The sequence below is a fragment of the Eublepharis macularius genome, chromosome 18 (assembly GCF_028583425.1).
Source record: "Eublepharis macularius isolate TG4126 chromosome 18, MPM_Emac_v1.0, whole genome shotgun sequence".
In the NCBI taxonomy this organism is placed as follows: Eukaryota; Metazoa; Chordata; class Lepidosauria; order Squamata; family Eublepharidae; genus Eublepharis; species Eublepharis macularius.
This window is the reverse complement of record NC_072807.1, coordinates 29,243,189-29,487,071: the sequence shown is the minus strand read 5'-3', so window position 1 is coordinate 29,487,071 and position 243,883 is coordinate 29,243,189. Positions and strand designations below refer to the sequence as shown.

The 243,883-nt window shown below is 44.1% G+C and overlaps 3 protein-coding genes and 1 long non-coding RNA gene across 5 annotated transcripts; 2 read left to right on the top strand and 2 right to left on the bottom strand.

The window, feature by feature from the left end:
- Positions 1-38,413: 38,413 nt before the first annotated feature.
- Positions 38,414-59,954, bottom strand: LOC129345447 (aromatase). Its single transcript, XM_055002610.1, has 9 exons — positions 59,809-59,954; positions 58,600-58,750; positions 54,666-54,820; positions 51,785-51,961; positions 47,856-47,970; positions 46,189-46,303; positions 43,808-43,970; positions 41,969-42,210; positions 38,414-40,796 (listed from the first exon to the last, which is right to left on the bottom strand). The coding sequence occupies exons 1-9, from the start codon at positions 59,948-59,950 to the stop codon at positions 40,542-40,544; spliced, it is 1,515 nt and encodes a 504-aa protein (XP_054858585.1). The 5' UTR covers positions 59,951-59,954; the 3' UTR covers positions 38,414-40,541.
- Positions 59,955-96,278: 36,324 nt separating this feature from the next.
- On the top strand, positions 96,279-130,207 carry GLDN (gliomedin). 2 transcript variants are annotated; one of them, XM_055002324.1, is made up of 10 exons: positions 96,279-96,653; positions 108,377-108,428; positions 109,575-109,592; positions 113,073-113,171; positions 114,648-114,785; positions 116,266-116,394; positions 123,006-123,089; positions 123,172-123,297; positions 124,575-124,725; positions 127,306-130,207. In XM_055002324.1, the coding sequence occupies exons 1-10, from the start codon at positions 96,309-96,311 to the stop codon at positions 127,763-127,765; spliced, it is 1,602 nt and encodes a 533-aa protein (XP_054858299.1). In that variant the 5' UTR covers positions 96,279-96,308; the 3' UTR covers positions 127,766-130,207. The 2 variants fall into 2 exon arrangements, with proteins under 2 accessions (XP_054858299.1, XP_054858298.1); XM_055002323.1 differs by having other exon boundaries at positions 96,279-96,689.
- A 4,268-nt stretch (positions 130,208-134,475) lies between these two features.
- Positions 134,476-215,843, bottom strand: DMXL2 (Dmx like 2). The gene is made up of 44 exons (XM_055002322.1): positions 215,757-215,843; positions 202,075-202,200; positions 200,397-200,468; positions 197,850-197,928; positions 196,816-196,963; positions 194,766-194,832; positions 193,131-193,309; positions 191,516-191,705; positions 190,896-191,070; positions 188,960-189,190; positions 188,207-188,481; positions 186,616-187,309; positions 184,502-184,623; positions 181,966-182,055; positions 180,541-180,658; positions 179,644-179,763; positions 177,179-177,406; positions 174,928-176,604; positions 174,418-174,528; positions 172,952-173,121; positions 170,740-170,837; positions 170,466-170,631; positions 169,535-169,799; positions 167,007-168,052; positions 165,300-165,491; positions 164,558-164,634; positions 163,899-164,029; positions 162,882-163,130; positions 158,507-158,688; positions 156,614-156,744; positions 155,644-155,729; positions 154,272-154,473; positions 152,500-152,617; positions 151,523-151,585; positions 150,906-150,992; positions 150,348-150,469; positions 148,888-149,038; positions 141,971-142,031; positions 141,721-141,848; positions 140,873-140,950; positions 140,662-140,753; positions 140,519-140,571; positions 137,249-137,466; positions 134,476-136,312 (listed from the first exon to the last, which is right to left on the bottom strand). Exons 1-44 carry the CDS (start codon positions 215,841-215,843, stop codon positions 136,103-136,105), a joined length of 9,165 nt encoding a protein of 3,054 aa, XP_054858297.1. The 3' UTR covers positions 134,476-136,102.
- A 6,106-nt stretch (positions 215,844-221,949) lies between these two features.
- Positions 221,950-231,574, top strand: LOC129345689 (uncharacterized). Its single transcript, XR_008598591.1, has 3 exons — positions 221,950-222,501; positions 224,943-225,049; positions 231,494-231,574. It is a non-coding gene; the product is annotated as an uncharacterized LOC129345689 (long non-coding RNA).
- Positions 231,575-243,883: the final 12,309 nt, after the last annotated feature.

Here is a 243,883-nt window from a genome sequence, read left to right as displayed (position 1 = left end):
TTTTGAGAGAGCTCCCTTATTCAGATACCTTATGCAGATAGTAAAGAGTCCAGTAGCACCTTTAAGACTAACCATCTTTACCGTAGCATTAGCTTTGGAGAACCACAGTTCTCTTCGTCAGCATCTGACCAAGATAACTGTGGTTCTCCAAAGCTTATGCTACGGTAAAGTTGGTTAGTCTTAAAGGTGCTACTGGACTCTTTACTATTTTGTTACTACAGACTAACACAGCTAACTCCTCTGGATCTTATTCAGATATTCTTCAACTATTCTTTCTTCCTTCTTCAGATGTTCTCCAAGTATCTGGTGCCACTGGACTCAAATCCTGCTAAACGATATTTATTGATTTCATTTTTTAAAAATTGTTACTGCATTTCTAGCCAGGATCTCGTGGCTGCTTACATTATTTCTCCTTTGACCTCATTTTATCTCCACAACAGTCCTGTGAGGTAGGGTCTGCTGAAAGAGAGTGACTGGCCCTGCAGCTGCTTTTGAGAACAAAATAATGTGTCCAGAGTTCCAGTCAAGGAGCTCCAACATCAGACATAGTCTGATGCCCTGGCCCAAAACTAGCCAGAGAGTATCATAGTATCAGTTGGGTCTGCAGTAGGAGCAAGATTCTAGCCCAGTAGCACTTTAGGGACCAAATAGATTTCCAAAGTATGACCTTTTGAGAACTGATGCTCCCATTGTCAGATATGAGGGCTTTGTCTCTTGAAAGCTCATACCTGAAATCTAGTTGGTCTTTGAGGTGCTATTGGACCTGGATCTTGCTCCCAGAGTGGTATGACAGCTTGAACCCAAAGTGCCTGTGCGCATCCAGCCCTGTCCACCGCGTGATACTTGCTATAATTCTCCAGAACCCTAAGCAAGAAGTAATTTCACCCAGACATATCAACAGCTTTCCTGGCTAAGGTGGGACTGCTGCATGACCAGATGTTCTTTCCATGTGTAGAGAATCAATCGCCAGTTGTCCCTGGCCCCAGGGAGGTCTGTCTGGCCTCTACCAGAGCCAGCGCCTTTTCGGTCCTGGCTCCAACCTGGTGAAACTCTCTATCTGACGAAACTAGGGCCCGGCGGGATTTGTTTTCTTTCCGCTGGGCCTGCAAGATGGAGATGTTCCGCCAGGCATTTGGTGGGGGCTAGGCTGTCCTCTCGCTGGCCACACCACTGAAGACCATCCACCACCCATGCAGGAGCTCATAAGTGTGATGCAGGGCTTGATGTAAAAGCCAAGCCCTGCGCCTAAAATGCTGTATTTTAATATTTATATCTGCCAATTGAGAAATTTTTATTGTATATGGAATAGTGTTTTAATGTTTATTTATAATGTTTTTATTGTTTTTAAACTGTATGTTATTAATTGTATGTTGTCACACTGCCCTTAGCCCATCTGACAGGGAGGGCGGTCTAGAAATAAATAAATAAATAAATAAATAAATAAATAAATAGTGAGGCCTCAGAAGCCTCTTGCCTAACCCAGGAGCGGATGATTGTTTTGGTATTTGGTATCAGAAAAACAAACACTAAATCAGAACCATTTTAAAAAGCTTTTGAACCATTTATTTGCTTGCAAGTAGCACCTTCCTGAAATACAACTCTTAGATTTTAGCTTTTTATATATTTATTTATTTATTTTATTAAACTTCTGTTCCGCCCTCCCTACAAATGGGCTCAGGGCGGATCACATCATTTAAAAACAATAAACATAATGAACCTGCTGTGGTCAGGAGCTAAAAAGGGATTCTTAAGAGTGAATCAATAGTTGACTGACTCCGCCCTGGCTGTGTGTGCTGATTCATCCGAAACAGAGGGTATCAAACAAAATGTGGCTTCCTTTAAAAGACAACAGCTTCCCCCTTTGAAAGATTTCAGAAGCTATTTCTTGGTGCCATTCTTTGCTAGCAATTTATAGCTATAATTCACAACTAAAAGCCAAGTTCTCAGTGAGATACAGAAATTGTTCTAAGAACTTTGCTGCATTTTCCCTCCTTCTGGACAAACCACAAAAGAACAAAATATTCCACACATGGGGAGGTGGTGGGGGGTGGGGAGGAGGCTGATGGCTACAGGAGGAAATAACCAAAAATAAGTTTGGAAAATCAGTGCAGGTAAAAATGGACATTGTGGTCTAAAACAGGCTCCAAAGGAGTGAGGGTCTGTTTCAGAATCTACAAGCAGAAAATACCTCACTACCAGAAGAAAAATAATACAGATTTGAACTAGATGTCCATCAAAGTCACATTAGGCTCCAGGGCCTTTTAAAATTTCTATAATGCCCTTTGATCCTACAGCAAGACCAAATCTGGGTAATCTTGAGTGGGGGAGTATAATCCCAGAATGTAAACTAGATTTGGGGAGCAATCCTAAACAGGTCTACTCTGAAGTAAGCCATGTTATTCCATGGGACTTACTCCTAGGAAAGTGTCTTTAGGATTGCAGTCTCGTCCAAGAGATAAAGTAATCCCTTAAATTTAATTGAATCACTTCTGCAAATACCCTCATATCATATTGCCCAACGCTGCACGGTTGAAAAAAGAGTGTAGTAACACCTGTGTTCATATCAAGCATTTCTAAGTGAGATCCTTCTTTTTCTGCAGGTGGGGTACATTTATACAGTTTGTAACAATCTGCCCTGTTCTGTCTTCTGAAACAGGAGACTCAGGTTGTTTCCTGGCTCCTTAAGCAGCCTGTTTAAGGAACAGTAGCCCAAGGGTCTACTTCGTGGTGGCACCATATTTGTGGGACTGCCTCTCCTACCAGATTTACTTCTCCTTCAGCATTCAGATATGAGGTAAAGAAAACTTTAAAGAAAAGTTTCAGTTAGTTTTTGCTTTGGTTGGTGAACAGACCAATTTAATCTTGTTCTTCTATCTCTTGACTCAATTCTGCTCACTTCTAATATATTCCTTTGATGTTATAAAAATTGTTTATTGTTTGTATCAAACTGTTCTGACTTGCTGCCTCAAACTTGAATTGGCAAGGCAGGATGTATATAATGTAAAGAAATAGTTTATCTGTCACTGGACCTCAGATCATACACCCTCCCCAGCTGAAAGATTGCCCTCTTATCCCACTTTCATTTCTGGCCCAAAGCTTTGTTTTTGTGCAATGTGTTACTAACGACAATAATAAGAGTTTTCTAAAAACCTAAGGATGTTCCATGGAGTCTTTCATTTCACAGAGGATGGGAATGTAATTTCAAAAGAGCTGCAATTCAGGCACATTTAGCAACGTGGAGAGATTATTATTACTACCCCATAGTAGTTTGTCAGTGGGTTCATGCTTGCACATTGTTGCATATGTACCCTGAAGGTGATACAGCTCTCCTCCCGATTCAGATATTTAGTGTCTGGGGACAGAAAACTCTGGCACCACAGGCTTTTTAAAAAGCTGTGGGATATCTCGGGTTTCATCCAGTTTGGCTCAAGAGCAGAACCAAAGCATTTTCATTTTGATCTGTGTGACATGAATGGTCAAGGTTCTGATGCAAGAATGTTAATGATTCCTAATGACGGGATGTTTCTAGAAAGGGCAGCTCACCTGCAGCGTCTGACACGGTTCTGGTCTCCAGTGTTTTCAAAACAATTTTCAGCCTTGGGGCTGCCCATGTAGCTCTCCTGATCTGTTGCAGGAGCCCCCCAGCCTCCACTGATGCTTTGATTGTATATATTTTTTATTTTAATTTTATTTACATTATTTATAATCTGCCTTTCTCACTGAGACTCGAGGTGGATTACATAGAGAGAGTCAGTATGGTCAAAGACACTTCAAAAAACTGTGCAATAGGGTATGTAAATGAAAATTACAAAGATTTAAAACCAGCAGAAACCCAATACGGAACTGAAGCAATGCTGAAACAGAACATAAGCAATTCTAAGCCTGACATATTAAACTACACAGAAATTACCCAGCAGGATCATATGTACAGCAGTAAAGAAGGAGGGAGAAAGAGCCAGCCAGACTGTGCCGCTCACCCAAACCAGTCTGACACTCTAACCCAGGGCCCCCCAACCTTTTTTGAGACCGTGGGTGCCTTTGGAATTCTGACTCAGTGTGGTGGGCCCAACCACGCAATGGAGATGGAGCCAAGCACAAAATGGCCACCACGGGATGCGTCCCTCCCAACACACACAGAAGAAGCCCACGTGCAGAAGACAGGAGTAATTTTTAAAAATACACTGGAAAAGAGGAGTGAGAGAGAGAATGAAACGAACATTGTGGTGGCAGGTGCCATTGAACCAACATTATTTTAATCCATCAGGTGTCCAAGAGCCAATCAGAAGCCCTGCTGGGCGGGAGCCTCACCTGGCCCCACCCACTTTCTAAAAACACTCGGCTGGTGCCAGGAAAGGTGTCAGCACGCACCATGATGTCCATGGGTGCTCAGTTAGGTGCGGGCTTGCTCTAACCACCACACCACACTCCCAAGAAAAGATACATAGGTTTGCAGCCTTGATGTCTTCTCTTTTCTCTCTCTCTCTTTTCTCCTGCTGTATCTCCTGCTCTTTTTTGATTCTGTTCGTTTCCTGCCCCGACACACCACATTTCTGCCTCAGGCCCTCATAGATGTCCAAAATGAACAAGCGGGGTAGGAAATGAGAAAAGCCACTATTTAAATGACTTGCAAGAAGAAAGCGCTAATTGAAAATTGTTAAGGCTTTAATTAATAGGCGGAGGGAAAATCATACGCTAAAACAGTAGTAATAATTATGTCCTGCTATTTATTTAAATGCTTTCCATGGGTGCTCCGATGGTGCATGAATGTTTCTGGTCCTGGAAATGTTCTGCTCACGAAGCCCAGAATGTATCACAGCGGCTAACAAGAGTTAGCCCGACTGGCCTAACGTGATTTGTTTGATTCATTTTTTAAAAAGTCCACAAGAATGAATTCACTTTGCAGGATGATTCACGGCTAGCCCCGTGCTCCGCAGATGTTAGCAGGTGATAATGCGTTTCTCCGTCATGCTGCAAATGGTTTCTGGAGATCACAGCTGCTGTTAAAGTGCAAATATGGGGACGGTGATATTGGCCTGTCTTGAAGGGATGTTGTCAAAAACTGCTGACTGTACCTGCCTCCAAAATTTTGGTGTTAAAAGTATCTCATTGGGGCCCTTTAATCTAGAATACTGTCTCATTGTATTTTATTGTGATGTGACTATTTTAAAAGGTATCTACAGGGTTTTTTTTCTGGGAAAAGAGGTGGCGGAACTCTCAAGAGGAAAATGAGGACGAAACACATGGGATCCTTTGAAATAATATTATTTTCAAACACTATTGCTGAGTATTTTCAAGAGGTGCTGGAACTCCGTTCTCCCGCGTTCCGCCTGAAAAAAAGCCCTGGGTATTTATAAAGATGTTAAAATACTGAGGTTTTTTTTGAAAGACAAGGCGTTGGTGGCAAGTGCCATCAGCTGACTTCATAGCAACCCCTGCTGGGGTTTTCAAGGCAAGAGACTAACAGAAGTGGTTTGCCATTGCCTGTCTCTGCAACTCTGGAGTCTCCCATCCAATTACTATCCAAGGCTGAGCTTCCAAGCTTCCAAGATCTGACAAAATCAGGCTTGCCTGGACTATCCACATGGCACCTCCATGTGAGGAGGACAGCCCTGGTTCAGAGGTGGCCAGGGCTTTTTTTTCTGGGGAAAGAGGTGGTGGAACTCAGTGGGTTGCCCTCGGAGAAAATTGTCACGTGGCTGGTGGCCCCGCCCCCTGATCTCCAGACAGAGGGGAGTTTAGATTGCCCTCCATGCTGCAGCGCGGAGGGCAATCTAAACTCCCCTCTGTCTGGAGATCAGGGGGTGGGGCCACCAGCCACGTGACCATTTTCAAGCAGTTCTGGAACTCCGTTCCACCACGTTCCCGCTGAAAAAAAGCCCTGGAGGTGGCTAAAGTTTGTACCTCAAGTGGCAGCTGTGGGGAGCAGCCTAAGGACACCATGAACGCCCCAGCCCCTTCTTATCAGCAGGGGGCATGGCTCAGAGCGGGACCACAAGTGACGCCTGACACAGGTTGGACACTAGTCAGCTTCCCTCAAGTTTTGATGGGAAATGTAGGCATCCTGGTCTTGCAGCTTGACTCTCTGACTGCTGTCCAATGGACTTTTCAACTGTCACTTGTCCAACATTCCGCCAAGCTGCCTACATTTCCCATGAAAACTTGAGGGAAGCTGGCAAGTGTCCAACCTGTGTCAGGCGTCACTTGTGGTCCCGCTCTCAGTGTCAGAGCATCTGCCTTGCATGCAGAAGGTCCCAGGTTCTCCAGTTCAAAGGCTCTGGTAGCTGGCGATGGGAAAGACCTTCTCCTAAGACTTTGGAGGAACGTTACCAATCAGAGTAGACAACATTGATTTGCTCTGACTCAGTATATGGCAGGTTTGTATGTTGTTGGCATTATTAAGAAACTGTTCTATAGGCAGGAGGTTGCCTCATGCCAGGGAGTCCTTCTAATCTATCTTGCACAGCAGTGTCTACTCCAGCCAGTGGCTCTCTGGCACTTTCTATCCAGATCCCTTTCAGCTGGAGATGCCAGGGGTTGAGCATGGGGCCTTCTGCGTGCAAAGCATGCTCTCTGCCACCGAGTCTCATAGCCCTTCTCCAAGGCGTTCTACTTGTCACACATTCACTACAGCAGCCCATCATTTCCTCCAAGGGTTATATATGTGGTTTCCCTTTCCTCTGACCTAGAACAAATGCAAGTGTTCTAACCTGCATCACGGTCAGCCCAATGCTTCTCAATTCCATTTCGGCAGTCCCAGGGTAAGATGTTAAAAGTGTGTGTGTGTGGGGGGGGGGATTTTTCTTCGTTATTTGTAAATGTGTGTGTATTTTATATCAGGCAGAGCAAACACATACAGCTTACAAAGTGTATACAAACATTCCATATATTGATCGGTTTCCTGATCTAAAGATGCTCTAACCACCCACATTGCATTTGACCCCATTGCTTTTCGTGATATTCTTATACATTTCCTAAAGATTCCAAATAGACTTGCTTTAATTTTAATTATATCTCACTATCTTTAATGCAATATGTTCCTTTTTCAAAAACGAACCACATTGGAAGATTTATTAGCTGGTTGCCCAAATGATGGGAACTAAAAATACCCAGAAGTTTGTTTAAGCCAAATGGGATATTATCATTTATCATTCATTTAATTTTCTTCATTTATACTCTGCCTTTCTCCCCAACGGGGACCCAACATCACTTATATTCGTCTCCGTGCCTCCATTTTATCCTCACAACAACTCTGTGAGGTAGGTGAGGCAGAGAGTGTGTGGCTGGCCCAAGGGCACTCAGTGAGCTTCCATGGCAGAGTGGGGATTCGAATCTGGGATTCCCATATCCTAAATAGCAGTCACCTGTTGTGCAGAATCAGATCATTTATAATCACTCGAGAATCACAGTTCTCTTCGTCAGATGCATGGAGGGCAAGAAGAAACTGGTCAGATATATAGGTGGAGAGGGGAGGGCGGAGTAGATGCAAACAGTAGCTTCTGATATGGAGATCAGTTTTCTTCTGTTAAGGAAGTCAGTTACTTCTGATAATGAGATAACCATTCATAGTCTCTATTCAATCCCAGCTTGACTGAGTCAAATTTACATACGAGTTCCAATTCAGCAGCTTCCCACTGGATTTTGTTTTTGAAAGGTTTCTGTTGAACTACAGTGACCTTTAAGTCCCTGATGGAATGTCCTGGTAGATTGTTCTCCCACTGGACGTTGGACAAACCAGGCAACCTCTATGCAAAAGAATAAATGGATACAAATCTGACATTAGAAATGGCAACATCCAGAAACTACTCCGCCCTCCCCTCTCCACCTATATATCTGACCAGTTTCTTCTTGCCCTCCATGCATCTGATGAAGAGAACTGTGATTCTCGAAAGCTTATGCTACACAAAAGTTGGTTAGTCTTAAAGGTGCTACTGGACTCTTTTTGATTTTGCTACTACAGACTAACATGGCTAACTCCTCTGCATTTATAATTACTGTTGCTTTTCATGTGTGGGCTCTTCAATCCACTTTCCATCCCTCTTTCCTCTTTATGAATTTACAGGTAACTTTTCGCCATGCTGCATTCACTATTCTTGAGAGCTAATGAGCTGCCATTTTAACCCTCATCTCTGTGTTTTTTACCCATAGTGCTATTCTTTCAGGTTGGCTTACCAGATTTTGCCTGGCTTTATTTCTTTATTTGTTTGACATATTTCTGTGCTGCCTTTCTACCTAAATAAGGTCTTCAGGGTGACGAACATCAAAATGTTAAAACATTTCAAAATTAAAACAGCATTTAAAAAAAGGTATATATAAAATAAACAATCCAGTAAAAACATGCACACATAAACACGCATAACACAATCAGGAAGGATGGCCAGTGGCGGTTATTGTGGGTACACCAAACAAACAAACAAACAAAAATCTTCGCTTGCAGGTACACCAAACAAAAAAAAAACCCTTCAGTACCTGCTGGCAGAAGACAGCAGAGGGAGACAGACATATCTCCCTTGGGAGGGAGTTCCAAAATTTTGGCACCGAATTTTGATGTTGCTTTAAAGGAACAGACGCTCTTGGGGAATGGAGCTATTTCCCCAAGTTCAAGGCATGTACATCAAAAACCCTTCTGCAAATCTTTGTCCATGGGCATCATCTCTGCTGAACTCTCAAGAGGTGGGAGAAGGGGAGGGGCCTGTAGTGTTATTTTTTCTGCTTTCGTGACGTCTATTTCATCTCAAGATTACAATCCCCCTCTCTCCTGACATCCTCACATTCAGGAAAAATGACTGTCATTATTGATTTGTTCAAGCGGAGGTCCTTGAAATTCTGTGGAATTGCTTTAAAACTTTTCAAGCAGAGATAGACACAGTCACACAAACGCACACACACGCAGATGCTGGGCTGCCAACCAAACAGGAAAAACAAAAATAGCCCTGGCCAGCTGTTTCTTTTAACTTCCAGGCCAGTTGCCACATTTTGTGTGCATGAAAGCTGGAATTTTGGGCTCCTTGCTAGATTTTCTTTTTTTTTTTTTACAATAAAGCCGGACATTTGGGGGGAATTGAAGTCAGAAACGTCACTCGGGATGGATTTACAGATATGATTTTCCCAGCAGGAGTAAAGGCAGCCTGGGAATGCAGCTTTGGGGTAGAAAAGGCAAAATAAAGGGAAAGAGTTAAACAGCCTCTCCTATCCCACCTCAGATTGCTCCATGGACAAGACAACTACAGTAACTACTCCTACCAAACCCCGCACTGGGGGAAAGGATCCCAGAACTACATGCGTCATACTGTTTTCCCCTTACACGTACCTGATGTGAATCGCACACACGTGTGTAAAGGAGCCAGGTGGCTGAGCTCCATTTCTTCTAGAGTGATTTGCTTATCCCTAAAGCCCTAAATGGCCCAGGACCACAGTGCTTAAAGGGCTGCCTCCTCCGGTACTGTCCAGCCCACCACTTTAATTTAATTTAATTTAATTTAATTTATTATATTTATATTCCGCCCTCCCCGCTTTCGCAGGCTCAGGGCGCTGACTTAAGAGCCAGTTTGATGTCATGGTTAAGAGCAGCAGAACTCTAATCTGGAGAGCCGGGTTCGATTCCCCACTCCTCCGCTTGAAGCCAGCTGGGTGACCTTGGGTCAGTCACAGCTTCTCGCACCTGTCTCAGCCCCACCCACCTCACAGAGTGATTGTCGTGAGAATAATAACAACACACTTGGGAAACCACTCTGAGTGAGCGTTAAGTTGTCCTGATTCTGAAGGGCAGTACATAAATATTGTTATTGTTATTAATATTATTAAGATCCTCATGGAGCGATACACTATGGAGGAGCCCACCATGTGGATCACAGGCGGTCTGGATTCTATAAGTAAAGGAGATTTGCAGGAAAACAGGTAAAAATGTAGCTCTCACCGCTAGTGGCTGTTGCTACTGGGTGGACTTTGGGGGAAATGGGAGCACACGGCCTGGCGAATGAGCATCAAGATGGCAGGCCAGAAGGTGGCAAGGCTGCCTGGACCCCCCAAATACAGAGATCATCTGGAGCGGTTACAGTGTGGATCTTGCCTAGTCTGAATTCCATGGCTTTCAAGAGGAGTCACTCATGACTCATTTTTAGCCTGGACTTGTAAAATGTCATTTATACTACAGGTGAACTGATTAGAATCTTGAATGTACACCAGGGAGATCTGAGTTCATATCCTGACTCAGGCCCAAGGCTCGCTGGGAGACTGGGCTGCACGCTGTCTTTCTCTCACCTGCCTTACAGGCTATCGCAAGGACAAAAAGGGTGTGGATGGAAACAATTATACCACCCGATCTTCTTGGAGTAAAGCTGGGTAAAAGGAGATATGTGGGTATGTTTCCTTACTTCTGTCTCCTTACAACTGGAGAAAAAAAAATGTGTTCTGAAACAGTGAGTTCCACCTGTTCTCTATGAATAAATATTTCCTTTGGGGTGTTTTCAATGTGCAATTCCAATCATCTCTGCACGTGTGTTGCCAGAGGGAGGGGGGGGGGCTGATGTTGTTTTCTTCTATTCCCTCTTCTTAGAATGTTGTAAATCTGCTTCCTCTTTGTGTATTTTTTTTGAACTGCAAAGAGTTAAGCAACTCATTATGGCTAGGGTACAACAAAAAAACCCCCACCAAGTGCATTCGGCAGATGCCGCTTTGACACTTAGCCACGTTCCATCAGACTTTGAAACCATCTCTGCACAGCCGGAGTCAAGGTCATCTCTGTTTTCATCCTTCAGATCAGGATGCATATGGAAAGGACCGGCAACTTCACATAAGCCTGAGAAAGCGGAGGAGTGTTGGTTGCTAGGAAACAACAGAGGTGGCTGTAACTTTCTCTGAAGTGCTGTTGGTTGGCTTCCGTTCCTTTCTTCTTACGTTCTCCCATATAACCCTTTCCCATTGCCATTGTTTGAATTGCAAAACATCCTTCTCTCATCCGGCAGTCTGAAAGGAGGGGCTGGGTGGGCCGGAGATTCCAGGTTGGTTCCCAGGACTGTTCCTTTTGCTCCGGTCCCTGCTGGATTGCAAGTGGCCCACTGCTGTTGCTGCTGCTACCTGTGGGAGACTGGGAAGCTAAAACGGCCCAGGATCCTTCCAAGAGGTGGTGGAACGGTCACTGTCATTGCTCAAGTCTGAGCAGGGTGGCCATTGTCATTGCCTGGGGAGGGGGTCCTGAGCTGAACCATCCCCATCCTCTAGGGGCGATGGTCCACCGGAAACTTTCCTGGTAAATTCCTACTGAGAATGCCCACATCATTTAATATCTAGTTGGTCTTTAGTCATGATCATTTAACATGGTCATATCAAATCACTTCTATTTTCTTTCCACCATGTTTCATATCTGTATTCAGTTCTAGGCTTGTTTTCAAATTTCTGCAAACCCTACCCCATTGTATTGTTTATTGAATGTTCCAGCTGTTGATCGTGTGGACTTTGGCAGCGTAATCCACTTTGAGTCTCAGTGAGGAAGGCAGACTATCTACAGGCAGGCAGGCAGGCAGGCAGGCAGGCAGACAGACAGACAGACAGACAGACAGACAAGTTAAAGGGTCAGTCCATTCTTAGCTACTGACAAGTTTCTATGAGTTTCAGTAGGCTCTGAAGATTCTTTTTTTTAAAATGCCAGAATGATGTACATTTTTCTCCTGACAGGGAGATATAAAGGCTTTTGTCATTAGTACTTGGTGTAAAGGACCTGGAGCAAAATCACCCCCCCAAAATGGTCCATTTTCTTTTTGTTCCAATTTGATGTCCTCCACAGATGACCAGTCCTGATCTGGATAGCTCAGGCAAGCCTGATCTCATCAGATCTCAGAAGCTAAGCCGGGTTGGCCGTGGTTATTAATTGGATGGGAGACCTCCAATGAAGACCAGGACTGCAGAGGCAGGCAATAGCTAACCTTCTCTGTTAATCTCTTGCCATGAAAACTCCATCGGGATCGCCGTAAGTCAGCGGTGACTCTCCACCACCACCATAAATGGCCAATGACCGTCTTGGGAATCTTACAGACCTTTCCAAGAGAGAGCTGTGTGAAGTCTTGCTGCCTGGCTCACCCAAGGCTCAGGCTTCAGGATCTTCAAGCAAAGAACCAGAACGGGCTGCTCTGCTGTTAACCATAGTCTCTCCCCCCCCCCCAGACAAAGATTCCTTTTAAGCTCTTCCTCACACACCACCCAGAGCCAACTGAAGCTTCTTATGGAAACAAGTCACATAACTTGCTGTTAGCAGGAACAGATTTGGTTGTCTTCTGGGTGGGGCTGTGGGCGCTGCATAGAGGGCATTAAAAGCGTGGGCCAAGAAGGGCCCTGTCTTTTCCACACCTCCTGGAATGTGCAAGTACTTGGAGCACTGGAGAGAGTTGAAAGAGGAAGATGGGGGCAGAGAGAAGAGTATCTGGCCAGTTGCTGTTGAAAGTCTGGCTTCACACCAGGGGGAGGGCCTTGCCTGATTGTTCTCAGGTCTCCTGGTGACAACCCCTTGCCTCTCCTTCATTTTTCATGTATGGAACCTCTTTTTTTTTACTTGCTTTTTATTATTATTATTATTATTATTATTATTAAATGTTATCAAGCACGTAGTCCAATTCAAGTCTTATTTTTACATTCACATAACAATAACTTATTTACAAGTTTACTATTAACATTTAAAGTTTCTTTTTCTTTAAATGGTTTTCCTCATATAGATTCATGAAAGTTTTGTTGTTCTTCAATTGCTTATATTTCTATTAATGACTGGTAGACTGTGTTCGTAGATTGTATGTTGCTTGTTGTAACATAGTCAAGAAACGGCTTCCACTTACTGTAAAATTCTGTTGTCTTTTCTTTTTCTGAGGATTGTTGAATTCTTTCTGTAATTTTTTCCATAATCATTTGGTCCCACACCTTACTAAGCCATTGGTCTATATTTGGTGCTGCCTTAGCATTCCATTTTATTGTGATTATTGTTTTTGCTGCTACAAATAGACTACTTATGAGTTCTTTTCTAATTTGTGGAACCTTATTGTCTTGCCATAAGTCTAGAAATATTATCTTTGTTTGCAGTTTTATTGAATAGGTAGTTATTTTATGTATGATCTCTATTACTTCTTCCCAAAAGGCCATTATTTTCGGACATGTCCACCAACAATGGCTATAGGTTCCTGTACCCCCACATTCCCTCCAACACAATGGATGTATGGAACCTCTTTGAAGGCAGAATCTGGGTATTTGTTCCCTTTTAAGCTTGCAAAATTCTGTAAAGTTCCATCAATACTACTGCAAAACTAGGCACATAAAATGGAGAAAAGATTTAATGGAGAACATGTCTATTGTTGGTGCTACTTGGGAACTGTTGCTGGGTGTAAAATCAGGGGATGGTTGGAGGCGGAATGTGGGACTTGAAAGTCTTGGGGGTAATCCTGTATGCACATTTTTGTTGGTTTGTTTTCTTCTTAAGATGCATTGTATGGAGAAACACATTTATATGCATATAGATGCAGAGGAGTTAGCCGTGTTAGTCTGTGGTAGCAAAATCAAAAAGAGTCCAGTAGCACCTTTAAGACTAACCAATTTTGATTCTCGAAAGCTTATGCTACAATAAAATTGGTTAGTCTTAAAGGTGCTACTGGATTCTTTTTGATTTATATGTATTACATTAATTTCATTTAAAGTATTTCAGGATTTCCCCCCAAGTACAAAACCCCATAAGAAAAGCACCTATTATAATTCCAGGAAAATGTTCAAAAGAGACATGCAGTTTCTCTCCTCATAGGCAAATGGTGAAATCTAGAGATGGAAGCATTCCTCTTGCCTCCTTTTTGGCTTTTGCTACAGCATCTTGCAGCATTGCTTCCTAGGATGAGGTCAAATAAGAAGTTAATAAACCAAGCCTCTTGTTCCATCAAAGATATCTGCAAAATGAATTTTAAAAGATTGCTTGCCCCAAAAAATGTAGCTTTAATATGATACATAATACGGTACATCTCTCATAAATAACGTGCTACCACCCCCAGACATAAAGTGGTTTTATGTGCAGTCTTAGGAACATGCAACATAAGAAAATCAGATTACTTGTACTTCCACAACCTGCCAAGTATAGAAAATAAAATTACGCAGAAACTTGCTGCCCAAGCCAGGGCTAGCTGAATTATGTCTGTGGCATACGCTCCTTCCCATCACTGGAAGCATTCTTTTGCTAGCTTGAAAATGAGAAGTAAGACTCGTAATGAGCTCTAGCTATTACTGGGCAAGCATGGAGTCTTTTGCCCTGATCAGGCATGGTGGAAGTTGATGCGGATTACCCTACCAAACACAGTGGCCATACATACCCCATGCTAAACTATTTGAAGAGCAAGGGAACCTATTCCAGACACACCTTTCCAGAAGTCCTTGGGAAAACCACACTTGACACAACACTAGACACAAAAGGTATACTGCCTCTGGTTAGGGAGGTTCAGCTCAGCTATCATGGCGAAATCTGCTGATAGATCTATTGCCCCATAAATTGTTCCCTTTTAAAGCCATCTAAACTGGTGGACATCTTACCACGTGGAAGTGAGTTCCTGCAAGTTAATTATGCATTATGCAAAGAAGTGCTTCCTTTGATCAGTCCTAAGATCACCCAGTGACTTTCTATGGCAGTGTAGGGATTTGAACCTGGATCTCCCAGGTCCTAGTCAGAAAGCCACTGTAACCCCCATACCTCACTGGTTCTTTGAAAATATTAAGGAGACCCATTCATGGGTCTGCCAGTGAGTGTCTCTACACAAGACATCTGACACATGAAGAACTCATGTCGGGAGATGCAGTGTTAGCCAGGAAGGGTAGTTTAAAAAGATAGAGCCAGCGGCAGGGCAAAGGCTTTGCTGCACACTGGAGCTGTGTGAAGGGGCTGTGAAATGCCAGAAGGGAATCTTCAGCCCATTATAACCTCTCCAGGTCCAAATTCAGCTCTGGAAGGCAGCTGCAGCCCCCATTTCCATTCCTTGCTGCCCTCTGGTTGCGATCCCACACAGTTTTAGACTGGAGAAGTGAAGCTGACAGAGCCTTTGGGGAGGTGAAGATGAAATTAACAAACTCTCTGAGGAGCAATCTCTGCCGGCTCCGTTTTTTTAAACTGCTCCCCAGCTAACATTGGTTCTCCCTACACTTGACTGAACATGCTCTGAGGAGTGTCTCATCTGCTTTGGCCCTTATAATATGCCTGCTGGGCCTCCGCCTCCAAGTGCCCACTATGTTCTGTCCAAGGTCCTGACTCACTTGGCTTCTGACTTGCCAAATACACTCCTCAGCCCCAAGCCTGCTGCTGGGCATTCTCCTGTATAATAAGCTTCGGCCTTGGAAGGAAAATGGGTTGGTGAATGCTCTCTGAGCCATCAGTTTTGCAAGGGAGTTGTCCAATTGAACGAAAAAAAATTGCTTCTGCTCCTGAAGTAAGAAGATACTGGTTTTCTTAGAATGAGTATAGACTGGAAATTGCCTTGTTTTTCTGTGGTTTTCTTAGAATGGCAACAGGGTGAGCGGGTCAATGTTGGTGACTACTCAGTGCTGGATGCAGAATAAAAGTATGTGCTCTTGTATTGTGGTGATAGAAAAGGACAAAATTAACACTTCTTTGGGGGGGTTATATCTTAGTCGACACACGAGACTCTTTCTAGCAGATCTTTTCTCAAGGTTCCTATGTAACTAGAGAACTAGTCCCTTTCTCTCTGGCTCTATCAAACACAGAATTCATTTGGCTTCATCCAAAGCCTATTCCAGCCGCTCTTATTCCCCTTATGGATCTTTTCCTAGAAAAATGGGAAAAGTTTACATGCAAAGCTATAAACCTTTCATTTCTATGCTGCTGAAAATAAAAATGGAAATATGCCTGGCTTCCTGGGCTTCCTTTACAGTTTCACACACAGGGCTGCCGAATAACCAGAAATAAACTTTATGCCTTGATCTTAAGGCAGTAGCAGGAGAAGCTTTTAAAGGTGTGGAGCTAAACATGACTGTCTGCTAATTCCTGCAGAGCAGCAGCCAAAGAACCAGCAACAGTGGTTTGCTGAAAAGTTGAGAAACCAACACGAGAAAGAGCAGCATTTCCAGGAATTGAGCACTATTTTGATCGCTGTTCAGGAATAGCCAGAAACTTGGGAGCACTTTGTTTTTTTTACAGAAAGAGTAGCATTGCAGGCAAGGGCAGCCCAGTAGCTTGGCAAGGAATAGTTCTCCAATATACGTTCCTGTTTCTTCCTGTACTGTCTCAGTCATTCCCTTCCGTTCCACACCAACAAATACCATACCCATCAAGAGACCAATTAAAAAGAGTCCCTAGCTGCATGTTCTTCAGGCAGCATCTCACAATTCCTGAGAGAACTGGAGAGTTTTTGGTTTCAGGAGAGAGTTTGTGTTATTCCACAGCCGTCATTTACTACTGTGGTTCCCCAAACCTTTTGGCTCGCTGTCAAACCCATTAGCTGCCACTTACACCTGCCGTCCAGTCCCTTCAGATTCCAAAGTGGCAGGCTTCCATCTCTCAACCATAAGTGTCTCACGGACACTTATACCCTGGTCTTTGTTGGAGGTCTCCCATCCAATTACGTATCATACCTAGAAACATAGAATGGTGTTTACAATCAATAAGAGGTTAAGATCATATATATATATATATATAACATAAAAAACATAAAATTAGCATCTCATTTTACAGCATATTTGGATTTGATCTTAAGTACTTCCTCCAAACATCTTGCATCTGGTAATTTCCACTACCGAATCACTCAAGAAGAACCGACAATTGATCACGGTATTCTGAAAAACCATTATCCGGGGGAAACTATCAAACAACTTCCTATGTAGCTTTGTATAAAACTGGCAGACGAGCATTATATGCTGAATTGATTTGGTAAGATTCACTCCGCAGGGACAAAGCCTCTTGTGGAAAGGGATTTGCTGGTATCTTCCACAAAGTACGTTAGAAGGAAATGCATTCAATCTAGCCAACATAAAAGCTCTACGTTGGAGAGGGATCTCAAGATCGTATAAATAATGAGACATCTTCCCAGGCTGAGACTCGAGATCTAATGAGGCGGGAGAACGTATATAAGGCTGTACAGGACAAAGTTTCCATCCAATTACTAAGGCCAACCCTACTTAGTTTCCAAGATCTTACAAGATTGGGCTTGCAGAACCCCACATACGCCAACATTCTTTCTTTGACGGAAGAAAGGATGGTTATAAACTTGACAAATAATAATTTGGCATTCATTGACACAAGCCATTCTCAGACAATCCTAATTGGTATGGAGGTGGAAGAGATCTATTGTCAAGTCTGTACCAGAATTAGACGCTTCTGATTATGTTGAAGTTGATGAGCTCTAAAGGGTATAACTCTGCTCAGGTTGGCACTGTAGGAAGGACTGATTCACAAGAGGATTTTTTAAAAAATATGGGATGTCCTCCAGTGTTATGCACATGCAACTGAGCCCCCTCCTGCCAGTTCTGATATGGGGGAGTGCTGCTGGAACCCTTCACCACTCAACTAGGGAGTGAACTCTACCAACTCATACTAAGAATATTTTTACATGGCACTTCCTTCCTTATGGCATTATAAGGACAGTGATTTACTAGGGGCATTTGCCAGAAAATAGGGACAGCCCCTGGCAAATAGAGACAGATAGACTATACATAGAATTATCCTTTCGCTTGTTCATTCATGTACTACCTACTGCTTTGCAAAAACTTTTTTCCAAGAGGTGTAACAAACAAGATATTAAAAGGATATCAACATTATGCAACAGTGTTCCACCAAAACATAAAGTGCCTAAGCATCCAACATCTTATCGGTTAGAACAAACAGAAAGAGCAAAGAGTAGATTACTGGAAATAAAATGACCAACATCGAAAGGGCTAACTCCAGAGGCAGACAGAAAAAGATTTTCTTTAACTTTTTAATGGAATGCCTGAAGAGAGGGTGTCAAACAAATAGCCTGGGGTAGCATGTTCCTGAGCTCTGGAGCCATCACTGAGAAGCCCTTGCTTCTTGCAGAGGCAAGTTTGCCCTCTAATTTAAACTGCAAGTTGCTGCAAGACATCCCCTTCTGACATTAAACTCCAGAGAAAGCCATATGGGAGCAGGCGGCCCCTGAGAGACCCAAGACGCCGACTCATTTCGGTCTGAATTGTTCTTGAAATGTTCAGCAAGCAGAGGTTATGGCGAGTCTCGATGCCAAAAGGCAGAAGAGAGCTTCTAGAGTGGAAGGAAGGCGCATGCCGCCAAGTGTGGAAATGTTCTTCATGTGTGCTTGCCTCCAGTATGGGGGCGCACCATGTGAAAGAGGGTCTTGCATTGCTGGTTACACTTGCAAGATAGCTAAACTTGAATCTCTTCCCGGGGAAACCAGTTCTGAAAGCAACCAATGTTTGAAAATGAACACCGCAAATAACCCTTGCACAAATGAACATGTGGGCTGGTTTTATTGAGCCTCCATCTCATTTGACTGATACTGTCATTCAGCCTTCATTTTTGTTTATGAATCCTGAAATACCTTTTCCCTCATGACTCATCTGCCAACAAGCTGAGCCAGAGCTGGTCTACATTTCTGGTCAGCTTGTTTACATGCAAGAGAGGTGTAGGTGGTGTCTAAACGCTGTGGTCCTGGTGGTGAATCAACCTGTATTCATGGCCTTCAGTTTCTTTGTGTGTGTATTTTTCCCACACTCCTCCGTGAGCATCATTTCCTTTGCCCATGGATCAGGGTCTTTCCAAGGTTCCAGCTGAAACATTCTGACCCGGCTCCCACCCCACCAACTCCCTGTTATTCCATTGATATTTTGCAAGCTTCAAAAGTATGGTGGGAGGATAAAAAAGGGAGTTCTCTAGCTTCTCCTCTCCCTTCCCTCCTTGCTTCCTCCCTCCCTCCCTCCCTTCCCTCTCTGAGGTTCTTCGAAGGCCTACTGGGTTCGTTTATGCTTATTTCCCCACCCCTGGTAAGTATGCACAAGACTGTAGCCTCAAAGATTTTGCCCCACTTTTGGCCTTCCCCAAAGCAGCTTAAAGTAGCATGAAAGCTTGGCTGAAACCCTCTCCTTAGGACTTAAGAAGGACTTGGGATTCCTCAGCTATGACAAGTGTTAGCTAGCTTAGCAAACTACGGAGACTGAATTATTGCCAGTTGCTGATGCAGTGAATACAGTTCTTCATTGCATTTGATTTTTAAGTAATTACAACTCACCTTGTACTTACTGCGTTCCATGGCTCTTTAGCCCTGCTTTTTAAAACATTTTTTTCCTTTATGGCTTCTTGTATATATGCATTGGCATGGTGAGGCCCCACTATTTGCATCTGACGAAGTGGGCTCTAGTCCATCAAAGTAATAAAGCAGGACTGCCTGTATTTTACTACTGCAGACTGAAATGGAATGATTATAGTTCGTTACAAACAATTAAACTTTGACATCATTAAAAATGATCTGATTTAAAATATGATGTCACTTCAAACAAGATACAATGCAAAACAGAAGAGCTGCTTGTCTGTCAAGAGAAACCAGCAGGATTAGATCCAAAATAACAGCCCCTCCTTGTCAGCCTAAGCCAACTTATTTGACAATCCCTTTTATCACTTACGTTAGTAATCGAGAACAAGCACTTTAGAATAGGACGCTTGCTTATGAACCGTTTCCCTAATGGGATTTTAAAAACAATCCATCTAATCTGTTAGTTTACAAACTTTATTGTGAGAAAATTTTAGATCCTCACTGATACTTTCAATATGCTCCTCCACCTCCGTGGTCCACTTAAACTTTAGTAAGAAATACCCCTCCTCGACCTGGATAGCCCAGGCTAGCTTGTTCTCATTAGATCTCAGAACAGAGCAGTGTCGGCCTTGGTTACTACTTGGATGGGGGAACACCAAGGTAGCTACGCAGAGGCAGGCAATGGCAAACCGCCTCTGAACCATCTCTTGTCTTGAACCCTATGGGGTCACTGTAAGTCGACTACAATTTGATGGCCAAAGAGAGAGAGAGAGAAAGAAAGAAAGAAAGAGAGAGACAATATATTTAATGCTATGCGGAACTGCTCTTGATTTCATTTCCAGCAGACTGCTCAAGAGCAACAACTGAGCAGCACCAAGCGTGGCAAAAAAGTGTACATCTCTGTGGCTTCACCGATCAGATGTGGGAGATCTCCCTGCCCTGAAAGGTAGAGACACGAAACTGGAAAACTGAAAGCCAAGCTACAAGTGATGCCTTACACAGGTTGGACACTTGTCAGCTTTCCTCAAGTTTGGATGGGAAATGTAGGCGTCCTGGTTTTACAGCTTGGCTCTCCATTACAGCTGCAAGACCAGGATGCCTACATTTCCCATCAAAACTTGAGGGAAGCTGACAAGTGTCCAACCTGTGTCAGGCGTCACTTGTAGCTTGGCTCTGAGTACCTTCAAGGAGGATCTGTTGTCCTAATCTTTAAATGAGATGCACTTTGGCGTGGCTTGAGTGGAGTGAATATTCATCATCATTTAGCATTTTGCATGGGACTTTCATTACCAGCAGTTGTACTTTGAGATGGGCAGCTGGCAAAGGCTTTGTAAGGAAATTGTTGATCAACCCATTGTAATGGAGATGTCATTCTGGTCCTCTGCCCTTGCCATGGCAACACAGCTGGATGGCTCCAAGGCTGCTGAGTGACGGAACAGGGCTCATTGGATGGTCAAACTGAAGGCAATTCAGAACAATGGTTCATTCTCATGATGACCAAATTTTATTGCTATTTATACAGCCCTGTTCATTAAATGGCAATTTACTGAATAACATTAGCAAACAGGACAACTTCGTACCCCAAGAAACTTGCAAACTAAATTTTGGACCTTGCATCCTCCTTCAACACAATTGTGTGGTACCCTCCCTTCAGATGTGGTCCTTCTCTACCTGTAATGGAACCTCCTGCCCTAAATGAGACTTGCCCTTCCCAGATTTCATGTGAGATATCTGGGCAGTCCAGTAGTGCAGGTCACATTGCCCGCTCCCATCTCTGAAGGGCCTCAGTTGGGCTACATACGGCTTTGGTAATTGCTGCTCTACAAAGCAAGGACCCCTTCTCTTGGGTCAAACCATTTAACCATTGGGTCAAACCATCTCCCTCTCTCCCTGTGGGCTCACCCAAGAAAGTAGGAGACCTTTGGATGGCATAGAGAGCGATCCTAAGCAGGTCTCCTTAAAAAGTAAATCCCATTTTATTCAGTAAGCATTAGTCTCAGGGCAGTATTCTGAAGATTGTAGCCTAAGAGTTGTCGATTATTCCTTCAAAGGGATGCATCAGTAAACAAGGGCTATGGAAGTAAGAATGGGACATGCCATGGGTAGCCAAAAAGGTAAGGATGAATGTAGACAGAATCTAGACTAGCAGCCGAATGATGAGAGTGAGGTGGTGGGGTCCTTCATCTGCACCATACCTCTTTAGGTGGGTGGTCATGGGAGAATTACAAAGCTCATTGCAAGTAGGAAAGATGGCAAAGCAGAAAGCAGGGTGAGCTAAGACAGGGAACACTAAAAATAATTCCTCACCCCCAGTCTAAAGTACATCCTCCTTTGGTGGTGATGGAGAGTACCCTCAAGTCATAGACGACTTACGGAGACCCCTGACAGGGTTTTCATGGCACGAGACTAACAGAGGTGGTTTGCCATTGCCTGCTTCTGCAACCCTGGTCTTTGCTGGAGGTTTCCCATCTAGTTACCAACCAAGGCTGACTCTGCTTAACTTCTGAGATCTGATTAGATCAGGCTCACCTGGGCGATCCAGGTCAGGATACAGTCTCCTTTACAACCTTGGTATTCTACTGCCTGTTACATGAGTAGAGAAGGCTCTAGTGCAGGAATCTGAGAAGGGACTTCATGTGTGTCCACACAATATGAAGGAGCAGATGTACAACCAAGGTAAGAAGGACCGAGAGGGCAAAATGGTTGCAGTCATCATGGTTGGAGATGACAACCACAAGCTGCTGATTTAACTGAGGTTACAAGTAGAGTGCATGAAGTTTTGCACTGTTAGATGAGAAGGGACAACATGGTGGGCAGATTGAAAGAGAGGGCAGGATCACAAGCTTGGTTCACCATCTGTGCGATGCTATGCAGAGTTACTCCAGCCGAAATCCCTTGGAGACAATGGCGTAACTCTGCATAGGATTGTGCCGTTAGTTGCCTTTTCTAGTCTGTTTTACATCCCATCAAAAAACTAGTGGGCCCAAAGGTGACACGGAAAAGCAAGGCTGAGCAGTGGATTGTCAACTGGTCATGGGGAAGCCATCCAGATACCATTTTTGAAATGGAGAGCAGACTTAGAATTTAAACATCTGCATTTGGAAGATTTTTTAACATCTAAGTTTGGAGGACTTTTAAGATCTTTTCTGCATCTTCCCCCCACCCCTCCTTCTTTCCCAGATTAGTCTGTGCTCTTGAATGCAAAGCATGGATAATAATAATAAAGATCCAGGCGTACAAGAACAGATGTTCCGTGGCACAGTTCAAACTAAAATGGGAAAGGAAATAACACTCCTCCTATTTTCTAATGAGAAATAATAGGAACTTTAAACAGGACATGTAATCCCTCCATTATTATCAAGGTGGGGGGGACAATCATACCACCATTAAAAAGGGTACTGATAAAAATGCTTCCCTCTTGTCCTTTTTTAATTGTAGAGAGAAGCTTTATTATTTGGCCTGTATTCTATGCATCATGCTTCATCCACTGAGTTCACCTTGTCTTTCCAAAGGGCTGTGCTTCATGGCTTCAGCATCACACCCATAGACGTGTATACTGTGTCCTTAAATCAACTTTAGAAATTCCTGTTATATAGGAGTCAGGGTGATGCAGTGGTTAGAGCAGCAGTTCCCAGCATGGGTGGTGCCGCCCCTTGAGGACTGGTGGGATTACCTAGGGGGGTTCTCAGAGGCACGTTGGTGACAGGGAAGTGCAGGCGGTGGGCCTTCTCAATGCATTATTTGCTTATTTATGATTGACCAGGCTAGAGCCTAGATCAGGGGTGGCCAAACTTGCTTAATGTAAGAGCCACATAGAATAAACGTCAGATGTTTGAGAGCCACAAGACATGATGCATTGAAGTGACTTCAGATGAGGTGGGTTTGGGGGAGTGTCCTGAAAGTGACATCATCGGAAGGGGTGGGGTTTTGGTGCAGTATGTTGGAAGTGACATCATTGGAAGGGGTGGAGCTTGGGATGAGCCATCACCTGACCTTTGACTTGGGAGTGACATCACAAAAGTGACATCACATCCTTGCTAGGCTTCACCTCCAAAGTCCCCAGATATTTTCTGAGTCAGACCTGGCAACCCTAACGTTTTTATTGAAATATGAAAGTCATGGAAAGAAAGAAGGAAGGAAGGAAAAAAGGAAAGACTTGGAAAGAAAGAAGGAAAGGGAGGGAGGGAAATAAACTAAATTAAAATGTATGGCCATGGCGATACTCGGAAACCTCTGGGAGCTGCACAATAAGCCTAGAAGAGCCACATGTGGCTCCCGAGCCGCAGTTTGGCCACCCCTGGCCTAGAGCAAAACACCTTCCTCACTTCAAGTTTCTGCATTTGTGTGGTGGTGAAATCTGGTCGAAACCAGCGGAATTTTTGGTAAACATGGAACCAGAGCTCTTGTCAGACCAGTATACCATATTGTGAGAAACACCATGTTTTTGTTGCTTTGTCATTTTTCACGTTTTTGCTGCTACGTCCTTAACATAATAATATGTTTTAATTCAATTAAATAAATGAACGAATGAATACATGTGCAATTAATTAATTATTACTCTTTTGAATTTTATTGTTAGTATCTTCCTTAGTGGGTTATGAAAACACTATTCTGAATAATGCTTTTTCCGTGTATTCCTAAACAGAGTTATCCCAGTCTAATTGAAATCAATGGGCTTTGAATGCAGTTAACTCTGCTTAGGATTGCACTGTTTATAGGTAGGGGGCACTCGGGATGAGTTTATGGAACCAAGGGGGCGGTGGCCAGAAAAAGCTTTGAAACCACAGAGGCCATTTCCACGTAGCTTTATAGGCACGGTCCACCCTTGGAACTCTGGTAGCTTTTCCCCAGGCTTACTCACATCTGCATTTGCAAAACGTTTGCATACTGTTTTGTTATCTTTTTTTGGCATTTTTTTCTGGGACTGCACTTTAACTGGTGTTTTCTTTTGCTATGGGTTAACAGTGCTGTTCTTTGTTTGGTGTAGTGGTGTAGCCAGTTTGGTGTAGTGGTTAAGAGCGCGGGACTCTAATCTGGAGAGCTGGGCTTGATTCCCCACTCCTCCACTTGAAGCCAGCTAGGTGACCTTGGGCTAGTCACAGTTCTCTGGAGCTCTCTCAGCCCCACCCACCTGTGGGGGTATAATAATGACATACTTTGTAAACCACTCTGAGTGGGCATTAAGTTGTCCTGAAGGGCGGTATATAAATTGAATGTTATTATTATTATTTTGCCTTCTTTGGCATCTGAATGGTTAAAGTGCTTTGAAGAAGCCTCCTGTCTCCACCCAGTTCCTCCCCTGAAGCTCTTTCCCGTTCATTTCAGCTGCGGAAGCCTGTGCCAAGTTAAAAAAAATGATTCCAGGCTATGATGACGAAAGTGCCCGATCTCCCCTGCAAAACCGCTTTTGTTAGGGACTGTTTGGAGGCTGTCCTTCTACTTCACAACACAAGGTAAACACTTGTGGGGAGTGTGTGTGGAGGATGAGTTTTCGGAGTGACTCAGAAAAACACACCTAAAGTGGGAAAAGGGCAGGAATGACGGGCTGTGTAGAAACGGCCAGACAAGAATCTGAGAGACCCAGGTTCGAATTCCCACTCTGCCATAAAAGCTTGCTAGGTGACTTTGGGCCAGCTGTACACACTCAACCTCACCTGCCTTACGGGGTTGTTGTGAAAATAAAAGGAAGAGAAGAGAATGATATAATCCATTTTGGTTTTCCGATAAGGAGAAAAGTGGGATATAAATGAAGCAAATAAATAAAAATAGATAATAATAATTTATACATGATGCTGTCCTGAGGGCAGAACTGTATGTGATGATAGAGAGATCTGAGACTGGTAGTCCAAGCCTAAGCAGAGTTACACCCTTCTAAGTCCACTGAAGTCCCTAGAAGGGTATAATGCAATTTAGGATTGGACTGTAGACCCCCACACACCCAGTCTTCCATTCTAACGTTAAAACAGCTGCAAAGAAGTTCCATATTGCAAGCAGATCTTTCCTTTCTTCTGCATATTTTTTTCTCTTTGTGTCTCTCACTAGCGTACGCTGAGGAGCATTGAGAAAGAAATCCAGGAGTATTTATATGATTGTTTATATCATTGCATAAAGATTATTTCTGCCTAGCATTTTACTGATTCGTGTCAGTAACACACAAAAAGAATCTCAAGGCAGTCATACATAGAATTTCATCAATTTTGGGGGGCAATGCTTTATTAATATATATGCACACACTGGTAACGTAGAGCAGGGGAAAAGAAGAAAATGAAATGAAGGTGCTAAAAGCTACAGCCAACCTTGGCTGTTTTCACACTTCTTACCGGCTGCGGAACATCGCGCAAAGCTCCCAGAATGATAGCATCTTCCTGGCGTGATTTTGTGCAAGAACCAGAGTTATGACGGGAAATCGCACCAGGAAGACGCTGTTGTTTCAGGAGCTTTGCGCGATGTTCCGCAGCCGGTAAGAAGTGTGAAAACGGCCCTTGCACACAAGCACTCTCCATGTAAAATCATTTTTTTAAAAAATGACGCAGTGGGGGATTTGGAATGCATCTGTTCTTCAGAAACTAAACCCGGGCCGTTTCCACACGGCTTACCTTCCCTCGGAACGACCTGGAACATCATGCAAAAAGCATGGAAGATCGTGTTTTCTTGCACAAGATTTGCATGACGTTGTGCGATGTTGTGCAAATCTCGCGCGAGAAAACGCGATCTTCCACATTTTTTGGCAATGTTTCGGGTCATTCTGAGGGAAGGTAAGCTGTGTGGAAACGGCCCCGGTATTTTAGAGCTCCGAAACTTGGGAAGAAATTCAGATGAGGAGAAATCTGAAAGCGTCCATTCCATACACATCAGTCAATGAAAGGGAATCTTCTTTAAGTAGTTCTTTAGTGTTGTAAATTCCACCAAGTAAGAACGGAAATGCAATACCAAATTTTGCAGTGACTAAAATTGCCTTGCTGCTGACAGACATAAGGATTCAGTTTGTGGATGCCAGACATTCATCATCGATTTCTTTTTTTATCACCAAGAATGTAAAGGATTGAACAGCTGCTTTCCATTCATTTCTATGTATTAACCATTGCTCAGAAAATGAGATTATCTCAAGAGAGCAACACTATTTTAATAGCTGTCGCATGCAGCATTAATTTGATTCCCAACCCAGAGATTTTGAGGACTTTGGCGTGCAGAAGAATGGTCACACCAAATCTGATCATTTGTTATCCAAGATCTTACATTTAAACCGATGCATTTTAAGAGAGGCCAATATGACTGGCAGGTATTTGGAGCATTAATGAGTAAGTAACACCTGTCTGAATGTTTTATGGGCTCGGTTTTAACTTCTGGGTGTCACCAAAGAACCAAACAAGCAACTCAAACGGGTTTTTTTTAACTTTTTTTTTAACAAAAGAAAAGAAATGCAATATAATTTTAGCGTCTTGTGGCACCTTGGAGACTTGTAGCATAAATGTTTGCAGACTGGTGCTCTCGGATTCCCCAAAATTCTGTGGTTACTGTAGAGTTGGGGGAGAATACTAGAGTGTCATGCCAACATGGCAAATCACTTCTGGTATTGCACTGGGAGCGATGGTGCTATGACCCCCTCTTTTGTGGTAGGAACATTAGGTGGAGGGCAGGGGCAGGAGACCGAGTAAGTCTACTGCAGACTGGTAGGAATATGGGAACCATTCTTACCTCTGGCAGGCCAGAGCTACCACAGGGAATGCACATGAACGGGCAGTTGCCAACAATGGTTGTACTTGGTCAAACACCATGAAGGCAAGCTGAGACCCAGCAACGGTGTCAACTTGCCTCGGATGGATAAATGGCCCTACGTGCTAGCAAAATGGAAGGCCACTGCCTCGAACAAGTGCAGCTGGTTGCCTTCGCCTGATTGTTCCATGTGCCAGTTAAAGGTAACAGTGTATGAAAACTCATGTCACAGCAAAACTCTTGTCTTTGAAGTTCCACAACATGCTTGGTAGGTTTTGTTCATAGTTGAGACGGAGTGGTGGAATATTGGGAAGTGGTAGAAACGGTCTCAGTGCAGAGTTCAAAGACCCACCGGTCTTTGAATCGAGCAAGGGGAGGGAGAAGATATTCTTCTTGAGAAAGGTTCCCCCCCACCCCGTTCTTAACCTGATGCTTCACAAAGACAGAGGAAACTTTCATATCCTTTGAAAAATGGTAACTCCATATAACTGAGATGAGAAGGAGAGTCGCCAGAGACTTTAAAAAAAAAAGAAATATTGCTTCCCTGCCAGACGCATTAGATATCTTTGACAAGTCATAAAACAGTGAAACACAAATTGCACGTCTTACGCTAGCCCAGATGATTTGAGGAGACATGCCTGGGATTTTGCTCTTATATGTCATCGGGCTACCTGGGTACAGGATTGATGTTCCAATATAGGAGTAATAACAAAACCACTATGATTCTAGACAAAATGGATGGGCTGTTGTGGAGTGTGAGTCATGGCCTCAGACTGTCCATTGGGACATCAGGAGCATAAGTTCATGAGAACATGCCTTCAGCTGGAACAGATCCTTAGTCTATCCTGTTCCATCTTGTTTACTTGGACTGGAAGAGGTCTTCCAAGGTCTCTGGCAGAGAAGGGTTAACCGGAGGTGTCAGGAATTGAACCTTTAATCTTGTGCTAAGAAAGTCTTGTCTATTTGGATTGGAAGAGGTCTTCCAAGGTCTCTGGCAGAGAAGGGTTAAACAGAGGTGTCAGGAATTGAACCTTTAATCTTGGGCTAAGAAAGTATGTATTGTACCTACATCGGTCAGATTCTGCAAATGAAACATTTAGTCGCAAACGTAAGAACCCAGTTCCCAGTTTCATTCTCACCTCACAGGCATGCAAGTCTGAATAGGATTACCAACCTCCAGGTGGGACGTGATGTTCTCCCAGAATTACAACTCTTCGTTATAAGGAACAGTTGGCTGTGAGTAGCTCAGGTACCTCAGTCATTCACAACCAAGATGGAGATGCTTAGATATTGCATGGTGCAAGGTGTACTATCAGTGCAATCCTTAGAACCCTTTCCTGAGGATAAGTCCCATTGAGTAGACTTGAGCAGGATTCTGAGTAGACCTGCTTAGGATTGCTCGCTATGCGTTGTACCTGTATCCAGCTCTTCCCCAGTAGGTGAGTTACCCATACTGCAATGGAGTTTACAGATTTCTGTTCTTCAGCTTGTTTTCAGATTTCTGCAGTTCAGACCCTATTGCACTATTTTTTTAAATGCCCCATCCTGTTGATTGTATTTGACTTACACTATGTAAATCTGCCTTGAGTCTCCGTGAGAAAGCCCAACTATAAATAACGTAAATGGTTAGGATGACTGTTGCACCCACTGTGAGCCAAACTACAAGTGACGTCTTACACAGGTTGGACACTAGTCGGCTTCCCTCAAGTCTTGATGGGAAATGTAGGCATCCTGGTCTTGCAGCTGTAATGGAGAGCCAAGCTGTAAAACCAGGATGCCTACATTTCCCATCAAAACTTGAGGGAAGCCGACTAGTGTCCAACCTGTGTAAGACGTCACTTGTAGTTTGGCTCTGAGTTCAATCCAACCAGCTTTTCTTCTGGTGAAAAAGAAAAAAAGGCTGTGTTGGAGATCCTAGGACATGCGTACTCAAAAGCCATGTGGGACAGGGGCTATAGGGCAGAGGGGAATTGTGTGCGATGGAGTAGGAAACTGGCTGGATCCAACCCACTGTTGTTTAATAAAGTGGCAGACCTTCCCGTCATCCAATATTTATAAGCAGACTCCTTGTCTGGACGCAATAAGATCTCCAACACTGTCAGCAGGAGGATCAGGCAGCCATTGAAGCTGATTGATTGTAATTAAGCCGGAGGAAAGTTTTCGGAAAACGACAGTTCAGGCCCAGACAGTTGCAATTTGAGAGCCCCAACACGGATAGTTGAAGCAGTCAAAGAATGTGCACAGCAGATGCCTTTAATTTGCTTGTCAAGGGCTGAGCAACCAGATTTTGGAGAGTAGGTGGGGGGAGAGACCCGGTTATGCAACAAACCCTTTCAAAAACACACATTTTAGAGACATTCCTGCGAAAACGGTGACGCAGCTTACAGCGGAAGCAAACTGAGCCGTGAATTTACAAAACACCAGCACAGTCGTTCCTGTCTGTCGCCAGATGTCTGAGACTTGAGCGAGCCCCAAATGTTCCATTTTATCCCTGCTGTGAAAGCTGCGGCCTCCCATGTCAGGATGATTTGTGCTAAAAAGGAACCGACGCAGGCCAGATTCTGATACTGCACATCGCAGGAAGGGAGCAAGGTGTGCCCCAGAGGTAGACAGAAGACACATCTAATTCTGGTTCCCACGTTTCACAAAAAAGGATATTGCAAAGTGCAGAGATGGATGACTTGATCACTGAGTTCCTTGCATACAGTAAACTACAAGATCCGTGAGAAGGCTGTGCCAAACACTTCTCCCTGATTAAGCGAGGTCTTAGTGATTTGGGGACATGGGCCAAAGTGCAGGATGAGTCCCCATAATCACTGCCTCCACCCCCACTGGAGCCACCCCAGGCTCAAGTGAGAGGTGACCCAGGCAGCGGTTGCACTGTGCAAAGTGGGTGGGCATGATTCCTACTATGCAGGTTGCTGACCTCGGAGGGGTTGCTGGCATGTGCAGCAGCTGCCAGTGCTGAGCTGGCTACCTGAGAGCTGAAGTAGATGGGCGGAAGCCACAGTGGGTGCTTGCCTGCTAGTCTTCCTCTTTCCCCCTTCCTTGGGAAGCCAGGACCAGGGGTGGTCAGACCCCCTCATCCTCAGCAGCTGTTCTGAATGCCCCACCACCCTTGATGAGCCAGTTTGGTGTAGTGGTTAAGAGCGGCAGGACTCTAATCTGGAGAACGGGGCTTGATTCCCTACTCCTCCACTTGAAGCCAGCTGGGTGACCTTGGGTCAGTCACAGCTTCTCGGCGCTCTCTCAGCCCCACCCACCTCACAGGGTGATTGTTGTGGGGATAATATCAACATCCTTTGTAAACTGCTCTGAGTGGGTGTTAACTTGTCCTGAAGGGTGGTATATAAATCGAATGTTATTGTCCCCGATGCACTAGCTAACTGCTTGCAGGCAGACATTCTTTATGTAGGAGGACCATTTGCACACATGACTCCCCACCTGCAATCTAAAGTGGTACTGCTTACCCCCCCCCCCCACAAACAGCATGAACTGTCCCTGAAAGACAAAAGGGCATTATTTGAGGAATAAGAGCGAATAGCGATACATTTTAAGACACACATTCCAGTAGAGTTTGGAATTAGACATGGGCACGAACTGCGAGGTTCGAGGTTTGTTCAGTTTCACGAACCGCAAACTTTGACGAACTTCAGCCGGTTCACAAACCGGTTCGTGGTTCGTGGGGGCCCAGGACGGCCCCCTTCACACTTTTTTTGGTTCGTATTGAGATTCGTGCCCACCTCTATTTGGGATATCTTGCATTCTTGGTCACATAAGGAGGAGTTTCTTTTAAAATAAAATCCCATTTGTCAAATCTGCTTGCTTTGATGCTTCTATAAGCTAGTCTGCATGTTCTGTTCCCTGTACAATAATAGTAATATAAGAGATATGTTTTCCTTTATTTGAGATAAGCTTTAAAAAAAAAAAACAGATTACCCCTAAATTCTCCAGGGAAGGACAGATAACAAGGATTCTGCTAACTGAATTGAGGGGTCTGATCTGCGAATAGTGAAATGCCACTCATTTGCCTTGTATATGTGAAGGGGGAGAGTGACTATCTGTTGTGGCTTGTGATTCTGCACTGCCTCCCAGTAGCTTAACAGTGCAATCCTATGCAGAGTTACTCTACTCTAAGCACATCGGTGTCAATGGGTTTGGACTGGAGTACCTCTGCACAGGATTGCACTGCAAACCATATTCTTTGAGATAAAGACCTTGCACCACCTTATGCCTCCGTAGAACTCTGTTTGGCTCATGTGTGTGTGTGTGTGTGTGTTTTAATTTTAATGAATCTTTATTGAGTTTAAACAATTACAAGCTCATGTGTGTTTTGAATGATTGGCACATCTCGATCAACAGCACCAGCCACTGTTCCTGGTGCTTAGTACTGAGCGCATATGTAAAAACTGCACATGGGTTGCTATTGGAAACCACAAATGTAGAGTCTGGGAGAATTGGTTTCTACATACACTCTTGGCAGCCCATATCAAACTGGCTTGGGCTGAGATACAAAGCAGTTGGCTGCCAGGAGCTCTTTATATACAGTGTCTCCGTGGGCTGTTTTTAGTCGCAACCGTCTGATTCCAAGGCAGCTACAGCGTAGTGTGTTCTTGTCTACATAAATGGCCTCCCCAGTTCCCAAAACTGATTGCATCTCAATGTCAAACGGATCTGGCATATATAGCAGGGGTCCCCAACCTGGTGCCCATGGGCGTCATGGCACCCACTAACACTTTTCCTGGCACCCATCAATTTTTTTTAAAAAAAAGTGGGTAGGGCTAAGTGGGAGGTTTTGCCCAGCAAGAACTCTGATTGGCCATTGGAGAATCAGAACTCTGATCGGCCATTAAAAATCTGGCTGTCCAGATTTTTAAAATGTTGCCTTGTCAGCAGTTGCTGCCACAGCATAAGTAGCTTCAGCACTGAAGGTAAGCTGTGGCTGCTCGTGTATGGCTGACTCCGCCTCCTGCAGCAGCCCTTTTCTGGCTGTGCCCAGAACGCTGTGTCAGAATTCCAAAGGTGCCTGCATGTCCAATAGGTTTGGGGACCCCTGATATATTGCATGCTATAAAACCATGCTAGCTGTATTTTGCAAAGCGTCATTTTTTATCTGTGCAAACACAAAACCCAGTGTCGGAGAAGAAATTAATTTCCTGAGAATTAAAAAGTAGGCTAAGTCCTTCTAGTCCTCATGATAATGGGCTACCCTTTACCCTCCAAATCTAATTCCCAAATTGCATAATGTTCAGAATATAAAACCTCAGTTCAGTCTGTTATTCTATTAGACAAAATACATTTGTTAGTCATAATAAATATTTAGCACTTAGTCGTATCTCCTGTGCAGATACGCAGGCTGGCCTGCCCTTCACTGACTCAAGATGGGACTGCACAGAAGCGCACTTGGTGAACAACAGTTAGCAGACAGGAGCAACCCTGTTTGTGAGTTAATTGTCCACATTTCAGCAATCCTTACAATAAGCCTGTAAAGGTGAACTCTGTCATTATGCTTATATTGCTTCACAACCGGTTCAAGATAACTGCTCAGCAGTAGCTAGGAAATCAAAGGTTGGATCCTATCAGCATTCTTGTAGGGGCAAGGAGGACAAAGGGTTACATCAGATAATTTTCCTCACTTCACTTCTGTCCCATGTGGGGCGGGTCCCACAGTTGAGGTGGGGTCAAAAGAGGCCCCTCCTTTCTCTGGCAGCAGCAGCCCAAAAGCTGTTGGGGTCCAGTCCCAAGTGAGGAAATGGATTCAGTAAGCACGGTTGGGCAATGTGCTCTTGGTTCCTGGTAATTTTATACAGCTGTGCAGGGTAGGATAAAATATTTCCAGTTCCTGTCCTAGGCATGGCACCACATTGTTGGGGCAGATATGAGATCAATTAGGTATCAGCTTTGTGGAAGCCTGGGGAAAATGTCGCCATTCCTACTTACTAATTTTATGTATGTATGTATGTATGTATGTATGTATGTATGGTATGTATGTATGTATGTATTTATTTATAGTCCGCCTTTCTCACTGACACTCAAGGCGGATTACACAGTGTGAGATCAGTAGAGTCAATTTCAAGGACATTTCCATAAACAATGCCATAGGGTAAATAAGCACAATTTAAAAATTTTACATTAGTAAGAATCCAACACAGAGTTGAAGAAATGCTGAAACAGAACACAAGCAATTCTAGGGCTGACATTAGACCACATGAAGCACAGGGAGCTCATAGGAGCACATATTTAACAACAACAACAACAACAACAACAACAACAACAACAACAACAACAACAACAACAACAACAACAACAACAACAACATTCACTTTATATAGCGCCCTTCAGGATGACTTAACACCCACTCAGAGCAGTTTACAAAGTATACCATTATTATCCCCACAACAAAACACCCTGTGAGTTGGGTGGGGCTGAGAGAGCTCCTAGAAGCTGTGACTGACCCAAGGTCACCCAGCTGGCTTCAAGTGAAGGAGTGAGGAATCAAACCCGGTTCTCCAGATTAGAGTCCTGCGCTCTTAACCACTACACCGAACTGGCTAAGACAACAGAAGGCTACGTAGTGGTGAAGTCTATGGTCCCTAACTCTTTAGCGAAACTCCTGAGAGCCTCTCCCTACAATACAAAAGCCTTTTTGAATAATTCGGTTTTGTATTGTTTGCAGAAAGTTAGGAGAGTGGGGGCTTTCCTGACTTCCTCAGGCAGGCCATTCTGCAGGGCAGGGGCCACCACAGAGAAAGCCCATGTATGGGCAGCTGTTGATTTTGCCCATGTGCAGGGTGGCACCTGCAGGAGACCCTGTTCAGATGAGCAAAGTTGCCGTGGAGGAGCATAGTTCTATTTATCTATTAATTTCATTTATACTCCATCTTTCTCCTCAATAGGGATCCAAAGCATCTTTTATTGTGCTCCTCTCCTCCAATAACAGCTTTTTACAAAAAAAAAAAAGGGATTTAAAAAAATTATGCATGTAACCTAGCTAGTTTAGGCTTCAAAAACCTGAGTTAAGCTTAATAACAAGGGGGAAGAAAAACAACCTTGTGATCTGTTAACAGTTTAATTTGAAACCCTTATAAAATATCAAAGGGGGAGCTCCAAGTATCAAAGGGGGAGCTTTTGCTTTCTACTTAAGGCGTATGCGTGTATTTGTAAGTGAGCCAGAGGCTTGAGATTCCCGTATGCATGCAATTTGCTTACTTGGGAATGTTTGGAAAAGCTGTTTTCAATTAAGGATGATTTAAACATGGAAAATTGTTGTCTAGTGTGATGTTTGTACCGGCACGGAGTTGTACTAAGAATAGTAAAAATGGAGAGAGACAACACTGCAGAAATTTCAAGAAGCTATACCTTCAAGTGTTGCTATACCTCTTGCTAAGTTTGGCTGATAGATCCCAAAGTAGTGTGCAAGCTTTTGACATCCCCAGAAGTCCTCATCTAGCTGGCTAGTCAGTATTTTTTAAAATGGAGGCTGGGGAGGAGAGAACTCAGTAGGTTCGGGCCATGATTTCAGTATTCCCCGGGTCGCCAGCTCCAAGATGGAATGTAGGATGTGTTGTAGACTAAAGACGTTTCCACACATACCGGCATAGCGCTAACCTCTCGCAACGAGGGCATCTTCTTGGTGCGATTTCTGACGTCATCGCACCACGATCCCGTTTTCTTTGCAACCAGAGTACTGCTAGTTTTTATGTATGTATGTATGTATGTATGTATGTATGTATGTATGTATGTATGTATGTATGTAATTTATAGTCTGCCTTTCTCACTGAGACTCAAGGCAGATTACACAGTGTGAGATTCGAACAGTCAATATCAAGGACATCTCCATAAACAATGTCGTACAGTAAATATGCACAATTTTACAAAGACATAGCACTAGTAAGAATCCAATACAGAGTTGAAGAAATGCAGAAACAGAACATAAGAAATTCTAGGGCTGACACTGAGCAATTCTTGGGCTGACATTAGACCACATGAAGCACAGGTAACTCATAGGAGCACATATTTAAAATAACCGATTGTGGTGAAGTCTATGGTCACTAACTCTTTAGTGAAGCATCCTGAGACCCCCTCCCTACAATACAAAAGCTTTAAAAAAAATTCGGTTTTGTGTTGTTTGCAGAAAGCCAGGAGAGTGGGGGCTCTCCTGACCTCCTCAGGCAGGCCGTTCCACAGGGTAGGGGCCACCACAGAGAAAGCCCATGTACAGGCTGCTGTTGCTTTTGCCCATGTGCAGGGTGGCACCTGCAAGAGACCCTGTTCAGATGAGCAAAGTTGCCGTGGAGGAACATAGTTCTATTTATCTATTTATTAACTTCATTTATACCCCGCCTGTCTCCCCAATGGAAACCCATAGCAGCTTGCATTGTGCTCCTCTCCTCCAATTTATCCTCACAACAACCCTGTGGTTAGATCTGAGAGTCTATGACAGGCCCAAAGTCACCCAGCAAACTGCCATGGCAGAGTATGGATTCAAACCTGGGTCCCTGGTGGGTGAAGTATGGAAGATTCTTCTTTAGACTAGATTGGGTTGACTAGCTGACCTTTGAAACCTATTTCTTTACCTTACATACTACATGCAATTTCCTGTAATACCTAAAATAATGCACTTATTTAATCATTTATTTCATTCAAGTCTGAGTGTGGGATTCAATTTAAGGAGGATATAATTAAATTTCAGAGCAACCTCCGAGTTAAGGGTAAACTTTATAAAGCATGGAATGAAATGTTGGCCAGTTGCCTCCCATTACCTTCAATGACATTTATGCTGTTTAAACCCCAACGTATCATTTGTCATCACTCAGGTGACAGACTTGTTCTTGGTAAGCCAGAACCATCCACACTGCAACTTCGCTGGTAAGAGCATCTGGGCTCCCTGATTGGCTAAATTTATTATGTGTGTTAAAGGCTGAAATATTCTGTTGATGCTCTCACTTTATATGGATCTTTCAATGAAGGCAAATCCCTAAAAGATGCAGAGAAGAAAACATGTATGCCTGGGATATCTAGCAACACAACACAAGTGAGACAACATAGTTATGGTTGTTGTGGGTTTTCCGGGCTGTATTGCCGTGGTCTCTTGGTGCCCAAGACCACGGCAATACAGCCCGGAAAACCCACAACAACCATCGTTCTCCGGCCGTGAAAGCCTTCGACAATACAACATAGTTATGCACGCAAACAATAAATAACTTCACAAACAAACCTAAACCGGAAAGGACCATGGGGGTGCTCAATCAACGATTAGATGCATGGCTACGAATGGAGGCTCAAGTCTCCTATGTAGCACCTGTCGCCTTTAACCAGCTTTGGCCAATGTACCAGCTGTGATCTTCCTTTTGAAAGCAAGAACTGACCACTGTTATCCATGTATATGACTACAGCTTAGCTTCCTATAACACACCTTACGAGGGACTGCCTTTGAAAATTGCTTGAAAATTTCAGTTGGTGATTTTGATGGCCTTAGATGGAAATACCATTGGAAAAAGACTACACTGGCCGTTTTCACACTACTAACCTGCTTCCGTAACGTTGTGAAACGTTGTGCAAAAAATGCGGACAATAGCATCTTCTCGCGAGAATTTTGCGTGACATCGCGCAAAACTCTCGCAAGAAGATGCTATCTTCCGCGGTTTTTGCACGATGTTTCACAACGTTATGGAAGCAGGTTAGTAGTGTGAAAACAGCCACTGTCAGACTTTTAAAAGGACACAGGAGTGAGCCAGGTCCCAAAGACAAACTGGAATAAGATACATGTTTTGTTGCTTAACTTTATTAGATTAAGTTGTGATTTAGATCTTCCAGATAGTTTCTGTAAATGCATAGCTCCTTGTTAAGCATTGAACTGGTTCAGAAATGAACTGGTTCAGATTGTACTTGCCTTTCCTACAATACAATACCTCCAATATGTTTTCTTCCCCTTCTAAGCATCACCACTTTTTTGGGGGGGGGGCGGAGAGAGATCCTACCATTCTTTAAATATTTAAATGTAAATAGTGATGGCATGAGAGGTAGTCCTGGAAGCTTGGAGATTAAGCTTGTTTCCCATACAGGCCTCTTGAAACCTGTAGCTGGTGTGATGGTATGTGGTTTTAATTCAGGCATGTTGCTATTCATGATCCTAGTAAGTACCACAACAACACTTGCGCTTTGTAGCTTAGAGTTACATCCTGTGACTTTTAGAAGCCAACATGTGAGTTGAAAACATCCTAGGGGATGACAGCACTAATGTTGAAGAGCGTTATTTTCAACTTTTACATGAGAGGCATTCTGAATGCTAACAGAACTACTTGGATTGAGGGATAGATAGCTCAGGATAGCCTGTGGCTGCTCTGAAATCAAATCTCTGCAGTCATTTTATCGATTGAGACTTGGAAGAGCAGCTGTGAGGGAGCTAGATAAGATCCTTAAAGATAAAGATGTTGTTGGGAACCAAGATCAAGATAATCCAAACTATGGTATTCCCCATTGCCATGTATGAATGTGAAAGTTGGACGGTAAAGAAAGCTGACAGGGAAAAAATTGATTCATTTGAAATGTGGTGCTGGAGGAGAGTTTTGCAGATACCATGGTCAGCCAAAAAGACAAATAAGTGGGTACTAGATCAAATCAAGCCGGAATTCTCCTTAGAAGCTAAAATGACAAAACTGAGGCTATTGTACTTTGGTCACATCATGAGAAGACAAGATTCTGTGGAAAAGTCAATAATGCTAGGAAAAGAGGAAGACCTAAAACGAGGTGGCTTGACTCAATAAAAAAAGCCATATCCTCCAGTTTGCAGGATCTGAGCAAGTCTGTTAATGATAGGACATTCTGGAGGTCTTTCATTCATGGGGTCGCCATAGGTTGGAAACGACTGCACGGCACATAACACACACAGATTGGACAGAACGCAGACATTCAAGAGGACAGGCCTCGGAAAAGCAGAAGAAGAAGGAGGGTGGTCACTGTAAGGCCCTGCAAAGGAAATAGTTACCTTGGGGCTGTGAATATCATGCACTAGTTAATGCCTCAGAATGGACAGTAAAGAGGATTCTGCGAAAAGTCACACTTGGCTTACTATGAAATATTCTGCAGTGTGTAAATAACATTTGTAGTGTGCGCCCTCTGCTGGTAGACATTCAATATAGCTTTTAAACTGACTTGCCTCAACATGGATAGCAACAGGTGACCTAGCAAAGTTTGTCGGTTTGTAGCATTAACAGGTCGCCTCTGAGTTCAGAAGCTCCCAAGCTGACATGTGGCATGGAAACAAGTGGGGTGTGTGCACTGGAATCATATTTGAGCTAATAATTATGTTGGATCGCAAAGAAGCTAGTGCAGAAGTGGGAAGCTAAGGCAAATTCAAGGGTTCGAGCATCTTTCCCTTTGAAAGATCAAAATGCTGAAAAGTCCTAGGGTTGGTGACAGTAAAATTACCAAGGAGTCAGGCTGATCTTATTTTCAGTCTTTTTTATTATTACATTTGCCAAACAATCACAGTTGTGCCATGACACTAATTTAGAAAACACCACGGGCAGCTTTCGATCTGTGTGAAGGAGTCACTGCACACAAAGTGAAGTCAGTCTAAAAGTCAGTAAACTTTGCACAAGAACAGAGAACAATCAAGCAATATCTGGAGTCAAGGCAAAACCATAACACACCAGAGAAAAGGGCTTGGGGAAACATTTCTTTTTCGCATGCAAAATTGTAACGATTCCATTATGAATGCAAGCAAAGAAAAGAAAAGCAAACAACTGAAGTCCTGCTGATCTTAGGTACAACTCCTGGAAATGAATGTCATGCTTGGCGTCAGTTTGCATATATTGACACTGTTCTATGGCATGCATGCTCCAAAAATGGCAGCAGAGCGCTGAATTGTAAGTTTAGATCCATTTCAAAGCTTAGAAGACCCAAGCTATCAATATTTGCTTGTTCAAAAAACAGCGGAAGTATCTGTTAACCACAGCAGTAAAAAGCATCACTTTATTGATCAAATAATATTTTTAAGAGTTCATTATATAGAACTCTGGTCTTCAAATAAATATTTACAAGACCACACAGTCTCTCACTCTTTTTTTGCCACTTGGCTATCTGATAAGTGATTACCTGACCAGAGTACAAAAAGTTTCCGTTCATTATTTGAACACGTGCCCAGTTTAAAATATTTCTTTTCCATTATTTATTAAAATATTCATACCTTTCAACCACTCAGTCCACAAGTCAGCTAATGTACAGTAAACAATATAATTAAAATCCGATCATCTAAAATACAAAAAAGACCAAAACTTGACATAACACAGCATAGACAACCGAAGACAGTAGAAAAATCAGTCAAAGTCAATCCAGAGACATAAATAACCAAGAAAAACCTTCCCCCCAAACTCCCTCAAAAGCTTAGTTTTGATCTGGCATTGGAATATTGTCAAAGAAGGGGCAAGTGGAAATATCCCTGTGAAAAGAATTCCATAATCCTGGTGCCACTGCTAAGAAGGCCCCGTCTCCTGAGTAAACCCTGATTAAACCTCAGAGCTGGTGGGCATATGGAGAAGGACCTCTAACAATGTTCTCAGTGTACAGGGAAACAAGAAGCAGATAAGGAGCCACAAGTTCCTTAAGTATATTGAGCCCAGACTCTTTAGGGCTTGGAATGGTTGTCTCCCCCCTGTCTCCACCATTCTAGTGAAAGTGTGTAACTCAGGATTGGAACTCGTGTGTTCATTATATATGTGTGCATGTTCCCTGCTCCCAAGAATATCTGAAAACACAGAAAGAATGTTATAGTGGTTAGAGTATCAGACTAGGATCTGGGATATTCCCCACTTTGCCATGGAAGCTTGCCAGGTGACCTTGGGCCAGTCACGAAAAACTCTCAGCCTCACATATCATACAGGGTTGTTGTTGTGGGGCTAAAACGGAGGAGGGGAGAATAATATGGCAAGCTGCTCTGGGTCCCCACTGGGTCGAAAAGCACAGTACAAATATCGAAACGGATGAAGAAAAAGCCCTAAAATCCTTTTTGCACTTTGATTTGCCCTGTAATGAATTAGGATGTTAACAGCAAAGAGCCTTTCATGATCTTGGCACTATGAAACAATGGAAGAAGATTGTGCTGTGGCTGTCTTTCAAAAGCCGTCTTTGTTCATCATGCTTCTCCAGACCTCTGCTTCCTAATGAACATTGGTACCAGAAATCATTCATGTGACATGTCAGCCCTCTTAAAATGACCAGCTGCTGCGGGTGCCGCTTCCGTGACCAACTTCTGGCTCTGCGGGACCTCTGGAAATGGTTCCTTGGGGCTTCTGCACAAGTGAATACAAATCACATCATTCCACCTGAACAGCAGAGTTCGTCAGGTTGTTTGTTGGTCTGTCACCTGATCGTTCACTTACAGACTTTCTTTTGTCTATTTGGAAGGAATAAGTCTTGAACAGTGAGCCAAGCCTGTCAAAATGGCCACCTGTGTCAGCAACGTATTTGGAGCAACCCAAACATTTTGTTTCATGGAGCCAGCGGGTGATGAATGTGTCTGGGATGGATGACAGTTTTTCGTTGGGTTGAGGAAGCCCAACTCTCAGTGTTCTTGGTGCTTTCAAGGTGGCTCTATTTGATCTCCTGGTTCTTGGCCATGTTTGTTCTTGGCACGAAAACCATCTCCAGCAAGGGCTGAGTTTCATTTGGATGCAAGGACAAGTCATTGTTTTTCGGGATGTTTTTGAGACCTTTGCCTTTTTGGATCTGGATGTGGCATCTTTGGAGAAGAGACACCAGAATTGCTTTCATCATCACCATGGCAATAAACTTCCCAACACAACCTCGGGGACCAAACCCAAATGGCTGGAAGTAGCGGTGGGGGACCTGTGCAAGCCGAAAAACATGCAAAGAAAATTCAAACTTTGAAAAAGGACACCATAACATTTCTGCCTGAGCCCAAACAATTAAACAATCACACATTTGTTTGCCAGGCTATTAGAACACATATAGGATCAGTTGCTAGCACATTCTCTAAAGGCTTGCGGCTGTTTCGGCACTCGGAAAGATGGTGGGGGGCACATGATTTCCTTGTCCCATTATGCTGCGGACCCAATTGGGCCTCTGTGACATTTTTAAACGGCCCGAACTCTGCTCTAAAATGGCAGCAATGTCCGTGGATCAGATCCGTCTAGTTTAGCCCTGAGACTTCCTTCTAATGGCAATTACTTTTCCAGCCTTCCAATTTCTGCAAAAGAAGAGCGATAACTATAAAATGTAAAATATAATACTCTTCTCTTAAACTGACCATTGTGTCAGCTCTTTCCAGGCATAATCATGCATACCAGTAGCCTACCAGATCCTCTTGTTACATCTGGCCACCATGTTGTATGAACTGGGGTAACATGTGTATTTACCATGCCCAGACTGAGCACTGCATTTTTCAGGAATCATAGTCACATGTACCAAGGCTGTACATGCAGGGTACATAAATGTGTTGCCTCTGTTCACACAACACGGCAGCCACGTTCATCAGGAGAAGGGCAAGACACACTCCTGATAGTGTGGTTGGTAGCCTTCCGGTATGCACAATTAAAACATCTGGAAAGGGCTTTGGTTTGGAATGCACGTACAGGATAACAGCTTACAGCAGGCATCTCCAACGGGTAGCTCATGAGTTATTGTTGCTCCCTGGGTGCTGCAGAACAGTTCCTCCAGTATCCCTTTAAAGACCCAGAGTGGGGGGACTGGAAAAATATTTGCTCTGAGCTTTTAAAAAATGTTTTTATTTCACAGAGAATAATTTTCTGAGCTACTCTAGGACAGAACAAAGCTTGTTAACAAGGCTGGTGTGTGGGGCTGGGGTGGAGTAGCTTGAGTTAGTTTTCATTATTTAGAGGTCGCTCCTGGCAACCTCTGGCTAAGCGCTTCCTTACGTGTGAGGGAACTCTCATGCATACATAAACATTGCATAAGTTCAGGGCTTCCTTAACATCATTGAAAAAGGACAACTTGTGTGAAGCGTGCACACACACACACATACATATGTAACAACTTACACTTTTCTCAAAATTGTCAAGAGAGAATTCATTTGGTTTTGGGAAGAACTCAAGTTTATGCATGCGCCCGATGTTGAGAATGATGTTGGTTCCTTTCTTGACAGCATAGCCATCGATCACGTCATCCTGCAAGGCTTTGCGCATGACCAAGTCCACGACTGGCTGGTATCTCATGCTCTCATAAATGAAACTCTCCACCACTTTCAGCTTTGGCATGTCTTCACTCTCTATGTCTCTGTCACCTTTAGGGAGGAAGCAAGACAAAACTGCTGGTCTCTGGTTTCATATTTCATCTTGGAGGTAAGAGCTAGAAGGAAATGGCCATACGTGTTTGGAATCTGACAATATTTCAGTTTTATTTTTTAATGCTAACCATTTTCAAGTTTTTTGTTTAAAACTTGACTTGGAAAGAAGAAAAACGATCTGATTCTGAAGCCAGTTGAGAAAGGGCCTTTTCAGTAGTGGCACCAACTGCAGATTACTCCTTTAATGGAAGTGGCTGTTCCTCCAGCAGAAGAGCCACTTAAATTAGGGGAAGGCTCCTTAGGTTGGAGAAAGGTTCAAACTTTGTTAAGCATGTGATAGGATTCAAGCTGTTGTTAAGCAATATTGTTCAGATGGGTCTTTGGTTGTGGCTAACCGTTATGAGAGCTGATAAGGCCACGGCTGGGATCAAGATAGTTTATCATTGCTGCTATTTCTTATAAATGGACAGTCCTGTAGTTTTAATGATTGTGTTGGTTGCTTGGTGGGCTTTGGTAAGCCACCTTGAACCTCTGTAAATTGTGGGGAAGGCAGCTTATAAATAGTTTAATAAATAGATAAAAATGGTTTGTTATTTATGGATGCAATTTCTAGTTGAGTACTGACCTGGATAGGCCAGGAGAGCCTGATCTTGTCAGATCTCAGAAGCTAAGCAGGGTCGGCCTTGGCTAGTAATTGGATGGGAGACCTCCAAGAAAGACAAAGGCTGCAGAGGCAGGCAATGGCAAACTACCTCTGTTAGTCTCTTGCCATGAAAACTCCACCAGGGGTCGCCATAAGTCAACTCTGACTTGAGAGACGGATTTCATTTCACAGTTAGTATTGGTTGGATTATTTGTTCTCTTTGATTGTTATTTGGTTGGTTATTGAGGACACTGTTAGCTTTCTCTAACAAGAGACTATTTATAATTGATAACTGGAAGGAACAGATGAGGGTGAGAACAGAAAAATTTCCAAATAAAACATTTAGCAGGGAGTAGTAGCTAGAGTATTGGACTACAGTCTGGGAGATCCAGATTCAAATCTCCATTCAGCCAGGGAAACTTGCAGAGTAACTTTAGCCCAGTTTTATTGGTTTGCCAACCTTCAGGTGAGGCCTGGAGATTTCCCAGAATTGCAACTGATCTGCAGACCACAGGAGAAAATGACTGCTTTTGAGTGTTGACTCTATGAGATTATACTTTGATTCAGTCCCTCCCTTCCCCAGACCCCACCCCTAAATCTCCAGGAATGTCCTACCCACTGCTGGCAATCCTAGCCAGTTACTCTCTCTTTGTTCAGTCTATGCTACAGGATTGTTGCCATGAGGATAAAGGGAGGAGGGGCAAATAATGATGTAAACTGCATTGGGTCCCATTGGGGAGAAAAAGTGGGATCTAATATCTAATAAAATAAATACCCTGAGATTTGTTAATTCATTCTCAATTCTTCCTGGAAATTTGGCAACCCTAGAGGTCCATTGGGCTGTCTTTTTTAAAACTTCAGGTTAATTGTCTTTGGATCTCTAATAGCTGGAATTTTTGAAAAAAAGATAATTTGTATTATGGTTATCTCCCATTGTCAAAGGACCCTTACCCATTACAGCTTGTATTTCCTTCATCATTGCCTCTTCCACATGAGGGTGTTCAGCAATCAGTGCTAGCATAAAGAAGAGGGTCACTGAGAGAGTATCTGGGGCGGCGATCAGCATTTCCAAAACACACTGGTTCACATTCTCCCCCGTTAGTTCCCCGCGGCACTGTAATGTATAATCAGGAAAACAATGACTTGTTAAACTCAGTGGACAACAACATTGTGCAGTCAGGCACAAATTAGCTCAACATGGAGGCTGTGCTTTTGTGATAAGGACCACAGATAGGCGAGGAGTCTACAGCAGAAGTGATGGATTTATCAGGGGACTGTCCTTGCAGGAAAAAGCCTTCTGAAATGCTCCTCACCCAAATTTCTTTGCACGTTTTTTTCAATCTGAATGGCTTGGTTTTGTTTCCAAGTACAGTAGACGTATTCGATGTTGTTATCTTCATTTCATGCTGAGTTTTGTATAAAGCAGCATGCACATACAGTTTGCCAGCATTTTCAGGTAATAACCCCTCCCCCAATATGCTAGTGCTATCCATGTGTGTCAGAGTTTTAGCAATGCACACGTATGCATCTGTAACACAATACAGAACAAAAAAGATATGAACAAATGGAAGGAACTGGTAACAGAGTGAACACACCTCTATTTTGATTTGCAAATTGCAAGTCTTAAACTCGAACACTAAACAAAAATGGCTTGTTTTTGAACGCTCTAAATTGTTCTCTCACACATAATTTGTGCACATACATTCTTGTGTTGCTTCTCTATGGCCGTCCCTGTCTCTCTCCCCCCTGCCATCCACTCAACAACAACAAAAATCAACCTACAAAATAATAAAATAGTAGAGTCCAGTACCACCTTTAAGACTAACCAACTTTACTGTAGCATGCATCTGACGAAGAGCACTGTGGTTCTCGAAAGCTTCTGCTACAATAAAGTTGGTTAGTCTTAAAGGTGCTACTGGACTCTACTATTTTGTCTACAGACTAACACGGCTAACTCCTCTGGACCTACAAAAGAAGTTGCTTTCCTTGATTATCTTGTAGGATGGGTGGGGAAGCTGCGCTTCTTGTCTCGCCGGCACCCTTGCTTTGCCCATTCTGCCGGTTAATCAAGCCTTCTCAATTGGATTGTTAAGCTCTGCCTGCTGATTAACTTCATCAAGTGCACAGGTGCCAAATCAGCACATACGTTTTTCTACAGAGAAGCTCCGCAAAAAAGAGCAAGGTGCTTTGATAACGCTGCTCATCAGTGATCTTAAAAGGACAGGCAAGCAAGTAGACTAGCAGAGATCACATCCAACAAACTGGGGAGACATGCTGCCACATTGGAAAGAAAAGAAACTCCACTTGGTAGTGATCACTCCAGCGGGTTCATCAGGGGAGGGCTCTTAGAAGGGCAGTAAATAAAAGAAATCTATGTACATCATGGATTGCTCAGAGCCAAACTACAAATGACGTCTTACACAGGTTGGACACTAGTCGGCTTCCCTCAAGTTTTGATGGGAAATGTAGGCGCCCTGGTTTTACAGCTTGGCTCTCCATTACAGCTGCAAGACCAGGATGCCTACATTTCCCATCAAAACTTGAGGGAAGCCGACTAGTGTCCAACCTGTGTAAGACGTCACTTGTAGTTTGGCTCTCAGATGCAGTCAACTGGGGACATGCTGCCACATTGTAACTGTAGCCGCTGTAGCACAGTGGTTAAGCGGTTCGGCTGTGAATCAGCACTCTGCTGGTTCAAATCCCACCACTGCCATGAGCTCAGCAGGTGGCCTTGGGTAAGCCACTCCTTTCAGCCCCAGCTCTCCAGCTGTACTGTGGGGATAATAATAATAACACTAATTTATTTAAAGGATATATAACCTGCTCAGAGTGAATTTGGTGAGCATGTGTACAGAAAATAAAGAAAGTAGGATGCTGAAAGTTGCTGGTGCGAATGGAGAATGACCCCAAATATTGCTTGTTTGAAACAGCAAGCAAATCATTTGTACAGGAGCATGAAGCACTTGATGTAGTGAGTTGCTTGAGAATCTGGAATTGTGAACTTCGTACCCATGCTTTTTTAAAAAAAACAGAAAGATGAAGTAATCCCTGGAAGCAAGAAAAAGTTGTGGCAAACTGTGTATGACCCATTTCTGGAATTAATTTTAGAAAAATCTCCTAGTTAAAACTGGGAGTCAATGGGAGTGGAATGCAGGGTAGAGAGCAACCCTGGAGTAATAAAAGCATGGAACAAGGAAAACCCGCTCATTCCTAGTTTGCGGCAGGAAAAAAAAGGAACAAATGCACTCCTCAAAAAAAATTTCACCCACCCCTATAAATGGAGAATGGCATGTAGTACGTTACAGCGTATGCCCCATCCAAATCAAAATTACCTGTGCAAAAATCAGCTGCGATGCAAAGTCCATGTGCTCCTCCAGTTTCTCGGCAGTGGAAAGCTTTTGTCGTTTCTGTTCGATGAGGATTTCGATGGCTTCTTTCAAATCCTTCCTGAAGAAGAAAGGGACAAGTTCATCACTAAAGGCCGGCGGTACCTCTCTGTGCCCAAATTGGAAGCACCGGGAGAGGCACAGATAATTCAGTAACGTAAAAAGTCATTGAGCAGAAAGGGATTTACAATTAGGGATCCTCGAACAGCTGCTCAGCCATTTCTACCCAAACGTATGCCTGAGAAGCGCTATATTTTTAAAGCTTGTTTGCAAAAATTCTCTTGGTTCTCCAAGCTTTTATAGCCACTGCATTTTTAAATGGGTGATGAAAAGGTCAACTTTTTTTTTTAAAAAAATTGAAAATAAAAAATAAGCCTCATACATAATAGAAATAAACATATGGCAACAATAGTGAGAAATCTACACATAAGCAGGGCTTTTTCCCAGCAGGAACGCTGCCAAGCGGCGTGGAGGGCAATCTAAACGTTCCACCACCTCTTTTCCCAGAAAAAAAGCCTTGCACATAAGCATTCATAAAAAGTTTCCAAATATCTAAAAAATAAGTCCTTCTGCAATTGTTGCCTATATGCCATATATCTGAATTGAGATAAAGTTATAAGGTTGTCCATCCATTGAATTATGGAAGGTGAACATTTGACTCTCCAATGTTGCAAATAGACTTTTAGCTACAATGAGGGCACAGAGGGTCCATTTTCGTTGACCATCGATTAGATTCCAGGATATGGGTAGATAATTTAAAAGTACATAAACTTCTTCAAAGACCAATAGGTATTCTAATACAAAATTAATAACTTCCTTCCCAAAAGGTCCTATAACAGAGCATGTGCTTAAGAAATGCATCCTGTAATCTACACAGTGCCAGCAGTTAGACCGTTTTCACACGGACTCCCGGGAGATCGTGCAAACTCACAGCATGAAGCGTCTTCCTAGCACGTTCTCCTGGCAGGATCCCCTTTAATGGCCCAATGATATCAGAAAAAGGGCCATTAAATGGGATTGTGCCAGGAAATTGCGCTAGGAAGATGCTTTTATGCCGTGAGTTTTGCACGATCTTCCGGGCGCGTGGCCATGTGAAAACGGCCAATGTACTTAATCTTTTTGTTTAATGAAGCTGAATTATTTGGCTCTGGCCAACTAAATGGGATCATACAGAAATTCTTAGTTGTTGTTGTTTAATGGAGCTTTGGTGTCCAGTATACCCTAAACATAACTTTTTGCTGAATACAGACAACTTTCATAAGAATCGATCCTCTCTTGTAGGCAAAAGGTGGGTTTAATGCTCCAAGTCTTTGCGGGGCTTGTTTGGAAGAGAAACCCACAATGTCTTCATAACATCCCACTGACTTACTAATACGTACGGCATTAAAGAGCCACAGAAGCAGTCAGGCGGGTGCCAATATGGAGGCTCAAAGCAGCGGTACAGAAGCAAGCCCAGAGGCAAGACAAGAAACAAAGCAAGATCCAGCAATCCTATGCCTTAAAGCGGCTCTATAGGCAAATGCGGACATGGCTTCTATCCAGCCTTCCTGGCCCGCCTGGGGAAAGACCCTCTCTTTGCACAACACAACAGTCCAATCATTGCTGCTACTTACGCAGACTTCTCGTATTTCTTGTACAGCCAAGAAATCTTGAAGAAGATGTCAGGTTTCAGCAGAAGCGCTTGCCAAGCATCAAAGTAGTTTTGGATTTTAAGCACGATGGCATTTTCTGAAATCACAGGGCGAAAACGTAACTGGAAGGTACGCCCGCCATGCGCCCATTCCCCATTGTTGAGCCACGGCACTAACCCAAGCAGCCAGTGTGCCTAGTGGTTAGACTGCTGGGCTAAGATGGTAAAGATGGGAGTTCGTGTATGTTTCAGTTTGTTAGCTGCTTGGGTGGCCCTTATGAGGGCAGAAAGGCAGGATATACATTTTGTAAATAAAAAAAATAAAGTCACCATTCAGCCATGGAAGCTCATTGGGTGCCCTTGGGCGGGCCAGTTGCTCTTTCAGAGCTAAGCTCTTGATCAAGTGGAGCGCAAGTGAATGGCAAGTGAACAGGGAGGAATACACGTGAGTCTGTTCACTTGCCATGCAAGTGTAATTTGTCACTTGTAGCTTGGCTCTCAGCCTAACCTACACTGCAAGGGTGTTGTGTGGTTTAAATGGAGGAGGGGAGGCCCATGCATGCTGCGCTGAATTCCTTGGAGGATGAATGGAAGAAGAACAGATTTGTGGATTGTGGAAATGATGCCATCTCTCCCCCTCTCCGTTCCTCAAGGAAAATCAGGAGTGCAGTCTGGGGTTTCATTTTAGCAACCCATAAAGCTCTATTTGGACTTCAGGCAAGAAATTTTCTCTGCCCCTTCTGAACTTTCCTTCTCTCTTCCGCTCCCATTCCTTATGTCAGTTGGAAAGACTGAATGAACTGGGCAGTGGAGGGTGGACTTCTGTGTGCTCAACCATACATGCCTATGCAGCTGCAATGAATTCACCACCTCCCCTCATCAACTGTCATGCTGAATATTCTCTGAGTTGTTTCTGAATAGTTAGCCAATATTTGATATTTTATTTTTGCATGCATGTGAACATTTGAAATCCATATCTCGAAAAAAGTGTTTCTTGGCATTATTTTATAGGTGAAGTATAACCGTAGATAATTTTGGGATGGCATTCAGTGGCTAACATACATGGCCGTTAGATTTGCAGTGGCATTTAGTAAGCATTTTGATAACTGGTAGGTGGAACTTATCAAAACAATCAAGAGCCACCCCCCCACCCCACCCCGGCTAAGGTAGTCTAAAGCAGGTTTCAAATAAGACTGATGGATAGGTTACAGACTCTTCCTTGTTTATTTTAAATGGCCTTTTTCTGTTGCAGTTTTAGCTGTCAGGATTACTTTATCATGGTAGTTTCGTGGGAAGAAGGGAAGATTTTAACCCTCTCACCTGCTGCCATTTTCTCTCCGGATAAAGCACTCCACGAGTTGCTTTTATTTATGCTGTGGAAAAAATATGCATGCCTGCTAGTTTTCCTCAACAGGAGTAAAAGAAAATGTCAGCAAAGAAAAAGGCTAAAGGTTCCCCCTTCCTCTGCAGTTAATTGTGCAGGGGGCAGAGAAAGTGGTTTCCCTGACCTGGATAGCCCAGGTGAGCCTGATCTCATCAAATCTCAGAAGCTAAGCAGAGTCAGCCTTGGTTAGTAATTGGATGGGAGACCTTCAATGAAGACCAGGGTTGCAGAGGCAAGCAATGGGAAAACCACCTCTGTTAGTCTCTTATCATGAAAGCCCCACCAGGGGTCGCCGTAAGTCAGCTATGACTTGAGGGCTCTCTCCACCACCACCAGAGAAAGTGGCTAGAGAGAGAGAGAGCTTTCCCCCCTCTCATAATACTAGAACTCGAGAACGCCCCGATGGGCCATAGATTCAGCCTGGACAAAAGGAAATGGGATCCACTGTCGGTGGATGCTTGGATGGCCGCAAGCCCAGAGGGAATTAGTTGGATTCATGGAGGAGAAGCTCAACAGCAGCTACTAGCCACGGTCAGTAAAGGGAACCTCTGCATTCAGAGGGAGCAAATGTTTGAACTTCAGTGCTGGGAGGGACTTGACCTCTGTGCTCCATTCGTTGGCCCTCTAGGGCAGCTGGTTGGCCACTGTGTGAGACTGGATGCTGTGCTCGATGATAACAACAACAACATTCGATTTATATACCGCCCTTCAGGACAACTTAATGCCCACTCAGAGTGGTTTACAAAGACAGTCATTATTAACCCCCTGGGCCACTGGTGTGATCCAGCAGGACGGCTCTTATGCTTTTGCAGTGGTGGAGGAATTATTTTTTCCTGCATTTTTCTTGTTCATCAAAACATATCCAAAATCAAGGGATTAGCCCCAGAACCCGTCTTAAATGCTAGAAGCCACCTTTGGTACATGGGTGGGGGGTGGGGGGTGGGGGGGGAAGGAAACAATGCAGCTGGTGCCTCTAGGCATGTGCAGATTACTTTACCCTCACGTTTGAATAATTTTGCTACATCTACATATTCCTGCTATAGTAAGGTTATTCATAGAGGCTTGTGATTCTCTGTTATTTAGCACTGACTTTTTGTACCTGTCTATTTTCTACTGTAAATGAGACTTGTGGAATTGTGAATTGGGATTTATGAAATTATTGTATAAAAACCATACATATTTATTTAAATCATATATAATTATTCCTTCTTGCAATTTACCAAAAAGATATGTATTTATATAAACGTTCTTGACAATTCCTTGATTGTTTTTAGTTAGCTTTCACGGCGTTCTGTTAACTAATGCCTCTATATTTGGCAAGGGGAGTGGAGTAGCTTGAGTCTCTGCCTGCTTTCACACACATTGAGTGATGCACACAGGAAAATCCAGTTGCAAACCATTGCTAAAATGCATTGGAAGTGCATTATCCAGCATGTGTGAAGGCAGCCTCTCGTGTCAGAGATTAATCACTACAAAGACTGCAGGATTTTGCTATAATGCATTGCAGATAATAATAATAATAATAATACCAGCATCATCCAGTGCTTTTGTTAGATTAGCAGACTGTTTAGTTCTGCTTAGCTGGGGAAAAGAAACTATGCAGTATGAAAATATAAGCGAAGTTTTCTCCCACACAAATCCCACAGAGGTGTTGCTTTAGCTTGGCAACATGATAAAAATACTTCCTTGCAAAGCACAGTGGATGGCTGGGATTCACAGATGCCCACAAGGAAATCTCTAGCTGATCTGTCTAGATGAAACTAACTCCCCCCCTGCCCCCCATTTGTTAGGCTTAGGCTATCTCTGCACCTTCTAATTTTAGGGCTCTGAGAAACTTGTCTAGGTGAACATTGTTGGCAGGAAAACCAGAACTCAGGGGCCTGCATGGCATCTAAATTCATATAACCTCTGGATGAAAATACTGCCTGTGGGATTGATACTGGAGCTAGGTATACATCTCTCCCCAGAATAGGAGTCTGTGTGAGCTTATATAGAAATAAAACCCTTCCAGAGCCAGTCAGCCAGCAATGTGTGGGAAACACTTTGGAAAGACAGACCAATCAGTGCAGTCCTTTCCTTGTGGCAAGATTACCATAACTCCACTCATTGGACAACTTCCCTGTCAGTTACATATCTGTAGAGTCGTCCTCTTTTCCTTTCCCCTTCCCTCTAACTTTTTTTTACTTCTATGCCAGACAGCGAGGTACCAGAATAACAGGTTCATCAGAGGATTTCTGACTATTGATGGCAGTTTCCCCCCCAAAATCAGATTAGTTATAAGTAACAACTATTAACAAATGAGCCACTTAGCATTTGAATGCACGTTTTTTGCCAGCAGGATCCCAATGCATTGGCCTCCAGTGCCAAGGTGAAGAAGACTTTGATTTAGAATTAAGTTTTGAAGAGAGGCCTTAGCTACAGCGATGTCCCTTGGTTTGTATAGGCAAATTCTTTCTTATAACCTGCTTTCTAATTAGACATTAGAAACAGGACCACTGAGAAACATAAGGAAAAAAGAAGTGTCGTACCATCGAGAGGAATCCCCAGAAAAAGTCTGTTGGAAGTGTCCAGCATGATACACCTCATAAGATTCAGGGCGTTGATGTGTCCCAACTCGGTGGTCACCTCCTGTAGATGATCCAGATGTTCTCTAGTTGAGTCAACGCAAATAGCTATCATCTTCACGAGACCTGGACCTGACAGAGCTGAAATTTCACAAAGGAGAAAGAAATCCTTATAATCTACCAAACTTGTTAATAAAATCCCAGATTCTTTGGGCACAGTCCAGGGACAGGTCCTTTTTTGTGGTGGTGCCTTGAGTAGGAAATACAGTTTGCCTGGTACCAAGCCAATGGAAGCCTTTAGCTGCCGTGTGAAAGCTTTCTTATGTGACAATGAATATTTTTGATTGGGTTGTCTGATGAGTAATTTAGCTGTGATAAGTAGGCATGGAGGAACCTACAATGGACTGGGGCAGTGGTGTTGTTTTACTGATAGCAAACTACACTATGCCAGGCTTCTGTCACTTCTAGTAAGAAAAAAAAAGACAGGCACAATCTGGATAACTGTCTTTTTTCCTATCAGAACTCAACAGGGTAGTCCTAAACAGAGTAGGTAAAGGTAAAGGTACTCCCCTGTGCAAGCACCGAGTCATTACTGACTCATGGGGGGACATCGACGTTTTCTTGGCAGACTTTTTCACGGGGTGGTTTCCCATTGCCTTCCCCAGTCATCTACACTTTACCCCCAGGAAATTGGGTACTCATTTTACCGACCTCGGAAGGATGGAAGGCTGAGTCAGCCTTGAGCCGGCTACCTGAACCTGGCTTCTGCCAGGATCGAACTCAGGTCGTGAGCAGAGCTTGGACTGCAGTACTGCAGCTTACCACTCTGCGCCACGGGGCACCCTTCTAAGCTGATGGAAGTAAATGTTCTTATCAGATTGTAATAACTCTTTTTAAGATAGTACTGTAAAGCAGTCAGCGAGGGTGGGGGGATTCCAGCCAGGGAAATGGCATGATGGGAGTTTGTTTAATTCATCAATACCCCTCCTTTCTCCCCAATGGAGATCCAGAGTGGGTTACATCGTTCGCCTCTCCTCCTTTTTATCCTCACAACAACTCTATGAGGTCAGTTTGGCTGAGACTGTGTAACTGGCCTAAAGTCAACCAGTGAGCTTCCGTGGCAGAGTAAATCCAGAGGAGTGAGCCGTGTTAGTCTGTAGTTGCAAAATAGTAAAGAGTCCAGTAGCACCTTCAAGACTAACCAACTTTATTGTAGCATAAGCTTTCGAGAACTACAGTTCTCTTTGTCAGATGCATCAGATGAAGAGAACTGTGGTTCTCGAAAGCTTGTGCTACAATAAAGTTGGTTAGTCTTGAAGGTGCTACTGGACTCTTTTCTATTTCATGGCAGAATAGGGATTCAAACCTGGGTCTCCTAGATTCTAGTCTGAGACTCACCACTACACCACCCTGGCTCTCAAGAGTTAACCCCTTTTCCTCAGCATCATAGCCCTTTCTGTATTAGGTTTCTTCTCACCTGCTTTTTGCAACTCTTATGCATTGGAAAGTCTAGTCATGGGGATGGATCCAGTGGTTATTTCTGGTGGCAGGCAGGACTTCTGTTAGTGGAGCAGGACTTCCCTTCCCTTTCCCCCCTCCCACCGCAGGTTTAAGTGCCCCTGGGATGTCACTGCTGGAGGACAGTGCGCCACAGGAATGGCACGAGGGGAGTCAGTGGTCTGCAGTGTAATAGGAGAACTGGCAACCCCCCCCCCTTTGGCTTGTGGATATCATCTATGAAATCCCACCTATGGACTTCGTATGAGTTGGCCATCACATCCCAGTCCTCCTCCTGATTTATTTTGACTGATTAAGGATGCAGCTTTGGGTCTTAATCAATCCAAGCCCAAACCCAAAAAACCTCTGTCTATTACCAGATTAACTAATCCAAATTGAAAAATGCACCATCAGTAATCTTTGGTAGTCTTTTTTGGCTATCTGGATTAGAGCTGAAATCCCCAAAAGTGTGTAACTTGGCAATATGTAACTGGAATTGTGATAATAGTCCTGTTTTTCCAAAGTGTTTTCCTCAGGGGTCATTTCGTAGAAAAAGAGCTGGAGGAACTCATTAGCATAACTCTTTAGCATATGCCACGCCTCTTGCCATCACTGGAAGTGTGTCATTAGTATAACTAATTTGCATATGCCACATCCCCTGACATCACCTATTCTGGCTGTTTTGGACCCAATCCTGGCCATTCAGAGCCAAAATTGAGCCCAAAATGGCTGAAAGGGGCTGAAAGGGGGCCCAGAATGGTCAGGATCAGACCGTTGATGAGTGGGAGAGTGATCCACCACCCATCAGAGGCCAGATCCAGGCCGTTTCGGACCCAATCCAGGCCAAAACAGGGCCCAAATGGCTGAGAGTCAGGTGGGCGGGGCCACCTGACATGTGACCTCTTTGGGGAACTGCCGGAACTGCGTTCTGGTGCGTTCCCCCTCAAAATGAGCCCTGGTTTCCCTTAATCCCTTTGCTGTCTTGGGGAGGGCTTTAATTCCATGTAAGCAATGGAACTGGTTTGCTTAAGCTAGTCTGTTCTCTAGAGCTGCGTGTGCTGAGCACTGAGGCCAACCTTCTTCTTGAGCTGCCAGGATAATACCTTTTCCAGTTCTGTGATCCGTGCCTGTGCCTTCCCGTTGCAGGGCTTTCAAGCTACTGTTGCAGTTTGGCCCGAGAATGGTACACATTCCCATAATTATTATTCCAAATACCATTTCAGAAAAGAGAAATAGATGCAAATGTTGGAAGAACAAAGGCTTTGGGAGCGATCTAAACTGGGCTATTTGGAAGTAATTCATGGGGACATACTTCCAGGAAAGCGTTCTTAGGATTACAGCTATTTACCTTTGGTGAAGAAGGGTCGGATTTCTTTCCAAAGAGCCGGGTTGTTGTTAAATATGATGCCGTTTTCGTGCATGCCAATGCACTTCAAGCCAAGCTTGCTCCCAAATCTGCAGATGTAGTGTCCGTGTTTCATTACATGGAACATACTTGAGGATCTGGGAAGTGGAAGGGAAATAAAGCATTGAGTTAATGTCTTGCTTTGGGATCAAACAGCCTCTTCCTTCACTATCTTCTGTTTTACCCCAAAAGCAGAATTTACTCTCCACTCATTGGAAAAAGGCAGAAGCAGATTTGCAGAATGGTGTACACTTTTTTTTGGTTATTCTATCAGCAGCAGGATCTGCAGTATTCAGGGGAATGGTGGATCACTTTATGGTGGGCTGCAGTTCAGAGACAGAGCATATGCTTAGTACATAGAAGGGCTCAGGTTCAGTCCTCAGCACCTGTATTTCAGCGGATTTCCTGGGAGTGCTCTTGGCTTCAGTCCCTGTCATGAGGTTGCTAGGAGCACAGACTCTTCAATTTCTCAGGGAATGAGGGAACCTGGCCTGAGCCCATATTTAGTACTGCTATTCTATTCTATTCTATTCTATTCTATTCTATTCTATTCTATTCTTGCAGTAAAAACCAGTAGAGCTGACAGTGGAATTTTCACTGCTGGTATTAGCAGCACAAAATTCAGCACTTGTTTGTTTGCTTTTTTGTTACAAATCTTTTCATAGTGGTTGTAATAGTTTGAGTCTCAATCAAAGAAAGAGGAGTCTCTTACTGTAAGATGATAGGAAAGGTGTCATGAACTCTTTCAATGAAACCATTAGATTCAACATTTCATTTCTGTATGAAAGGAAATACTACCCCTTCCCTGCCCTTCTCTCTATTGTGTCTTTACACAGGAAGAAATTTCCACCCCTTATCTTTACAATTTTTTTTTATTTTTATTTCTGTCCTTTATAGTCTGCCTTTCTCACTGAGACTCAAGGCAGATTACACAGTGTGAGATTAGTACAGTCGGTTTCAAGGACCTTTCCATAAACAATGCCATCGGGTAAATAAACACAATTTTACAAAGACATTGTGGTGAAGTCTATGGTCCTTAGGCAAACAAACAAAAGACAAACAAACAAAACCAGCCCCACAGTGCCTCCTAAGAACTTGCTATCTTGCTATGAAGATAAACCGGACTGGCTGAACTTGACAGCCTGAGTAACTTTATGGGAAATTCTGGGGGGGGGGGTTTGAGCCCCACTGCCCCCCCCCCCCTCCCCCAAGTTTAAGCCCCAGACTGCCGGCCAAGTCAGACCGTACCAAGGGTAAAAAACAACATGTTCGTGTAAACTGCATTTTGCTGATTTTAACCTGGGTGTTCTAAGCGGCTGCAAATTATTCTGGAGAGCTGGCAGCTAAGATTTTAAATCACACACACACATGCCCCAGGATCATATATGAGAAATCATGCACAGCGCACATCACTGCATGACCAAATCAGGTCAGGTCCAAGGGCTTTTGGCTCCCTAGGTAAACTATGTCTCCCCCCCCCCCGCCGCCATTCAATGATACATAATGCAACATCAACTGGCTCATTCCAAGGGCTGCAGTCCTAAGCATGCTTACCTGGGAGTAAATCTCATTGAACATAGTGGGACTTACTCCTTAGGCATGGTAGACAAGCACAGGAGCAATTCTGGTTTGGCTCCCTGCCTGCCCTGTGCTCTAGGGCTGCCTACAGCTCTCTCACTCTTTTGCGCACACACACAGCTCTGGTGCCTTAAGCAGTCACCTAGGTCTGCCTAGTGGACAGGCCAGCCCTGAATCAATAACATAACTCACAGTGCAATCCCAAGCAGAGTTATACCCTTCAGTCACCACCACCACCACCCCAGACCATGTGGGAGAAAGCATCCACATATCGTGTCCGTTGGCTTCAATGAACTCTGTCTAGGATTGCACCATCAAAAAGAACAAAGAGCAGATGCCTTTCAAAAGATTTTTAAAAAATACATCATCTTGATCTTAAATAAAATTGAGCAAATAACAGAAATAGAACGCTTCGGTTTCAATGCTCGTTGCTAAATGTGCCAACTTTTTCACCCACCTCTGCCCCTGTCCCTCTAACAGCTACTTGAGGCCGGCAGGTGATAATGCTGAGCTCGCCAAAAAGCCAGTTTCTAAAGACCATGCTGCTGTTAAAGGCAAAGGAGCAGGGCTATCTTTTTTCCTGGTCAGTTGGCAATCTTATTTATTATTACCATGGAGAGAAAGTTCCTTTGGAATGGATTGTAGAGTTTTAAATTTTTTATTTATAGCCTCTCTCACTGAGACCCAAGGTGGATTTCACAGTGCAAGTGAATAAGATCAAGAGCTAGGACATTAACAACATATACAATAGTTGTGTGGGTTGTAGAAATTTGAAAAACTGCATAAATCCAAACACAGAGATGAAATGTTCTTGAAATGAAGCATTAGTAATTAAACATGACATGTACGATGGCTTTTGTGTGATCTAATGCTAACAGCAGATATTATAGGATACAGCAGGGGTTAGCTGTACTGCAATCATATTGGTACAGATTAAATCTAGAAGACCAGCTACAAGAGTAAACTAAAAAATGAATTTCCTTTAGAGGGAGCTAGAAGCTTAAACATGTCATGGGAGGATATCAAATCAATGGTACAGTAAGGGAAAAGTCAAGTCAAATGTGTTCCTTTCTGTTCCTTCTTTGCTTTATATATGATTCACTCGCATTTTCCTTTGGGAGACAGTTGGCTCCCTTGATATTCAAAGGACACGACAACGAAGACGCCAGTGGGTTCACGGCTGAGATTTTGACTACAATGTGCAGGAAGCAAATCCTACCCCATTCAAAAACCAGTTACTTCTGATTAGCAGTTTCCACTTGTTCCCATAATATGCAAACTGAAGAAAGTAGGATGAAGCAGACCCGCTGCATCCTGTATCTTACCAACAGCAGCGGCTCAGTGGCCAAAGCTTCCTGCTGCCGCACCAAGCAACTGGCATTCAAAGGGATGCTACTCCTGAGCGTGGAGGTTCCATTTCACCATCATGATAAATAACTTTATTATGAAACCAACTCCCATGAATCTGTCTTATCCCGTGTCAGTGAGTTCCACACGCAAAATCTTGAACATCTACTGCCAAATCAATGCCGATGGGGCTTGGGGGACTCCCCAATCTTGCATCAGATACACTGAGATTATACACTCTTCAGAACCACACCCAACACCTTGCAGGGGAAGATCAGTAGAATCGTAGAGCTGGAAGGGGCCATACAGACCATCTAGTCCAACCCCCTGCCCAGTGCAGGATCAGCCTAAAGTAGCGAGGGTCATATGAACATATGAAGCTGCTTTCCATCTATCTCACTCTTGGAATAGGCCTGCTCTAATAGGGAGTGGCTGTCCTGATGTCAAGCACAGAGAAGCCTTTTCCAACATCAGCTACCTAACAATAGATGCCAAGGAGCTTTGCAACCCTCTTCCCCAGGGCTGCCCTCAGCACAACCTGAGGCAGGGCAGCTGCCAGAGCCCAGGCATCTGGCATGGGCTCCAGACCCACTTCCCTGTGCACGTCCCCTGCTGCCCACCTGTCCGCTGTTCCCCCACCGACTTGCTTTCAAGCACTCTGCCATCCGTGCTTCCAGTCCTATGCACTGCCTGGCCTCATCAAGGAAAAGGCTTATGGGTAGTGCAGGCAGCTGTGAGTCCAGCTGTGGGAGAAGCTCACAAAGAGGTGGGGAAAGGCTGCACCGGTTCATGGGTCCGTGGCTGGGAAAGGAGGCATGAACAACAAGCCTGGTGGTGGGTAGATGAAGAGAGGGGGGACACATGGGTATTCTATGCCAAGCCCCCCCCCCAATCTGGCTCTGCCCCGTCCCTCTGGCTGGTATTTCCCTGGTTGCACAGATCAAAGATTTACTTGCTAGTAACGAGGGTCTCTTCTCCGTTGATCCAGACTCTCACGAATTCGCCGTACGTCTCGTTGTAGTAGTTGCATGCGCTGCCCACACCCATCCAGAGAAACCTCCAGTGCGATATGAGTGGGCCGATACCCATACAGTAGCCAGGCCCTAAAAGAAGAGAGAGGGGAGAAAGAATGATTGGATGGTTTTAAAGGGCAGAGAAAACTCTTAACTTATGTGGTGCTTTACAGCCCTGGGAGTGGAGGGGTTTTTACTTCAGGATCTGCACCCCACCCCACACACACATTACAGTTAAAAGGGAAAATCAAAATTTGTTCACATTTGCAGTGTGTTTGGTATGATGTGCCTGCCCTCCCCACCTTCGGTGTTCCTGTTGTGGGCCCTGGTGTTTGGATTTTTACTACTGCCGCTGTGCCATTGCACGCTGTTATATGGGCTTTCCCCTGCATTTTATTGGTTTCTTTTAATTGCATTGTTTGTAAGTGAAAATAGAGCTTTCTTGGAAACCCCGGCATGTAAATTAATAACAGAGAACACCCCCTCACTATACCAGACACGTTTGAGTCTGAACCGGCTTCTCCCCCACCCCACTCCATCCAGAAGTCCTGGAATACCTCCAGGTGTCCTTCCAGTGCGATGGCCCGTTCCTTGACAGAATGCAGTTCTAAGACTGCTGCTTGGATACAGCACATATGACACCCAGTCCGCTTGTGTCCACAATAATGAGTTTAGAATTGGGTTCTTCGTCAGTTTTGATCTTTTGTGCAAGTTGCATGAAAACAGCTCACATCTATTTTAGTGTTTTGAGCAAGCTTGCCTGAAAACGGCTCACATCTATTTTAGTGTTTGTTCCATGCTTATTCTGTTGTTAAGTTCTTTCTAGATCACAGCCTGCAGATTGGTTAACAGGCCAAAGTCTACAATAGTTAAAATTCCAAGCCAGGCAGTCCTGGGTTCAAATTCCCATCCAGTTATGCCATTCATTGTCTTAGGCTAGGCCCTTTTCTTTCAGCTTAACCTACCTCACAGGGTTGTTGTGAGGATAAAAGGAAGCCTGCACACTACACTGAGCTCCTTTGAGAAAGGAGCTTTTTTTCTTAAAGGTTTGCCATTCCTGTAGCTTCCTTGTGGGGGCGAGGGGGGAACCCTGCCTTGCTCAAGTTTTCTAAATCCCGCTTCCTATCGCAGGCCTTGTGTCAAGTTACCTGGTATTGACGAGGTTTCTTCAAAATTCCACATGAGAAAAAGGAACCCCATCAGCAGCAAGAGAGGAAGGGTGGCCGCCGGCATCGTCTCAGAAACCACTTTGCTGATGTAGTGGCCTGGGTTTAAGGATTCCTCAATCATGTCGTTCGAGTGCCAACCTGTGTTGCCCAGGCAGAGGTGGGAGAGCAGGAGGGGGGGAAAATCCCTGAAATCTGATAGAGGTTGAAAACTTAACAATTCAAAACTTAACAGCCCTTTGCTTCGACTGATGCCTGGCAGAATGAGCCTCTTCTCTTATTAGCTTTGTTTTATAACAAGCCCGGTTGTTTTTAGACAAGACAGCCAAAGCCTCAAGTCAAAACAAGGAGCTAGGAAGATACACTTTGTGCCCTGCAATAGCAAAGCATTTTTGACCTTGGTACAAGCTCAGGTTGCTGTTAGGACAACTGAAGCCCATGGAGCTATTATCTCCGGCTACCCTTGAGTAGCCAATGGTGACGTGGACCCCTGGCTTGGTACCAACTTTCTAATCAAAGCCAACAAAATTAAAACTCTTTTCTGTGTGTGGAGGGCTCCCGCAAAGCCTTTCATTCACATATTACTACCCAACATCTGCAGCTAGGATTTGCGAACGTCCTTGGATTGCTACGATAAATCAGGTGGATTTCTCAGCAGGGTTTCCAAGCCGGGTTGGAGCATCCTTCTGGATGAGGAACGATGTTATTCACTACTTGAATCTTCTTCTAAGTATCGCAGAAAGCATGAATTTGTTTTAAATGTAGAGAAGTTGACAACATCCAAGAGATTAGCACATCGGAATGAGTAAAGCATAACATAGATGCAGAAAAAAGATATAAAAAGTGATACATTAGCTTGGAATATTGTGTAAGAATGAGACCTCCTACTAACATCTTAGCACTGATAAGCCATTCTAGACTTTGTTTACTCAACGGATACACAAAGCTTTAATGAATAATGATTATTGGCTGAACAATTTGCCTTGACTTGGATAGCCCAGGTGAGCCCAATCTCCTCAGCTCTTGGGTCAGCCTTGGTTAGTAATTGCATGGGAGACCTCCAAGGAAAACTGGTGTTGCATAGGCAGACTATGCAAATCACATCTTTTGCCTTGAAAACTCCAGCAGGGGTCACCATAAGTCAGCTATGACTTGACAGCACTCTCCACCACCACATAATTCAATTACTAAACCTGTGCAATCTAAGGAGATAGATCAAGATGGGTAGCCATGTTCATCTGTCTGTAGCAGTAGAAAAGAGCAAGAGTCCAGTAGCACCTAGAAGATTAACAAAAATTGTGGTAGGGTATGAGCTTTCGTGAGTCACAGCTCACTTCTTCAGATACCACAAGAAGTGAGCTGTGACTCACAAAAGCTCATACCCTTCCACAAATTTTGTTAATCTTATAGGTGCTACTGGATTCTTGCTCTTTTCTACTGTGCAATCTAATTATTATTTAATGCAATCTTCTATATTTGTGTGTGTGTGTGCGCGTGTGTGCATGTGTTTGTGCTGCTCAGGGTCATGTGACACAGATCTCCTAGGAAGTGAAAGATGAACAGAAAGTCTGTGCTTTGATGGTTTGGGAACCAACATATGTAACATATCTGATGGGGACAAGAATGAACCTGCCTTCAGTTGTTTCAATAACCTACATCAAGTCTATTTTCCAGCAAAAGAAAATGGTTTGCCCATTAATGAAGGAAAGAGCTTGTGATTAAAAATCCCAAGTTATTATATAACACTATGTCAATAAAACAAGCAAGGTGCCACTGTGTTATAATGGCCACTTGAATGAGCAGTGATTTTGAAAGTCCCTGATTCAGATCTCATCACTGCCATAAACCCATTTGGTGCTAAATGTGAGGACTAACTACATGATGATGGAGACCCCATATTGATACTTCAGTTGTGACTTTTGTCTCCAAGGTAGGGTTGCCCACTCTGGGTTAGGGAAATCATGAAGATTTGGGGTGCGGAGACTGGAGTCTGGGGAGGGAAGGAAACTTAGCAGGAATGGAATGCCATAGAGTCTACCCTCCAAAGCGGCCATTTTCTCTGGGGGAATTGATCTCTGTAGTATGGAGATTAGTTGTAATTCCAGGAGATCTCCAGACCCCATCAGGAGGTTGGCAACCATACCCTAAGGAGTAGCCACAGGAAAGAACCCCTGATATCAGGCCCCGGGCACTGGGGAAGAGAAGGTTGACATCTCCAAAACAACATTTCCCCCCCTTGAAACTTTCCCTGTCTTTCCCCCCTACTGAAGCATTAAACATCTATGGGGCCCATTTCTGGTAAAGGCAATATCATTGGGAAGGGGAGAGTTAACCCCCACCCCCACCGCCAGCACCACTAATTCATATTGGAGCTCCCAGCAACTGCTTGCTAAGGTCAGAAGACACAACTGTGGTTGCAACCATCGAACTCCAATGTAGATTGGCCTGTTTGGTTTGGTTTTTCACTCTCTACAATCTGGCACTCCTTCTGAAATGTTTCTTGTCCTTGAATCCTTAGAGATATGCTCTTGTTGAAGAAGAATTGAGCGTGTGTGATTTCAAATATAGGGAGAACCCATTTCTCCTTTATGTCTCTCTTAAAATTTGTATCTCAGGACTTAGTGTTCTCAGTTTTCAATTATAGGATGTGAAGATGGAAGGCTGTGCTCTATTGCATTAGTAAAATTTAAATGCTGAAGGAGACAGAGGCAAGAACTTTCTGAACCCAGTCTTGTATGAGCCAAGGATATTGCTTTTGGAATGTGGGTTGACGAAGTATGCATTCAGCAGGTACTTTTTAGCTGTGGGTCAAAGGTCATAATTGTTGTAAACCACTTCGGGCCTCATTCGAGGGAGAGGTGGTATAAAAGCCAAACAGACAGACAGACAAACAGACAAACTTCTTAGGGGAGTTTGTGTTTTAAAAACCAGCCTCTCCGTTTTCAGGGAGGAGATAATTAATTCTGGAATGTTCATGACTCTAATGAGAGGGCCTGCATTTTGCCAATTTTTAAGATCTTGTTATGGCCTGCTTTTTATATATATAACCACATGATATGAGTTACATCTTTGTGTTAACTGGAACTCTGATGTCTTAAGATCCTCTGCCCAAGAATCGCTGTCCCTAGGGTTGCTAAGTCCCTATATCCTCCCAGTAGGAGGTGGGGGAACCTGGCACTTACCTTGGTCCTGCTGGGAGATTTTTTCCCACGTGCACACAAAGCATGCATGTGCTCCTGGGCTTGTGCTATGACATCACTTCTGGGAAGTGACATCATCACGCCAGCCACAAGTGTGTTCCCGTAGTTTGCGTGGGGCAAAGTCAGCCTGTTTGGGGCCAAAATTGGCCCCAGCAAAGCGTAGAGGCATGCCTGCGGCTGGCATCATAACATCACTTCAGGAAGTGACATCATCGCATTCCACTGGACGTGTGCCCAGTGCGTGCTTTCCTGGGTTGCCTGCCGGTGCTGGTGGCCAAGGGTTCAGTATTGTTTACTGGTGCTGATTATGGGCTTTCACATGTTGCCGATTCTACTTGTCTGCAGTGTGGGCCTACACGGTTGACTGCAAACGTAGAAGATTTTCACAGCACGCTGTCTTCATTTGATGCCAGACACAATGGTGTGAGCTTATTTCTTCCATTCGGGAGCTGGGTAAGTCCCGACAGGAGAAGCCACCTTGCCTTTTCTGAGGTCATTCAAATATGCTTATGAGTCAGCAGGAAAATACACAGTACAGTAGATTCAGGAGTCTAGCGTATGCTCCCCATGCCCTTAACAAGTATGCAAATAGCAAAATTCTATAAAGCCGTTTTTTCCAGGGGAATTCGACTATGTCATCTGGAGATCACTTGTTCAGGGAGCTGTTCAGGCCACACCTAGAGATTGGCAATCCTAACAAGTCACCAGGCCAGCTGTATTAAGGTATTACAGTCGCACCTGGCAGCCCTACCTGTGACTAACTACTGGGCATCGCACTTGCTGAACTGGCTCATACATGTTATTTCTGACTTTGATACCAAAGGGCCACAATGGGAGGCTGAGAGGTGCCTATAAATGGCATATAATAGACCTCTCATCAAAGGTATCTCAGACCCAGAGCATCTCTGCAAATGTGAAAAAGATATTCAGTTGTAAGCATTTAAACCTGAAAGTGTCTCTTTGTCAATCCACAGAGTAGAAAATAGCAAGAGTCCAGTAGCACCTATAAGACTAACAACATTTGTGGCAGGGTAGGAGCTTTCATGAGTCACAGCTCACTTCTTCGGATACCTTTGTGTTACTTGTTAAAGAGCAAGGCTAAAGTCCACAAGCAATAAAAATACCAAGAACTCATTCAAGTGGATGATTATTTCAGTGATTGATGCTCCACAGACCTCCAATTTACCAGTGAGATGTGATGCCCGACTTCTTCTTTCTAAAGCTCATTTTTCAGCAAGCCTCCCAGAAAACGTATGAGATTGCCCCTTTAAGTAAAACCAGCAACATTGATTTTCACGCATCAAAAATAAATTATGCCTTGGAGTGAAGCCTGATAGAAGTTGTGTGCTGAGGTAATAGATGGGATGTCATGTTTGCAGTAGAGGAATCCGAATAGCTTACATTCATATTTTCGACAAGAAAATCAATATGGTTAAAAATAGAGGCAGTTGGAGACCCATATTCCATTTAAAATACACGTCTGCCATCTGCATAATGCAAAGATAGATTACGAATGTAAAATTAGCAAAACAAATATTATGCAGGTGAAAAGCAGTTCATGGGAAGGGCTCTGCCTCTGCTTGTATTTTCTTCTCCCTCTCCAGGTGGCTTATATTAATAAATAATTCCATAATTGGCAGACATTATCAAACTGGGACCCAGGGCTTTTTTCTGGGAAAAGAGGTGGTGGAACTCAGTGGGTTGCCCTCGGCGAAAATGGTCACATGGCTGGTGGCCCCGCTCCCTGATCGACTCGGAGGGCAATCTAAACTCCCCTCTGTCTGGAGATGAGGGGGTGGGGTCACCAGCCATGTGATCATTTTCTAGAGGTTCCGGAACTCCGTTCCACCACGTTCCTGCTGAAAAAAAGCCCCGCTGGGACCCATCAATAGACTCTAACCAGGCCAGAAGCATGGCAAATAGGACAAGACTTCAGGATATAGAATAGATCTCCGTCTCACATGGAACCACTGGATCCTCCTGGTGATACTTTTATGAGGTTATTGCTGATTAAGATTCCTCATATTATTTCTAACTTAGACTTCAGTATTATGTCAGAATATGTTGTGAAGATGTCTGGCCTCTCTTCTGGTCTGATGTGATGGGACGAATTTGGATTGTTATAGAGAATCAATGTGCATTTGGATATTAACTAAATAAGTCCCAAACTGAACACACTCCGTTCCTTAGAGCGTTGTTTTTTTAAAACTAATCCGATCTGGAAAATTAACTATTTATTTGGAAATTTTTTATGCTGCTTCTTCAAGAAACTTGCACAAAGTGCTATTTATTTATTTGGAAGATTTCTATGCCCGTTCATTCAGATAAGATGAGGGAGGGTCATTAATTCTCTGTTACGTTGTCCCAACATCTTTTATAAGGGCTGTAAATTTTTCTGTTTTAAAAGTTTGGTGAAACACAAATGTAATGATTGCTATATAAGTATCTTTTGGTTATTTGGTTGCTCAGCATTATGGGCTGATCAAAGTGCAAAGATGATCAAATTTGCCCTCATGCTTTGCTTTTAAAACAAAACCCTTCTTTTCTTTCCAAAGTCTGCTTGGCAATGGAAAAACTCTCTGGATGGGACTGAGCTCTAGGAATGGAAAGAGGCCACTGAAAAAAGATGGCACCAGGGGGCGCTGATGTTTGTAGAGCCAGGTAACAAATTACTTTTCAATGTCTCTCTTCTTTTTTTTTTTGCTCAAAGAGAACCAGACTTGTGCATTCTCTCCGCCTCATCCGTCTTGGAGGAATGGAGCCTCCGTTTCCTATTTCCAGTGCAATCCTAAAAAGAGTTACTCTAGTCTAAGCCCATTGATTTGCTCTGTTCATTGGTTTTTATATCCATTTATGTATTTTTTTTCCAGTGGTGTCAGGTCTCTTGGCTTCCCCCTGTTTTGTAGATCCGTTTTCTAATGTGTACGTTTTTAGTAATGTGATGTATAAATTATAACCATGGGCCAGGTACATGGAATACATACAGAATGTAATGCCTAATATGTATCGATTTGCATCCAGATTAAATTGGCAATTTCCGTTGATTCTTGATTCCTGCTGCAACACATTGCTCAGGGGCCCCTATTCACCCAGGAGAGGCATTTTGGGGAAACCAGCGGGCTGGCCTTTAAAGGAGGGAGGCAGGAAAGCTCCCTTCTGGCATTGAAAAACTTAATCAGGAGGACCCAGCCCATAATATGTCTGTTTTGACTGCTTTTGAACTGTTTACAGTTGCTTTGGGCTTCTCGTTCTGTGTGATTGTTGTATGGGTGTGTGTTTTGCTAGCATTGATGATATGCAGGTTATTGTTTTAAATAGGCAGCTAGGCCTTGTCCTGTCTTTTCGACGGCTGCTTTGGTTGTAAATTTGTTTTGCAAGCTGCCTCAACTATTCTACAAATAGAAAAGTGGGATAAAAGGGTTTTTCTCCCTCCCTGACGAAATGAATATATGAGATAAATAAACTCCCATTCCCTAAGGGGTTATTGTGAGGCTCCTGGATAGAGGGAATTAATGGCAGCGGCTGCCCCAATGAAATCACTAGGGCTAGCCAATGTACACACATGAAACAGCCTTATACTGAATTCAACCAGTAGAGATCTTTCACTTCACCTACTACCAAATCTTAAGTCATGAAGTTCATTGGGCCAGTCACTCTATCTCAACCTAATCTTTCTCACAAGGACATTTTGAGGATGAAATCGTGGAAGGCGGACCACTACCCAGAGCTCCATGGAGGAAGGTCAAATTTAATAAGTAAATGTCAAATAAGTAAATGTGACAGAATGGTGGATGTTTCTCCTACTCTAAATGCAATGGGAGTAGAGATCTTTACTTGCTCTTCTTCATTGGCTCCTTCCTTCCTTCCTCCCTTCCTTCCCTTTTTCCCTCCTTCCTTCCTTCCTTCCTTCCTTCCTTCCTTCTGATCAGTTCATAGTCATTACTTTTATTTTGTGCCATGATGAAGCAAAGAGGTTGTAAACGCAGCTGGAGAGATTCACCCTGCATTCTAAGCATTGTAAGGTCAAGACCCAATGACCTCTCTGTCTCTGTCTCTGTCTCTGTCTCTCTCGGGATTTGTTGTGTTCCTGCCTCTATTTAAATCCAGTGGACACTCCTAAGGATTGTGCCAAGATGAATCATACATGCATTTAGGAGTGTTGCCTTTGACTGTGCTGCTGTTTGGAACATTCCCTACAAATATGACAACATAGCTCTCTGTGTACCCTGGACAGAGCTGCCCTGTGCCTCTCTTAGTGTTAACATTTCCCACAAATGTTCTAAAGTATGACACAACAACTTAAAAAAAACACTGCTAAAAATGACACAGAAAGGAAGCTCAGGGCCAAGCTACAAATGACGAATGACACTTGCCTGGCAAGTGAACAGGCTCACGTGTATTCCTCCCTGTTCACTTGCCAGGCAAGTGTCATTCGTCACTTGTAGCTTGGCCCTCAGCCCATTTCAATGGGAGCTGAAAGTGTTTAAGACAAAGCCAATTACAAACAACATAATAACAACATTCGATTTATATACCACCCTTCAGGACAACTTAATGCCCAGCCATTATTATCCCCACAACAAAACACCCTGTGAGGTGGGTGGGGCTGAGAGAGCTCAGAGAAGCCGTGACTGACCCCAGCCGGCTTCAAGGGGATTCAGAATGTTGATCTGGGGTTTCCAGTTGTTAGATTATTTCCTGATGGCTTTTGTTCAGAAGTTGAACAAAGAGGCTTTTCCAACCTGAGGGAAGGGAGCAGGGGTGTGTGTGTGTGAGTGAGTGAGAGAGAGAGAGAGAGAGAGAGAGAGAGAGAGAGAGAGAGAGTTTGAAACAGACAGAGAAGCAGGCAGAGACTTCTCTATGTTGGGTGAATGTGAAGGTTTCTCGCTTTGGAGATCTGATGTTAGGTGGCAGATCTTTTCCCTGTAGGCATGCCTCTTTGTCTCCACCGGAACCCTATTTGTACACTTGTAAACAAAGCAGATTTTACCCAAAGACTCCAGTGCCCTCTACTCCAAAGGGGAAAAAAATCTGTTCGTTAGTCATGTCACACTCATTGAGGAAGTAAGAAGCATATAACAATATTGTTGTGTTTCCAGCCATCTACTTCTCTGTGAGACTTTCCTGCTTCCGTTTCCCTCTGTGTCTCCCTGAAATGTTGTGCCTGGAGGTCTGTGACAGTACCACCCAAGTGTGTATGTGTGTGTGTGTGTGTGTGTGTGGAGGGGCGGGGTTGCAGTGGGAGGGGGAATGACAAAAATCACATTGGTTGTTGGGGGTTTTCCGGGCTGTATTGCCGTGGTCTTGGCATTGTAGTTCCTGACGTTTCGCCAGCAGCTGTGGCTGGCATCTTCAGAGGTGTAGCACCAAAAGACAGAGATCTCTCAGTGTCACAGTGTGGAAAAGATGTAGGTCATTTGTATCTACTCAGGAGGGGTGGGGTTGAGCTGAGTCATTCTGTAAGAGTTTCCCAGGGTGTGGAATGCTAATGGCGGGAGGCTTCACTGTATCCTGAGGAGGTACAGTGAAGCCTCCCGCCATTAGCATTCCACACCCTGGGAAACTCTTACAGAATGACTCAGCTCAACCCCACCCCTCCTGAGTAGATACAAATGACCTACATCTTTTCCACACTGTGACACTGAGAGATCTCTGTCTTTTGGTGCTACACCTCTGAAGATGCCAGCCACAGCTGCTGGCGAAACGTCAGGAACTACAATGCCAAGACCACGGCAATACAGCCCGGAAAACCCCCAACAACCATCGTTCTCCGGCCGTGAAAGCCTTCGACAATACAAAAATCACATTCTCCTCTTCTGCAAAGGGAAAGGTTCCTTTGGGGGAACTGCATGGTTGTATATGTGCCAGTATACATATGTTCTAAACATGTAGAAATCCTTACACAAATGCCAAATGCTATTGTTCTGTTCCCATTTCTCAGAGCTGTACCGCCCATGTGGTCAGGCCTGCAGAATCAAAGAGAAGGGAGTATAACGTGTACGTTTTCGGCCCCCCCCCCCGGCCCATCCTGTTGGCAACCAATGACCACTTTTCCCTTTTTTTTAATTATGCCAATTACTGGGAGCTAAATGGCTATTATTTCCATAACACAGATCTGTGAAGTGTGGTACAAGACATGCTGTTCAGAAGCTTGGCACAATAAATAACTAATCGCCGGAATGGCGCTGTCTTTTTTTTTCTTCCTTTTGAGAGAAGAAGAATACGGCAAAATGAAGATTGGCAGGATGTTCTGTCTGGTGATGCTAATTCTGTGGCGATAACTTTTTAATGCTCTCGCAAGCATAGGCGACTGTGCCAACTTTGTTACCTTTTCAGAAAAGAAAGACCTTTTGAGTAATCATAAAGAATAACTTCCTCAATAGACGGTGATTTCACGTTGTACCTTTATTTGTTCCAATAGCGTTTTTTCCCCCAGTGGAGAATAGCAGTGCCATTAGTCCATAATAGCCATCAAAAGAAGAACCGGAAGCATGCCTGCTCACTAGAAAGGGATCGATAGAGACCTACACAGCTGCATCTCCTCTGTCTCACTGGAAAAAAAAATGCTATCCTCTGTTTTCCAACACCCTTCCTCTGTACATGATTGAATTGTTATCTGTTACAATATCATTATTGCTTCCACCTGCTGTTCCAAAAGTTTATTTTGTAGCAATAATAAAAAAAAGCTCATTTTCAAAATGCATTAAGGGGCAGGAAGTGCCCTCCGTGCTTCTCTTTCATTAATAGCACAACAATCCTCAGGGGAGTTATCTCCCGTCTACCTCCATGGAAGACAATGGGCTTAGAAGGCAGTACCTGTGCTTAGCAGGGCACTGTAGATTTTCCTTTAAGGACATGGAACGTCATGATTTCCCCACTCTGCATTAAAAATAAATAAATAAAAGCCCTGATCAGCCTGGAGCAAACTCTTCCTGAACTAAAGAAGGGAGCCCAAAGAGGAGCTATTTACAGTGCAATCCTACGCAGAGTTAACATCAGTCTAAGCCCATTGAAACCAAAGCACTGTACTGTTAACCTTTCTCTTCCAGACCTTTTCTTAACTCAAAATCCTTTCCCCCAGACTGGTTTTTCACCCATGGGCTGAAAGACACGACATATTTGAATGTTCTCCTTCTCCCATAGGTGAAAAATCATGGGGTGGGGGGAGATATTGAGTTGAAGAGCAGCAGTGAGGGATCTTTCCCCCCTGCCCTTCTTTACACATCCTACGCCAACCTACTTTGTGTTAAAAATATATGCAGAGGAAAGAATTTGAGAACTCCATCATATAGTCTTAGCCTACTAACATATTGACTCACTGGTGCTCATTTTATGTACCAGGTTGGTTTTCAAGGCATCCAACAACACACAAACCTCTGCTGTCTCACTCTCTTTTAGCCATCTCCTGAAATCTGGATTTTGCCAGTCTATCTGCATGTTTCTATTAATTTATTCAAAACATCACCAACTCTCTCTTCCCACAATAGGAGAACAGATGCAGGCAGAGGAACTAGGAGCCATTTGTGAGGACTTCTAGAATGATTTTCATTCAATGCATGATCTTTCTCACAAAGATAATCTTTCGGGTAGGCATACTTGTTCTTCTAATTCTGCTTTAAGCCAATACCTAGTTTTGGAAATCAAATGCATGTATGCAAACTAGAAAGAATAGAAATAGCAGAACAACTTTGCTTGGAATCAGGAGAGAGGAAATTTAATTTAGGAAGATGCCCCTTGTCCTACGGAATAAGCTTACTAACATTCTCCAAAAGACAGAGAGAGAGAGAGACAGAGAGCATCACATAAAGACAAATCTATAGGTAGCCCCAAACTATCATTTGAGGGTCATCAGATCTTTGCACCTCTCCAGGTCAGCTTTTGCCTGGGAATCGTTAACATCAGTAATTGGTAAAGATTACAGCAACAGAACCCAAGTTTTGTTTTATTAGCTAACTTCCTCTCATTGAAACCAGCTGTGAAGGAATTCCATACTCAAAGACTCATTGGAATGCTAGTAGGCTGAACACACTCCAAAGCTTATTTGTTTTGGCTAATGGAAATAAATAGAAGAAATAATGAAAAATACAAAGCAGTTTTGGTATCCCATAGCTATTAAATGCCCCTCAGTTAAAAGTTACAAAATTACAGTGCAACTCTAAGCATGTATACTCAGAAGTAAATCCCATTGAGTTCAATGGGACTTACTCCCTAGTAAGTGTGTTTAGGGTTGCATCTTAAGTATCTTCTACTTTCAGCTCAAGAAGACCCATGCAGGAGAAATAATTTCTGCTCCAAGTCCAAAGAAAGCTTAGAAGCAAATTTTGATCTTTCTCAAATCACAGTAAAGTACTACACAAAAGAAAGTTAGCCAGATCATGACAACTAAAAAGAGAAAAAAAGATCTACAAAGACTCCAATAGCTTTGCATTGTGGCTTTTCATCTTTCATCTTAAACAGAAAAGTTTTAAATCAAGTTACCTTCTTCTTTTCTCACTTCCTTATTTCTAGGTCCTATTCTGGAAGTCGGCTACCTTTGCTAATGATGCAGTCCTGTTAAAGATCAGAAAAGATTTTCTGATGATCACTCTTTGTGAAGCATCTTTTTATGAAGGTACTTCTTGTTGCTAAGAGATTGGTTGCTATGAGATTATTTTGTGTGTGTGCATATGTGTGTGTGTATGTGTTAGGGCAGGGGGCTTTTCAGCCAAAAAGAGAGTTTTGTAATTTAACCTCAATTGCAGAATGTAGTTAAGCCAAAATTTCCAGTGAGAAAGAGAAGGGTGGGGGAGAAAGTCATTGGAAATGAATCAACTTGTTGGATTACTCAACAAAACATCAAGGAAAGCTAGTAAAAAGGCTGAGATGACTTAAGAACAATAGCATAGTGTCAATTTGATGAATTTTTTTAAGTGACTTAAAGTGACTGGAAGATGGGTCTAGAAGTCTTGGATCACCTTACTCTTTCCCCTTGATAGCACATAGTAATACAAAACATGATATTGTTGTGTGGCGAGTTTCACTGCTCCCTCTGCAAATGGAAGCCAGTGGCACAGAGGAGGGGATGTGGGAAGGGACACACTATGTGGATATGTCACGTAATGTGTTTTACATCACTGGACATTACACAGGAAGAGAGGGTGGGAGGGACTGTGGCTTAATTGCTTGGCACAAAGGAAGTCCCAACTTCAGTTCTAGATGTCTCCTATTGAAGGATCAGAGAGCCAAACTACAAGTGACACCTGACACTAGTTGGACACTTGTAAGCTTCCCTCAAGTTTTGATGGGAAATGTAGGCAGCTTGGCGGAATGTTGGACAAGTGACAGCTGAAAAGTCCATTGGACAGCAGTCGGAGAGCCAAGCTGCAAGACCAGGATGCCTACATTTCCCATCAAAACTTGAGGGAAGCTGACAAGTGTCCAACTAGTGTCAGGCGTCACTTGTAGCTTGGCTCTCAGATAGCTTTCTCTTTCAGAGACCCTGCCAGACAGAGGATACAATACTGATGTTGAGGGAATAGTCCAACTGAGGATAAAACAGGAAAACAGCTTTTTCATGCTTTCCTGAATGCTGCTAATGGGTTAAGCTCCACTCTGTGATGCTGGAAAATGAGCCAGAACTGTTCTGATCATCCCGAACAATGGGACAGCTGTGGATGACCTACTCGGTGCACAACTTCATTCATTGAGTTGACATATGCTCCGCACGTACCAGATAGAACTACACTTCCCAGGTGTTCATGTGAGAATGCACAAGGTACTTGTGATCCGATTTAGAACATGGTTAACATGAACACCCTTGGCTTTGGGAGCCAGGCAGGGAACAACAACAAGCCTGGAATGCTAGAGAGGCAAGCCACTTGGCTTCCCCATCCCCAAAGCAGGCTCCAGACGACCGAGGAGAGCAGTCTTTGTAAGGTGATGTGTTTTCTCTTGATTGGTAGATGGTAGATGGTAGAGCAGGAGACAAGGACAGGTATGGGAAAGCAGTGAGACTGTGCCCATGCACAAAAAGCTTATGATACCAATTCCTGGTATTCCAAAAAGTTAGCAATTTTTCAAGTGTTCATGGGCAATGCTCACAATTTACAAACGTCCTGTGATTTGAACAAAAAGAGCGTTCACTCTGTTCGCAATGTAAATTCTGTTTAGGGGGACAGGAGATATGGACAGCTATGGGAAAGCAGCACGGGTTACGCAAGACGTTTGTGATACAATCTCCAACCATTTTTCGCGTGTTCAAGTGCAGCGCTCCCACGGCGCCAACCAAGTGCAATTTATTAATTTATTTGGAAAACGTGTATGTTGCTTCTCCAGAGAACCTGCTCAATATGAACAGAGAGGGTATTCACTATGTTACGAATGTGCATTCTAGTTATGTTACCAAGAGGGAAAAAGTTGAATGGCTCAAGTGGCATCTCTTTGGGGTGGTGCCACTGATGGGTTTCCAGCATTCTCCAGATAAGAGGGCAACATGAAAAGAAAGCACATTGTTGAACATCACGGGGATGGTGGACAAGATGCCAGATCTGGGATGCCTCTGCATAAGCGCATGCTATTCCCACTTGCTGAGAATACTCACTGCATCTGACCACCTCCCCTTGTCCCCCGCCCCCTGTCCTTTTCATGGCTTTCTTATTTTCTGGATCAACACAGCTGTACGTGTCCAGATCAACTCGGCTAAAAATAGACGATGCAGCAGCTGTATAAAAATTGTTAAGTGGCACAGAATAATTGTTGGTATTTCGTTCCTTTTGTCTGAGCGTTCCATTTACTTATCAATGTGAAAAAAAAAGATTTCATTTGTGGACTGTGATGACATGGTGGGAAAGTATCCCCTTCGAATGCGTCTCATAAGGTCAGCATTAAAGAGGTTAAATAATGCAAGAACTTTTCTGTTGTTTTAACAAAACTCAGTTTATTAAAGACTCCTTTCATGCCAAAGAATTCCTGGAACTTTGTATAATAAAATCAGAATAACTGGAGTTTTGTTCACCACAAAAGATCTCTGGCCGAATATGAAAAAATTCTTCAGCGTGTGTAGGCTTTCAAGTGAATTCACAAAGCGCTTTTTTTATGCCGTCAAAAAATGAGGTAGGTCTCTCTTCTGAGTTTACAATGGACCTTTGTGGACAAAGACGCAAGAGGCTTTTTGTCATAGCAAAGATAGTACTTTCCCCATCTCATACTATTTCTCTAGTCTTGAACACCGAACAACACGAGGTGCTGATTGGAACTCCAGATGTGGCCCTATATAACAAGCATAAGCAAGGTCCAATCTGAAGCCAGATTCTGGAAAGGATGGCTTTAACTCTTCCCTTTCCCATGTGATTTCCATAATCAGAAATGCCTCTCTGGTTGCTTTAGCCCGGGAGGGGTGAGACACAATATGGCTATTGAATGGGTATGATGTTTCTGTTTTAATGTGTGGTTACTTCACTTTATTAGGGAGAAAGGAGGGCTGATGAATCTTTTAATAAATAAAATAAAACGTGCTTCTTTTCCTTGCCAGAGTTTAAGCCACCCCGGAGAAGGGCACAATCAGTGAAATGGTACAGGGAGGAAGAGTGAACCCTCTTTTTTCCCAGTACCCTGCAGAGAGGGAAAGTCTGTTGTTAATCCAGATGTGCCTTCAAAATAATTTAAGGATGCTAGAGTCTACTTACATAACTTGCTTGTGGGTATAGACAGTGGGGTGGATTTTACCCCTCTCCTACCACTCCACCAAGTAAAGGTTATGTATTATTAAAGTATTTATACCACACCTTTCCTTTAGGGTCAAGTTTAAAGCCGTCCTTCAATCTAAGGGGGCTTCCTCCAACTTATATGGCTCTTCTATTCAAGGAAGCCTCCTTAGGCTGGAAGAAGGCTACTTTGAGGATAGCTTGATCTGCTCCACTGTCTTCAGCACTGCAGAATACACAGTCCTTTTTGAACCCAGCAGCACCAATATATACAGGATAGAATAAAACCTGACATTTTTAAACATTCTCTTTTTTAACCTCCACCATGGGGCTCAGCTCAAGAGGGTGACCACAGTGCCTAATTCAATGCAGAACCGGGACCCATCAGTGCTAAGGCTGCTAGGTCATCCGGTGAGGGCAGGGAATCCCTCCTGCCATCACTCCTGATCAGTGGGGGGGGGGGAGGAAAGTAGGGGAACAGGCCTCCCGAGCACGAGGTCCAGGGGGCATCACTCCCGGGAGTGACATCACCGTGCCTCGCTGGGAGTGCTTCCACGCTTTGTGTGCATGCAAGGAAGGGGACAAGGTAAGCGCTGGGAGAGGAAGGGGCAATCAGTGCTAAGAAAAGTGAATGAGATTAAATTGGCCTTTTTGACATCTTCTCAGTATTGGTATTAAACATTTCCTTTTGGCAGGGAAGTTAATCGAAAGGGCTATTCTGATATATTGCCTAGTTTTGTGCCCTGTTTGCATCCTGGAAACCTAGGCTGAGTTCTCACTGAATTGGTAATCCTCCTGACTGTACCACTTTGGGCTGCAGGTGGTGGTGGAGAGTGCCGTGAAGTCATAGCTGACTTATGGCGACCCCTGGTGGCATTTTCATGACAAGAGACTAACAGGTGGTTTGCCATTGCCTGCCTCCGCAACCCCGGTCTTTGTTGGAGGTCTCCCATCCAATTACTAGCCAAGGCTGACCCTGCTTAGCTTCTGAGATCTGATGAGATCAGGCTCACCTGGGCTATCCAGGTCAGGGCTTGGGCTGCAGGTAAGGGCTGATATTCACTTCCTCTCCATTGGCTGCACTGCTGTTTGCCCCTCGCCTGAATGTCGGGAGGGGTGTGGCCATTGGCTGGTGTGAGCGGGGTTGTCAGGGGAATGGTGGGTGGGGGCGGGGGCGGGGGCGGGCCCTCCCCCTCCCAGGGGCTGCTGCATCTCGCCACGCTCGGGTGCCGGCGGGACTACCCTGCAAAAGTCCATAGGAAGCCGTGCAGTGCTGCCCCATTTACCCTGGTGCATGAGCGCTGATGCTGCCTGGGGGGTGGAGGTTAGGATTGGGCTGCCCAAGGTTCTGGAATAAAGTATTATTGCAAATAGAAAATATAGTGGGCCAACGGATTCCAAGAAATCCAGAAAATATTTGGCCACAATAACAACTTTGTTAGCAGTTGCTAGGATAGAGATTGCCAAGAAATGGGGAAATAAGGAAGGGGCCTCACTACAAAATTGGTACGATTCCATCTGGAACCATTTTATAGCGGGTAACATGGATTGATCTATAGGCATTCAGAATTTGGAAGCTCATCGAAATTTTTTTCAAGCAATTTGGTTTCCTATTGTGCAATTTTTGCAGGAAAAAAATGGTTTCTTCTAACATTCATTGTCAAGAGCTATTGAATTTCTAGATGTATGGAACTCCTTAGGAATTGTTATATTTTGGGTTTTGTATGGTTACGTTTTAAGTTAATGTGTACAAAGGAGAAGTTTGTATATACACTGGTGTTGGTTTGGTATTGTCATTAAAAAAAAAGCCTTAATAAAGTTAAAAAAAAGAGAGAGTCTCCTGCCATAAGGGCTGTACCAGCAACCTGAATTGGTAGAATCTAGAAAGAACTTTACTCATTGCAATGAGAACTAGCCCCTAGTATCCCTGGTATCTCCCATCCTCTTCCCCAACAATCTCTAGCAAACCTTTCTCGAGGCACCATGTGACATCATGACACCACCGGTTTCTCTAGCTCTGTGAAGTATCAGCCAATGAAATGGAAGAGGAGTATATGGTGTCATGTGACATGATCACTCCTGTATTGTAGGGTGAGGGGTTTTTTACCAGTATTTACCCAAAAGGAAGATGACTTGAATGTAAAATAATTTCCTCCCCCAAATATATGATTTTTAAAAAAATTACTGTACATGTTTGTATGTTAATGTAAGACGGATTCTTCTTTTTCTCTATTGCATGCATGGGAGGAAAAAGAGTTTTCACGTATATAGGTCATTTAGTAGATTTTCATTCTACAAGGTGCTCTGGGCAGTGTACATGATTCTTTGTCCTTCTTCATCATCCTCAGGACTAAAGCCAAGAAAGAATGCCTGTCCCAAGAGCACCCAGTGAGGTTTTTTTGTGGCCAGCGGGCATTTGAATCAGGTTTCCCAGGCCACTGTTTCATCAGCAGTTCTATTTTCTCTGTTTCACTTAGTTCTGCCCTGAAATACTTCTGTTGATTCCTGTACACATTTTTATAAAAAAAGAGTAAAAGATACATGAAGAGATGCAGAAGATTTTCAAGCTCAGATTTGAGCTAAATCCAAAAAACATGCTATTAAACATTCTACCAAATAAAGTTAGAAAAGAACAAGGAGACCTTTTTCGTTACATGGTGACCAGGGCCGTATTATTCATAAGGCTGACTAGGCCGAAGCCTATGGGCCCCACAGGGACTAGAGGCCCATCAATTTTTTCTGCTGAGGCACTCCCCCACATAAATTACAATTAATTGATTCTCTTATAGAACCTCTATTAATAAGATAATTAACTGCTTCCTTGTTGAAGTGAAATAAATTGTCTCTTATTTTAAAACAATTATCCATAAATTATATATATATTTAATAAATAATAAAAATTTTATTCACTTCAAAATATTACAGTATTGAACAATTATACCCGTAAAATATGCTTTCCTGAAGAGTTCTACCTGTGCAATAAAATATTTTTAAAACTGTGAACAGAATTCTTCAGGAGACCCCCAAAATGGACAGACAGCTATGTGCTGCGGTCTAGTACCTACTGTACCAAGGTCAGGCTGTCAGTTGCAGTGGGGTGAAAGATTGAAGTGCTGGAGCGGGCCTGAAATACCTGAAAGCCTAGGGGCCCAGCCATGGGGTAATACAGCCCTGATAGTGACAGCAGCAAGAGTACTATATGCAGCAAAATGGGAAGCAGATATGTGCCCTGATTAGAGATGGGCACAAACCACAAAAAACCCGAACCATGAGGTTCGTGGTGGTTCATGGGTTTTCACGAACCAGGAACCACGAACTGGCATGAATTGGGGAAGTTTACAAACCAGTTCATGGTTTGTGGTTCATGGGGTTTAAATACCCCTTTCTGGCCACTTAGCAGCGGCAGGGAAAGGGACATTTGTCAGTTTAAAGGGCCCTTTCCTGCCTTGCAAGAGACAGGTCCCTTTAAACTATCAGCTGGCAGGCGGCGGGGGGATCCCCCCAGGCCACCTGCCAGCTGATAGTTTAAAGGGATCTGCTTGCAAGCAGCAGGGCCCTTTAAACTGCCCAACCCCCAGCCCCAGCCCTACACTTACCTTGCCCTGCGGGCCCTAGGCGTCCTCCCTCTCCTCTTGCAAGGGATGAGAAGGCCATTTTTGGCCTCTTCTGCTGCTGCGTGGGCCCGCAGGGCGGTGGAGAAGGCCGAAAACAGCCTTCCCACTGGGGGCAGGGAGACCCTGGGGAAATGGCCATTTAAACTGCCCCTTTACGACCCAAACGAACCAGTAGACCAGTTCGTGGAAGTTCGTGGAAATGAGCTTCCATGAACCACTGGTTCACGAACTATGAACCGGCCTGGTTTGTGCATTTTTGGGGGTCGTAATTCAATTCGTGCCCATCTCTAGCCCTGATATGTCAGAGTGGATAGATAAGATCTAGGAATATGCATCAATGCCCAAATTAACTACTTATGTACATAATAGACCGATAGCTGAATTTTTGGAAAAAATGCAAGGATTTCTTTGACTACTTAGGCTAAAACTAAAATTAATTAAGATAACTCGATACAAAGATAAGATGATAAAGCACAGCAAAATGATTAACTAAAATCTTTGATGATATTAAAGTCTGTATAAGTAACCAAGGAGAGGGAAGGAGAGCTATTGCATAATTAAGATTTATTATTATATATTCAGTTTAATCTAATTTCGTAAGTAGTGCTTGTGTAAGTTTTAATGCACTTTCTATTGTTATTTTTTTCTTTTTAAATATAATTTCTATATCAAATAAGAGAGTTTACAATAACCTAACAGAGCAATCCTAAATGGGGTTGACACTTCTAAGTCACTTGAAGCCAACAGGTTCAGAATGACATTGTTATTTATTTCTTTACATTCTTTATCATCCCCCGCCCCGTTCTCACTGAGAATCAAGAGGCTTACACGGTCTAAGTCAGTGCAGTCTATAGGATGGGACATCCAACGAGCAATGTAATGAATGGGATTAGGACCACAGATATTAAAAGCACGTAAAAATCTGGAACAAACTGAAACAAAGCAGAAGTATAAAAATGGCATATGAATCCATGCAGAAATTACATATTAGGAGAAGACATAAAGCAACAAGATAGTACAGTAGTTTAGTCTGCAGTCCCTTCCCCTTTATTCAAGCATCTTCCTGATCATTCTGGTATGATAAACCCTATTACCTTTTTATGTCTTGACCTGGGTGGCCCAGGCTAGCCTAATCTTGTTAGATCTTGGAAGCTAAGCAAGGTCGGCGCTGGTTAGTAATGAGATAGGAGACCACCAAGGAAGTCCAGGATTGCTACGAAGAGGCAGGGAATGGTAACCCTCCTCTGAATGACTCTTGCCTTGTAAACCCCAGCAGGGGTTGTCGTAAGTTGGCTGCCACTTGACAGCTCCTTATTCACCACCTTTATAAATATGCCATCCTGAAAAATTCAGTTTTGCATAGTTTGCAAAAATGCCAGGAGATCAGGAACCTTTTTGAGGCCCAGCACTGCACTGCAAAGTTTTGGATTATTTTCTAAAGAAATTAGATATTAAGAGGAGAACGGCAAAGCCTGGAGCAGAAGCAATTTTCTTTCCGATATTGTACAAGTAGCACTCGGTGCACAAGGAGGGCCTCTTCAAGATTCGAGCCAAGTACAGTAAATCTAATTTGCTTTTCAGAAAAAAAACCCTCCACTCATATCAATTTCTACCCTCTCCAATCAACAGCTGGAAGGTTTAGGCATACTTCATCTAACTTTTTATCTTACCAAAATTCAGTGGTTTGCGCTCTTGAATGCTTGGTCCTTGAGTGTATTATTATGTTTCCTACCTCTTTTAAAAAGTTGTCATTCAATACTCCTGTTCAACATGCAGTTTTTCTCACCGCACATTGTTTTTACACTTTGTGCTTTCTTATTCAAAATTACTTTTCATACTTCACGGACTCAGTGGAGGAGGTCAAAATGACCCACGGCAAAATCTGGCACTTGGCATCTTCGGCATAGACCTTTCCTTTTGTTTCATCCTGTACATCCCTTTCGTAGGGATCCTTGGCCTCTTGGTGACCCTAAGAAATGGCCAGTCCTGCAAACTGTATTTTGTGGCATGTTTCTATAATCAGGTAACATACGTAAAAAGAATCTTCTTAATGCAATTCGTCCTCTGATCTATTACTAATAGGTTCATCCCAAATCGGAGCTCTTCCGTCAATTTTATGTAATTTATCCTGAAATACCTTTGCAGCGAGATCATCATAAGGCACTTTCAAATTCAATTTTCAAAACAGCAAGAAGCAAATGCCAGATGGAAGAAAAATGGCATCTTAAGACTTGGGACCCACATACTTGAAAGAGACTCTCTCTCCATATGAACCCCAATAGCCAGTTTGGTGTAGTGGTTAAGAGCACGGGACTGTAATCTGGAGAACTGGGTTTGATTCCCCACTCCTCCACTTGAAGCCAGCTGGGTGACCTTGGGCGAGTCACAGTTCTCTTGAGCTCTCTCAGCCCCACCCACCTCACAGGGTGATTGTTGTTGTGGGGTAATAATAACATACTTTGTAAACTGCTCTGAGTGGGCATTAAGTTGTCCCGAAGGGCGGTATATAAATCGAATGTTGTTGTTGTTGTTATTATGATTATGATTATGATTATTCATCTGGAGACTCAAAAGAACTCATTTTTAGAAGGATGGTGAAGAGAGATGGGCTGCCTTCTCAAGCATTTATTAGATATGAATACCTGTGGATGTCCATTGTGAATTACCTGTTGTGAGGATGTGATTAGTGAATCTTGAGATTATTTATTGCATCTGATAAGAAGTCTTTGTATAAAAGGTTTTTACTAATGTATTGTGTTGTCTTCATAACAATAGATTTGCGTCTTTTTGATCATATGTGCAACTGAGAGGAAGGCTAATTTCCAAACCGCATATGAATCTTGCATGGCTCTTTTAGGTCCTACCATTTTGCATATCTTTCTGATTTGTAGGTATTGCATTTATATGTGATATACTGAATCAGACTTTAGCAGTACTTTGTACTGTAGTTTTTTTTAAAAAATGCATTAAAGACACTTGATCTGTTTTGATGTAGATTATTTTCTTTTTATCCACCTTTTAGGCTACTTAATCAAGCTGTCTTTTCTGGTTGGGTTTTTATTCCCTTTTTGTGATTGTCCGGATAGCAACAGTTCGGTTGTAGGCTTTTTCTATGGCCGGAACAGTCCTTTAGACTGGCTTACCAGACCGGGTGTGGAAAGACGCCGTCACTCTTTGCATTCAGAAAGGCATGTAAGAGTCTTTTATTTCAGAGGACATAGGATGGCAAGCAAATTGTTTTGGAAGATCTAGCTTGTATTTATCCTCTGTCTCTTTCTGTGTGTGATTTTATCATGTTGATGTTTATATTGTTATTTATGGGTCTGTAACCCCTCCCAGGAAAGACAGAAATGGATTCTTCTCTACATGCACGTATTTCTTCATTAGATCCTCACTGTTGTAAACAGGGTCTACTCAATGTCTTTGATTCTGTCTCCCGAGCACCTGCCTGTCTGCGACTATGCTAAAAACAGCCATACAGCGGGCCAAACAGATGTCTCAACGGCGAGGCCGTTTTGGTCTCTGCCCAAACTACACCATGTTTACACTGCTGACCCAGGGTTGAAAGGTCCTCTCACTCATTGCCACCCCCTGTACTGCCCCCCCCCAGTTCCTCATTGCATGCAAGAATCTTGACATTTTGGTTTTTGTCTCCTACTCCTGCCTCTTCACTGCTTAACTGGCACTGGAGAGGGTGGAAAAAAACGTGGCACAAGTGGCTTTTATCGCCCTTTTCCCAGAACCATCCGGGTTGCTGTGAGGTTGCAGCTGCTAAGAATACTAGATTCCAGCCAAACAGCTGTGCTCCCATCTGCGGCACCAAGAAGCAGCATTTTCACACACTTCCTCTCTGTGGTACTCCTTTGCCAAATAGCTCTTCGAAATATGTTCCAGCTGCAGACAAGAAGGAAGAGGAGTGTTCAGTTTATCTCCTTGAGTACCGAGTAAACAATCAACACGGCCTTTTCCCATCACTAATCCTGAGAGACAAGAAAGACTCATGCAGTCAACAGGAAAATGATGGAAGTCCTTAACAGGTTGCAAAAGAGGTTTGAGTACTCAAATGGTCTAAGAGAATGGAGGGAGAATAAAGAAAATGCCCTTTCCAGATCTTCTGAGCCGCTTGTTAAGAGACCAGTTTTCTGTGAGCACTTGAAAATGTTTCTGCCATTTCTTAGGACAAGTTCGGCAGAAAGAAAACGTCTGTGGGCTTTCACTTTTATAGTAACTCTAGCACACAAGCTGGGCCATTGCTGTGGTTGTGGAAATCTTAACAATCTTTGTTCTTTAAATTGTGTATATTGGGGCTAGGGGTTGTAAGCTGCTATGGGTCCCAGTAGGGAGAAAAACAGAATATTAACTAATTGTGGGGTGGTATCCCAGCCCTGACCTAGATGGCCCAGGCTAGCCCAGTCTCATCAGATCTTGGAAGATAAGCAAGATCGGCCTTGGTTAATACTTGTAAATAAGGGTGTGTGATCTGGGATTCATGATCCAGTTCTACAGCTGGATTTATGCTGAGCTGGCATAATCTGGCTATTCTGGATAACATTAGAGAATCCTGTACCAGCTGGGCTAGATTATTTGACTGCAGCAGACTAGGAGCAACAATGGTGTGAGTGAGAGAGCAGCAGTGGCATACGTGGGACATCAGCAATGGCACGAGTAAGAAAGCAGCAGCAGTGTGAGCAAGAGGGCAGTAGCACGAAGCTCCACATTGTGGCAGGAGAATGATGCGAGGCTGGAGGGGGCAGGAGGCAGAATTCTCATCCTGCCCCTCCACCACTGCCTGAGCTCCAAAAGAGCCCTTCAAGCCACTGCTGACCACCTTTTAAACTTCATGACTCTGGTGATGAGCATCATCCCCCTGCTTCAGTTTGGGAGGGCTCTCTGGTTTGGCATAGGGATTCTCTGGTGTGACATTGGGATCCTCTGGTGTGACATTGGGATCCTCTGGTGTGACATTGGTTCCCTTGCTTCACTTTGGTTCTGTTGGGCTTTGTTGAGCTTCCATGAGAGTGGGATGAGAGCTTCCATGAGGTTCAGCTTCCATGAGAGTGGGATTGGCATGGGACTGGCTTTTGGCCAGGGGTTGCCCTTGCTTAACATTTTCCTTTGCCTTGATAACCTTGGAAATGTTTTCCCAAGTCTTTAGTGGACAGTCAGGAGTAGGTTCTTGAGAAATTTGGTGTTTGCCTCTCCCAGTCCTCGATATTTCCCCCCATTATAGAGAATAATGGCCAGATAAATTTAAGATTCTCTAACTGGACTGGAGGACCTGACCTGGATTTCAGGGATACGTTTTTTTGTTTTTGTTTTGTATCCTTGAAACCCAGATCTAGATTACCTCAATTTTTGGGGGGGGGTGCATACCCCTACTCGGAAGTCCAGGGTCCTTATGCAGAGGCGGACAATGGCAAAATACCTCTGTCCATCTCTTACCTTGAAAACCCTACAGGGTCACCATAAGTCAGTTGTGACTTGATGGCACTTTCCACCACCATCAAATCTCAGGGCGGCAGCCTTGCCATAGATGGATGTTGGAACAATATGCTGGATCTTCTTGCCTGCTACATTTTGCATGTCACTCCAAATAGTATTATTGGGGTTATCTATCATCTTTGGGGGGTGGAAACAGATTACATTGCTTTAGAAGGAACCACAGTGACGTAATGGTTCGACTGGGATCTGGGGTCAAAATCTTACCCTGCCATCAGGTGAACTTGAGACGGTCTTAACCTAGCCCACCTCACAGGGCTGCTCTTGTGAGGATAAAGTGGGGATGGCTAGAACAAAGTACACTGACTTCAGTCAGTCAGTTGTTTGGTCAATCAATCAACCAACCGACCATGATAGGAAGGCCAATGATCAAGGGTGAAGAGAGACAACAATTTCTTCTGCATGGCCTATTGAATGTTTTGCCACACAACTGAACCTAACATTGCTTGGTAACTGCCTGTACCCACCCACTGTGAATTTTTGATAGAATTTGTAGTCTAGTCAATGGTCCTACTTTGGTGTAAGTCAGGACACCTCCTCAGTTGTACCATTCATTTTGCAACAGGAGGGAAGCTTCTCTGACTCATTTTAACTGGCCCCTGGAATAAAGTAGAAAACCTGTCCGCTCTGGCTGCATTTCGTTCCAACAGCAATTTTATTTCTTAGAGCTATCAGAATTTACCACTTGAGCCCATTAATGTCTGTTCAGGAAATATGAACAGGGCACGATGCACCGGTATATACGAGGACATGGCACACAATTTGACGTCATTGGGTTTCATTGAAGACTAATCCAAAATGATTACGGACATTACCGCACAGAATTACTTCCTTGAAACTTTAAATGACTGATGGATTTTGTCCTTTTCAAGAAATAGGAAATTGATCATTAATGTTGGGGAAATGTAGCCCAACTTCAAAGAGCCATGAGAAAGGCAGAGGGGAAGGGAATCTTTCAAAACGGCAATCATAAGAGTTTTAACTAAGCCCTGGATAGAAGAAAATGCAATCTGGTCAGAAGGAGGCTTTCCGGAGCATGTCCATCGCCCACAGAATGTTCGCTTACCGCTGCCTCCTTATACTGAAATGAGCAGCTCAGCAGAAAAGCGTAGAGTTATCACCCCACAGAAACCATAATGTTGCTTCATCATACAAGTTTGAATGAATGAATGAATGAATGAATGAATGCTGTTAATCATTATGGTTAGATTATGGTTAGATTACTGCCATGCGCTCTACGTGGGACTGCCCTTGAAAAATTTTAAGAAATGTCAATAGGTACAGAAATCTGCAGCCAGGATGTTGACTGAGATTCTGAACAGGAGCAGTCTACCTGAGCAGTGAGAACTTAAGAATTTTGACAGTGGTTGCCTTAAAGGCCCGCTACCATTCTTACCTGTCATGCTGATTCTGGGCAGAGGGAGAACACAAACCCTGCCTATGCCTATAAATATCTGGAATGGATAGTCAGGCTTCCGTCACTGGAAGTTCCGTATCTCAGGGCTGAAGCAGACCATACGTGTGACATGTTGGGTTGGGGGATCCTCTGACCCGTCACACATAACTTAGGGGAACAAATGTTCCCAAGTGCTGCTGGGCCAGATTCAGCTTGGGAGAGAAAGCCAAAACCCCTCCCCCCCATTCCACACTCACAAGTCAAATCGGGCACTGCTAGCACTTGAGAACATTAATTCTCTGATACTGTGTTTTGCGCAAGGCAGGATTTTATGTTTTGCACAAGTCACACATGCCCTTAGCTAAGCCCTTAGTTAAGGGGAAGAGTGTGATTCTTCCTGGAAGCGGAAATGTGCAGCTCCCATTTTTGTGCAGCACATCAGTCAGAGAACTCAACACCCCTGGAACTGGCTCACTTCCTCTTGGTAGCTTGCTTGTGCAGACAGAGAATTTCATACTGTATCTCTGGACTAGCAGAAGAGGCTGAAGAGGGAATGCTTATTTCAGAATCCAGGACAGCGTGTTCTTGTAGCCTCCAAGAATCACAACGGGGACAGACAACATGTGCAGTGCAAAGCCAACTCCCAGGTGATGGCTTGCAGAACAGAGGGGGACAATTTGCCACAATCCTCAAGCCACTTACTCTGGAGTAGTCCTATCGGTGCAGAGCTTTTTCTATAAGTGGCACTAAAACCTTCTTTTAGCCTTGCCTGCAGAATTTAAAACAATTTTCAATGCACGCAGCCAGCTCCAGAGGTCTTACAGAGTCCACCTGCCAAGCTGCCATTTTGGTTGTCCCTTGACATTGGGCCTGGCCCAGACAGAGGTTGCACATGCTGCCCCCAGTTTATGTGCAATGCAGGATCTCCTGAGGTAGAGAGCCAACACAGTGCTAGACTGAGACATGGGAGACCCATAACTGAATCTCCACTCTGCCATGGAAGTTTGCTGGTTGAGCTAATCTATGTCACAGCTTGGTTGTTGTGACGATGAAATCGAGGAGGGGAGAGTGTTTTCAGCCACTTTGGGTCCTCCTTGGGAAGAAAAGTGGAGTACAAATGAAGTAAATAAAGATAATACAGAACAGATTCAGTGGGACTAAATTTCAAGCAAGTATGCTTTGGTTTACAGCAAGATCCTATACATGTTCATTCAGAAATACATTCCACTGCAATTTACGGTGGCAGTCTAATGAGTGCTCGCTTACTTTGAACTTAGAGGGACTTTCTTTGAGTGAGCATACATAGGAAACAAAAGAAAACGTAAATCTGAAATTCTTGCATTGATATATTCCGAATGTGAAGCAGAGTATTAAATCCATTTTTTTTTTACACTAAAGCAGCCAGATTACAGCTGTCTCCATTTTGACTAAACCACACAGGACAATCTAATAGTTATGCTGCAATCAAATGGAAAGATCCATGCCCTTTTAAAATATCTCCAGCCAGTCTTTTGAGCAAAGGGAGTTATCGTGCTAATTGGATCACTTTGTCTGTCTGTTGGATGCGGCAGCCTTGGCTGCATAATCTCTGAACCGGGCCAGGGTTCAGGAGGAAACGTTTTCCTCTGATGCCTTCTGACAGCACAGCCTGAAGGCAGAACAGGTTTTTCAAGGGCTTCTTCTGCACTTCGCACAACGGCTTAGGACATTCAGATTTTTCAAAGTGGCGTTTACCATTGCAGGAATTGGTCTGGCTGCCATATTCATTTGTATTACCGTTTTGGTACTGGTCAGCTTTCTTTTTTTTTTTTTTAAACACCCACTTTGTGATACTTTATGACAGCTTTACAGCAGTTTTGCAGCATTGTGAGTCAGCAAGCGAGGCACTCTTTGCAGGAGAAGCCAGTTGCTTCTCATTGCAGGACACAGGAAGAGCGAAGGGCCGAGCACCAGCAGGATAAGTGGTTGTTTGATTGCACCCATTGTTAGTTTTGCTCTGAATCTTCCACATGCTGGGTTGTATCCTGATCTCTACTCAGCTACATGCCAAGCCACTCCCAGCATCCTTCTTCCATCCTCCTTTTTCCTCTAGAGTAAGGCTTCTTGCACCAGTGGAAAGCTCCACATTTGGCTAAGAAGAGTAGTAGGCTGCACTTCCGCTTGCACAAGATCACGTGCAACATCTAGCACTTTCCTCTCTCTGTTGTCTCTTATGAGCCATCTCATTTTCTAAAATGAAAGGCCCCATTAGAACATCGGATGGAGACCATTGGGCCATCTAGTCTGGCATCCCCGTTTTATAACCCCAGTTGCCCTGGAGTGCCAAAGAAATAGGGCATAGAGGCCGAAGCCTGCCTCCGTAGATGGGGGCTCCCTTCAATTACCATGGCTGGTATCCATCACAGAATCATAGAGTTGGAGGGGAACTTCTAGGGTCATCTAGTCCAACCCCTGCACAACGCACATGGACCTCTCCTCCATAAATCTCCCTAAACCCCCTTTTAAAGATTTCTGTGCTCCTGGTCACCACTATTGAGCCCCTGAATTCTAGTATTTTGGGAAAGGGAGAAAAAGTTCTCTCTACCCCATTCATCAAGATAATCCAAACTATGGCATTCCCCATTACTATGTATAGATGTGAAAGTTGGATGGTGAAGAAAGCTGACAGAAAGAAAATTGATTCATTTGAAATGTGGTGCTGGAGGAGAGTTTTGCAGAGACCATGGACAGGCAAAAAGACAGGTAAGTGGGTTCTACGTCAAATCAAGCCTGAATTCTCCTTAGAAGCTAAAATGGCAAGACTAAGGTTATCGTACTTTGGTCACATCATGAGAAGACAAGGTTCTCTGGAAAAGTCAATAATGCTAGGAAAAGTAGAAGGCAGTAGGAAAAGAGGAAGAGCTAAAACGAGACGGCTTGACTCAATAAAAGAGTCCACATCCTCCAGTTTGATGGATCCGAGCAAGTCTGTTAACAATAGGACATTTTTGAGGTCTCTTATTCATGGGGTCACCATAGGTTGGAGGCAACTTGACGGCACATGACACGAATCCTCATTCATAATGATATAAACCTCTGTCATATCGTACCTTAGCCATCTTTTTTTCTAGACTGAAAAGTCCCAGAGGCTCTAGCCTTTCTGCATAGGAAAGATGCTCCACCCCGCCCCTCCTCACTGCGGGCCAAGCTACAAGTGACGAATGACACCCTGTTCACTTGTGCTCCACTTGTGCTCCACTTGATCACAAGTGAACAGGGAGGAATACACGTGAGTCTGTTCACTTGCCGTTCAAGTGTCATTCGTCACTTGTAGCTTGGCTCTAAGTTTGCCCCTCTTTCATTGTGCATTTTCAGGCTCCGCAATCTCCCTTTTGAGACACGGTGACTGGAATTGCGTACAGGATTCCAAATGAAACTGCACCGTAGCACAAGGACATTCGATTCTTGAGTCTTATCTACCATGCACTAATATCAAGGAGTGGGTCGTTCCTTCACACTGGCAGCAAGATGCTTATACTAGATGTTGTGAGCTGTGATTGCTGCTTCTCTGGATCAATTTATTAACAGTCCTATCCCAAATACGACTGCTTAGTACTGAACTGATAGGTGCCCCTCTGACAATAATGTCATCTTCTCTCCTTACCTTAAATCCATGGTTTCTCTAACTCAGCGCTCTGTTGCTTTTTAGATTCCTGGTTTCTTTGTGGAGGATACCTGGTTTTGATTTGCTCACCAAGCATGTGTGATGGCACCTTGGGAGGAATTTAGCTCCACACTGTTACAAAGCAAAAGTGAAGGGAATGCAAAAGGAATTAAAGCCCTGAGAAGAAAAACAAATGGAGGCAAAAACCTCCTGCAAACGTGGCGTTTTATATAAACCTTCCTAGAATTCCCAAGCCGTTTGGCAAGTTGCATTGAGCAACGGGAGCCTAAAATGAAACTCCTTTTCTGCTGCCAACCCACCCCCTTCCCGATCTTCTCTTAATGCCAAACTCAAGGCTTTTTAATAGTGTGTATGCTCAAAATGCAGAGTGACCAAAATGCCCTGTGGAGATTATAAAGTATATCTTGGACAGTACGCTTGGTATACATTGAATGTACAGCCACGGGTCATAGTCTCTAAGACTCAAAGCTAGAAAAGGTCATGTAGGGCTCCAAGACAATTTGTATTTGAAACTCTCGCTCTTAACATCCCCTTCCGACTGTATTATTTTGCTTAGCGAATAGCATGTTTGCAACAAAAATTTCCTAACCGCAGCCCATAGATGAATTATTCAGCTGCTGTGCTGAAGGAAGCTTGTGATGTTATGAAAATTATGCATTGGCTCCTGTGTGGAAGAGACCGGTGGATCTCCTCCCTGCCCCCAAGAGGATTTGTGGCGCCCTACGGACCAAAATCCGTGGCACACTGGCATCTGCAGGGGGTAAATGGAGCTTTTTAGGGCTTGCTTGTTAGGAAACGTGAAAAGAAGGGCTGTAAGGAGTTTGCCTGGGTACTGGGTACACTCCGTCCCCCAGTACGGTGCCCCGGAGCAACGTGGCACTCGCCGTTAAGTTTCCTGGTACCTGTTTGCTTCTCAAGTCGGGTAAAATCTGAAGGGTCTCAAGTGGAACAGGAAAAAACAAAAACAAAGCAGGGACTTTTGTGGGTGGCTCCCTACCTGCTGAGCAGCAAAGTGCTGATCCCAGCCAAATGGCTCTCAGCTTGGCTGGGTCTTATTATAATCTGTCTGGACCCACAATGAATTTCACTTCTGAAAACAGGAAGAATTTGATGGCACTTTGAAGGTTAATGCCTATGATGCGCTTGGCATTTTTGCAAACTAGAGCACACAGCCCCAGATGCAACAGAAAGGGCTCCAGGCCTTGTAACTTCCCGCTAGGCTTTAAGATGCTGGACTCCCCATATTGCCTGGCCTCGAGTCCCCAGTCGGATGCACTTCTGATCTGGAGTTGGTACAGCAGCCGTTTTGGTCGAGCTGGAAGTCAATTAAAATCCAAGCCATTTTCTGGGGTTACAGCCAGAATGAAGTCATGGAATACAGTCGGATGTAGCACCTCTGTATCGACGGCTTTCATTCTATTTTGTGACCCAGTTGCTTTTATCTCTTGGTTTGGATCCATGAATGGGTGAGTTATAATCATGGTCTTTGGATCCGTTTGATTCATTCATTTGAAGCGTGCACTTTGGTCCTGTCTGATTGCTCCCTCTGGGTCACCTTTCCTGTCTGATTCATCTTTCCTTTTTTGCAAACAAATGGTTGATTGTTTGTAGGAATTCTGTGCAAGATTCTGGGGGAAAGTGTCTCCTGGCTGCCAGGGAGCTGGTCTTGTTTTTAACCATCACGGCCAAATTCTTTGTTCTCCAGTCACTTGCTCCACTGAATCACTGGCTTTCTTCAGTGTATCCTACTTGCAGTTTCACATTAAACTTGAATAGGAATTTGGGACATTTTAGTTTTGGGGTATGGGGGGAAGACTAAAGGGTTGTATGAAAAAAGCTTAGAACATTGTAAATGTATTGGGGGGACAACAACTTTTCTTCCTGTCCACTAAAACTAGAACTCCTCAATTGCAGTAGATTCAAAAAAGCCCAAAGGAAGAACTTCTGCAAACTTATGGAACTCACTGCCCCGAGATATGCTAAGGAGTGACTGCCATCTTAGATGGCTTGAAAAGGAGGATTATTCACAGTCATGGTGGAGGAGAGACTTGCCAATCTATTAGACAGAATGCCTAAATGGAACCTTCAAGTGCAGAAGTGACATACTTCTGATACACCATGTGGGGAACAGACAACTTTTTTCACCCTTATATCCTCTTTGTGAGCATAGAGACAACAACAACAACAACAACATTCAATTTATATACCGCCCTTCAGGGCAATTTAATGCCCACTCAGAGCGGTTTACAAAGTATGTCATTATTATCTCCACAACAAAACACCCTGTGAGGTGTGGGTGGGGCTGAGAGAGCTCTGAGAGAGCTGTGACTGACCTGAGGTCACTCAGCTGGCTTCAAGTGAAGGAGTGGGGAATCAAACCCGGCTCTCCAGATTAGAGTCCCGTGCTCTTAACCACTACACCAACTGGCTCTCAAGGGAATGGACAGTGTGATGCAGTGGTTAAGGTGCCAGATAGGAGAGACCTGGGTTTAAATCCCCACTCAGTTGTGAACCTCCACAACGCAATCCTAAACAGTTATACCCTTCATAGTCCATTGAAGTCAGTGAGCTTAGAAAGATGTACCTCTGATTAGGACTGCAATGTTTGCAGAGTTTGACACAGTTGACTACTTGGTTCTGGTCGACTGCCTGGCCTCTCTGGGGGTAAGAGCTATTGCCTTACAAGGGTTTGCCTCTGTCCTCCGGGGACTCTCAATGAGGGTGGCGACTGGGGACGAGGGTTCATTCCAAAGGGAATTACACTGCGGAGTCCTGCAGGGATCGATCTCGTCCCTGATGCTTTTTTATATTTATATGCATCCTCTAGCTGATGTTAGGAGGTTTGGGGTTGCCACCAGTATGCTGATGACACCCAACTCTGCCTTCCACTTGATAAGCAACCAGAAGCAAATTATCTCTTCCTTGCCATAGTGGAGTGGCTGAGGGCTAGCGGCTGAAGTTAAATCCTTTGAAAACTGAGATCTTGTGGCTGGGAAGGACATTGGCTGTGGGGAATTTGTCACTCACATTACTTGACAGAGCCTGGCTTTCTGCTGTGGACTCCCTGAAGATTTTGTGGAGTTTGGCTTGATTCTAAGCTTTTTATGGACAAACAGGTGTCCATGGTGGTTAGAACAGCATTTTTCCCGTCTTTGGTGGGCCTGACAACTTGCCCCATATCTATCTCAATCCGACCTTGCCACATTGATCCATATGATGGTCACCTCTTGTTTAGACTACTGCAACTCACTCTATGTAGGGCTACCCTTGAAGACGTTCCAGAGACTTCAAGTGGTACAGAATGCTGCTGCTGCTGTTGCTGACCACGTCACCATGGTCAGCTCCTATAACATCGATCTTGAAGCAGCTGCACTGGTTACCAATTAGTCTCTGGATCCAATTCACGGTGCTGGTCCTCACCTTTAAAGCCCTTCATAACCTGCGAGCCTCATAATGGTCGCCTCTCCCATTATGAGCCCCGCTGCCTGCTTCGTTCATCTTTGCAGGGCTTGCTGGTGGTTCCGGGCCCTAGGGTGGCATGACTTTCTTCCACCAGGAAGAGGCCTTTACGCCGCCTCGTGCTCAGTTGAGGTTTCAGAAACTTTGTAAAGCAGAACAGTTCTGGCTTAGGAGAAAGGTTAAAGAACAGAGTAGATGTGCTTTCTTGTTCTGAAGTGTTTCCAATCTCCAGGTCTGTTGGAATGTTTCCTCCCCGTAGAGGTGTTCAATATATTGTCGAAGGTTTTCGCGGTCAGAGAATGATGGTTGTTGTGGATTTTCCGGGCTTGTATCGCCATGGTCCTGGCATTGCAGTTCCTGATGTTTCGCCAGCAGCTGGCCAGTCACAGCTGCTGGCAAAACATCAGGATACAGCCCGGAAAATCCACAACAACCATTGTTCTCTGGCCGTGAAAGCCTTCGACAATCATTCTGGCTTACCTTTGCTATCTAATGTTCTTCTGTGAGGCAGAGCAAATTGCTGTAAATTTTTATCTACCTGCAATTTTTATGTTATTCGCAGGGTTTTAGAGGCTGGGGTTGGGACTAGAGTGGTTTTTTAATGATTGTATTAGGCTGTTTTATTGCGATTTTATTGAATATTATATTTTTGTATTGGTTTTTAACCATTGTAATTGTTGTGAACCGCTTTGAGATCTTAACTGAAGAGAAACGGTATAAAAATTGAATGAATGAATGAATGAATGAATGTGAGTGGTCTGGGGCAGTTGCGAGATGTGCACCAAAGGCTTCAATCGTATGCACATTTCCTTGAGTGTAAACCCCAGCGGGACTTATTTCCTCATTAGACTTTTCATAGTATGGCTAGCTCTCCCTGTAGGCCTCCTGCACCCGATTTTAAAAAATAAATATCCTAATTGCTTTGCTGTCTCCTGCAGTCCTCTCTGTATTTTTTCCTATTGCATCAGTTGTCACACTTGTCTTACTGTTTTCTGCTAGTGGCTGTTCCAATCTGCATTTTAAGACTTCACTGAAAAATTCTTTCCAAGGCCCGAATGAGATGCAGTTCTTCTTGCTCCTGCCTTTCAGCCAACAGCCCGTCTTTCCAGCAGCTTCCCTTCCGTCGGCATCTCCTGTCATGTGTAAGAACATTATGGGTCTTTGTCACTCTGTTGAAAAGTGGTCATCAGTCCTGACCTCTTATGAGAAGTCAGATTTTTTGGCAGGACACGTGCATGCTAAATCTCTACCCTCCCTGTTTTAGAAAAAGATTTTGTAGACACAGATTTGGACATACAAAGTGGGATCCTAGGCATGTAATGCCAAATAAATTAAGTGGGGCTTACTCCCATATTGAGGAAGGCAATGGCAAACCACCCCATAACAAAAAGTCTGCCAAGAAAATGTCCTGATGCTAATTCTATTAACTTAAAATATTTGGGTTTTATTCAATAAATACCCCACCCTTCATCTAGTTCTCTCACAACAAGCCTGTGAGGTAGGTACAGCTTCAGGTCACCAGTGAACTTCATCCACCCTGCTGGTTTCATAACTGAGAAGCGAGCTGAACCCAAGTCTTCCTTGTCTGGCATCCTAACCGCTTCATCGCCATTTTGTCAACAGAGTGGAATTCATTGAGAGTGGGGCAGGTTTTCAGCAGCCATTAGCCAGGGTAGCCAAATGGATCCTCCACAGCTAAATGCAGGATACCTGTGAATTGTAGATCTTAAAGATAACAGCAAGTGAAATCCCAGGTAAGAAATGTAGCTTGTACTTTGCCATGTTTGTTCAGAATTGGGGTTTGGGTAATAATCCACTTTTTTAAAAAAAGGATAGTAAATAAAGAAAACAGCAACAGCAAACTAAAAAGCCAGATCTACCCCAAGATTAGACAGATGGAGAACCTGGAGTGCAATTTCCCTCCTGCTATGCTCCAAATGGTAACCTGCAATGATTATTTTTGTCTATCCCTATACTTTAAAATGAATAAATATTTAAAACATCAAGAACCACTCTCTCCCCGGCCTCAAACATGCAATCCTATTTAAGGTTTGCTTGCGACTTAAAAAAGTGATTTACTCGGCATCTCTGGTGGGCATATAATTCTTTTTTGTTATTAGCAAGTAATAAATATATGCTTGATTTGTTTAACATATGGCTAGGTACATGTTCTTTATATTTCAGGTTGTCTTTTCCTTGTACACACACATTGTCTGTAGTGGCCCACACCTTATGGAATGACCTACCTGAAGACATCAGAAAAGCTCTCTCTCTTCACTTTCTGCAAACTGTGCCACCTAGGCAGATCATGAGAGGGAGGGCAGGGTTACATCAGTGCTTAGTTCTTGTAGCCCCTTCTTACATGCCCAGTGTAATGCCAATCACCACCTGGAGGACAGATAGCAATTTCCCCCTGGCCAGTTCAACTAGGGATCCTGACAGTGTTTTTACATCTTCTGGGCATACAGCAGGGGTCCCTGGGTGTATGTGTGTGTGTGTGGGGAGGATAGTTGTGAATTTCCTGCATTGTGCAGAGGGTTGGACTAGATGACCCTGGAGATCCCTTCCAACCCTATGATTCTATGAAAACCAAATTATTCAAAAGGCCTTTCTTACACAGGTAATAGGCTGCACGGCAAGGAAATGATTCAGAGATGCTTTAATAAGTGATAGGGACTGTAGCATATACTACTGCGCACTGCCTGTTACTGTAAGTATGTTTCTGCCTGGTTGCTTCTATGCCATTGAATGTGTTGTGTCAAATTGCTTACGTTTGTTTCAACTTTGTTTCATATCTGTATCAGATTTCTGCTTGTTTTAAAATTTCTGCATCCTATACCGTTTATTGAATCTCACAGCTTCGATTGCATTGAATTATTCTGTGTAATCTGCCTTGAGTCTCAGTGAGAAAGGTGGACTATAAATATTGAACATTTAAAAAAAAAAAGCTCAGAGGGTATCAGTTCTGCAAAGGAAGCGCATTTTCACTGATGTTTCCAGCGACCCCAGCCTTGCAGAAGCAGGGGAAATCTGGGTGGAGGGGAACATCTACCAGTGCTCCAAATGCCAATGTTAAAAAATATGTCGTATGTAAAGCTGTCCATTGGCCCATCTAGTTCTCTGGCAGCAACTCTCCAGGAGGAATCAATATTGCAGGCTGCCTGGCCCAATCACAAAGCTGCAAAACTTCAAAATAAGTAACACCAGTATGTATATGCAGAAGTTAGCCCCAAGCAGCAAGCCCAAGAATACTTTCCTGGGAGTAAGTCCCATGGAATGAAAAGACTTACTTCTGAGTTGCCCTGCTGAGAATTTCTCCCTAAACGTCTAGGGGTGTGAGCTTGAGCTCACTTTTTACCTTGAGGCGGAAATCCACAAAGTAAATTCATCAGCGACTGCGGACCTGGGCGGGCGAAAAAGATACCCCAACGGCGGTTTTTTTTTTAAAAATGTGCTTTTATTGGGTTTCTGAATGGAGAGCGGGCCACCGGGGGCTGAACTCGCGCTTACGTCCAACAGGGACGGTGCAAGCTCCCGCCCGCTCTGACAGTCCACCTGCAGGCTTCCGCCTCAAACCTCTCCAAAGGTTTACTTGGGAGTAAGCCTCATCGAGCTGAGTGCCACTTACTCCGGGGTAAACATGCACAGGGGCGACTGTCCGTCGGCACCAGCCGAGTTTCCCAGGGCGAGGCTGTCCAAAAGGGATTTGGACCTCGGCGCGGCGCCCTGCGCGCATGGACGGGACAAACCTCGACCACCCCCCCGGTCCACTCTTCCTGGCCCGCCGGCCGACCGGCCTCCCTCCCCCGGGGCCGGCCAAGGCGCCCGCCTCCCCCATTCCTTCCGCCCCGTCCCCGGCAGGGCCCGGCCGCCGGCCGCCCACGGGCATAAGAGCCTCCCGGGGCGCCGCGGCCGGAGCGCGCCTTTGGCGAGGCGTCCCGCGGCACAGGCAGCAGGAGCGAGCGAGCGATGGCGGGCCAGGCGGGCGGCGGCCGGGCGCTGCGCTGCCTGGTGGGCGCGGCGGGGCTGCTGGCGGCGCTCAGCGCGGCCGGCACCGTCTTCCTGCTGGGCCAGTGGCGGGAGCTGAGCGCGGCCGTGCGCAGGCTGCAGGAGGACGCGGCGCCGCTCCCGCCGCCGCGGGACTTGCCCAGCGCGCTCCGGCACCTGCCCGCGCCCACCGCCCCGCCGGGCCCCGGCCAGCCTGCGGGGCCCACCGCCGGCAGGAGCAAGCGGAGCCAGCGGGCGCGCGGCTGTGCCAAGCTGCGCCTGGAGCACGACGACGCCTTCCTCCTGATGGGCTACCCCGTGGTGCCGGTAGGGGGCGCGCTGGCCTGGCTGCCCTCCCCCAAGGTTCGGGGGTCCTTCCCTCCTGCTGGCGGCCAAGGCCGGGCTCCGGGGCGGGGTGGGGGGCAAGCGAGCTCCTGCTCCGCTCGCAGCCCTAAAAGCGCAGAAAGGGCCAGCTGAACGTTGCCAACTCTAGGTTGGGAAATTCCTGGAGATTTGGGGGTGGAGTTTGGGGAGGGGCCTCCACAGGGTGTGATGTCATCGAGGGTGTAATGTCATAGAGACCACCTTCCAATGCAGCCATTTCTCACTCTTGCCTGGAGATCAGGTCTAATTCTGGGAGATCTCCAGCCACCACCTGGAGTTGGCAACTCTACACACCCTTTTTCTTAGTAGGAGCTCCTGTGCCTCTAATGCTTTGCCTGTCAAAGGATCTTGGGGAGCAAAGTTGGGAAGGAGGCTTTCAAAGAGCCCTAGGCTAGGAGTGAGCAAGCAGCCACCCTGTTCCCCTTCGGTCACTGGAGAATGTTGCCCCTGTTGAGCTGCTGCTGCACCATGGTTAAAAGCAGGGTTGAAGCAATATGGCTAGAATGGCGAACCAAAGAGATGATGAGAGGAGGGCGGACTCCTTGCCATTATACTTCACTGAGGTCCCTCCCTTCCCCAAGCGCCACCTCCTCCATGTTTCTTCCCCAAATCTCCAGGGATTTGGCAACCCGTCTCGACCAATGATTGGTTAAGTTGCTGTGGCATATTGTCCAGCCCTCTCTGGTTCTTTCCTGCTCCTCCTTCCCCATCATTGGCCCTTGTAGGGTTCTAGGTGTTCTGCTCAGAAGGCACGAGAAGGTAAGAAGAAGTGTAAGCTATTGCTGTGTGTCTGATGCGTCATCAGTAGCTTTGAAAAGAAAGCCAGTCTCTGGTTTGTGACCCTTGATGCTTTCAGCAGGTACAACTTGTTCCATATTGCAAAGAAAAGAAGAGCAGCAAACAGTCTCTTACTAACAGCTAACTTCTTGGGTCACCAGTCTCATGCTTAGGAGGTGTACGTGGAAGGCTACTTGGTGATGTGGGTTATAATTTAGCTGGAGACAGTCACTGTGCACTACCTTGTAATCTGTTTCGGGCCAGAGTGTTTGGCATTAGCAGAGTGAACATGTCCCTCTGTCCATGCCAAGACAAAGCCCACAAAAATGTTATTTGATTCACAGTGCAATCCTAGGCAGAGTTATGCCAGTCTGATCCCATTTATTTCAATGGGCTTAGACTGGAGTAACTCTGTTTAGAATTACACTGTCAATGCTGTACTCACAGTCCATAAAGATCAGCCTGTGATAGGCAACCTGGGCGGGCTTTCAGAACTCCAATAGGTAGGTGCATCTCCCTAGCAGACATTCAAAACAGTTGCCAACTATTTAGTTGGCCCCGCCTGCTACGATTCTAAGTGCTACTGGAGAAGCTTTTCACAGGAAGGAGGTAAATATCACCACTTCTAATAGGCAAATCATACGTTAAAGACACAGTAGCAGAAGCTGGTTAAAACGTTGGCCGCTCTCATTCAAAAGGCTCTTTGCATCTCTGGCTTCTCTCTGATGAGACTGACCCAACCTCTTCTGTACAATGTTGAAGAGTTACTTTTCAAACCCTTCATCTCCCTAGCTGTGATTTACTTATTTATTTAATCACCCTTCAAAGTCCATTGATTTAAATGATGTCCCAATGCTTGGTGGTGGTAGAGAGTGCCCTCAAGTCGTAGCTGACTTATGGCGACCCCTGGCAGGCCTTTCCTGGCAAGAGACTATCAGAGGTGGTTTGCCATTGCCTGCCTCTGCAACCCTGGTCTTTGTTGGAGGTCTCCCATTCAAATACTAACCAGGGCTGACCCTGCTTAGCTTCAGAGATCTGACAAGATCAGGCTCACCTGGGCTATCCAAGTCAGGGCATTCATGGCTGTCATATCAATCATGTTTTCATGTCTCCCTTCTTCCAAGGAGCACAGGGCAGCACACGTGTGGTTCTCTTTTCCTTCATTCGATCCTCAAAATGATCTTGTGAGGTGTCTTGGGCCGCTCACTATCTTTCAACCAAAGTCTCAGGGCTGGGTAGGGATTTAAATCTTCTTCAGTCCTGGCTTGATGCTCTCAGTTGCTGCCTCTCTGTAGGATTTTGCTGTACTCTCAATCCAAAGAGAAGAATTGGGGATGCTTCTAACAATCTTTAGCCTTGAAATGCCCATGGGGTCCCACGTTAAAGGGGAAGAAAATTCTTAACTTGAGCGTTGCGAGCAGGAGCATGAACATCACTCCCATCCTACAGTCACTCCATTGGCTACCCCTTAGTTACTGTGCTTAGCTCAAGGTGTTGGTTATCGCTTACAAAGCTCTTCATGGCCTTGGTCTGGCGTACCTACAGGCAGGGGTCATTTCATAGAAAAAGAGCTGGAGGAACTCATTAGCACACCTTATTAGCATATGCCACACCCCTTGCCATCACCGGAAGTGTGTCATGAGCATAACTGATTTGCATATGCTACACCCTCTGACATCACCTATCCTAGCTGTTTTGGACCCAATCCTGGCCATTCAGGGCCGAAATTGGGCCCAAAATGGCAAAAAGGGGCTAAAAATGGCCAAAAAGGGGCCCAAAATGGTCAGGATCGGGCTGCTGCTGAGCAGGAGAGTGATCCGCCGCCTGTCAGAGGCCCGATCCAGGCCGTTTCGGCCCCAATCCAGGCCAAAACAGGCCCAAAATGGCCGAGAGTCAGGTGGGCAGGGCCACCTGACATGTGACCTCTTTGGGGAACTGCTGGAACTGCGTTCCTGCACGTTCCCCCTTGAAATGAGCCCTGCCTACAGGACTGCATCTTTCCCTACGCTCCTCTACGGCAGCTTTGCTGTTCCGAACAGGGTCTCCTGCAGGTGCCACCCTGCACATTGGTGACATCAACAGCATCCTATACGTGGGCTTTCTCTCTGGTGACCCCTACCCTGTGGAACAGCCTGCCGGAGAAGGTCAGGAGAGCCCCCACTCTCCTGGCTTTCCACCAGTGAGAGTGGGAGTGACAAATTCCCCCCCAGTCGATGTCCTTCCCAGCCACACGATCTCCGTTTTCAAAGGATTTAACTTCAGCCCGCTAGCCCTCAAACGATGCAAAACTGAATTATTCAAAAAGGCTTTTTACTCAGATAGGAGGGCTGTATTGTAAGGGAGGGGGATCTCAGACGATCTGCTAATGAGTTAGGGACCTAGATCTCACCACTATGTTGTATTGGATTCCTGCTTATGCTGTGTCTTTGTGAACTTGTGTCTATTTACCCTCTGGCATTGTTTATGGAAGTGTTCCTGATACTGACTGTACTAATCTCACACTGTGTAATTTGCCTTGAGTCTCAGTGAGAAAGGCGGACTATAAGTGACATAAGTAAAGAAAATAAAAATAATGAATGAGAGAATAGAAAAAAAATTGCACAATTAAAAAAACCCATCTCGCCCACAGCTGTTCTTAGAGAAGCCCAAAAAGGAAGGGGGCAGTTAGGGTGCGGTTTGGTTGCATCTGAAGCTAATCATCTGTGGGTTGGATCCTGCAAATCTGTTCAGTGATGTCAGAAGCCTTCTGAAGGCTCTTTGTGCTCGAGGAAAGCAATGTTGGGATGCTGTGTATCCAAGGCAAAACATCCATTGTGTTTACGGTCTGCTCTGCCCACGTTAAGGCAGACAGACTCCTAAAATCCATTTCAGCACCCTGTATGTGATGGTTCGCTGAACACGGTGCTGGCAGACTGTTGAAGCTATATAATGAGGGAAACCCCAGGAACCTCACATTTGACAAAAATATATCAAACAACTTTAATCACAGATATCCATCTCATTCTAAAAGAATACAAATATACAAATCCAATTCATGTGATAATATACAATTCATACAATTCATACAATAACCCACACTATATATGAACACAGCTGAAGTCCATACAATAGGACTAGGCTCGAGACCCGTGTAAGTCCAGTATATAAGTATCTATAAGTAGCTAATGCACCAATAGCGAGTCCCAAGTGGCTGTAATTCCTGTGTAAATTTCAAAACGACTGCTGCCACGCTACGCGTGTAGGAGCCCCGGTCGGGACTCTCAACGAATGGTGCGTAAATTTCAAAGCGGCTGGATCCGCGCTGAAGGTGCCAGAGCCCCCTCTGGGTCTCCCGGCAGATGGCAACGAGCCCGCCAGCTACAAATGCTCGTTTCGGAAACCCTTCTTCTTGGCCACCTTATAATCATAACAGTCAAAAGCTCAGTTTTCCGGTGGGTCAGTCTGTGCCGACACTTTCACTCCTTAGTCAACGCTAATTACAAGCTTGTAATTAGCGTTGACTAAGGAGTGAAAGTGTCGGCACAGACTGACCCACCGGAAAACTGAGCTTTTGACTGTTATGATTATAAGGTGGCCAAGAAGAAGGGTTTCCGAAACGAGCATTTGTAGCTGGCGGGCTCGTTGCCATCTGCCGGGAGACCCAGAGGGGGCTCTGGCACCTTCAGCGCGGATCCAGCCGCTTTGAAATTTACGCACCATTCGTTGAGAGTCCCGACCGGGGCTCCTACACGCGTAGCGTGGCAGCAGTCGTTTTGAAATTTACACAGGAATTACAGCCACTTGGGACTCGCTATTGGTGCATTAGCTACTTATAGATACTTATATACTGGACTTACACGGGTCTCGAGCCTAGTCCTATTGTATGGACTTCAGCTGTGTTCATATATAGTGTGGGTTATTGTATGAATTGTATGAATTGTATATTATCACATGAATTGGATTTGTATATTTGTATTCTTTTAGAATGAGATGGATATCTGTGATTAAAGTTGTTTGATATATTTTTGTCAAATGTGAGGTTCCTGGGGTTTCCCTCATTATATAGCTTTGATTGGAACCTGTCCCGTCTTATAGGCAGACTGTTGAAGCCATGACTTAAAATGTTCCTGGCCACTGGTCTGTGGATTTATGTAGACGTAGAAGATTCTCAGAGACTTGTGACGCTTGCTGGTTTTTATCTCTGTAAAAAATGGAGAGGACCAAGTAGAAGTTTGAATTATTTTCTTGATAGTTAAAAAGGTAAAGGTAGTCCCCTGTGCAAGCACCGAGTCATTACTGACCCATGGGGGGGACGTCGCATCACGACATTTTCTTGGCAGACTTGTTACGGGGTGGTTTGCCATTGCCTTCCCCAGTCATCTACACTTTACCCCCAGGAAACTGGGTACTCATTTTACTGACCTCGGAAGGATGGAAGGCTGAGTCAAGCTTGAGCCGGCTACCTGAACCCGGCTTCCACCAGGATCGAACTCAGGTCGTGAGCAGAGCTTGGGCTGCAGTACTGCAGCTTACCACTCTGCGCCACGGGGCTCTTGATAGTTACAAATTATATAAATAAACGAAAAGGTATGGGTCGTCCTAAGCAGGTTCATGACAAAGAAAGGTTGTCTGAGTTTATTCCTTTATTTTACAAGTGTATTTCTTTGCTTCTGCCACCTGCCTTCCCTCCTTTGAGCTCTTTCGCATCAAAACCCAAACCTTCTTCTTTCTTTGGCTCACTCGGTTTCCAGCTGTTAAGGGTTTTCTCTCCCAAGCCCTGACGGGGCTCCTTCGCCACTGCCATTAAAGCCCATTGAGGAGCTTCCTGTACTTGCCAGGCATCATTATCTGTCTCCTGTTTTTGTCATGTATGGCAGGCTCCTTAAGCCACATCGACTGTGCGTAAAAGGTATATAGCCTATGCACATGGTATAACCTGATCTACAAAGCCAACAGTGAAAAGCTGAGAATTGAAACCCTTCCCAGAAACTAAATGGGGGAATAACATCTGGGTCCAATAGCACCTTAAAGACCAACCAGGTTTTCAAGATATGGGCTTCAGGGAGCTTTGACTGTCAGAAGCTCATACCTGGGAAATCTGGTTGGTCTTTGAGGTGCTGTTGGACTCAAATCTTGCTCTTCGACTGCAGACCAACATGGCTACTCACCGGAAACTATCAAAATGGGGGAATGTTTGTTGTCTTTCAACCACCGCACCTACGAATTGTATTAAGGCCCTAACAGATAAATCATGTAATCCCGTACACAGAAAATAAAATAAAAGACAGTTGTCCGAGTGTATACATCTTGCTGTATTGTTTTCATGTAGTCCCCCCTCCCAAGCGGGTCTCTGAGGTGAGGAGCTCAGAGCATAGTAGCTCTAAGAGCCAAGCTACAAGTGACGCCTTACACAGGTTGGACACTTGTCAGCTTCCCTCAAGTTTTGATGGGAAATGTAGGTGTCCTGGTTTTACAGCTTGGCTCTCCATTACAGCTGCAAGACCAGAATGCCTACATTTCCCATCAAAACTTGAGGGAAGCTGACCAGTGTCCAACCTGTGTCAGGCGTCACTTGTAGCTTGGCTCTAAGAAACATGGAGATTCTCTTGATTTGGAATGCTTCTTTTAGTGTTGGAGCCAGTGGCGGGGTGCAGGACGCCCCCTTGTGGCCATAGATCTCTGTAGCCCTGGGCTCATCATGTGTGCCTTTGTTCCTAAGTGAGGGGTGCCTCTGTAAGTCTAGTAACTTGTTTTGCTTTGGGAGGAATGTGAGCTCCACTTCAAAACAAGCAGCAGTCGAGGGCTCCTCTCCTGGCATGCGTAACTCGCCCAGAACTCTGGGGGAACTGCTTGTTCTCTCTGGTGAATATGAAAGCCAGATGCTGGCTGGAGGTTTTCAGGTTTTGATTGTCGGGTGAGAAAGCTGATGCTCTAGCTTTGAGGAAGGACTTGGAATACTTCAGCAACTGTTGTGTGTGTGTTGAGAAATGGGGGTTGTGTACTGAATCAGGGTGATGGTGGAGAGTGCCCTTAAGTCATAGCTGACTTATGGCGACCTACGGGTGGGGTTTTGGGCAAGAGACTATCAGAGGTGGTTTGCCATTGCCTGCCTCTGCAACCCTAGTCTTTGTTGGAGGTCTCCCAGTAACCGAGGCCGAACCTGCTTAGCTTCTGAGATCTGCCAAGATTGGGCTTGCCAGAGCTATCCAGGTCAGGGCCTGAATCAGCGTATCGGGCTGCTAAAAATTCCACACTGTGAAAAGTTAAGGTGGCAACAGGGCCACAGAAAAATGGTACATTGTTCCAAGGGCAGGTTGAAATGTGGCAGAAGTTGAATATCCATTGTGTTGTGGGAAGCATCTAAGACACCACTTTGCTGGAATAGTACATGCTTTTACCAGAGCTATTTGGAGAGATCCAGCTAAAACCTCGACCGGTGCAATCAATCACAAAAAAGTTACTTATTCCCACTTCCCTTTAAGGCTGAGCTCCTCCTGTATCCCTTGAGGTGCAAAGGCCACATCCACTACTTCCTGTAAGCTGCACGCATCTCGCTGGCTCAAGTGCAGTAAAGTTGCTTGAAGTCGAAGCTGGCATGAAGCTCATTCCGGGCACAGGACTGAGACGTGCAGTGAAACATGCTGTAACTTTTTTTCCTTTTAAAACTGGCTCTTCTCCTGTGCCTTCAATAGGAGCTCAACACAGACATTTTAGCAACAAAACTGTTCTTGGCTAGGAGATAATTGGTGGGGGAAACAAAATCAGTAGCCGTTTCTGCTGTCCCCTGATTCTTCTGCCAACATAACATTGCAAGGCCAATTCCCCTTTTGTGCTTTCTTTTAATAGACTCTCACAGCGATTGCAGTTGACAAAATAGCCTGATGAGGAAGCGCTCCACAGAGTGGGTAATCACGCTGCCTTTGTGAATAGAGGCTTGCAGAACTGAAAGGCTCAAGGAATCTGGAACGCAGGGCGTCCCGATAATGATGGTCTTGCGGCTGTGAATTTTCAGGCAGTAGAAAAATGAAACCCTAAATTTGCAATAAGCTGCCCATTGTGAGTTAAGCAAAAAGCACAGACTGGAATGCAAGATTGGGGGCACAGCCCAAATTCAATGCTCATCAAAATGATCTGTTTGCTTTTTATTATTATATCATGGAACATCACTCAATAATGCTTTCTTCTCTTCTCAAAGCCATCTAAAGGAAGAGTAAAAAGCTTGTCCTGTACAGCATAGCGGATAGAGTGATGCACTAGGCCTGGGGAAGATCCAAATTTGAATTCCCGTCCTTTCATGAAGCTCACTGGAAGACTTCGGGCTAGGCTGAGAGTGGCTGGCCCACCTCGTGGGGTTGTAAGGGCAAAATGGAGGCAGGGAGAATCATCTGCCAGGAGGTTGTTGGAGGGAAGGATGTAATTTAAATGTAGCAACTAACTAAATGTAAAATGTGGGTAGCCATGTTGGTCTGGAGTAGATGAGCAAGATTCGAGCACCTTAAAGACCAACTAGATTTCCAAGAGTCGAGCTTTCGCGAGTTGAAGCTCTGGTATCTGATAAAGGGAGTTTGACTCTCAAAAACTCATGCTCTGGAAATCTACTTGGTAACTAACAGTGCATTCCTAAACAGAATTACTCCGGTCTAAGCCCGGTGGTTTCAATGGGCTTAGACTGGAGTAACTCCGCTTAGAATTGCGCTCTTAATGTAGTAATTAACTAAATGTATTTATGAAATGAGCAGAAGAGATTCAATCCCCAGCATTTCCAGTTAGAAGAATCAGGCAGCAGGAGATATGAAAGCCCCCGGAGAGCTGCTGCCAGCCAGAGTAGACAAGCCAACCACAATAAACCGGGGACTGGACTCAGCAGAAGGCAGCTTCATGTGAGATAAGATGGGTCAGACATGCACTGGCTGGGCAGAGTCAACAGGCAGCGAGAAGGTCACATCCAGGAATCTCACCCTCCCCCCATGCAATATGCTTGCAATTCTGTCATTACGCGCTTCTCTAAAACTCCTTCCTGAAGCTACCAAAATTTTGCAAGTATGCACACACTTGGGAATGGTGTGCAAAGGGGATGGGTTCGCGGGTGCCTCTATGAAATGCTGTCAGTGAAGCTATGAAAATTGGCAGGGAAGGAGAGGTTTCTGTTTTTACCTCAGTGTTATGTCCAGGCTGTCTCTTAGTCACACAGTGCAGAACACTACAGTCTTCTTGTGCTGTTGTCTACAGGCAGCTGCTGTTTTGAGGTATACTTCCTCTGAACATGGAGGATCCATTGAGCCATCGTGGCTAATCAATGGTTTTCACTCCATGAAGTTGTCTCTTCCCCTATTGAACACACATTAAATGAACTATCTGCCTCTGAGACACATTTTGCCAGATGGGTGTGTCTACAGAGGAAGCATGCTTTACAGAACTTTTGGGGGGCACACTGGTGGGTTATGTGTAGGCCTGGCCTGACTTGTCTAATGCCACCATAGTTTTTAATGTTTAGTTCATTCAAATGTGCAATGTCAGCAAGAAGGGAGGCAGAGGAGGCTGGAGTGTGCCGAACATTCTGGTCCAAGCCACAACATCACAAGCCACAACATTGCGCGTCACAACATCAGAGAATTTGCTAGGGCTTTATCCAGGCACGTATTTTTGGATTGGGGTGCTGTGAGACCTCATTGTTACATGGTTTGACATGCATTTTTTAAATGGCCTTAACAAGTAAGGTCAACTGGTGGCCTTCTTTCAAAAGTTAGTTTGGCTTACATATGGAAAAAATGTCCAATTTTGCCTTTATTTTGGGACATTACAATTTGTTCTGTGTAAGCATTGATATCTGTACAAAGAGCAACTGGCACAGCTCTCTTGGAAGGCTTTAGGAAACGGAGTGGACAAATTCGTGGCGGACCGGGCTATCAATGGCTACTGGTCATGCTGGTTATCTACTCCCTCCAGTATCAGAGGCAGTTATGCCTCTTTATATTAGATGCTGGGGAGCGTAGGTGGGAGAATGCTGCTGCAGTTATCTTGCTTGTGGGCTCCCTAGGGACAGCTGTTCAGCCACTGGATGAACAGAGTTCTGGAGGGCATATGAGGTCAGCCGCCTAAAAGAGAGCCATGCTTTCATTTCAGACTTGGGTTTTAGGTGGGTAGCCTTCTTGGCCTGCAGTCGAACAGCAGGATTTGAGTCCAGTGGCACCTGAGAGACCAACAGTGTTCAGGGTATGAGCGTTCGAGAGTCAGAGCTCCTTTCTTCAGATGTAGAGATACACTTCAGAGACTCCTCCTTGTATCTGAAGAAGGGAGCTCTGACTCTCGAAAGCTCATACCCTGAAAATTGTTGGTCTCTCAGGTGTCACTGGACTCAAATCCTGCAGTTCAGAGCTGAGTGACTGAGAGGTGTTTTGTAAGAATGTGTTAATGTTGCAGGAGGGATAAAAGTCAAGGGTAGATGGATAGTTAAACCTGGGATGGTGGCAATATCGTACGTGATTTTGTTTCTTAAACGACGACTTATATCTTCTCTGTTTTATCCTTGCAACCACAACCATGTAAGTAGGTTAGGATGAGAGGGTGTGACTGGCCCAAGGTCACCCAACAAGCATCTGTAGCAGAGCTGGCATTTGAGCCGGGATAATACACCAGGTGTAATAACAGTAATCACGACGAGTGATGATTGATTGATTAGTAAGAATCAAAAGTTTTACTCGAAGTAAGTTTTTTTTAAAAAAAGGAAATATAATAAAAGCCAACAGAGGTAATCGAAACGAAACCCATTGAATTAAAACAACCAATAAAGCTTAGAGAGCCTTCAGTGAAAATCCCAGTTAAAGTCCTTCCTTGTTTGTTAATATCATCTATTAAAACTATTCAGCATCCCAAATGCCATGTTAAAAACATTAAAAGAAAAATCTTAATGTGTCTTCTGAAAGACAGGAGAGGTGAGGCCAGTTGGACGTCCACAGAGAGAGAAAATTCTATAAAGCTGAGGTGACTGCAGACGAATTACGTCCAAGGCATACCTTTAAAAATACCTTTAAATTTCAGTTAAAAAATATTTGTGCTATGTTTTAGATTTATATTTCTTTCTTTCTTGCTCTACTCTTCTGACCTATAAGTCTTAAGTAGTGTCCTTCAAACATAATTGAAAATATAAGGAAGAAAGGAAGAATTTAGGCCAGAGAAGCTTAGTATGTAAACTATAAAAAGGCTGATTTCTTTTAAGTTGCCCGAATTTTCATGGCTTGAACTAAAAAAGGCATACCTTTATTCTAAAAGCAGATTATGTCATCATTACACTTTAGAATACGGAAGAAAAAGAATTACTACCTGTTTTCATAGGAGCTTACCTCTTGGGGTGTCTGGTTGAGTTGCTGACCTGGGAATGCCCCCTTTGCAAGGAGCAAAGCACTGACACAGAGAGAGACCCAACAGGGAGCCTCCATCAAGAGTGGCCAGTTCTGCTGTATCTATGGATGAGGTGTGTGTGCGCCATCAAGTCACAGCTGACTTATGGCTACCCAATGGGGTTTTCAAGGCAAGAGACCAACAGAGGTGGGAGACATTTGTGGTCTCCCATCCAAACAGATCAGGGCTGACCCCACTTAGCTTCTGAGAGCTGATGAGATTGGGCTACCTGGACCGTCTATTACATCTCATGCTGAGGTGGATAGGAAAGAAGGCAGCAAGTACAGAGAGGGTGCAGTGATACAGTGTGGTAACCTTCTCTGTGTACAGGTGCAGTTGAAAGGAGCCTTTAATAAGTGAATTAATTTACTCCTTGTGGTACATCAGCATGTCTTTGGAACCAGTTGGAGAACCATGGAGTTAGATGCCTGAATTGAGGTGGAGCAGGGGGACATCTGTATGAAGCGTTTGCCTTGAAACGCTAATCTTGTACATTGCCTCTGTTCTTTTAGGTCCGGGTGATGTTGGAACTCTGCAATGGTACGAAAGGAATGTGTTTAACAGGTAGGATGTCAAAAATTGGGTTGTAAACTGCTGAATGTACTTTGCCCACTGCCATTGCCACAACAAGTGGTGTAAGTGGTCAAGATGTAGGAAGTTTTAACTTCTGTTCTGTTGGGTATTTGGTAAATATCCTTGGGTGGGTCACTGTTGCTTAGGGCTCAGACAGGCAAGACAATTATCATGTGCCCTTGATCCATTGCAAATTGTACGCTCATGCTACCTCAGTTTACCTGGGGACTGTGCCAAAAAGGGGTTTAACCCTTCACCCCCCCATCGGTATGATTGTTTGAAACCACCTGGGCTGTTAGCACAGTTCTGCTTTAGCAGAATATTTTAATTTTGCTGCACAATTGTGTATGAGATGAGATGTGAAGCGCTAGTTCAGAGGCACTAAACTAAGCAGAATAATTATTGGGTGACTTAGGGTAAAACCACATGAGACAAAATGCACTTGGATTACACTCGAATTACACTAAAATATACTCGAATTACAAAATACACTTGAATTACCCGTGTAACTCGAGTGTATTTTGTCTCATGTGGTGAGACCCTTAGTTAGCCTCTGTGGAGAGGAGCACGTACCATGACTCTGGAGCGATTGCTTTCACTACACCAAAACTCCGTTGTAGAACGTGTATTTTGTCCAAGAGCAGTCTGCTGAAATTTAAGTTGCTGCCGATATGGGGATTGAGAGTGGTTTGTTTGTTTGCTTTTAAATATTAGTTTTCAATAAGCAGGGCTGTTGTTTTTAAAGAACTTAAGCTTTTTTGTTTCTTCCCAGGCAATACAGTCCTATGCAGGTGTTATAGTTTTGTGTATAAATGAAGCAGCACACACATTTTTCCTTAAACCCGTTGTTAATAGGAACTGTAGTTTTCTGCAGTTGTTAAGCCTCCCTTGGCTCCTTTAACAAACTATAATAATCATGATTTTTTGGCTAGCAGCTATGAAGTTAACCAGGTTTGAAATGGATTTCAGTATATAGACAGGCTCTAGAATTTACAAGTGTGAGTCAGGCATTCTTTTCCAAACTATTGTGGTCTTCTATTCAGCTGCAAAGCCCTGCCGATAAGAACTTTCTCCTCTGTTTTAGTATCAAGTCATGCTTACTATTTATTTTCTGTTCTTTCTTTGCTTTTGTTCTAGGGCCCCCAGGATTGCCAGGTAATTTGCTTTTTTTCTTATGTTATAGTTGAACTATTGATGTTGCTTACAGTACTCTGTACAGTGGTTAAATTCTGGGGCCAGCATGAGGGGTAGGTGTTGGGGTCATTTTCCAAGGCCCGAGAGCAATGAGAAGGCCTGCCACCATACAGCAACTGTAATTGCACTCTCTTTTTTCTCTGTAAATGGTGGTAGCAGTAGCATTAGACTACGGTTGTCAGTCCTGTGCTGGGAAAAGCTGGGAGGATTTTTGGGGGGCAGTGCCTGGGGAGAGTGGAAATTGGGGGAAATGTGACATCACTTCCAGGCGACACTCTAGGAATTTCCTGATCTCTATGGTCCTTGTCACAGAGATTGGGGAAATTTCTGGAACATCACTATTGATACTCCCCCTATTTTTTTCTCCTGCTGCTAAAATTATTGAGAGCAGGGGACTGAGATTGGGACAGGAGCTTGCTGGTTGCCACTGGATAAATGGCAGAGCCCTCCTTGCCTGGAAAATGTGTCCACAGGTCAAAGTGGAAGCTTACATTTTTAAAAAATCTGATTTCAGTCACACACACACACACACACACACAAAATCCAATTTTAATTTAAAAAAAATTAGATTGTTTCTCCTTGCAGCTGAGAAACCCCCATTTTCTTCTTTGTAAGGACAGTTCCTGGGGTGAGGTTTTTTTTTGGTGAAAATGTTTTTCGAAACCTTTGAAAAAGTTGTCAACAAAGTGTCAGTAAATTTATTTGCGCAATGGTGTTCTTGGCATCTTAATGTTCTTTTTTTACCATCAGCGTTATAGAATCATCCAAAATCTCCAGCTCCCACCAAAAGCCATTTGAAAGCAAATGTAGTAGATCTGTTTTTAATTTCTACTGCATGTGGTGTCCTTTTCCTCCATAAGGCATCAATTAAAAAGCCTAGATATTATGAAACTCTAATGATGCAATTACTGTATTGACATGGCTTTAGTTCTTCCCTTAGCTACCGGTCGCTTCATAACTTTTAATGCTCCTTCACTGACCTTCAGTCCTGTATGGTGATACATTTATTTAGGGATCACAGCAAAAGTGCCCCCTTGGATTTTCGTATGGTTCTGCAGCCTCCATGCAGATCACAGATGCCTGATGGTGGGTGGGAACATCAAGGGGAAAAAACATACATGAAGAGAGAGGAGGATCATTCTCCATCTAAAGCCAGTTTGGTGTAGTGGTTTACAGCAACAGGACTCTAATCTAGAGAAGCAGGTTTGATTCCCCCACTCCTCCTCTTAAAGCCAGCTGGGTGACCTTGGGTCAGTCACAGCTCTTCCAGAGCTCTCTCAGCCCCACCCACCTCACAGGGTGATTGTCATGAGGATAATAATAACACGCTTTGTAAACTGCTCTGAGTGAGTGTTAAGTTGTTCTGAAGGGCGGTATATAAATCTAATGTTATTATTATTATTATCATTACTCTGGCATTTTTGCTTCTTGAATCTGCAAACTTCAAGCGAAGATGTTGGGTTGAATATCCACCAGTAATGAAAGATTCATTCAGCAATAGAGTGGAACGAGAAGTATCTGATTATCTCTCCAGTCTCCACCCAATATGTTGCTTTATCTAAAAGAAGGAAATGTTGGAGAAAAAAGCTACACATGTTCAAAGTCAGATGTGGTTTGATCACGAAACAAATCCATTGATGAACATTTGAAATTACTTCCTTATTCAAGCTTCTAAACAGTTATTGCCCCGGTAATGATTGGTCCACTTGCTCGCAACCAAGCTGGGGAGACCCATTCAGATTATAAGGCAGTTCTTTTCCTTTTAGACTGTCAGAGGGCCAAATGTAAATGTGTTAGTTACGTCTGAATTTCTTGTATTATCCTGCAGGCAGATCAAGAATGGTTTGCACATCAATACATATACGGGTTTGCTCTGCATAGACCTCCTTCATACATGGCGTGTAATGAACTTCCTATTTCTTGGAAAAGGCTCATATTCCACCCACTCGTGTGGAATTAGTAAATTCAAGAGCATGTGTAAAGTGTGGCTTGGAATATGTAATTGAGACAGATGTTTGGGCAGTGAAGCCTCTTGTCCTCTCCTCTCCTCTAAGGAAATCTGATTGGATCCCAACTGGATCCAGCTGCAATCCCTGTTAGAGTCAAATCCCGCCATCATTCTCCCATCTGCCTGAGTGAAGATGGTTAAGCTGGAATACGGCACCGCCTTGATTTAGTTGTTTATTTCTGTCTCACCTTCCACTGAGGAGGTGGATTATGTAATGTACGTCTGTACAATCAATGGGATGAGGAGACATCTAATAAGCAATACAACACAATAATAATAAACAATGCACTACAATGCAATAATAAGCAATATAATACAATAATAAACAATACGCTAGGACTAGGGGAGCCGAGATCTGAAACGATGCGTAATATTGATGCAACAAATAATGAAAATAATGCATTAACATAATACATGAATAGAAGCAGTGGAACGAATGAATGAATTAAATCCTGCCCTCAAGTCATAGTTGACTTATAGCAACTGCTGGTGGGGTTTTCATCGAAAACACTTAGGCAATATATACAAAACCTTTATGACTAGTAGCACACAACAAGTGATCACAACACAGTCACAAGTTCTCCAAATAGTTCAATAACATACGTTGGACAATTCTTCCTTCAGTCTCTTGAAGGGATCCCGGAAGCCGCAGGCAGGCGGGGAAGCCAACTCCCTGGCTGAAGATCCTCCAGTGGAGAAAGAAGACGTGCTGTGAGAAGGTCGCAGCTATCAACGGCTCAACAGGGCGCAAGCTGGACTCCTGTTTTGGTGTTGCTTTTTCAAGAGTGTCGACAACCAGCAAACATATTCATAATGAATTCTAAAGACAGATTCCACAAGGGCAAAATTCTCCTCTCTAATCCCAAATGGGAGAACTTGTGACTGTGTTGTGATCCCTTGTTGTGTGTCATAAAGGTTTTGTATATATTGCCTAAGTGTTTTCGGTACTTTGACTTTGATATTACCGCAGTAGGTTGTTTTTTGCGGTTGCTGTTACTACGCGGTGCCCTTTCTTGTTCATTTCTGGTGGGGTTTTCATGGCAAGAGACTAACAGAGGTGTCTCGCCATTGCCTGCCTCTGCAACCCTGGTCTTTGTTGGAGGTCTCCCATCTAACCAAGGCCGGTCCTGCTTAGCTTCTGCATGTGTACAGGCAGTCGTTGCTCTTGCCCACTTGAAGGGTAGCCTAAGCTACTCCATAAGAACAGGGCATGAGTCCGCTTGGATTAGTTTTCAGTTGAAGTATTCTGGCTTGATTAGTTTGCATGTGGGCTGCTTTTCATGACTTCGTGTGTGTGTGTGTGGGGGGGGGTTCCCTGTGGTTTTCTATTGAGTCTCAACTGGGCTAGTAAATGTGGAGCTTATGTTTGGTGTAGGATTTTCCATTCTCTGGGATAGGCTTCTCAGATAGCCCATTTCGTTTGATTTCTTCAGGTCCTCCTGGTCTTGATGGGATGCCAGGTTTTAATGGCTCTGATGGAATTCCTGGTCTCCCCGGGCAAAAGGGAGAACCTGGAAGACGAGGGAAACCAGGTACATTCCCATGTAGATGACATTTTGTCCTATATCTCCTTTCCTTCCTTCCTGTTCCTTGAGGCTGACTCAACACTCCAGTGAAGTCACATGGTACGGTCCTCCTTTGTGCCACTTCAGAGTGCATGTAGAGAATGTGATGTTTTAACGGTGTCGAAAGCACTCTTCCCATGAGAAGCTACCATTTCAGAAATGGGCCACAGCACATATTTAAGTTGCCACCAGACTTCTGTTTTATTTTGCTGCAACAAACAGCTGCAGCTTCCACTCTCTGGAGTAAGTGGCATTGTAGCCACCAAGCATAGGCCGTTTCCACACGGCTTACCTTGTTCCGGAAAACAGCGAAATCTCGTGCGAAATCGCGTGAGAAGACGCTGTTATTGCATCTTCTCGCGTGATAACAGCATCTTCTCGCGCGATTTCGTGCGAGATTTCCGGAACAAGGCAAGCCGTGTGGAAACGGCCATAATCCCAGTTGGAGACTTGGAAGACTTTTATAGCTTTTCCAGGTCAGGAGGAGCCAGTGGCCAGCCTGAGGGGGCCTCCAGTCGAGGGCTTTAAGGACCCTGCTTTTCCCAGTGGTGTATTCTTGAGTCTGTAATCCCGAAGTTCTCACTCCACTGGGTACATAGTAGGCTGATCCGTGAACTCCCAGTATTCACTCTGGCAGTGGCTGATATAAAACATATTTATTTATTTATTTATTTAATGTCATTTATACTCCGCCTTTCTCATGGAGACTCAAGGCGGATTACACAATGTGAGATTAGTACAGTCGATATCAAGGACCTTTCCATAAACAATGACATAGGGTAAATAAACACAATTTTACAAAGACATAGCATTAGTAAGAATCCAGTACAGAGTTGAAGAAATGCTGGAAGAGAACATAAGCAATTCTAGGGCTGACATTAGACCACATGAAACACAAGTAGCTTATAGGAGCACATATTTAAGACAGCAGGTAGTACGTAAGGCAACATAGTGGTGAAGTCTATGGTCCTTAATTCTTTAGCGAAGCATCTGAGAGCCCCTCCCTACAATACAAAATCTTTTTTGAATAATTCGGTTTTGCATCATTTGTAGAAAGCTAGGAGAGTGTAAAGAAGATGTAAACCAGAGAGATTAATCGACTGGAGTTTAGTCTGAACCAACTTCAGAATTCTGTAAATGAGGCCTGGAATTTATTTCTAATATCAGAACTGTTAGAAAATATGAAATACCAGTGAGCCTGAGTGCCTCTAATCACATGCAGAGTGCATTTCCTTCATCAATGAGCAATCCTTGAATCTATTTTTGCTTGTTTGAAATTGGCACCAAAAAACACCTGACCAAACATTACAGCAGAAGTGAAAAAAAAAGTATGTATTTTTTTTATGATACCTGCATGCGAGGGCCTAAATTTCTGCAATGTTCTGGAAGATCTAAGCTGTTCTTCTGAATGTATTTTCTAAATCATGCTGTTTTTTTATAAAGGGCCTAAAGGTGACCCTGGAGAGAAAGGAGATCCTGGTGAAATCGGCTTACCTGGGAAAAATGGGACTCCGGGAGAAAAAGGCTCGAGAGGGGCGAAGGGAGATAAAGGAGATGCAAGCAATGACGTAACAGCAGAAGGTAAGAGATGTGTGTTGAAAAATATGAAACGAGGAGCTCCCCTGGAGTGTTATGTAGGAAGCTGACCTAGGCTACCGCTCTTTTTGCCGGCATTTGTAACCTTGTTTATAGCGATACCACTTCTTGATCTAATTTGCTCACTTCCTCCTTGGGTTCACTAATGTTGTTACATTACAAAGCTCTTGTGTTTGTTAGCGGACAACTTGAGTACTTTTGCATTTAATATGCAATAGGAGTTTAGTGCCTGCTGGCAACCACAGAGTGTGGGGAGAAACATCTTCACCCCACCCCATTCTTGAGTTCTCAAACTGCCCTGTGGAGCCGCTATTAGCTCTGTTGCAAAAATTACAAGTTGTCATGAAATGAATAGAATTTTGCAGGGGAGCCAGTGGTGGTTCTACGGGGCAGTTTGTGGACAGGAGAGCAGTGTTGTGGGAGAGGTCTAAGTGGCTTCTCCCTGCACATTGTTGTTGCCTACAGAAAAGGGTTGGTAAGTATCTGGGAGGCGCAAAACTCCCATTGCCTGCTTCATACAACTTCCCAAATGCAAGGACTTTGCAATATGAAGACTGGCCCCAAGTGACAGTAGGAAAGTCAGAATCAGTCAATCTCCGATCTCTTTAAGCAACACAGGAATAATACCGATTGGCCTCCAAAAACATTCCAGTCTTAGGGCTGTTTCACTGCTGGTTTGTGTGTGTGTGTGTGTGTGTATCTTACCTAGTATTGTTTTGAACGTTGATTGCCAGTTGGTTTTTAAACGGGGTATAAATCTTTTAAATAATAGTAACACGTTACACTTCAATTGCATGTGTGTAATTGCTGTGTTTGCTAGAGAAAAGAAGCTTTGGGAGGGACCGATGCTGCTCTTTTCAGCTTGGCTTTTTGCATGGCAGCTTTAGTTTAAAAACCAATAACCGTTAGAGAGTCAATCACAGATTGCCCATGTATAAGTCCCAGCAGCCCCAGCCGCTCTCGTATCAAGGCAAGGCAGTGAAAGAGACTCTACAGAAGCAAAGCGCTCAGCTGTCCTGATTGGTCTAAGGTTGACAGGAACCACTTGCCATTTTCCTTCTTTGCTGGCAAGTAGCAGTAGTAGGGAGATGGTTCCTCCATCAGTTTCTGCTGTTACAGTGGCTTGTGTGCCCACCCAGAGCCATTTACATACACCCAGTACATGGGAACTGCGTAATTTCCTCTAGTGACCAATAGGATGCTGACGACGAGTGGAATGGCCTTAACTTCCGTTGCAAAACTGGTTCTGGAATAGTACTTTTGTAGCTGCTTTGACATCTCTAGTGATGCTCCAGAGGAGGCGACTGAAGATCACAGAATTAGGATTTGACTAAGGATAAATTCAGGTCAAAGCTAGATGGTTTATCCCCCCCTCCCCCAACAAGATGGGTTTTCTTGCAAGTTCCTCAAGCTGGTAATAACTTTGCTGAGTGGGAAATACAGACCTTGACTTGTGTCTTTTTAGGTGTGAAAGGTGAGCCAGGCCCTCCGGGCCCCCCTGGCCCCCCAGGGCTTCCAGGTCCTCCTGGGCCCCCAGGCAAACGAAAAGCAAAAGCCGAGGTCCAGGAGAACATGTTCAGTGCCAAGTGTGTAGGTGAGTTAATTTTAAGGTCAACTTGTTCTTGTCTTCAACTGTACATTGGAAATCCGAAGCTAAAGCTTGCACACTGTGTTGTGTTACTTTGGTGGGCCTTTAAATAAGAATGTTACGTGGCTTTTGTTTTGGGGTTCAGCTGTGGACCCACGTCTACCAATTCCCCCCCCCCACCCACTGCTACTGGTCTGAGTTCTCCCGTTGAAACTAGCTTTAATCTTACGAAGACCAAATCACAAACTACATTCAGCGCAGGACTGCTGCTGAAAATGGCATCTCTGAGTTCTTGCCAATAATGTGTCATACAGCTTGGGCCATGACGTGCTTTCTTCACTACCGTCTACATGGTTGTCTGGCAGGTGAGAGGGAAAATTATGACATCAGTAAATAGGCCAAGTGATCCTTTTATTATAGGGGAGAACTCAACACAAGAGTTCCCATTTCAGGCGGCATCCCTATATCAAGTAAAGTGTGTTGTGCCGCCCAGAGTAAAGCTGTACCAAGTACAACAGCCATTTTGTTCAGACTAACCAAAATATTGCAAAATAGCGAACAAGTTTATGTGCCTTCCAGAACGTTTTGTAATAAAAAAAATGTGTATTTGTGGGGGAGAGTGTTTCCAGTTGCTAAAAAAAAAAACACCTGGTCTGTACTATTTAAAACAGGATAGAGGATATTTTTCAGAACCGGATAGGTGCAAGATATGCTGAAACACAGAAGCAATTTCTGCCTGAAACGGATCTGTTTTGTTAATATAAGGGCTATCGCTTTCTCCCCATTATCTGCTGTACCGAGGGGCCAGCGTGTTCTTTTTAATGCTCGGAAAAATCTGATTAACTGCTGACTTGTATATTCCTGCAGAGTGAGCCCCCCTTTATTCTACTGGTCCTTTCCAGTACCCTTTGGTGTATCTCAAAACCTGTTTTTGCACCAGCCTCATCTAATCTGACTAAATTTGCAGCCACAGCCTGCGTTCCATTGGAAGGCGGTACAAACGGCAGAGCCGGGGGGGGGGCTTCCTCGCCAGGCCCCGAAACATCTTTCCCCCCCTCTTTTCCTTCCCCTGTTGGATTTTTCTACTGAACTGGCAAAGTGTTGTGGGGAATTCCGAAATTGGCTATTTAGTGATGATTTTGGTTTGTCTGTTTTTGTTATAAAGTATTACAATACCATTGTTTTATGGAATGCTTCAATGAGCTTTGGCCATTTCGCGAGACGCGCAGTGCTGTGGGGCGTGTTGACATCGCGGGGCTTGACGCGGACGATGCAACTGTATTCTTTGAGAAAGAACTTTGGAAACGGACCTTTATGGGGATCTGGACCGTCCATTAGAAAATTCATGGTCATAGAACTATCAATGTACACCTAAAGAATATTATCAAGGTCTACATGTGATCTGTGACCTTCACAGTGTCTGGGATTACCTTGGACTGTACCCATATTGAACTGGAATATAAGGCGAAATTGACTCTACAAATGATAAATTGTGTCAGGTGACATCAGAAAGCATTTGCACTTTAATAGTAACTACTATAGGATTTGGAGCACGGGACACTTTAATTGACTGTTTTGGAGCATATATGACGCCTGTATAATTGAAATTATCTTATATTGTAATATGTGGTATATGTCTTGGGAATATAATAGGAAATAGGTTAATTTATTAACAGATATATTGTTGATTATAAGGAATAAATATATTGTTGATTGTAAGATTACTGGGAGGAGACATTAATAACACACGGGAAACTTCTCTTTTCTGCCTTATGGAATGCTTCAGCACGGCGACTTACAAGACTTACCATGTGTTGTTTGTCAGGGGAGGGAGGCAAATTTGGAAACTTCATTGCTGGCTTGGGTTGTCCCACGTCTTGGTTCATATAAGTTTATCCCACCAAGGAGCTCAGAGTTTACACAAGTCTCCCTTCCTCATTTTATTACCACAACAATCCTGTGAGGGAGGCTAGGGTGAGAGTAAGTGGCTGGCCAGAGGTCATCCAGTAAGCTTTGGGGAGAGTGTACATTTGAAACTGAATTGGCCTGATTCTAATCCTTTACTGTAACTGCTATACCACATTAGCTCTCCGATGTGTAATTCTGTAAGAACGACAGAAATAAGTTCCTTCAAAGAGGATAAAAAAACCGGTGGCATTTCCCTCCTGTGTTTTTGTGCTATCAGTTTTCTCTCATTTTATGGATCTCTGTGGGAAATGTGGAAGCTGCACTGAAATAAACAAGTTTAATGTTACTTTCTGCATCAAAGCTAGAAAAAGCAGGATAAAAAGGCCAAGGGGACAATGCCTTTGGTTGGACCAGCTGAGAATACTATCCAAGATTTTAAGCTTTTTTTGAAAAGGCTGTTATATAAAAGACGGCTTTCTTTTTTAAAGTTGTAATTATATCTTGGTGATGTAAACACCCATCATAACAAGCATTCGGGGTGGTGATGGAGTGAGGTTTTGTGTGTTCCTGGGACCTCTGTGACATCATTGACAGTAGAGGCCAACATTTCGGCTGGGGTAGGTTTGGTGGTAGAGCTCAGGCTCTGGATGTATATGGTCACAGGTTCAATCCCCAGTTGAAGCAACTCAAATGTTAGGAAAGACCTTCCGCCATTCGCTGTGTACAACTGGGGGCTCCATGGACCGGTGGTCTGTCTTGATGTAAGGCAGGTTCTGAATTGCTAGCGAAGCAGGAGAGCAATCTCTGCAGCCTGCTTGTAATTTTTAACCTCCTACCCCAAGTGGGCATTATTAGCCAAGGTGTTTTGGGCTATTAAGGTCACCACTGGTTGGCTGATTCTCTCTGCATTCAGAATGGACTGAAATGATTTCATGTCTCCCCTCAGTCTTCCTTCAGGAAACTCAGAGCAGTATGGGGTGGGCTTCATGGCAGTCTCTCCAACTAAGGGGGGGCGGTCTCAAGTACGCCCCCCTCAGCTTCACGCACCTTCTTGCTGTCCTCTTTGTGAACCTTGTGGCCACTCTGCAAGTTCTCCTTAGCAATGATTTCTGTCTCGGACAAGTTCCCTTCAGTTGTTGATCACGCCGATTCCACCCCCTGAAGAGAAAATTCAGGTTGATGTTCGGTGCTCTTAAAGCAAAGCCGTCAAAGCGAAACGCCATAAAGAACGGCGGTGCTATTTCTGAACTGTCTCACCTTTTTGTGAAGAAGATGGATGCTGTGGCGAGTCGAGTAATGAGCCTGTGAAGTGGGAACGTGGCCTTCTTCCAGTGTTCAGAACAGAACGTGCCACTTCAAGGATGCTGGAGGAGAACGTTGGCCTCTCCTCCTTGTACTATTTTGGGGGCTGCTTGATAGTTTGCTGTAAGAACTGGCGCCCCACTGTTTCCCCTTCCCTGCTGTGTCTAGCTTCTGTCTTATCTAACAAGAAGAAAAGGAGATAATTGTCAATACGGATTTTAGCAGCGTGTGCAAGGTAGGCCTTGGCTTCTAGGAGGCTGCTGCCCAAATCTGTCCATTTCTTTTTTTGTGATTTTTCAGGTAGGGATGCTTTTGAAGTTCTTCTCATCTGTTTTCCCCGCCCCAGTTTTGGATTTCCAAATCACCTGTTCTGACTACTGAAGTGCATCGGTAGCTTTCCTTTTTGTTAATTCCCAAATTTCGTGTACAGCACAAGATTTGCTGCACTGCCGTTTTTGATGGTCTCTTTCTCCTAGTTACCTATGTACATTAATAAAACACTGCAAAAAAGTACTCCTGATGTGTGATTGTTTCTATTCTTGTGCCCAAACTCTTTGTGTGTGTGTTTCATCAGGTGTGCAGAAAAACACTGCACAAAAAAAATCTTTGTGCAGCCATGACTACAATCCAGCCAGAAGTGCTTTTTTGCAGTGTTTGTATCTGTGCATTCTGGCGCTTAGGTAATGTAGAGGGAGAACTGGAAGGATCTGAGAGCTGCAAACTATGCATGCCTCAATTCTAGAAGGATCTGAGAGCTGCAAACTATGCATGCCTCAATTCTGGAATTAATATTTGGAATTATCTGAGTTAAATCAAAATGAAGGAAGAGTTGGAATGCAGCACCATGCAAAACCTGTGAAACAATAGTCGATGGGAGTGGGGCAGATTACAAAATGCCTGGATTTTATGAACAGCAGAATATTCAGACATGGGTAGAATATTGCGGTTTCTTTGTGACCTGCTATAAGGAAGTCGCTGGTAGAGTGTAGTGGTTAGAGTAACTCCCTCCCCATCCTTGTTGATACTTTGAAATTTTGAAGAAGGGTATCAGGTGCCACCACAAAATGGGAGAGGGAAGGGAAAATACTCTCTCATTTTTCCTGTCTTGGAGGGTACAGTACAAGCATGCTTCCTTAAACAACCTTTTATCTTTTTCTGTGGAACAGTCAAGGCTCACACCACCTTTAGCAAAGAGAGACAGCCTTAAGGCCAATGATGTTTTCCATTGGATGTCATCCAAGGCCTGAAGATCGCTTTGTGATGTCATCATTGATATCTGTCTGAGAATCATAAGCATGCTGAATGTGCCTGTGAAACTCACAACCAGACGAAACATGATGGCAGACACGAATGGCTGTTTTGGCATTTGAAAAGGCTCAAGTGGTGGTGGTCGGGTTGGTGGGCACGAGCTCTCCTGGTCCCTGTGGGCTGTGGTCCCAATCAGAATCAGGCCCTCACAGCATTTTAAAACAGCCAAATTGTTCTCTAAATTGACACCGATGGCTTCAGTAATGTCTAGTTTGGTTCTTACTATGTTAGGACAACAGGAGAGTTTTCTTTTAAAAATAAAACTCAGTGGTTGTGATCCAAAGCAGCTCTCCCAGTCTGTGTACAAAGGAGATAGAAAATACCCTGAGGCGTGGCTCTCCATGTGTTATCTGGAAGCCCCCGGGGGTATCTGGAAGCCCTAGAACTGCATTTCTGGAGATCCATATATGCTTTCTAGAAGATTATGAATGTGCCACTTTTCAGATAATTGGCGCCTCTAACTCAGGATTGAATAATCTGACTGGCAGTGGGTATGAGTGATTATTTCCTGTTTGGTTATTTATTTTTTTAAAAAGTATTCCTTTGTTTGACCTGTTGATGGGCCTGGCTCTCTGCTATCCACTGCTGTTTTTTCAGATTGCGTTGTGTGCACCTGAAGGTTTTTTGATTCTAGAATTCTTTCAGTGCTAGTCATGGCGAGGAGAAAAGAGTAATGTAGGATAACTACCCCTAGTGGACAAAGGACTGGAAATCCTGCACAGCTCCATTTCCCTCCGCCGTCTCAGGGTTCGCTCAACATTGGTTGTACTTTTCTGAGCTCAGGTTGGTCTTTGCATGCTCAGTAGCTAGAAGGGTGCTTTCCAAAAGGAGAGAGTTAGGTGAGATTTTCCATTTTGCTGAATTCTGCTCCCAGGATCAGCTTTGTGTTGTGAGTGTGGGGATACGTAGACCCTTGCCTAGAGAGGAGCTGAGGTTTAGATGCCATAGTAAAGAGGCCATATGGGAGGAACGAGGAAAGTCCTGGCTCAGAAAGAAAAGTCTACCTGGTATGTAGTGCTTCTAAACTGAGGCCTGCTGTGGATAATGCCGAGGTGCTCATAAATGTGGTTAGAAGATGTTACAGACCAGGGTGGGACCCGGCCGGGGGGGGGGGGCTCAGCCCTCCGATCTCTCTTCTTCTCTTTCCCATGTAAATCCACCTTCCCCTTCTTCTTTGGTTTTCAACTGTAGTACACTATTGTGTCTGTGCTGTCATTAACGATGGTTAGTCCAAACCGTGGTTAGCTTTATCCATCTTGTTCAGCACCAAGGTTAGCACCTGATTTCCCTCTATAATTTGTCTTAACCAGTTGAGCCCCTACCAATGCTGTCTGACTGCAGGACACAGGCATCATTTTTCTAGGTCTGGTAACACATTGTGGCATAGCTCCCCCCCCTCCAATCTCATTCCTTCCGTGAGATGTGCAGTGTTGTCACGAGGCTGTAGCTGGGGGCTGGGCCGTGTTTCTTCCACATGGAGGAAAGGTGGGATAAAATTGCAAAAATAAGAAAAGAATTTCAAGCCCAATTTTATGCATTTTTTGGGTGGGGCGGGTAGTAAAATCATCACATCCTCTGATTAGCAGTGCAAGTGTGTCTTTAGGAGTGTTCTCATGGGGTGAGAGCTGAGGGTTTGCCACATCCTGGAGAGGAACTGAAATCGAAAGTCTTCGAGACATGGGTGGTGTAATAGAGTTGTGACAGATCTAGTTTGTCTGCTGAGCATCCAGGGTGATGTGCACAGCTCACTGTCCAGCAAGGCAGAGGTGTTAACATTCATGGTCTGATGACTTTAAACACAATGAAGGAAAAGTCTGTGCATCTGATTGGTTGTTTTCTAAATGCAGTTCTTTGACACTTGCCAGCGTTTCCAATTGTACACCCACAAGTTATCTTGGTCCCCACCCTGGCCGTTTCCACACGGCTTACCTTGTTCTGAAAAACAGCGAAATCTTGGAAGGATTTCGCGGAAGAGTTCGCTGTTTTCTGGAACAAGGTAAGCTGTGTGGAAACGGCCCCTTTGGTGTGGGCCTCATTGCAAATCCACATTTTAGGCCAAAAGACTCACTGGTATTTCTCTCTCCTGCCCACAAATTTAGGGGACACATGTGATGTTCCAAATGATGATACTCTGATAGGAAAAGTGGAAGAAACGGCCACCCTCTATCACCGTAAAAATTCAGGTAACTGTTTGCAAAACCTGTGCTCAACTATTTTCCTTACTTAGCTGCATTGGTTGTGCTAATTGTTTCTTTTCTCCGTTAGAATGCATCATTAAATCAGTAGGAAACCCTGTTGAGGTTAAGAAGATGAAAGAGACTTTTGGAGTGTGGATGATGGATCCTGCAAATCGAAGCGATGAGCGGGTTTGGATTACGGAACATTTTGCAGGTATTGAGGTGTCTCTGGAAGATGTTCTTAGAACTGGGCATCTCAAAGCATTTGACCACGTGTGCTGCTATTAGGATCCTCCCAAAGGCAGGTATCATACTCACCGTGGGCAAACGTGCCCTTCTTTCCAGAGGATTTACCGAATCAGGCAAACAAGACTGGGGCAGGAAGGACATGCTGGGGAATGACCGGTTGAGCTAGTTGTTGGCTGTGGAAGAGCAAATACTTAAGGCAGGGGTCTCCAGCCTTTTGAAGCCTGCAGGCACCTTTGGAATTCTAACACAACATGATGGGCCCAGCCACAAAATGGCTGCCACAGGAGATGGAGCCAGCCACAAAATGGCTGCCCCAACGTGTCTTCACTCACACAGTGGTGGTGGCAACTGCTGCCAAACCAATGTTTTAAAAAAACCTGCACACACAATCAAATCTCCAGTGTCCAATCAGAAGACTTGCTGGGCAAAAGCTCCTCCTAGCCCTTCTCATTTTCTAAAAACGTTCAGCAGGCACCAGGGTTGGGGACCCTGGCTTAAGTCTTTGATAGTTGAAATTAAGGCTTTAGCTCTCACTGTTTCAGAGACTGAAGGCAAAAGGGAGACTCATGGACCAAGTGTAGCCATTGGTAAGGTTTGAAAAAGCAGTAAGCAGCCTCAGAGCAGCAACTGACAGAGGCATCTGGGGTAGGGGGAGAAGACTGGAACATCCCCCCCCCCAAAAAAAAACTTTGGGTCACACTAAATGTGATGTTGAGAAGTCTGTGCGTGGTACAATAGAAAGGTAAACAGTGGCAATGAGTTCCAATTTGGATTAGGGACATGGAGTACTGGGGGAGGGGGGTACTCCTTTTATTTACTCAACTGCTGTTGGCCATGGGAGTTGGCGTTTGCCCCATTGTGGGTGGCACAGGAGGAAAGAGTTGCTTCTCTCCCCTTGGTACCATAGCACTGATTTGAATTTTTCTCCCCTCACCCATTACTATTTATACTTCAAATAGAAGATTCACAGTGCAATACTAAACAGATTTACTCCGATCTAAGCACATTAATTTCAGTGGAGTAACCGGAGTAACTCGGTTTAGGATTGCCCTGTTAATCTCAGTGCTGTCAATGTGGTATCATCTAGCTTGGACCTCAACAGCGTCTTTTATCAAACCCAGTGTATCATCGGTGGCAGTTAATTCTCCCCTAAAAGGAGGCATTTAGTTGGGTAAAGATAAGGGAGGTTAGATATAATCCATCTTGGTTTTCTCCATACCTTTCCCCCACCCCTCCAAACAGGCAGAATATTAAAAGAATACGCTGATGTGACCGCCTTGCTGAATGACAGCTACGAGGTCATCGAGCTCCCATGGAACTTTTATGGATGTGGCCATGCCATCTATAATAACGCAATATATTATCAGAAAATTGGGACCAACACCATTGTAAAGTAAGTAGGTTGTGGAAAGTCAGCTTACAGGCAGAGATCATCACCATGTCCAAACACTCAGATACGAGGCTGATGAGCCACAATTTATTATTATTTTTAACCCAGCCACCTGATGGCATGTGCCCATCAAAATCAAGGCTGTTTCCAAAATCTGTAAAAACAATGCAACAGATTGTGGTCAGCCCCGCAAAGGACTGTAAAGTGTTAAGATCCTTTGGTATTGCTCCTTCACTTTCCAGTGCTGCTTAAGTTTTTTTTCTGTACATCAGTTGGACATGACCAAGATACCTCTGTTACTAAGATGCCTCTTGAGTTGACTGGAATGTTTGAAGTGGTATAGTCTGAGTAGGTCCGTACCATGTGGATAGCTATTCAGAACATAATCCACATCAGGGGTTCTAATATTTTTTACCCCGGTTTCCCCTGATCCCGAATGTTTTAATTGTATCACAGATGAGCCACGGTTGGTTGTCATTCAAGAAACTCGTTCAGAAATATACAACTTCTTCTGTTTTCCGGGAAGAAGTTAACACACACCTGTTTTTAATTTCTGTTGGGAATTCCAAAAACAGATCTTCTGACTGAAAAAAAGGGGAATGTATATTAGGTTTTTAATTGCTCTCCCACCCCCACTTTTGGCTTGTTTTTGCCTTTTCAGAACTCTGTGTCCAAAGTGGGGGGCTACACTTGCTTGATCAGGAAGTCACTGTGGTCTTTTCTATGCTGTGTCTTTCCCCCAAAGTTCACTGTGGTCCAGACGAGGGCTGTTTGCGCATTGGCGGCTTGTGTAGTATGGTACCTGGGTCTGCAGATGGTGAGATCCCAGCTGTGGTTTCATTAGGGTGGTTTGATAGGAGAGAGCCAAAGATTGTTCTTGAAGAGTGAGCCAACAAAAACATCCGCCTCTGCAGGCAGGTGGGAGGTTCTCCTTTGGTTTCTCCATTGGTGAAAATAAGCAAGCAAAGGAGAATATGTTCCTAGCATTCTCAGCTGCTTGGCCCAGTCAAAAGGGCTTTCATCTCAGCAGCGTTAGATTCTGGGAAGGAGGAAAAGTCTCTGGGACCAGCGCTTGGCAGAAGGTTGCCATTGCCAAGGTCACGGTGGACTTCACTGGAGTATCTGTGTGGAATGTAGACCAGATATAATGAATAAATATTTGGGGTGTGGTTTGTGAATGGCAATGCGACCTCTTTGCAAATTTTCATCATAAACAGCACAGTCAAAACGCTCATTAAAGAAGGCGTTTCAGATTTACTATCAGAGCAATCCTACACAGATTTACTCCAGTCTAAGTCTAGTGAATTCAGTGGTTCCAGTTTGGAATAACTCTGCATAGAATTGCACTGATGGTGTTTTATAGATGGACGGGCAATTTGACTATCTTAGTCCTATTTTGGGGGACAATGGGAGGAATGCGGTGGGGTCGGTTGTGCCTCCTCAAATATGCTCTGAATTTACTGGAATAAAAGGAGAACTTGTAATAGGATCAGCACTATTTTAATGAGCTTCTTTTCTTTTGGTCCTGACTACATCCTGAAATCTGCCCTTTTTGTTTAGCAAATGATATGGAAAGGGATTTTTTTCAAGATGTATTTATTTACAGATTTGTACTGGGCCTGCTCAAGGTTGCTCGTGCAATCAAACCAAATCGTTCCCCAGCGTTTAGCAGCATCCAATCAATGATTTTAAGAACTGCTGGCCGCAAGTTTGTTTCGCTTTGATTGCTGTAAATTGCTTTTAAACTTTGTTTTAAAGCTGCTGAATGGAGTGGGGAAAGGGGGGGGAGGTCCTTTTTTCGTAAATAAATACCATGACCTATGGGGGGATGTTGCATCACGTTTTCTTGGCAGACTTTTTGTTATGGGGTGGTTTGCCATTGCCTTCCCCAGTCATCTACACTTTACCCCCAGGAAACTGGGTACTCATTTTACCGACCTCGGAAGGATGGAAGGCTGAGTCAGCCTTGAGCCAGCTACTTGAACCCACCTTCCGCAAGGATTGAATTTAGGTTGTGAGCAGAGCTTGGACTGCAGTACTGTAGCTTACCACTCTGCGCCACGGGGCTCCTATTTTTTTAAAGTAATGTAACATTAATACTTAACATTTACAAAGTGCTTTTTGAATGTCCACGTATAATTTCTTATTGGGATCTTTATGGCAGGTTTGTGGGAAAAGGGGCCGAGGGTGTGGTTCAGGAGAACATTTCTGTGGCTGGAAGATTTCCTCAGTGCAGAACCTGACTTCCTCACCATCTCCTTCCTGCTACTCCTCCAAAGGCACCCCTGAATGATGTTTCAGGAGGTTGTCTCTTCCCTGTGAAGTGGGTTAGGCTGCAAGGGATTGGCTGGCCCAAGCTCACCCAGTGAGCTTCCCTGGCAAAGTGAGGATTTGAACCCCCTCTGGGGACTCTGTTTTGGGTGGAAAAGTGGCATGTAAGTGTTGCAAAGAAATTAAGTAAATCCTGCTCTCCAGCCCCCTAGTCTGGCACTTTAACTGCTGCTCTTTTCTGCGCTATGCAACACCCACTTTTGCAGTGGGTGTTGCATAGTGCTCTTAACTATTTTGGATCGTCCATTGCAGATTTGACCTGGGGAAAAAATTGTCCGAAATTCTTGTGCTCGAGCGTGCCTGGAACCACTTGCGCCATTACCTCTTCGCTTACTCTAAAACCTACTTCAACATCGCTGTGGACGAAATGGGATTTTGGGTGATGTACGTGGAGAGGTTTGACGAAACTATCATGGTGGCCTACGTGGAAGAGGAGAAGTTTTCGGTGCTGCTGAACATCAACACCACCTACCCCAAATCCAAAGCCGGCAACGCCTTCATTGCCTGCGGGGTGCTGTATGTCACTGACAAGAATGATACCTATGTGACATTTGCTTTTGACCTGCTGAGTGAGAAGCAGATTGATGCGAGCTTCGCGCTGAAACGGAGCCCGTCCAACCTGGCGATGCTCACCTACAATCCAAGAGATAAACACCTTTATACGTGGGAGAAGGGCTCATTGATGAAGTACCCGGTCCATTTTACCAGCTGAGCACGTCCCGTTGGAAACAATCCGTCGCTCAGCCTATTTTGGCCTCTGTTAAGCAATAAATAATTTGTAGGGGAGGCCCCTTATCTGCTCTCCTGTAATCCGTCTCTCTTGTCCAAGGAGAGAAGAAATTTGGAACTGCAGCCATGTATGTGCATTTTAGGGGAAGGTATGACCCTTGTGGTGTCATTTGTGCCTGTTTAGGTTTTCTTGGCTGTTGTTGGCTCTGTAGAACGAAGGGCTGCTTAATATTATAGCCAATCCTACGTGCTAGCGAACACAAAAAGAGTGTGTTGCTGTTCCGTTGCAGGGGTGCACAAGATATAGTCCAGGGGCCCCCCAGGGCCCACTAGTGCCTGTAAACCCCACCCTACCCCAAATCGGGTCACTTAGCCAGTATTTATGGTCTTCCTGCCTCCAGGTGGCTGTATCTCTGAGCAAAGAGCAGCTCAGTAGCATCCGGAGCCCTGGATGCCAATGAAACAGATGGGTGACATGTTGAGGCAAGCTGTTAAGAAAAAAGGCCAGAAGCCAGGCTCCAGACCCCAAAACCAAGTGGAAGATGAAGGTTTAAACCCCTCTCCCTTCCTGGAACAAGCCTGTTGTGCAATTTTTCTGCAGAACAAAATGGTGCTCTTCATCTTCTCGGTTTGAGGCCCCCGGTGTTGCCAAATCCCTCGCTTCCCAGCCCCTGAGCTTCATGGAGCAAGGTCTGGTGATGTCATGGGATGGAATCTGGTGACATCATACCTTCACAATATGACCTCTCTAGTTCTGGTCAAAGCCAATTCTGGCCTGTGTAACTGTTTGTGTTGTGTGCCCCTCTGCTTTCATTCATCCTTCTGCTGATTAAATTGTCTCCACTGAGCAGCTGATCGACTAAATGGAACTGTTGCTGCAATTTCTAACAATGGTTGCCTTGTGCAACTCTACTATACTCTAGTATACCTACAATGCAGAAAGAAGGCGTGGATTCTGAAGCAGCTGACTGTGAGCGAGTCCCAGGGCCCGCCTATTCCACAATCCTGACACACAACACTAGCAATCCATCTAGGTGTAAAAGAAAAGCGAAATGCAAAAAGTTAAGACAGAGGCCAGGCAAAAATAGAATTCAGCACGTGCAACGTATGCCTTTTAATGGCGTACAGTTTGGCTAGAGAAAACTAGCAGCTGCAGCATTTGCTGCATGCACTAATGGGTGGGTTGCAATTTGTTGGTCTGCAGGCAAAGTTCCTAGAGTGGGACCAACCAAAATAGTACAAAGCAGAGCGTGAGCTCTCAAGTTCTGGAGGAATCACAAATTAAGTCCCTGATGTTTTGTTTTTAAACATTGGAAGGTGTAAAAGTTATACAGCTGTAGAAACCTTTTATCTGAGGTTTAAGTTAGAAGCAAGTAGTGCAATGGAGCCCTAGGCAGGGCTCATTTCGAGGGGGAATGCGCCGGAATGCAGTTCTGGCAGTTCCCCAAAGAGGTCACATGACAGGTGGCCCCGTCCACCTGACTCAGCCATTTTGGGCCCATTTCGGCCTGGATTGGGGCCGAAATGGCCCAGATCGAGCCTCTGACGGGTGGTGGATCACTCACCTGCTCAGCAGTGGCCCAATCCTGACCATTTTGGGCCCCTTTTCAGCCATTTTTGCCATTTTGGGCCCAATTTTGGCCCTGAATGGCCAGGATTGGGTCTAAAACAGCCAGAATAGGTGATGTCAGGGGGTGTGGCATATGCAAATCAGTTATACTAATGACACACTTCCGTTGATGGCACGGGTCGTGGCATATGCTAATGAGTTGTGCTAATGAGTTGTGCTAATGAGTTCTTCCAGCTCTTTTTCTACGAAATGACCCCTGGCCCTAGGTAAACAGGTCAACAGCTCAATTCCTGCCCTATCACTGTTACTTCTTTGCTAAGTTTCTGGAATTAACTTCCCTGTAAACTTCTCTTGCTTTTCTGTGGTGTGCCTGGTTCTATTTATGTATATCGTAAGAGAAACTCCTCTTATGTTTTCTGAAGAGTGAGATGATGTAAGTGATTTCACAGCCTGCTTTTACTTGTTTTAACTTTACAAGCATCCATAGCATCAAACCAGTTTGAATGCAGAAAAAGCCACCTGTTCTATGGCAAACTTCTTGTGCCAAACAAGCTTTTAGTGGTTCTTTTATAAGGAAAAGAGGTGTGGTTTGATAATTTAGCCCTCCACAATTCACATGGATTCTAGATTCTTTCTGTGTTACGGGTGATGGCATATGTGGGAATGTTTCTTTGTCAAACTCCAACTGGTAAATCTGTAACCATGCCTGATGGTTAAGAATTGTAAATTCTCACAAGAACCTATCAATAGAGATGAAAAATTTCTGGAAATCGTTAAGCCATGGAAAACAGTTTTCTTCTGAAAAAAGTGGAAATTTTAGAAAAAAATTTGAAATACATGCAATATTTCTTATCAGACCTAAACTTATTTTTATCCCTTTAACAGCATACAATGCATAGTTTATAATTTATAATGTAAATAGTGGCCAAAATTGTTTGACCTATTTTAAGTATAAATGTCTTAGTTTTCCACAAGCAAAACTGTGAAGATACATAGAGAGAGACTCAGTCTGTCAGAGGTAAATGGAAAAGAGCAAGAGTCCAGTAGCAAAAGACTTAACAAAATTTGTGGTAGGGTATGAGCTTTCATGAGCCACAGCTCACTTCTTCAGTTCACTTCATACCCTCCCACACATTTTGATAGTCTTCTAAGTGCTACTGGACTTTTGCTCTTTTCTACTGCTACAGACAGACTAATACGGCTACTTGTCTTGATCTAGAGGTAAATGGAGACAGCACAGAATGTCTGGGTATCGCTTCTCTCTCTCTCTCTCTCTCTCTGTGCTTTTGACTCGGATAGGGCCAGATATGTGGGTAGATGGACGCACACACGCATGCACGCGCACACACACACACCCAGTGTGAAGGCGATGGTCAAATGAAGTAGTTCGTATCACTTTAGAAGAGGCAGGCATGAGACTCCTCCTGAAGAAGGCACCCCCGTCCTTGAAAACTAAACAATTACCACCTGGAAATTCCATTTTGGGGCAAGGGGGTGAAGAGGATGTGTATGCAGTTTCACACAATCTTGCCGGAGACAGGAGATCTAGGCCCATTTTAATCCATATCCAAGTCTTGATTTGGGATAGAAACTGCCTTTGTATCAAAATCCACAAAAAGGTCTCGGAAGCAGTGATGCGCCCCCCCCCCCACTCTCCCTGCCAAGCTTCTACTGATCTTTGCTGGGGCAGTGGTGGGGTGTGCCAGTGTTCCCCAGACCTTTTAATGGATTTCGATGCCATCAGCTGTGGTATCCTTCTGGGGGGCTGGCTGGGTTGGGGGTAGAGGCACGGTGCTTTACCTGCAGGCCTGGGCGGGGGGGACTGCTGCTCAGCTCTCTCTGGTGGGGTCCCACAGGGGGTACATCTTGTCCACTATGCTTCATAATATCTACACAAAACCATAGCGGGAGGGCTGCTCTGCAACTGTGACTGACACTTGGCCATGTTTTTTCCCAGGGGGTTTGTGGGATTTGTGGAGGTCCTGAACAAATGCATGGAGAAGGTAGTGGATTCAAAGAAGGCTGATAAATTGAAGCTCAGTCTAGACAAGATGGAGGTGCTCTTGCTCAAGAACAAAGCCACTCAAGAAGGGAGGCGTCAGCGTGCCTTGGCAAGGGTGGCAATCCTGCTGAAGAAGCATGTTCATAGCTTCGGAGGGTGCAGCTGGATCCTGGTATAGGGATGGAGATCAGTAAGATTCTTCAGGTCGCTGCAGAGGCACTCTAGCAAGGTTCTAATTAGTCTAGGGATTATTTGAGGCCATTCTCCAAAATCTCTAATTAGCATTGGGGTTACTGTAGGTCACTGGGATTACTAGAGGTCATTCTCTGCAATTTCCAATTAGCACTGGGGTTACTCTAGGTCATCGGGGTTACTAGAGGTCATTCTCTGAAATTTCCAATAAGCACTGGGGTTACTAGAGTTCATTCTCTGAAATTTCCAGTTAGCACTGGGGTTACTCTAGGTCATTGGGGTTACTAGAAGTCATTCTCTGAACTTTCCAATAAGCACTGGGGTTAATCTAGGTCATCAGGGTTACTAGAGGCCATTCTCTGCAATTTCCAATTAGCACTGGGGTTACTCTAGGTCATTGGGGTTACTTGCGGTCATTCTCCCAAATTTCTCATTAGCATTGGGGTTACTCTAGGTCATTCGGGTTACTTGCGGTCATTCTCCAAAACGTCTAGGTAATCCATGGGTTTTTTTAGGCCAATGGGGTTACTTGTAGTCACAGGACGTGCAACATGTGCGTTTTTTAACTAGTAAGGGACCAGTGAATCTCCAGAATATAGTTTTTCTAGCTTGTATGTTTCAAATGAGGTTTTTGGGGCTGCTGGCCATATTTTTTTTAAATAATACACATCCTGCGTGGGTCAGATGGAGTCTCATGGGGCCAAGGGGACATTGAAGTCTTGAGTTGAGGTGTTACCTTGGTATACATCATAGATGGGGTGAGCGTCATACAGGTTGCAGGCTGCATGTGGGGCTGTACTGTGCTGCCCAACCATAGCCATGAACCCTTCGCTGAGCCTCTATAGGAAACGTCTTACTACTGTGAAAAATTTGAGGGAAGGGCCAAAGTGCTGCCACCCAGTGGTGAGGCCATGTTTTGACACCCCTCACTTATTACTGCATTCAGTGAGAACTTGTGGGCGAATACGGAGCACCACTTCTCAGCCTTGGCCCCAGAAAATGTCCCCACAGTGACCCAGGGTCTTGTGTTTTTAGGTACTTGAGATGCATTGAAGAAATTCTTTGCATTCACAAGTCCTTGCAAGTCATCCAGGAATTTCCCATCCCAAAGTTGGCAACCCTTGGCTACATCTCTTTCCCCAACTCCCTTCCACATCACAAAGTTCACTTGTCTGATTTATACTGCCAGAGTTTAATGAAACTTTTTGCCTCAATCTCTTTTGACTCTGGAAATGTGATAATATTTGTATTATTAAGTGCCATTGAGAAGGGGGATATAGATACACCTGTGTCCAAGCAGACTGCCAATGTTGGCTCTTTTTATTGTTTTATTATTGAGGCTCAAAACGATACCCCCTTCCAATGAGAAGATGTATAAGGTGGAACATAGTTTTAAAGAGAATGTTGTGTTACATCCATCACAACCCACAGGTGCGTGCACACAATTCCTGTGTCCAATTCTTGTCTGCTCAAACCGGTTTTGAAAATTCTACCAAAACAAACAAACAAGCAGATCAAACATGTGACCAAGAGAGTAGGCCCACTAGGAAAAACAACGTCTTTATGGTAGTACCTTCAACTCTGAAATTACTGTCATCTGTTTCCTGCCAGGGCCCACTTTTGTGTTAGAGATATTTGCAAGTACAGAGCCTATTCCTGTTCCTACCATTCTTATAATACACGGGCCTCCAGCATGTAGGCTTGTGAGCTATTGTTATTTCTCTGGCTGCTGTCTAGCAGTTCACAGAACACCACGAAGGCGGAGGAAAGGATTGCAGAAAGACGGGATCTCTTATTTCATAGGATTTTTAATCCGTCCTGCGCTTCGTTTCTAGTGCTCTTCCTAGTCCATGTTCTCTTTCTAGGACAGAACAAACTTGGTAAGGAGAAGGGAAGGAAGGGGCAGAGAGAAGTAGCTTGGGTTATTTTTTTCAGTATTCAGAAGTGGCTCTTGTTAAAGAAAAGATTGGCAGCCCTGATACAGAAAATCATTCCTTCTAATAGAAAGCTTGATAGCCAAGTGTTTATTGGCACGGCGTGGAATGGTTCACTATTTATGTCATTTATAGTCTGCCTTTCTCACTGAGACTCAAGGCAGATTACAAGTTTCAAGGACATTTCCATAAACAATGCCATAGGGTAAATAGATGCAGGCAGATTTTTGGAGTGTTCAGGGCTCTATCTATAACATTTTTATCCTACACATCTTCCAAGAAGCTCAGGGTAGCATACATGACTCTCGCCCGCAGAAAATTGTAAATTACAAAGACTGCTCCCACCCCATAGCCTAATAATGACTGAAAGCCAAGCTACAAGTGACGAATTACACTTGCCTGGCAAGTGAACAGACTCACGTGTATTTCTCCCTGTTCACTTGCCCTCCACTTGCGCTCCACTTGATCACGTGATCAAGTGGAGCGCAAGTGGAGGGCAAGTGAACAGGAAGGAATACACGTGAGTCTGAGCGGAACTACAAGTGACAAAAGGCACAGGTTGGACACTTGTCAGCTTCCCTCAAGTTTTGATGGGAAATGTAGGCATCCTAGTCTTGCAGTTTGGCTCTCCGACTGCTGTCCAATGGACTTTTCAACTGTCACTTGTCCAACATTCCGCCAAGCTGCCCACATTTCCCATCAAAACTTGAGGGAAGCTGACAAGTGTCCAACCCGTGCCTTTTGTCACTTGTAGTTCCGCTCTCTGTTAACTTGCCAGACAAGTGTAATTCGTCACTTGTAGCTTGGTTCTCAGTATGCTCTAGGAGGCACAGAACAACGGGATGGGAAGATATTAAATTGACTGTGGATGATTTCAACAGTACAGCACAGTGAAATCTTTTGGCAAAATGTGAAAGGATCAAGGTGTTTCCATGAAATAAAAGGAATTTATTTAACTTACAAAGGTAAAACTAACAAATTACATTTGCTTTCCTTTCATATACATACTTCATATCTTGCAATTAAAATTGCCTTTAGACAAAAGGTGCACTTTTATCCTGTCATAGTAGTAGTATTTGTTTTTTAAACAGTACACCACAGACACCAAAATTCTCATTGGAGAAGGGAAAAAAATACAGTTTGTTAACATTTAAATACACAGACATCAGCTCCAGTATCTTAAATAAGAACGTGTTTTCCTGTTTACAACAGAGAAAAATACATCTAGATATGACAAACAGTAGCTGGTATATTACAAGCAAACAATATTGACCTCTGCATAGTTTTATACAATATGCTGTGGTAATCCCAATTACCACGTTTATCCACTAGCTGGCCACATGGAAACCTGACATTCATCTGAAATGTGGCATTGTATGGGTCTAGCTGCAGTTTCTTTCTATAGCTTTGTTATTTCTTGGATAATTTTTTTTTAAAAAATCAAAATTCAGAAGAGGGCTAGAAATAGGTTTCTGTTCACTGCAAACATTTAATGCTCACAATACATTCCTAATGCAAAGGCAGGAGGAATTAGTAGGGGGGGAAACAAGGTCACAAAGCAAAAGTAGATGTTATACAAGACACAGTGCTGCTGCTGAAATGGCAGCCTGGGTCACATTCCTCTCTCCCCTACACAACAGCAAATGGAACTGACCCCTGCATTACGACTTCATTTTGCTGTCTGTCTCCAGATAAGGAGCAGGGCAGTGGTGGAGGAAAGCACAGCAGAATTAAATCGGCACACTAAGTTGAGCTAAACGTTGTGAAAGGAGGAAAGGGGAATTGCAACACGATACTGCCATTTTTGGCAGCAGCCCTGCATCTTTTGTAATGTCAGTTTCTCCCCAAAGCAACAGAAAACAGAAGTAAAGTGCAATTTCAGGAAACGCCTCCACCGCTCTTGAGAAACGTGCTTTTGTGCACTTTGCAGTACAAACTATGCATTAATACTAAATTAGGAGGAGGGGGCGGGAAAGACGAGGAGAAGGGTATCAGCATTCAGCAGCGTACACATTAGCCCACAGTACATTCCTCATTGCACATTGGTCCTGTTGTCTGACTATCCCCACGTCCCTAGAAATTGAACCCATCCCCCAGATCATAACTAAGTTCATACTGGCATCCCATTCCCTTCATTACAGCGAACTGTTTCCATGTGAAAAAGAAACAAAAAGGGGTGGGGGCAGACATGCTTGAAATTGATGTCAAGGACTTGGAAAAATATCCAGGAATTACTCCCCCGCCCCGAGAGAGAGAACTTTATGGATTCGCGGCAACTGTACATCTGCAAGCATCTTCTTGAGTGCTTGCTTAATAAACCAGGCTTTTGGGTCACTTGAATGTGGACTTCTATCCGATACAGTGCATGCATTTCCAGCCCATCAATCCACAGATGCAGTGCTCAAAACAATACAAGTGTTGTGTTTTTGCTTTTAAAGTCAAAACGTGGCTCATCATTGCAATTTCAGCTATAGCGTTAAACACTGCGTGACGACGCTGAAAGCGAAGTGCGGGGGCCTCCCTCCTGGAGCCCCTAGCTACAGCTCGCCTCGTGCTGTTTCCCCTGGAATATTAAAAAAAAAAGAAAACCTGCTCAAGCTGGGGGTGGTGGCAGCACAAAGCCTACAACATGTCACAAAGGCTGGAAGGGATGCCGAAAGCGTTGGGCAGCACCCGCATTTTCAGGGTGCCATCCGCTCCACAGGAGAAGGTGCGATTGCCGTGCGCCATTTCAATTTGCATGACTCCAGCGCTGAGGTTTCGGAAGAGAGACTGCTTGGCATGCTCGTGTTTAAAGGAGTGGATTAAACCATAGCCTGTCAGCCTCCACACCTAGAGCGAGAGAGAATGGCAGAGAAGCGTCCTGTCAATAGATTTATCTGGGTGGAGGAAAGCCAACCATAATCCTGTGTGCATAAATGTGCATGTATACTGATTGTACACATGTAGAGGGACCTAATACCCTGGCCCTAACAGCACTTATGCGCCAGGGTGGGTACACTGCCTATACATGTACAAACCTGTATGGGCTGCGTAGGAGCTCTGCCCACACTGGGCCAATTGTGCATAAGAGTATTGGGTGGGGGTGGGGGCAGCACATTCTGTCTCCCATTCCTCTGTATGCACAATATTATAGGTATAGGACTTGTGTGAATCCGGACTCTGAAACATGGGGCAACCAAACCCAGAAAAATCAATGTGGCATCTTAAAATCAATGTGGCATCTTAGAAAAGGCAAATGGTGCGAAGGGAAGAGCCTTTAATAATTATATACCCCTACGCATTTTGCAACAGCTTCGTCAGGGGGATCTATCAAGAAATACAAAATACATAATGAGTACAACCCCTTAAACATTGATAACACTTATTTATAATGAAAAGATAGGACAATTTCACAGAGCATGTTCAGAGCGCAATGCATAACGAATGCTTACTATATGGATAACTAAACGAACATTAATATATACTCCGTGTTTCCTAATCACAAAAAGATTACTTCTTTAAACTGAAAGATTATTTCCTTTAAATTTCTTTTAAAAGGCTCTTCCATTTGCCTCCCCACCCCTTCGTTTTGCCTTGGTGCAGCCCCCTTCTTTTCTATCTTAAAACTTGGAACATAAAATTAAGGACACACACAAACACATTTTCTAACAGACTATAAAGCATTTAGTTAACCACCCACGTAATAACTGATGTCTCAGAAATCACAAGCACTGCTCGTTTGTACAGACTAACCTTTTGGGGGGCGGGGCTATTGGACATCCTTACCTTTATGTTGCCTTCCGCCGAGCCGGTAGAAAAACATTCTTCCGACGTGTCTAGGGAAAGGGCCTTAATAGCAGAGTCATGCGCTTGGAAGGTATGAAGGACTTGTCTCTGTCTGATATCAAAGATGGAGATGTAACCTTTCCTGCCTCCAGAAAGCAGCAGCTGGTGCTTTGGCGCATACTGAAGGACTGTAGCACCGTTATCGTGACAAGCGAAGGCTGCGGGAGAAACCCCCAAATGGACAATTTTTGTGAATGATGAACTTCACTCAGCTGACTTGAGAGCCACTTCACTCAGCTGCCCAAGACTAATGGTGTTATTTATTTATTTATTTTTATTTTATCGTATTTGTATTCCACCCTCCCTGCTCACAGGGCGGATAACAGCATTAAGAACATTTAAAACATTCCATATAAAACATTTAAAAGCATCATACAAAAATATAAAAAATAGCAGCACTCTTTTTCCTGATGGCGGCAATACAGTCAATAACAAATAATGCAACGGTACAGTTAAGAACAGCTTAAGAACAGTGGTGGGCAGCTCTCATAGTGAGGGGGGTAGATGTTGTATCCTCCAGCCAGTGGAGGCCCAGCCTCAGCCATAAGCCTGGCGGAACAACTCTCTCTTACAGGCCTGGAGGAAAGATAGTAGATCCTGCCGGGCCCTGGTCTTGGTAGACAGAGCGTTCCACCAGGTAGGAGCCAGGACTGAGAAAGCTCTGGCTCTAGTCGAGGCCAGGCAGGCCACCTTGGAGCCAGGGACTGATAACAATTTCTTTCCTCCCGATTGGAGAGTCCTCTGGGGAATATACGGGGCTACCAGCGTAATGGACAGAGAGCTAATTTGGGTTCACATCTCCAAGTCTGCTACGCAACTCATTGGGTCAGGTCTTGTGCCAGTCATGGCCTCTAAGAGGGAACATCTGGAGCTGCTTCATATCGAGTCGGACCTTGGTCTATCCCTATAAGCATTCTTGACTCTGGAAGCGGCTCTTGGGAGTCTCAGGTGGAGGACTATCACATCACCTGGCTAATACCTGATCCTTTCAACTGGAGATTGATCCTGAGACCTCCTGCATGCATGGCAGAGGCTTTACACCACTAAGCCAACATCTCATTTCTACCTCACAGAGTTGTTGCGAGGATAAAATGAAGTGGTGTGCACGTGTGTGTGGCGGGGAAGGCCAGGAATACTACCATTCGGTCCTTGGAGGAACGGGGAAGGCCAGGAATACTGCCATTTGGTCCTTGGAGGAACAGTGTGATATCAAAAATAAAATCTAGTTCATCTGTGTGATGTAGTGGTCGGACTAGAATATAGAAGACCCAGGTTTGATTCTCCATTCTGCCTTGGAAGCTCACTTGGTGACCTTGGGCCAATCACACATACTCAGAGCTAAACTACACGAGACAAATTACACGAGGACGTGCACATGAAGGGAGTTGCAATGTTAGCTGGGAAGATGAGTTTTAAAAGACAGATCGGAAGGCTTTGTCAATTTCCCCTCTCTACAGAGCCAGCAAAGATCACTTCTCAGAGGGTTTGCTAATTTCCTCTTCATCTCTGGAAGGCTCTGTCAGTTTCACCTCCCCCTTTAAGAGGCAAAGAGGAAATAAACAAACCCTCTGAGGAGTGATCTTTGCAGCTCTGTAGAGAGGGGAAATTGACAGAGCCTTCCAATCTGTCTTTTAAAACTCAGCTTCCCAGCTAACATTGTGACTCGCTTCACGTGAGCATCCTCATGTAATTTGTATCTTGTAGTTTAGCTCTCAGCTTAATCTACTTAAAAGGTTGTTGTGAGGATAAAAGGGAGGAGACTGATACATGCCATTTTGGACCCCACTGGGGAGAAATGTGGGATATAAATGAAGTAAATAAATAAATATAAATAAAACTCTTGCTGGAAAGGGAGGCCAGCAAGAGTTTTATTTATAAGTGCAGGGGAACTTCACTTTGGAGACAGCAGTCAATTACTTCTCACTTCAGCAGGGCCTCCATTAAACCCTCCCCCACCCTTTTATCTCTCTTTTTTTTCCTGTGCTTTTTCTTTCTTTCTTTTTTTCCTGTGCTTGGTCTCTTCTATTAAACTTTTTCAGTTCCCTGGCCAAGTATGAGCTCTCCTGACTGAGGCCGCAGCATCACCCCATACTTGGCAGCACTTAAAATTATTATCACGGCGATTAGCCAATGTTGAGTCTAGTTCAGGGAGGGCCAATGCCGGCAACTTGGAGGCCGCTGTGTTCTCCCGGCAGCTTTCTGAGGGCCAGTGGTGCATCTGGACTGTAAAGCCCAACTGGCTGTAGCAAGAATGAGGGAAATATTTACTCACAGTGAAAGGAGGTGGGCAAACAGCCAGTGAAGTTTTTTTAAAAAAAGGTCTTCTATTTGATATTTGCAGAATAAGCCTCATTCCCTCTTCCAGTGTGGCACATATCTGATAGGTGGATTTGAGTCCAGTAGCAGCAAAATGATTTTCGGAGTGTAAGCTTTGGAGAGCCAACACTCCCTTCTTCTTCAGAGGTGTCTGAAGAAGGAAGCTCTGACTCTCGAAAGCTTACACTCTGAAAATCTTGTTGGTCACTAAAATGCCACCGGACTCAAAATCCTGCTGTACTACTGCAGACCAACACAGCTACCTACCTAAACGATATCTGACAGGTCACGGTTGGATTGTATGATAGAGATGTGAGATCAACCGGGCTTGTATTTCTTACTGTTCCAAACTGATAACACAGCATATTATATTGAGAACACACTGTGGGCTGCATCCTGCAACTCTCTTTCAAAGCCTTCCTCTCTCAGAGAAAGATTCCTTCAACAAAGAAAGCCTTTCCCTCATTGGAAGAAGGTTTCTCTCCATCAGATGAAAACTATCTTCCATTGGAAGGAAACCTTTCTCCATCAGAAGAAAGCTACCCTCCATTAAACAAAGACTTTCTCCAATACAATAGAGCCATCCTCCACTGGAAGGAGGTCTTTCTCCATCAGAAGAACTCATCTTCCATTAGACAAAGACTTTCTCCAATACAATAGAGCCATCCTCCACTGGAAGGAGGTCTTTCTCCATCAGAAGAACTCATCTTCCATTAGACAAAGACTTTCTCCAATACAATAGAGCCATCCTCCAGCAGATGAAGTCCTTCTCCTTCGAAGGCAGATGAGCAAAAGAGAGTACGTGGTTCAACCCATTTTGTGTGTGCACACACCCAGAGCATGTTCAGTCTTTAGGGGACCTTCCCTCCCGACCACACACAGCAATAGACCTACCATGTATGAGGTTATTCACAGGCGACATCAAAGTGTCCCACAAACACACGTTTCTGCAGGACACAAATACACAGAGGTTATTCATCGTTGCAACACTGCCATGGATTTTTTTTTGCTATTTCGGCCTTGCCCTTTGAACACACCTGTTGTCATTGGACTGCCCAGATGTCGCAACCAGACTTGAAGAGGTAATGAATGCAAAGTCACTTGTGGTTTTGCTGTGGCACTGCCAACTCTGCCAAGACAAGACAGATATCAGCTACACGGGATGGGACAGGCCAACAGCCTAAAAATCAGAGAAGCAAGAGACGCTCAAACACAATCACAAAAAAGAATTGTTCTCTGACTGCTTACCAGATAAGGTTTAGGATTAGTTGCCGTTTGGTTTACTTGCCAAATACTCAAGAATCCCTCTCCGTCTGCTACGCCGCACTGCAAGAGAGAGATTTCATTTGTTCTGTTGACAATATTCATGGGCTTAACAAAAACATGGTCATAATCAGGGCTTTTTTCTGGGAAAAGAGGTGGTGGAACTCAGTGGTGGAACTCAGGACTGTACAATGATGTCACTTTGGGTCAGCTGGAACAAGGGAGGGGTTAAAGTTTAAATAGCCCTCAGTGAAAATGGTCACGTGGCCAGTGGCCCCGCCCCCTGATCTCCAGACAGAGGTGAGTTTAGAATGCCCTTCGCACTGGGCAATTGAAACTCCCTTCTGTCTGGGGATCAGGGGGCGGGGCCACCGGCCATGTGACCATTTTCAAGAGGTGCCAGAACTCCGTCCCACCACGTTCCTGCTGAAAAAAAGCCCTGGTCATAATTATCAATGACTGGGTTATTAGAGAAAACATTTGGTACTCTTGGCAATGTGTTCAGTTTCCTTTCACAGTCACTTACACTCATAAATTAGAACATGCTTTAGCGACCTGGGCCTGTTCAAAGTTCTATCACCCTAAACCTAGGACCACCCACTGTTCCCTTCTCTGCTGCCGCCGGCTGGATACCAGCCAATACGTATGAATAAACTCAATTTGTAGTTGCAGTAATGTTCCTCCCTCCCTCCTCCTTTCTTTCCCCTCTAGCCCCTCTAGAGGCAAGTTGCTGTATTCTAAAGATTGCAAATGTTTTCATGTTGATTGAAGCAGGACCAAGCATCTGCAGAAAAATTAAATGCTTATTTTATAAGTGAAGTAAAAGCACTGACCTTATTCCCCTGAGAATTAAAATACATTCGAGTAACTCTCGCGTTGCCAGCTTGCCGGAAGCACACTAGTTGCTGGGGCCTTGTCCATTCGAACATCCGCACACTCCCATCCTGGGCTCCCGTAAGGTCTGGGAAACATAACCAGAGGCCACATCATCATATAACGAACCCATTTTTTTTTTAAAAAAAGTCCAGAATTTGGTGTTGCATGCTTCAGCGTTTCCTCCACCATTTGATACGCTTAACTTACAATATTGATGGACGGGATGCGAGGCCATTCTTTTCACATTATTCAAGTTTCGCTTGATGAGCTGCATGCAAAAGAAACATTGCATGAGGTTGATAATCGTCTTTGCTACAAGAACATGGTAAATTGATGATGTTTATGGCAAGGAGGAGAGACTGCATGTGAGTGCAGATGCTCAAATATTCCCTTTCCCTACTTTATTTTAAGGCTGCAATCCTACATAAACTTATTGGGATTTCTGAATGCAAGGGGAATGAAATTCCAATTTTTGAACGTTCATGCAACAAAACAAATTAAAACCCCATACTAAAAATCTCTGCAAGTAGAAGCAAGGAGACTTCATCTTGCTGAGCTAGTTTTTCTGTTTGTGGGTAATTTTATTTTCTAAACAATGCAGCACTCACAATTGTGAGTGGTTTGGACTTCCTGTTTGGGATCCATGGAGGTCTAACGCAGCTCCACTTGCGGAGCTGACCGGACTGCCGTTTTAACCGGCCGGCGGGGTGAAAATAGCCCGCGGCCGACTGCTCTCAGGCGGGGAGCAGGCAAAGAACGCTCAAGACCCTAGGGTGAGCTAGATCTCGGACGAGGGGGGGCTCTACACAACAAGTCTCCCCCCGATCCTTGAGGTCCCACCTTGCGACGGGTCGGCTATAATCTCTGCGGCAGTTTTGGGGCCAATTCGGCTGGCATAAGACCTACATACCCAAGCATCGATTGGGGGAAGAAGCTGAGAGGGGAACTTAAAATCGAAACAGCGATTACAACCCGAGAAAAGTGAAGAGAAGGTAAAGATCATTATCTTCTGAGACGGGACAGATTGATAAAAACAGAGAGGAAAAAAAGTAGATTTTTAAACTGCAACAGACTAGTGAAAAGGAGGGGAAGACTCGGCAGGAATCGAATTTAAAAAGAGACTAAGTTTAAAGAAGTTATTAAAGAAATGGGACTATTGTTTTGAATACCTGTGGCTTTGGAGCTGTGAGAAAAAGACACCATCGCGAGATCTGCTGTGGGAAGACGGGAGACAGGAAGTGCGTAATAACAATAGAGTGGCTGGAGAGAAGCGGCCCTTGCTGGAGGGCAGGAAGTAGGGAATCGCCATTTTTGAAAGGGGAAGGGTCGCGGCTTCAGCGGAAGAGGAAGTAGGCCATCTTGGATTACAAAATCATAGAGAAACCATAGAGAAAAGACGCCCGACATTTTGGACTCTTTAAAATTTAATTTCTATAAGAAGACCGGGACATTTAAAATAGAAAAACGTTAAATTTTACGCCACGGAGTTAAGGAAGAGAGCGGATTCGTGGGAGCGAGCTAAAGCAAGCCCCACGATGTCAAAAAAAGAGTGGCAATCGGCAATAGAAAACCTGGATAAAAACCTGGACAAAAAACTTTTAGATATGATTAAAGAACTTAAGGACACGAAATTGGAGCTGATAAAAGAGGTTAAAGAGGTTACACAGACAGTAAAATCGGAGCTGTCAGAAGTGAAAAAAGGTATGGAAACAATACGAAGTGAATTACAAGGAACGCAGCAGAGAGTTAAAACAGTAGAAGACGCGATGGAGAATTTAGCAGACACGCAACAAACAGAGATGAGATTGGTGAAGGGGAGAATGTCAGTTGCAGAAACTAAACATATGGAGAAGCAGCTACGTTTTCGTGGCTTGCCAGAAGTGGAAGGAAAGTCAGCGCAAGAACAGATGACTGAGGTGTTGGCTGAGTACCTGGGGAAGGAGGAGGAGGAAGTTGTGGCTATCCTAGATGTGGCATACCGTGTGAATTCGAGAATAGCAACCCAGAGGAAACTACCAAGAGATGTGATTGTGCAGTTTATAACACGAAATATGAAAGAGAGGATTGTGACAAAACAGTTTCAAGATCCATTGGAGATTGATGGCAAGACGATTATTATAATGAAGGAACTGCCCAGATCAGTGTTACTGGACCGGAAAAAATATAAAGTGCTAATTCAGATTTTGAAGGACATGAAAATCAGGTACAGATGGGAGTTACCGGAAGGAGTGTCCTTTGAGTTTGGAGGGGCCAAAAAACGCATCAGATCTGAGCGAGAGATGGAGCGATTTATTAAGGACAATGAAAAAGACTTACCAACAAGATCATGAGTATGGAGTGTAAAGTATTATCTTGGAATGTAAATGGACTAAACTCACCGAATAAGAGGAAAAATACTTTTCACTGGCTACTAAAACAAAAATGTGACATTGTTTGTTTGCAAGAGACCCATATCAGAAAGCAGGATGTAAAATATTTAAAATCTGGAAAATTGGGCAAAGAATATGTAGCGGCCTCCAACAAGAAAAAAAGAGGAGTGGTGTTGTACATAAAAGAGGAGCTACAGCCAAAATTTGTTATGAGAGATGTGGAAGCTAGATTTGTAGCAGTGGAATGTATTTGGAATTTAAAGAGAGTGTTGGTAGTCGGACTTTATGCACCTAACGGTGCAAAAGAAAGCTTCTTTGAGGATTTAAGGAAGCATTTAGACGATCTTGCATACGACCAGATAATTCTTGCTGGAGACTTCAATGGAGTGACAGACTTGGAACTAGACAAAAAGACTACAACGGCACAAAAGAAAAGAGGACTATTACCAAAGCTTTTTTTTGAGTTGATTCAACAAGAGACTCTTGAAGATGTATGGAGGAGAGAATATCCTAAAAGCAGACAGTTTACTTTTTATTCTGCAAGGCATTCTACATTATCAAGAATTGATATGATCTGGGCCTCAAAAGACTTAGCATTATGGACTAAGGAGGTAGAAATAATGCCTATGGTAGGCTCAGATCACAACCCAATTATGTGGAAATTTGGAAAAAAGAGAAAAAGGAAAGCATGGAGAATAAATGAGGACTTGTTACAGGAAAGAGAGAATATGGAAATACTGAGAAGAGAGACAAAGTTTTTTATACAATACAACGTGAATAAAGAAGTACCAACCAATAAAGTTTGGGATGCTTACAAGGCGGTTGTAAGGGGCATACTAATGGACTTAAATGGTAGAGCAAGAAAGAAGAAAGAGGAGAAAAGACAAGAGATTGAGGAGAAAATAAAAGCCAAAGAAATACAGCTAAAAAAGAGACCAGGGAAAAAGAAGGTATACCAGGAAATTAAAATACTTCAAGAACAGCTAACAGCAATGAGCAATAAAGAATTGGAGTGGAATCTCAAAAGACTGAATCAAAAAGCGTTTGAGGGTGCTAATAAACCTGGGAAGTACCTGGCATGGCAATTGAAGAAGAAAAGGGAAAAGAAGATAATAAATAAAATTTGCGAAGATAACAAAACGTATTTGGAGCAGGCTACCATTAGTAGAGCCTTTTATAAATTTTACGCTAAGCTGTATAATAAAAAAGAAGTAAACAAAGAATCAATAGCGTCATATTTGGAGAAAACCAAACTTCCAGAAATCTCGGAAGCTTGGAGAAATAAGTTGAATAGTGAAGTAACTGACGAGGAAATAAGTAAGGCAATACAATCTGCAAATCTAGGAAAGGCGCCAGGGCCAGATGGACTTACGGCTAAATTCTATAAGACAATGGCTAATGAACTGGCACCATTCCTAAAAGAGGTGATGAATGGGGTTTTAAGGGATCAAAGGATTCCAGAAACTTGGAGTGAAGCGAATATATCATTGATCCCAAAAGAGGGCCAAGACCTGACTAATGTGAAAAATTATAGACCTATATCGCTACTCAACAATGACTATAAAATTTTTGCGAAGATATTGGCGGAGAGATTGAAGGGGTGGCTCTCGGAAGTCATAGAGGAGGAACAAGCAGGCTTTTTGCCAGACAGACAAATAAGAGACAACTTAAGGACAGTGATCAATGCTATTGAATATTATGACAAGCGTTGTGACAAAGAGGTTGGTTTCTTCTTTGTTGACGCTGAAAAAGCGTTTGACAATTTAAACTGGGACTTTATGTTTGCCACTATGGAAAAGCTACAATTGGGAGAAAGATTCATCAGAGCAATTAAGGAAATTTATAGAGACCAGACTGCAGCAATTGTGGTGAATGATGAATTGACTAAGAAATTGACGATAAGTAAAGGAACAAGACAAGGTTGCCCGTTATCTCCATTGTTGTTCATTTTAGTATTGGAGATTCTGATGATACAAATACGTCAAGATGATGAAATTCGTGGAATAAAAATAAAGGACTATTCATACAAGGTCAGAGCATTTGCGGATGACATAATGTTAATTGTAGAGGACCCATTGGAGAACATGCCAAGAGTGATAGATAAGATCAAGGAGTTTGGAGACTTGGCAGGTTTCTTCATTAACAAAAAGAAGTCAAAGATATTATGCAAAAATATGACTAAGCAGAAACAACAATTGTTAATGGAAACAACGGATTGTGAAGTAACAAGTAAAGTGAAATATTTGGGAGTCGAATTAACTGCAAAGAACATAGATCTATTCAAAAACAATTATGAAAAACTATGGACTCAGATAGAGAGAGACTTGATTAAATGGAATAGATTGAATTTGTCATGGTTGGGCAGGATTGCAGCAGTTAAGATGAATGTGTTACCAAGAGTAATGTTTTTGCTATAGACAATACCAATCATCAGAGACTCCAAACAATTTGAAAAATGGCAGAGGAAAATATCAGATTTTGTTTGGGCAGGCAAGAAGCCTCGAGTGAAAGTGAAAGTTTTACAAGATGCAAAGGAAAGAGGCGGAATGCAACTGCCCAATCTGAGACTTTATCATGATGCAATCTGCCTAGTTTGGTTGAAAGAATGGATGACATTAAAGAACAAGAAACTATTAGCCCTAGAGGGATATAAAAAAATATTTGGATGGCACGCATATTTATGGCATGACAAAGTAAAGGTCAACTCGATGTTCCTGCATCACTTTGTTCGGAGAAGTCTATACATAATCTGGAAGAAGTACAGAATTTATCTACAAGAAGGAACCCCTTTGTGGGTGGTTCCATATGAGGTGATAGACCCGAGAGCTGTTGATAATGAACAACAATGTTTAACGTATAAAGAAATAACTAAAATTGAAGCATCCAAACTTAGAATAAAGACACAAGAGGAACTATCACCTAACTACGATTGGTTCCAGTATAGACAGATCAGAGACTTATATAATTCGGACTCTGTAAAGGGAGGTATACGAATAGAGAATTCGGAACTAGAGCAGACCCTTCTTAAAGAAGATAAGAAAAGAATATCCAAGGTATACCAAGTACTGTTGAAGTGGTATACCGAGGATGAGATAGTTAAAACACAAATGGTGAAATGGGCTATAAACTTTAATAAAGAAATAACAATGGAGGCATGGGAATACTTGTGGAAAACTACAATGAAGACAACGACATGTATTAATATCAAAGAGAACATTTATAAAATGATCTATCGTTGGTACATGACACCAAAGAAGATTGCGCTAGGGAATTTGAATACTTCTAATAAATGCTGGAAATGTAAGAAGCATGAGGGCTCCCTCTATCATATGTGGTGGTCGTGTGAGGTAGCCAGGCAGTACTGGGGGGAAATAATAAGAGAAATGAGTGAAATTTTACAATTTCAAATTAATAAGAACCCAGAACTCCTGCTACTGAACTTGGGAATGGAGGGAATTCCAGCCCAACACAGGACGTTGATATTTTATATGACAGCAGCAGCTAGACTTTTGTATGCGCAAAAATGGAAAGTACAAGAAGTGCCAACTATTGAAGATTGGACTTACAAATTGCTGTATATGGCTGAAATGGACAAGATGACAAGAAAATTGAGAGATCTGGACTCAGGGCAGTTCAACACAGACTGGGAGAAGCTGAAACAATACCTGGAGAAGAAATGGGAGGTGGGAGGAAAACTGTGGCAGTTTGAGAACTACTGAAGTATTGAAGTAGAGGGGGGAGACTTTACCGGGGGGAGAAGAGATAAATGTGAATTAATAAGCAGTCAGATTAATAGATTGACATATATATAGATATATATATAGGTTAACAAACAGAACATAGAGAAAATAATTAATTATAAGGACTAAATATAAGGAGCGATTAACTAACAATATTTTCTTTTTTTTCTGACAAGTTTTGTACCAAACTGAATGTCTGAAGATATAGATGGGTCAAATTGATTGACTACGTGAGGAGAGATATATAGAACTATTATAAAAAGATAGAATGAGTAATATATATAGAGAATAAGTCAAATTGTTTGATATAAACGAATGTATGATCTATATGGTTTATGATATATAGAAATACCTGAAATTGAAAAATTGGGATAAATTGTTTATCTAAGATGGAAACAAAGGCTTACAGTTTGGGCATATAATGTTAAAAATAGTTAAGGATGTACTGCTTAGAATAATGGAGAATATATATTTGTTTTAGATAGAGGAAGCTAATAAAAGTAAGGGAAAGGGGACAAAGGGTTGGAAAGCTGTTGGAAGTCAACAAAAAGGGGGGGGGAAAGGGAGGGGGTTAGAGATGAAAAAATTGGGGAAAATTGAATGTAAATGTGGAAATAATGGATTCTAACCCAATAAAAATTTTTCAAAAAAAAAAAAAAAAAAACAATTGTGAGTGGTTTGGTTTGCATAGAAGCAGACTTTATTGGAATTCTCATCCTAATTTTATTAAATTACTTAGGGCTAGGAGTTTTGTTTTTTGTTATAATAGAAATGGGATAACTGCATTTCTTGCTTTTTCCTCTGGTATTTTGTGCTGTTCTTTTATCGATTTAAATAAGTGATTTCCCCTACATCTGCAATTGGAAGTGGTAAAGCTCATTGGTTTGGCATTTCTTGCCACCTAGTGGCCATAGCATCGTCTTGCAATTTTTACAGAAATGATGCAAAACACAAAAAACCTGTGCTGACTGTGCTACTCTTTGATACAGCAACAAACAAGGACAAAGGTACATACTACACCAGCTCCGGTACTGGTCTGCCCACTGCCTAACCATGGCATGGATGAAGTCGAAATAGAAGGCGGCGGTTGCATCTGAGCCATGCCAAAAGATGCTGTGCTCTGAGTGAGCGTCGTGGTGGAACCACGGAAGTCGACATCATCCGAACTGGAAAAGGTGATAGAATATTGTAAATCTCCGTTCCTGGTAATTATTTATTTCTACAGCTCCAGCTACAGGCAAAGTAATGACAAAGTAGGCCCCTGCCTTGAGCTTTCACTCTAAAAGGAGGCGAAATGTCCTGTTCAGTTATTATACTTTTGGCCGGATGTAAGGGCAGATCAGAGTTGGGGCAAACCTCTCCCTATGCACAGTTACCATTTTGAGTGGATAGGGCAATGCGTGAATTGTCCAACTTCAGCATAGGAAAATGCATATCCTCAAATGTCTGTGTTTCTGAAAGCGTGGACAGACACTGGAAATGATACTCGTCGCCCTGTTCACACAAAATGGTGGCAGCGTGCACTGAGAAGACCAGCCGCGGTCTGAAAGGCAGGGTCATGGGAGGGAGGACTTGAAAAGCTGTCTCATCAGACAGCCAGTTTGGTGTAGGGGTTAAGAGCGCAGGACTCTAATCTGGAGAGCCAGGTTTGACTCCCCACTCCTCCGCTTGAAGCCAGCTGGGTGACCTTGGGTCAGTCACAGCTTCTCAGAGCTCTCTCAGCCCCACCCATCTCACAGGGTGTTTTGTTGTGGGGATAATAATGGCATACTTTGTAAACTGCTCTGAGTGGACATTAAGTCGTCCTGAAGGGCAGTATATAAATTGAATGTTGTAGTTGTTATTATTATTATTATTATCACATCCATAGCTGATGTGACACTACAGACAAACAGAATATTTTTGTTTTCAAGAAGGTTGATTTGAAGCATTCAAGCAACTGCCCTGGTGCTTCTCATTGCCCCCCAAAGCAGAAAAAGTGTGATATTACCCATTTTCTTCAGATCTGTATTTACCTCTTCAATGCTTGGGATGCATATTTAAAAGCATATAGACTTCATTACATAGAAGAGTAATTTCCTACATTAAAGTATCATTGAAATTCCCCATTTCTCTCCCCCTCAAACTCCGATTTCCACAAAGCCAAAATGGAAATTTCCAAATAATGCTCAAGTTTGGACTTTATACGTTTCCAGCAAGACGGAGTTCCATACTTGGACCAATGATGGGTAAATTGAAAGAACTAAACGACAGAGAAAATGTTTCTTTGTTCTCAAATGCCTAAAGCAAGATTCATTTATATATAAAACATGGTTATAATTCATAGAGGGGGAAAAAAGTCCACAAGAGGGAATTTGGACATGGAGAAGACAGAAATGGGGACAGATGCTTGCAAAATCACGTAAGAGATCCGTACTTTAGGTATCTGTAAGTCTCCAGTTTAAAAAAAACAGTTGCCAGGTAAGAACGGCCAACCTTTTCGATTCTCGGTCATATTCTTCCCCAATCCATATATACGACTGAGCAGACAACAGCGCTGACACGTCCAGTTCCTGAACATCATGAGTAGAAGCTAAAACTATTTCATTTATGTTGGCCTGCATAACGGAGATACAAAAGCAAGAGTGGAAATTAAAATCCCTGTGGCAAGGACTCCGTGCATCAACAAGCGGTATCAGAATGCTGCTCTGGCCATCTACCCCAGCCGAGGAGGAGGGGGAAAGGCAGGGTTTTCTGGCAGCCTGCGTATGGGAGGTGTGTGTACAGGCATCTAGCGTCAGTGTACACAGAAGTGCTCCATGGGAGGAGGGGAGGCAAAGGCTATTTAAGGAGCTGGTGGCTACGCTTGCCTCCCTTTTGAGCTGATGGAGAACGCGACACCGCAGCTGCAGCAGGAGAGGAAGCCACATGCAGGGACCACGCTGCCTTGATAAGTATCCGCTCGAGAGGGCTTGGCGGTGGGTTATCTTAGTGCCCACTAGACCCAGGAGTGGGGTGGAGGAAGGCCAGCAGTGAACTATCGGGCAACTTTACCTTATTGATAGCAAATGCCATTATCATATCCGACTCCTTGTGTATAATTTTTGCTTTTCCCCCTGGGTAGCCGAGTTCTGCCTCAACCTACAAAATATAATTACAATACTACGTTTTAATACGGGAGCCTCAGAAAGCTTTGCTGTGCCACAGACAGGCTACAAGCCAAGCATGCAAGAAAAGCTTAGTAGCTGTGGCATTCTTTATGAAAATGATCCTTAGGGCTTCTTGCACCCCTCCTGGGCATTCCAGAAGCCACAAGGTTCATATTTCAAATGTAGCGCACGAACTGGTAACTGCTCTAGTGCTCCAAAGCACTTTGCCTGGCTCTGATTATTGAGTATTAGTTCACAGGTTCAGTACCGGCCAGAAATGTTACAGAGGCTGATTCCGCACACGTTGGATAATGCACTTCCAATCCTCTTTATAGATCATTTGGAACGCATTTTTTTGTGTGCGGAACAAAAAATCCACCTCAAACGACTGATAAAGTGCATTGAAAGTGCATTATCCAACGTGTGCGGAATCAGCCAAAGACCACAGGTCTTCTTGTCAACAGATAAGAGAGAAAGGAAAGAGAGAGGCCCGCAGAAGCGCTTGGGAGGCAAATATACTACCTTGTTTTTTTCATCTTCTGCTACGCTGTTTTGTGTGACCTGCTCCTCACGGTCTTCTACAGACTACACAAACACCATACAACCACAAACACGAAACACAACACATGCACAAACAAATATATAAAAGAAAAATGAATGAAAATGTTCCAAAACTAGAGTTTTAAAAAGGCCACCCAGTTATGTCTGCTCATGACAAATGCATAGTGGGTCCCGCCACCCTTTTGTCTACTAAACAACAGGCAAGCGCTTAAACAGAAGCACTGAGAACACAATGCCTCCTGGATGAACACAAAAAAGTACATCATAGTAAATGAATCGAGGAAAAATACACACAAACAAACAAACTTTGCACTAGGAGGAAGGGTTTTTTTTAGCCAATTTAGTCTCGATCTGACCCAATGTTTAGGCCAGTGCTGTAGGCATACATCTGGCCAGATGTTCAAATTGTGCATGGAGAAAGCATTGCATTTGCACTAGAGATCTTATTTGCGCTGATAACACCAAGCAAATTGATAACATCAAGCCGCCCATGCTTAAACACATGCGTGTGCATGTGCACACACACACATGCATGCCCACACAATATGTCCTGCCAAGTTCATCTATGCTTGCCCTGGAAAAATACTTTATGCAAAATAATACCATGCTATCCGCAAGCTGATTTTAATACAATGCTAAAATAAAATAATCCACATGAAAAACAGCCATTTTTGAAAAAAGGTAGTAAAGGAAGAGCACTCTTAGAACACGTCCGTTTCCACATGTCTTACCTTCTGCCGGAACATCATGGAAGACAGCGTCTTTGCGCGAGATCACGCCAGGAAAACACTTGTCATCCAGGATTTTTGCACGAAATTGCATCTTCCTGGTGCGATTTCGTGCGCGAAGATGCTGTCTTCCGCAATATTCCAGCAGAAGGTAAGACGCGAAAAGGCCCATGTCATGTGTCAATATTGTCTGCCAGGACTTTTGTGTACCTCACTTTGCTTCCTTTTCTTGGCAAATGTATAGCGAATAAACATGTCCTGTAGTAATTCTTGTTTCACTAGGAAATGCCACAGTCTTTTAGCGGGAAGTGCAGAATAATCTTTCGACCTGAAAGTGGGATAAAAGGGGACATTAGCATAGAATTATCCTTTTATGTAATTTTTTTTTTATGTAAGGGAAAAAATGTTTGATGTAATTTTAAACAGAATGGAACATTCTGAAACATTCTGAATGGAACATTGAAAACTCTCAAAGTAAGTTCAGTCCTGCAGGTCAACGATTGTGTCTTCACAAATTATCAAAGCCTACAGTGAGCTCTAAAATCCTTCTGAACTCAAGAGGCAATCCCGAAACGGGATTATGGAGGGATCCCATTAAATAATGGGTTCTTTTCCATTAAAGGATAGATTCATTGAACAAAAGGAAGTTGCTGAAAAGAAACAAGAATGAACCATACACAAATCCCCATTCCATAGCTTCAAGAAAACTGAAAAAAGAGTAACGTTATTTCTGCTTTTTGATGTTTCCTTAAAATAGTAGCATTACATTGAGGCAGCTGTAGATATTTCTGTTTCCAAAGGGAACGTGACTTTTAAACTGGACATATTAAAAAAAAAAAAAGAACTGGAGAACAGAAAAAACGAATTCTGTGCTAAATAAGGACTACAGTAACTTTGTGTTCATCGCAGCATTAAAAGCCTAAGTCTGACATTCAAAACAAAAGAGCTAAGAAACCAGCGGGAGAACATTTCTGCCTTCCAGAACCATGGCTGCGAACTTCAAAGTCCTCATTTTCCAGCAAAAGAAATTCAAAGGGAGACTCCAGCATGGCTGAATTAGAGTTCCTTATAAAGCTAAAAACACCAGCTCCCAAGGCCACAAAAAGGACCTGGGATTCCTTAGCCACGACAGATGTCACCTAGCACAGGAAAACTATGCTAGGTGGTGATGATAACCCCAATTACTGTTCCTATGAACTGCGCTTGTACTTTTCTTGACTACCTATGCATTTTATATAATGTACATCTTACTTTGTACTTCCTACATTTCACAATCCTCTGACCCTGTTCTTCACAACTTTTTCCCTTGGAACGCAAGAACAGCCTTGCCGGATCCGACCAGTGGTCATCAGCCAACCCGTTGACCTTAAGGACCAACAGGGCACAGCGGTCTAGCCTTCCTCTGGTGTTCAGAGATTTGCTGCCTCTTACTATGGAATCTCCCTTTATTCACCATGAATCTGTCTAACCCTCGTTTAGAGACATCTATGATCATAATAACCTCCTAGGCTAGCCTGATTTCATCAGCAGGATCGGCCTGGTCAGTACTTGGATGGGAGACCACCAAGGAAGTCCACAGTCTCTATGCAGAGGGAGTCAATGGCAAGCCACCTCTGTTCATCTCTTGCCTTGAAAACCCTCTGGGGCTGCCATAAATCAGCTGCGACTTGACGGCCCCTTCCACACGATCATAATCTCGTACCTATCTATTTAGACCCACAGTGTGCATCTGACAAAGAGGGTTCTACATATTACTATGGTTAATAAACATTTTATGCAACCTTTCTACCCAGTCCAGAGTCCCCAAGGTGGCGAACAATCAAACCACAAAAGTTTGTACTTGAATAAAAATTTGAGAGTCTTGAAGGAGCTGGAAGATCTCTGCTGATTTTTGCTAAAGCGGACTAACAGGGCATCCCTTGTAAATAGCTTCAGTTTGTTCATCACAAATATTATTTCCTCGAAAACGAAATCTTTCATACTTGAAGGGTGTGTTCTCAGGGTCAACCATGGCTTTTATTCGAGCAGCAGCTGCTCCCGCGCCTGTTCCAAGTTCAGGGAAATAAGTATTGATGTAATTTGGTGGTGGACCTTCGAACTGGTCAACTGTTTCTTGTAGGATCTGCTCCCAGTTCTCCAAAGTTTTAATCACAGAAATTCCCAGCGGCGACTTGACTGGAAGATCTACAGCAACATAAAAACAAAACAAACACTACTCGACCCAAACTGGGGTAATTTTGATGACCAAACATCTCTCATAGCAAAAGAACAGTACCATGACAATCTTTAAAAAAAGTCTGAGAGTAACAGGGGCCCTAAGGAAGGAGACAATCTAGAGCCAAGCTAGACTTTGGGCAATGGAAACTCCAAATTTGAAGAAAAATACAAAAAGAGTTTTTATCCCCCCCCCCCCGCCCCAATCCAGAGAAGTGATATTTGTGCATGAGCAGACCTTGTGATGAGAAATGCCACACAAGGTCTCATGAAAAGACATCTTGGGAGCTATTTTGGATTGCCAAAACAACCCAAAATGATGCTTAGACCTCCAGTCTTATATAGAGTACAGATGTGAAGAAGAGCTGAAGAGAAGCTGGGCAGGGGTAAGAAAACTGAAGTAGAGACAGCAAGATAGCATGGGGAGGCCAAAGGGATGACTATGGGCCAAGCTACAAGTGACGAATGACACTTGAACAGCAAGTGGATTGAGTGGAGGGCAAGTGAACAGGGAGAAATACACTTGCTGTTCAAGTGTCATTCGTCACTTGTAGCTTGGCCCTGAGCTAGAGGGAGAGGAATAAAGGGAAATCGACAGAGGTGGAAGCAGCCGAGGTGGGGTTGGAGAAATGGGGAACTTGAGCAAGAACCATTAGGGAAATAGGGTTTAGATGCAGTCACGGATGGAGGAAATGATGTTTCCTGCCTCGTGTGAGTCCTCACAGGTCCCAAACTTGTGAAAATACTGTGTCGTGCTTGGGGCAATGACGCCTCCAACACTGTCTGAGTTGGTGTGGGTGGCACGCAACTAACCAGGCTAGTTGTGAGGGAAGATAAGTTGTCAGTTTGGCTGGTACTGAAACCATGTGCAGAGCCAGGCTGAGACTAGGAAGAGGGCCCACGGCATAAGGCAGCAGGAGGCCAGGATGGCGAATGTAGGACTAAGCTGGACAAAAAGGAGACGTAGGACTAAGAACATGAATCTGAAGAAAAGGTGGAAAATGAGATGAAAGAAAAAGGAGACAGGGAATCAAGAAGGGGCAAATCAGAAGGGGCTCTGAAGAAACTCGAGAACAGTTAAGATCAGGAGAGGCTGCATGATTTCCGGGTAGCGTACATGCATAAAACAGCACAACTCACCAGATATTTCTAAACCAGTAATGGGGAAAAAGGTCTTCACGTTGTGCAGCGCTAGTTTTACCATTGCCAAATGGATAAGAGCCCAGCTGCAGAAAGAGAAACAAGCGTCAGACACTGCAGGGCAAAGCCATTTCTGTATAATGGTTCTGCTACCCTTTCAATATTTTTAAGGAAATGTTTCCTCAACATTAAGAACAAACGGACAGGCGAGAACGTGCCAGAGGCTCTCTTGCTGGAATACGGCATTCTAGATTAGAGGGTTCACCTTTTGTGAACAATTTAAGCAGGATTGATCACCAAATCCTATTAGAGTTAATTTCAGACTATCCTCTCTGGGTCCTCCTCCCTCGGGGATTGCTCATAGGCCATTTCCACACACGTTGAATAATGCACTTTCAATGCACTTTCACAATCCTTTAGAAGTGGATTTTTCGTTCCACACATGGAAAATCAGTTTCAAATCTTCACTAAAGAGCATTGAAAGTGGATTATCCAACGTGTGTGGAAGCAGCCATAGCGTTGACACGCAATCTACAGGACTTCTAATAAACTGCCTAACTGTTTACATGGCCATTCTTCCTCTTGGAGACAGATAATACTGAGGGATTTTTATTTTTAAATTCTGTGAGAGAACGCTGTTCAGGGACTGATTTAGGACTCAGGAGTTGCTAGTAGGAGACACCAGGGAAACAAAGAGATTTTCTTCCCTTCCCAGGTTTTGTGTGTCTGTCTTCATTTGGTACTTCTTGAAATTTCCTGGAAGATCACTGGAGTCAATTAAAGGAAGTAGAGAGAGACTGAATCCCAAATGGGACAGAGACGGGGGACCAAACCAATAGACGGTACTGAGGCCTTGTGACCGTAGGATATCGGCTCAGACAAAATACATCTTAACATATCAATGGGAGAAAAGTTCCAAACAGTTCCGTCAATCATCTGTGATATTTTTAGCCCGGTTACTGACATCTACCTGTACGAGTTGGCGTCCTTGTGCTCAAGAATCTGCGTATCAGAGAGGAAGGCATCATCATCCTCATCTTCGCTATGTATACTTTCATCGGAATCATATATCACTCCGCTGTCAGATAAAGGAAGGAATGGCTGCAAATATAAGATTATAATAACGATAAAGCTGCATGCTGTTTGCATGTCCATTCTGAGAGTTCTAAGAATACTTTTTCTTGGTGCAATCCTGACAACAATCCCATAATCAAAGCCAGTAGGTAAAGGTAGTCCCCTGTGCAAGCACTGAGTCCTTACTGACCTATGGGGGGACATATCATTGAGGATAAGGGAGCAGAAGGGGAGAGACAACAATTCTCGCAAGGCCCATCTACTGAGTTCACGGCAGTGGCAAGATCGGAAGTGGGGATTTCTCAATTTGCAGCTGAGCTTGGGATACGACATCATTTCCATATAAAAACAGAGCTGTTCTCCACCACATACCATGTTGATTTTAAGATGCTTCTTCATTTTATAGGCTTGAATCTAAACCACTGCAAATGAAGAGTTCAAAAAAGGGGTCTTTTGCCATCCCCCCACAAAACTAGTCTCGAGGGTTGGGGAACTCTCGGGAATGGTATTGGGGACCCAGGGGCAAGGTGGGGGGCGGGATTGGATGTAATCTCCTCCCACCACTCTTTCATCTCTCTTCTTGGGTGAAGTGTTAGGAGGCCAATCTTCAGCAATTTTTCCTTTCTACTATTGCCCCCTCAATGGCATTTCATAGCACTCCCTAGGGCCAAATGTGGCCTTTGTTTGAAGGCACTGGTGAAGTAGGCAGGGAGAAACTGGCAAAGAGCCCCTTCCTTTCACCACTGGATGGATCCAAGGTATTATTTATTACTCAGCAGAAAACAGACTCCCAAAGATAACAAGAACCAAAACTTAACAGAAGTAAATTTAGTATGAAAAACGTCCTTGGGATAAGATTCTCAACCCGGGCAGCACAGAGAAGAAATACCTGGCCGCTTTTCGTCCCCTCATGTGTTTTAGACTATATAATAACAGAAAACAACATTTCGAGGTGGGGATTCCAGCCCACGACGCCCGCACTGTACATGGTTGGAAGACAGGATGCTGTACGACCTACCCCCCTTGCTAGCTCTGTACCCATTTCCAAGACTCTGGTTCAGTAGGAAACTTGGTTAGCGTTAATGGGAATACACACTCCAGACATACATGCATGCATGTGTCAGGAATGGATGCCTCCTGTCATACTCTGCAAGGCTCCGTGTACTCTGTGTGACTCTGATGTTAGAAGCTGCTCACCGCCTGGAATGCGACAGGCTGCTGTTCTCTCTTTCGCCTGGGAAGGCCTCATGGCCTTGCTGAAACATCTTCTCTGCTGTGTTCTGCTGTTCCTCTAGCAAACTTAGCTAACTGTTCTCTGAAGGGGGGTGGGGCTAGGGCTTGGCTTAGAATCCTATAAACGTTAGGTGCTTGTAGAGGAACGCCATTCCTGGCAAATAATATAATCATGAATGAACGAGTAGCTTATCAAATAAAATGCTTTAACTCATGCAGTTCCTGGACTCGTGCAGTGAAGTCTTTGAGAGTTACTTGGTAGAACCTTACAGCATGTGCATGGAGATCCACTGTCCGTTCTTGAGCACTTTTCCATAGCTGAGCAGCATCGTGTTTGCGCTCGCCACAAAGGCTATTCTAGCAATGCCAAGAAGGGGACTGCAGCAAAATCCAAGCATTGCTGCTAGACAACCCTCCGTGCATTCCTCCCCAGAAAACCCTGCTAGATGGGCCAATGGTTTGGCTCAAGATAGCTTCATATCTGTGTGTCTGCTGTCTTCTTTTAAAGACATTCCCTCCCCCCCGGACATTTCTCTGATACAGAAAACAACCCTACCTTGGCAACAAAATAGTCTAGCATGCTGAGCTCTGGAGGAATGAATTTTTCTTTGTAGGACGGTCTTTCGGCAGGCACAGGTGGGGGGACAACGTTGTCTTTCACCGGTCTTCCTGGCACCAACATCCTCATATTGAACCTACGGCGATGCTTGTCCATTTCTTCGGAAGGTACTGGAGGGGCTGAACACAGAGCGGTTAGATGGCTCCAACGCTAAGTACCAGCTGGCACCTTAGTTGCTATTTAGAACCTTTTGTGCAAATTTCAGTCTTATTGAAAGTGCATCGATAATCCACACGGTAATATCGAGCATAAAAAAGTGCTAACTATTTGCAGCTAATCCATAGCTAAAAAAGAGGTAACTGTAATCTTCAGATAGATCCTGCACAAGTAGAGAAACTGCTTTGTAAGTGTTAGCAATCACTGAAGTAACAGAGAAATCTTCCAGTCTAAAACTAGTATCTCTTTAACAGCGTAAGTCTTGTAAGAATGAGAGTGGCCATTTCCACACACGTTGAATAATGCACTTTCAATGCACTTTCGCAATCCTTTTGAAGTGGCTTTTTTGTTCCACACATGGAAAATGAGTTTCAAATGTTCACTAAAGAGTATTGAAAGTGGATTATCCAGCGTGTGTGGAAGCAGCCAGTATTACTGTAATGCTTTAAATGTCAAAGTGTAAAATCAATTTTTTCCCATTCATGTCTGGTGAGGCAGCACTGAAGATTACACTTACACCATTCCAGACATGCTTAAAATCCAAGAATTTCTCCACCAAACACACAAGCTTGAGTACTGAGTTAGTCAAAATATATATTAAACCCAACTGATTTTGTCCAATACTGGCCAAATATTGTCAAATACTGGTCAAGCACTTGGAAAAAATAATTGTGGAGGGGGGGCGGGGAAAGAGTCATTTATTCAGATTTTTAAAAACTGTTATTGTGAAACAACAATGCTCTATTTTTTAAAATTAAAAAAAAAACCTGTAGTGATGCATACTAGTACTGTCAGATTGGTAAAATTGTCAAAAGTTTAAACAGTTTGCCTCCATACTTGGCTTTTAGCCTGGAATTCCAGAGTTATCTTGAATTTAAAAAAAATAAATTTTGGTTTGGTGCCTAAAGGAAAGGAAAGTAGGCATCAGGCATAGATCAAGGGGAAGAGAGTTCTAGAGGCTCTCTTTCCTACAAGTCAGGATTCTAAGCTTTGGTTGGGAATTCTGGCTTGTAGGGAAGAAAGCAACCCATTTCTTTCTTTACTTAATTTACAGCCTCTTTCTGAGGGCCAAGCTACAAGTGATGAATGACACTACGTGATCAAGTGGAGCGCAAGTGAACAGGGAAGAATACACGCGAGTCTGTTCGCTTACCGTGCAAGTGTTATTCGTCACTTGTAGCTTGGCCCTGAGACTCATGACAGATCACAGAATTAGAAGATAATGCGATAAAACCAATTTATGTTCAGATATTATGATAAATTGTGGTTTGCCGTAAAAATTGCCACGTGCAGGAAAAGAGGGAGGAAACTTGTGAATATAAGGATTATCTTTCCCTGTCACCATGTTCACATAGCAACTAACTATCTGCTATCATATTAGGGGCTCTAGAATTTTGACACTCTTAAGAGCTTTAGAATGCAAACTGCTGGCCTCTTAGAAGCAATTCTGAGCACTCAAGAATGTGGTTGTTACCACGTGTGCTTGTGCTTCTTGAATCCTGTATTCCTTGGGAGATTCCTGCAGTTACAGTAAATAATCCACAGAGGAAAATGCCCCATGTTGCTGGGCCTAAGGCCAATCATGCTTTCGTGGGATATTCAATCATGCTTTCGTGGGATATTTGACAATGTTTGGTCCTGGTGAAATACTGGGCCATCGTTCGTAGGTTGATCAAACTGGTTGATTACCCGTCCATCAAAACAAAACAGTTCCATCTACTCTGCACACCGTTACAGACCTTCGTTAACGTCCTTTGTTTCACCAGAAACTGGATCTGCTACTAGATTAAAAGAAATTTAGCTTCATCAGAAGGGAAGAAGGCACTTTGGAAATTAAGTATGAAGCTTGTCATTCTTTTCAGAAATTTATGGGTTTTTTTTTTAAAGTCACCACCGAAAATTTTGAAGAACAAACATTGACAGCTGGGAAAAGAGGTGGTGGAACTCAGTTGTGGAACTCAGGACCACACAATGATGTCACTTTGGGTCAGTTGGAACAAGGGGGGAGTTTTTTAAAGTTTAGATCGCCCTTGGCAAAAATGGTCACATGGCCGGTGGCCCCGCTCCCTGATCTCCAGACAGAGGGGAGTTTGGATTGCCCTTCGCACTGCTTGGTGGCATGGAGAGCAATCTAAACTCCCTTCTGCCTGGAGATCAGGGGGTGGGGCCACTGGCCATGTAACCATTTTCAAGAGGTGCCAGAACTCCGTTCACTGCATGCCAGCTGAAAAAAAAGCCCCGTTTATGTGTCACTGCTGGGTGTTCCTCAGGCTTGTTTATATTAACCTACATACGGGCCAGATTCAGCATATGACAGCAAGGCTGTTTCCACACAGGATTTTTTCCTGCATCGGAATACAGGGAGCACCCAGTTTAAATGGGAGTGTCAACACGACGTGGTCTGGGTTTCTGCTGCTTTCCTTTTGAACCAAATCAGAGGAATGGAAACATCAACAACCCATCCTTTCAACTAAAACGTTGTCAGGATTTAAGGGCTTGTAGAGAGTAACCAAACGACAACCGATCTACAACATGCCGCTCCTCCGAAAATCACAACCTGGTGGCTGAATTTGAAGATGACGGCCAACTAAAATTTAAGTCTCAACTACAACCCAACCCGGTGGAACCCTCTGTCTGAGGGCACTCGGGCCCGCCAGGATCTTGTATCATTTCGGCGGGCCTGCAAGACGGAGATGTTTCACCAGGCTTATGGTTGTCAGGACCATCATCGAGCCTCCCACCGATCTCCGATATTCGAGTACAGCTCATGTGTCTGTCTACCTCCTCTTTGTATGCTGGGGGCAGGAATGTGTAGCCAGCTATATCAGGTTTTTGTATATATATAATTTTAATTGCTGAATTTTATTGTAGAATTTGCTATGCAATTGTATTTTATGACTGTTGTACCCCGTCCTGAGCCCACTTGTGGGGAGGGCGGGTTAAACACCGAATAAACTGAACTAAACTAAACAGAGAAAAGGCAACGCAACAGGTGAAGAAGAGCAACAAGCCAAAAACAATCTTAACTAAAATCCATGCTGAAGATTAACTTCTGAACATTTTATTAGGGAAGGGAACTGCACAGCAATCAACACACCGACTGGCTCACCATCCTTCTGGCCTAGCTGCTCTGGGCCATGGCCAGCCGCAACTTCATTGCTATTTGATAAAGTTGTTTGATGCAACAACTGTTGATTTTTTAAGGATGTTGCATTTTCTGTGTTGGCTGGTAAACACTGGGGTTTATCTGAATTGAATCAATTAGAGAACCGGTCACTTTATTATCTGGGACCAGGGGTGGCGCAATTTGCTCCTATTACTTTCATTTAAGTTGAACAAACAAGAGGCTAAAGAAAACAGGAAAAAGAAAGAGCAAGAGTCCAGTAGCACCTATAAGACTTAACAAAATTTGTGGTAGGGTAGGAAGTTTCGTGAGCCTGAGCTCACTTCTTTAGTATCTGAAGAAGTGAGCTGTGGCTCATGAAAGATCATACTCTACCACAAATTTTGTTAGTTTTCTAGGTGCTACTGGACTCTTGCTCTTTTCTATGGCTAAAGACAGACTAGCATGGCTACCCATCTAGAAAAAGGAAAGATGGCTTGCCAAAACCAGTTCTTTCCCTGTAATTTAACAGCCTACAGTCTACAAGCCATATATTGATATAAATAATTTATCACTGCATAAATAAATACGATTCTAATACGGTTTGCAATGGGGTCAACTTATCAGCATGGCAAAAGGATTATAGCCGCAGCAATCTTCCTCCAGCTAACTAGAGTTTGGAGTAGGACATTTTTCACCAGTAAGAATTTTATAAGGTAGAATTCTGTGACAAAGGGCACTAGCTGCAATTCTTAATTTTCGATTCTTTTGAATTCTCGTTATTTGGGACTAAGAAGATACAGGCGGCAGACCTATGCATACCCATGAAAACTCCCCAAATAAATCCAGAGGGGCTTTCTTATGAGTAAATGAGATTAGCGTCACACAGATAATTATGCTGATTTCCATGAACATAGAACAAACTTTTCTGAAAAGCTCTTCCAACATAGTGGTTCCTTAAAGGCTCCTGTCTGCACAACTGAAAGGCTGATATACAGCGGGCATTTGCAGTTCCCTTCCTCTAGAACTGCTGGCTGTTCTGATATATATTACCTGGAATATTTTCAGACTGCCTTCTCGGCTTTACTACGAGCTTTACTCCCCCTCCAAAAACAGCAGCCCACATGCGATTGTTCAAGGGATGAGCTGCGAGCCGGAACAATTCGTTGCAAGAGTTGGTCGCCAAAGCATGGATCAGCAGGCTTAAGTAAACAGCCACCACAGCTTCGCACAGCAAGACGTTTAATTTGGGTTGATCCTCGTCCTGGGCGGTATTTAAGAGACTGATAAGGGAACTCACCCCTACAGAAACAGAGGACAAGGAATGAAAAAAGTACAGTGAACAGAAAAGGGGATCTCACTACTCTTTCAGCACGTGAAGCTGCTTTATACTGAATTGGACCATTGGTCCATTAAAGCTAGCCGTGGTCTTTCATATCACCCACTGCCTGATCTTTTTAGCTGGAGATGCCGGGAATTGGGAATCTGCATGCCAAGCTAAACTGATTCAGTCCACTAATCTATCAAAGTCAGCCTCGTTTATCCTGATTGGTAGAGTCTCTCCAAGGTCTCAGGCAAAGATTTTTCATATCCCCTCCTAAACCAACCTTTTAACTGCAGAAAGGATTGAACCTGGGACCTTCTGTATGCCGAGCAGATGCTCTACCAACTGAGCCACACACCCTAAAAAGACGAAGGCTAATACGTTTATTGCGGTATAAGCTTTCATAGACCAGAGAAGAATCAGAGCACTGCTTCTCTCATGCAACGGTAAAGTAATCCTGCTATGCTAGAGAAGAGGGACTGCAGGTATTGCTACACAATAATCTTGGACATTTAAGATGATATATTCAGCTGAACTATGTCTGAGTATGCTACATGCAAACAAGTTACATGAATTATAGAACACAAAAATTGGCATTCCCTTAAGTTAGCAAGTTATTTGGTATCTGGAGAAGGGAATCTTACCATCTGCTTTCATTTATAACGTATGCAGTGCAAATGGCAGTAAACGAGAGGGACTTGGAAAATTGTGCATGGGATATTATTAGCAAATGTGACTTCTCTTACCAGGCCACTGAGCAGGCAATGAATTTGGTGTCGCGTGCTCTTCAATGCTCTCCGTTCTCAATCTGCGGCGGTCACTCAGTAACAGTCCTTGATAAACCATTCCTGTAAACTGATTTGTCTCCGATTGACTGCTAAAAAGAGAGACATCCCCCCAAATTTAATGTTTCTTAAAGTGAGAGGGTAGAATTTTATTTCAAAAGAAAAAAATGGCAAATTATTTACAAGTTAAGTTTTCAGACATTGGTAAAGATTCTAGATTCCTGTTAGTAATTAAGAAAGTGCTTTTGGAATCCAGGAACATGATCAACAAACACCAGTTTGTTAAAGTGCTCAGATTCAGACACTGTAAAAAATTAGAGTTGGATCAAGGACTTCCTTATACCAGGAAGTTATACTTCCTTATACGAGGAAGTCTCAGCACACTGGGTTAGGGGACAGAAGGACGGATCATCTGAGCTGGAGAATTTCAGGACTTTTCAAACAACAAACCAATTGTGGTTTGTTCACGACAGTATGAACACACATATGTGTAACTACTTGCACCGAAATCAACACGATATACAAAGCATAGGATTGAAAATGGGTGATGCCCTCAATAATAATGAAGAACGAAATACATCTGAAATGCAAATGCTGGAAAGAGCAGTAAGGGCATTTACCTATAGCTGTGGCTGTCACACAATGCTTGGTAAATAGACGCCGAAAGTGAAGCCGCTAACGAATAAAGTGTATGTACCTAAAGGGAAAAAAGTAACGTTCTATTTACTGCAAATATAAACCCGATCAAACAGACACAAATTCTCAGTACTAGTATGAGAGCTCTGAACCTTCCCCTCCTTTTTGGTTCTGCCACAGTTTGAGATGAAGGCACCCTATAGCGTTGGCAAAGCAACAAGTAGCATTCTTGGAAACTGCTTGGAGACTTAAATCTACTGGAGACCATCACAACGCAATCCTCAATATATGAACATGGTTATACTTCTTGCCAATCTCCTTGCAGCCTCTACTATCACCTGCTTCCTCTTTGCTATGAGAAGATAACAATGTAATGGTGCACAGCCTAGAGCTGCATTGCATAGAACGGCATTGCTCCATCTGATTACCCACACCTTTGATACCACTTTCTACTAGGGGCTTACCCGCAATAGTCTAATATCCTCCAGATTGGTGAGTTTTAGCTGTGTGGGTTGGGGTTTAACTGTACAAACCCAAACTGCTGCATATAGGATACAATGCCAGGGCAATTCAAAGCAGGTACATTAAGGAAGGTGGATTCTGCCCTAGCCCATCCACTTGAAGATTATACAAAGTTAGAACCTTGATTGCCCACAGCTCAGTCCATGCTGAAATAAGTCAAACCCCATTGATGTTTCAGGAGAGAGTGCCTTGCCCTCGGACTACCTTGACATCTTCAACATTGGGATGCGGAGGGGTTTTCATCTGCACGATCGTGTGAAGAATGTCATGGATGTGGTTGTTTAAGTATAGCACCGGGTTGGCTATGACTGTTTTTGTGGAGGCGATGCTTGCTGAGAGTAATGGCAGGGTCGTGGGTAACGGAAGCGGGGACTGAAGTTGCTTGACGGTCGTTTCCTTAGAAAATAAAATACACATATCTATTAAATAAGAGGTAGGGCAGATTTCTTGCTCCTAGCTCATGTACCACCTTCATTCTTTTAATGTTGGACCTTCAGCATGCAAAACAGATGTTTGACCACTGAGCCACAGCTCCTGTCTTAAATCCTAAAGATTTTCATAACGCAATATGAAAAGGAAACACAGCAGGGGTAATACAGACTGCGCCGCTAGAGTAAACAAATGGTTACCAAATTGCAAGCCAGCCCCTGTACTGAACGTGATTCGGGAAAGATGCAAGGCCTCCTTCCCACATCCTATCCCTTGACTTTAGTCTAGTATGCCTTGACTAGGCAAGGGCTTTTCAGGGAAAAGCAGTCCCCAAGGCAAATATCTTAACAAACTTCTAGAAAATACTATCTAAAAGTGATGCTCTGACCTGGATAGCCCTGGTGAGCCTGATCTCGTCAGATCTCAGAAGCTAAGCAGGGCCAGCCTTGGTTAGTAAGTGGATGGGAGACCTCCAACAAAGACCAGGGTTGCAGAGCCAGGAAATGGCAAACCACCTCTGATAGTTTCTTGCCATGAAAACCCCACCAGGGGTCGCCATAAGTCAACTCTGACTTGAGAGCACCACACAGACATCTAAAAGTGATAAGAACCAAACTCCAGCCAGCAGCAAACTAAAACATTACCAAAAGAAAGAGCAAAAATCAGCAGGGGGAAATTTAAAACTGATCAAAACTCAGAGCCACTGAAAGCAGTTGGTAAAATCAGTGACAGAATGAGCCGTGACGTCAAATGGCCAGAAGACCAAACCGGTTAATACAGATGAAAATAATATTAGGCAGGGAGTGGAGATAATAAAGCTCTTCTGGAAATAAAAAAAGCGATCATTTATGGATGGTCCTGCTGAACCTCATGAGGCAGAGAGTTCCGCAGTCTGGGGGACAGGATTACCACCCCCCATCTACCCATCGAGCTCTCATGAAACTGGGTGACTGCTTATTGAACCCACTGCAACTGGGTTTAACTTTTAAAAATTGGTTTTTATCTTTTGATTTTCAGAATGTTTTCATTGCTTTCTAAGCTACTTCGGAAGTTTTATATAAGCAAGCAAACACAAGGCCGAGCATCGCTAGCCATGTCATCTGATTTGTTTCTTCTTAATTACAACAATGGTATGCTTTTTATCTTGATTCAGGGACGCTTGCTATGATAACCCTAAGCAGGGTTATACCCTTCTAAACGCACTTCAAGGACTTTACTGTTGGGATACCTGGAATAACACAGTCTACTTCTCATTTCCTTCTGAGAGCCATTTTCTAAGAACTTCACTGCTCTCTCAGCTTTCTGAGTGGTCAGTGGAGAAACTTACAGGGTCCAGACTCAATAAACTTTGGACCGAATGCAGCAAAGGTTATTTGATTAAGTTATTAATTTGGCTTGTATCATTCAAGAGAAGACAAGTGAAATTGCTACTAGAACTGCTATCAAAAGGAGAAAAAAAGTTGATAAAACGGATAGGCTTACCTGCTGCGATTCTTGTAACAAAAACTTCAGCTCCATCCTCACGGATGCGAGGCCACCCCCCTGCGCTCCATGGAGGCTGCAGTAGCTCAGGAAGACTCTCAGGAGTGCCTGATTCTTCTGCAGCCACCACTTCCGCCGTTCAGCATGTTCGCGTTTTGCTTGCAGTCTCCTCCTTTCGATCTGATGCCGTTCGTACGAGCCAATCTCTGGCTTATCCGGAAATTCTTCCCGTTCAAGCAGGTCTCCATTGATCTGGGCATCTGCACAGCCTTTGCTACGTGCTTTGTGGTTTGAGATTTCATGTAAAGCTGCAATTTCTTTTTCCAGCCAGTTGTAAAGCTGGAACCGGAGCTTTCCTCCGTCGACTTCATAACCGGTGGCCAATGTTCTGAGTTCAGTCATGAGGATTTTGAGACACGCTCGGAACTTGAGCTGCTCAGCAATCACATCGACTTCTGTTTCTTCTTTGTCGCCATCCTCACTTTGATTGGCATCTGGGCTTTTCTCATCTTGTTTTTGACTTTTGGCTTCCAGTTTCGACCCCTTCATTAGCAAACCATCCTCTTCTTCCTCTTCTTGCGAACTGCTTCTGTTTTCACCCCAGTCCAGTTTCAAAGGCTCATCTTCAAAAGTTACCGCTGGCTGACTCCAGTCAATAAGGGGCACAGATTCAGCCATCGGCCAGTTTGCAGCAGTCCCTTCCCCCAAAACTTTTGGCTCCAATTTCACACCATTCTGCATAACAGGGGTCGGGCTAACTTCCTCTTTTTTGATAGAAAGGATGGATCTGCAGCTTATTTGGGGAAGTTTGGAAAGAACTTCAAGAGCTAAAACGGGACAGCCCACTTTAAAATGAGCATTTGCGGTAGTGAAAAACAGCTTCCTCTCAATGAGATTAATTTTATCCACAAAGATTTTCTCGGCTTGTAAGCCTAAAGTGGCTAAAGTCCCTTCGGGCGAGCAAAAATTTCTACGGATGAGTAAGGGGTGGGTACGAAGGTAGTTGTAGAAACTGAACACCACGGGATTGCAGGATTTGACAATAACTAAAAAAAACAGGATATAGGGTTCATCACTGAGACACATCAAAATGCAGTCAACAGAATGAATACTTTGCAAAAACTGGGGGCACGAACAGGACATCAGGGAGAGAGATGGGGAGGGTTTAGGAAACAGTCAGGAATATGCTCCTATGAATGTACAGGGATACACATGCTATTATTTAATTATTTGATTTTTATACTGATTCTCTTCCAAAAAGGACTAGAAGAGGTTCACTTCAATCATCAATTACATCAGTTAAACTCAACAAAATACATAACAGAATGCAAGATACATAAAACCACACTCATCCTATCCCAAGGCTATAAGATCCTACAGATAAACATCAGTATTACAGATAATTACAGTACCCAGCAAGTTAACTACGCTTCACAACAAAGAGATGTTAAGAGCCAAAAGCACTCTGAAATAATGATAAGATTTCTGAAATGTCAACAGGTCTTCTTGAGAGTGTCTTCTGACTAGACATGGGCACAAACAGAAAAAAACATGAACATGGTGTTCGTTGTTTGTTGACATCCACAAACAACGAACATTGATGAACATGACCTGTTCACGAACATGTTCGTTGTTCGTGGGGGCCAGCAGGCTCTCCTCCAGCCATCAAGATCCCTACCACACCACTCCCAGAAACCCTACCTGAGCAGGCAGCAGGAAAGGTACCAGTAATAAATAATAGCTTGGCCCCGGAGCCTGGCAGCAGCCCTGGAACTTGAAGAGGTAGATCCCTATCCCACCACACACAACGAAAATTCAAGCTCCAATGCACTCTCCCTGTCTCTCTCTCAAAATGCCAACAGCAACTCTCTCTCCCTCACTGTCTGCAAAACCAGAGCTGGGAGCCCCCCTCCCCCCTGCTCTTTGCTTCCTTGTAACAAATTTGGAGCTCCACACTTGAAAGGAAGATCTGCCTATTAAGCTAAATTGGGCTTAGATTGGGGTTTCCAGAGCAATGGCAGGAGTTCAGACAGAGTTCAGGCAGTCCCTGCCTCTGGTTGCCAAGGGAATTGATTGCAGGTGCCAGATTGTCTGGCTTGACGAACAGCAATGAACGAGGCTTGCAACGACCACCTGTTTGTTTAGAATGGGGTTTCACAAACAGCTTGTTTGCGAACAGCTGATAGGGCTGTTCGTGGCTTTTTTAAGTTCGTATTACTGTTTGTGCCCATCTCTACTTCTGACATTACAGAGAGAGGGCAGCATAATCGTGACTGCCTTCCCTCTGCTGGAAGAAAGTCATGCTACCCCGGGGCCACGAACTGCCAGCAAGCCCTCTGAAGATGAACAAAGGGGGCGGGAGGGTTTATAATGGGAGAGGCGGTGTGAGCATTCCAGACATACCCCTAAACCATCATATTTTACGGTGTTCACTGGGAAACAAATAGCTCAAAGTGTACCCTGAATCTTAATGTGTACTATTTTATTTGCGAGGTTGACATTTTTCACACAACTGTCTATTTCTTTACCTGGATTTTCATCATCTTCCTTTGGTGTCTGTTCCAGTAAAGTGTCGAGTGCTCGAGTGCACTCTTTCATTACCCAGTAAGCAAGGCTTCTCAGGAAAGGATCAGGATGCAGTTTAGAACAGCTGAACCCAGTTCCATCTTTCTCACAGCCCAAAATCTTTTCATAAAGGATGGCCGTATAGGTGGAGGAGATCTCGAATTCAGACTCGTACAAACGGGCAATGACCATCGCTAACTGGATGTCTTCCATTTTCTCAAGACATACCTACGAGACATAGCATGACATGTTGCGGTGATAAAGTTCTAGCACTCACATTTGGAAATTTAGATTAGAAAAATGTAGGGCTCTTTTGCATCTTAGATTTCTTCTGCCAGTTGGGCAACAAGCAATGAACAAAAACTGATGGTTACACCTTCTCAGGAAGAAAAGAGCAAGAGTCCAGTAGCACCTATAAGATTAACAAAATTTGTGGTAGGGTATGAGCTTTCATGAGTCACAGCTCACTTCTTCAGATATCAGATCTACCTTAAGATAGATACTAGATCTTCTTCAGATATCTTGATCGACCTTCTCAGGAGGTTTGCTAGCTTTCCACTATGATTATATTGTAAACTATATCCACAGAATTACCAGCAGATGACAACCAATATATTAGATCAAACCTCGCACAAACATTTCACAATCAGATTACGGCTCATTTGGTACTACACAGAACAGGAAATAAAGATTTGGGTCATATCTCAAGAAGTACGATGGCATTTAATAAAATAAATGAAAGTCAGATGGATCACATTCAACAATCAGAATGTGGGCAAACAGGGATGTCTGATACCTCAACTAATTTTCCATCCCTGATGTTGCGTGAAAGCGGGAATAATTATATCTGGCAAGTCTCATAAATATGGCATGTCATGCTGTTTGGTCAAATACCTCTATAGCATCCTTTAACGACCCTGCTAATAAGAAAAAGGCAGCGGACTGCTCAAAGCGTTGTTTCCCCAGTAAAGCAAAAGCATTTTTCAAAGCTGCTTTGCGCCACCGATCTTCACTGAAGTTATGGCTGAAGAACTTCGTCATCTTTTCATCGTGTTGCGACCTGTTCATAAATTAAAAAAAAATTAACAGACACTTAGCTTCATTACTGAGGATGTTTGTCCCAGGAACATAAGTGGCATTTGTGATCGTTTCCATAAGCATTTCCTACCGAAACAGGCCCCACACCACGGCCTTTTTCTTCATTGCAAGGTAAAAGAGCGCCGCATCCAACGCATCGCTGTTCCTCTGAAATGCTGCTTTTGCAACCTGTAAGGGGTAAAGAAGGCAAGAAAACCAAATCAAACCTCCACCACATCGAGAGGAAGCTTCCCCCACCCAAAAGCAGAATGTGGACATGTGAGATTTGGGATTTTATAATCTTAGAAAAGAGTCCAGTAGCACCTTTAAGACTAACCAGTGCTTTTTTTCCTTAAAAAAATGTTTAGGGGTACTCTCAGTGGTTTAGCAGGAATTCCAACATTTTAAATTTTTTACTTTCTCCCGTTAGATTCACAAAATGTTTAGGGGTATGCGTACCCCTGCATACCCCCAGAAAAAAAGCACTGAGACTAACCAACTTTATTGTAGCATAAGCTTTCGTGAATCACAGTTCTCTTCTTCAGATGCATGGAGGGTAAGAAGAAACTGGTCAGATATATAGGTGGAGAGGGGAGGGCGGAGTAGATTTGTCTGACATTAAAAATGGCAACATCCAGAAACCAGTGGGAGAACACTTCAATCTATTAGGACATTCCATCAAGGACTTAAAAGTCACTGTAGTTCAACAGAAACCTTTCAAAAACAGAATCCAACAGGAAACTGCTGAACTGGAATTCATATGTAAATTTGACTCAGTCAGGCTTGAATTGAACAGAGACTATGAATGGTTATCTCATTATCAGAAGTAACTGATTTCATTATCAGAAGCAAACTGATCCTATTATCAGAAGCTACTGATTGCACCTACTCCCCCTCCCCTCTCCACGTATATATCTGACCAGTTTCTTCTTACCCTCCATGCATCTGAAGAAGAGAACTGTGATTCTCAAAAGCTTATGCTACAGTAAAGTTGGTTAGTCTTGAAGGTGCTACTGGACTCTTTTCTATTTTTGCTACTACAGTCTAACACGGCTAACTCCTCTGGATCTATATAATCTTAGACAAATTATCACAGAAAATCAGGACTCAAGGGGTGGAAGAAAACTGATCACTGTACAAAGGAACGATAGGCAGTTGTTACATTTGGGGATCGAAAACCCATCAGCCAAGAAAAGCGAACAACTACAAAACCATACCTTCGTATTGAATCATTAACAACGAATGCCCTGTTATTTATAAATTTCTTTTTATATAGGATGACTAACTGTGAAAGGGAGCAATACAATGGGTTATTATTTATATTGTTACATACAAGATGAAATTTTAAAAAGTTAGAAAAGGAACCAACTAGGCTCTTATTATGTTTTCTAAAAATATAGAATAAGTTTTGTTTTTATGGGTCAGGTCCAGCCCTTACTGGGAGAATATAACATTTGAAGTTTAGTTCTAACTGGACATCCAGACCTGGATAGCCTAGAGAAGCCCAATATCATCAGATCTTGGAAGCTAAGCAGGGTTGGCCTTGGTTAGTAATTGGATGGGAGACCTCCAACAAAGACAAGGATGTCTATGCAGAGGCAGGCAATGGCAAATCACTTTGCCTAGAAAACCCCAGCAAAGGTCACCCATTCCGCACACGTTGGATAATGCACTTCCAATCCTCTTTAGAGATCATTTGGAACTGAATTTTTCGAGTGTGAAACAAAAAATCCACTTCCAAACGATAGCTAAAGTGCCTTGAAAGTGCATTATCCAACGTGTGCGGAATCAGCCTATGACTTGATGGCAGCTCTACTCCTCCTCCACTACACTGGATATGGCACGCTGCATTCTAGGACAGTGCTTTGAATTTTACACTGATCATCAAAACAGAAAGAATCGAAGTGAAAAATATTGCCTTGGATTAATTAAACCCAAAATTATTGAGAACGACAAACAGAACATGTGAACTACTGTGCCAGATCAGTTGATATAAACTGGGAATTTGGATAATGTTGCTTGACATGGAACAACGGTTCTTGACCTTATACCAGTGTGCTGTATTGGTTTAAGTGCCAGACTAAGATCTGGGAGACCCAGGTTTGAATCCTCACTCTGCTGTAGAAGGTCGCCGGGTGACCTTGGGCCAGTCACTCACTCTCGGCCTAACCTCATGTGACAGAGTTGTTGTGAGAATTCAATGGAAGAGGGAAGAACAATATAAGCCACTTTGGGTCCCCACTGAGGAGAAAGGTGGGATATAAATGAAGTAAATAATTCCTCATGAAAATGGGCCCCATTACCTTTTCCATGCACCTTCGGAGAGTGTTAATATTTCTGACCCACCAGCCTATGCCCATGGCTCTGAGCTCAGACCACTGCGGATCTCCTCGTTGGATGGCTGGAATCATGTTGATCAGCTCTTCCTCAGCTTCGGAATGAAAAGCCCAGGCAAAGTGGCATGTGGAGACACCTGAGCAATGACATGAGGAAACCCCGTTGCGTAAAACGATTAAAATTCTGTGAAAGTACCTAAGAGAAATAGTATTGGGGTGGCAGTAGGCTAACCATTTCCCTGTGCCAGGTGGGCAATCTCTTGCTTTATTGATTGATTGATTGATCGATCGATTGATCAATTGATTGATTGATGCCATTTATCTTCCGCCTTTCTGACTGTGAGCGGAACTACAAGTGACAAAAGGCACAGGTTGGACACTTGTCAGCTTCCCTCAAGTTTTGGCGGGAAATGTGGGCAGCTGGGCGGAATGTTGGACAAATGACAGTTGAAAAGTCCATCGGACAGCAGTCAGAGAGCCAAACTGCAAGACCAGGATGCCTACATTTCCCATCAAAACTTGAGGGAAACTGACAAGTGTCTAACCTGTGCCTTTTGTCACTTGTAGTTCCGCTCTGAGACTCAAGGCAGATTGCATTGTGTGAGATTAGTACAATCAGTGTCAAGGACAAGGGCAGGCATTTCCATACAGTGTCAAGAACATTTCCATAAACAATGTCATAGGGTAAATGAATACAAGTTTACAAAGACATAGTATTAGCAAGGATCGTGGTTCGGCCTGCCCACTGGGCCCTTGCGTCTGGGCCAGCAGGAGAAACCTGGGGATGGAAATGATGTTGCGCAATGTACTGATGTCACTTACAGGTTTCCACCCCAGAAATGATGTGTCGCACAACATTATTTCCACCCCACAACATTATTTCATACAGTTTCAGGTAGGTCATCATGTTGGCCTGCAGTAGAACAGCAGGATTTTCTTCAGGTATATGAAAAGGGGAGCTCTGATTCTGGAAAGCTTACACTCTGAAAAACTTGTTGGTCTCTAAGGTGCCACTGGACTCAAATCCCAGGTGCATATGGAAGACTCTCACTTTTATCTCAAGAAGGTGCCGCTAGGTTTTGTCTTGCTCCAGTTGGAAGAGGCAAAATAGAGGACTCAGCTTAATTTAATTATGGATAATTGTGTAAGTAAAAACAGGTAACTACTCCAGGCACCATGAACACCTATCCTCCTTAATATACTCTTGTTAGCTTTTACCACAAACTCTGTCCACGTAACATAATACCACAAAATCATGCTCCCTGAGTCTAGACAACTGGAGCAGTTTCCATTAAACTACTAGACCCCCACAGGATGCCTTTCGTAAGAGGACAATTTATTTCCTCTAGACCTATCTGAAATTATTTCCTTATTTCCTTTCCCCACCCCCGAGAAAACTACCAAGTGGTTCTTAAAAACAAATGATGCTTTACCTTGATGGAGCAGCTGGACACGGTACAGAGGTGGGAGCGATGTCAGAAGACATGTATGTAAACGCATCGCTAACAAATACCGCAAACCACATTCGTCTAGCGTGTCTCTCCCTGTAAAACAAAGAAATGTTTTCATGAAATATCGGAACACAACACACAAAGATGAGCACAAGCAGGTATGCAGACACATACTCGCACGGAACTAACAGGCTGTGTCATTTTGGATGGCGTTAATAAAAGTTATGACATGGCTTTGGTTGTTAGATTTTTCTTTGGACCAACTCAGCTTCCTGGAAACTGTCTAACAAAACCCTTATTACCACAAGGAAAACTTTATGGGAGAAGTCAACTGCTCGGATGAACATTTCAGATTATTAAAAAAAAAAAAACATTGCATAAGAAGGGATAATCTGCCAAGCTTGCATTTATATCTAATTACTCCAGATTTAATTTGGCTTTTGCTCGTTCAAACAAATGGAGTATTAATGAGAAATCAGGCCAGCCATTTACCTGAGTAATGCTTCTCTCTGTTTTCATCAAGTTCAGTGCTTGTTGTGGCCACGGTGTCTGCCAAAGCGACCAAGAACATCTGTTCCAGTCGAGTGAGTCCTGGCAAACTTGAGTGCATTAGATGGCTTGAAAGGACACTGGCATGTTCTCGGCCAAAATAAGTTGGCCCGTATTGAGACAGGTTAATTACTTTGGATCTATGTTCTCTCCTTTCTGGCTCAAAGTCAACGAAGTCATCAGTCGTCACTTGCTGAACCTGGAAAAGGTCCGAGTACTGGTCCTCTGTTTTTTTTTTCACGTGATCTTCCGAGCCTTGCGGACCCTTGGTAACTTCCTCGGCTTTGTACGTGGAATCTTGGTCTGCTGCAAGAAGCGCATACAAGGGCAGCGGAGGAATAGAGTCTATCTCCGTGTAGTCCCGAGTTCCATCTTTTCCAGTAGTGATGGCATCTTTCGCAGTGCTGCCGCTTACGCTAATGGTACGGGAAAGGTGACGCTTGGGACCACCTTCTCCTGCTTCTGGATCTTTAACAATTGCAACTTCCCCGGCAATACATTTCACTAAATGCGAAAGAATGGCTTTTGCTCGGCGAACTTTGCCCAAATCCATCAGTTCTAACAGTTGGGTTGGGTGATACTGTGGGAGAGTAGGAGAAAGAACGTGGGCGGCTTCAAAAAGGCCGCCATCTTGAATCACAGTGGGGGTACCAAAGACATCATCTATGATTCCAGCACCATCAATTATACTGGCCTTTTTGGCTAGCAGGCTTGTTTTCAATGGATCTGGCATGGGCGATTCCTCGGCCACAAAGCCATTGTTTCCTCCGTCTCCTGATATCGTGGCATGTTTCCACTGTGCATATACGTGCATTTCACAGTCCATCCCTACTACTAATATTCCATCTCTTACCCAAGAAAGAGAGACAGGCAAAGAAGGGGTACCATCTACAGAGGATACCAGGTCAATTGATCTCAGTAGTACCCATTTGGACCTTATACCTTGTTTTATGCTACCACCTAGTGGTAAAGTAATGATGGCCACACCATCCTTGCTGCTGGTTTGCTCCGTCACAATTCCCGAAAGGCGCCCGTACATGAAAATGTTGGCTCCCACTCCGACAGTAAGGATATGGGAGCCATCTTCCTTCGAAACCCAGTCCAAATGGACCAGGTGTTTGATATTTGGCATGAGGTACCTGTCCTTGTTCAAAAACACATCTGATTTACTGTACACAAATAAATTACTGTCCACGCTAACTCTCGAGTCGAGGACGCTCCCTACTTTCACCAAATCGTCCAGATGAATCGTCTGCTCCAACACCCATTCGGATCCTCCGGTCGACTCGCATTCAAATATACAAACGTGCATAGAAAACTCTTTGGAAAGAAACCCGTTATGCTGGATAGGTTGCTTGTATGCCACGGCCAAGCGCCCTGTGTAGGAACAGCTGACTGCCACCGGCCTTCCCACAATACACACCGTGCTGCTGTCGTCATCTCTCTCGTCGTTCATCAAAGGCCACTTCTTCCAGTGATACGTCTCCTTTATTCCGTTTTTACTGCTCACCGCCGTTTCTACAGAACACCTCCAGAATCGCACTTTATTGTCAGAACAAGAAGTCACCAGCAAATACGGGGCAAGACAGACGGGGTAGATGGACGAAGAGCTCAGGTGCCCTATGTTAATCAAGCAACAATTCAATATTAGCAACAGGGAACAATATTGAAACAAATGCAGCCCTGGGAACAAGGAAGAGGCATTTTTATAAAAGTAATTCTGTTATATTATAATGGAAAGGTTCAGGAAGGTTCCTTTCTATAAAGGGAACAGGACTGTGTATAGTATGTATCATTTGCTGTCTGTGTTATCTTGCTCTCACGGCATTGTTTTCTACTTATAGAATACCATTTTCTGCATTGTTTCACGTCTCGTCCCATTGATTGTTTTAATTTGCACTGCTTAATCTGCCTTAGGTCTCGGTGAGAAATCCAGTGAGAATCCTGTAATTCTAGTACAGAATTCATTTTGCTTTTGTTACCAAACCAATTGTGAATATACAAGCGTGTGAATCATGTTAAACAACTGTTGTTAGGGTTAGTGGGGTGTGATTAGAAGACACATGATGTAGTCGCCCTGTTGAAGCTCAGCAGTTCTGGGCCTGACAAGAGCACGGAAAAATAAAGCACTGATTAACAGACTGTCAAATACACGAATAAATACAGACAAGGCTCATCAGTTGCACGGCTGTACCTGCAGAAGGTGTTGCTCTTATAACTTCTACACCAGCAGGAAGATTCAGTGGATAACTGTAGACCAGGCTGGAGCTCAAAATAAGTTTACTAGCCGTCTGAAGGTTCGCAACAGATGAGGAACGCGGCATTGGAGCTGCACCAGGTGAAGTCTCGGGGGATGAGTCCACAGTCTTTTGGCCTGGGATGGTTAGCTGGTTTTCGGATGAGTTAACTTCAGTAGATTTGGCTTCAAAGAAGCATTATGCACAATCAGCACTATTATACAACAATCGGAATTTTAAAAAAATAAGCAAAAACTTTTAGATAACAAAATACAGGCTGGAAAAAAACAACAACCCCAAGTTCTTGGAAATGAGCCAACTTATTTTACTGGTATAATTTTCCCTCACTGACCTTAAGGCTAGGCTCAGGTGTAACATTAATAACCACAGTCTAATGTGCCATGAATGAGCCCAGAAGGATTTAAAGGGCTCACTTCGGTGGTCCTCTTTCTCTTGTGCATACTGAGCGAGTTCCTCGCCTCTGACACCCGAACGAACAAGCCATGGTTTCAAGGTCACATGGAGTGCACAGTTGGCCTCATTAACTCCCTCTGAAGACAACAGCAGTAATCCTACACGGAGTTGTGCCTGTTGATTTCAATGGGCTTAAGCATGTCTAATTTGGTGTTGGATTATGAACTGTTTTTAAGCAACATAACCATGCACAATCAAGACTTGCATGCTATTGAACTTAAAAACACTACAGGGTTTCGACACACAGTGTTTCACGGTCCCTCCTCTCCCAATGCTTGATCCAAGCTGAACTTTAATACCTCTAGATACTGTGACCTCTTATTAACCTTTAAAGCCCTATGTGGATTGGGACCTGCGTATCTTCGGGACCGCCACTCCCCATATGTGTCCCAGAGGATGCTCCGATCTGGAGATAAACAGTTATTAATGGGAGGCTCCCGCCTAGCATCGACCAGAGCCAGGGCCTTTTTGGTCCTGGCTCCAACCTGGTGGAACGCTCTGTCAAACGAGACCAGGGCCTGGCGGGATTTGTTATCCTTCCACCGGGCCTGTAAGACGAAGCTGTTCCACCAGGCATATGGTTGATGCTGGGTAGGGCCCCCGCCGGCCAAATAGAAATAGAATGGGGCCCTCCCTATCCGAGCATCCACCTCCAAAACCTTTCCCTTGTAAGAAATTTTTCAGTGATAGTTGGATGAAGGATTTCATTACATACTCTGTGCCGTTTGAAATTTTGTACCTGTAATTTTAAATTTAATTTTTTTTTAATGTATTCACTGTGATTTTAAATTGAGAAACGGTAAATTTTATCGTCTATGAATGCCATCCTCCCTGAGCCTGCCAGTGCGGGGAGGGTGGAATAGAAATTGAAATAAATAAATAAATAAATAAAATCAGCATGATTTTTAAACAGCCTGAGATATCAGGCACAAAGATAGAGCTTCTTTGCCTACAAATGCTGGAAACCCAAAAAATTTCACTGAGCGCAAAGCAGGATTCTGTGGGTACTAAAATTAGGGCTCAAAAGCAGAGGCCCTTCTTAGAAAAAAGCCTTTGCTTGTCTCTGCAGAGCTTAATTCCAAGTAACAGGTTGGGTCCTATGAGATTTTCTGCTGAGAAAAGGAACATCAAAAAGTGATGTCAGGTCCAAGTCCAGTCGACATGACCGTTCCTCTCGACCTCTGCTGCTCCCACTCCCAGCAATGTTTCTCTCTCTAGCAGCTGGATGAACAGCATGCTCGAAACTTGGGAGGCAAGAGGAAGGAGCGTCCCACTTGTAGGGGTTTGGGATTAGTCCCCTGCATTATGCACCTAACAAGGCTCTGTCCTTGCTCTATGCTCCAGCTCCTGTTAATGAGAAGGGTAATCCTCAAATGCTGCCCCTTGGCTCGGCTGGGACAGAGGAGTGAGCCAGGTGTTGGTCTTTGCAGGCACCTATCCAAGATCTATCCCTTTGCAATCAGAAAAGGCATTTTAACGGTTGAAATATCTTGTTGGAAACTATGAAACCTGTCACTGTAGCTAGCAAATGTGAAAGCTCCATGTGAAAAATGCACAACCAAAAGCATTCCTCTCCACTTTATAAATGAACTGAAACAAATGTAAAAAAAAAAAAAGTGATGTCAGGATCATGCAATCTGCACGGAAAAAGGATGGGAACTTTAGTAAGGATGGGAATCAGGGAAGATTGAAAGGAAAAGCCGGCAGGATCCAATGCACAGCAATGAGAGAACGAAAAAAACAAAGAAAGGAGGTGCCGCAGCCGTGGCTTCCCGTTTGCAAGAGGGCCACCCTAAGCACTGAACCAAACATCTGTTTTAACACCCGTTTTACATCCAAACTGTCATGGAAAAGATGATAAGAGTCTGAAGCGATGCCCTTTGGGAAGAAAAAATTATTTAGGGTTATGGTAAAAAACGTTGTGTTTTTCTAGGAAATTTCGACTCACCTAAGCACGCTTGCACAGATCTAAGATGAAGATGCCACATATGAAGTATCGAGCAGCCGTTGCCGTCTTTTTCGATTACTACTAGGTAGAACTTCTCAGAGAAGGGTGGAGGACGATAGCCTGTTTTTTTTTTAAAAAAAACAATGAAATATTGTATGAATCTGACATTTGTATAAAAAACAAATGTTGATATTATTATAAAAAACTGCCACAAAAGCATCATGTGAAAGATCCTTTTTAAAAAGAAAAATGGATCTATATATGTAACAATATTATATTTTAGAACTTGCAAGTAATGAAAAATTGTTCATGGCACAACTATGTCTACAAGAAATAAACAGTTGCAGAATGCTTAATCTATTCTTTATTTATGAAGAAACGGCTATGGTTTAGCGGTGAAGCGTCTTCTTTACATGTAGAAGGGCTCAAGTTCAACACCTGGAACCGTCAGTTAAAAATCTCAGGTAGCCAGTGATGGGAAACACCTTCACCCGAGACCCTGGAGAACAGCTTCCACTTAGGAGAGATGATACTGATCCCAACAGAGCAATGGCCCAGTTCAGTAGAAGGCAGCTGCAAATACTTAGCAGAAAACCATACAGTGGTTTGGATCCATTGGAACATTACCGTGGCCAGAAGGATTTCCGCTCACAAGAGGACATAAGTTTACATCCTCCCTTTTCCAGCTGGGCTCAGCTTGTGGAAAGCAGCAAGAAAGTCGCGCTCCATTAGCGGAAATCCTTCTGCTCATGAAAATGCTTTGGTGGATTCAATACTTTGCATGGAGGCAACATTAATAATAACAATAATATTCAATTTATATACCGCCCTTCAGAACAACTTAATGCCCACTCAGAGCGGTTTCCAAAGTGCGTTATTATTATCCTCACACTGTACCTTTAGAGGGCTGGAAAAATATCTCTGTTTCTTTGTGCTCTACATCTTCCTTATGTGGCTTGTACCCCAAAATGAAATCCTCTTGGAAGACATGAAGCAACTGTGTGTTTGACCCACACTGGAAATAACATGGCAAGACAGAAATTAACAACCTTACCCGGTTAAGGAATGAGACAAGGCTAATTATTAAAGAACCTTGATGAATGACATACTGTACTAGCATATTCCCTTTTTTGCTTCAAGGATTAATAATAGGAAAGGCTACAAGTTATTACATTTTTTAAAAAGACAGAGAGATCTAAACATTTATTAGCCTGCTGTACTGGCACTATATTGAAAAACAACCTTGAATACTAGAATTGTTTATTTTAAACATGGAGTTCCTAGACAAAGCACAAAACAAAGCATCCAATTTTTTTTTTTTTTTACAAATGTAGTCATCATTTCAAGATGGGTAGCCGTGTTAGTCTGTCTGTAGCAGTAGAAAAGAGCAAGAGTCCAATAGCACTTATAAGACTAACTAAATTTGTGGTAGGGTAGGAGCTTTCGTGAGTCACAGTATTTTGACTCTGGGCTCAATTTAAAGTGCTGACCTTTCACCTTTAAACCTCTAAGTGGCTTAGGTCCAGGGCTCATTTTGAGGAGGAACGCGCAGGAATGCAGTTTCAGCAGTTCCCCAAAGAGGTCACATGACAGGTGGCGCCACCCACCTGACTCTTAGCCATTTGGGGCCCGTTTTGGCCTGGATTGGGGCCGAAACGGCCTGGATGGGGCCTCTGACGGATGGCGGATCACTTTCCCGCTCAACAGCGGCCCGATTCTGACTATTTTGGGCCCCTTTTCAGCCATTTTCAGCCGCTTTTTGCCATTTTGGGTCCAATTTCGGCCCTGAATGGCCAGGATTGGGGTCCAAAACAACCAGGATAGGAGATGTCAGGGGGTGTGGCATATGCAAATCAGTTATGCTAATGACACACTTCTTGTCAAGGGGTGTGGCATATGCTAATGAGTTCCTCCAGCTCTTTTTCTATGAAATGACCCCTGCTGAGGTCTGAAGTCCTGAAGAACAGCATCCAAACATGTTGCCCTTTTCTGAGATTCCACACTTAAGGAAACTTGGTTGGCACACAGGAAACCTTCTTGGCTGCTGCATCTTAACTCAGTAAAAGTACAATTAAACCCACAGGGACAAGAGTCGCTAGAAGACAACACAAGGCCTTGGAAGTAACTTGACTATTATCTAATTGTAGTTTTCTTGATCTGTTCTTGTTTATAAAGTGTTACTGAGCTTGAAATGTTTTATCCTTTCTGAACTGGCACGGACATTCGCTGAAAAAAAGAAAAACGGCGACACAGAACTCTGTTCAATAAGCAAACAACTCATACCGTTTAAATGACCTCTTATAACAATTACCCACTATTTACCTGGTCAGTTATGACATCTAATTCGATAATGCACCCCGGTCGAGCGGTTGATTGCTGACTCACGATATTAAACACCTCGCCAATTAATTTCTAAAGCAGAAACAAGGAAGGTAGCTGAATGTCAGTTAATTTCATGGAAAGCAAGGTGTTCCATTTGCAATTCAGCGACCGCCACAACCTCCCATAAAAAAATAATTAGATAATTAAACAATTAGAAAATAGATGATGCAGCTGCTGGTGCGCCTCCTTACAGTGCTTGCAAGTTTGTTCTTGACGGATCATTCTCTGCTCGTATTGACTCTCCTCGACAAAAGCCATTTCCTAATGTTTAATCTGATCAGCACAGAATGCAGCCCCCTCCCTATCTTCTTCTTTTTCTTTGGCAATCCAATTAAGATCAGAGCTACAAAAAATACAAATCAGTTTTTATTGAGAAATCTCAGGATCACTGCTGATGCTGACAGATAGAAAACTGTGGATGTTGTTTTTATTGAAAAAATGGATGGAAGAAACTGAACGAACAGTGTTGACTGTTGGAAAGCAGGGGTGGGGGGACATTGCAGGGAAAGACAGCGACAAAGATCTGAAGTAGTTGTCAAAATTGCCTCTTATGTCCCCTTTTGGAAAGTGTATTAGTGGCAAGTCAGAGCAATGTCCGCTCCTCATCTCGTGCAGCATTTTTGTCCCATTCCTATACAGAATGAAGCTCCACAGAGATAAGGAAGGAGACAGGGAGTGGGGAAAAAAGGAGGCAAGGAGCCACTATTTAAGGCACCTACACGTGCTGGCTTTTCCTCATACCACTATGACAAAAGTTTGGGTGATCCTCTGCCAAGCAGCATGAGCTGTGGATACATAGCACAGAAGGAGATGGACGGTGTAGCAGCTGATTGGTGGGCGAACAAGTTGGGGACCATTTGAGGGACTGTTTGTGCACAAAAGCAGCAAGACAAAGGGGTGTCCTTGACACAGGCTGGTATGCCAGCAGGCCCTGGGAGTTGGAAATTAGTAAGTAATTAGCTGAGGAAGACTGAGCTCACCTGCATAGAGACTACAATGTTCACCTCTTTAGTTCGGTGTAGTAGTTAAAAGCAGCAGGACTCTAATCTGGAGAGCCGGGTTTGATATTATTTTGCCACGTGTCAGGGGGAGCCTAAGGATGTATGTAACATCTTACTGATTTTGTGCAACAGATACCTTTACATATCCAAGGCACTCAAGGCAAAACAATCAATTAAAATATGGTGGATACTAATTAAGGCCAGAGCAGACAAGTGTATATATCCCAGTCCCCCAAACTTGCGACTTTATTGGCTGTTGCTATCCCCAGTTCTGTAGTGGCATACAACTTATGGAGTAGATTCTTCCAGTCATACCCAGTTTATATGGTGGTTAAGAGTGGCAGGACTCTAATCTGGAGAGCTAGGTTTGATTCCCCACTCCTCCGCTTGAAACCAGCTGGGTGACCTTGGGTCAGGCACAGCTCTCTCAGAGCTCTCTCAGCCCCAACCACCTCATAGGGTGATTGTCGTGAAGATAATAATAGCACACTTTGTAAACTGCTCTGAGTGAGTGTTAAGTTATCCTGAAGGGTGGTATATAAATGGAATGTTATTATTATTAGTGAGGGATGAAATAAGTTCTTGGTATACCGAGAGCCAGTTTGTCTTTTTTTTTTTTTGCCAAAGTGAGGGTGAGGCATATTAAGTTAGGTTAAACCCTCTTGGAGCAGGGATAGTGTGTGTTGTTACAACATAGGCTGCCCACAGTTGTAACCAGGGCTTTTTTTCAGGGGGGACACGGGGGAACGGAGTTCTGGAACCTCTTGAAAATGGTCACATGGCTGGTGGCCCCGCCCCCTGATCTCCAGACAGAGGGGAGTTGAGATTGCCCTCCACGCTGCTCAGCTCAATCTAAACTCCCCTCTGTCTGGAGATCAGGGGGCGGGGCCACCAGCCATGTGACCATTTTCTCTGAGGGCAACCCACTGGGTTCCACCACCTCTTTTCCCAGAAAAAAAGCCCTGGTTGTAACCCATACTACAAGAGAGCAAACTGTTAATACAGTTCAACCAGTAATAAAACCTAGCTTAGTACATCTACTGGTGTCTTATGGCTTCACTCTGGGGTGCAGGGCAATACAGTCATTTAATTGGATAAACTGGTGGGAGCAACATCGAATATTAACATAAATCTCTGAAAGGTGCCATTTGAAAGCAAAAAAGGATGCATGTTTGTGTGCACTGTATGGGCTTCACTTGAAAAACAAATCCCGCAAGGCACAGCAAGCACAATTTTTTCAAACAGCCTCTCAAATACACACACACGATTCCTCAGCGCATTCCCAACCACAGCCCTTCCTTCAATTTTGTAGATAAAAATGTCACTTGCCACATTAGCACGCACTCACACACACACACACACACACAAAGACAAAGATTAGATTTTGATTGAAGGCAGACTTGTAGAACAAATTTTGCTGGGATTCTTGCTGGGATTTATTCATACTCCAAGAAGTCGCTGTATCAAAAACTTACAGAGGATCCAGGGTCGCTCAATTCATCCAGAAGTTTCCGGGCATCCACCACAGCTTGGTATAATCGCAGGTTTCTTCCATCCGAGGCTACAAAGCAAGCGCTAGCGGAATTGCAGTAGGTACCTAATTTAAAAACACGCCGAACGTCAGCTTGACATGCGAGACAACTCTTATGCTTTATTAATTATCACAACGAAGAGCATGAAGGCATTAAGTAATTTCATTAGGTTCTGCTAGGCAACAAATTAAAGCATGTTTCTACTGCTGCAGTCTGGAGCTGAGTATGAAATAAGGTTATTGCTTAGCCGGTATCTCTTTTGAACTGGAATTTTAAAAGATTAAAAAGCAATGCAATCAATGCTATCTAGATTCTATTAGCAAGACTGGAGGGACAAGCGAAGGCAGCCTCACCAAACACCACATCATAAAGACTTTGTGAAAAATAAGTCTAGAAAAAAAAATCTCCCACTAACTTTGGAAATTTCCCCATCCCCCAAATGCCAGAAAAACACTCTATTGGCAGGGCTTTTTTTCTGGGAAAAGAGGTGGTGGAACTCAGGACTGCACAATGACGTCACTTTGGTTCAGCTGGAATAAGGGGGGAGTTTTTTAAAGTTTAAATCGCCCTCAGCAAAAATGGTCACATGGCCGGTGGCCCCGCCTCCTGATCTCCAGACAGAGGGGAGTTTAGATTGCCGGCGCAGAGGGCAATCTAAACTCTCCTCTGTCTGGAGATCAGGAGGCAGGGCCACCGGCCATGTGACCATTTTCAAGAGGTGCTGGAACTCTGTTCCACCGCGTTCCTGCTGAAAAAAAGCCCTGTCTATCGGGCTTCTCGAACAGAATTTTCACTCAACGAAACCCAAACCAAACTAGAACCAGGATTTGTGACAACGGGTTTGTAGATAAGGGCTTCCATTGAAAACAGCAGAGTTATTTGAGGCTCTGCTACTTCATCACACACTGAAGAGGACTACACGTTTTCCACGAGAAAGCGAATAAGCAGAGAGACTAAAAGAGCTTACACAATGTAATGTGCAAAATTTCATGGCGCAGTATATAATCGCCCTATTACAAAACCTCCATTTCAATACCAATGCTGCTTGCCTAGAGAAATCAATTTTCAGTAGCTGAATTTACTTTCTTGTTTGCCTGCTTAACAAAATAATAAAAGGCTGTTTCCAATGTGCCTCAAGTAAAGAAACCGTAAAACGTATTTTTCAGAGAGCGGGACAAGGGACAACATGAATCGGTTGGTTCTAAAGTAGACCAAGGCACTTCTGTTTGGACAAGAGCAGATTCAAAGTTGCCAGGTATTTCCCTCTTGAACCTAGCCCCATCCCTTATGCTGTACCTCACTTTGTGCCAAAAAGTCCCACGGTTTTTAGCAGCAGGTTTCAAGACTCATGGGAAGTCGTTTGCAGAAGACCCGGGGGAAGGCAAGAGAGACCCTTTTCTATGAGCTTCATTGGCAGTTGTTGGGACTCCACACAAAGGAGGAACAGCTCTTTTGTACGTTGTACATTTTTGTACTTTGAAGTGAATGATGATTTTCGTGTTCCCCCCTCCCATTGCAACCTCCCACTTGCCTCCCTATGCAATTCTTGAAGTGTCCACTGTCTCTCAGGAACAAACTTTCTGAGGGGTGTGTTTATTCAATCATCTACAAGAAGAGAGAGAAAGCAGGAGAGACCTAGTCCATGAAGTTTGCGGATGGTTGGATACTAGGCTGAACCTGTGTTTGTCTATAGAGGGTAATCTCCCAGGGGTTTGATCTGTTGCCTGTGGTGAGAGGAAAATAAAGTAAAAAAAAGGCTCCAGCCAAGTTGCCAGGGCATCACCTACAGATACATCCTGGAAGTAACAATGGCAGCGCCAGGAATTACCAGAAACTCTATGGCAAAACCATCGAGGTTTCCCGTAGAGTTATGGTGATTCCTAGAGCTACCATTCTCAAGCCAGAAGTGACATAGTGATGTTGGTGATGTTGTCAACGTTACATGCCCCCCCCATGTCCCCATCCCCACCCCTCCACTGTTAGCCTGGCAACTCTATAGGATACATGCCAAAATCCTGTCAGATTTAACTTTGCATGAAAGGCCCAAAAGGACTCACCAAGACAGTAGCTGGGAATCAGTGTTGGAAGCCAGGCAACGTTAGAAAAAGCTGAGGTATGAAGAGAATTAATACGAGCCAGCTCCGACACACCTCCGGTGTATGACAAAGGACCAATGGGGTCTACACGCCAAAGGATCAGTTCGCTGTAGATCGCATTAGGATCATGGAACGTCCGAGTGGCCGCGTTTCTCAGCTGCTGCCTGGAAGAGCCTTTGAGAAGCCTCATTGGATCCACCATTTTGTTTAGCCCATCCGAGTCCCACAGTTGATCAGATTCAGGGGTGAGCAGAGCGTTATGGTGGGAAGACGTTAACAGCAAGGGTAGAACCGAGTGGCAAGCGAGGTCGTTGAGGTGAAACCGGTGCCCACAGTACCTAAACTTGTGAGTGACAGTATGCACCGTTGTAAAAGCAGATTTATCCACAAAGGAAACCGCCCACTGATTTAAGGAGCCATCTATGTGTTTGGAAACCATCATGACGGTGGGAACGGTGATGTTCACGCTCGAGCCGTCCCTGGTGCCGCTCGGTCTCAGTCCACACATGTCATCAGAAACGCTGGATCTCTTCTGCTGCAGGGCACTACTGATTTCTTTCGCAGAGGTAGTACAGGCGTACATCATGATATTTTTACTGAGGGAGCTGGCATCACCTGACGGAAATGCAACTGGGATCTGAGAAGAAAATGAAACCTGTAAAAAAATGAGAGATAAAGAAGCTGAGAGCGTATTAAAGTAAACAGCAGTCTGTACAACAACCAGGTTTATAACAGGTGTCTTTACTAAAATATATATATTTTAAAACCCTGTCAGAAAGCCTTAACACTTAACTTCATGTTAAATTGGAACATATTTTACTCAAAAAATGCATACCCTGATGAAAACAAGAGCCACTGAGCTCCTAAGAGCCAGTGTGGTGTAGTGGTTAGTGTCAAACTAGGATCTGGGAGTAGAGGTTCGAATCTCCACTCTGCTGTGGAAGCTTGCTAGGTGACCTTGGGCCAGTTACACTTTCTCAGCCTAACCAGTTTGGTGTAGTGGTTAAGAGCACGGGACTCTAATCTGGAGAGCCGGGTTTGATTCTCCACTCCTCCACTTGAAGTCAGCTGGGTGACCTGGGGTCAGTCACAGCTCTTTCAGAGCTCTCTCAGCCCCACCCACCTCACAGGGTGTTTTGTTGTAGGGATAATAATGACATACTTTGTAAACCGCTCTGAGTGGGTGTTAAGTCATCCTGAAGGGCGGTATATAAATCAAATGTTGTTGTTGTTATTATTATTATTATTAACCTACCTCACAGGTTGTTGTGAGGACAAAATGTAGGAGCATGTTGTGAACCACTTTGAGGGGTAGGTCCCCACTGGGGAAAAAGGTGGGGTATAAATAAAGCCAGTATATAAATAGAATCAGCTAATATTTAATAAAGGGAACACCATGTGCAATTTAAGATCAATACAGACATATTGATTCAAGGGAAGGTGGGGTATAAATATTTAAAGAAATATTTTTTTTAAAAATGCTTCATTAGTAAAATGTAATGTAGTCTAGAATGTGCATTAAGAGTTGTCAGCTTTTCTAACTCCCCGTTACCTGAACTTGTCTAAAGATCCCGGGATTGTATTCATCCAAATATTTCACATGCCACACTAAAAAGGTACCATCGATAGGGTGGATGGTGAATAGCATGTCTGGATTCTTGTTCCATTCTTTCAGGAGCATTTCAATCTTACGATCGAGCAAGACGGTGGGAAGCGGTACAGGCAAGGCAGCAGCTGGTGAAAGAATTTTGGGGCTCTCCTCTCTCTCCCCATCTTCGTGTTCCGAGGAGCCCGTCCCCGTCTCAGATTCTCTGTCGAGAGACAAATCTGAAACGAGACATAAAAATTCATTGGCTCAGTGGCACAAGTCATGGCCAAACCCACAGATTTCAAGCTCTCTCTCTGTCTCTCTCTCTCTCACACACACACAGTCTGCCATTACATCAGACTCAGGTTTGCTCCACAAACCAAAGTTGGAAAACAAATGAGGGTTTCGACTGAACCAGGATTTGAAGCTCATTGAAGGATCCAGGGGTACATTTTCCCAATCGGAACCAGGGGAGGAGGAGAGATTTTCACCAATTCGCCCTCCCATTGCAGACCCGATTGCTTATTTGAGAATGCAAACTCTTGGGGGTAGAGACTCAACTGTTTTTGCTAGTGTAACTCTGTAGGTGCTACGTGCCTACCGCTAAATAAATCAGCAGAAACATCAATTTAAAGCCATTCCTCTACATTTTGTCTCACGATTCTAAATAGTCAGTTGCTGAGGCCCCAGGGCCAATATGGTTGTGGCAGTACTAACCGTGGTCAAGTTTCATGTGCAAACCCTTCTCCTTCTCCTCCTGCTCGTCTAGATCTTCCATATCCTCCTCTTCTTGTTTCATCTGCTCGTCAGTAAGTTCTCGGAGGTGTTGCATAAATATTTCGATGCAGGACGTAAAATGGAACTCCTTATTATTCAGCCAGTGAACCACAAACCCTTCGTTTCCTTCATCTAACTTGAAAGCTGTTTTAACCAAAGCTGGTGGAATGTCTGAGAAAATAAAATCATTTTTGTATTGGGATGGTGGCGGGGGGAAGAAGAACAAAAGGTTGAATTTGATGTTTAAGAGATGATTTTTAATTTCAGGATGGGAAGGAGGACAATAAATTTCCATAAAAGGAAGGAAGAAAGGAAGGAAGGAAGGAAGGAGAGAGAGAGAATGAACAAATAACTAGCACAAATACTGGGGCTACCAACTTCCAGGTAGAAGCTGGCGATGTCTCCGAATTACGACAGATCTCCACTCTACAGAGATCAGTTCCCCTGGAGAAAATGGAAGCTTAAGAAGGTGGACTTTATGGCTTCTCTTCCCATCTGAATTCCCTCCCCTCCTCAAACTCCACTCTCCATAGGGTCCACCTACAAATCTCCCGGAATTTCCCAACCTGAAGTTGCAAACCCGAACACAGACTTGAGTAGAAAAGTGTACTTTAAGACACAGCTAAGCTCATTTTAATAGCATAAGTGAATTTAAAAGTAATAGGTATACAATAAGTGTCATTAAGTCTCAACCAAATGGCGGTCCCTTAAGGGGTTTTCCAGGCAAGAGGTGAGAGAAAGTGGTTTGTCACTGTTTGCCTCTGCATAGCCACCCTGGTCTTGGATGGTCTCCCATCCAAATACTAATGATGGCCAACCCTGCTTAGCTTCAGAGATCTGACAAGCTTGGGCTAGCCTGGGCTATTCAGGCTGTTATATAAATACTATAGGAAGCATGAAACCTGAATACATGCATGTCAAAGAAAGATCAGGACAACATGGCTTTAAGTAAAAAAAAATGCTTTCCAGAATGTGCAATTATGTAAATATACAACATTTATTAACTTGGTGCGTGTTTAAGTTTGTCAGCAGTCCAAAGAATGGGAAGCATACCCAATCCCTTTTGCATTTTCACCTAAAACAAACTAACCAGACTCCACATTCGGGGCCTGTGTACCAGAGCACCTGGGGGTCACAGCATGGTGAAAGATCTACCAACCCAAGGAACTTGGGCCCATCAGCTCCCAACAGGAAATGACACATCAGAACTTGGGGATCAACTGACTGGCAAAGGAAGTGCCTACTTCATTTGTACAATGACCTATGGAACTCACTTCTACAAGATGTGCTGATGGATTTAAAAGGAGGTTTGACAGATTTACAGAGGACAGGTGTATTGCTGGCTGTTAGCCATAATAGCTGAATGGGATCTCTGAGTTCAGAGGCCAAATGTCTCTGGAAAATAGCATGAAAACCTATCAGCACTGAAAGTAGGATGCTGTATTCTGTCTGACCCTGCAGTGCTGCTCTTCCAACCCAGAGGCCCTTGTGACTTTGCAGGGGCCTCTGGAAAAACAAGGAAGAAAAAGGGGGTGTGGGGAAAGGTCCCCACAAACTCAACCCAAACAAGCAAGGGAACAAAATAGAGGGGTCAAGTTACAACCTAAAACAAACCCCTCATTTCCTGATAGAAGAGGCACCAGGGACAATTAAGGAGAAATGAAAGAAGAAAAGCAGGGGCTCTCTCTGGCTGCCTCCAGGACTGTCAACACTAGGAGGGAGAGAGAGGCAGATGAATGGAAGGAGATGCCCCAGGTGGTGGGGGTGGGGTGGGCTGGGAGCACTGGAGAGCTGCTTGTCCACTTCCCCCCTGCCCCAATCTGACGTGTCCACAAAATGACATCTAGGCTTTTGAAGGAAGAATTGCTTGCCTCACCTGTGGCTGGGTTAACACTTGCAGCAATATGGAAATGACAGAGGGTGTTGGCGTGGTGAGAAATGTGCCGTTGGACTTCGTGCGTTCCCAGCTGGTCAGCCAAGTCTTCAGTGTGCGTGATGAGTACCGAAGATCTTCGCTGCCCCTTTCTCATGTTCTTCAAATGGTGAATGGTCTGAAGGAGAACACAGAGTTTCACATCCCAAAGGCAAAAAATTGCCTGATTGTTCATGATAATTCACTTTTTGAAAACTGCACACACATTATCTTTCCATGACACAGATCAAGCAAACAATAATAATAATTTAAAAACCCACACACCACACTCTTTCCTAAGTTATGATGCGTAGGTTTTTTGTATTATTATTGTTTTCAGACATCCAGACAGAAGCTGCTTCCAGTTTATTCAGAGAGAGACTAGTGGTCAACATTCGGGTCCAGTAGCACCTTAAAGACCAACTGGATTTCCAGGGCATGAGCTTCTGAGAGTCAGAGATCCTTTCTATGCAGTTGTTGATGTGGACGGGGCATGTTTCCCCCTGGAGTTTACAGACAGACAACCCTACATCTACAGAAACCGAGAAGTTGGGCGATTTGGGCATCTGAGCGTTTCACAATACCTCCAAAGCATGCTGAATGTTGTCTTTGTGCCTCCCAGAACGAGAGAGGCTACTGCTGGTGCTAATACTGGACGTGCTTGTCTCGCATATCTGCTCTCCCAGAAGACTATCTTCAGGCAACAAAGTCTCTGCCCACAGCCGGCAAATGCCATCGAGGCAGGAAGTAAGTAACACATTGCAAACCGAGCCCCTAAAGACACACAAAAAAGCGATTAGCCTCTCGCAGCTTGAATGTCTCATGGAACGGGCAGAGCCAAACACTTCGCCGTGTTTGACTGGCTGTCAGTAACAGTAAGTGGGAGTCTGGCAGCACATTAAAGAATAACACAATTAATTTGGCTAACAGATTAAGACTCTCTCTTTCCCCCTTTGGGCTGAACAGGGATTTAGGATTATCTCAAGACAGTTAATGTCTCTGTAAAACTGTGTATTATGCACCTATTACCGGCTTAAAATAACTGGAGAATAGCCTCCGTGTGTTTTTTTTCTTTGTCAGATATGAACAAGCGAGGAACCTCCAAGACATGTAGAAAGGTCCTATCCTTTCTTCCACCCTTCAGGCTGCCTTCTTGCTGATCATCCCACTCACTATAAGCACTGTTTACTCTGCCTGCCTGACTTGAATGCTACTGGTGGTCCTGGGACAAAGGGAGGCTAGGCTGGCCTCGACCAGAGCCAGGGCCTTTTCAGTCCTGGCTCCGACCTGGTGAAACTCTCTATTGGTGGATACACAGGCCCGCCAAGATTTTCTATCTTTTTGGAGAGTCTGCAAGACTGAGATGTTCCACCAGGCACATGGCTGAGGCCAGCCTAGTAGTCATTCGGAAAGCCTCCCAGCCAGCATCTTGTCAAGGGGCCATCTAATCATCTGGCCCCTTATGTGAGTTGCAATGCAGACTGAATGGCCTGTTTCCCCTCCTCCTCCTGTCCCCTATTGGCAGGGGAGGGTTGTAGGGTCGCTGTCTGGGGGTGGTTTTTATAAAAATACTGTAATTTTACTGTAAATTATATGTTTTTACTGCTGTAACCCACCTTGAGCTCGCTTGCAGGGAGGGTGGGATAGAAGCCCAGTAAATCAAATCAATCCTCCTTCTGCTCCAACCTTCAGTGCCACCTCCTCCACATGAGTGGCTTACGCGGTCACATGTGGGCTCTCCCCTCTTCCTGCCAGTCTACCCACTGGGGAAGGGTAGCTTCCCTACACCGCTCTAACAGTGATGGCACCACTTTCCCGGCTTGGGCAACATGTCTTCCTTCCTTTTGTTCCCTAAAAAAAAATGGTGGCCTAGATCTCATGACGCAGCATCACAAGATCTTACTTTTCCGCCCATAATTTAGAATTTTTTCTCTTCTGGATTTTGTGCAAACCGCTGACCTGATTTTACACAAACATCCCCCTATTCTGTAACTGAACCCAGGGTGCAGATTTAATGATCTACAGGCTGCGGTTGCGGTTCAGAATTAGGATATATGATTTTACATATCTACGTTTCCTAAAGAGTATACGCATAGCTTTCCCTGAATACACTCACACATTTAGAGTATGTACAGTGTAACATCAGCCATGAGGTGTGAACATTTTTTTTGCCAGCGTTTCTTTTAGGATCCATCTAACCTGGGCATAAATTTGCTGGTGTTTCGCCATGAAAATCCCGTCACTGCTCGAGGATGGGCCAGGTACACAAAGGCAAAGTGAACTGGGGCAGAGATCTTCCTTTGCTCTTCTCCCTCTTGGGGGAGGAGAGATGACTTCCAGCCAGTCATGGGATACCAGACTTTTAAGAGGCAATCATCCTAGACAAACCAACAGACAAAAAACTGGCAGGAAACGTAGAGAAAGTGAAATGCAAACACAGCTCTCTGCGATTGGAACAATTTTCATTAGCACTGGAACATTTTGCTGACACTGTGGCTGGCATGTCTTGGGAGAAGAATTCTAACATGATTTACGAGATCATCGTTAATAGATGGAACAGACTTCAACAAGCTTGCTTTCGGAAACTGATCTCTGGTTAATATTTCATTTCACGAGTCTGGGTAATTAAAATTCATCTTATGCGACAAACACATTAAGCGAAACATTAAACAGTTAAATATCTACAGTGGCACAGCTGCTATTATAGATTACATAGCTTAACTCAATGCAACACAATAAACAGCCATAAAGAGCCAGTAGCGCTTGAAATTTGGCAGAGAGGCAACGAGAATTAAGTGTACATCTGCCATACTGGTGGCATGTACAACTTATTCCCTCTTCTGTTCTTTAAAAGGCCACTGGTCCTTTAAGGGCAGAAGGCATGAAGGAAGAGATACATGTGCAAAATCCACAGTACCATATAAAGTACTGCATGAGCTTGGTGAAGTGGTTTGTACACTCTACTAGAAATAGAATATGGGAGACGTTGTGGTGGAGAAAAGAGGAAGGAGCATTCAAAAAGTGGACAGGAAAAGAGACACAGACAGCTAACTGAAGAGGAGCACTCCCTAAAGCTGTTATTTGCAACAATGATAACATTCCATGAATTCTTTAATACGAGCAAATTAAAAGCTTTCACAACTGAAAAAATGGGGAGGAGCAGATAGTGATAACAGCACACAACAAGCTTGATGGATTGGAAGCCACTGAACAGCTGACTAGATCCAGAAAGATTATATGATCTCCGGCAAAATAAAAAGCTATGGGAAATCGTGATCTAAATCCACTGGTATACAAATCAAGAATTTAAATTCACAAATGACTTAGTTCAAGTTGCTTCCCAGTTTAAGCTGGGAAGCAACCAACCAACACAGCCAGAGCCAAATTGCCACGGAGTCACGCAAGAGCTTCCTTCTCCCAACTGACATTGTGTTCCAGCTCCTTCCCAACAGCACTCTAGTGAAAAAAGCCACAATCCACTTTTAGGTGTTGGCCCCCAGTTTGAGAACCAATGAATCAGAGGAACTCCACATTAAGGATTTCGATTTGCCAAGTTTGAGAAACAGCTGCTCCTAACGGAGACCACAGAACACTAGTCACAGTAGACAAGACATAGGGCCAAGCTACACGTGACGAATGACACTTGAATGGCAAGTGTATTTCTCCCTGTTCACTTGCCCTCCACTCAATCCACCTGCTGTTCAAGTGTCATTCGTCATGTGTAGCTTGGCCCTGAGTTAATGTTCTGAAATGGTATGTGGTAGCTTGATCTGACAAACAGTTCTAAATTCACACATGAAGACACCTCAAAAATGTCCCTTCGCTCTCCCTTACCTTCCCGGCTGTTGCAAAATATTCACCATCTGGCGACCACTCCATCAGATGTACAGACACGGCCGTCCTAAAGCACAAAGGGCACACGAGACACTCAATTTAAGCAAAAATTGTGAGTCCAGTGAGACCTTAAAAAACAGCAAAAATTGCCACGGTATAAACTTTAGTGAATTAAGGCGCACGTTGACAGATTTAAGCAGAAATTAAGTATTCGTTACTGCAAACATAATTAATATTTACAGCAGAGCATTAACACAAAGCAACGTGGCATGGTGTGGTGACTGTCACAATCAAAATCTTGTTGCAAGCACAGAAAGCCTGCCAAACTAGCGGCCTTTGTAGCATGATAGAATTTATTTTTAAAAACAAAATACATCCGTGCAGGGGGAGTCTTAACTGTTTTGGTGCCTGCAGTACAATACTAATATGGTCCTCTCTCTCCTTCTAAGAGCTCCCAGAACCTGAAATGGTGTTCTGGAGGGAAAAATGGAAGGGTACAGATCCATTATTGCTGCTGCACCTGAAGGCCTTTTCAGATGTCACATTCATGTTTACTTGGCAGTGTGCAGTATCCATGACACTCTCAATATGTGCAATTCCCATGTTATCTGAACATGGGCAATGTCATATATTTTGTATGTGCATATGACTTCAGTGCACGTGAACTAGATTCCTGAAAAAACCAGTGGTCACATGGAAGCTGTATGTGCATGTGTTGCCCCTGTTCATACAGCATGATGACCATGCGTCTTTGGAAGGTCTGTTGGGAGGCTCCCAGTACACGCGAATGTAACATTGGGAAAAGTCTCTGTACAGAAGGAAAAGTGTCACGTTAACATTTAGTATGTACTGCCTGCACCAAATGTGTTTTGACTTCCAGGGAACAAGGAGAGAACTTCCAGACAGACAGATCAGCCACAAACTTCTATTTTTACGTATATCACTTGTTTAGGTGCCCTGACCTGAATAGCCAGGGGAAGCCTGCTGTCGTTAGATCTCAGAAGCTAAGCCTTGGTTAGTAATTGGACGAGAGACCTCCAACAAAGACCAGGATTGCAGAGGCAGGCAATGGCAAACCACCTCTATTAGTCTCTTGCCGTGAAAACCCTACAGGGGTCGCCATAAGTCAACTCTGACTTGAGGGGACTTTCTGCCACCACCACTTGTTTAGGTATAATATTCTCAATGCATTTCAACTATGAAATGTTGTGAAATGAAACCCACTCCAGGGCTACTCAAACTTCCCAGATAACAAGGTAACAAGTTTAAAGAGTTCTCTTGAATAGTATCTTTTATTAAAGGAGGACTCCTTTTAGTTATGAATTTTGTGCCTAGCAAATCTGTGCGTACCCACTGAAGTTTGTTTCTGGGCTTACCAGTAACATATTCAGAAAAGAGGCTAGGTTATACGAGTCTGTAGTGAGGTACATGCCTGACTGATTTTTTAAGTGTCCTAACCAGGGGTCATTTCGTAGAAAAAGAGCTGGAGGAACTCATTAGCATAACTCATTAGCATAACTCATTAGCATATGCCACGCCTCTTGCCATCACTGGAAGTGTGTCATCAGGATAACTGATTTGCATGTGCCACACCCCCTGACATCACCTATTCTGGCTGTTTTGGACCCAATCCTGGCCATTCAGGGCAGAAATTGGGCCCAAAATGGCAAAAAGGGGCTGAAAATGGCTGAAAAGGGGCCCAAAATGGGAAGGATCGGGCCACTGATGAGCGGGAGAGTGATCCACCACCCGCCCCAATCCAGGCCGAAACAGGCCCAAAATGGCTGCGCCAAGTGGGAGGGGCCACCTGACGTGAACTCTTTGGGGAACTGCTGGAACTGTGTTCCTGTGCGTTCCCCCTCAAAATGAACCCTGGTCCTAACAATAATTCACTACTACTACTACTACTACTACTACTACTTATTATTATTATTATTATTATTATTATTGGTATATTATATAATTATAATTATTATTACTTCTGATAGTCGTAAACTTGAATTGCATCTCTCTTTCTTTCTAAACCATCTCCCATGAACTGTCAGCTTACTTGCACTGCCAGACACATTTCCAGTCATTTAGGACGGGATGAATTTTATCTTCTTTGACAAGATCTTCCTCCTCCTCTTCTTCAAGGGTATCGCTAGATGGAGGGGCCCATAACTGCAAGAAATCTGTTGCTGTCAACAGACGGTTACCTGGAAATGACAGATATTGTAATAAAAAGAGTAATAAAAAAAGAGTTCTTATCACACTCTCCAATACTCCAATACCCATAATATCTTAAAAACTTAAAATTAAAAAATTAAAAACAAAGGGGAAATAACAAATTTTAAAATACAATTAATTCAAAAACACATAATCCTTCCTATTTGGGATAATATTATTACACTTTAGATATTCTAATACCATATTCCACCCCTCTTCATGACTAGGGCCCTTTTCACACTGCTTACCTGCTCCCGGGACATTGCGAAATATTGTGCAAAAAACACAGAAGATAGTGTCTTCTTGCGAGAGTTTTGCGTGATGTTGCGATGGGAGCAGGTAAGCAGTGTGAAAAGGGCCTAGCTTTCCACATATTTATGACATTTTCCTCAAAAAAGGAATTATTGGTTATTCTACTCATTACATACATCTCCCATATTTTAATAAATAAATAAAATATCCAAACGGTTTCTAAAAATTCTGAAGATCCTTCCAAATCTAACATGCTAAGCAAAATTACCCCCTTCTAAGTCGCAACTGTACATAGGATGAGTCTCTTTCCATCTCCAAGACTGCCAAGACAGCCAGAGTACCCTTTGGGACTATGAATGAACCATATGAACAACGCAGACGCTTGACCCTTTGCATCTACAAGCCTTGACTCGCAGGAAAAATTCACTGCAAGAAAGCTGGGCCTGTTACACGGATAATCTACACACCAACTTTGCATGCACTGAGTAGACACATTTCCAAACAACATTTTCCAACAGAGCTCATCCCCCTGTCCATTGGAATCAAAATGTCTCCCAGAGAAAAGCCCAACAACGTCATGTACAGTCACACATACCGAGGGCTTAAACATCAATTCTCTGTTACCTTGGAGGTCCCACGCCAAGTTGAAAGTCATAGAACTGAGGAAAAACTGCCCCGTTTTCAACCATTGACACTTCAGTTGCTGGAATGCAATAGTTAGAATTAATTCTTAGGGACGGAAAAACATTAAAAGAAGCTGGATCTATTGTGTGGCACAAGGGGAAGGCTTCTTCAGCCTAGAGATTTCTGTGGATCCAACCCTTGGAAAAAAAACATTTATTTCTGCACACAGCCACAAAGCAGTCCTTCTGATCATTTTCTACAAGTTTGTTTGACTACAACAGGCCCTGACCTTCCTGAAAAACGGCATTTTTCAGCCACAATGCTTAGAGCGAAATAACATAGCCAAATTAAATACCGCTCAGCAATGCAGCACCAGTGACTGCTTGGTTATGAGCAGTGGGGGAAAAAACTGTTCTCGAACTCCCGCTGTTCGCCATGAATAGCTCATTCTCTGTACACCATTAAAGAGGAGGGGGAAATTAGCGTACGTTTCATTTCTTCATTATAAAGAGCAAAATTAAAGATTTCCATAGAGGGAAACAAAGAAGGAAATGTGCTTTTTTCCTACAGAAAGAGCGTGATGTGCCACCTACCGCCGCACTCCCCCAAGTCCTATCATAGCTATCCCTGTAAAAACACACACAACTGAAACACTTGAAAAAAGGGATTTTTAGGACACAAAATATATACCCCAAGTCTAATTTGTATTTCAAAAGCATGAACCACTGAATCCTCTGCAAAATGACTGGAAAATGGCATTGGGCAGGGGGGAGACAATTTGCAGAGGACAGGCAGTGGGCAGGAGAAGAGATCTCTACCAACGGTATTTTTAATGCCGGCGCTCTCTCCCCACACTCTGCTTCTCCTTTGCCAACCACTCTCTGGACCCTCCACTTTGCAGCAGAGAAGCAAGACAAAAGGTTTCCAAACGCAAGTAGAACATTAGAGCTTGCCAATCCTCCCAGACTGCCTGGGAGTCTACCAGAATCAGGACAGAACTCCCTGCAACCATTTTAAATAGAGGAGCTTAAATAAGAATTTAAGAAAGTTTGGCCCCCCCTCTGCACCTCAGCTCCTACCCATCCCACCATCTCTCACCAACTGCTCACTGAATTCACCTTATTTTTTCCTCACCTCATTTCTAGTAGGAGCATGTATGTCAAAAAAAACTTCATATTAATTTTGTTTTGGGATTTGGGCAAGGGCATCCTTTTTGTTATCCCAGATTTTCAGGAGTGTTATTTGGGGGACACTTTTCGGGTTCTGGAATTCTGAGATCATTAAGTTTATCGCTTCCTCCTGCCAAAGGAAGCAGGACTGGGGACAAGAAAGAGGAAGCGAGTCTTGGCAAACAGCCATTTGTTGGTGCATGTGTCCTTAAAATTTTAAAATCAAAAAGAGTCCAGTAGCACCTTTAAGACTAACCAATTTTATTGTAGCATAAGCTTTCGAGAATCACGTTCTCTTCGTCAGATGCATGGAGGGAACGTGATTCTTGAAAGCTTATGCTACAATAAAATAGATTAGTCTTAAAGGTGCTACTGGACTCTTTTTGACTTTGCTACTACAGACTAACACGGCTAACTCCTTAAAATTTTAAACAGCCATTATTTTCTCTGGCCTCTGGAGATCTTCTCAGAGAAAATAAAGGCCCTTTAAAGTTCAAAGCTGTTTGCTGGGGGCGCCTCCTCTCTCCCTCTGCCTGTTCTCCAGTGCCACTCCTGAAATTCCAGGAGATAAATTATCATTTCTCTGGGAATTTTGGAAGTGTTTAGGGTCATTTCAGATATCCCCAAGCGGAGCTGAAACAGCTCATTTCAGCTTTAATTTCAGCTCTGGCATATCTGAATGTGTGTGTGTTATGTGCCATCAAGTTGCCTCTGACCTATGGCAACCCTATGAATGAAAGGCCTCCAAAATGTCCTATCATTAACAGACTTGCTCAGATCCTGCAAACTGGAGGACGTGGCTTCTTTGATTGAGTCAAGCCATCTCATTTTAGGTCTTCCTCTCTTCCTACTGCCTTCCACTTTTCCTAGCATTATTGACTTTTCCAAAGAATCTTGTCTTCTCATGATTTGACCAAAGTATGAGAGCCTTAGTTTTGTCATTTTAGCTTCTAAGGAGAATTCAGGCTTGATTTGATCTAGTACCCACTTGTTTGTCTTTTTGGCTCATCTCTTACCTCGAAAACCCTATGATACCTGAATGCACACCCCTAATTCCCAGGGAAGCCCTACAGGGCACGAACAACTTGCCATGCTGTCTTGAAACATTCCTGGGATGAGGTGGGGAGGAGAATAGGTTGCTCTGGCTGCTGGACAAAGGGGCAGCAGCAGAAGTGGGAGGGAGGGAGTGACGGGGGGGAAAGTCCCAAAACAGCTTTGTCCAGAGTTTCTGACCCTACAGAATATACCAGTCGCCCATGGAATGTGGCACTTCGGCCTCAAGCAAAGCCCCTCTCCACAACAACTGAACAGGAACGCTGTTACCTGCTCAAAGGAAGAAAAAACCCTCAATATTTTATAACATGTAATAAATACTTACACAATTTCTCTTGTGGGAATTGATACCCAGGGGCTCAAAGATACACACAGCATTTCCATAAGAGGCTGCAATCTAGAACAGATCGAGTGAACCAGACGTTAAAGCTGCCTGTAAAACGTGAGTGAATCATTTGCTATTTATAGGCACAGAAAACAAATTTCCTACACAGTGTTGTGCTCAGGCATGGATGTGATAGAAAGCAACATGGATACGAATGTTATTTGACGGTTGTACCAGAGGGCAGATTTTAAAAAGGACAGACACCTTGCGTTAAACACCCCTCCCTCATGCCAAAAGACAGGTGGAAACCAAACTATTTCCGACATCTTGTAACTTCCAGGTCATCTGACAAAGAGAGCTGTGGCTCTCGAAAGCTTATGCTATAATAAAGTTGGTTAGTCTTCAACAGGGCTTTTTTTCTCGGAAAAGAGGTGGTGGAACTCAGTGGGTTGCCCTTGGAGAAAATGGTCACATGGCTGGTGGCCCCGCCCCCTGATCTCCAGACAGAGGGGAGTTTAGATTGCCCTCCGCGCCGCTCAACAGCGTGGAGGTCAATCTAAACTCCCCTCTGTCTGGAGATCAGGGGGCGGGGCCACCAGCCATGTGACCATTTTCAAGAGGTTCTGGAACTCCGTTCCCCCGCGTTCCCCCTGAAAAAAAGCCCTAGTCTTCAAGGTGCTACTGGACTCTTTACTGTTAATCAAAATACACAATACTGGCTAGATAACCATGTTGTGAGATGAGTTACCCCCATGTGGACTGGTGACTCTTGTGTGGTCACGGCAGTCATGGAGGCCACGCCCAAGACATCCCCTGGTGTAGAGGCTCCTGGCCAACACAACAAGGGAGGGGCAAGGCTTCAACTGGCATGGGCTGAGGCTAACAAGCCGAGGGGGGGCTCAATAGGGGCCAGCCCCGCAGGGACATCTGGCAACTTTATACCCTCATGGGTGGAGAGGGCAGGAGAAGGAGAGGGCAACCGCTGGGCTTGCTGAGAATGCACAAGACTATTTAGGGAGAGGCGAGGTGGAGGAGGAAGCATGCAGGCCAGTTTCCTAATGCCAGGGACAGGACGCAGAAGAGGAGGAGGAGGAAGAGGGTGTGTTCTATCACCTCCCTTTCCCATCTGAGGCCTTGGGAAGAAGGAAGTTTTTGTAAAAGACTGACTGGAAGGTGATGGGGGTGCGATGGCTTGACACCTCCCCATTCCTTACATGCTCATGGACTGTTGAACTTTACCAGTTGGACTTACGTGTACATGGTTGCACATTACCAGTTGGATTGGTTTGCATGTTGACTGTTCTTATTTGTATTATTTCTTGTATGTACGATATTAGCACTTTGCACTTTAAAATACTAAAAAATATTTTTACAGTTTCTTAAGAGATGTGGAACCTTGTAGTTCCTGTACACTGGAATTGTTCGTAGTTTCTGGTTATATTTCCCGTCGTGCCCGATCTTAGTTAGACCTCCCCATTCCTGGCAGCAACCCAGGGTAATGACTCAAGAGCTCCACCCCGCGACAGACCCAATGGTCTAATCCAGTATAAAGCGGATTCCTCTCCTCCTATGGGAAAGTATTTGCAATTTTTCAGCTTTAAACCTTAAAAAAGCCCTCTGCAATTTTACCTGTCTGCTATATATTTTACCCGTCTGCTATAGATTTTAAAGTCCTTACCCTTCCTTGCTGCTGGGAGCACTCCACACAGCTGACTTGGATGTTTCCATGCTTAGCACCAGGGATAATTTGCACACACTCGAAGTCATCGGCCAAAATAACAATATCGCATCCGGAGCCGTACGCCTGAAAGAAATTTGTCAGAAAAGAAACCCAAAGAGTCTCATTATTTTTTTAAAAAAATAACACAGTGCAAACGTACAAAAATATACAAGACCAACAGCTAAACACGGCAAAAAAGCGGCCTCCCCTAATATAACAGTTTTGCATTTGCCGAGATGGACTGTAGATAAGATGCCAAAGGTATCTCCCTTCTGATATATATGTACAAATAAGGAATGGTCAAGCCATCTTGGACTCAGAGTGACCTGGAGATTCAATCTTCAACTACTCCAGATTTAATTACATCTACTCATACCAAAATGATAGCCACGCCCTGATGAACCAGGCCTAAAAATGCCAATGCAGAAACTCTAAACCTAACAGCGTGCTTGCAAGATGTTTCCAGAGAACCATGCCAGACCTCCTATATTCTCACCACGGCTGCTTCCACACACATTGGATAATGCACTTTCAATGCTCGCTGGGGATCATTTGGAACTGTTTTTTCCTGTGTGAAACAAAAGATCCACTTCCAAAGGATCGCTAAAGTGCACTGAAAGTGCATTATCCGACGTGTGTGGAAATGGCCCAAATTAAAGCACTCTGAATTATTCTGGTCTCCAACCCACCAGAAAAAATGGACACTGACCCGGTACAGGCATTAACACTGCTAGTTTTTTTTAATAAATTTAATTATATATGGTCAAAGGCCGTCACAATATAAAGCAAAATGATCCCAGCCAATCACAAGCTATCTAAATGAACATGATCACGATTCCAGAGTTGGTGATGTGACAACATCACAAAGCCAGTAAAGAGAGAGGACCGTGCCTCCCACTCTCACTCTGAATGGGTGATTATTTTAACACCTGTTTACAGATATACACACGTCCCACCCCTCCACATAACCTAGAGGAATACTTTCCACAGGTTAAACAAAGCTTCAACAAAAAGCATCCACCCTCTTTCATCTTAGGAGGAAACAAAAGAATACAACCCATTGGAAAAGATCAGAACAAAAATGTAGAAACACAACATCTCAGAACGATCAACAAAGTACGTAAGTTTCTTATGCGTGTTTCACGCCCTTGTTTTAAGTATGTCTCTACCCCTAGGAGTAAGTGCATTAAATCCCGTGGGACTTGCTTCCAGATAAAGATGTGTAGGGTCAGGATACACATCTGTCTCCACTGCAGCTAGCTGATTTCAAAAGAAAAACGGTGGTGAAGTTTACCAGAAGAGGGGGAAACCACAACCGTCTCAAACAACTGCATGAGTAAATGTAAACCAAGCCATAAAAACAATTCTAGTTTGTGCTGTTTTTAAAAAAATTGTATTGAAACTTTATAACGCTCAAAATTACAGTAAGATAATGATATATAACAATAAACAATACATAACGAAATATAACAATAACACAAGCAGCCTCCAAGGGAGTACCAGAATCCAAGGCCAGCTCCGGGTTTTTATGGGCTCTTGGGGCTGTGGCTCAGTGGAACAACATCGGCTTTGTATGCAGGAGGTCCTAGGTTCAATCACTGGCATTGCTACTTCGTGCTGTTAATTGTACCTGATAATCTATTATCTTAGAATGAAGATGGAAGAAAACAAAGCATCGGCTATAGGTTGAAACTGGCTTTCCCCGATCTATACAAACATATAATATGGCCGTTTTCACACTGCTTACCAGCTACGGAACATCGCGCCAAGCTCCCGGAACGACAGCGTCTTCCTGGCACAATTTTGCAAAATCGTGCCAGGAAGACGCTGTCGTTCCGAGAGCTCAACCTGATGTTCTGTGGCCGGTAAGCAGTGTGAAAACGGCCCAAGAAAAGCCGACATATCTGCCATGAACATATGTCATGCAAACCTCAGCTTTAACACACTTAACCCTGAATTTCATTATTTCAGCCTAAACTGGAAAGAAAACACATGTAATTTGAACCTGCAGCCCAAGAATGTTTTCTCCAGTACAACTAAAGTCCCATGAATCTGAAGTAATGTCCTTTTCAATATATAAGAATTTCTTTCTGCAAAGGAAAACACTGATGTTATTTTGTCACAAACTCTCTCAAAAATGAGCACATAGATAATGTTCCGGTTATTACACTGACAGGTTAGTCACCTCTTATCGGCAGTTATCATATTTTTGGTTTACTCTCATTACAGAATGCTGTGTCTGAAAAAGAAATGATAAACACACATCCTTTAGTGCAGCAACTAAAGTCCCAGTTATTAAAGATAAAGACAAGAAACTAAGTACTATGTTCTCTAGCTATTTCTTCATTCTCTCTCTTTGGAAAGTTTACAAAGTCATAGGATAAACAAGACCTTGGGGCTTAACAAACAAAGAAGAACCAGAAACAACAGAACAAGAATGTGTTGAATTGATTTTTCCTCTTTAGGAAAGCGATCGCACAGTTGGAAATCCCACTTTGGATCCAATGGGAACAAAGTGAGAAAATGAAATCTGATTCCACTAGCGCTTTAACTAAATTTTCCAGGGTATAAGCTTCCAGTCACAATTCGTGTTGTGAAGTGAGTTCAAATTTTGTTCTACTACTACAGACTAAAATGGCTACCCACTGAAACTATTAAGATAAAAAATCTTGCATTCTCTTTCATTCTCCACTCTCTTTTCATTCTCCACTCTCTTGACTATGTCAGCAATGAGAATGCCTGATCCTCAGACTTTTCTAAACATCTTGATAACACAGGCTTCAAATCAACTACTCGCCTAGGGTGAGCAGCAAGCAGCCTCCAAGGGAGTACCAGAATCCAGGCCAGCTCCAGGTTTTTATGGGCTCTTGGGGCTATGGCTCAGTGGAACAACATTGGCTTTGTATGCAGGAGGTCCTAGGTTCAATCACTGATATTGCTAGTTTAAAAGGATCATAGAAAGACACTTGCCTGGCATTTGTGATGAACAAATGTAAACAAGGATAGTCTTTAACAGCCTTGATCCCAAAATTCTCCTCACCAAAATTTCTCTCTGGATTGTGAAGTTCCCAATTAACCAATCCTATTTCCAAACCGAGAGTATCTCTACATAAGACATCTGACACATGAAGAGCGTGTTGGGAGATGCAATGTTAGCCAGGAAGGGCAGTTTAAAAAGACAGAGCCAGCGGTTTTGCTATACACTGGAGCCATATGAAGGGGCTGTGAAATACCAGAAGGGAAACTTCATCCCATTATAACCTCTCCAGGTCCAAGCCTGGCTCTGGAAGGCAGCTCCAGCCCATTTCCATTCCTTGCTGCCCTCTGGTTGCGATCCTTTTATACTGGAGAGGTGAAATTGGGGAGGCGAAGATGAAATTAATGAACCCTCCGAGGAGCGATTTCCACCGGCTCTGTATTTTTAAACTACGTTTCATGGCTAACATTGTGTCTCCCTACACTTGACGAACATGCACTGAGGCGCCTGATGTAGAGAGCTTCTGAGAAGGGATGCACTAAGAATCCTCCATTGCTGAGTTATTTTTATTTTTGAATCTTGTTTGGAGCATTGCTGCGGTTTTCAGCTCCTTCCCACCCCCATCTTACCAATGCATACGCATGCATCATTAAGCACGGCTCCTCTCCAAAAAGCAATGGGATTGTACATGTGATTCGATCAGGATGCCATTTGCAGGGTATTTCACCAACGCACATCTGCGCCTCAGTAATACGCCAAAGAAAATTATTTATGCAACTGTAAGTAAATGTCCGTGCATATGTTGCATTTTACTGACACACGCATGTTTCTGACTCATTGAGACAACAGCCCTGCCAACAGAACCCAATGATGCAATCAAAACAGAATCACATAAAGATTGCCTTATCATTGCGCATACGTGCATCAGCAACAAAAAGGAAGGGCAATAATAACAACAAATGTCTACTCAGAGCAGTTTACAAAGTGTGTTATTATCATCCTCAGGACAATTGCCCTGTGGTGGGTGGGGCTAAGAGAGCTCTGGAAGAGCTGTGACTGGCCCCAGGTCACTTAGCTGGCTTCAAGTGAAGGAGAGGGGAATCAAACCCGGTTCTCTAGATTAGAGTTCTGCCACTCTTAACCACTGCACCAAACTGGCTCTCAATAATAGCTACATTTGATTTATATACTGCCCTTCGGGACAACTTAATGCCCACTCAGAGCGGTTTACAAAGTGTGTTATTATTATCCTCAGGACAATCACCCTGTGAGGTGGGTGGGGCTGAGAGAGCTCTGAGAGAGCTGTGACTGAGCCGAGGTCACCCAGCTGGCTTCAAGTGGAGGAATGGGGAATCAAACCTGGCTCTCCAGATTAGAGTCCTGCCACTCTTAACCACTGCACCAAACCAGCTCTCACAGGGAAGGTGCGAATGGAGCAAACAAACTGAAAGTGCAAATGGCACACCCTCCAATTTTGGAATTAATTTTCATTAAACTAGAATTGAGAAGAAATGTAGAACCAGGCACAGCAAAGTTTCCGAGTGAAAATCCACTTTCTGCACTTCTGAGTGACTAACACTAGCCTACGCAGACAGCAAGGCTCATAAAAATGTGTAGGCTAGGCTTACTAACATTTCCAGAATTATTTTGAAGGAAGGGGGCAGTCAACGCTCCACATGCATGCAACACCACTTAGTCTTTTCTTTTTAATAACAACATAATGAGAGAGAAGGAGAGTCAGATTGGTGTATCTGACAAAGAGACCTGTGGTTCTCGAAAGCTTATGCTACAATAAAGTTGGTTAGTCTTAAAGGTGCTACTGGACTCTTTACTATTTTGCCAAGAGAGAGAGAGAAACATTGTGGCACGCCAGCATCCCTCTCTCTCTCTTTTATAATCCTTCTGATAGCAATGCATAAACTCTGCCTTGAGAAAGGCAAAAAAAAAAAAAGTCAAAGAAACACACAGTGAAGCAAACAGAAGGGCCACCCACACGCAGAGTCTGCTCTGCTATTTTGTCACGACTGCTACCTGCAAAGGAAAAGCAGACGGAGTCTCCAAGCTGACAGAGAAGCCAGAATGTCTCTGCAGGGGCCTCGGAAACCAGAGAATGCACTGCGGGCATTGGTAAAGCCCCGGGGAAGAGCCCACACCTGGCCCCATCCAAGCCAAGGGCAAAGGCCCGGTTGTTTGGAAGCTGGTTTCACAGAAGCACAGGTGGCAGAATATTTCAAAACATTTTTAAAAAAGGTTAGGAAGTGTTGCATCTGAAACAGGCGTGTCGATTTCCACCTGCCTGGGATAACAAGGCGCAGTTGCCTTTGGGCACGCTGCCAAGTGTGAATGAAAGCGGCTATCTGGAAGCCAAGCAAGTCTCAGGCAGCATGTGCGCTTGGAAAGTACATGTGCCTGGAAAGGCCTGGCCAACACCTTGTAAGTCTGCAGACTGGGCTCTGTATCCGCTCTGAGCCCACTTGCGGGGAGAGCAGAATATAAATGGAATAAAACAGGGTTTTTTTTTCTGGGAAAAGAGGTGGTGGAACTCAATGGTGGAACTCAAGACTGCACAATGACATCACTTTGGGTCAGCTGGAACAAGGGGGAAGTTTTTAAAAGTTTAAATTGCCCTGGGTGAAAATGGTCACATGGCTGGTGGCCCTGCCCCCTGATCTCCAGACAGAGGGGAGTTGAGATTGCCCTCCGCGCTGCTTGGCGAGTGACACTGAGAGATCGCTGTCTTTTGGTGCTACACCTCTGAAGATGCCAGCCACAGCTGCTGGTGAAACGTCAGGAACTACAATGCCAAGACCACGGCAATACAGCCCGGAAAACCCACAACAACCATTATTCCCATTTTGCTTAACCGTCCCATGCTCCATTCTGTTCCAAATTCACAGAATACAAAGGGGGAAATAAGGAACTTGCTCTGTGTTCCTTTGCCATGAAAGTGTAGGCAAAATGCTACATCAGAAAGACAGTTTATCCAGGTATTTCTTCCCTGGGGACTAGGGCTTTTTTTCTGGGAAAAGAGGTGGTGGAACTCAGTGGTGGAACTCAAGATCGCACAATGACGTCACTTTGGGTCAGCTGGAACAAGGGGGGAGTTTTTTAAAGTTTAAATCGCCCTTGGTAAAAATGGTCACATGGCCAGTGGCCCCACCCCCTGATCTCCAGACAGAGGGGAGTTTAGATTGCCTAAACTCCCCTCTGTCTGGAAATCAGGGGGCAGGGCCACCGGCCATGTGACTATTTTTAAGAGGTGCCGGAACTCCGTTCCACTGCGTTCCCCCTGAAAAAAAGCCCTGCTGGGGACTATGAATCCTAGAGTCATCTGCATGTGGAAACAATCCAGGTAAATTCAAACGGATGCCAACCAAGTATCAGCTACCTACTGATTGCAATGAACTTGGACGCAGTTGCATTTTAATCCTGGCTTCCTTTGGATATTCAGAACTCCTGCTGGATCTTTTAGTGATGAACACACACGAACCTGACTCAAGTTGCGTACAAGGTTTAGGATAGTCTGCCGTGACGTAGCGGCAGTTCTCAAGTCTCAAGGTACAAAATAGTCTTACCCAGCACCCATTACTCGAGATCAGGGGCTGATCCTAGGATGTTCTGCGTTCAAAATATAAGATCTCCCCATGGAAGCTCTGCCTCTTTCTAAATACACATTAACTACCACCAAATTAGCTCTGGGGAAGCAGAAGGGCTTTTAATTTTACTTCCAGCAGTGGGTGCTGACCTAGTCTGCAAAAAGCGGCTCTCTCAGGACTTCAGGCAATTGACCAAACTTAAAGGTGAATTTAGCAGGAGCCGTAAGATGCTGCAACGTGCAACTATACCAAGGACAGCTCTCCAAATGTACAGCTTGTTCCTGTCTGGCTGCACAAGAGAATACTGCATCATTATACCATTTGTACACATCTGTGCTTTGTTCAAGAACCCCATAAGACGTTTCCACCGCAATGTTCAATGGGTATTTACGGTTCCAATTAACCATCACAGCTAACTCATGCGTTTTCTGAACGAATAACCGTTCGCTGCCTTCTGAGGATTTTTCCAGCTTTGAGCCTGGTAAAAAAAAAAGCCATCAGCCATGCTTCTCCCATATTGCTGATGCTACTGGACCCTCTTACGGGGTTCAAGGTTTCCCTCCAACTCACGGATTAAAAGGGGAGGGAATTCATGACCGAAAGGGAAAGCAACAGAAAAATGCTTCTAATAGCCAAACCAAATAGTCCCTTGAAAACGTGAAGCTGCCCTAGACTGAATCAGACCTTTGGTGTCTCAAGGACAGGACTGGTTTTCTCTGATTTGCTCTCTGCGGTCTCCGGCAGCAGCCTGCCACATAACCTACTACCTGATTCTTTTAGAAGTGAAGATGCCGGGATTTGAACCTGCAACCTTCTGCATGCAAAGCAGAGGCTCTTAAAAACAGCCCCATGCAACATTTCCAGGCTTTTAAAACAGTGAAGAGATTGGGAGGGTCCTGTATACTTGTGAATGCCTCATATGCACGGATTTCCTCTGCTGAGCAGAGAGTTAGACTAGTTCATTCCAGATTTGGAACGGGTCTTATAGGCAACTCTAGTATTTAACCACTCCGAGTCTCTCTACACGAGACATCTTACATGGGGATGCTCAAGTGTAGGGAGGTGCAACATTAGCCGGGAAGCGTAGTTTAAAAAGCCAGAGTCTTTTCACCTCTCTACACTAGGATAGTTTAAAAAGACAGAGCAGGTTGAGATTGCTCCTCAGAAGGTTTGTTAATTTCATCTTCCTCTCTGGGAAGGCTCTGTTAATTTCACTTCCCCTTCCAGGAGGCGAAGATGAAATGAACAAACCCTCTGAAGAGTGATCTCCGCTGGCTCTGTCTTTATTAACTACCCTCCTGTAGAGAGGTAAAATTGAACTTAAACTATGCTTCCCGGGTAACACTGCATCTCCCTACACTTGAGCTTCGCTGTGTAAGATGTCTCGTGTAGAGAGACTTTCAGTTATATAGTTTGAAGGCCATTTCCAGTTTCAGAAGAGGGCATGGAAATTTCGGCTGACTCCCCCTCCCTTCCACTGCAGACTTCCCTTTTACCCTCTGTGCTGTTTGCAAGAATCCACTGAGCCTGGGAACAAAGCTGGCTGCAGGGGCAGGGGAAAGTGGAAAGTCCCGTTTCATGGTCAATCCTCCAAGTGGATCTCTTGGATGAAATCCACATTACGTAGCTGAGGGATGCCAACGTTGGCTTGGGAAACTCTAGAAGATTTGGGGCAGAAAATGGGAAGGGGGAGGAACTCAGTGGTAATGTGACGCCACACAATCCACGCTACAAAGCTGCCATTTCGTTCAGCGAGGAGTTGGACTAGATCATTGTAGCTTTGGATAGGATCTTATGAGCTACCTTCTCTGCTAAATACGTTCTCTCTTTCTCGATTAACCAGGATGCACTACTACATCTCCACTGTAACAATGCTAACTTTGGTCAGCTGCAGGCCACGGTTTGAAGCCAGGATATGAAAGCTGCTTGAAAATGCAAGTTAAAGGAAACCACAACATTAACCTCAGCACACATGCAATTCTACTCCAGTGATAACGCCCAACACCAAAAAAAGGCCATATGCTTAAAAGAGGAGGCAGCCACAAACTTTCCATGGGTTTCTTCTGATTTTTTAACCAAGGCTAAAAACTCAGAAAACATTACGTCTATAACCAGGGGTCATTTCATAGAAAAAGAGCTGGAGGAAGTCATTAGCATATAACTCATTAGCATATGCCACACCCCTTGACATCGCCAGAAATGTGTCATTAGCATAGCTGATTTGCATATGCTACACCCCCTGACATCACCTATCCTGGCTGTTTTGGACCCAATCCTGGCCATTCAGGACCAAAAGTGGGCCCAAAATGGCCAAAAGAGGCTGAAAATGGCCAAAAAGGGGCCCCAAATGGTCAGGATCGGGCTGCTGCTGAACAGGAGAGTGATCCACCACCCGTAAGAGGCCCAATCCAGGCTGTTTTGGCCCCAATCCAGGACGAAACGGGCCCAAAATGGCCAAGAGTCAGGTGGGCAGGGCCACCTGACATGTGACTTCTTTGGGGAACTGCCGGAACAGCGTTCCTGGTGTTCCCCCTCGAAATGAGCCCTGTCTATAACTAGGGCACAGATCCAGAGGACACAGTGATCAATAAATGGCAGAATTCAAGTTTGTAGCTTTATCTACTGTGGAATATGCATGCATATAATATTATTTACTGTTATGCATACAATCGAGAAGGTTGTAACAATACAGGATCTACCCACTTTAAGCCTTAAGGTATACAGAATTATTAAAACCAATTAAAATCAGAGGAAACAAAGGCAAGAAAAATTTTAGGCATTTTGAATACAGGTGCCACCTTGTATATGAAATATTTTCCAAACTTGAGCAAGGACTACAAGTCTCATCTCTTGGCCACAACCCCTTATGCTCTCTTTGATTTTGGGTTTTTTGAAATGTATTATTTTCTTTCCCAGAAGTGCTATTGAAATTATCCCTAACCATAGCAAAATATATGTGGGAATCCACATGGATTTCTAGCTTCAAAAGAATGTTTTCCACAAGGATTCTGTTACAGATATCGTTCCAACAGAATTCCCATTGAAGAAAACAGTGCCCGACACACAACAGAAGATCCATGACACCTTAAAATCACTCGCTTAAGCCGAATCACCATGGTACTAACATTACAATCTTTCTCTGACCTGTTCAGTCTTGCCTTCTTCTCCCCAATCTCTGTTTCTGCCTGTCCCATCTCGTTTTTACTGGCTCATCTATGGACAGGGACATCTGAGTCTCTCTCCCTGCCATTGGTTGAGCTGCTCTGATGTCATAACAGGGCTAGGGTAACCTTGAGGCAAACAAGGAAGCGCTAAGGAACTCAGGAGACCAGAATTATAAACCTCACAATTCCTGTTAAATTTAGTTATGTACAATGGCATGTGGACGCTTGGAGGAATGTTCGGTTTTCAAGGTCTGGTTTCAGGGACACCGGGAGTCTCACAAGAAAAAGCTAAAAAAGATACCCGCTGCTGACACAGGCGGTTAACTTTTCTTGGCAAGACTCTCGAGGTGTTCTCAATGAACAGGTAGGTCAATGTCCTGCTCAGATATATATAGGTTTAAGGTACATAATTTATTATAGTCACTGGACACTAGCAGCATGATTGGTAGAACAAGTTGCTCCTAATAAATTCTACAATGTTCAAGTGTTTCTCAGTTTTTATTAACTTGTTTTGCTTGGCAGTAACAAATAACGGTCTTTTCATTTTCAACACACTGAGACATCACAGCTTTACCAAGAACTAACATCCAAAACTATCTTCCACGAGTAATATCCCTTTCTAAGAGGCAAACACAAATTCAAGACCCGCACGACACAAAGGCGAAAAACCCCTTTCAGCCAAAATAATTACATCTCCCTGAATGAATCTGGCTGTACGCTCTTAGCTAAAGGGACAAGACAAGTAAAACACAACTGCCCCACACAACTCTTAATGCTGTGCACTCCTTTCTGCTTAAAATAAAGAAAATCCTGACTTGCCATTAGGCCAGCTGAGACCTAGATGAAAACAGAGGCACTCATTGCTCATTTCTGCAGCAAGCACTGTACGGGAATTGGCCGTGTTATGCATACAGTTAGAAAGCTTCTCCCAAGGATGATTGGCTCAAAGAGCAACATTATCTACCACTACTGGGATTCCCAAACCATCAATGAGGTAGCACCAGAACCTGTAACCAATGACTGAGAGATCTGGGAACTCCTGCCAGTCTAGCTCAGAGCCAAGCTACAAGTGACGCCTTACACAGGTTGGACACTTGTCAGCTTCCCTCAAGTTTTGATGGGAAATGTAGGCGTCCTGGTCTTGCAGCTTGGCTCTCCATTACAGCTGCAAGATCAGGATGCCTACATTTCCCATCCTGTGGGAAACTTGAGTATGTGTGAATCCTTCACCCACTTGATATCTGACCCTGTGGCACACTTAAGGCCCAGTTTAAAGATTTAGAGTGCCAGAAAAATAAACATAAAGAGACTTCACTGCATTAGAATATTAAAAAAAAACAACAATGGCAATTTAAAAGATTGTATTATTGGATGAAGAAAACTGCAACAGAGAAAGACCTTGAGCTATTATGATCTAAGGCTGAGGCCACAATAGATTATTTTAGCATCACAGCACATCACAAAGCCTTTCACATTTTCTGATCGAGTTTTTTGGCCATTATTCCTTAAGTGGTATGTATATGTGGCAGGAAGGGTAGGCTATATTCCCTGATTCTCCTCAACCTTGTATGTTACGGCCTGCTTCTTTGCAAACTGAAACAACCACTAGAGCATTTCACAACTGTCTGGTCTGCAACAGAGTCCGTTCATTTGAATACGCTGAGAACTGGAAGGGAAAAAGCACCCAACCAAGAACTGCTACATAATACCGCCTGCAGGTGATTAAGTGGCTCTGAAATCCACTGTGAATAGAATATTACAGTGCACTATTTTTTTTTTATAATGTCAGAAGGAGAAGCAGCCATGCAATGCCCCAAGATGAAGGCAGAGCTGCATAGCAGCAAAAAGGAGACTCCGAGGTTGCTTCCTGATATGTTTGGAGAATTTGCAACAAGCCCACAGGCTACATAAAAGAGCGCTGTCTCTAAGCTACAAAACCGGGTTTAGCCCGATTTCTACATCCTTCATACCACGTTACTGTACGGCTGAACGTGTCCAACTTCCCCCACCTCCCCTTCAGATAGCAGCACATGCTTAGCACAAAGCTTTTTCTGGAGCTCTAGAATTTTTAAAAAAATGTTTCTTGCAACAAACCCCAAACAAAGGTAGACTCTTGCAACCAAACCGCTCTTTCCCACTGCAAAGCCATTTTACATAGCCGAGCCGTTTCCTCGTTCCAGGTGGACCTTGACGTTACGTCTGAAACCCAGGAGGGCATCCTCCAAACCATCTCTCCCTGTTCTCCCAGGGCATTCTGGGAAATACAAGTGCCTCGTCTCTTCCACCCGCCATCATAGATCCAAACCACATTCCTGGGCCTTGGGACAGCAGCGATACAAACGCAGGCATCGGACCGGAGTTTCACCCTATTCACGAGGTAGTCCAAATAAGCAAGGAACTAGCCAAAGCAACTTCTCTTACCTACACTCCTGGCTCGGAAACAACAGCCCTTTCCCTCCCCATCCATAAATAACCCCACACAAAGAATAGCTCACTCAAACGCCATTAATAAATCATCTTCCCCCTGCCTAAAATAGAGACAGAGGAAGGAGGGGGAGAGGTTACCATCATTAAACTATGCGTGTATTCCCAGAAGCATCGCAGGCCCATAAGGACTCCCAAGTTCAGCAGCACCAAGGCAAAAGCCTCCACCATCGAGTCTGATGTTGTGAATAAAAGGTCAGATTTGGATCAGGAAGCCGCTGGGCCACAGAACTCTCTGGCAGGCCTTGTCCCCGTCTCTTTTTCAGCTAAACCTACCTCACAGGATTGTTGTGAGAAAAAAATTGGGCACCGAGGAGGCACAGAGCCACCCTGAGATTTTAAACAAATGCAATAAAACCTCCGTCCTTCTGTCCAAGTAATGTTTATCTAAGCCATCATTTAGGAATAATTTGGATGGCTTTCAAATCGCCATTTCCTTAACCCCCTCCCCTACATCTCTGCTTCCCACTCAGTGCCGGAAAAGCCAAATTATTTTTCCTTTAAGGGTGCTGCCATTTAAGTTTTTTTTTTAAAGTGCCCCACCCAGACCTTTTATATATATCCTATATATCCTAAAAGCATCCTGCTCCTCTCTCCCCAAAAGTCTAGGAATACAGACACGTTCTTTTGGCTTCTCCAAACAGAATTTAGTGGCCCTTTCAAGACTATATAAAAATATGTTTTACTCCAGCACAAGCTTTCACAGCCAGGAGCCTCATTCTTCTGAATATATGAGATTCTGGCATAACAACAATATTAATTTTCAGCCCAAACATCTGCTGGACTGTGGAAAATAGAGATAACCACTCTGTAAGGCTCCTGTCTATTTTGAGGCTGCAACAGACTTGCAGGCTATGTCTACTTGGGAGTAAGTCCCGTTTCATTCAAAGGTGCTTACTCCCAGGTAAGTGGGATTGCAGCCTAAAGTGGGCCACCTCTCTAGAATGAATCATTTCGGTCCAAAGAACTGGCATCAGTATGGGATGATGATGATAATAGTAATAATAATAATAATAGTTATTCAAATGTTTTAAGACTCCTGTCTCCTTGGGGCTGCAACAGACTCGCACGCCATGTTGACTCAGAAGTAAGCCCCATTCAGTTCAAAGGTGCTTACTCCCAGGTAAGTGGGGTTGCAGCCTAAAGTGGGCCTGCTCTCTGAAACGAGTCGCTTCGGTCCTAAGGGTCACCACCAGTAGATAAAAATAACAAAGATGATAATAATAATGATGATGATGACAATAATAATAATTCCAGCACAAACATCTGGTGGACTAGGATAAAAAATAATAATGAGGATGACAACAATGACAACAACAATTCCAGCACAAACATCTGGCGGACTGTGACAGCAATAATAATAATAATAATAATAATAATAATAATACTGCCCGTCTCCCCCCGGGATGCCGCCCTCACCGTGAAGGGGGTGTCCTCGACGCTGCCCACCGAGTAGCAGTTGTCGCCCGGGTTGACGGCCCCGGTGAGCACCTGGTGCAGATGCATCGCGGCCTCCAGGCGCCGCGGGCGAGGGCTGCCTCCGGCTCGGCTTCTCGGCCAGGCCGGGCCGGGCCAGGGCGGGCAGGGCGGGCGGCGGGGGCCCGGGTGCGGGGGTCGCGGGTGGGGGGCCGCCCGTCCGGAGCGCCGGCTGCGCCTCCGCGCCCGAGGGGGACGGCGAGGCAGGGACGGGCGAAGCCTTTGCGGAGAGATGGAGGCGAGGCGCGCGCCCGCGGGGAGGGAGGAGGCGGGCGGGCGGGAGCGCGCGGCGGCGGGTCGCCCGGGGATCTCCGGAGGCGCGGCCACGCGCGCCCCGTCAGCGCCCGAGCAGCCGGCCGGGCGTGCGCGCCGGGCGCCGGGCGTGCCTGGCCGGGCCAGGTGTGCGCCCGCGGAGGGCGGGATGGAGCTGCGCGCAGGGGCCGCCCCGCCGCCGCCGCCGCCGCCTGGGCGCTCCCGGCTGCAGAAGGCGGTCCGCGGACGGGGTGTCCTTTCCTTGCAGGGCTGCCCGAGCCGCTTCCCTCCCACCCCGGGTGCGCCTGCCCGCCTGGCCCCGGGGACCGAGTGGAGATTCGAACCCGGGGCCTGGCCCACCGCTCTGGGCGCGCTCCAAGCTGGGTGGAGTGGCGGTGGGGCGGCATCCTGGCATTTCTGGGGAGAGGGCCTTCCTCTCCACATTAGGGTTGCCAATTCCAGTTTGGAAAATTCCTGGAGATTTGGGGAGGGGAGGAGCTTCAGTGAGATATAATGCCACAGAGTCCACCTTCCGAAGCTGTCAGTTTCTCCAGGGCAACTGATCTCTGTCACTGGGAGATCAGTTGCAATGCCAAGAGACCTCCAGCCACCACCTGGAGATTGGCAACCCTCCTCCAAATTCACAGTAAGCTGGAACAATCTACTTCTTGTCCATTCGCGGCCTGTTCTCTGCATGTGTGAACCAGGCCTCTGCAATAGCTGAGTCCTAGGCTCAGGCCCAGGCCCCTTTCTCTGACTCTTCTCTCCTGATAAGCTTCCCAGGCTTGGGGAGGTGGGGAGACGCTTGTCCTGGGCGGCAGCAGTTGGGTTAATGATTTTATTTACCAGGGACTTTAAAATGTGATAAGGACAGAGTAGTTTAAAATGTAGGGAAGGTTGACCTCTGGACTTTGAAGTGACAAAAGTCAGTTGGTTCACCAAGAAAAATGCCATAAAAATAAAAATGTTGAATGAACAGTGGGGTGGGGTAGCTTTGTGGATTGCTAACAAATATGCAAGAATTGTTGGTTACAGTGTCTCCCTGTGCTTGCTGAAATGCCTCACAAAGCATTGGGGATTCTCTGTGATTTTGAAAATAAATATTTACTGCCCTAGCACTAATTTTATTCAAGTGTTTGCAGTTGGCAACGCTCTTTCCAGCCCTTCATCAACAAAGCAATTTTCAGCTGGGGCGCAACAACATAACTCGCACATTTCATTTTGGTTGACTAGTTACTGCGAACGAAGTTTTGCCTTGAATTCTTGGTCTTCGTCTCCAATCCCCATTTCCCGCAGAGAAGTCTTGCTAATATTTGTGAGGTTGGTTCAGAAGGGTCTTTCTTAATACATTTCACCCGATCCTTTAACAGGGATTGAACTTCTGCTTGGAAATATTTTAACATCTGCTACGAATATCAGAAGAGCCCTACCAGATCAGACTGCTGCTCCAGCATCCTGTTTCACACAATGGGCAACCCGTTACCCCGGAGGGCCAAGAGGAGGGCAGACAGGCCGAGGCCTTTCCCTGATGTTGTTTCCCAGTGCAAGTATTCAGAGGTCGATGACCCTGAATTCAGATTTAGCTATGAAAGCTGCGTTCTTTAGTCAGTTGACTGGTCTGACTCTCCAGTTTTGGTGTAGTGGTTAAGAGTGCTGAACTCTAATCTGGAGAACCGGGTTTGATCCGCCACTCCTCCACTTGAAGCCAGCTGGGTGACTTTGGGTCAGTCACAGCTCTCTCAGAGCTCTCTCAGCCCCACCCACCTCACAGGGTGTTGGGGATAATAATAACACGCTTTGTAAACCGCTCTGAATGGGCATTAAGTTGTCCTGAAGGGTGGGATATAAATTGAATGTTGTTGTTGTTGTTATCCTAGTTGTGCCTGACAGTGGTTCCCGGGGGGCTTTCCCCCAATACTGGGAATCCTTCAACTGGAGATGTTCAGGAGTGAATCGGAGACCTTCTGTGTGCAAAGTACAAGCTGTACCACCAAGCTATGACCCCTCCCTGAATAGTCCCAGTGGTCTCGATGCGTGGTTGGACAGATAACAGAGACAGGGCAGCACCAGAGGTTGAGAAATGGTTTGCCTAAAGAAAACATTCCTTTTTAAAGTTTGCTGGTTGGCAAAAGATGTTCTAATTAATTTTTTAAAAATTGGCACACACGTTTTTCTTTAGTGATGGCACCATGTAGGATTAGTCATCTCTTCCTTGGCTCAGTATGGATGTTGGTTCCTAGCCCACTCTTCCATCCTTTAATGACGCTCAGCTCTGCCAGTAAGTCTCCTTCCTGTGGCAAAGGTAAGGCAACCATTGTCACTTAACGCTTTTTGTCTGTGTCGGGGAAAGAGAGACCTTTTGGGATGCATATTCTTTTGGACTTTTGTGAGTTCATGTGTCTGAATAGATCCAGAGGAGTTAGCCGTGTTAGTCTGTAGTGGCAAAATAGAGAAGAGTCCAGTAGCACCTTTAAGACTAACCAACTTTACTGTAGCATAAGCTTTCGAGAACCACAGTGCTCTTCGTCAGATGCATGATGAAGAGAACTGTGATTCTCAAAAGCTTATGCTACAGTAAAGTTGGTTAGTCTTAAAGGTGCTACTGGACTCTTTTCTATGTGTTTGAATGTTTCAGCCACTAAAAGAAAATTTAAACAGCTTTCCCTCTCCTTTTCTGACTGCATTGTCAAACAATACTTCTGTTCTCTTAAAAGTTAACCAGGTTTTACCAGAGAAACTTTTGGAATTTTTGTTTTCCGTGCTTTCAGTTACAGACCTAAAGGGATACTCAGTCACTGTCCACCAGGCTAGGATTCTGAAGGCTGAAGTTACTCATACGATACATATCCCAGCAGAATGGAAAAGCTCCATCCATTATCCTGTCCACAAAAGGCAGAAGGCGAAGGTTTATCAAATGCGTGTCAAGTTTCAGCCTGCAGTGCGCAGGCAAGATTTCAGTAGGTATTGTTATTAAATACAGCTGAAAACCTGAAAATGTTAGCTTGGTTTTGGTCAATTTCTGCATTTTTGTCTCATTTCATTGCCTCTAAGTAAGGTTGTATTTAAGGTAGAAACAATTCTTGTGATGCAGGAGTGTGTGTGCATCATTCTAACTTTTTAAAAAAAATTGAAACATTTCATTTTCACCCAGTGTAGATCCAGAAAAAAATACAAAACTGCCTTAAGAAACTTGCATTTGTGGATGACAATTTTCTTCTCATCAGAATTTCCTTCCTCACGAACTCCGTTGTAAACGCAGGAAAATCTGTGGATACCAAAGAGATGAGAGGAAATTTAGGAGTTTCTTCCCCTACAAAAGGTGAAATAAATATCTATCCAGGGCTTTTTTTGGGGAAAAGAGGTGGTGGAACTCAGGACCGCACAATGACGTCACTTTGGGTCAGCTGGAATAAGGGGGAGAGTTTTTTAAAGTTTAAATCGCCCTTGGCGAAAATGGCAATCTAAACTCCCCTCTATCTGGAGATGAGGGGGCGGGGCCACCAGCCATGTGACCATTTTCAAGAGGTGCCGGAACTCCGTTCCACCACGTTCCAGTTGAAAAAAAGCCCTGTACCTATCCATCTAAATAGTAAATAGTGACTATCACTTAGTTGTGACTATTTTCAGAAAGGTGCTTTCCGTCCTTAAGAAGACAAAGAAAGCAAGGGTGTGTTTACAGAGCTATCCTAAGCCAAGTCACTCCAGTCTTTAACTGAAGTACCTCTGCTTAGGGTTATGCTGTTGCAGTACAGGCTATCTTCCAGGAAGCAGGAGCGACCAAAAGGGGCTTTCCCCCTGCAGTCTATTTCTTTTATCATCACTTTGCAGCTGAGCAGTAATTCCCCTGTTAAAATGGTGTGTGTCTGAAGCTGCGGTTTCACACATATTTTACAAATAGATCCATCCACCCACCCCCGGAATGTACCTAGAAGAAAACTTTGAGGAAGCATTTTGACTTCACAGTTTTTCTCTGTTCTGAATGAAAAGTCAACCTCCTCCTTTTAAGACGCTGCTTCTTCGGACAACTTGAAACTTTCTGTTGCATTTAGATACACCCATCTCCGTATTGTTCCACCACAATCCTGTAAGTGGTAAATTTATCGTACTATAAACACGGGCCTCTTTATTTTGCTGTCAAGTCTTACCCTCCCATGTAATTTGGTTGATAAAAGCCAAGCATGTTTTGCAGGAAAGAAAAAGGAGAGGGTGGGGAGAGAGCTGGTGCTGCTGAAGGGAAGAGCCCGTGATTTCTGTGAGTTTGTTGTCAAGCTTCTATAACGTGCACCGCTTGAGTGGTTCCCTCCACTGTGTGCCTTTTTCTTTCTGGAATTTTGCTTTGTGCTGCGTTCCCCTCCTCTTGAATTCCCATTGAACTAGAAGTGTTTAAAAAATTAACTCCCAAAAGTTGGACCCTTGCTGCAACTTTTATTGTTTTTTTCTTCATGGCGATTTGACTACATCCGCGCTGTGTTTATTTTCCCACATAACCATATTGGTTACATCAGGCGTTGGCCTGTTGGCGTAAGGGAGCTTCATTGCTGGGTGTGGCTAACCTCCTTGCAGTTCCGCTGTTTGGCCTGAGCTGCTGGTGGTGGTAAAATCAGACTGAATCTCTGCCTGACGTCCTTTGGATCGATGCTCACGTTCCTGGCTTGAGACCTAGATAAATACATCTAGTTTAAATCAGCAGGCTTCTTGTGGAACATAGGGCCAGGGCTCATTTCAAGGGGGAACGTACAGGAATGCAGTTCCGGCAGTTCCCCAAAGAGGTCACATGTCAGGTGGCCCTGCCCACCTGACTCTCGGCCATTTTGGGCCTGTTTCAGCCTGGATTGGGTCCAAAACAGCCAGGATAGGTGATGTCAGGGGTGTGGCATATGCAAATCAGTTATACTAATGACACACTTCCAGTGATGGCAAGGGGTGTGGCATATGCTAAGGAGTTATGCTAATGAGTCATGCTAATGAGTTCCTGCAGCTCTTTTTCTACCAAATGACTCCTGCATAGGGCCAAACTACAAGTGACGAATGACACTTGAATGGCAAGTGAACAGACTGAGGGCGAAGCTACAAGTGACGAATGACACTTGAATGGCAAGTGTATTTCTCCCTGTTCACTTGCGCTCCACTCAATTCAGTTGCCGTTCAAGTGTCATTCGTCACTTGCAGCTTGGCCCTCACATGTATTCCTCCCTGTTCACTTGCGCTCCACTTGCGCAAGTGAACAGGGAGGAATTCACATGAGTCTGTTCACTCACCGTTCAAGTGTCATTCGTCACTTGCAGCTTGGCCCTTAGAAGATTAATAAACTTTCTATCCCAGCCTGAACTTTTAGGGACTAGAGCCTCCATCTTCAGATGTTACAAAGAAGTGGAATCTAGTCCAAGGAAGACTATAATGGAATGTATTGATCTTGAAGATACCATCATAGTCATATTGCAACCAACTAATACGGCTACCTTTCTGACAGCAGATCTCGCTTGGAACTTTTTTTTACACATCTGATCGGACAAGCCCCGGCTTTTGAAAGTTGAAGCATTTGGAATGAAGACGTAAGCCAAAGGAGGAGATTTAAGGAACTTGGGAAAGAATCTCTTCCGTTCCGCCACCCACCTTTTCCTTAGCTGGGTTGCTATGTGGTCTCTAGCTAAAGCCCACATGCTGACAGCTCCCCCTCCCCCTCCCACTGCAATAGCCAACTGCTTGCTGCTATAACAGGTGAGGTGCTCGGAAGATGCCCTTGTTAGCCAGGGTTCCAGTTTTTCCACATCAGCGTTGAGTCGGAGAGATCCAGAAGACAGGCAGAGGCAGAAATCAGCCAATGGCAAGTAAGGGGTGGGACAGGCCTGGATGTCTCCGCCCTGCCTCTCTGAATAGCTCCACCCACCCATTTTACAGCAAACCAAAGAGAGAGGATGATATTGATTCTGTGCGATACAGTTCAGTTCGTTGAACTCTTTGAATCAGGTATTCTGCAGTTCTCAGTAAATAAATTAGACGGGCGGGCTCCTCTGCCATCTCAAGGCAGTCTTGCTTGGAATAATCAGCTGCTCGTTTCCTAAATAACATTCCAAACTCCCACCTTCAAAGTCACTTGCAAAAAGGCAGAATGAAATGTGGGCCTGGGACTTCCAAGGTGGCCCCCACCCTTTCACCTTGTGCGTATCCAGCATCTGGCTTCAGACATCCTTTCCAACTGAAATGGAAACTTTCTGTGTTTATTTTCCCACAAATGCTGATATGCAGTTGCTGAGAGCGAGCCACAGGATTGTGTGATGTGGCTGTGAAGTGCACTGTTAGTTCTCCTCCCAATCGCAGCGCCTCGATTGTAACGGATGCCTTTCAAAACAGGCTTGACTGGCTGGCGGCGTTCCAACAGGATATGAAAAATGGAGCAAATCTCACACCTGGGAAAGATGCTGAAACTGCACGGAAGGTGGGCTGCTTCTTAATATTGCACCAAAGGAGCAAACTGTTTCTCGTACTAACAACCGAGATCGAGAACACCTGGGGCCTTGATGCTGTGCGAGCAAGGCTTGGTCGCCAGACTGCCCCATAGGAAGACGTATTTCATTCATGTTATTAAAACATTTTGCTCTTAAAGTCCCCAAAGGGACTTGCAACAGTTTTTTTTTAAAAATCACCCTGATGACATTGGGTTAAAATCACAAAAGAATGTACGCAAATACAGCTGCGAACAGTTCAAAACTGTTAAAATGAGAAAGCTGAGCAGAAGAAAAATGTAGAAAACATTAGCCTGGGGTGCTGCCTGAATTAGCAATCTCGGGGCTATCCTCAAAGCAACCAGGGGGATAATTTCTATAGTAGAAGAGGAAGATTTGGGGCCAATAGCACCTTAAAGGCCAACTAGATTTCCAGGGTATGAGCTTTTGAGAGTTGGGGGAGCTCTCACACCCTGGAAATCTACTTGGTCTTTAAGGTGCTACGGGACCTGAATCTTGCTCTTCCCTGGGGAGGGAGCATTATCATTTTAGTGCCGCTGTTGAGTGGCTTTCTCATGCATCTAGTCTGTGGGAGGACACACAACTGAGCCTCCGAAAACAATTCTAAACTCTTGGTACGTTCACTCCTCTCAGCCCCAGCTCCCCAGCTGTATTGTGGGGATAATAACAACATTAACTTGTTCACCACTCTGGGTGGGGCACTAATCTGTCTAGAAGAGTGGTATATAAGCGCAGTTATGATGTTCAGAGAGGAGCAGGGACTCATCTGACAAAATCCAGATCATTTCAGGCTTAAAAAAACAAAACAAATTGAGCCCAGTGTAGATGTTGCAGAGCCGGCATATTATATTATATTATATTATATTATATTATATTATATTATATTATATTATATTATATTATATTATATTATATTATATTATATTATATTATATTATATTATATTATATTATATTTATTATGCATGTGCTTAAGTTCTGTGGCTACCGAAATCTGGATCAACTGCAAATGCTTTTCAAAGGCAGCTTGTGTAGGGTAGTGGTTATAAGGCTGGGCTAAGGATCTGTAAGATCTTGGTTCAAGACCTCACTCAGCTCCCTAGGGGACGGATCATGCACATTTGGCCTAGCCTACACTCCAGGGTTGTAGTGAGGGTAAAACGGAAGAAAGACTGATGTCTGAAGGAAGGTTGGGATGCAAATGTTCTTGACAGACGTTAAAGAGGGCTCAGGGGCTTTCAGGTTGTCAGCCTCCAGGTGGTGGCTGGAGATCTCCCAGAATTATAACTGATCTCCAGATGACAAAGATCAGCCCCCCTGGAGAAAATGGCTGCTTTGGAGGGTCAACTCTATGGCTTTATACCCTGTTGAGGCCACTTCCTCAAACCCCGCCCTCTTTAGGCTCCACCCCTGAAATCTCCAGGAATTTCTGAATCTGGAGATGGCACCCCTAACTGTTATGGTTTTTAGAACTGGCTTATTTTGGTTTGGGTTTGTATCTTTCACATTTAACGGTTTCTAATTGCATTTTGGGTTGTGAGCTGCCACATTATGTGGTACGATTCAGGGTATAAAAATTCTTTTTTTAAAAAAAACACACCCATCTTATTTCAAACTACTGTCAGTATATCGAAGGGTAGCCGTGTTAGTCTACTGTTGCAAAACAAAGCGGAGGTTCAGTGGCATCTTAAAAACAAACAGTATTTATTCTGGCATGAGCTTTTGTGCAACTCACGAAAGCGCAGGCTGGAATAAATGTTGTTAGCCTTTAACCTGCTACTGGACTTCTCTTTTGTCCAGTGCATTGAGACCTATTATAGGTGGGGAAAGAATTTTGGTGTGTGAGGGGGGCAGAAAATAAAAACAGAATGGAATGAACGAGCAAATGATCTCTTAAGTGTTCTTGGCCCCAGTTGTGAGTTTGATCTGTGTAGTAAGAATATAGATAGGACCTTTGTAGGCAGACCAGAAAGCAGTTTATGAGGCCAGGTTTTCAGAGATGCTTCTCAATGCTCTGAAATCTGACAGGACAGGGCATGCATGCACATGCATGGGTCTCTGAGTGTCCCTGGAAATGAGGCCATTGATGTCTTAACAGACACACACAGGCAGCACACAGATCATATTTGCTAGAAGCATGATACGGATACCCTGCCCACTGCATTGCGCATCCTGCTCGCCATCTGTTCCCTGAGAATGGCAGCAATCAAAAGAGCAGACAGCGCGCCATGGAAATGAAATCCGCCGAGGCTCCGTGGCGTAGAGTGACTCTGTTTTCTGCAGCGTGCATGTTTGGAAGTGCTCTCGTCATTGAGAAGTCCATTAGTGCAGTCACCACCACATTTAATTAAAAAGAAATTTGCAATGGAGGCATTCTGAATTTCATTTACATTTCTGGCTGCGTTCTTTACCAGGAATGGGGGCCCACGCTCTGCCTCACCCTGCCATGTTATCCAAGTCTCCAAAGACGAGGAAGGAAAGGTGAATACACGAAGCTGAACCAGACAGTTGATTTATCAAGGTCAGTATTTGTCTACTCTGACAGGCAGCAGATCTCCAGGGACTCAGGTGACAGACTTTCACATTGCCTACTACCCAGGGCTTTTTTTCTGGGAAAAGAGGTGGTGGAACTCAGTGGTGGAACTCAGGACCGCACAATGACGTCACTTTGGGTCAGCTGGAACAAGGTGACAGTTTTTTAAAGTTTAAATCGCCCTTGGCGAAAATGGTCACATGGTCAGTGCCCCCGCCCCCTGATCTCCAGACAATCTAAACTCCCCTCTGTCTGGAGATCAGGGGGCGGGGCCACCGGCCATGTGACCATTTTCAAGAGGTGCTGGAACTCTGTTCCACCACGTTCCAGCTGAAAAAAAGCCCTGCTACTATCTCTTCTTTTAAAATGGAGATAACAGTGATTGATTCTGGAATCTCATGCCAAGCAAATGTTCTACCACTGCTCTACCATTTTATAGAACCTTGCTCTATCTCAGGGGTGGCCAAACTGCAGCTCAGGAGGCACATGTGGCTCTTCTATACATATCATGCAGCTCCCAGAGGTCTCTGAGCATTGTCGTGGCCCTAAAGTTTATTTTCTTTCTTATCTTATCTTATCTTATCTTATCTTATCTTATCTTATCTTATCTTATCTTATCTTATCTTATCTTATCTTATCACTTTTGTGATGTCACTTCAGGTCAAAGTTCAGGTGATGGCTCTTCCTAAGCCCCACCCCTTCCAATGATGTCACTTTCCACATACTGCACCCAAACCCCACCCCTTCCTGTGATGTCACTTTCAGTACACTCCACAAAACCCGCCTCTTCCTCTGAAGTCACTTGAATGCATGTAATGTGGCTCTTACATTAAGCAAGTGTGGCCACCCCTGCTCTATCCCTTGGTCTACCAGTATTGTCTCCTCAGATTAGCAGAGACTTTCCAGGGTCTCAGGTGGAGGTCTTTCACATCAGTTATGACCTGATCCTTAACTGGAGATAAGGGAACCTGGGACCTTCTGCATGCAAAGCAGATAATCTTCCATTAAACCACAGCCCTTTACACGCCGCGTGGTATGTAGCCAATATAAAACCAGAGCCGTCCAGCAGAACGAATATTGTTCTTAAAGCAGGGAGATATTGCTTGACGTTATATCCCAGCTCTGCTCTCAATTGGCTCAAATTGGTCTATGGGAAGGAAAGTAGAATAAGAACTCGGAATGCTGCAAGAATGCCGGGAGATAAGGAGTGTAAAAATTCTTTGCCCAAAGAGCTCAAAGGGCCTTATACATGATTAATACCACCCTTCTGCAAGGAATACCTTGCGAGTAACCTTGAGGGTGACAGTGATCAAGTAGGACCGAAGATGGCAGTGTGACACGACAAAGCCGGAGCGTCCTATCGGCACAAGCTGAAGCTTTAGCAGAGTCCTTACAATGGGACGTGCGTGCCCAATAGATGTAAGGGTTGTTTGAGATGTCTGTATTGTTATGCAGTGCAGGAAGCAGATATTTAGGAGCAGATTTAACTCAGAAGGGAATCACCTGCAAGAGTTGGCAAAGCCAGCCGTTTTTTTTTTTTTTTTTGCATGGTCACATTGTGGTGTTGCGAATCCTACGCAGAGCTATTGCAGTCCAAATCCATCGAAATCCAAGGGCTTAGACCGCAGCTACCCAGCCCAGGATTGCATGGCACACTTGCTTTTTGTTTGGACTTGCTCACGCCCTGTGTTGCACGTCCATCCCATGCCTGGAGGCTTGTGTGACCCACTCACCTACTCTTCTCTTGCCCTCATGAAAGCATTCTGTAGCCTCTGGCCATGATCCAAAGAATTGCTGCACGCTCTAGGGGATGTGGGACTTCCTCAAAGGGCAGTCCTTCGTGCTGCGCTGCAAGGGCTTCTGATGTTACGAGGGAGATTCCAGATCTGTTTGCATGGTGGCTTGCTATTTAAAGAACATGAGTAAAAATTAAATCCGTTTGTTGAGAAGCACAGCATAAGATGTCCTATGGCTGGTGTTCTAACACAAACTAGGCGGAATACACAAACTGATCCAAACATCAGAAGCTCTTCCATGTTTTCCCCGTTTGTGTCGGGGATCACACGCTGCGGAAATCCTCCACTGCTGAATTCCTCCACCCAATTTCATCTCCTCAATGTCTGTTGCAACCCACCACAACATACCCAACTGTATTTGGCTGTGCTCCCTTCATTTTTTCATCTTAAAAATTATGATTGCATGCACGCTTACTGTAGTTACGTAACAGGCTTTGCCTCTTCTGGACAGGAGGCTGGAACTTTGGAAAGCTCCCAGGCATTCGGCTAAGGGGGCAGCAGCTGAGCTCTGGGCTCCGTGCATTCCACTCCAACCCCCCACCCCGCACAGACAACTTGAAGGGATGCCATCTGCTTCCCCTAAACACACACAACAAGGCACAATGGCGCTGTTTGTTCAGTTGTGAGAAATGTTTTATCAAATAGTGAAGTATTCAAATATGTATTTGGGAGCGAAATTCCTCCCTCTCCCATTTTCTGAAAAGTGGAGCAAAAGGTCGGAGGAACTGAGGGCCTCCATGCTGATCAAGAGAGGATGGAAAGAAGCCGGAGGAATCCCCTCCCTGCATTCCTTTCTAATTTTAGGGGTTAATCTGAGGCTTGGTGCTTTGATGCTTCCGGGTGTGGTAGGAGATTGCTCAGATCATCCTTTTGATTAGCTGCCAGGATCATACCAGCTTGCCACTGGGACAGTCCTGCTTACACGGAGCAGCTAATTCAAGGTTTAGAAATCGCCAAGTGTACAGTGAGGTTCAAATAAGTGGGTACGAGATCCAATCAAGCCTGAATTCTCCCTAGAAGCTAAAATGACAAAACTGAGGCTATCGTACTTTGTTCATATCATGAGAATTCAAGATTGTATTGTCGAAGGCTTTCACGGCCGGAGAACGATGGTTGTTGGGGGTTTTCCGGGCTGTATTGCCGTGGTCTTGGCATTGTAGTTCCTGACGTTTCGCCAGCAGCTGTGGCTGGCATCTTCAGAGGTGTAGCACCAAAAGACAGAGATCTCTCAGTGTCACAGTGTGGAAAAGATGTAGGTCATTTGTATCTACTCAGGAGGGGTGGGGTTGAGCTGAGTCATTCTGTAAGAGTTTCCCAGGGTGTGGAATGCTAATGGCGGGAGGCTTCACTGTCTCCTGAGGAGGTTCTTTTGCATATGGATTGGTGCTTGATGTGCTAATCTTCTCTGCAGGGCTATTGTCGGGTGTGGAGTGTTTTGTTGGCCTGGTGTTTTTCAGAACCGGAGCCCATGCTCTGTTCATTCTTAAGGTTTCTTCTTTCCTGTTGAAGTTTTGCTTATGCTTGTGAATTTCAATGGCTTCCCTGTGCAGTCTGACAAAGTAGTTGGAAGTGTTGTCCAGTATTTTGGTGTCCTGGAATAAGATACTGTGCCCTGTTTGAGTTAGGCTATGTTCAGCCACAGCTGATTTTTCAGGCTGTCCAAGTCTGCAGTGTCTTTCATGTTCTTTTATTCTTGTCTGGATGCTACGCTTTGTGGTCCCGATGTAAACTTGTCCACAGCTGCAGGGTATACGGTATACTCCTGCAGAGGTGAGGGGATCTCTGCTGTCTTTTGCTGATCGTAGCATCTGTTGTATTTTTCGGGTGGGTCTGAATACTGCTTGAAGGTTATGCTTTTCCATAAGCTTTCCCATCTGATCAGTAATTCCTTTGATATATGGCAAAAACACTTTTCCTGTAGGTGACTGTTTTTCCTTGGTTGTTTGATTCATCCTGGGTTTGATTGCTCTTCGGATTTCATTTCTGGAGTAGCCATTTGCCTGAAGTGCGTGGTTTAGATGATTAATTTCCTCATTGAGAAAGCGCGGCTCACATATCCGTCTTGCACGATCCACTAATGTTTTCATTATGCCTCTTTTCTGTCGGGGGTGGTGATTGGAGTTTTTGTGTAAGTACCGATCAGTGTGAGTTGGTTTCCTGTAGACCTTGTGACCTAACTGAAAGTTTGCTTTGCGGATGACCAAGGTATCCAGGAATGAGAGTTTTCCCTCACTTTCTTTCTCCATTGTGAATTGTATGTTCAGGTGGATGTTGTTGAGATGATTCAAAAACTCCCTCAATTCTTCCTCCCCATGGCTCCAAATGATGAATGTATCATCCACAAACCTCCCCATGGCTCATTTGGAGCCATGGGGAGGAAGAATTGAGGGAGTTTTTGAATCATCTCAACAACATCCACACCCTGGGAAACTCTTACAGAATGACTCAGCTCAACCCCACCCCTCCTGAGTAGATACAAATGACCTACATCTTTTCCACACTGTGACACTGAGAGATCTCTGTCTTTTGGTGCTACACCTCTGAAGATGCCAGCCACAGCTGCTGGCGAAACGTCAGGAACTACAATGCCAAGACCACGGCAATACAGCCCGGAAAACCCCCAACAACCATCAGAATTCAAGATTCTCTGGAAAAGTCAATAATGCTAGGAAAAGTGGAAGGCAATAGGAAAAGAGGAAGACCTAAAAAGAGATGGCTTGACTCAATAAAAGAAGCCACTTCCTCCAGTTTGCAACATCTGAGCAAGTCTGTTAATGATAGGACGTTTGGGAGGTCTTTCATTCATGGGGTCACCATAGGTCGGAGATGACTTGACGGCACATAACACACACACACACACACACACACACACACAGTGAGATTTATCAAAGAAACCGTTTCAGCCCTCGTGTTCAATGTTGGAGAAAAACAGACTTTCAATTATTTATGTATTTATTTACAAAATTTATACCCCACCTTTCTGCCCTCATCAGGAAGAGACATTGGTTACGTCAAATTATAACAAACCTGGTTTGTAAGGAAAATCTTCAGGCAGAAATCCTTGCATCTTACACCATTTTGGGGCTGCAGGATAAAGGATCCCCAGCTTCATTATCTATTCACTTGGAGGCGATCCTGATTCACCATATGAGACTAGCCGACTACAATTTTGGACCAGAGGCATAAGAAAACCCTCTCTACACAATATCATGTTCCACCAGTGATAAACTCCCGTTTGGAAAGGGAGACGAGTATTTTTGTTTCCCTGTGAAGCATTTGGACATGAAATGTTCTTGCTCGTGCATTTCTCAAACTGAGAGCCAGCCTCTGTAGATGCCCAGGGATGCCTGATTGGAAAGCAAAGGCAGGGAGCAGGAGTGCGATGGACATGGCAAGGGAGAGAGATCCCTGTGCAGTGTTGCGCACTGGAGGGCCACTAAAGAATGGCTGCTCAAAATAGGTCACAGGCAGGAAGTAGAAGGAAAAATCCCCCCCTTCCACACGCATGAAAGGTTCAGCAGGTTACATACAAGATATTGTAGAACTGAGGAGATGAGATCAAATATCCTGCATACAATGCGGATCTAATTCATAAGGGTGTATGGGAGAGACTCAGATTGTCTTTCCCCTGGTGTGAATAGAGTCGAGGGTTGCCAGCGTGGGAAAATAGGCCCCAACCCCTATGGCAGCCATTTAGTGGCAGCCATTTACTAGTAACATTTACTAGCCATTTACTAGTACTAGTAATTAGGAACCTGCCTTGCCTTTGTGTAACTTGCAGCTCTGCCATATGCCACAAGTGTAATCTAATTACTGCTGCAAAAGTGTCCTCTATGACCACCAAGACCAAAACTATCTGCAGACAGGGAGACGCTTGGTCTCTTGCTTTGTCGTCTGCTGGCCCACAAAGGGCCAGCAAGGGGAAAGAGTTAAAAAAGTGGCATTGTGCCAAATGTCACTTCCAGTGAATTCCTGAAAGTGATGTTATATTGCCAGCATGTCAATCATATGATGCTCTAGGACTCAGGCAAAACTCTATGGTTTTATTAGAGTTTTGTCTGGATCCTATGGTGTCGTGATGATGTCATACTGGTGACATGACCCAGAAGACAATATTGTAACCCCAAGATCCCTGTCAGATATGCAGGAACAGAGTGGGAAGTGAAAGTGGCCCTGGATGAAACCAAATTGAGTGTTCCCTGGGAAGCTATAAGCAGTGCCATAAGGATCACTCATCTCAGCTGTGCAAGCAATGGCTATTAGCTCACCCATGGCTCCCTCCTCAAAACTGGCAGCAGTGCAGGAACAGACAATTGGTGAACTGATACTAGTTATCATTTCCGATGAAAGATCAGAACCAAGCAGCTCTGGCAAGAGTTCCAAGTTCGTCTAGGGTGGAGGGCTACCATAAAACGTGCAAAGATGTGTCTCTGTCCCTCTTTCTAAATAATACATTTCCCCCCTTAAAATCCAGCTTGAGAAAACATTCTAATAATGGTATTCTCCCCACTTTATAACCTTTACTATAATGGACCAATACTATTACTGGATTTTCATCTTTCTGCCCAAAGTGCTATGACAACAAAGTTTAGCTTGCAATGCTATGTATTCCTAAACATACATTCTCTTCATGCAGGGACCGACTTCCTCTTTCTGATGGAACAACAGTGACATCTAGTGGCCATACTGATGTTAGACCAGAAAAGAAACAAGCGCGGTGGCTTCATCTAGAGGCTTTCTTTTCTCAAAGATAATGATAAAAGCACAGAAATAAATAAAAAATAAAATAAAAGGGAGATTGCATCAGGCTTGCAAATGAACCTAATTTGCTTTCACATTCCAGGGTAATTAATCTTTGAAGCATCAAGAAAGAGGGAAAGAGGGAGGGAAAAAGAAGAAAAAAGATTCCTGTTACAGAGAAGTGCGAAAAAACATACATAAATTGCATTTGGGATATTTTTTGTGATCCACAAGATGAATGGCAGTGCCTTATGGGTAGTACAATGCTAACCCTCCCCATCTGTGTTTATGGTGGAAGAAATCAGTGTCTTTCTCAATCCCAGAGAATCTTTTGTCAATAATCACAAATGTTACGGGCATTTGCACAGTTGTTTTTCTACCCCGAGAACATCTCTGTCTGTATTGAGTGAGATACTCTTCTCATTTGCACAAACTGATGGGCAATGGAAACACTTCATTGCTTTCTTGGACCAATTTTCCTTTGCAAAAACCTATGGGACATTTTGTTTATCTCAATAGTTTACATCAGTTGCAGTTTTAAAAAACATGTCCAACTCAGTAGAGTTTTGAGGGTCTGTTTTAAGCTTCCGGATACTTTTCTGTTTAAGAAAAGAGAAATATAATAAAGCTTGATTTCCACATTACAGACAACACAGGTTGTGTCTAGAGACCTGCGTTGGGTAATGGTAACATGAGTTCCTCAATTCCCCACCTGCGCAGTGCCCAATTTGCACCTCAGTTGCATAGTATGTGGAGAAAGGGATTCTCACTTCTCTCTTGCACTGTTCGCCTGACCTGAAACAGTCCTGAGGGGAGTGTTATTTGCCCATTAGGGAACCTACTTCACCATCTGAGAAAACTCAAGTTTTCATGTGGGTTTCCCCAAAGGGTCAAATAGTACCCACCTGTACCATTTCCGGTTAGGAAAACAGGACATGGGGGTGGTGAAGCCCCTTTTGCACACACCTACAGTTCCTGTCTGAATTGGGTATCACATGAGGGGTAACTACCATCTTGAGGCCTACCTGGATGATATACTGGGAGATTCAAGATCAGATCTTTCCAGAATTTTTAGAAGTCAAACCAAATCCATGCTGGGCTCTCATGGGACTGGGGAGATGTTTCTACCTCAGCACAATTTCACCAAAAGCACTGTTGTTAGCACTGGGAAGAGGGGAGGGGGACACAGGCCAAAGGAAGGGGAATATGTTTTAAATTCTTTATACCCAGTAGGGTTGCCATCCCCCAGGTGTTGTCTGGAGATCTCCTGGAATTACATGTGATCTCCAGACGACAGAGATCAGTTCCCATGGAGACAATGGCTGCTTTGGAGGATCAATCCTATGGTGTTTGGGCAGAATGCAAATATGATATCAACAAATGAACGAACAAACAAACAAATAAAAATGTTATACCCTGTTGAGGCCACCCCCTCCCCAAATCCCACGTTCTCCATGCTCTACCCCCCCAAAATGATTTTCATTTCCATTACTATCTTTGATGGAGACTTCACACCTCCAATGATAGGTATCATTTTATACCAGAATAATATTGAAGGCATTGTTAGATGTGTAGTGAAATAACCATGAGAGTTTATCCATGGTATTATGTGTAAATCCTCACAACTGCACATTATACAAGCTATTTTAACACCAACACCTGGTTTTTAATTCATTTATAATTCAATTTTAATTATTATTGGAATAATTAATTCCTGGATGTGTGTGGTTTTACATAGGATTTTAATGACCACTGAGGAAGGCCGGTATGGGCCGAAAAGCATTTGGTCAGTTTATTTTTAGATACTGTAGTATTCATGATATAGTTTTTATTTTGATGTATGTATATGGTCATTGGATTCTCCATCAATGTTTATGGAATTTTTAACCTTGTGTATATTTATTTGGAGTTCTGATATTTAAACTTTTTTATCCTTTAGATTTTTAATGACGTTTGTGTGCACAACGTATAATAAATAATTGAAAATTTTTAAACACTTTCATTTGTTAGCTTGACCCTCCTAGTTTATTCTCCATTTTGGGTTGAGTTTTTAAAACCCTTTCCCCCCTTTGTTTTCAGTCTACCCCCCAAATCTCCAGGAATTTCCCAGTCTGGACCTGGCAACTCTAATATCCAGGGCTAACAAAACAACTTTGGAGTGGGTTATAGTTTTAACTGGCAAAACTGTGTTCAAGGGGGATGGTTAAACCACTTTTCACTCCCCTAACACTGCCATCCCAATTGAAACTGGGGCTATATGACTTTGAATCCTGGATCTCCCAGTATCTTGTTGAGAGCCAGTTTGGTGTAGTGGTTAAGAGCACGGGACTCTAATCTGGAGAGCCGGGTTTGATTCCCCACTCCTCCGCTTGAAGCCAGCTGGGTGACCTTGGGTCAGTCACAGCTCTCTCAGAGCTCTCTCAGCCCCACCCACCTCACAGGGTGTTTTGTTGTGGGGATAATATTGGCATACTTTGTAAACCGCTCTGAGTGGGCATTAAGTTGTCCTGAAGGGCAGTATATAAATTGAATGTTGTTGTTGTTGTTGTTGTTGTTGTTGTTGTTGTTGTTATTATTATTATTATTATTAAGACTAAGTGCCTTCCAGTTCTCATTCATACCGTCTGTGCCTTCCTAATTCTGTAATCAGTTCCTTTTAAGTGAACAAGTGCTTAGTATTGTAATTTTTGTAATAAAATAGTAAGGAAGTTTTCAGTCTTATTATGGTTTATAATTTCATATTAACAGGCCTTTTGCCCTGGAAGACTCATTCTTAGAATTGTCATGATAAATCCAGACCACTAGAGGGCTCACTTATACTCTCTGATTCAGTGGCTCACCTTCTTTTCTTCGGCTCTTCATAAATGAAATCCAGTCTATTTGCTCGTTTGTCGATTTAAGGCATCGGTGTACCATTTTCTCTAAGCCCAAAGTCATTTGTATAATTTAAAAAAATCTTGGAAATCAAGATGTCAGACTAGGACCTTAGAGACCCAAGTACCCCCACTCTGCCCGGGAAGCTTGCTGGATGACTTTGGTCCAGTCACTCACTCTTGGCCTAACCTACCTCACAGGGAGGTTGTGAGGATAAAAATGGAGGAAAGGAGAATCTTGGAAGCCACTTTGAGTCCTGTTGGGGGGGAAAAGGCAGAGTATACATGAAGTATCGCGGGGAGCCAGTAGGTGAAGGGGCTCAACTTGCAGAAAAATGACGAGCCGGACTGTGGTAAATTCGACTGGCTGCTGTGTTTGTCTCAACATTTTCAGTATTCCTATGGCTTTCCCTCCATGAGCTATGAAGTGGGTGGCCTTGGGCCAGTCAACTTCTCTCAGCCTAACCCACATTACATGGTTATTGTGAGTATAAAATAGAACAGGGGAAGAACTATATTTGCTGCCTTGAGTTCCTTGGAAGGTTGCCAACACTAGGCTGGGAAATTCCTGGAGATTTGGGGCAGATGCCTGGGGCGAGCTGGGTTTGGGAAGGGGCGGGACCTCAGGGAGAATGTGATGTCATAGAGTCCGCCCCTCAAAAGCTGCCATTTCTCCCAGGGGAGCTGATTTCTGTAGCCTGGATATCAGCTGTAATTCTGGGAGAACTCCAGGCCCCATATGGAGCCTGATAGACCAACAGAAGGGTTGGCTAATAATTAGGGTGGCCCTATACCCTTCCGGCCTGGCACGTACCTTGTGCCTTGTGGGTACTTGTTTTTGCGTGTGTGCTCCAGGAGCTTGCATGATGACATTACTTCTAGGAAGTGACATCATCATGCAGGCCGTGGGCGTGCTCCCGTTTGGGACCAAAATTGGCCCCAGCAAAGCCTCGGAGCATGCCCACGGCCAGCATGACGATGTCATTTCAGGAAGTGATGATGTTGCGGTCCACAGGGAGTGCTTTCCTGGGCTGCCCGCCTGTGGGGAGTGATCTCTGGGGGGCTGGCCACCTCTTGCTGATCAGCAGCGATCAGTGGGGAACAGGGCAACCCCCCACCCCCGGTAGATTGTCTGCCACTGGCGGGCAACTGGGAAGCTTACTAATAATCCTGCAGCAGGTAGCCTGGAGAGTCAGGATTTTTTTTTTGAGGGGGTGACTCCATGTTGCAGACAGGAAAGAAAAGCGACGCTGTCACATTTCAGGAAATCTGTTGCTCTGACATGAGCGAATGCAGAGGCATAGCTGTGAAGATGAAACCGTCCAAGATCAGTTGTGTAAAGATGAGGATCTTTCCCACCTCTTCTCTTTGCTTATGCAAATGGAGACTAGTCTACCTCCCTTTGAATCGCCTAGCAAGATGAAAACAGGCTGAAGAGATGCATGAAGCGGATGTACTTGTTGACCTCTCGGCCTTCCTTATGCAAATAGACCACTGAGTGTGTACACTCCACTTCTGAACAACATTAACCCTTTTAGGGCAAGCAATATCCATTTCCATTCAGCTGGGTGCTGGGATGCTTCCTTTGAACGCAAAGGAGAATTCATGAAAGCAAAATGAGGCTGCTGGTGGGATTGATATTCTCCTTCTTATTTTGTCCGAGGATGAGCTCAAACGTTCCGACGCTCTTTTATTGAATGCATTCCTTTCACAACAGGAATGTATTTATCGGATCTTCCAGAAAAATGTGCACTGCCACAAGGAGACGTTTAATCAAAAGTGTGCCTATTGTACAAAAGCGTACCAATCGCCTTGCTCTGATAAATCCAACAAGGAAATAGCCAAAGGGGTCGGTCCCATTCTGCATTTGGAAAACTATTGCAATCAAGTGAACACGTCCGGCACGAGGCATGAGGATTTCCTTTGCTGGACTCAGCCCAGCGTTTCTGAAATGAAATGACGCTCTACCCAGACTTCTTAGGATGGCCAATGGCCGGCCGGTGCCCGTGGTCATCCTGCCGACTTGGGAAGGAAAAGAATGCAACCCTGAAGGTTTGTTGCTGCTAGCCTAAATGGCAATATCTCTCAATGTCGCTTTGCTCACTTTTTGTAATCCCCCCTCCCCTTTTCGATCTTTTATGGCTTTTATGCACAGGGAACATTTCTGTTGCTTTTTAACAGAGTGGAGAGGTTCAAATATTAGGCTGCCTCTGAAATAAAGGCATTTGTCAGTGCGTTCCTATGAAGAGTCCTATGCACTTTAAGCCTATTGATTTCAGGAAGCTTAGACTGTACTAACTCTGCCTAGGATTGTACTTGAGTTGCTTAATCAAATCTCCTTCCCTCCCTCCTCACTTTTCTCCTCAATGGGACTCAGAGCAGCCCCCATAGTTCTCTTTCTCCTCCGTCGTATCCTCAGAACAACCCTGTAAAGTAGGTTTGGCTGAAGTGCGTGGCTGGCCAAAAGGCTCCCAGCAAGCTTCCATGGCAGAGCAGGGATTCGAACTTAAGACCCTCAGATCCTCATCAAACAATCAAAGTGCTACAGCGTTCTGGATCTCTCTCCTATTGGTGCTTTTTCGTTAAAAAAAATGTTATTTCTGTGTATTTTTATGCTGTTGTTTCTTTTTCATTGTGTGTTTGGCAGCCACATCGGAAAGGTTTCACTGTGCGGCTGGGACCGAAGCATTTTAAAGAAACTGAAACATAAATACTGCTGAGGGCTTCTCCTTAGAAGAGGCATCCCAGCTCATGCAAGGAGAGAGCTGAGGGAGGGGGCACAGACTGACCCTGTATGGTGGTGAAGCCCACCCACGGCCAGTAGCAGCACGAAGGGCCACAGGCTGCCTCCACCTACTGTCCCTCGCACTAAATCTACCTGTTTACAGAACAGATGGACAAAGGAGGCCCGCCATTTACGGGCAGTTCAATCCATCAGCTGAGGGAGGAGCCAGGGCTTTGTTTCGTATTGTGTGTCCAGGCCTATCTTATACCTAGACCCTTGGTATTGCCTACTCTGACTGGCAGCAGGTCTTCTCAGGCCTCAGGGAGAAAGTCTCTTTCAACATCTCGGGCCTGAGATCTGTTTAACAGAAAATGTTAGCGTTTTAACCTGGCACCTTCTACAGTCACAGCACACGCTCAGCTATGGAGCCACAGTCCTGCCTCCCTCCTTCCCAGACGGCCTTCTAGTAGGGTTGCTGTTCCCCCAGTGAGGGCGGGGGATTCCCTGCTCCCACACTCCACCCTCACCACCATTCTCCTGGTCGGCGGGGGGAGGGGAGGCGAGGGAAGAGGCATGCTCCTGGGGTGCAGCAGTGACATCACTCCCGAGAGTGATGTCGTTGCGCCGTCCCAGCAGTGCTCCTGTGCTTTGCACCGGGCCAATTTGGGCCCCAAATGGGCCAAATTCGGTTCATTTGGGGCCCAAATCATTCCAGTGTAAAGTGCGTGTGTGCTTCTGGGCCTGGGCGACATCATTGTGCAGGCCTGGGAGCATGCACGCATTTTGCACGTGCGCAAAGAAGAGAAGACAGGTGAGTGCCTGGTACCCCCCTCCTGCCAGGAGGGAAAGGGGTCCTGGCCACCCTGCCTTCTAGATTGTTCCAACTTTTAAAGCAGAAGCTGCAAATGACCCTTTTCTCAGGAACGCTCAATGAATTTCTGTGTTTCCAGATATCTTCAAATGTCACATAGACCAAAACTCCAAGACAAACTCCTGATTGTGTGTCAATGAATGTGTTCAGGTTGCCGGATCAAAAGCTTTGGGGGCTGGATCACGTCCCTCAGGCTACCACTTGGTGTGTTCCTGTGTTTTTCTGGAGCAACTGTTCATGGCAAATATTACCAATGTGCGGACTTGGGCTGAACAGAGCGGCCAGCATAACAGCTTAGCATCTCGGGATTCATCGAAGTTTCCCACTCAGGGCCAAGCTACACATGACGAATGACACTTGAACAGCAAGTGTATTTCTCCCTGTTCACTTGCCTTCCACTCAATCCACTTGCCGTTCAAGTGTCATTCGTCATGTGTAGCTTGGCCCTCAGTCAGGCTGGAAGGTTTGCTGAATGGGCTACTTGTGGTACCAAGAATCTATTATTTATTATCATGGTCAGGGTTTTTTGTGTGTGTGTGTGTGTGTGTTTTAATATTGGTTACAAAGCCTGTGGGACTAAAAATAGGACTTAAGGGCCTGACTGGTCTTGTAAAAAGGTCTTCCTTTAATTCAGACTTGGGGGCTCTTTTGAGAAATCTCAGTCCTGCCAGGAATGTTGTAGGAAGCTCTAGGGAGGCAAAAACATGTTGTAATAGTCTGAAATAATGGGCCCAGATCAGACTGCTGCAGGGATTCAACGGCCAATAGCCAATGGCATTCTGAAAACTGACGGGAGGACGAGTATGAAACCTGTGAAAATGAAATCCTGCCCTCAAGTCAGAGTTGACTTATGGCGACCCCTAGCAGGGGTTTCATAGCAAGAGACGAACGGAGGTGGTTTGCCATTGCCTGCCTCTACAACCCTGGTCTCTGCTGGAGGTCTCCCATCCAATTACTAACCAAGGCCGACCCTGCTTAGCTTCTGTGATCTGATGAGATCAGGCACTCCATGAAACCTGTACTAGGAGAATATTTAAAATTTCAGAACCACAAAATAATAGGGAAGTGGTGTCATCTTGTACGACCTTTGCCACCCTTCCAGATGCAACAGCGGCATAGTTATCTTATGTGCTTCCTCCTTTCTGCTTCATTGACTCCTCAGCAGCTGAGGGGAGGGGGTTGTAGACGACCCACCTCTTCGTCTTCCTCATGGCTGCCTTGCAGATCTCCCTGGACAGCACGACAGGGCTCTCTTTAGCTCCCGTGGTCTGGATTTTAATATTGCCCAGCCAGCCTCCCTCTCAATAAGCCCCGCCCCCTTCCCAGTTCTCTGGCCTGGCATGCCGGTCACCGTGGTGATGATGTCATCACGTTGTGTAGCTTCACCCCCAGCCCCAGAACCCAACGTTCCTGGTCACATTGGTGGCTCACGCCTGCTTTCAGGTGCTGTTCTGGGAATCAGGTAGTAGGTGAAGCGAAAGACTCCCTCCTCAGAACTTGTAAAGCTGCTTCCAGACAGAGTAGACAATACTCACCCTGCTAGGCCAACAGGCTAATTCACTATAAGGCTGTTTCATTGTGGGGGGGCAGGGGCTGTGGCTCATTAACAGAACATCCTCTTCTTCGATCCCCACCATCTCCAGGTATAAGAATCTGTAGTGGTGGTGGTGGAGAGTGCCCTCAAGTCATAGGTGACTTATGGCGGCCCCTGGTGGGGTTTTCATGGCAAGACACTAACAGAGGTGGTTTGCCATTGCCTCCCTCTGCAGCCCTGGTCTTCGTTGGAGGCCTCCCATCCAATTACTAACCAAGGCTGACCTTGCCTAGCTTCTGAGATCTGATGAGACCAGGCTCACCTGGGCTATCCAGGTCAGGGAAAGAATCAGTAGTATGAGATGGGAAAAACCTCTTCCGGGGACCCTGGAAAGCTGTTGCAAGTTAGAAAAGACAAAACTGACCTAGATATACCAAAGATGTGAGGCTCCACATCTTCAAAATTCCTTCTTGTTTTCGTAAGGCCTGGTTCTGCATTCTAGTCACTGAAAGACCATAAGTCCCTGGTGCTTGCTGCCGATGTATTTAAAAATGTTTAATGAGTTTGGATTCCCAATTTGACTTTCAACTTGAACGAAAACGCATCAGTTCTTTAATCGCTTATTAGGGGCAAAATAAAGTGACGGTGTTTCTTACTATCTGCAGGCACATCACTGGGTGGCAGGAATTAGCCAGCTACGATATTTTCTGCTTTAAACACAATTAAAGGGAGAGGGTGGGGGAATCCCTTCATGCGGTGGGATATGTACATTTACTACGGCTACCTGTCAAACTTGTCGGCTGGTAATTTTCTTTCCCACTGGCTGTGAGGCTGACCACAGAAGCTATAAAAAACAAGCAGCGGACCACATGCGCTGTGCCCGTGCTATCAATTTATGGTGCCTTGGCTTGGCTTGGCTTGGCTTCCAGAGGCCATTATGTCAATGATGCCCCATTATAGACATAATTTTCTCATCTTCTGCATCATTTAAGTTCCTGCAGAGGCACACTGGGATTTTCTGCTGGATAAGGTATATTTGTAGGAATCCATTTTTTAATCATTAAGCAGCCACTGCGGCTTGGACTTCATTAACGTTCAACTTCTTTCTTTAAAGTTTTCCCCAATTTAGGGAAACTTTAGCGATCAGTGGACGGATTGCGGGTGGGTTGTTAACTGACAGCTGCCTTAAGCATTTGGAGAAGCTGCTTATGCATTTTGTGTTAAGTTCAAAAGCCGTACATTTAATATACACAATACCAATGGCATAAATGTTATGCAAATAGTGTTCCCAGTTTTTTATTTCAAAGGGAGCAGAGATTGGCAATGTGGGGAAGAACAGGGGTAGGACAGGGGTAGAGCCATTTAATATACACAATACCAATGGCATAAATGTTATGCAAATAGTGTTCCCAGTTTTTTATTTCAAAGGGAGCAGAGATTGGCAATGTGGGGAAGAACAGGGGTAGGACAGGGGTAGAGCCAGAATACAACTTCATGGTTTTATGGATTTGAGTTTCAGAAACTGACAATACGAAATCCTTGTCGGTCCCTCTCCAAGACTTACTACTTTCTGAAAACGGGTTGCCAAGAGTTGCTAGGGCTAGAAGAAGCAACCTTCAGATATTTGTACCACTGCCCCATGTGGTGAACCACCAGTACTACAAGTCAAAACATTCTCAATAAAGGATTCCTGGGTTCTGGAAGCCACACACTGAAGATGCTCATGGACTTCCTCTTGCCAAAAAGAATTATAATGGCTTTCAGTTGTCAACAGGCCGGCAGCAATCCTTACTGGCCCTGAGCTTTGGATTGTAACTCCTAATCCGTCCATCCGGCCTGGTTCCCAGTCCGGCCTGGTTCCCAGTCCACTTGACACCTGTCTATGTCAGAATATGGTTTTACTAATCAAATCAGTAAAATAATGGGTAGTTGCCAGTACTAACCATTAAAAAAACAACCTCTGGAAGAAAGCATACTACACTTCTCTCACACACCGCTTGATGCTAAACCACAGTGACACGGCAATTCAAATAAACAAATAGATAACTGAATAAGTTAGCAAAACAGACAACCTGATACTTCCAAGTGGAAGAGATTCACACTGCCCTTCCTTGATTTACTGTTGGGCAAGGGGGGCGGGGGGAAATCCATTCCTAACTCCTTTAATTGCATTTCCCATTAAGAGGAAAACACATCTCTCTCTGGAGGAAATGTGATTGAATCATGTACGTTTGAAACTGACCTTTTCGAAAAGTTACCCTCAATTGAGAAATTCTTAACTCCCCATCAGCTTGGGCTTGTAAGGAAATTTGAACAAACAAAGCTTCCGCCCAATGGGAAATTTAATTAACTGGTGAGATGGTGCAACATTCATTAGAAAAGCATTCGGCTGCAGCAAGGTTAAAAAGTCGTGACCTTAGACATAAGAGTCAGCAGAGTGTATTACCATTACCATTGTACTTTATCATTTTGATGCATCTCAGAATTAGTCCACAGAATCACTATTTTGGCAAAGGAAGTAATGTACAAACTAACATATACCCTCCAATGTTTCCTGAGGTGAGAATCGGGGCGCTTTTAAAAACTGAAACCACCTCTAATATCAGAGCAAAAATTATTGCTGGAACGATCCCCATTCCTCATCGCTGAAGTCCCTTAGCTTGCTATCACTTTATTAATTTATTCTGAAGTAGTCTGTTCTGCCCTGATGCCATCGTGGAAGTCAGCTGTCTGCAACCCTACCCCCCAAAAGTTCAAATTCCCCACAACTGCTGTTCCACCTCCAAAATCCGTATTTAGCTTTTGCTTCCCTCTCACTTTGTTCTCGACTGCACCAGTCTAGATATGGCCCTGGATCTCCTAGGGTTGTATTTTTTTTGTAAATAAAGAGTTCCATGCAAGAGTTCCAGAGGAGTTTCCCAGAGACCTTCTAGTCCCATAACTCAAGACTGCAGAGAAGATGGCATTCCTACAACATTGCAATCAATACTTAAGGTGGAAGCAATTTTCACCTCATAGTTGCTTTGGTAATAATTTCTTTTCTCTTAGCTTTAACAACATCAAAGCCCTGCAGTATGGCACGAGGGAGGGGGGGGCAGAGTGTTTTCTGGCCAGGGCGCTCTTCTGACTGGAGAAAACAACCTGTGTGAGTGATGGGTGGCTGAACTTTGGAGATGCTGTTTACTAATACTCAGGCTACAGAGCTGTTGACCAACTCTGCTGTGCATACAACACGGGTAGTCCTTCACCAACTGCCATATAATGGACTTAAAAAAAATGTAATCAAATTTCTTTTAAAATTTGTAACAGGTAGGGATACCAGGTCCCCTGGTGGGAGTGGGGATCCTCCTCTCCCACCCTTCACCCCCCCCCCCCCATTCACCTGGCTGGTGGGGGGGGGAGGCGGGGAACAGGCCTCCCGGGCATGCTCCCGGGGGCGGTGTGATGATGTTGCTCCTGGGAATGATGTCATCGTGCCACCCTGAGAGTGCTCCCGCGCTTTGCAGTGGGCTGATTTGGGCACCAAAGTGATGATGTCACTTCCTGGAAGTGACATACAGGAGCATGCACATGCTTTGCACACATGTGAGGAGCGAAAGGAAGGTGAGTGCCCGGTCTCCAAAGAGACAACTCCAGCAACCAAGCACTTCAGCTAACATTCAAAACGAGAAAACTGAAACTAGAGCTCCACCCAACAGGACCAAACTAAATCACACAGATATTAAGGGAGGAGCAGACCGTTCCATTACATACATACATATATACAATAAATATACCACACGTCCCTCCTGCTGGCGACCCTAGCTAAGTCTCATGAGCTGCAGTTTTCACCGATTGTGTGTATCCTGGCTACTTTCCAGGAAAAGCCAGGAAAGTCAGGGTTCTTCAGGGCAGGCCGGAGTCAAGACCAGACCTCACAAGTGCTGCTAGAGCTGTTGATCTGCAACAGCTGTTTATGGAAGCAAGTGCATACAGCTGTCACCAGATCAAGTTCCGGCAGGAGCTTTCAGGGGCAAAACCTCCACGTGGATCCTGGTTATCACAAGCCTCACTGGTGGAAGAAAGGTCCCGGGCAACCAACCGGACACTCCGCTGCCAGACTTGAGTCTCTCCCCAGGCTTTCCATTTCCTCTGCTCCAGGGGCTCTGGGTGGGCTTCCTGGAGAAGGGTGGGTTTTGCTAATGGGTTCTTTTGTGGTTTCCATGTTTGGCTCCTGTTCATGAAACTTCTGGGTTTCTGGTGCTGTGATCTCAGCAAGTGACCAGTCCAAATCTTGGGTGTCT

Excerpts from the sequence above, each read along its gene's own strand:
- LOC129345447 (XM_055002610.1), bottom strand. The coding sequence starts at position 59,950 with ATGATTGAGGAATCCTTAAACCCAGGCCACTACATCAGCAAAGTGGTT. Across the intron at positions 47,971-51,784 it reads TCTGGGGATTCCTCTCGATG|AAAATGCCATCGTGCTTAAA; the intron begins GTACGACACTTC and ends CTGTGATTTCAG. Across the intron at positions 43,971-46,188 it reads CGCAGCTGATTTTTGCACAG|TGCCGCGGGGAACTAACGGG; the intron begins GTAATTTTGATT and ends TATACATTACAG.
- GLDN (XM_055002323.1), top strand. The coding sequence starts at position 96,309 with ATGGCGGGCCAGGCGGGCGGCGGCCGGGCGCTGCGCTGCCTGGTGGGC. Across the intron at positions 114,786-116,265 it reads CAATGACGTAACAGCAGAAG|GTGTGAAAGGTGAGCCAGGC; the intron begins GTAAGAGATGTG and ends GTGTCTTTTTAG. Across the intron at positions 124,726-127,305 it reads GGGACCAACACCATTGTAAA|ATTTGACCTGGGGAAAAAAT; the intron begins GTAAGTAGGTTG and ends CGTCCATTGCAG.
- DMXL2 (XM_055002322.1), bottom strand. The coding sequence starts at position 215,843 with ATGCATCTGCACCAGGTGCTCACCGGGGCCGTCAACCCGGGCGACAAC. Across the intron at positions 140,754-140,872 it reads CTAATCCTAAACCTTATCTG|AGTTGGCAGTGCCACAGCAA; the intron begins GTAAGCAGTCAG and ends TTGTCTTGGCAG. Across the intron at positions 136,313-137,248 it reads CGGCGGAAGGCAACATAAAG|GTGTGGAGGCTGACAGGCTA; the intron begins GTAAGGATGTCC and ends CTCTCGCTCTAG.